The following is a 231,225-nucleotide window of genomic DNA, read 5'->3' on the forward strand; positions in this document are numbered from 1 at the left end:
ATAACCTTTTACATCTTTGTGGAGCTCAACAATTTTTTCTCTGGTGTCTTTCAAAAGCTCTCTAGTGCAGCCCATGGCAGTTGGATTATGACTGACTATGGGTTGCGCCGGGGACAATACTGAGCTCAAACGGGTGGTGGGTGGGTGGTTACTCATGGGGTAAAGGTGGACTTTTTTTCAAGGTAGACAGACAATTCTTTGACTGACATAATTATTGGTGATTCTCAAAGTTAGAAATACTTATGAACTACAGTAAATTACAAATAAATTATTTAAAATATACAACGTAAATTCCTGTTTTTTTTGTTGTTGTTAGATTATGTCTCTATAAGTGGAAATGCATCTATGATTTAAATTTCCAACCTCTACCTATTTTCTAAGTGGGTGAACTTGCAAAATCACAAGGGGTGCAAATACTTCTGCTCCCGACTGTATATGCCAGGGGTCCCCAAACTATGGCCCGCGGGCCGGATATGGCCCGCCTCCACATTTGGTCCGGTCCCCTGAACAATACCAGAGAGCATTTTGAATTTTTTTTTTTCTCTCAACAATATTATTTACTTCCTGGCCTTTTTCTGTGAAGAACTCAGAGAGGGTTATTTGGTTATTATCTATTTAATTGATAATGTTATTGTATTATTATATTATATTATATTATATTATATTATATTATATTATATTATATTATATTATATTATATTATATTATATTATATTATATTATATTATATTATCCATCCATCCATCCATTATCTTCCGCTTGTTCCGGGGTCGGGTCGCGGGGGCAGCAGCTTTAACAGGGAAGCCCAGACTTCCCTCTCCCCAGCCACTTCAATCAGCTCCTCCGGCGGGATCCCAAGGCGTTCCCAGGCCAGCCGAGAGACATAGTCTCTCCAGCATGTCCTGGGTCGTCCCCGGGGCCTCCCGCCGGTGGGACATGCCCGGAACACCTCTCCAGGGAGGCGTCCGGGAGGCATCCGAACCAGATGCCCGAGCCACCTCAGCTGGCTCCTCTCTACGCGGAGGAGTAGCGGCTCGACGCCGAGTCCCTCCCGGATGACCGAGCTTCTCACCCTATCTCTAAGGGAGAGCCCGGACACCCTGCGGAGGTAACTCATTTCGGCCGCTTGTATCCGGGATCTTGTTCTTTCGGTCACGACCCAAAGCTCGTGACCATAGGTGAGGGTAGGAACGCAGATCGACTGGTAAATCGAGAGCTTTGCCTTTCGGCTCAGCTCCTTCTTCACCAATACGGACCGGTGCAGAGTCCGCATTACTGCAGACGCTGCATCGATTCGCCTGTCGATCTCCCGCTCCCCCCTACCGTCACTCGTGAACAAGACCCCAAGATACTTGAACTTCTCCACTTGGGGCAGGATCTCATCCCCGACCCGGAGAGGGCACTCCACCCTTTTCCGACTGAGGACCATGGCTCCAGTGAGAGTTGGAGGTCACGGCTTGATGAGCCAACAGCACTAAATCATCTGCAAAAAGCAGAGATTCAATGCTGAGGTCACCAAACCGGACCCCCTCAACGCTTCGGGTGCGCCTAGAAATTCTGTCCATAAAAATTATGAACAAAATCGGTGACAAAGGGCAGCCTTGGCGGAGTCCAACCCTCACTGGGAACGAAGTCGACTTACTGCCGGCAATGCGGACCAAACTCTGACACCGGTCGTACAGGGACCGAACAGCCCTTACCAAGGGGCTTGATACCCCGTACTCCCGGAGCACCCCCCACAGGACACCCCGAGGCACACGGTCGAATGCCTTCTCCAGATCCACAAAACACATGTAGACTGATCGGGCGAACTCCCATGCACCCTCGAGGACTCTGCCGAGGGTGTAGAGCTGGTCCACTGTTCCACGGCCGGGACAAAAACCACACTGCTCCTCCTGAATCCGAGATTCGACTTCTCGGCGGACTCTCCTCTCCAGCACCCCTGAATAGACTTTACCAGGGAGGCTGAGGAGTGTGATCCCTCTATAATTGGAACACACCCTCCGGTCACCCTTCTTAAAAAGGGGGACCACCACCCCGGTCTGCCAATCCAGAGGCACTGTCCCCGATGTCCACGCGATGTTGTAGAGACGTGTCAGCCACGACACCCCTACAACATCCAGAGCCTTTAGGAACTCCGGGCGGATCTCATCTACCCCCGGAGCCTTGCCACCGAGGAGCTTTCCAACCGCCTCAGTGACTTCAACCCCAGAGATCGAAGAGCCCACCTCTGAGTCCCCAGACTCTGCTTCCTCAAAGGAAGGCGTGTCGGTGGAATTGAGGAGGGCCTCGAAGTATTCTCCCCACCGGCTCACGACGTCCCGAGTCGAGGTCAGCAGCACACCATCCTCACTATACACAGTGTTAATGGTGCACTGCTTTCCTCTCCTCAGGTGCCGGATGGTGGACCAGAATTTCCTCGACGCCGTCCGGAAGTCGTTTTCCATGGCCTCGCCGAACTCCTCCCATGTCCGGGTTTTTGCCTCGGCGACCGCCGAAGCCACAGTCCGCTTGGCCAGCCGGTACCTGTCAGCTGCCTCCGGAGTCCCACAGGCCAAAAAGGCCCGATAGGCCTCCTTCTTCAGCTTGACGGCATCCCTTACACCAGCGGGTTCGGGGATTGCCGCCACGACAGGCACCAACCACCTTACGGCCACAGCTCTGATCGGCCGCCTCAACAATGGAGGTGCGGAACATGGCCCACTCGAACTCAATGTCCCCCACCTCCCCCGGGACAAAGGAGAAGTTCTGTCGGAGGTGGGTGTTGAAACTCTTTCTGACGGGATTCTGTCAGACGTTCCCAGCAGACCCTCACAATACGTTTGGGCCTGCCAGGTCTGGCCAGAATCTCCCCCACCCCCCCCATCGCAGCCAACACACCACCAGGTGGTGATCAGTTGACAGCTCCGCCCCTCTCTTCACCCGAGTGTCCAAAACATGCGGCCGCAAGTCCGATGACACGATTACGAAGTCGATCATCGAACTGCGGCCTAGGGTGTCCTGGTGCCAAGTGCACATATGGACACCCCTATTTTTGAACATGGTGTTCGTTATAGACAAACCGTGACGAGCACAGAAGTCCAATAACAGAACACCACTCGGGTTCTGATCGGGGGGGCCGTTCCTCCCAATCACGCCCCTCCAGGTCTCACTGTTGTTACCCACGTGAGCGTTGAAGTCCCCCAGGAGAATGAGGGAGTCCCCAGAGGGGGCGCTCTCTCGCACACCCTCCAAGGACTCCAAAAAGGGTGGGTATTCTGAACTGCTGTTCGGTGCATTAGCGCAAACAACAGTTAGAACCCGTCCCCCCACCCGAAGGCGGAGGGAGGCTACCCTCTCGTCTACCGGGGTAAACCCCAACGCACAGGCGCCAAGCCGGGGGGCAATAAGCATGCCCACACCTGCCCGGCGCCTCTCACCATGGGCAACTCCAGAGTGGAAGAGAGTCCAACCCCTCTCTAGAGGATTGGTACCAGAACCCAAGCTGTGTGTGGAGGAGAGTCCGACTATATCTAGTCGGAACTTCTCTGCCTCACACACCAGCTCAGGCTCCTTCCCTGCCAGAGAGGTGACATTCCATGTCCCAAGAGTTAGCTTCTGCAGCTGGGGGTCGGACCGCCAAGGCCACCGCCTTTGGCTGCTGCCCAACTCCCTACGCACCCGACCCCTTTGGCCCCTCCCACAGGTGGTGAGCCCATGGGAAGGGGAACCCACGTTGCCTTTTCGGGCTGAGCCCGGCCGGGCCCCATGGGAACAGGTCCGGCCACCAGACGCTTGCCTTCGAGCCCCACCTCCAGGCCTAGCTCCAGAGGGCGGCCCCGGTAACCCGCGTCCGGGCAAGGGAAACTGGGGTTCATTTATGTTGCTCATCATAAGGGGTCTTTTTGAGCCATACTTTGTCTGGCCCCTCACCTAGGACCTGTTTGCCATGGGTGACCCTACCAGGGGCTTAAAGCCCCAGACAACATAGCTCCTAGGATCATTGAGACACGCAAACCCCTCCACCACGATAAGGTGATGACTCACGGGGGATATTATATTATATTATATTATATTATATTATATTATATTATATTATATTATATTATTTTATATTATTTTATTTTTATTTTATTTACTTTTGTTCCGTGAAGAGTCCAGAAAGGGTTATTTGATCGTGGTTTTCTGAAAAACAATATTTTTTTACATTTAGGCACTCCTGCAATCGTCACACTTTTTTTTATTACAAACTGACCCTGGCCCCTCATCAGAGAAGGGAAAAGTTATGTGGCCCTCACAGGAAAAAGTTTGGGGACCCCTGGTATATGCGGTTGTGGACTTATAATATTCATTATTTTTAAATCACTTATTTTTATTTAATTTTTACACCATGAATGCAAATGTTCTGCTCACATAAGCAAATCCCAAGCAGCTTAGTTTGGAGACATCGAATGGTCAATATGCATAACTGTTGTGCTAAGCTATGACCAGCCCTTGTACAAATGCAGAAGGCTTCTACATTCTTTGAAAGGAGCATACATATTTGCCCAAAACCGATCATGAAAAACCGATGTCGATATCATTTCAAAATGCTTTTATTGGCTGATATTATCGGCTACCCGATAATATCGGACAACTCTAATACTAAATATACTTATATACTTAAATAAGAGCTAGAATCAGGTAAAATATTTGTGTCTAAAGTCTACTGGTCTGGATTCACTTTACCCCATTTTCGGAAATTAAGAAAAAAATGCTTGGAGAGGATAAGTATATCTCCAACATTGTCAAGTTTAAGCAGAAAATGTAACTTTTTACAAGGTCATTCAGCCTTATCACCTTAGCCGTCACTGTCCAAATGATTGATTCAAGTGACAAAGCCTTTAAATGCATTCTTTAGATAAGAAAGAGGAATGTCAATGTTTAAGTATTGAATTCATCTGCAAGAAAGCAGCCTGGGAACTGGGATTTGTCACTAAAAAGTCTCTGGCGAGTCTTTGTCCTTGACTTCCAGCTGGCTGTGTGTTCTTGCCCCCCTCCGACCAATAGAAAGCCTCAAAATAGTCGTGGCATTGTGTGGCAGCTCTAAACGGAGAAAGACATTTTCCATCCATTCTCTCAGTGGTGGATTTATTTTTTTACAGAAGCTAGATGGGGGGGGGAGCGGCAGAGCCACGGCCTTGCTGATTGTACTCATTGGTTTTATGCAAATCCACGCGTGAGCGCGTCCAAACCGAGCGCCGCCGAAGGAGTTTTGCTTGATGTCCCTGTCGTCAGCTGTAATGTGATTATCCTCGCTCTGCAGGCGCTGAATGTGCGCACGTTCGTATCTTGTCATTAAAGACTGTAAATAACAGGCATTCATGTGGAGCCGGGAAGGAGGGAGGCCCCTCAGTGTCGGGGACGCTGGCAACCGATTTTAGATGGAGATTTGAGCTGTGCTTAAAGGTTTACACAGGGCTACATTAGCATTCTGCACCATTGTGCTGGCGGCGTGGGGACTCGCGTCCCTTCTACATTATCGGGCCTTCTTCCGGATTTTTTCTCCGTGTGCAAGCCAGATGAGGAAGCAGTAAAGCTATCACAGTTCATATGTGACATCTTTCTCCTACTCGTTTTTTCTTCATGTCCTACTTGCTCCCTCTTTGTCATGCATTGAAAAGTGTAGGGGGAAAAAACGCCACAGCTTTGGAATTTACATCCTGGCTAACTTTAGCTTTGGGTTCCTGACCAGAAAACACATCCTCCAATTTCTGGCTATATTGGTCTCTCTGCATCTTTCCTCATGGGGATTTTGAACATAATTCCCCTTCCAAACTCTGCATTGGTCCAACTTGAAGATTTAACGCCCTGAACCAAGATTACATGTGTTCAAATGTCCTTCAAAAATCCCAGTTCAAACTAAAAGTTTAAAACACTATTGAATTTGGGTCATGTCGCATGGCAAAAAAAAAATCATATTGGTTCTTGTATGAGTTTTGGGGTTTCTTACTATTTTACAAAACAATACCAGTTTGATGTCAAATCCATTTTTTAAATGTATCGCCATCAGTGGTAGCTAATGAGTTCAGATGTTCAAGCAATCCAAGTTAATCTGAGGTAGAATTTGCTGTATCTTTAATGCTTTAAAAAGTACTTCGTAATCAGTCAAAGTTTTTACGACATATTTGCTATTCTCGTAAAACAAAAGACCGCAGTGGAAGGATTTTCTGTTTTAACTTCAGTGTCCCACTCTTCATTTCCGCCTGTCTGCATGTGTTGTGGAGGCCATTAATCGTCCCGTGCACAACTTGCACCCCAGCAGATAATTACAGTCATTAAAGCAATTAGGGAGCACATGGAGGGGAGGTTTTAGTTAGACCCCGAGGCTCCTCCATCAAGAGGGCTGAGGTGGTCCCAACACCCACATATAAGGAAGGGAGCAAATTGGATGAATGCCCCTTCCTGTCGGCGTCGCCTTCACAGACTTTGCCAGCTTTGTGACCAGAAACATTAGCCAGCAAAAGTCCTTCCCGCTCTCACATCAACTGAAGACTATTTTGGTACCCAAGCAATTGGGAAGCAGCAGAGGGAGGGAAGCAGACAGTGGTTTCGCAGCATTTAGACATACACACATATTACCACGCCTTGTCATGTTATGTGAGCCTTAGCCTAATATTATGCTCTCATTGTGTCTGCCACTGTGGGAGTCCTCGCAGATGCAAGTGATAAAGCAAGTGAAACAAGTTTCACATGTGCACGAAAGCCGCAGAAAGTCCCTCGGCAAAACCGTCGTCCGTTGTTCGTCCTTTTCGGGACTTTTCCCAGCATCCCCCCATGTTGTCCTTGGCGCACGTGTGCAAAGAAAATAAGGAGAAAGGCCAGCGAGGAACAAGGAGCTGCTGTTACAGGTTGTCTTGTAAATGATGTTCAAAAGGAAGTTGTCGGTTTAAAGATGAGATCATGTTCGTGTTCACATCCAAGACATACTGTTTAGTCAAATGGTAATGCAGTCATCTTTTTGTCGGAATGTAAAGGTCAGTCGACATCAAACAAGAAAAGACAACTTAAGAAAAGACAAATCGTGTTTTCTATTTCTTTCTTTCTCGCTTTTTCCCTAAATGGCTACAACATTTTGTGTTGAAACAAATTATAGTATTGCACTTGTGCAAGCAATTTTAATGTGATGGTCAGTGGAGAATAATGGCAATAATGAAAGACACAAAAGAGAATTCAGCGATATCTTTAATGTTTGTAGACATGGTGGTTGAGTGGTTACTACGTCCGCCTCCTAGTTCTGATGTCAAGTGTTCAATCTCCGGCCTTCCTCTATAGAGTTTGCATGTTCTCACCGTGCCTGTGTAAGTTTTCTCTGGGTACTCTGGTTTCCTCCCACATTCCAAAAACATGCATGGTAGGCTGATTGAACACTCCAATCATCCCTATGTATGATATGTGCATGAATGCTTATTTGTCTCCTTGTGCCATGACAATGACTTGAAACCATTTCAGGGTGCACCCTGCCTACTGCCCATTTTTAAATGGATTAGGCTTCAGGACCATTCTGAGGACAAGCAGCACAGATGATTAACGGATGAATGAATGTTTAAAAATTATTTCTGATAAATACAAAAAGACTGAGAACAGTTTTTCAACATTTAAGCTTTCCAGATGTTTTTGAGCCATGGGTAAATCCAAGGGCGTAGGTTTGGTCTCAACACTGGTAGGGACGATATAACAGCATAACCTGCATGTACACTTTTTGCTGGGCAGGGGACATTAATAGGACCAAACAGACTGATTAATTGATAGGCTAAATGATCGATGCAAAATAAATCTGTATTGATCTATACTAACTTTCATATGTATTGGTTCAGATGATACACCATAGGATTCAACCCTTTTTTTTTTTTTTTTTTTTTTTTCAAAAACGTCGAAAGAAAGGTTTTGAAAACTTCCAGAATAAATGTCTTGATTTTATTAGTAATTTTAAATTGCAAAATTTGAATATAACTTAACCCTTGAGAGTCGAAGGACGTGCCGGTGTTCTGACAAAATTTGCAACCCAACAAAAATTGCTACCTTGCGGTTTTGCGCATGCGCATAACGTTAAAAATGGCCGCGAATGCAGCGATTCCAAAGTAAACACTACAAACTTTCGTTAAAGAAAGGAATATTTACTTAAGTTTGATCATGTAAAGACATGTACAAAAGTTCTCAGACACATCCTACCATGTTAGCTGCACACAGTAACTGCACTCCGCGCTCTCACTGTTAACAACTTTGCCGCGTCATTAAGTATTAATTTACACCATTTTCGTGTTGCACATGTATGTTTATGATGTATCTAGTTTAGTTAGCACTTTGGATAACATTGAGAGTCCAATTGAATGTAAAAGAGGGGTTTTTCAGCGCCACAAAAGCTTTGGGAGCAAAATTTTATAAGGGAGCACATTTTGACAGAACAGCGCACGTCGTCTTTGAAGCGCCCTCACGTTTTAATTACGTCACCCACATGCCGTTGGCTGGTCTCGTTTTAAAGTGCGGAAGTTGCGGTTTACTCTCATTATTTGAAGTCAATCGACCAACTAGAACGTGAGATATTGTCATTTAAGTTTTAGTTTTATTGTCCTCTCAAAAAACATTATAACGCTGCATGGATCATTTGTTTATGTCTATATTTCCATCATTTCTTGTCCTTTTTCAAAACGGAAGCTCCATGAAAAAAACACAAATCAAACGAACCCTTTCGAAGTCACAGTGGAAGCACAAAATGCGTTTTTTTAAAAAATAAATATAACTGCCGTGCGAGGTTCTACCGAACGAGAGGGAGGAGTGTTCTGAAGCAGCGAGGTGGCGAGCGACGGCCGTTTGGATCGAGCAGCGACTTTGTGTGAGTTTGATAATGAACGGAAAACTAAATTTAGCGCAAGCAATTGTGCTTTTTGATCAACTTGAGGGAGAGGATGGTCCAAATTCGTCATCATCGTCTTCTTCGGAAGAGTCCTCGAGTGAAGATAGTGACGGATTTGAACACGTGGGTGACGCCATCGACGAGCAGAGGTAAGCCAACTCACTCTTTTTTTTTTTATGCTGAAAACGTTTCTTTTGAAAGTTTCTTTTGATATTGCGAGACAAAGTTAATTTTGATGCAATATAAGTGTGTGTTTGTGTATATAATAATAAAATGTGCATATCAGATCAAAGTCGTACGTGCACTGTGGGTATCCCAGGCAGGAATTTATAATTTGTGGTGTTCTTTCTATATGAAGATTAGGGATGTAGCACATATTCAGCTATGGTATTCTTTCTATTGTCATACATATAGATTTCCATTATTATTTATTGCTGTATATATTTTTATTTTATACTTTATTATTTTCATAAATACTGACTTTTTTTTCATGTACATTTATAGTGACAATGAAAGTAAAGTGAAATGAAAATGGAAGGGTGGAAAGAGGACCGACACCCCATCGAAGTGTGAGCTGTGTGATGTAGCCGTGTCTAATTCCAGGACGAAACTGCTTTTCGGAGTGGCATGCCTGAAAAAAATTTAACTTGTTTATTGTAAATATTTTTGGAAATGCTTTTTTCCCCCAATGTTATATATATATATATATATTTTTTTTTTCCCCCTCAATCTTCTCAATTTGTGTATATAAATGTGTGTTCAAGAAGCTTGATTGTGTGTACATAGTTTTCATCAGGTGATGGGCCGCAATACCTAAACTCATAAAGAGATGGCCTCTAAACACTTTATGTGTTAGATGGTATATATTTTTTCACTGTTCTTCACTGTTTGGTCTGCTGTATATAACCTGTTTTGACTAGAGCATCTATGAAGGCAAAAAACGCCTATGGCTATACCTGTTGTTTATGTTGAATTGTCAAATATAAGACTATTTATTCTAAATTTTTTTGGTTGAATGTTCATACTAACATGTTGAATAAATATTACAAAGTTTCAAAACGGTTCGTTACGCATGTTTGGTTGTCAATTGGACATCAATATTAAAAATTTTGACAAAACGATTTTGGAATTTTTGATCTTTTTGGGCCCAAAATGATGATTTATAATTGGTCAATGAAGGAAACAACAGTTTGGACGTGAAGTTCAAGGTCTCACAAAAAAAGGGACCAAACGAGGCCATCGTAAACAATTCTTTCTTTGAAATATAAAGGCAACTTCAAAGGCATGCAAAATCAGACAAAATAGGCCCAGACCTTAAAGGGTTAAATTATATTAATATACACAATGAATACAAATTTGTTAATAATCTCTTAACTGTCCAGGAATACAAAAAAAATCATTTGTCTTTAGACCACTCAGCATTTTCTGTCTAAGAAATTAAATATAACTAACAAACATTTCTTAGTCAGTCTTGTTAGTAATAACAAAAAAAAAAAAAAAAAAAATTTAAATGGTGCTTTCCTTCAGGTAAAACACTCCTGGTTTTGTTCACAAGTACAGCCAAACTCAACAAAAAAATGAAAGCTACTTTGGGCTGCTTTATGACCACATAAATAAAATAAAAATGAAAATTGGGGAGGAGGGGATAAACGACGGTTCACTACATTTCTCACAGTTTAATCAATGTTAACAGTAGAGAACACATAAAAGAGGACACTTCTCTCTAAGCAGCTTCCTACTCGAGTTTTGGAGGTTAGCAAATTCACACAGTTTAATGTTATGCTAACTCTGTTGCAGGTCGGACTTTCGGTAGCAAAATTAGTGGCGTTTTCCCCACCTCCACAATCTGGCATCTTTATACATTACTTACAGAGGCTGCTGCTGCTGCTGCTGTTGGCCGGGGGGGAAAAAACAACAACTTTTAATATCATCCGTCATCTTCGAAGGGAGCGAAGGAGGCGGCATGTTGTCGACATGTTGTCGACATGTTGTAGTGCGTCTGTGTGTGTGTGTGTGGGGGGGGGGGGGGGGGGGTAATGGAAGGGTCAATTCTATCCTTACAAGAGAGGAAGACAATCTAAGTTACCTGTTCTCCTGAAGTCATTATATAATGCAAATAAGGTTGCTTTAAAGTTGATGGGGACAATTTGTGCATCCTGAAGAGTTGGTAGTGTTATGTGCCTACCGTCCTTATGCAAACATATGCCCTTGGCTGAACCAGGACTGATGATGCACTTGAACATCTTCCATGAGTTGCTTCCACCCTAGGAAAGAAATTAACATTTCGCCTTGCCTCAGCGGTTACCTGGCACTATTGAAATATGCAGCTACCAATCTGGTACATGGCTCGACCCTGTAAACAAAAATGGATCGAATATTCTTAATTGTAGAACAAATAAAGTTTTGTTTTGTTTTTCCCCGGGACAGGTGCCTCCCTCTGCTGGCCATGAGGTAGAATTCTACTTTTAGACACTTTTCATTTATTCATCATATACTATTGCCTTTCATTATATAATTGTGTTTGTTTTCTTTATATCAAATCATTTCGTTACTACATAAATACAATGGAAGTGGCTGGACCAGGAACTGCAGTTTTGCCGTCAAACCACGAGAGGTCAGACTGGCTCCAAGTAATTTATAATTTTTATTATTACTTTGTTTTTATTTTTGTCTTTTTTTTTTTTTTTTTTTTTTTAACAAATGATTTGTCTGTGGACAGCACTTTTGCCTCATGATTGTGAAGCTCAGCCATTAAATATTTGAGAAAATCCTGCAGCATTTAAATTACAAATGCCATTTTATTCATTTTAATACAAGTCATGTTGTTTTATTTCTGTAGTATATTAGTTTTAAAATTGAGCAAACAAAAAACCTTTAACTGTTTGTGCTTCAGCCATAAACTACCTTGTTTATAAAAAAATACAGATTTTATCTAATTTAACTTTTATATAACCACTTATGTTATTTGTACAAGAACAAATACATTCAAAAATATATTTACCATGATTAACATATTTTTATTTTACATTATAAAGCTAAAATGCCGATAGAAATGATTACTGTAATTTTCGCACTATATGGTGCACCTAACTATAAGCCGCCACCCAACACGACACGAAAATGGCATTTGTTCATAGATAAGCCACACTGGACTATAAGCCACACCTGTCCTCACTGTATTATGGGATATTTAAACCAAAAAATATTAACCGCTACAACTTTATTTGACAGCGGCATCATGCGACTGGAATAAGACCAAATGAACCACCATGAAGCTTTGAATCAATTGGTTGCAAAGCTTCATCGCTTCAAGAAGCTTCATTTGGCCATCACTGCTCCCTTGGAGGAGACAGTCAACCTCTGCTGCCACCTGCAGTCAACACTGTTGTTGTCCAAATTATCCCACTTTTGAATGGATGTAAAAGATCCAAGCTGCACATAAATGGAGTTAGCAATATAATTTGCCAGATGACACTTAATGACATCTGTCATAAGCATTGATTAATGCCCATGATAGTGTCATGCAGGGGTCGCGTTAACCGAATATTTTCCATCGTTGACCGATTTTTAAAAATGGTGACGGAAAAAATTGAAGTCCATCTGTCATTTTGACAGGTTGCAATTCACACCCCAGACCACAGGGTGGCGACTGAGCATATTAATTAGCTATTGTCTCTCTTGATGCATGACGTCGTTGGCCTTACTCTGAAAAATGTCAAGGCAACTGAGTGTCCGAAGTTTCTTCAAAAAGCCCCAAAACGACGATGGTGTTGATAAAAGAGGTGAAAAAAGAGGGACTGCACAAGCGGGCACGCAATTCAAGTCCATGCGCACCAGGAGGAAGGTGTAAGACTCCGTTCAGGCCACAGCAGGTGAACTGTTAATTTCATTGTTCCTTAATGTAGCCTACCGACTGGGGCCACAGTCAGCTGTTTTTGTCACTGCGGAGAAAAAGTTACATATTCATCTGCTTGATGTGTGATGGCACGGTGTGGATTCTCTGTTAAGCTTGTTCGGACAGAATATTAATTTAAAATGAATGAAAACTAAATACTATTGAATATGTTGAAGCGGTATGCAATGTTAAGAGTCTTGTTAGCTCGAATTGCTGTATCCAGCCGCTGTAGCTCTGCTGCTCTCTGTGAACTCTCTATTCAAGCCGGAACGCGCGCGGCTCTTAAGTGTCTCTGTCACGTGACTGTGTCGTAGCCGGTAACGCGCTCGGCCAAATGGACACACAAGTACGGAACGTGAATTATGCCAAACAAAGGGTCACCACAATGTCATTATCATCATTTAAAAAATTTAAGTGACGGGTAAAAATAGATTATGACCGGATTTTTATGACCCTGTCAGTCAAAATGACAGACAACGAAAAAGTCTAGCGCAACCTCTGGACTGTCATGTCATAATTATGACAGTTTTAAGAAAATCTTATGACGCCGCTGTCCAATTAAGTGTCACCAAATACCATAACCAGTGATTAATGAAACAATTGGAACAGTAACTCAATAAATAGCACAGAACATGAATTTTGATTGTTATTTACAATGCATGCTTGGAGGCATGTGTTACCTATCAACCCAAATAAATCAACAAACAAGCCGTACTGGAATATAAGCCACAGGATTCAAGAAGAAGAAAAAAAGTAGCGGTTTATAGTCCGAAAATTACTTCAATTTCTAAAAGACCTCATCTTTCAATTTAGCTGTTTGAGTATTTTTGATGAACAGGATATATTACATGGCTCTTGATGACAACACAAGCACATGAGACATCTACTCACACAGCTGATAGTATAGAATTACAATACATGACAAGCATTCATTTCAAGAGCACATTTCATTTTAGAATGGAGTGTGTTTGTGTAGATCCATGTCTAAATCTTAATTTCTGTGCGGAAGGTCTGTGCATGCTCATGTTTGGCCGGGTGTCGCCGCGCCCGAACTGTTAGAGTCCCCTCTGCACCCAGTGATGATGTCACAGAGGTCGGGTCCACATCCTCAGGTAGTTGACACTTGTGGGTGAATGTGTTCATCACGGAACCATCCTTGGCCAACTGTCAGTCGGGGAAAAGAACAGTTGACATTGTATATTCAGTCAAAATCATTAACTTATTCAACACCACAGATATCCTTTTCCATCTTTTACGGGAAGGGTCTAGGAATGTCTATTGTTGCTTTACTGTGAATTCCAAATTTATTGGAAAGGTTAACTCCTTCGCAGCCATTTGAACTGGGAGGGCTGAGTGTGATCACATATTTTATTCACTTGTTGAAACTCAAATGCCTCGGTGGGAGTTTGAGTTCAATTCAGATCAGGAAACCTTCGATTTGCACTGCGGGGAGTTGTGTGTCAGCTGCATAAATAGCATGATGTTATACCAGTGAGATACAGCAATCTGTTGCTGTTTGCAGAGGAACGAGTCCGAGTCCCTCTTCATTTCCTAATTGTGCCAATAGTTAAAGCCTAGAATATTATAACATGTGGCGACTACACTCAAAAAAATGCACATGCACTATTTCAACTTTTAAGTTGGTGGTTTTCATTGTACATACACATTAGCTTTGTGTTTTTACACATTATTGAATCCATTGTTATATTTATCATGTAAGGGAGTCAATTAAAACACTTATGAATAAGCATTGCTCAATATATACGTAATGTGATTATAACCTTTAAATAGGTGTTTTTCATTGTATATACACATTCGCTTTGTGTTGTAATACAGTACTGAATCCTTTGCTGTATTAATTATGTAAGGGAGTTAATTAAAACACTTACAAAAAAAGCATTGCTTAATATATATGGCGGAAAACACAGACAAGCAGTTTCTGCTCTTGCACGCCTCTTGAAAATAAACTGCTGTATTTTAAGCCAAAAGAACTGTTGTGTTTGATAGAACAATATGTCTATATGCTATGCTGCCATAGCAGATTCATGGCGCACAAAGCCTCCGAACTATTTTTTAATTTGTCCGTTTTACCCTGAAAACCCCCGTTTACAGACGTCGCGCAACCACTTTTGTTTCACCTTAGCCATAAAAAGAAGGTAAGTAATTAATATTTATTATTTATTTTATTTTATTTTTTTTATGGAATTTTATTGTCATCATCATCGGTATGATTGACAATCATTGCAATTACAAAATGTGATATGATTTGCCCGAAGGAACCGAAGAAGACGACAAAGGCGGACGAGATAAAGCGTATGCTTATCAGTTTCCCGTCCCCCATACAACTAAAGACGCACATACAGGCATGGAACATACATCAAAACTGTAAAATATATAATATATAATATAATATAATATAAATATAAATATATATATATAATATAATTATATTTATTATTCAAAACGTATGTCATTTTTAGCTTCATTCATTAATCAATCATTAATTGATGTCTAAATTTTAGTTTAAAAAAAAAAAAAAAAAAGGACTTTAAAAAAATCATTCACTTGCATATTTTAAACTTTTAAATGAATTACGTCACTATGAAAAATTTGGAGTCTGTAAAAAAGTCACAGATATCTACCTCATAATTATAATAATTTTTTTTTGTTACTGTCGCATTTTCCCCGATATGTTAGATGACAAATAATCGATCCAAACAAAAAAAATTTGAAAAGTAACGTTTAAAAGGGTAACTGTATGAAAAAGAAAATCTCAACCACTCCTTGTTGTCTGCGATTTCTGCATCGCGACCCTTGTTATATCACCATGTTTCACCCATAAAATTAAAAAAAAAAACGGCTGTGGCCATTGACAGCTGTGTCTTGATACTCGGTGATACATGCTATATTGAGTTTTTGGATCGTAACAAAGTACAGTGCCTTGCAAAAGTATTCGGCCCCCTTGAACCTTGCAACCTTTCGCCACATTTCAGGCTTCAAACATAAAGATATAAAATTTTAATTTTTTTGTCCAGAATCAACAACAAGTGGGACACAATCGTGAAGTGGAACAAAATTTATTGGATAATTTAAACTTTTTTAACAAATAAAAAACTGAAAAGTGGGGCGTGCAATATTATTCGGCCCCCTTGCGTTAATACTTTGTAGCGCCACCTTTTGCTCCAATTACAGCTGCAAGTCGCTTGGGGTATGTTTCTATCAGTTTTGGACATCGAGAGACTGACATTCTTGCCCATTCTTCCTTGCAAAACAGCTCGAGCTCAGTGAAGTTGGATGGAGAGTGTTTGTGAACAGCAGTCTTCAACTCTTTCCACAGATTCTCGATTGGATTCAGGTCTGGACTTTGACTTGGCCATTCTAACACCTGGATACGTTTATTTTTTAACCATTCCATTGTAGATTTGGCTTTATGTTTTGAATCATTGTCCTTTTGAAAGATAAATCTCCGTCCCAGTCTCAGGTCTTGTGCAGATACCAACAGGTTTTCTTCTAGAATGTTCCTGTATTTGGCTGCATCCATCTTCCCGTCAATTTTAACCATCTTCCCTGTCCCTGCTGAAGAAAAGCAGGCCCAAACCATGATGCTGCCACCACCATGTTTGACAGTGGGGATGGTGTGTTCAGGGTGATGAGCTGTGTTGCTTTTACGCCAAACATATCGTTTTGCATTGTGGCCAAAAAGTTCAATTTAGGTTTCATCTGACCAGAGCACCTTCTTCCACATGTTTGGTGTGTCTCCCAGGTGGCTTGTGGCAAACTTTAAACGAGACTTTTTATGGCTATCTTTGAGAAATGGCTTTCTTCTTGCCACTCTTCCATAAAGGCCAGATTTGTGCAGTGTACGACTGATTGTTGTCCTATGGACAGACTCTCCCACCTCAGCTGTAGATCTCTGCAGTTCATCCAGAGTGATCATGGGCCTCTTGGCTGCATCTCTGATCAGTTTTCTTCTTGTTTGAGAAGAAAGTTTGGAAGGACGGCCGGGTCTTGGTAGATTTGCAGTGGTCTGATGCTCCTTCCATTTCAATATGATGGCTTGCACAGTGCTCCTTGAGGTGTTTAAAGCTTGGGAAATCTTTTTGTATCCAAATCCGGCTTTAAACTTCTCCACAACAGTATCTCGGACCTGTCTGGTGTGTTCCTTGGTTTTCATAATGCTCTCTGCACTTTAAACAGAACCCTGAGACTATCACAGAGCAGGTGCATTTATACGGAGACTTGATTACACACATTTGGATTCTATTTATCATCATCGGTCATTTAGGACAACATTGGATCATTCAGAGATCCTCACTGAACTTCTGGAGTGAGTTTGCTGCACTGAAAGTAAAGGGGCCGAATAATATTGCACGCCCCACTTTTCTGTTTTTTATTTGTTAAAAAAGTTTAAATTATCCAATAAATGTTGTTCCACTTCACGATTGTGTCCCACTTGTTGTTGATTCTTGACAAAAAAATTAAATTTCATATCTTTATGTTTGAAGCCTGAAATGTGGCGAAAGGTTGCAAGATTCAAGTGGGCCGAATACTTTTGCAAGGCACTGTAAGTACGCGATAATATCTCGTTAAAATCGTGGTGTCTTTAATTCTGCTCTCGCGTGCTCTCGCCTCCAATTAGGGTTTTGCTGTTTTTTTTTTTTTTTTTTAATGCCTTTCTGTTCAAAATTTTTGTTCCCCCAGAAAATGGAGATTTTAAGCTTTCCAATGATGTATCACACATGCATTTCGGACAGTTTTGAAAGTTGGCCAAATTGAGGGTCTCAGAGCGGAACTTCAAGTCACCTGAGTGTTTTCCGCCATATGTAACAGGATTGAATTAAATAAAATTGAATTTTAAATAGGTTTATTTTATTATATACACATATTAGCTTTGTGTTTTTACAAATTACTCAACCCATTGTTGTATTTATCATGTAAGAGAGTCAATTAAAATGCTTATGAAAAAGTATTGCTTAATAAATATGTAACGTGATTGCACAAATTGTATGACTTTTGTCACTCTGAGGTTGCTGTACACAGCAAACTTTGTGGAGTTGATTTTTTTTCAGTGATTAGCGTTGATTTGGGTGTTGTTTTAACACTACCGGTGTTAAGATCGCTCTTGGCGCGGTGTTAATTAAGTGAGTTGAACACAGACACCCCTGGCAGAGTTAAATGTACTAGCAGAGTTAGTCAGCAGCACCCAGTTTAAGTGGGTCAGAAAACAAAGCAGGCACGAAGACTTGTGGGTGAAGTCACACCACGACTGTAAGTAGTGTTGTCTATACATAGTTGGAGTGTGTTCGTTTGAAAGAAACTCTTGCTAGTGAGCCTGATTTCTGTGCCTACTTAAGGGATGCAAAGTCCCTGTGTTACCTCTTACGAGCGGAACAGTAGGGTACAATTGCCAGTTAAACCCATGTTCTGCACTTGGGTCCCCCACTCATCCAGAATATTAACAACATCTCAATGAATACTTAAGATTAACACTGCTATGTAAGAAAACAAAAGGTGGTTACACATTTTGCATGTAAAAGGTTTGAATAGGAATTGCTTAACTTGTTCAAGTAGTTTATTGCGTCTTACTTAAATCATTTAGACATTTTTCATGTAACGACATAACGTAAAAGTTACTTAAAGCAGTTGTGTTTAATCACTCGAAATAAGGTTCTTCAATAAATACTATTTCATTTTTTTTTTTTTGAGTGAGGTTACACATTTTGCATGTAAAAGGTTTGATTTGGAATTGCTTAACTTGTTCAAGTAGTTTATAAAGTCTTACTTAAATCATTTTGGCATTTTTCATTTAACTGCAGAACTTAAAGTGCGACACCAAAAAGCATGTTTAGTTCATATTTCACGCGGTGTTTTATGCTCCTGAAAGAAATGGACCGCTTGGATGTGTGTGGAAGCGATCGTTTTATATATTTAATTTTTTAATCCTGCGCCATGAAAATGAGTAACTTCCGGCTGCAGCCTCGGGTTTAGCATGAATGCGAATGTGACGTCACCCGGGTCAGCATCTGACAATACAACATTGCATTATAGCACGCAGACGGACTGCGGATTCATCTGATTATGCGGATTAATTCATTTATTTTTCGCATCACGCCAGCCAAGGGGCTGCAGGCTTTTGTAGCTGAACCAGGAAAGGCGTGTGAGCCTTTATGGGTTTCAGAAAGTTCCTGTTCACCCTGAGATCGGCCAAGACAAGTGTGCGACAACTGTAGGACCATTGGACTTACGAGGAAGTGAGTAAACATCGTGCTTTGTATTATGTCAAATACTGGGATTATGGCACACGTTTTAATACGGAGGTGTCTTGTATTTTGTGACCGACAACGTTCCTTGCCCACGGAGAATGCCACTCGGTCGACGACTAGCAGTTTGTCACCCCCCCATCCCCCGCCTGGAGAGCGCTATACTCGGCTTATTGCCCTCTTTGTGTGTCCGATGTTCTGTCAAATTTTCCACCCCATCAGAAATTGCAACTTTCTGTTAAAATGGCTGCGAGTACACCGATTACGTACAAAGTAAACACTACAAACTTTCATTAAATAAATTATTTACTTACGTTTGATCATGGACGGACAAGTAGAAAAGTTCTCCTTTGACACATCCTGCCTATCTGTTTACGTCTTCGCCATGTAGTTAAGAATTAATTTACGCCATATTCGTGTTGACCATGTGGCAGCTCCACGCTCCTCTGACGTCGGCGGGTTTGTCTAGCAATCATTGTCCAGCTGCTTCCCCGCAAACGAGCCCTCTGCCCTCAGCAGGGGAACTACGAGCAGTAACTTGCTCGCCGCCGGGTGGATTGCCGATCGGTGAAGACAATCAACAACCCCGCCGCCGTGTGATAGGATCCGGGCTAGTTTTGGGTGATTTTTCGCTTCGAAAAGCGAAAATAAGACTTTGAGACGTCGCTCGGTTCGGGTTAGCATGTCGGCTAATTGTCACGCCTCTTGGTTTGTTTACATTTTCCGAAGCCGGCACAGGGAAATGGCAAAAGCCGGACTAACTACGGTGGCATAAAATATCGTTCGGGAGGTGCGACAGTAAAGGTGAAGTCGACAGTTTTGACCATTATGGAGGAAATTTGCTATGTCGTACTGAATAAATGCATTTTTAATATTTCATATTCCATTTAGCACAAGACTGTTATTTACCATAACATACCATTTTTTAGCAATTGGGGAAAATACTTGGATATAAAAGAATATCCAGTAAAAATATTGGAGTAGAGAGATTGAAACAGTGACATTTTGCTGCTCCCTTCGTCGCATTTTCCTCATTCTGAATAATTCCCCCTCAATGGGCTGAATTCTAAATCAGATGAAACCATGACCCTGCCGACGTCATCCTCCTGTTGGGGACACTAGAGCCCTATAATGGTAGGCATGGCTAAACGGCAGATTAAAAGACTAATTTCTCGTCATCTGCGCTTTGCCAAATTGTTGTATATCGTCGAATCGTTTCAAAATATAATTCTAATTCTAATTGACATAATAAGGCTATTTAAGACTTTTTTTATCCTGTCATACGCACTTCAATAGTTACTTAAAGCAGTTGCGTGAAACCACTTGAAATAAGGTCCTTGAATAAATACCATGTTTCATTTTTTTGAGTGTACATCATTTCAAACTCACTTTCAGAATGAGCATAAAAACCATGAATAAATGAGTTTTTCAGTGACGGATTCGCGGTAGGTTCAACAAAATGAAATGTGATGAGGTGAAGCACAAATACTGTTGGGGAATTACTGTAGTTTGTGTGTGAAGCAAAGCCAGATAGTGCTTTGTGCTACCAAACTATTTATACAACTATGAAAAGTGTCCCTACGGATAGCATATTTTTGGATTGTGATGACTGGTGGAAGCAAAAAGTCAAACCATAAATGACATTTCGTACCTTTTCCGCACGGACTTCAATTTGATTGTTGGATGTGGTGACAATGACATCTTCAGGGGAGAAGTCCCGAACGTCAACAGTAAACTGATAGGAATCCCCAAGTGCTTTAATTTTCCCACTTCCACCTGCAAATAATGAATGCTTCAGGAACACTACAAGAATTTTTTGTTCATTTTCCTTCCAAAGCAAATAAACGTATCAATTGTCCCAAAATTTATGTGGGCACATACATTCATCCCCACCTCAAACTCTAAAAAGATCAGAACGATTGCTCCAATATTTAGGAATTGATGAATGTTAGTCTTTATAGTCGACCACTACAGAGGAAAATCTTACTGAGGCTTCCAAAAATAGCAATCAATGGCCACCAAAATTGGTGTGAGCATCTCTGTTCATGTACAGTTCAACCTTTATGAATATCTATTCCTGTAATTTTTATTTTATTTCATTGAAGTTGAGTGTTTTCCTATGAGAAAAAAAAGAGGTGGCTTCATGTCCAAAAATAGGAGTTTTAAAATAGCAATTTTGTGACCTACATTTGAAAGTCCATCCCTAGTATTTTAAACTTCATAGACATAGGGACATTCTGAACTCGTGCAGTATAAAAACTATGGGCCCTATTTCCTACTCTGTCTAAATCTGGATCAGCCAAAGTCTACACCAGGCAAAGTGGCATTTTAGATAAAGTTTTGGTAACTTCATGGACAAACCTGTGCTTTGGAAAGAGATCAGGATGCCCTGGATATGAGCATGAACACAGCTCACCCGCACCCAAAAGGAGAGCTATTTGCATTTCCTATTAGAGGCATGTTTATTTTGTGTTGCTCCTCCTTTACCTTACAGGAGGAGAAACCTTTTTGCTTAGTACAAGGTTGACTCGTACAATTTATGAGGAAGTAGAGCAAACCTACCGGATTGAGCTGGAGACTACCTTTCCACTTTTAAGTCATTTTCATATGTGACACCCTTGCCACACCAACGTCTGACTGTGCTAGAGAGAGAATTTCAGACAATAATAAAGATAATACTATAGTAACAATTAAGAGTTAAATTAATTTTCCAACACATTACACAAATATTTTTGCAAGGAAATAATTCGTATGTCTATCTCTACTTTTATGTGTGAGTACTGATTATTGTTACAAGTACTGTATATACACGGTAAGGGGCATTGTCACAGACAGAGTATCATGAAACTATCCAAATATCAGAATCCCTCTTTTGTCCAGCTGCATTGTCTCTATAAACACCACAATAAAAACTAGCACAAAGGAAGTATGGCAAAACTCCTCTGTGGCATATTAAAACTGTTTCAGTATCAGAAGACATTCAGATCTACCATTCTGTGTGTCTAAGCAATACAACAGGACAGGTACAGTATATATTTATAAAATAAGATGAACAAATAGTTCACAGTTTCATAATTGTTCCATAATGATATGAATTATTAACAAATAGTCAAAGTTTACTTTTCCTGCGGACATATTCGCTATCATATAGCATACAAAAGTTATAATACGTAGATGAGTCAAAGTGGATTATGTCAGACATGATAAAAGTGTGAACAGCGACAACTGTTTTGCAGTCTGTTATTATGAGCTCATTCGAGAAATAAACACCACACAAACACATCAGTAATTGAAAGCGTAAATCAGATATGATTCAACATAACGCAGGTTAGGTATATTATATAACTTCCACTGTGTACGTACATGTGTGTACACCAGTTACTGAGCAACCATTTGGTCATGCCTCTTGTGCAGGCGTCATCCAGATAGTCGGTGTCTGAAGTCACACTGCTGGTAGGAAGTCCAACATTCTCCACTTCGCGTGTGCCTGGGTGTGTGCTTGCATGGGGCTGTGCTTGCATGTGTGTGTGTTTATGCATAAGTGCACCCTGCCCCTTCCTGTGTAGCTTCTATGGGATACCAATTACGGCTCCTCAAACATTGTGACACGTCGAGCACAAAAATTGTTGTGGAGTCAATCTAAAGGTTATGTGTCTGTTCCCTCATACGAGACATTAACATGCACGTATTCCCGGTTTTATTGAGGATATGAGTATTTTTTTAATGAGTGATTGTCAAGAATGTTTTCTTGTTCTGTATATTTATTACAATAAAATCAAGACAATGTAGTCTAATGATATGGTATGAGCAATGAGCATATCAAAATGTGAAAAGCTGCAGTCACCCTGAAGGTACAAGGTACAGTTAAGAGGAAGCAGATACATTGACATGGTAATTTGCCAGCCTGGAAAGGCTCACTCGATTCCATTCCCTTGCCTAGACTGTGATGTAAGTCTTACAAAACAGCATATTTCAATAATTAGGGCCCTATTAGGCAGTGCACAGGCCTTCTCCAAATTCTGTCATCATAATTATTTGTGGGGCCAATAAATCGACATTTTTCAGGAAGCTTCTGGCACGCATGTTTATCCGAGTGAAAACCACTGAAATTGGCTCAATCACAGCACTTGATTTATTTTTTTTAATTCAAGATGGAGTTACACTTAAATATGCTAAATACCTTCAATATATGTTTAATATCCACATCAATTCAGTTTGATACAGTACCTTAATTGGATCTGTGATAGATAGCTCGATACACATTTTTAGATAATGCAATTGTAACATATACAGTATAGTGCTGACCAAAAGTATTGGCACCCCTGCAATTCTGTCAGATAATGCTCAATTTCTCCCAAAAAATGATTGCAATTACAAATGCTTTGGTTGTAATTAGGGGTGTGAAACAATTAAAAATTTTAATCGAGTTATTTACAGCCTAAAAATTAATTAATCGTAATTAATCGCAATTCAAACCATCTATAAAATATGCCATATTTTTCTGTAAATTATTGTTGGAATGGAAAGGTAAGACACAAGATGGATATATACATTCAACATACGGTACATAAGTACTGTATTTCTTTATTATAACAATAAATCAACATAATGGCATTACCATTTTTAACATTCTGTTAAAGCGATTCATGGATAGAAAGACTTATAGTTCTTAAAAGGCAATTTATAGAAATTTTATATCAAAACCCCTCTTCGTGTTTTCGTTTTAATAAAATTTGTAAATTTTTCAATCAAAAAATAAACTCGTAGCCCGCCATTGTGGATGTCAATAATTACTTACACAATGCTCATGGGTGCTGAAGCCTATAAAATCAGTCGCACCCAAGCGCCAGCAGAGGGCGGTAAAACTACGAAAAACACAACAAGTACACCTTTCACTGTGCTCTCATTTTAATCTGTTTGAGCGGGCCATTTGTGCGTTAATTGCGTCAAATATTTTAACTGGATTAATTTAAAAAATTAATTACCGCTCGTTAATGTGATAATGTTGACAGCCCTAGTTGCAATATCTTCATTTATTTTGCTTGCAATGAAAAAACACAAAAGAGAATGGGGGAAAAAAATTAAATCATTATCATTTTACACAAAACTCCAAAAATGGGCCGGTCAAAAGTATTGGCACCCTTTGAAAAATCATGTGATGCTTCTAATTTTTTATAATAAACAACACCTGTTGCTTACCTTTGGCACATAACAGGTGGTGACAATAACTAAATCACACGTGCAGCCAGTTAAACTGGATTAAAGTTGACTTAACCTCTGTCCTGTGTCCTTGTGTGTACCACATTGAGCATGGAGAAAAGAAAGAACTGTCTGAGGACCTGAGAAGTAAAATTGTGAGGAAGCATGGACAATCTCAAGGATAAAAGTCCATCTCCAAAGACCTGAATGTTCCTGTCTCTACCGTGCACAGTGTCATCAATAAGTGTAAAGCCCACGGCACTTTGGCTAACCTACCTAGATGTGCACGGAAAAGAAAGATTGAAGACAGATTTCAGGAAAGATTGTGCGTATGGTGGATAAAGAACCTCGACTAACATCCAAACAAGTTCAAGCTGTCCTGCAATCAGAGGTTACAACAGTGTCAATCCGTGCTACCCGTCAGCGTCTGACAGAAAAGGGACTCTATGGTAGGATACCCAGGAAGACCCCACTTCTGACCCAGAGATATAAAATGCCAGGCTGGAGTCTGCCAAAACTTACCTGAGAAAGCCAAAAACGTTTTGGGAGAATGTTCTCTGGTCAGATGAGACAAAGTATAGTTTTTTGGGAAAAGGCATCAACATAGAGTTACAGGAAAAAAGACGAGGTCTTCGAAGAATAGAACAAAGTCCCCACTGCCAAACATAGCAGAGGTTCCCTGATGTTTTGGGGTTGCTTTGCTGCCTCTGGCACTGGACTGCTTGACCGTGTAAATGGCATTATGAAGTCTGAAGACTAACAACAAACTTTGCAGCATAATGTAGGGCCCAGTGTGGGTAAGCTGGGTCTCCCTCAGAGGTCATTGGTCTTCCAGCCGGACAATGACCCAAAACACACTTCAAAAAGCACTAGAAAATGGTTTGAGAGAAAGCTCTGGAGACTTCTAAAGTGGCCAGCAATCCAGACCTGAATCCCATAGAACACCTGTGGAGAGATCTGAAAATGGCAGTTTAGAGAAGGCACCCTTCAAATCTCAGAGACCTGGAGCAGTTGGCCAAAGAAGAATGGTCTAAAATTCCAGCAGAGCATTGTAAGAATACATGATGGATACCGGAAGTGGTTGTTCGCAGTTATTTTGCCTAAAGGTTGCGCTACCAAGTATTAGGCTGAGGGTGCCAATACTTTTGTCCTGCCCATTTTTGGAGTTTTGTGTAAAATGATAATGATTTTTATTTTTTATCATTCTCTTTTGTGTTTTTTCTTTGCAAGCAAAATAAATGAAGATATTACTACCAAAATGTTTGTAATTGCAATCATTTTCTGGGAGAAATTGAGCATTATTTGACAGAATTGCAGGGGTGCCAATACTTTTGGCCAGCACTGTATGGAACAGAAGCAACCAAAAAAGTCATTTCATTTTGCCCATCTGCTTGCAAATGCAAAACACCAATTTTCAAGCAGACAGCAACATTTTGCAGCTGGCTGTCTTGTTTCACACAGATAATCTCCATGCTCCTTCTGCGGGTTCTGCGAACTGAAGTATGGCTATGAGTTATCATGACTAGCCACAATGTTTCGCAGTGTTTTGGTGCTGCTAATAATTTCATAACAGAATTCTTACATTATTATGGCATAAATTGTCTTCATAACCAGTCATTTTAGGTTGTCTTTTTTCCAATTCAATTTCAGTTTTATTCACACACATCCTGCCATCAGAAAAACAACTTTCAAGGCACGGAATTCAGGTTTGTTCTCTGCAGAATCAACACATTTTCATCACATCGTCCTGGCGGGATTGAAATATAAATGCAAATGATGGAAACTAAAAAGTTAATAGCTAATAATCACTGGCATGTATTCTTTATCTTCTGTGCAGAGTGGTTGAAATTATTGCTTACTTACTGAGTTTTGTCTATGTAAATCTCTGTAATATATGATAAAGAGCAGCACAATGTCTGTTGAAACATAGCAAAACAAATAAAACTATTTACTTCTTTAGTTTTTATCAAGTACAGTATAATAAAGAGATATTTTTCCTTTTTAAAACGCAAATTGCAGCATTTTTTAGGTCCAAGGGTCTTGAGTTTTGAGCTTGGTTTTTGAACAGATTAAACTTACATTTCAAGGCACCACAGAGGGTTATTGGTCAGACAAATTGACTACATGACTGCAAATGCTATGAATTGCCTTTGACTTACGAGAAAAGCCGCTGTCGCTCCCAGGCCTCATGAAGGGGCCAAAATCCTCGGAAAACATCCCGTGACTCTTCTCCATGTAAGGATTACTGGAGGACGACGAGGACGACGTCTGATGGAAACTCCGCTCCGATCGGTAAGCAGAAGAATTGCTCGCACTCATGGATGGCTGAAGGAAGCAGAGGGAATGGAAAAGGCTGAGAACCTTGCTTCTTATCAGAAGACGGGAGTTTCTAGCTCAGTGTAACGATTTATTTGATTTTTTTTTTTTTTTTCTTTTTATATCTTGTTTTTACAATCAGTCGTAATTTGTGTGAGATGAGGTCAATGCGTCCTCTTATACTGTCACTCTTAAGCAACCACTCCCCCTCTAAGAGTATGTCCCTTATAAGCAGTGTTGGGCTTTGTGCAGACAGGAGGTTTGCACGTGTGTGATAATAGTCTATTTTTATCAGCACACACATAGAATGACGGGAAGACGCCGTGCTTGGAAAAGTTCATGGAGACCGTCTGTAAGCGTGTTTGTATGTGTGCGTGTGAACAGTTGCCATTCTTGACTCACCATCCCTGAAATAGATACACGCTCTTGCAGTGCTTACTATGCTCAATCACCCGACTACAGGGGTGTCCAAATTGTGGCCCACAAGCCAGTTATGTTGCCGGGGCGACTTGCATTTCATCTATTTTGTACTCTGATCAACGTTGCGTATCATTTATTTGCATATGATGTGATGGATACCCAAATTCAAACTCTTCGGTTACTGTAAAAATAAATTATTCACTGACTCAAATTTATACTTTCTGAAGTAACATATTGATCACTGATTTTTGAAATTCTTTTTTTTTCCCACATTGTTTTTTAAATATAAATGTTTCTGTAATATATAAATATTAATTACGTATGTCCTGTTTTTGTTGTTGTTTACATTCTTACAATGGCAACATATGTAGTGGGAATAACTGTACACTTTGATTTCTGTCAAATTCTTTAATGTAATGTAAAGAAAGTACTCTCCAGTTTACCAAAAGCATTGAAAGATGTGTTTAATAGATAAAGTGACATAAATTAGCTGAATTTCTTAAAAAAAAAAAAAAAAAAAAAAAATTGTGATTACATCACTTGTTGCTATGCAGAATTTGTGGAGCACCAATGTCATAGCAAACAAGGAGTTGACATCACCAAGCACCTGGAGCATGAACCCAGTAGCACTAAATCACTGCTCTTGAAAATAAAAATAGAATAGAATGGAAAACGGAATTGCTGCCATCTCGAATGCAGTCATCACATCTTCACCCCATGTAACTTTATACACTTCTTTTCAGTACTTTTAAGCCACTCACTGACATTCTTGTTTTTGTTGCTTTTGGTTGTTTGCTTTTGGTTTCTTTTTTGTTTTTGTTTTTTTTACATAATTAAATGACATGCAAATGACAGACAAACTAAACTCTGAGTGGGATGGAAAGTATCTTATCTCTGAGGTGAACTTGCCAGCCCAACAAAGATGGAAAGAATGCCCTGGAAAACAAAGCTGTTCGCGGTCGGGGACTTAGTGGTGTCATGCTTCGTATCTAATAATATCTGTAACTCATGACGTCTGAAGGAAGACATCCTAAACATTCAAATTCAGCTTCATGACTTTTTTTTGTTTTGTTTTTGCTGTCTTTGAAGATGTATGTACTTGAGCCTGAGCCATGAGGTGCGGTTTCTGTGTTAGTAAATGTACAGTACATGTACCACAACGAAATGGCACTTGTTCAGAATAATAAGAGTAGTGGGTTGTTTATAGAACACTCCACAAGAAAACATGTATAAGAGGGATCAATTGTTACAACTGTTCCAAATGAGATTTGTTGTAAAATATTTGCAGTATACTCATATACTGTAGTTAATTAAAAATTATGCTGAATATTATTTGCATCAACTGTATAGGAAAATCTGAGAAAAATAAAATTTGAATGAATCATAACTTGGAACAAAGCATTGATAACTGTCAGGTAGTTTTTTTGTGCTCTCTGAATGTTGAATTCAGAACTTTGTGCCAGCAAATTGTATTTTCTATCGCGTTTGTAAATTAGTGTTTGTTAGTTCATTTTCTACACCGACAATTTCAGTGTCCAGTTCACAAGTTTTAAAACAAACTACTTCAGTTAAAATTAGTAAGTAATTGAACATTTTGAACAGAGGTAATTATTCTTAAATTTTGTTATTTAATATAACGACAAATGTTGTCGTGCTGCGCTCCTGGCTGACTTTAGATTGGAGGCAGGATACCTTACTTAGGGCAGTCGGGGGTCCCTACAGGATGAATGGATGATGACTTATTTGTTTTTATAGATACTTGCTGCTCTATAGCTATTTTTTTTTTAGTATTCCTGTTTTCAACTTGTTGTGGAATGGCAATAAAAGGCACTCTGATTCTGAATTCCCTTAAGGCTGATCCGCCTTCACACACATTACAACCTTTAAGTTTGGAGTTTCTGTTTGTGGTTGAGTGATTCTTTAGAGTTATCTTTTTTTCTGTGTTACAGGCTTGATCACAATTGTTTGAAAATCTGGGCTATCAAGACCATACACAAACATTTTATGAATACTTTAAGCAATCTAACACGCTTTCAACATACTGAATTGCATTGAGCCAAATCTTGATAATGGAAAAGCCCTTAATTTATAATAATAATAATAATAATAATAATACATTTTATTTATAACACACTTTACATTTGAAAAACAAATCTCAAAGTGCACATTACCACAAATAAATAAATAAATAAATAAATAAATAAATAAATAAATAAAAAGACTAAGAATAAAAGAGTAAAATCAAAAAACAGACAGAAACACAGATAAAATCAGATACAAATCAGATAAAAGTAAGTCTGATAAAATTCGCCAGCGTAAGCTTTTTGAAAAAGGTAAGTTTTTAGTCCTTGTTCATGTCCTTGTCCTAGTAATTTGCCATTGAAATATATAACGACACTACATTATTAAATTTGTGAATGCCATTTTTCGGTAGATCTTTTGCATTTAATGTCATTGACCAAGTATTCCTAATGTAGTGGCCAATGGCCAAGCTGTAGCTACTTGTTAACGCTGATAAGAAAAGAAACTGAAAGGAAAGGTATGTGCAGGCAACAACAGAAAAAAATGAAGTCATCTCGTGGAAAGTAAGACAAAATGGACAGTAAATCATAGCTCACAATAGACATGGGGTCCTTGTAGCATGAAAAGTAATAAACAGTGGAGAGTTAATGTCATCTAGTAATCCAGCCTGTCTCAGCAGTGACATTGAATCTGTTCTGTGCATTTGTTTGTGTACATGCCACAGAGACTCTCTCAGCTGCTGTGTATTATATAATACTGCACAGACAAACACAGTCCATTACCATACATGGTGGAAATATGGAAGGTCATCACGTATCACACAGTCATGAATTTTACTGTACAGTATTTGTATATTTAAGACAGATGTCGCACAGAAACTGGTGTCCATTCAGATTTCATTGACCATCATATGTATTATTAAAACATTGATATACTGTAAAAGAAAAGATAACAATGGATAAATATGAAAACATATATACTGTAGTACCTATAAAAATACAGTGGGGTAAATAAGTATTTAGTCAACCACTAATTGTGCAAGTTCTCCCACTTGAAAATATTAGAGAAGCCTGTAATTGTCAACATGGGTAAACCTCAACCATGAGAGACAGAATGTGGGAAAAAAAAACAGAAAATCACATTGTTTGATTTTTAAAGAATTTATTTGCTAATTATGGTGGAAAATAAGTATTTGGTCAATACCAAAAGTTCCTCTCAATACTTTGTTATGTACCCTTTGTTGGCAATAACGGAGGCCAAACGTTTTCTGTAACTCTTCACAAGCTTTTCACACACTGTTGCTGGTATTTTGGCCCATTCCTCCATGCAGATCTCCTCTAGAGCAGTGATGTTTTGGGGCTGTCGTTGGGCAACATAGACTTTCAACTCCCTCCGCAGATTTTCTATGGGGTTGAGATCTGGAGACTGACTAGGCCACTCCAGGACCTTGAAATGCTTCTTACGAAGCCACTCCTTTTTTGCCCTGGCTGTGTGTTTGGGATCATTATCATGCTGAAAGACCCAGCCATGTCTCATCTTCAATGCCCTTGCTGATGGAAGGAGATTTTCACTCAAAATCTCTCGATACATGGCCCCATTCATTCTTTCCTTTACACAGATCAGTCGTCCTGGTCCCTTTGCAGAAAAACAGCCCCAAAGCATGCTGTTTCCACCCCCACGCTTCACAGTGGGTATGGTGCAATTCAGTATTCTTTTTCCTCCTAACACGAGAACCTGTGTTTCTACCAAAAAGTTCTATTTTGGTTTCATTTGACCATAACACATTCTCCCAGTCCTCTTCTGGATCATCCAAATGCTCTCTAGTGAACCGCAGATGGGCTTGGACGTGTACTTTCTTCAGCAGGGGGACACGTCTGGCAGTGCAGGATTTGTGTCCCTGGCGGCGCATTGTGTTACTGATAGTAGCCTTTGTTAGTGTGGTCCCAGCTCTTTGTAGGTCATTCACTAGGTCCCCCCATGTGGTTCTGGGATTTTTGCTCACTGTTCTTGTTATCATTTTGACGCAATGGGGTGAGGAGGGAGTTGAAAGTCCGTGTTGCCCAACAACAGCCCCAAAACATCACTGCTCAAGAGGAGATCTGCATGAAGAAATGCGCCAAAATACCAGCTATGGTGTGTGGAAAGCTCGTGAAGAGTTACAGAAAACGTTTGGCCTCTGTTATTGCCAACAAAGGGTATAAAACAAAGTATTGAGATTAATTTTTGGTATTGACCAAATACTTATTTTCCACCATGATTTGCAAATAAATTCTTTAAAAATCAAACAATGTGATTTTCTGTTTTTTTCCCCCAAATTTTGTCTCTCATGGTTGAGGTTTACCTATGTTGACAATTACAGGCCTCTCTAATATTTTCAAGTGGGAGAACTTGCACAATTAGTGGTTGACTAAATACTTATTTGCCCCACTGCAAATTGAAAAGGATGAGCAAACCTTCCTGCTAATGATTTGTGTTGTGTTACAATGTGTTAATATTGTATTCAACATATTTTATATTTTTGTCTCTGTTCATTTAAGAGATTTTGCATGTTGTTATATTGCATTTATACAATATGATGATAACAGTGTGATCGTCCTAACAATGGAAGGTTAATTAAGTAGTCTAAGTCCCCACTGAAGGACTCATATTCCAAATCCACGGCCGTTATTATTAGAAAAAAAAAAAAAAAAGAAGAAAAAAACTCATTCTTTTCACTGCCTTTGGTGGATTGTTTTCATATTTGCGTGTTTTGCGTGTGTTCGTTTTACCTTTCTATGTGTATGTGTTGGGATAGGTGTGTTAGGGGGTGCGATGCTCACAGCTCGCATTTCTCAAATTTTTAAAATAGCACAAGTGCTAATTGAGAGTGTGACATAAATGTGGAATTGTAAGAAAATATAACAGTAACTTCATTCTTGCCTAAGGCAGTTGCATTTATGTGTGTGTGATGGGGGGGGGGGGGGGGGGGGGGGGGGTCACACAACCACCTAAAAGAGGGTATGACTTTGAGACTGATGTCTAAATGGAACGAAGTTATTGGATAAAAAAAGAAAAAAATAGGCTATTTCATAATGACCTGTGTCAGAGTAACATCATATCAATGCCAGCCCATCTGAACACCATCAACCACTCATACTTGCAGTATCTTCACACAGGCAAGTTGGGTGAGGCGTCTTAGAGTTAATGAAGTTGAATTTGAACCCCCAATCAATATGCGAACCGCTCAACCACCTGAGCCATAGTTTCAAAACCGTTGTGTGGGCACGTGTGTATTTTTTTATTCATTTATTTTTTAGTCAATCATTATCTGGTAAGGTCATGTGAATGCCTAGTAACAATCAAAGCGTTAATCTTAGCAGTTCTCCCAAGTGTGACTGCTCAGTCTTAATGGTCGCAGCACATGACCTTCCAAACAGATCAAGGGACACCACCATTGCATCTCTCAGGTAAGCTTTATCGGTTCATAGTTTTTATAAGCAAGCAATTACGTCCATGTTTACAAAATACCGTATTTAGCTTGTATTTGTCCAAAGGTAGCATGAAGATTTTGGATGAGTCTCCTCATTGTGACACCAGCTGCAAGCACGAGAGCGTAAATGAACAGGAGACGCTGCTCCCTGCTCATCCATGGAAACCACACATAAGCTTCCGCGTGTTTGTCAAAGGTCTGACATTTCACTCTGATCACTGACTCCATTAGTCTAGGATTCCTTTTGTCTAGCTCATGCCAGCCTAAGTGCTAACGACATTTACAGATTTGAGATCATTGACTTAAAGGTTCCCGTTCACTGTACAATCATGAATGTGCATACCATTCATCCATCCTTCCATCCATGAAATTTGAGCAAAAGGCTAAGTACACGCTGGATTAGAAGGAGCGCATATTGACAACTAATTAAACTTTTTTGTCTGTTTTTATTTGTAACAAACTATAAAGTTATTGTTTGTTCAGCATCTCAATATTGCATTTATTATCCAACAAATAAAAATTGTTTGGTTGTGGTGAAAAGGAGAAGAAGAAAAAAAACACGTGCATCCTGATTACACATTTTGAGCAATAATAGATAACTACGTTTGAGGAAATATGAATACTTAGGATATACTTTTAAACAGTAAATATAGTCAATAGGAATACTTTTGTCATTGCAGTACTGTACAGTATTTGTCATGATGCTTTTGGCCCATGGCAGTGAACCAAAATTATTTATAATTATGGCCACGTAAAATGATTTTCTATTGTATGTATTTTTGTATGTATGTATTTTTCTAAGGCAAATAATAAGAGGCAAGCACATACAGTGCGCTATACAATATAGTAGTTCTCAGCTCACAGCAGGCTATAGCAGGTGAGGAAGGAAACTGTTTGACCCAGTTACGGAAAAAATACGCACATTCACAATGAACTCCAATGCATTAATCAGCATTTGTGTGGGCAGTTTGCACCGCGCTGGTAATTTAACCTAGGACCGTCACTAAAGCAGTAAAAGGACAAATATGCAAGCTGATGTGCAGGACACAACTTTAAGTAATAATCTTTGCCATATTTTATTTAAAAAAAAAAAAATCATATATTTTACTCGTTTTATTCTCGCAGGTTGTCTTTTAAAGATAAAATGTTCTCTGGAGAGAGTGTGCGGGATGGAGTGGTATGCCTACGGTGCTCTTGGAATCTTCAGTGCAGTTCTCAGCTTTCTTATGGACATCAGTGTGAGCAAACTGCTGACAGGTACATAAAAATGCATATGGGATGACTTGGACGTGCTATGTTTAGTACTGTACAAATAAAGCACTGTATTGTGTTTGCACTAGACTGTTTTTAAGGGTCAGGAGCGTCCTTGCAAGTGTATGGGCATAACCAAACTCAGTACTGAGCTTTTTTAGTATACAGTTGTGGTCAAAAGTTTACATATGTCATGGCTCTCTTGAGTTTCCAGATATTTCTACAACTCTGATTTTTCTCCGATAGAGTGATTGGAACAGATACTTCTTTGTCACAAAAAACATTCATGAAGTTTGGTTCTTTTATGACTTTATTATGGGTTAACAGAAAAAGTGATCAAATCTGATGGGTCAAAAATACACATACATGGATCTGAAAAAGCGAATCATTGACTTGAACAAGTCAGGAAAGTCACTTGGAGCCATTTCAAAGCAGCTGCAGGTCCCAAGAGCAACAGTGCAAACAATTGTTTGTAAGTATAAAATGCATGGCACTGTTTTGTCACTGCCACGATCAGGAAGAAAACGCAAGCTATCACCTGCTGCTGAGAGAAAATTGGTCAGGAGGGTGAAGATTCAACCGAGAATCACCAAAAAGCAGATCTGCCAAGAATTAGAAGCTGATGGAACACAGGTGTCAGTGTCCACAGTCAAGCGTGTTTTGCATCTCCATGGACTGAGAGGCTGCCGTGTAAGAAGGAAGCCCTTGCTCCAAAAGCGGCACCTTAAGGCTCGACTGAAGTTTGCTGCTGATCACATGGACAAAGATAAGACCTTCTGGAGGAAAGTTCTGTAGTCAGACGAAACAAAAATCGAGCTGTTTGGCCACAATGCCCAGCAATATGTTTGGAGGAGAAAAGGTGAGGCCTGTAACCCCAAGTACACCATGCCTACCGTCAAGCACGGTGGTGGTAGTATTATGCTGTGGGGCTGTTTTGCTGCCAATGGAACTGGTGCTTTACAGAGAGTAAATGGGATAATGAAGAAGAAGGATTACCTTCAAATTCTTCAAGATAACCTAATGTCATCAGCCCGAAGATTGGGTCTTGGGCGCAGTTGGGTGTTCCAACAGGACAATGACCCCAAACACACATCAAAAGTGGTAATGGAATGGCTAAATCAGGCTAGAATTAAGGTTTTCGAATGGCCTTCCCAAAGTCCTGACTTAAACCCCATTGAGAACTTGTGGACAATGCTGAAGAAACAAGTCCATGTCAGAAAGCCATCAAATTTAACTGAACTGCACCAATTCTGTCAAGAGGAGTGGTCAAAGATTCAACCAGAAGCTTGCCAGAAGCTTGTGGATGGCTACCAAACGCGCCTAATTGAAGTGAAAATGGCCAAGGGACATGTTACCAAATATTAGCGCTGCTGTATGTATATTTTTGACCCAGCAGATTTGATCACTTTTTTCTGTTCACCCATAATAAAGTCATAAAAGAACCAAACTTCATGAATGCTTTTTGTGACAAATAAGTATCTGTTCCAATCACTCTATCAGAGAAAAATCAGAGTTGTAGAAATAACTGGAAACTCAAGAGAGCCATGACATTATGTTCTTCACAAGTGGATGTAAACTTTTGACCACAACTGTAAATCCTACTAAATAACTGTCAAAGACCAAGATAAGATAATTTTACACGCACATATGCATCAAGTATGAATGTATGATGTATGCCTTTGTCTATGTGTAGCTCACCAGTGGCTTTATAGCCTGTTGGAAGGAAACAATCTGCTGCAATTCTTCTGCTGGACTCTTTACCCAACATGCCTCTGTGCCATGTCATCTTCACTTTGCAATAACATTTGCCCCTTCTCCACAGGTCTGTTTGCCACTTGACATGTATTGCATTTTAAATTGTCTTTGTGAGCGAATCACTCAAACAGTAAAATTAAGGTTTAAAACAAATGAAAAACACACAATATATAGCGCTATTTTAAAGTATGCACCCCTGTTTCTTTTTTTTTTTTTTTTTTTTTTTTTTGCATGGTGTTCCCACTTGATGTTTAGGATCCATTCGTTTTCAACACCACTTATCCTTGACAGTGTTTTAGGAAGCAGGAGCGTATCCCAGCTGACTTTGGGTGAAATGCGGATTACACCTTAAACTGGTCACCATTTAGTCGTAGTGCACACATCTGTAAACCCTAATTCATTCACAGAACTCTAAATTTAATCGTTGAGTAAGAGATTACAAGACAATATTTTAATGAAGTACGTATGATTCCCATTTTTTATTGTGTACCATACAACTTTGCTTTAAAATATTAAGCCCTATCAAATAGTAGCATAAATGAATGTTAAAAGAGAGACAAAGTTTATATATCAGTCAACTACATAACGATAATTGACTATGATGATCTTAATTTTGAGCTTTGAGTTGTAAGCTAGTTATACTATTTGGATTACAGTGTACTTACAATCGCACCCACAACTACAGTGGGGCAAATAAGTATTTAGTCAACCACCAATTGTGCAAGTTCTCCTACTTGAAAAGATTAGAGAGGCCTGTAATTGTCAACATGGGTAAACCTCAACCATGAGAGAAAGAATGTGGAAAAAAGAAAACAGAAAATCACATTGGAAAAAAAAAAAAACAGAAAATCACATTGTTTGATTTTCAAAGAATTTATTTCCAAATTAGAGTGGAAAATAAGTATTTGGTCACCTACAAACAAGCAAGATTTCTGGCTGTCAAAGAGGTTTAACTTCTTCTAACGAGGTCTAACGATGTCTAACGAGGCTCCACTCGTTACCTATATTAATGGCACCTGTTTTAACTCATTGTTGGTATAAAAGACACCTGTCCACAATCTCAGTCAGTCACACTCCAAACTCCACTATGGCCAAGACCAAAGAGCTGTCAAAGGACATCAGAGACAAAATTGTAGACCTGCACCAGGCTGGTAAGGGTGAATCTGCAATAGGTAAAACGCTTGGTGTAAAGAAATCAACTGTGGGAGCAATTATTAGAAAATGGAAGACATACAAGACCACTGATAATCTCCCTCGATCTGGGGCTCCATGCAAGATCTCACCCCGTGGCGTCAAAATGATAACAAGAACGCTGAGCAAAAATCCCAGAATCACACGGGGGGACATAGTGAATGACCTACAGAGACCTGGGACCACAGTAACAAAGGCTAATATCAGTAACACAATGCGCCGCCAGGGACTCAAATCCTGCACTGCCAGACGTGTCCCTCTGCTGAAGAAAGTACACGTCCAGGTCCGTCTGCGGCTCACTAGAGAGCATTTGGATGATTCAGAAGAGGACAGGGAGAATGTGTTATCGGGTTAGGGTTGGGGTTAGGGTTATATGTTACGGTCAGATGAAACCAACACAGAAACACAGGTTCTCGTTTTTGGAAGAAAAAGAATACTGAATTGCAGCCGAAGAACACCATACCCACTGTGAAGCTGGGGGTGGAAACATCATGCTTTGGGGCTGTAATTCCGCAAAGGGACCAGGACGACTGATCTGTGTAAAGGAAAGAATGAATGGGACCATGTATCGAGAGATTTTGAGTGAAAATCTCCTTCCATCAGCAAGGGCATTGAAAATGAGACGTGGCTGGGTCTTTCAGCATGACAATGATCCCAAACACACAGCCAGGGCAACAAAGGAGTGGCTTCATAAGAAGCATTTCAAGGTCCTGGAGTGGCCTAGTCAGTCTCCAAATCTCAACCCCATAGAAAATCTGTGGAGGGAGTTGAAAGTCCGTGTTGCCCAACGACAGCCCCAAAACATCACTGCTCTAGAGGAGATCTGCATGGAGGAATGGGCCAAAATACCAGCAACAGTGTGTAAAAAGCTTGTGAAGAGTTACAGAAAACGTTTGGCCTCCATTATTGCCAACAAAGGATACATAACAAAGTATTGAGATGAACTTTTGGTATTAACCAAATACTTATTTACCACCATGATTTGCAAATAAATTCTTTAAAAATCAAACAATGTGATTTTCTGGTTGTTGTTTTTTTCACATTCTGTCTCTCATGGTTGAGGTTTACCCATGTTGACAATTACAAACCTCTGTAATATTTTTAAGTGGAAGAACTTCCACAATTAGTGTTTGACTAAATATTTATTTGCCCCACTGTAAGTGGAAGTCGATACCACACTGCTGCATCAAGTCAGGCAAATGCACCACTACACCATCAGCAACATATGGTGTTTAATATAATCAAATAAATGTAAAAAATGTAAATAAGATCAGACAGCGATAAGCGAAGTAAAAATCTGATGCGTTTGTTAGATAATACCAAAGGAAAATAATTACAATTTCCATAAAGAAATAAACGTCTGTTTTAAAACTGCATTAGATGTTTTTCTTGGGTTATCTCTTTTCCTTAGTTTCTTAATCTTAAAAAGTTGGTAGTGTTATGTCCTTACCGTCCCTATGCAAATCTACGCCATTGGACCAGAAATACATTCAATATGCTCTTTAGTGGATGAGTCAGGATGATTGGATAATTAAGGTGGGCATTTTCTGATTTATCTAATGGTACTTTATGATTGTTTCTTCAGGCTCTGGTATACCAGAGGTGAGGACCATGCTGACTGGCATACAACTACCACAATACTTGTCTCTCACTAACATGTTCACCAAGTTCCTGGGTCTCATTTGTACACTGGCAGCTGGGAGCACAATTTTTCTAGGGAAAGTGGTGAGAGGCTACCTATACCTTCACACACAAATTTACATTTACCTTTGTTGAACAGTCAAGACTGTATATTTCTTAAAACAGGGCCCATTTGTGCATCTCTGCACCATGATGGGAAGCTACCTGAAAAAGCTGTGCGTGCTGCTTCAAGCCAAGAAGGAGGTAATGTCCATAAAAAACATTAAGTGTAATATTTAAAACAAAATAAAACAACAATGATGCACAATCTTTGTCACAAGAACTAATAATACAACTGCTCTGAAGTTGTTCAAAATCCCTATTCAATTTTTGTATTTTTTTTTTCAAAGAGGCACTTGTCAGGGAAGCTCAGGTTTGAACTCCAAGACAAGTGTTACCTCGATAGCTAAAGAAATGAATACAACCCCAACCACGGATTGCTTTTCTTCGAAGGCTTTATAAACAAGAGCTCTCAGGTACAAAATGATGCGACCCAGCCAGGAGCTGTGATCACCCAGAAAGTACAAAGAAGTACAATAGAGGCTGGACATTTATACTGTTTGAAAGGGCGGTGCCCAAGCCGACCCTGAAACGCAACTTACTCAGAAACGAAACTCATCATCTCACAAACCTGGGTATTTTTCCATACAAAAACATCTTTGAACTGAGACCTTGAACACCGGTCCCGGCTAGAACAAAGATAACAAACCACAGTCCTCCCTTGTATTCATTCAGGGCATATTGAAAAACACAGGAACATAACAGTCCATATTTGGACATATGGTAATACAGTCTGCAGTAGTCTAGGCCATGAGAAGGCACACTCAACAGATTAATGCTACAATGTTCTCATGCAAGCATACAAAAGCAAAGCATACAAAATATAATATATAATCAGTGGTGAAAGTGGGTGGGAACGGTCAGGAACGCAGTTCCGGTATAAGATTTAGGGCCGGAACGCAGTTCCGGTATAAGATTCAGAGCCGGAACGCTGTTTCGGTATACGATGCTTTGATTCTGAAAATATGACGGCAACTGTCAAAACACTATGTAAAAAAAAAAAAAAAAAAAAAATGCTTAGCTGCCACACATGCATTTCATCTCCAAGAAGAAAACAATCTACCAACATCAGATTTACATACACAAGTGTTAACAACAAGCATAATAACGTGCTTAGCGTAATCCGTTATCACCGATATTTCATATTTATTTTATTCCGATATTTATCATTTCTTTTGTTCCACGGACGGCATGGAGGTTTCCCCAGCTGCTGCAGTTATCTGAGTCTGACGATGACGAGTCACGTCAATGTGCGAATGCACGCAGCAAAGCAAAACGCCTGGACTCATTTATCCGTTCAGTTGGCTGACATACTGATATGTGATCACCAGATAGTTAGCGCTGATTGGTTCAAATGTGCATGTTTTCTGAAACAGCAAAAAAAAAAAAAAAATGCAGGCAATGCAACAGAAAATGGATCAAATCTTTAAGAGCAAGGAAAGAGTTAAGGTGGCTTATTTATCATATTTAGCTTTATTTGCTCTGATGGGGAGGTTCAGAACTTTTTAACTGTTAATGTGCTATTTGGACTTATATTTGTTCATTTATGTTAGGCTACTTATTCATTTCCTTATAATTTAAAAAAGTCAATGTTTGCGCGATCTTCAAAATATATTCCATTTCACTCTGCATAATATAAGTCATTTGTACTTATTTTTCTGAGTGTATGTTGCTTATATCTTTATTATTAAAAAAGAAAAAAAAATGCATGTTTACATTATGTTCAATTTTTATATACCGTACATCCTATGTTTTTCAGTAGTTAAAATTGAGATTTGGCATTTAGTATGTGAGGAAATGAGGGAAAATAAAAATTATGATATGGAGGTTGGGGTTATAGCTGTTTTTGTTAACATTTATTTTGCAAAAATTTTGAATGAAAATCAGTTTTTGTATGTGTTATACAAATAACTGACCAAACAGTTTTCTTTGCATTTCAGTAGTCCCATTTCAGTAGTTCCCCCCCCCCCCCCCCCCCCCCCCACACACACACACAAAAAAATTATAATAATAATAATATTTCTGGCTCAGTGGCGACGTTCAAGTCGGGGAGTTCCGGCAAGAAATTCTAACCACTTTCACCCCTGTGTATAATGGTTGTGTTTAAGCATGAATAAAATTTTCTCACAGCACGTTACTCAGTTTTCAATATTTTGAACTTTTTCATGCATTAAATAGGTTGAAACGGAAGTGTGCCCTTGGTTGAAGTTTGTTATCCAATTTTTTTTTTTATTATTATTATTATTATTTGATTGCAATCACGTTTGGAAGTTAAACCCTTCTGCAGACGCCAGGATTTGAAATTGTCTGAAGTCCTATGTCACACTTCAGAAATTTCTGAACGTACTCACCTTCTTCGTTCATCTTTCAAGCCCACTATTATCAGGAGTGCTGAGCTGTAAATGCGGAATATAAATAATGCATTATTTAAATCTATACATGTGCCACTGCTGTGGTTTAGTGCAATGTTTACGTCAGACGACCAGTTCCTGTCTTGTCACTTATTTTTCCCCACACCCTTTTCGCTGCTCGCCATTTACCTGGCTGAGAGGCACTTTCACTGGCAGGTGTTCTGTCGATTTGGTCTCCCTGTCGAATTGATATTTATAGCGCTACTGAGCATGCGCATCGCAACCACACCCCCTAAGGTTTATCACAGGTCAAATGTCCGTCGAGTTGGTCTACCATTTTGACTATAGTGTGGTTGCTGTTGTTGTTGCTTCAAGTAATATTTTTAATGTATATTAATTTTATAGTGCCTTTTGACTATTAAGCCTATTAAAAATGCTTATCATAGTAGAATATTATTTAAAGTAATTTATAAGCCTGCTAAATTATGCTACTTCTAGTAACATTCATTTTTAAAGGACGTTATAAGCCTGTTGAAATACACTATACCTATTTTTGTTATGTACTCATACGTTCACTTGTATGCATTATGTAGCCTTTTACTCTCAGTTGAAGCAATCATGCATTCACATTGTGGTTAGTTTTAACATATACCCAGAGGTGGGCAGACTAGCCAAAAATTTTAGTCAAGTAAGCGTACGTTACTTCTAAATTTTTTACTCAAGTGAAAGTAGTCATCCAAAAATTTACTCAAGTACTGTACGAGTTAAATAAAAAAAAGTTGTCGAAAAGAATACTCAAGTAATGAGTAACATTGTGTGAGTAACAGATTACAGTATCTGGTTGTTTTTAATAATGGCATTTTTTTCTCAGCACAACTTAATCTATATGAACTGTTACAGTGGTATGAAAAAGTATCTGATCCTTTTGGAATTTCTCACATTTCTGCATAAAATCACCATCAAATGTGATCTGATCTTTGTCAAAATCACACACATGAAAATACAGTATCTGCTTTAACCAAAACCACCCAATCATTCATAGGTTTTCTCATTTTAATGAGGATAGCATGCAAACAATGATAGAAGGGGGAAAATAGGTAAGTGAACCCTCTGCCTAAGGAGATTTAAAGAGCAACTGAAACCAATTTTCACCAAACATTTTAAGTCATGCGTGTGCCAAATCACTGATTACTGGTTTAAAGCTGCCCTGCCCACTATAAAACACTCACCTGGTAAGAATTGTCTTTATGAGAAGCATTGACTGATGGGCCTCATGGCTCGGTCAAAAGAGCCGTCTGAAGACATGTGATCAAGGATTGTTGATTTGTATAAAGCTGGGAAAGAATACAAAACCATCTCTAAAAGTCTGGATGTTTATCAATCAACAGTCAGAGAAGTTTTCTACACATGGAGAGAGTTTGGCACTGTTGCTTCTCTCCCAAGGAGTGGCCGTCCACCAAAGATGACGCCAAGAGTTCAGCGCAGAATACTCAGAAAGGTAAAAAAAGAACCATAGAGTGCCTGCTAAAGACTTACAGAAATCACTGGCACACTCCAATATCTCCATACACACATCAACTATAGTATATGTAAAACTATGGCCAAAAATAGTGTTCATGGGAAGACTCCACGGAGAAGGCCACTGCTGCAACAAAATAATAAATTTGATGGTTCACTTACTTATTTTTCCCCCTTGTCTCATTGTTCGCATGCTATCCTCATTAAAGTATGAAAACCTATAAATGTTTGGGTGGCTTCAGTTAAAGCAGACAGTTTTTTCATCTGTGTGATTTTGACAAAGATCAGATCACATTTGATGGTGATTTTATCCAGAAATGTGAGAAATTCCAAAAGGTTCAGATACTTTTTCATACCACTGCTTGCCTCCTGACAAAAATACACACACAGAACGCCAGTGAACGCCATTGGAGTGTAGAGTGAATATTTCTTTTTTCATTGTTAAATAGTGGAGCTTGGTGCCACTTTCAAGAAGATCGTAGTCGCGTCTGCGTAATGCGCATTGCCCATGAGCTTCCACATTGTGACACGCCTCCACTGATGGCAGTAAGAGCGAAGACTATGCAATTTTGCTCCAGTCAGCTACATAGTAATGACAATTCGAGATTCTGCAGAAGAGTCCGAAAAGGATGAAATAGATTGGTTTTAAAAGAATGACATTCTGGCCACTATCAACACAAACTGTGGTGCCAACTTGGTAAAATGGCATCCAAGGTTATGAAAAATAATGTATAAACATAAAAGTCAAATGCATCTCTAAATTGTTTGTGTACAAACACTAAAGTTTCTGGAGTGCCTGCATACATTTCAAGTGCAAATTTGAGTTTCTTTGGGTTTTTTTTTTTCTCGAGCTGCAATTCCTTCCTATGAATTCTTTGGTGTCCCCCAGGGGAGGCATGCCACACACATTGTGCAGATTAATAGAATTTTATATAAATCAGCTCATTGTGTAATCATCCTTTGTTGTTTGGAAGATAGCAGATGGAGACATATTGGTTGTGGCTGCGGCAGCCGGTGTCGCCAGCTGCTTTGGAGCACCCATAAGTGGTGAGCAAAGAATAAATTACTCCTGTATTTTGCTTCTTTTACTGTCATGTTCTTCCTATCCTCTCATTAATATTATCATATTCTCAGTTTTCCTTTACACATAGAGCCCAAAGACTATTTGTAGAAATTACCGTTGTTTTGGCCAAACTGCATGTCCCAACATTTCTGTTGAGCTCAGATCACTTCGACACACACACACATACTGTATATATATATATAAATACTGTACATATATATATATATAAATATACTGCTCAAAAAAATAAAAGGAACACTAACATAACACGCTGTAGATGTGAATAAATGAAATCTTTTTGTTAAATACTTTGTTCTTTCCATAGTTGAACGTGCTGACAACACAGTTAGACAAAAATTATCCATGAAAAATAAATTTATCAACCCATGGAGGTCCGGATTTGAATTTATACTTAAAATGAAAGTGGAAAAACACACGACAAGCAGATCCAACTTTGATATAATTTCCTGTAAACAAGTCAAAATGAAGCTTAGTCGTGTGTTTGGCCTCTGCATGCATGTATGACCTCCATGCAACGACTGGGCATGCTCCTGATGTGGTAGCGGTTGTTCTTCTGAGGGATTTCTACCCAGATCTGGACCAGTATATCACTGAGTTCATGGACAGTCTGAGGACCAACCTGTCGTCCTGTAGGAGATTCCAGGAGACAGGTAGTTACTCAAGGAGAGCTTAGTAGGGCCGTAGAAGATCCTTAAACCCTCAGCAGGATCGGTATCCACTCCTTTGTTCAAGGAGGAATAGGATGAACACTGCCAGAGCCCTACAAAATGACCTCCAGCAGGCCACTGGTGTGTGATGTTTCTGACCAAACAATCAGAAATGGGCTCCATGAAGATGGTCTGAGGGCCTGACATCCTGTCGAGAGCCCTGTGCTCCCTACCAATCAACGTAGAGCTTAAGAGGCATTTGCCATAGACCACTAGAATTTGCAACTATGCCACTGGCTCTGTGCTCTTCACCGACGAAAACAGGTACAACCTGAGCACATGCGACAGATGTGAAAGGGTCCGGAGATCCCATGGAGAACATTTTGCTGCCTGCAACATCATTCAGCATGACCGGTGTGGATGTAGGTCAGTGATGGTCAGGGGAGGCATATCCCTGGAAGGACACACAGACCTCTACAGGTTAGATGATGGCACCCTGACTGCTATTAGGTATCGGGATTAAATCCTTGGACTCATTGTCATAAGCTACGCTTGTGCAGTGGGACCTGGGTTCCTCCTGGTCCACGACAATGCCCAACTTCATGTGGCTGTAGTATGCAACAGTTCCAGAAGGAAGAAGGAATTGATAACATGACTGGCCCCCACGTTCGCCTGACCTAAATCCAATAGTACACCTCTGGGACATTGTGTTTAGGTCCATCTGTCAGAGCAAGGTTGCTCCTCAGAATGTCCAGGAGCTCAGTGATGCCCTGGTCCAGATCTGGGAGGAGATTCCCTAGGACACTCTGCGTCGTCTCATTAGCAGCATGCCCAGTCGTTGTAGGGAAGTCATACAGGCACTTGGAGGCCACACACACTACTGTGGCTCATTTTGACTTGCTTACATGAAGGTTGAATCAGCCTGTAGTGTGTTTTTCCACTTTCATTTTGATTATAACTCTAAATCCATACCTCCATGGGTTGATACATTTGATTTTCATTGATAATTTTTGTGTGATTTTGTTGTGAGCACATTCAACTATGGAACGAACAAAGTATTTAGTAAAAATATTTCATTCATTTATATCTAGGTACAATGTGTTACGTTAGTGTTCCCTTTATTTTTTTGAGCAGTGCACGGTATACGTATATACTGTATAACTGGGTGGAATCTTATGGAGTTAGCACAGCCGCCTCACAGTTCTGAGATTAGGGGTTCAATCCTGGGATCCAGCCATCCTGTGTGGCGTTTTCTTGTTCTCCCCATGGGTTTTCTCCAGATACTCCGGTTTCCTCCCACAAAAACATGCAAGGTAGGCTGATTGAACACTCCAAATTGTCCACTTGTAAGACCAGCTTAGTGCAAAGGTGTCGTCTTGTTTTGTTGGATTTAAATACTGCACCCACTGTTTTTTTTTTTCCCATAAATCACAAGTATATTTTATGTAAAACCTTATTTTTCACTTGTCTTGTTATGACCAATGAAGTCATTAGCCTAAATAACTGTAAATTATTTGTTACCAAAATTTACCATGGATGTTATCTGAAATTTAGGCTTGTTAAGTCCCTCAGCATGGCAAGTGGGCATTTGCATTTTGAATTTAAGACTAATTTTTACGTGTCATCCTTGGAATACCATATGTACTGTGCGTACCGGCACCTTATGATTTTCAGATTAAGCACTGAATGTCTTCAAATACCAATTGCAGCCAGCACTGATTTAATGTGTCTAGCATTGGTGAAACAAATGGTATGACAGCTACCAAGGGACATATCACAGGCGCGCCCCTAGCAACTTGGTGCCCTGGGCGACTGCCAAACCTGTCCATGCCAGGAACCGCCCCTCCAGTTACCCGCATTACTACACACATTCAAAGCTCTTAAAAATCAACAGGCTTACCTTCGCTTACTCTCAAGTAACCCATGTACTATCAAATAAGAATTCACTGTTGTTACTGTTGTTAGCCAAAATGTTAACACTAAGCTAATGACTGGGCTATCCAAGCAAATCTAATAAGGCTTGCTAGTGTTTTTTGTAGTTGTTGTTTCTTCTTCCGTCCCTGTAGGCGTGTTTTTCAGCATGGAGGTGATGTCCTCTCACTACGCCATGCAGAACTATTTCCCGTCCTTCTTCTCAGCGGCCTGGGGCGCATTGACCTTCCGCTTGCTGTCAGTGTGGCATGGAGATAAAGGTAAAGTATTGTATGGCAAATATGACAGTCTTTCCGTTTAAAAGCAAGGAAAAGGAAATATATGCTTATTCATTTCTGTGATTGGAATTCATTCATTGAACTGAAATTTGCAGGCATTATTTGCAGGTATACTCTGCAATCTTCTTGCATGCTGTTTGCCCAGTTGGTCTGTTTTTGCAAGATTTCCTCAAGACACTTTTCACAGCCAGGAACAACAAGCTGAGTCTTATCGCTCCACATCAGTGAAAGAACCTTTCTAATACTCTTCCAGCTTAAGGGACATAAATCAATATGAGGAGATTCCATAAGCTTTTGGAAAACTATGTCCAGAGGAAGTGTTGAACCACCATAAAAATTATTTCCTATTTCTCAAGACTGAGAATGTAAAACCTTGCCAGTTTTAATTCATCATTCCTAATAGGCAAACAGCCCCCACACTCACATACACTTGACCTTTGATGCAATTTACAGTCTGTCTTTAAGGAAAACCTTCGATTTTAGGTTTCAATAAGAGAATGGTGAATGTAAAATGCAAATGAGGGAAGATTTCATTTGTTCTGTTCCTCCAGAGACTCTTCCGGTGTTGTTTAAAACCAATTTCCCTACGGCTTTACACTTCCTTCCGCTGGAGGTTCTGCTCTTTGCTCTGCTGGGGTGAGAATACTCTTCATATCATATTGTATTTCCATTCCCCCTTGATATCTGACTGATTCATATTCACATTAGGCCATGTGGAAACTGAGATGTTGTGTTGTCCTTTCAGTTAGCTTCATCATGGCTTCTAATGACTAAGTATGTGGCTGTTGGATACTCTCCTGTGTGGGGAACTGCGTGGGTGTGCGCGTGCATGTGTGTGCGTTTGCTAGAAACAGGTTCCTGTGTGGAGCTGTGAGCTGTGTGTACCTCACCTTGCATCGCCTCACACTGCAGCTCTTCACCAAAAACACCAGACTCATCAACATGCTGAAAACGGAGTAAGAGCACAGACTCAATGGTGCCACCAATAACGCCCAAGATAATAGAGATAATAGATTAGATAGATAATAGCGATAAATAATACAGTGGTGCTTTGAGATACGAGTTGAGATTCTTAAAGTTCTTCTTTGCGGAGGATTAGAATACAGAATATGACTATAAGTACTGTTATATTGCATGCCTCCATGAGTTGCTGCACCATTTGTGTTATAAAAAAAAGGGTTGCGCACAGTCATTGATGTTACTGAAGACCTATTTTAGTATTACCATATTTTTCGGACTATAAGTCGCATTTTTTTCATAGTTTGGCTGGGAGTGCTACTTATACTCTGGAGCGACTTATGTGTGAAATTATTAACACGTTATTATATCATTTCACATGTTATTTTGGTGTTTTGGAGTGACACTGATGGTTTGGTAAACTTATTAGCATGCGCTTTGTGCTATAGTTATCTGAATAACTCTTAATAGCTATGTTACATTAACACAGGGCCGGCGCTAGCTATTTTGGTGCCCTAGGCATAAATGCTTTGTGGTGCTCCCCCCCGATGCCCCCCCCCCCCACCCCCATCCACCAAGACCAGACAAAACATTCAGGGATTATGCGGTGAAATATTGTTTTGAACCATGGTACAAACATTTTCTAAATTAATTATAGTATTATGCAGGCCCATATTTAAAACACAGATACATGAAAACTTTAATATTATACCTTTATAGACATGGACTGATAGGGCACCATATAAACATTCTGGACGTAATGTGGAAACAATGAATATGAAAGGGGAAATCTACATAGCTTTAAGATTGTTTTTTTTTTCTAATTAGTTTCACCAGTAGATGTCGCTCTTGGCCTCTGAACCTCTCGAAAATGACTACGGCTTCTTACTAATGGAAAAATTTCGGTATCAACATAGTCGTTGTATAAAACCACTACCGGTATGTCTCGTAACATTCCATTTAATTTTCATTGTGCAATGAATTTGCAAGTCACATCATTTCCACCACAGTGTTTTGGAGTGGGTTTTTTTTGGTTGTGCACACTAATAAACCGATCATAACCCGATTTCTCGAGTTACCAGATTATTCAAGTGGTCATGTAAAGAGCATGATCCGCTATACTTTATCTGATAAACACCGCTATTTTACATCTCTGAGCATGTGTACAAATGGAAAAACGGATGTCGCTAGAGAGGCCTTAGGGACGCCAAACTGATTTGCTTTCAGCCTATGGGCCTACTTTGCAGTTAGCGAGCTTGTGTAACGCAATCTCCACACTCGTATTTGAAGAGGTTCAGTGGGACAACTTCAAGCAAGCATGGGTTTTTGGTAGACATGGAGGAAGGCCTATGCTGAGACCAAGAGTTTTACGTCATGTACTTGGAAAGAGATCGAACTATTGACTTAATATGTAAACCAGGTTTTTCCTGATTATCACATCACTGAAGTGCACGTAAATGCGTCAAATCTCATTATTGTCATTACCTGGTTATTCCCAGTTATCAGATTATTGTGGTCATGTAAACATAGCTGATAATAAATAAACAATTATTTAAAAAAAAAAAACAACAACAAGAACATTCTTACCTGCAAGTGATGCGCGGGCATCATCTCGCTCCTTTTTCCTCTTCCTTTTTTCCGCCCCCGACTCTTGTTGTCTTTTCGATGACATTTTCTTTCAAGAATAAACTTCTGCCAAATTTGCGACTGAAGCATAATGGAGCAAACCAGTAGGGAATTGGGGGGGGGGGGGGGGGGGCACCAAGGATAGACTGACGAGAGGGTCGTTGCCTGGCACGGCCAGACTGTTCTCCCTGTATTTTTCAAACACTGAGACACGAGTCATTGACAATAGTCTGTCTTGCGCTAGCCATGTTGAATAAACTCCGCTCTCCTCGTATGTTTCCTTTCGCGCGCAAGTCCCTCATCCTGCCCTCGTCGTTTTACTAACGTCACGTCTGCCCGTCGCTGATTGGTCCACTCCGCTGTCTGTTTGCGTGGCTTGCTCCGCCCTGGAAATTGTATCCGCTGAATGGTGGCTAGACTCAATAGCTGGAACAGCGTTGAGTCTGGTGTATCAGGCAAAGAGGGCCGCACAGGAGATTCTTTTTGTGTGTAAATAAGGAGCCTATGTTACTTATATTTGCATTACTTGCATTTATCAGTTATAAGTTTTATTTTAAATACTATATATTGTTGTTATTATTACAATTACTATTATTTTAGGATTTTTTACAAACTTGATTTTTTTTTTGTGCCCCTTCAGGCAGAGTTGGTGCCCTACGCGCAGTGCGTGTTATGCGTATGCGGAGCGCCGTGTCTGCATTAACATAACGGTCACGTTCGCATTTCGTTGTTCATGCATCACATAACTTTATCATACTGTACACTTATTCAGCACGTTGTTCTCTATTGTATTTTTATTTTAAATTGCCTTTCAAGATGACATATCTGTTCTATGTGTCGGATTTTATCAAATAGATTTCCTCCAAAAATGCGACTTATACTCCAGTGCGACTTATGTATGTTTTTTTCCTCCTAGTTGGGCATTTTATGGCTGGTGCGACTTATACTCAGGTGCGACTTATAGACCCTACTCACGTGACGTCACAGCCACGCCCCCGCGCCATGATGTCCGCATACTCGCCATAGAAATGCATTAGCGCTTCGTAAATTCTTCCTATTATTGCACGTTTTACTGCTCGTCAACATTAATACTCAAAATGGTGAAGTCGTGTGTGGCGGTCGGTTGCAAAAACAGAGAAGATAGACGGAGAGACTTGAATTTTTACCGTATTCCGAGAGACACGAAGAGGAGGCCGCGATTGACTGCTGCAATTCGACGAGACAACTGGGCTCCAAACGACTACCACAGATTATGTAGTAGTCATTTTATATCTGGTAAGATGCATTTAATATATATTTAGAGGGTTTCGGGCTGACAACCACAATTAAGATCATTGCTAGGCTAATCGCCGACAACATACACGTATGTATGTAGTCAGAGTGCTATCGCTAAACCATATAAACATTAAAAGCCCTAGCTCCATTGACAAATGACATGAAATACATTAGACTTGACAGTGGATGTTAGCAAGAACAAAAGATTTTCAATTGAAAATTTCGTAACTCACCTTCCGAGCACAAGATTCCTGCCGAATTTTCGTGTACGAGGACGTGTTTCACCTAACCAGCAACGTAGCATTTATAAGCCTCCAAGCTCTTAAAGTTTTTCAAACTTTCGTGAGAATAGGCTGATTTTGTGTGGGTATCAGATGTCAGGCGAAGCCAGCGGGTCGAAAAACATCGATTTAGGCATCAAATACGGATCTGGCGAATGGATAAACTGAAGCTTTTCCACGTAACGCCTTTTATGCAACGGATCCAATGAGTTTACAGCGTCAGATAACACCGGGGCTTCCATGAATTGCTCTATAACTTGCTCGACTAATAGAAAACAATGAGAATAGGTCTGAAAAAGAGGTACAATATGGCGGCCGGAAACAGCGACACGCCCATTTTGTGACGTAGGTGAGTAGGGTCTATAGTCAGAAAAATACGGTAGTCTGAAGTTAAGGTTCTAAAGGCGTGGTTGCATTCGAGACACAGTGTGTAATTCTCTGTGAATTATATTAAGTTTGATAGTAAACAGAGTGTGGCAATAACTAATAATAAAATAACCACTATTTAATAATTGAATCTGACACAACCATCATACAGTGCCCATATCGCTAGTTAAAGCTTATAAATTACAGTAAAAAAAATATTAGAACAATGACTGGTATCTTGAAAAACTTATTACCTCGGGTCTCTCTTATCTACAATATAAATAGTAAATCTGGAAGAAGTGTATTCGGTCTCTTGTCTATATTTTCCTCATGATTGGTTCTATTGTACCATTGATAGACTGCAGCTCACCTGTGACCTTAGTGAGTTCAATCAGTTCATTAAAAAAAACAACAACAACAACAACAACGTTAATTTCGCATAATTAATGGTAGCTACTAACATCCACCGATAAAGTTTCATTTCGTTATTTTTTTCAAACAAGGTCAATGAAATGACACTGATGTTTCTCTGTGCAGGAAAGCACTATATTCTGCTGTGGTCAGCTTCTTTTTGGCATCTCTCACCTTCCCTCTGTCTGTGGGTCAACACATGGCTTCCAAGGTGGGACTTCAAGCAAACTACAGCTTGTTGTGATTTAGTTACATGGGTGTCCAACATGTTTTCATCGTGGGCCAAATTATTGATACGAATGCCTTCATGGACAGGTCATAACAATGAAAGCCACATACAGTAAACAGGAGTAACTGGTAACATACCATATGTTTATTAAACTATCAGTTAGACCTAAAATACTTTATTTTTCTCAAAAATTTACACTGCACATTAGAACCCCCATTAGAACCTTATGTATGAATTATAGTTGTGCTTCTGACCTCAAACCTATTTTGTTGAAGGATTAGTATATTATACTGCTCCAGTAATGTGCTAAACTCACACATTAATCATTCATCAAACCCATAAATAAAACAATAAACGATGACGAAATAGATTAATAAATAAAAGAACAAATGGCAAATGCCCTTATAATCGGTCGACCTTATGTATGAAAAAAATTAACTCGTTCATTGACGGTACGCCTTATAGTCCAAAAAATATACAGTAATTGGAAACCCTTTTTGAGGGGAAAACATGAAATGAAAGAAGTGCGTATGTTGTTTCAGTAACATTTGAAATTATACATCAACAACTTTTTTTTGTTCCTTTTTAGAACAGTGAAACATCATAAAATAGACTTGTTTTTAGGAAAAAGATGGTCGCGATAGTAGAACTGTAATGTTTTGTCAGAATTACACATCTTTAATAGCACCAGTGATGGCATTTATTTCTTTGGTTCATTTAAAGAGGCTGTTAATAGCTACCCAAGTATGAACATGGCTGCCATGGCCTTTTTTTTGTACTTTACGTCTAGTTGTGATTTTTATTTCCATCTAGTGCAAAATATTTTGCCTTGAGACAATCACATGAATAGTCTGAGTATGTCCATAGACATTACTGCAGTTTTTATCCATCCACAAAGGGAATGTGGCTTTTTAAAACGATATAATAATGAGACTGCCTTTTTTTCTTTTCTGTTAAATTCAGTCCACCATGAAGCAGCTGCTAACCTCTTTACTGGACGAAACACCCTGGACGTCTCAATCTCACAATGCCTCTGTGAAGATGGAGACAGAATGGGGCTCTTCTGTGTATGGCGTCTACCTATCCCTGACTGTCTTTCTGCTCATGAAGGTACAAATGAAGGACGTAATGTACTGGAGACCAAATTAGCCCTAATATGCAGCCAGTCTCTGACATTTTTATAGGACAATGCATGAGGCATCCAGAATAATCAGGCTTTGAGGTGGCAGTGTCTCCTTAAACCTGTGGCTGAAATGATTTATTTTCTGTGAAAATCTCTTGCCAAGATGTGTTTGTTTTGCAGTTAGGTGCTCAAAATTCGATAGTTTCTTTCAATTTAATTTCATCAATATTCTCATCTTTTTTCTTTCCTTTTTTTTTATAGACACAATTTAGGCTCAAACTCTTACATGTTTATTCTCATGATAAACCTGATTTTCTGACATCTATTTCATTAAACTTTTTCTCTTACCTTTCCCCCTTTAACATGTGTCCATCATAAGACTTTGTTTTTTTCACACACTATTATTTGTGTTAAATTGATGCTGCAGTATGAGTGCAGATGGATTGAATTGCATTCGTAAAGCCTATCATGAGTGTTGCACTTGTGTTGTTGCTTCTCAGTTGTGGATGTCAGTGCTTGTCTGCACTCTGCCTCTGCCAGCAGGGTACTTCATGCCAGTCTTCATCTATGGTGAGTGAGAGACAGGAAATTGTATTTTATTGTAACAAAATAACGATAATTGTCTTTTCAAAATATTTGTGAGCACACTGTGATTTCCAGTGGCTACTTATTGATAACAAAGACCTACCCGAGAACACTGTTTATGTTGTATCTCAAACAGGCAAGTTTTTTTTATTTCAAAATCAATTGCAATAAATGTACCAGTAAATTGCCTTCCACCAAAAACTAGAAAATCTGTGGGATGCAACATTCCCTTGTGCTGTGAAATTGGCTTCCTCCAGCCCCTTGTGCCCAGTCCAGGCGTTCCGGTAAATTTCTTAGAACTGGTTCTTAGTTCCCTGCTTTTTTTTTTCTTTCCCAGTTTCAGTCATATCAGTCAGTTCTTGTGCTCCTGTTGTTTCCTGATATATACATATATATATATGTGTATATATATATATATATATATATATATATATATATATATATATATATATATATATATATATATATATATATATATATATATATATATATATATATATATATATATATATATATTAGGACTGTCAAAATTATCGCGTTAACGGGCGTTAATTCATTTTTTAAATTAATCACGTTGAAATATTTGACGCAATTAACGCAGATGCCCCGCTCAGACACATTTAAATGACGGTACAGTGAAACGCTCACTTGTTAATTGTGTTTTATGGAGTTTTGCCGCCCTCTGCTGGCGCTTGGGTGCGACTGATTTTATAGGCTTCAGCATCCATGAGCATTGTGTAAGTAATTATTGACATCAACAATGGCGGGCTACTAGTTTATTTTTTGATTGAAAATTTTACAAATTTTATTAAAACGAAAGCATTAAGAGGGGTTTTAATATAAAGTTTCTATAATTTGTACTAACATTTTTCTTTTAAGAACTACAAGTCTTTCTATCTATGGATCGCTTTTACAGAATGTTAATAATGTTAATGCCATCTTGTTGATTTATTGTTATAATAAACAAATACAGTCCTTATGTTGAATGTATATATCCATCTTGTGTCTTATCTTTACATTCCAACAATAGTTTACAGAAAAATATGGCATATTTTATAGATGGTTTGAATTGCGATTAATTACGATTAATTGATTAATTAATTGTTCATTGCGATTCATTACGATTAATTCATTTTTAAGCTGTGATTAACTCGATTAAAAATTTTAATCGTTTGACAGCCCTAATATATATAGCAAAATTATTGCGTTAACGGTCGTTAATTAATTTTTTAATTAATCACGTTAAAATATTTGACGCAATTAACGCACATGCCCAGCTCAAGCAGATTAAAATGACAGCAGTGTAATGTTTGCTTGTTACTTGTTTTTTGGTGTTTGGCGCCCTCTTCTGACGCTTGGGTCCAAATGATTTTTCACAATGAGTGAGCATGGTGTAATTAGTGACATCAACAATGGCGAGCTACTAGTTTATTTTTTGATTGAAAATTTTACAAATTTTAATAAAACGAAAACATTAAGAAGGGTTTTAATATAAAATTTCGATAACTCGTACTAACATTTATCTTTTAAGAACTACAAGTCTTTCTATCCACGGATCGCTTTAAGAGAATGTTAATAATGTTAATACCATCTTGTTGATTTATTGTTACAATAAACAAATACAGTACATATGTACCGTATGTTGAATGTATATATCCGTCTTGTGTCTTATCTTTCCATTCCAACAATAATTTACAGGAAAAATATGGCATATTTTATAGATGGTTTGAATTGCGATTAATTACAATTAATTAATTTTGAAGCTGTAATTAACTCAATTAAAAATTTTAATCGTTTGACAGCTCTAATATATATAAATATAAGTTGCATCTGCGCACCCTTGCCTTTTCTACACTTGGGTCCATGCAATTTCATCATGCAGCAGAACAAGACCAGTGGTTTGAAAATGTTCTCAGCCTAAAATCCTATTTCCTTTTGCCGGGTCGAAAACCACCTCTATCAAACTTAAGCGCAATAGTTTTTTTTTCCCCCCAAAGAGATTTTGAAAAAATATACACAGTACTGTTTATCATATTTTTTTAAGCCAGTCATGCAAACATGCATGTAAAAACCATGATAATATAGTTCATGGTCAACTTCACATTTAATATACACTGCAGTTCAGAAGTAGTGGAATCCCTGCAATTCTGTCAGATAATGCTCAAGAACTGTGTGAGGAGTTGAGAAGCAAAATTGTGAGGAAGCATGGGCGATCTCAAAGCTACAAGTCCATCTCAAAAGACCTGAATGTGATCATGTGATGCTTCTCATTTTTTATAACTAACAGTACCTGTTACTTACCTTTGGGACATAACAGGTTGTGGCAATAACTAAATCACACTTGCAGTCAGTTAAACTGGATTAAAGTTGACTTAACCTCTGTCCTGTGTCCTTGTGTGTACCACATTGAGCATGGAGAAAAGAAAGAACTGTCTGAGGACCTGAGAAGCAAAATTATGAGGAAGCATGGACAATCTCAAGGATAAAAGTCCATCTCCAAAGACCTGAATGTTCCTGTGTCTACCGTGCTCAGTCTTATCAATAAGTGTAAAGCCCATTGCACTGTGGCTAACCTCCCTAGATGTGGACAGAAAAGAAAAATTGACGAGAGATTTCAGGGAAAGATTGTGCGTATGGTAGATAAAGCACCTCGACTAACATCCAAACAACTTCATGCTGTCCTGCAGTCCGAGGTTAAAACAACCTGTACTATTCGTCGGCGTCTGAATGAAAAGGGACTCTATGGTAGGATACCCAGAAAGACCTCACATCTGACCCAGAGACATAAAAAGGCCAGGCTGGAGTTTTGGAAGAAGGTGGTCTGGGCAGATGAGACAAAAGTAGAGCTTTTTGGGAAAAGGCATCAGCATAGAGTTTGCAAGGAAAAAAACTTACCTGGCCTTCAAAGAAAAGAACATGGTCCCCACAGTCAAACATGGTGGAGATTCCCTGATATTTTGGGGTTGCTTTACTGCCTCTGGCCCATGACTGCTTGACCGTGTGCATGGCATTATGAAGTCTGAAGACTACCAACAAATTTTGCAGCATAATGTAGGGCCCAGTGTGAGAAAGCTGGGTCTCCCTCAGAGGTCATGGGTCTTACAGCAGCACAATGGCCCAAAACACACTTCAAAAAGCACTAGAAAATGGTTTGAGAAAAAGCACTGGGGACTTCTATGGGGGCCAGCAATAAGTCAGACCTGAATCCTATAGAACACCTGTGGATAAATCTGAAAATGGCAGTTTGGAGAAGGCACCCTTCAAATCTCAGAGACCTGGAGCAGTTGGCCGTAGAAGAATGGTCTAAAATTCCAGTAGAGCATTGTAAGAATCTCATTGATGGATACCGGAAGATGTTGTCCGCAGTTATTTTGTCTAAAAGTTGTCTGGCCAATTTTTGGAGTTTTCTGTAAAATGACAATGATTTTTTTTTTTTTTTTAATTCTCTTTTGTGTTTTTTCATTGCAAGGGAAATAAATGAAGATATTAGTCCCAAAGCATTTGTAATTACAATCATTTTCTGGGAGAAATTGAGCATTATCTGACAGAATTGCAGGGGTGCCAACACTTTTGGCGAGCACTGTGTATACTGTATATGCATATGTGATACTTAATTGGAAAGCTTAAAATGTCAATTTTCTGGGGGAAGATAAATTTTGAATAGGAGGGCATTTAATTTTTTTTTTTTTTTTTAACAGCAAAACCCTAACTGGAGGTGAGAGCACGTGAGAGCAAAATTAAAGACGCCATGATTTTAACGAGATATTATCGTGTACTTACCTTGTTTCGATCCCAAAACTCCATGTAGCATGTATCATCGAGTGTCAAGACACAGATGTGAATGGCCACAGCTGGATTTATGAGGGATTTTATGGGTGAAACATGGTAATATAACAAGGGTCACGATGCAGAAATCGCAGACATCAAGGAGTGGTCAAGATTTTCTTTTTCATATATTTACCCTTTTAAACGTTTTTTTTTTTTCCTCCTTTGTTTGGATCGATTATTTATCCTCTAGCATATCGGAGAAAATGCGACAGTAACAAAAAAAAATACAATTAAGCGATTGTTATGAGGTAGATATCCATGACTTTTTTACAGACACCATTTTTTTCATTGTGACGTAATATTTTTTAAAGTTTAAAATATGCGAGTTAATAATTTTTTTTAAGTCTTTTTTTTTTTAAACGAAATATTAGACATCAATTAATGATTCTAAGCTAAAAATGACAGACATTTTGAATAATAAATATAATTAATTACCTACGTTTTTATTACTGGGTTGAAACAAAAGCGATTGTGCGACATCTGTAAACAGGGGTTTTCAGGGTAAAACGGACAAATTAAAAATATTTGGGGGGGCCTAATGCACCATGAATCTGCTATGGCAGCATATAGACATATTGTTCTATCAAACACAACAGTTGTTTTGGCTTAAAATACAGCAGTTTCTTTTAAAGAAGAGTGCAAGAGCAGAAACTGCTTTTTCAGTCTTATCTGTGTTTTCCGCCATATATATATACTGTATTTGAAAAGGACAAGGAACAATTAAAAAAAAAAAAAAATGTTGTTGTATACTAATTTAACAATGTGGATCACATTATGGAAATTTATTAGTTGATTCTGATGGGATTAGAATGAGAATTCATTCATTTTCTTTTGGTAAAAAGCACAATTAAAGTGACATTGTTTTTTTCTTTACTGTTTTGCCAGGGGCAGCCTTGGGCCGTTTACTTGCAGAGGGAATAGATAACTTGTCTTCCAGCACACAGGAATGGGCTTCTTTAAATCCTGGGGGGTACGCTCTTGCAGGTAATACATATATAAACAATAATTACAAATTGACAGTACCGTGTTAAGCATGTTGTTGTTACATTCAAAATCTAACAAAGGGCATATGCATTTATTACTCAACAGTATTTTAGCATTTGTTTAAAAAAAATGATTATTTGTTCATAGTGACCATTAACCACTATTAACAAAATTGAAGTCTAAAAAGTAGTATAAAAAGTTAAAATAGGTAACATTTGATACTTTATGAAAAAGGTGCAAACTTATGACCGTTGAGGGTCTTATCGGCGCCCCCTGCTTGGTAGGTAAAGAAACTAGAGTGACAGAAATCAGTCTGCAAACGCAGGCAGCTACAAAAGAAAAAAACTAGGGCTGTCAAAATTATCTCGTTAACGCGCGGTAATTAATTTTTTTAATTAATCACGTTAAAATATTTGACGCAATTAACGCACATGTCCCGCTCAGAAAGTATTCTGCCTTTTGGTAAGTTTTACAGCAAGGCTTTTTGTCCTGTCCAACAGCGAACTCTTGTGGTCGCTTAGAGACATGGTTTATTGCATTCTTGCCAGTTCATTATGGCTGCACGACATCTCGGGCTGATAATGTTGTGCTTATATGATCCTTGGACAAGATTTGTCCGTAAGTATGGTTGTTGTAAAGAATGTACATATTATGTTAGTAAGCGAAATGTTATATTTTTTGTATGAGACGCTTTTTGTTTATGTTTAGTGAACCTGTATAGCGTGCTAAGCTAACGTTGTTGCTAATGCAACGCTTGTGTACTTTTATTTTGTCGTTTTACGACGGTCCAAAGAGGACAATGGTTTGAGGCCATTTTATTAATATATCAGATGAAAAAGGAAGAAGTCTAATTATTAAGGCGTCGTTCACTAGGTGTCTAGCTTTGGAAAAAGTAGACGCTTCGGAGTGAGGACAGCATAGACAGATTTAAATGACAGTAGAGTGAAATGCCCACTACAGTCCTTATGTACCGTAAGTTGAATGTATATCTCCATCTTGTGTCTTATCTTTCCATTCCAACAATTTATTTTACAGAAAATATATATAATTTACAGAAAAATATGGCATATTTTAATAGATGGTTTGAATTGCGATTAATTACGATTAATTAATTTTTAAGCTTTAATTAACTCGATTAAAAATTTTAATCGTTTGACAGCCCTAAAAAAAAACCAACCGAAATTGAAGCTCGATTTTTCGCAAGTCGTTTTTCACAAAGAAAGCGTCGATTAGGAAAATCTAAACTTAGCACAACGGAATGAAATTGAAAAACTCTTCCTGCGGATGTTAAACAAGATCACTGATTCGCTCATTGCCGGGACAAACACAGCATTTAGCCGAAGACTCGTCTTGTTTCATAGTAATGGAACAATGCATTCTCAACTCTAGAGATGCACACCGTCCACACAGTTTAAAGGGACCTAGAATCTGCGCGAATGAATGAAAAGTAAGCAGTCATAACCAGTGATAAAGAAGCTGATTCTGAGCAAAAGTTGAGTGCGTAGTACCACGTATTACGTCATTGACATGTTCACACAACAGTATTAATTTGATCACTTATTTTTTGACATTTTAAGGGAAGCCGAGCTTCCCTTCCAGTCTTAGGCCAATCGCCTCTATTAGGTACATACATGTGCAAAATCAAATTAGATCAAATAACGTAGCTTTGGAAAACAACTCTGCTTATAGAATAAATAAGTAGATGCAATTGCTGTTTGGATCTGATGATTTTTACATTTAAAGCATCAAGCTAATATAATATACAATACAAAACTGCAATGCCTATCTGTTGTTGGTGTGTAGGTGCGGCAGCATTCTCCGGGGCTGTAACGCACACTTTATCACCGGCCCTCTTGGCGTTAGAGTTAACTGGTCAATTCAGCCATGTTGTTCCTGTCCTCCTGGCCACTCTGCTGGCCAATAGTGTCACTCGCTATGGCGGTCGGCCGTCTTTCTACGACACTGTCTCCATATGCAAGAGGCTGCCTCACCTGCCCTCCCTCATCCTAGCATGCCCCAGGTACTGTATATAGCAACACTTTTATGTTGAACGTTATGTACTTTTGATGTTGAATTGTGAAACATGAGTTTTTAATGCATGTGATTGGTATGGCATGGTGGTGATGTTAAGTACAAGTACCTGAAAAATCCAATAATTTGTAGTAACAAGATATTTTCTGCGTTACTTCCACCCACTATAAGGCTGGAATCTTTTCAATTCAGGGAATCACATCACCTCCAAAATTTACATTTCAAATAAAAAGTCCAAACTTTAACACAAAGGTAAAGTGGATGTAAGTTAGCATTCTCTCACAGCCTAATACTCAACAGAATAGAGGTGACAAATTTGTGAAACTCAACATTTGCTAATGAGCAGGGAGTGCTTTGAGGATAATGTGTCTATTCCTTGACAGGCTTCTCTACACGCAGGTGGGACATGTTTTGGGATCGACAAGAGTGCAGTTGCAGAAAACGGCTGGCTCAGAGGAGGTCCGACATGTTGTCAACAGCAGCAGCGAGACACAAATCCCTGTTGTGCACTCACATGGTGGGCAGACAGGGATGTGAATGAATGTGGATGATAGTGCTCCTTCTCTACATGTATCACAGTCAAACAGACAGTACTCTGACAATTATTTGCAGTGATGAAAATATTTGATTTTTATTCCTGCAGTATGTTTGTAAGTTGTGGTTTGGAGTCCAATAAATATTAAAGGGACCGGCTGACCAAAACAGTCAATTTTTCACCAACAAACACACTTTGTTACTTTTTTGTTCAGTAAAATTAAATGTGCATTCATTTCCATTATCATCAGTTAAACTTCAAGCAATCTGTAAATAATAATTCGTCTCCAAAGGGCCCAATTTTCATCAGTATAATGGAAACACCCTGATTTTGCGGCCCGATGGTGTGATGTCAGTGGAGTATTTTGCGCATCTCTTCACTGGTGCATTGTACTAGTGCTATATATATATTTTTTTTAACAATTCATTAAAACTCATTGATTACGTTCCTCAATTGTGGATTTATTGTTGCTGGTAGGTTCCGAGTTTGCTGGAAGAGGGCATGTGCACTCTTTGGTTGTACTTTTAATATCTCTTGTCTGATAAAACGCTTCTTTTAGGAGTAAGTGTAAGCGGTTGTCGTTCATTTTTAACTTAGGAACACTTGTAGCTATTCTACTTTTGAATTTTAAGATTGGTCATCTTAATGGCACTTGAAGAGCCAATTATGTTTTCATGTCGTACTTTGTCTCAATATTTTGAAACACTATAGCACTTACAGTATGGTGCAGTATATGCTTAATACTTACTGTGTAGAACTGTGTAAATACATATACAGTGGGGCAAATAAGTATTTAGTCAACCACTAATTGTGCAAGTTCTCCCACTTGAAAATTTTAGAGAGGCCTGTAATTCTCAACATGGGTAAACCTCAACCAAGAGAGACAATGCGGTACAAAAAAAAAGAAAATCACATTGTTTGATTTTTAAAGAATTTATTTGCAAATCATGGTGGAAAATAAGTATTTGGTCTATATCAAAAGTTCATCTCAATAATTTGTTATGTACCCTTTGTTGGAAATAACGGAGGCCAAACGTTTTCTGTAACTCTTCACAAGCTTTTGACACACTGTTGCTGGTATTTTGGCCCATTCCTCCATGCAGATCTCCTCTAGAGCAGTGAGGTTTTGGGGCTGTCGTTGGGCAACACGGACTTTCAACTCCCTCCTCAACCCGTGGCGTCAAAATGATACCAAGAATGGGGAGCAAAATTCCCAGAACCACATGGGGGACCTAGTGAATGACCCACAGAGAGCTGGGACCACAGTAACAAAGGCTACTATCAGTAACACAATGTGCCGCCAGGGACTCAAATCCTGCACTGCCAGACGTGTCCCCCTGCTGAAGAAAGTACACGTCCAGGCCCGTCTGCGGTTCGCTAGAGAGCATTTGGATGATCCAGAAGAGGACTGGGAGAATGTGTTATGGTCAGATGAAACTAAAATAGAACTTTTTGGTAGAAACACAGGTTCTCTTGTTTGGAGGAAAAAGAATACTGAATTGCACCATACCCACTGTGAAGCATGCGGGTGGAAACATCATGCTTTGGGGCTGTTTTTCTGCAAAGGGACCAGGACAACTGATCTGTGTAAAGGAAAGAATGAATGGGGCCATGTATCGAGAGATTTTGAGTGAAAATCTCCTTCCATCAGCAAGGGCATGGAAGATGAGACGTGGCAGGGACGTTCAGCATGACAATGATCCCAAACACACAGCCAGGGCAACAAAGGAGTGGCTTCAGAAGAAGCATTTTAAGGCCCTGGAGTGGCCTAGCCAGTCTCCAGGTCTCAACCCCATAGAAAATGTGCGGAGGGAGTTGAAAGGTGCCCAACGACAACCCCAAAACATCACTGCTCTAGAGGAGATCTGCATGGAGGAATGGGCCAAAATACCAGCAACAGTGCGTGAAAAGCTTGTGAAGAGTTACAGAAAATGTTTGGCCTCCGGTATTGCCAACAAAGGGTACATAACAAAGTATTGAGATGAACTTTTGGTATTGACCAAATACTTATTTTCCACCATGATTTGCAAATAAATTATTTAAAAATCAAACAATGTGATTTTCTGTTGTTTTTTTTCCACATTCTGTCTCTCATGGTTGAGGTTAAACCATGTTGACAATTACAGGCCTCTCTAATATTTTCAGGTGGGAGAACTTGCACAATTAGTGGTTGACTAAATATTTATTTGTCCCACGCTATACAATAGTATAAAAAGGGTAGAAAAGTCTTTCTCCCACACATTGGAGAGTTGTTACAGAAATCAATTCTGGACGTTAAGAAGTAAAATCTCAACCATTGTTTCTGTCAGCAAAGCTTAATAGGTGTTGGAGAAAGAGCTCCTTTGGGGAGAATGGGAACAGTTGTCTGTGATGGAGAAGAGAAGTATTCTCAATGATCTCTGACCTCTGGTTTTCAATAAATTTTTGTTCTCCTCTCTCCATTGAAGATGTGCCAACATTGCTGGGATTTGTCACACGATCAGAGCTGCTCATGGTCCTGCGTCAATGTGGTGCTTCTCAGGTAAGAGTGAATTCAAACTCATCCACGCAAACATTTATAGCAAGTCCAAACAATATTAGCTCAAACTAATAAAATGCCTTTGATAGGAATCCAATTTATAGCACACACTAAGATATCACACACGCATGCTAATAGATTGTGTCCAAAAAGATTAACTGAGCACTACAGTGTTGATTAATACATCACCACATATCACCATATCATGTTTAAACAGTAGTAAAACAGTTAATGACTCTAAACCTATCTTGCGATCTTACCCATTAGAAATAAAAGCCGTATGGGATTTGGAAAAAACTTCATTAACTCTCAGTGACAATCCATGCTGAACAAACTTTAGCTCTTCCCCATCACATAATACAAAGCTTGTCGCTATTTTTCATTGACAACATTTACGCTGTTAGTCAGGGCTTTAGTGTCATCTTGTTACAGTTTTTTTGGCATTATGGAGTAGCAAAAAAAAAAAAAAAGTTCAAGAGTTTTTTAGTGACTACAATCTAAAATAATTTTAACAAAACTGGGAATTTCGAGTTTGTTTTAGAGGGAAAACTTGCAAACGCAAGTTATCGCCAAAAACTCAACATTTTAACTTGATGAACTTATATTTTTTAGGATTCAGGATTCAAACCTAGCTCTCTTGAATGGCAGCACATCACATAGAGAAGAAGCTTACACCGTCTGGCTGACTAACCTACTCTTTTTACTGTTTTGAAGGCATTACGCGTGAGGCTAAGTCCAAGTTTACAAAATGTAAAATTTCAAGTAAGCACAACTTAACATTTCGTAAATGTAAGCTTTGCCCCAAAACTTCTAAATTTAACTTAGTGTACCTCAATTTATCGGGTTAAATATGCAGACTTGACAATATGAGTTACAAATACACAAAATAACAAGCTACTGACTACTATTATACTATTAACATTGTACTGACATTCGTTCATCCATTCTTTTTCCGTGTTGCCTATCTGTCTTAAGCATTTATTTACGCCGTATTCATGTTGCACATGTATGTTTATGATGTAACATGTTTATTTAGCACCTTTGGATAATATTGTCTGACTGAATGTAAAAGTGTGCTTATTCACCACCACAAAAGCTTCAGGAGCAACATCTGAGAATACCGGCAGCATGATCATCAATCTAGACAGTGCTTTTAAGTGACAATGATGGTTGGTGATGATCAGCTAAGGCAGCATTCTCTTGGTCATCGAGGCGGACCCCATAAGACGTCTCAGTTGAGGCAAACTGCATCAAAGTGTGCTGTGATTCATGGGCTATTTGCAAAAATAATTAAACTGTAATCTTAATCATATGTAAAGCACAGAACAACCCTGCAATGCTAACAATCTCCATAGTTATATTGGAATAGCTTTCATCACACAGTAGCTTATCGTGAAGATCGTGAGACTTCCACATGAACACTACTGATTTTGTCCTATTCTCGTCTCATCCCGTCTGTGTGCTGTCCTGCTCATTAATATTCCGCTCGGGTTCAAACAGATTAGATGTTTATGTCACTAAAGAGTCATACGTCACCGCTCACATTGCATTGCGTCGTCAACAACAATGGCAACCTAGTAGTTAAACTAATTTTACAAATTTTATAAAAATATCAAATTATTCTAACTTATACTAACATTTATCTTTACAGAACTACAAGTCTTTATGTCTGTGGATCCCTTAAGTTAGCACAACTTTTGGAAGTTGTAATTTTTTACAGTGTAATAATAGCTTCCACGGAAGAAAAAAAATGAATTTGTCTTCTATATATAACACTGAGCAGAATAAACATAAAACAATGTGAGTGCTTTGTGACCACATTTTTGGTTAATACGTGCAGAAAATAGCTAAAATTCTTTCCTTATTTGAATTGTGATGCACTGTAATCAATCAGGCAATAGTCACTGATTATTGGGACATATGTCTCACTGTTTACTCACTAATCAGTTATTCTTATAGAAAAGACGGAATCATAGTCTAAACACTTTCATGTGTTGGTCCTTGTTCAGAAAATGGAGCAACATTTAGAACAGGTGTGCACTATTCAACCTACTTCTGCAACGTTGTCTCCGTACAACACCATTCAGGAGGTGGGAAAATCATTAGTATTATTGTTGTATTGCAATGAATAATTCAGCAATTGGGGTTCAAATCTTCTCACAATTTACTTTTGCAGACTCTCAGCATCCTGAGTCTCGTTGGGGATCAGCCGGTATTTATCATTGACAGAGGAAGGCTGGCAGGCCACGTCACATGGTCAGAGGTAATATTGGCGTACACTCAGGCCCGTCCTCTTGCCATATGGAAGAAGACCCATGTTTGTTTTTTGTTCCTCAGATGAAGAGAATTTTAGAAGACTTGGCCAAAGAAATCTAAGACATTCTGAGGAGAAACATCCAATTCAACCAATTCATTAATCAGCAATTAACGTGTGTTGAATCAGAATTATAAAAAAACCAATTAAATAAAGAAATATTCTGAGCACTTAGTCAGTCACCGGTTTGGTTATGTGGGAGGGCAATTTGCATCCTTGCACCGAACCTGACGTCAATATATTTTAATGAATATGAATAAACAATGAATACAAAAATAATGCCTCCCCTCTCAGCACTGTTAGAGCTTAAACACATGACTGTACATCTGTGAGGTTACACTGCAGCCTCAAATCTCCAGTCTTGCAAACGATTGGATGTCACAATGACATTTGTGCAATGTGAAAGAACAAGTGGATAACAAAAACTAAGGACAGAGCAGCATATCACACAGGAAGTTTTATCCCAATATTCCACAAGACTTCATTGAGTCTAAGCTAAATATAAAATAAAATACACTATATCGAATGTACCTTGAATAGAAAAGTCCAATATAAGGTAGCTAAACCGAACTTCACATTCACTAATCGTTAGCCTAACAGCAAAACTGCCTGGCATATTTTTGCCAAATTGAGATTTATGCATACATTACTCTCCTACCACTGCTGCATCATCCTGCCTCACTGCTTTTCTCCTATGTCACTTAGAACCTTTCAAAAACACTTTCTGCCTTAGTCATATAAATATCAATGTTTGCACGAAAAAGAAAAAAAAACCCGAAAATGTTAAAATATGAGTTAGGCAATTATGCTATTAGGCTAACGAAATGCTTATCATGACAGTAGTTCATGAGCAGTTGATTTCAAGTGCTGGTGTTAAACTTAAATCTTTCTGGTTTCAAATCACAATACAGGGGTGCCTTGAGATATGAGTTTCATTTTGCCCATCGACACGCTTGTAACATCAAACAATCTCCTCTCAAATCTGTTCCTATTGAAATGAATGGAAATGCCATTAGTCCATTCCAGACTCCCAGTAAAAAGAACACAATGCTTGAAATGTATTTTTAATGAGAAAAAATAGCACTAGTAATAGCAATAGCAATAGTATTGTTCTTCTTCTTCAAAAAATAAAATAAAATAAATAAACATACAGTACATCATTTACATAAATTGAATGTTAAGACAATTTACGTTTTTGTCTCAGTACTTCAGTTGAATGGACATTGTGCTGCTCTTTCTGGTCAATGCCCCTTGGTCATCTGGGGACAGTACAACACAAATGGAGATAATTTCAGTCGTAATATTAAATGTTCTTTGCAGAAGATAAAGATATATGCCAGACAGTATTGGTGTAAGTACCATTGGCGGTAAAGGTACACAGAAGGTGTAATTATCTGTTTTGTTTGTTTGTGTGTTTGTTTGTTTGTTTGTTTGTTTGTTTGTTTGTTTGTCTGTCTGTTTGTTCGTTTGTCTGTTTGTTCGTTTGTCTGTTTGACAGTAAACCTCAAAAGGGAGATACAATAAACAGCTGGAAGCAAACCGCTGCTTTTTGTGAAGCAAGTTGATTTTAGCGCTTATATCTCAAATTTTAGCTCGTTAGTCAAAATATCTGAACAACAGCTCCTAATTAAACAAATAAATAAAAGGAAAAAAATCATGTCTAGTCACCTGTATCTCAAGGCACCACTCAATCTGGAATGCAAATTTGTTTAATTATAAAACACATCATCCTCAGACAGCGAGCTGCTGTCTATGTGTCGCACAGCAGCCTCTGCAGTGACTGCACTGCATTTGTCCTCGCCGGGAGAATTCCTCTCCTGCTGTCTAATGCCGGTCATGGGTGGTTGATTGGGGGTGGCCAGGCTGCTGAGCTGGCTGTCACCATATGTCTGAGCGTGGATGCTTTGCCCGTACTGGGGGGGACTGACACTTCTGTTATCCAGCAGGAAACAAGACAACAGGTGGCTCCTCTGTGTCCCTGAGAAGGAATGGTGCACGGGCCAGTGAAAAAAAATTGGAAACATCAACTCAACTCTTAAGTGCAACACCCATGATGCGTACTGTTTTATATTATATTTTCGCACCAGAACTAAAGGCTACCGAAACATTTCCATCAGCCAACCCTGGCTGACTATTCTCATTGGCTGGAGTGCTTCCACTACTTGCATGTGGATGATGGGTTTTGTTGTGGTTGTTTTTACCCAGTCAAATAACGCTTAGTCTTTAGAGCCACACGCAGTATGCTAAAGATGTAGTGGTACTATTTTTATAACCAATTGCAATTCAGATTCACCTTTGCTGGGATAAAACATCAACATTTTTTCCATCCTGTAATTGGTCGTACAGAGCTTCCATTATCAGGCATCCCAGGTTCCAAAAACTCATTTCAGGGAGGTGTTTATCGACCGGAAGGCTCCAGAACTTCCAGGAGACTTGGGATATCTACATTGTTATTTTAGTTTGTTAGTCCTTTGGATGCGCTCAATCAAGCCCAGCCCAGCCTATATGCAGCCTATGCAGCTGCTTAGGGCCACCACTAGGGGGCCTCCAATCTGGCAACCTCGTTTTATACGTTGTTAATAGAGCATCGTGAATAATGTGGCGCGCATTGCCGTTTATCTATGCAAACATCCATTTTTTTTTTTTTTTTTTATCATTACAATCTAGCAACCTGGGGAGTGACATTGAACCTGCTTTGCGATGATTGGTCCTCAAACTTGCTTGGAAAATAGATGCACGAATAAGTCGAATAGAATTTATCCTTCTGGAGCAGAGAAACAAAGGAAGAAGAAAATCGTAGAAGAAAAGAAACAACAGTATCAAGCTAATACAGCATGTTGTTGATGTTGCTGCTGTTGTTGTTGTTGTGCAAGACACTCCGACTTGAACGTTGTTGTCAGCTGATCTTGTCAATATGTCGTACTGGTAATTGCCATTAGCCGCAGGGCGAAGGCCCGGAGCGACTGAAGTAAAGCCGAGCAAGTTGTCACCTGTCGGCAACGGCAAATGTACGGCTTCCGCTGATTGTAGTAAAACGAAATATTGGTATAATATGCATTTGGACTGGAGAGCGTAGTATGGCCTTAAACGTGTAATTACTTGGACTATACCACATGTCGACTACACTAGTATGCCTATTACCCGGATTAGTTGTTAGAGGGCTAATGTAGGCGGGTAATGTTACCCGCCGCCTAATATGGACTGCTGTCACCGTACAACATTCGGATACTCAGCAAGGGATGTCATGCTGTCGCTGTTTTTAGTGTGGCATGACAGCATCGTAAACAATGGAGGCGGACGATCACGACGTGGCTATCCTGCTCTTTTCTTTTCCACACATTTTTCTGGAACCTTCAAACTACATCTCTATAATATGCTTCAATTCAGTGCCCATTTGGGGTCCTCCCATCGCGGATGAGGTGGAGATGAGCGTTTTTTACAGAGCTCGTCTCCCGAGTTGTATCCGATCAGCCAGCTGCGGGGCTGGCCCCTCCCAACTCAATGCTGACCAAACATGAGTACTGTATATAAAAATGCGTAGACGAAAATTAAACCCCGAAAAGTGACCTGCGTGGTACCCCAAGTCAAGGAGGCGTGCAATCATTTTTTTCCCCAGATATTTCTGCCTGTCATAACTGTTGCCACTTCCAGGATCGCCACTTTTATGTACAAGCAGTCCAGTCCTGGTTGCTGCTTCCCGGAAATATACTCAGCGTCACACCAGATGTTTCTATTTGTTATTTTCCAAGTGGTGAGAGCGCAACTGAGCATCGATTGTAACATCCCAAGTAATGTCAGGCTTCCGTTGTTTTATTAAGATTAATTTCAATCACAACACGGCGCCTGCACGTTAAAAAAAAAAAAAAAGCAGAGCGTGCTCTCCTTTCCACTCTCGCTCCTGTTTGATTAGTTTAATTGCGATCACGAAAAAACCAGTGATTACAAAATAATGACAGTCTAGAAGGAGTAGTAATTTCAAATTTTCCGTGGGCTAGGAATGAGTTTCCGTTTCAGAGATAAACCGCGTGGGCGATGACGTAACACATGAGGCTTCTCCTTTTAACGCATACGTAGTTTGCGCAAATGCAGGCGTACCTCGCAGAAGCGGGGAGGCCCTTAAACGCACCTTAAATGAAGTGTGGACAGGTACAAAAATAGTAGGCAAAATACCCTGGAGAAATTTATCTGTCCTAGTGTAGACTTAAGTCATTTCATTAATATCGGACATTATTATCAAGTAGTATGCCATGTATCAGCCTACGGTGATTCTACTTAATTAGTTGCGCACTCCCCACAGTACACGTTTTTGTTGACGAGTATTTTCCTTCCATGTAATCATATTTTGTACTCTGGATGATTCAAAGGAGCTATTAAGTATCTTCGAATTGGAGGTGGAGTGCCGTCCTCTTCACAAGATGATGATTTCCCCAAATGTACAATTCTCGGTAATGCTTGGCAATGTCGTGTACATAGTTATGAGATCAAGAATCACGAAAGATAAACATAAAAAGTTACAATTTTAATAAATTTTTACAAAAATATGGGCCTCTTGGCATTATTTTGCTTCGGGCCCCCAAATGGCCTGCGCTCAATATGACGTTTTTTTTTTTTTTTTTTTTTTTTTTTTTTTTTTTTTTTTGCGATTCCGTTGGTGCTATTTTCAAATTCAGATCACCTTGTTCATCCCAGTAAGGGCAATATGTTCTCAGAACCCTGACCTCAACAGACCAACACAGATGAAAAAGAGATAAACTGACAAGTGACTGAGACAAGTTGTTAACATGCAGTGGAAAAGGGGCATTAGTCACTGTGGAAGAAAATATATTTTAGAGAGGTCCAGACCTTTCTAGTAGAAATTGCTATTTCTCTAAAAGAATATGCCCCTCAAACACCGCACTAAAACCGAGATAGTGAGTATAATTGGATGAATATTCCTTATAATGTCACATCATCATAATTGTAATGTCACTCTTTCTTCTATAGAGAGAAATAATTGCTGACATTTTGAAGACGAAGCTTCAAGAAACCAGTGGAGGGGGGGCAGTGGAGTGGAATTCAATCGTCTATTGTCCCACTGTCACAGAAAAGAGCCATTTCAGTAGGATCACCAAGACTATGAAATTGACAACCAACCTTGGAAGCTGGTCGAAGGTTGTTCGAAGCAGTCGTTCATCGACCAAACACTCATGGCGGCCTCAGCCAAGGCAAACTGCTCTGCTACTCCTGCACATGAACACATGTTTTCTTTCTTGTTTTTCGTGAGTCACTCTACCCGGGAGCTCTATTGATTGTACTTGCCCGAGAACAAAAACGAGGTCCACATGGATTTTTGTTTTTCTACTCAATTGAATTCCTTCTTCTGACTCACCAGCAGCAAAGCGAGCTTCCTTGATCTCATCTGTCATTTGGGAGTAAAATTGTTGATCTTCCTCAGGCCCCCAGCTTCCGCCTCCTCGAGCCCAACCTCCACTCCACCCACTTCCTCCTCCCCTGGCCTCGCCACCACCTCCCCAGCCCTTCCACTCAATAAGGTGAGCCACTCGCCCTTGAGCCATGGCTGTGGGCTTGGTGATGTGCTCCTTTATCGTAGCCACCAGACCTAAATAGGGAATGATACATCTTAGTAGGTTTGATGAAATAAAGACGTGCAAGCAGAGGAAGGATGGGTATAATGTGGAAAGTTTATAAATAGAAGTTCAAATATGAATTATAAAAATCTTGTAGTAAGAGTATCTGTGGGTTTATTGGGTCAGTGAGCTTCATTACATTTCTGTCATAACTCCCCGTTTTCCTCCACAGTTGCGCATTTACGATAATAAATTGCCTCTATTATCCATTACTACCTACAGTGTTTTTCTGTCCTTTCTAAATCTGTGCTCAGCTTTAGAGAGAAACTTTCAGTGAGGGGAAAAACACATTGATGACAGCTGAGCTGAGACTAATAGAGTCGTGCACTGAACTTGAATGTTTGTTTGTTCACTTCTCTGGGTATAGGGTTGGGGTTAGTGTTCATACAGTGGGGAGAACAAGTATTTGATACACTGCCAATGGGTTTTCCCATTGACAGTGTATCAAATACTTGTTCTCCCCACTGTATGTGCATGTTTATAATACATCATAAAGGGGGAAATATCATTACTAAGCTCCCATGGTAACTAATATAATTTCCCACCTCATGTGCTTTACTCGCGGTGAAGTGCAGCCTGTTGTCGCTGTAAATGTAAACATGCAGTCTCACCTAACAGAGAAGAAGTGGCCAGCTCGCCAATGTTGTAGTGGTCGCTTTTATCTGCTGCACTTCCATTTGATGGAGCACGTTCATCCTGCACAGGAATAGGACATTTTCTTTAAGCCATTTGTCTGTTTAAAAAAAAAAAAAAAAAAAATCTAGAATTGTCACACCTATAACTTGTTTCTCAGCATTGAAGTGCAATTTTCATTCAACTACCAATATTTACAGTGGTATGAAAAAAGTATCTGAACCTTATGGAATTTCTCACAATTCTGCATAAAATCACCATCAAATGTGATCTGATCTTTGTCGAAATCACACAGATGAAAAAACATTGTCTGCTATAACCAAAACCACCCAAACATTTACAGGTTTTCATATTTAAATGAGGATAGTATGCAAACACTGATAGAAGGAGGGAAAATAAGTGAACCATCACATTTAATATTTTGTTGCCCCCGCTGTGGCAGCACTAACTTCAACCCTACGCTTCCTATAGCTGCAGATCAGTCTGGCACATCGATCAGGACTAATCTTGGCCCATTCTTCTCTACAAAACTGCTATAGTTCTGTCAGATTCCTGGGATGTCTGGCATGAATCGCTGTCTTTAGGTCATGCCACAGCATCTCAATGGGGTTGAAGTCTGGACTTTGACTTGGCCACTCCAGAACGTTTTGCTCTTCTGAAACCATTCTGAAATTTATTTACGTCTGTGTTTTGGATTATTGTCTTGTTGCAGCATCCCTCCTATTTTTAGCTTCAACTGTCTGACAGACGGCCTCAGGTTTTCCTGCAAAACATCCTGATAAACGTTTGAATTAATTCTTCCATTAATGATTGCAAGTTGTCCAGGCCCTGAGGCAGCAAAACAGCCCCAAATCATGATGCTCCCTCCACCATGCTTCACAGTGGGGATGAGGTGTTGTGAGCTGTTCCATATTTCCTCCACACATGATGACATTGTGTGTTACTCCCAAACAGTTCAACTTTGGTTTCATCAGTCCACAGAATATTTTGCCAAAACTTTGTGAAGTGTCCAACTGCCTTTTTCTGACATTAACGCGCAACAATGTTTCTTTTAAGATAGCAGTGGCTTCCTCCGTGGAGTCGTCCCATGCACACCAATCTTGGCCATTGATTTACATATAGTTGATGTGTGCAAAGAGATATTGGACTGTGCCAGTGATTTCTGTAAGTCTCTAGCAGACACTCTAGGGTTCTTTTTTTTTTACCTCTCCGAGTATTCTGCACTGAACTCTTGGCATCATCTTTGGTGAACGGCCACTCCTTAGGAGAGAAGCAACAGCGGCAAACTCTCTCCATTTGTAGCAGCTTCTCTGACTTTTGACTGATAAACATCCAGACCTTTACAGATGGTTTTGTATCCTTTCCAAGCTTTATACAAATCAACAATCCTTTATCGCAGGTCTTCAGAAAGCTCTTTTGACCAAGCAATGATCCACATCAGACAGTGCTTCTCATCAAGACAATTCTTACCAGGTGTTTGTTTTATAGTGGGCAGGGCATTTTTAAACCACTCATCAGTGAATTGGCACACACCTGACCTGACTTAAATTGTTTGGTAAAAATTGGTTTCAATTGCTCTTTAAGTTTCCTAAGGCAGAAGGTTAACTTACTTATTTTACCCTATCCTGTCATTGTTTGCATGCTATCCTCATTAAAGTATGAAAACCTTTCAATGTTTGGGTGGTTTTTGTTATAGCAGACAGTGTTTTTTCATCTGTGTGATTTCGACAAAGATCAGATCACATTTTATGGTGATTTTTCATACCACTTTAAATGCATGGTTTTTTTTGTTTTTTTTTTAAATTAGGGTTAGGAATTTTTAAGTAGAATTTCAGAATACAATCATCTTGTTTTTTTTTTCTGTTTTCTCATGTTGGCCGTGGTAGTCGTATTTGAAAGTTACGTGTTTTTTTGGGTAGAACTTGGTATAAAATGCTTGAGGACTACAAAGTCAGTAGTCATACAACTAAGACGTACATTGTTGGAAAGTGGGAACAAGTCAGAGTACTCAAAGAATACCCATGAAACAACCTGCAAACATTTTTCAGCAGAGCAAACCCAGATCTCCTGACTGTTAGGCAGATACGTTTACCACTACACCAGATTCAATGATCCACACTTCTGTGAATCTCGTAAATAAAATTTTTATCCCATCTTACCCTGCCCACCTACTTACCTACTGCATTCATATAAAAATATCATCAAATGGTTGTTTAACTATTCTAATTAAAACCTACTTTATATTGGGCACAAACACACAGGTGCTTCTTAATTCTACAAGAGACCAGAGTCATATTGTAACATTGTAACTGAGGGTTTTAGATTCGCCAATAATTTAACTGTACATAGGGAGAAATTACAACACATTAATAATAACACAAAAAAAATGCAATAAGGTCTGATAATAAAGTTGAATCCAGTGTACTATTGTAATCTGAATAAGATGAAACACAAAAAAAACATTAAATCTGTATTAATACAAATAATATAGTATTATAGTGTATAAAATAAGCATGGATACAATAAATACTATAACTGTGACGAAACCACCTGTGCTTGTTGTTTAGACAAGTTAAGTAATGGACATTTAAGTTTTTTTATTTAATTTAAAGTTTTGACTAAAAACAAATATATGAATAATCATGTGTTTTAATATGCGCATGTACAGTGAGGAAAATAACTATTTGAACACCCTACAATTCTTTTAAGCTCTCTTGAAATTATGGGTGGGTTTAAAAATTTTAAATTTTACTGTGAGAGACAATCTAAAGGAAAAAAATCCAGAAATCACAATGTAAGATTTTTTAGTAATTTATTTGTACTATACTGCAATAATGGGATCTTTTTAACCTGTCTACAACAGTGTGAATAAAGTCAATAGTAAGCAAGTACCTGATTCCCCTCCACCCATATAATTCCCAGTCAAGGACTAAAATTATTGGATTATCTTGGCATACTGTAATGTTCTGTCATTTTATCTAATGTTTTCCATGAGCTATAAAAAAAGCCTCTTTTCATGATTTTGAGTGTGATACAGGATGGCAGTGGCTACATTTACATTTCCCTAGTCCGATCAGTTTTCTGATAAAAATTATGATCTAATGCCCTGTTTTCATAGATACTTAAAATGTTGTTCCGATTAGGACTTGCGTGTTCTTGCGTCAGACCTGCAGTCAGAACAAATTATTTTGACGTGCACAGATTGATATTGCCTTCATGTGGTGGGGTAATTGAGGTAAATATGGTAAGAAACTAAGTTTTTAAAGAAAATTTATTGTGGATTTGTATTTTTTTTTTACTCCAGCATAATAATGTAGTTTACACATTTATAAAATTCCTATTTTTGAAAAACAAATGTTTGCTAAAATTTTCAGTTGCAGTAAAAAAAATTACCTTCTCTTCTTCTTGTATATGAATTAACAGTTTGGCACATGCAACAAGCCAAAGTGAAGTCCATGTCTGCATCAACAGGAGGTACCCATAATAACCAATGTAGTAAGGTTGTGGTTAGGGTTGGGCATCGGGCATCGAGCATCGATGGGAACCGGTTCCAACACTCCAATGCTCCCGGAATCGTTTAAATTTTGAAATTTCGATTCCTTGTTTCAATGCTCTGACCGCCGAGCGGAAAAAAATTGCTCAAGTTCAAAGACTGATATTTGTACACAAGTTAAAATTACCCCTGTGAGAAGTTCATTTAATTTTAAAAAATCATTGAGAAATTAAGACTTTAATATAAACTATGCTTATTTTTTTGACCCTGCATTTTTTATTTTGGCCCTGCCTCTTAAAAGAATCTGAATCGGGAATCGTTCGGAACTGGAATCGAAACGTGGAGCTGGAATCGGAACCAGAATCGTTAAATTTGAAATGATGCCCAACCCTAGTTGTGGTACGGTTCATCTTTCCCAGAGTATTTAAAGACAGCATGACCAAATATACCGGAAATGGTAGTAGTAGAAGAAGAAGAAGCCGTACTGACTTTTGTGTTAACAAAACATCGTTCCGTCCATTTCGACATTAAACATGAGCATTTTTTAATGTATTCTATTTAGGCTTCGACATGGTGGTGCTATTAACAGTTCCAAACAAACAAAATGTTTTGGCTTCTGCAGTTTAACTTGAAAGGGGAAAAAAATCCTACTAGAACATCTGAAATGTATTTGCCATTAGGGTCCCCAAACCTTTTCCTGTGAGGGCCACATAACTTTTCCCTTCTCTAATGAGGGGCCGGGGTCAGTTTGTAACAGAAAAGGTGTAACGATTGCAGGAGTGCCTAAATGTAAAGATTTATTGTTTTTCAGAAAGCCACAATCAAATAACCCTTTCTGGATTCTTCACAGAACAAAAGTAAATAATATAATATAATATAATATAATATAATATAATATAATATAATATAATATAATATAATAACACTATTAATCAAATAGATAATAACCAAATAACCCTCTCTGGGTTCTTCACAGAAAAAAGCCAGGAAATAAATAACACTATTGAAAAAAACAACAACAAAAAATGTTTTTTTTTTTTCCAATTTTTTTTTTTTTTTTTTGTTTTTTTTTTTTGTTCAGCGGGCCAGACCAAATGTGGAAGCGGGTCGTATCTGGCCCGCGGGCCGTAGTTTGGGGATCCCTGCTCTAGATTATAATAGAATAGATTATTAATATAATTTAACATGACAAAAACCTGAAATTTGAACATAGGTGTGTAAGCTTTCTTTGACATACTACACCTACATTACATGGATGAATTCTGTTAAATTAAAGCAGACAGTGTTTTTTCTGATCTCAGAGTATCATGCATGTGGGAAGGTAAGATTTCTGTGGGAAGGTAAATTTTCTAAATCTTAATCACAACTGACCACTGGGTGAGTGGTGGTTGGGGGGTTGACTCACCTTGGCGGAGGTTGAAGGATGAACCTCTTGTATCACCGTCATGGGAAAGTGGAGCTCTATGAGTGAAGCACACATGAATGCCAATGTAAGATGTCTGCTATCTGAGTGCTCATATCGCTAGGCAGAGTTCAGAGAGTTCATAACTATTTGTTTCTCGTTCATTATCAGGGCCAAGTGTCAAGCGAGCCAATTTCTCAAACCTCCCTTCAGCTTAAGCCTCATGTCAACTTCATTTATTTAGGCAAGGTTCAGGAATGACAAGATGAAATGGAAATTAACATCCTTAAAAAGGTCTGTGGACACTCACACACTTGGGGTTTCCCCTGAGAAGGTGGCGTCAAGACAATTGGCAGTTGCTATGGCAACAGTTCAGCAACAGGAGGCGAGTGATACCCTTCCATTTACTTAACTCACTATAGCAGGATCAAACTCCCAAATACGCACACAATAGAAGAAAAACCCAGACATAAATACACACCCACTTGCAAATCAAGGAAACATGGTATCATTCCAAAGACCACACACACACATACACCCCCTGTCTGCCATGCTCATTTTCTGAATACTTTCAGAGTGCCTTACAGATTCAGCCAGAAAATAGTGTTATTAGGGATGAGATTAAACTCCCATGCAATGTCAAATCACTTCAGTATCTCATTTATGGTTAAGTTCTCCAAAGCAGGAAGACAGAGAGTGACCATTTGCATGTAAACATCACAGCATGGAATACAAATGATGGGACACGCTTTCGATGAATTAGTCATATGTTTTCCAGATCCTCACAAAGCACAGCTATTGTATAAACACACAACACAGTAGGGTTTTTTGTTGTTGTTGAAAAGATTAAATTTGTGCTATATAGTTATTGCTTATGCTTGGATATAGGGCATCATGTATTTGCATTTTATGGTATTTTTAGTTTCTGACACTAGATGTCTGTCCTTGGCATGTCAGCAGTGTCAATCACCTCTGTGAGAATCAAATGATCAGAGCGCAACTTTCAAATTTGCTTTCACACGCACGCATGCCCACAAACACAAGGATATGCACACACACATGCATCTTGACACTGACCTTTGTGACTTTTACAGAGGCAACAACCCATGATGTGTGGTAAGCCCGCAGGCAGTTATCTGGTGCCCATGACGGCTTGAAAATGACGAGGGAGGGCAGCTGGCTCACAGGGAAGAAGAAAGAGAGCGAGAGTGTGAGTGAGAGAAAATGGGGGTAAAGTATGAATGCATGTTTGGTGACGTCTCCAACAAATCCCCTCCCCTCGACATCTTTATTCTTCTCCTGCTCTCACAAGCAAATGTGGAGGTAAAAAAAGAAAATCAAATCTCTGGAATGTCATGAAGTTATTGGAAGAATAGTAAAATTCGGGATGTTTTCATTTTATAGGAATTATTATAATTACATTGAAATTTTATCTCAATGTATGAATATTAGGCACAGAGGAAAGAATACCACTACCATTATATATGTAAGGAATTAAATTTCCTCGTACAGCTTATCAGCAGCTGGCTGAATCTTGCCAGCTAGTTCACATTCAGAAATTGTTTGAAGTTGTCAAAGTTCATGTCATGACTGACCATGGCATTTTTAATTGGTAACCATTTCATTCTGCCGGTCACGAGCTTAAAAAAAAAAAAAAACAACACCAATAAACCTGAACTGTGGACTTAACACATCAACACAGTACACTATTTATGTTGACTTGTAAGTGTTTTTGGGGACTAGACACTTACATCACTGTTGTCAGTAGCACTCTTGAATTCCGTTCCCATAGTAACCAAGCATCTCCCTATTTTGCAAAACAAAAAATGTACGGATACGTGTGTTATATACAGTATGAAACAGAATTGCGGTTTTGATCAAATCTGCAGAAGGAGTCATTTAGTTCATTGTATGTTTTTGTTTAACCTTAAACGCCAATTGTGAGGAAAAACGATTGCACATATTTTACAATCGTACGGTATATGACAATACATTCTTAATACACAGAGCAAATATCATGTTGCAGAACGTTATTCTAGTCATTTTCCTATAAGTACCCAAACACAGTAATTGCTGCTAGTAAAATAAAGCAACAACATGGCAACACTGTGAGATTTTGTCAAGAAAATCATGGGATTTGGTTAGTGACATTGCAGGACAGAGGACCCCTCGAATCTCCTCATTGAACAGATTTCACCGGGTTGCAGGAACATTCTGTTGCAATAGCTGAAGCGCATTTTTTGTCTTTCAACGTGATAGATTGTTATCAAATTGGATAGAACAATGCTATTATCATGTCCAAACTTATTTTTTCAATGACGGCCACATACCGACAAATGGAAGGAAGACGTGGGGCCTACTATCTTTGAGGCCTGTTTATTGTATGCAAACCATGGATCCATCTTTTCATTTCCTTTACCACTTAGCAGTATATGGGTTGAAATATGTGGTGTTTATCTTCATTAGGGTTTCAGGTGTGCTGGAGCCTAAGGGCGGACTGGCATACGGGGATACCAGGGATTTCCCTGATGGGCCGGTGGGCAGATGAGCCGGTGTTGGGAGAAATAAATAAGGTCATAATTCATAAAATAAGCAAGGTTTAGTGTCACTACACATGCGCGACCCTTCATATCTTACACGTACACAGGAAAATAAGTCTGGGGTGAAAAATAAGTTGTTGACTGCAGTCAAGCCAGCGAACGTTCTTGTTCCCGTAGTCAAAACAGCAGACCGTAAAACTAGCGTAGCCGTATAATTCAAGCATTACAGTAAATGCATTCGGACCGAGCAGCAAGGCAAACATCCGTGTGCTAACGTTGTTCCCAACTCTTTCAAACACTCTCAACACTCCAAAAATAAATAACACAACCATTTTCATCATTTAAAAATGAAATAAAGTTGCCTGATCTTAAAAGCACTCCACCTACATGTGCATTACGTGTGCTGTCACGTCAGTACATTATGTGAGTCCCCTGAGCAACGGGTCGTTTTAGTATATGGTAGGTTACAGTTCTCATATTTGTGGCGCTGGAAATCCACAAATCTGAATAGGTTCAGGCCAAAGTTGGTGAACATACCGTAAGTAGTGGACCTCTCCAACTACTCCTACACTCAAAACTATGCCTTTATACAGCACTAATATTTGGAAAAATGAATTAAAAGTCCTTCATCCATGTGAACTTTAATCAGGGTACAGTTGTTAATTTTGTGGGACTGTGAATCCACAAATCTGAATACGTACTTGCCAAGGTTGGTGAATATTAGTAGTGGACGTATGACCACTCCCATACTCAAAACTATGCATTTTTATTGTACCAATATTAAGAAAAATGAATTAAAAGTCCTATGTGTATACTTTAGTATACTTTTACTTTCAGTTCTCATTTTTGTGGTAGTGTAAATGCAGAATTTTGTGGCCAAGTTTAGGGAATTTTAGAAGTGGACCTCTCTGACTACTCACACATACTCAAAACTATGCATTTTTACCGTACCAAAATGTTGAAAATTTGAAATAGAAGTCTTACATGCATACTTTAATCATGTGACAACTCTCATTTTTGTGGTACTGTAAATCCACTGTTCTGAATGAGTTCTGGCCAAGGTAGGTGAATATTAGTAGTGGACCATTCTGACTACTCACGAACTAAAAATTGCAGTTTTACTGTACCAAAATTTGAATTAAAAGTCCTACGTGTTCTTTGATCAGGTTACAGTTCAGTTTCAATCGGTACAGTTTATTGTATCAATGACCTGTTTGCTTTAAAATCCCTACATTGTTGTAATTATTTTACTCTCAGCTAATTGTTGTTTGCTGTATAATTTTTGTCCAAAACAAAAGGATATTTTTACACCAATGTTCAGGTACAGGTATTTTTGTTGCCGGCTGGATGGCTTCCAACAACGTCTTTGAAGTGGGTCGGTCGTTCAATAAAGTCTGGAGCCTATGATTGTTGAGTTTAGGACAACCTAAAATAAAGAAATTCTGATTCTAGATGGAAACCTGAACTAACAACTGAACTAACAAACATAGGCATAGATGCACGTTTGGGAAAATGACAGGGAGCCAGATTCAAGCCGTTGACCGCTGAACTGTAAGGCAGATCAAGAAACCAATGAAGAACAAAATCCATTTAAAGCTCATCTGGGTGACTTTTGAGAATGAGTTAAAAGTTACCAGACTAGTTGTGTTTGTTGTCCTAAAAACTGAATTACACTCATTATCTGTACTTCTTGACCTCATTAGGGTGCTATAGCTTACCCAGCAGACAATGGGCAGAAAGCGGGGCATACCCTCAACTGTTTACCAATCAATTGTCAGGCACATATTGATAAACCATTCAGAAAATCCATCCACACTCATATTCACACCTATGGTAAATTTAGAGTTTTCAGTCAACCTGTCATGCATGTTTTTGAATGTTTGAGGAAGCCTGAATACCCAGAGAAAACCTACAGGATAATACATTAACTCCACAGAGGTTGACAGGAGCCCAGGATTGAACCCTTGATCTCAGAACAGTGAGCAACTAGAAACACCTATCAGTCAGTAGGTGGGTTCAGAGAAAAGGTAACCTCTCCTGGGCTGTTTAACACATCTTGATGTAAAAACCTCAAGATAAAAAGCTGGAATTCTGAGCTATTGTGTCATATTCATCATTTTGTCTAAAACCAAAATATCTTCAGTATACAATAACATAGATTATGAGTAAAAACAGTGTGATAGGTTTTGATTTTAAATAGAAGTGGCATTGAGTGCTATTAATGTAAACATGATATATAAAGTGTGCAAAATTTATTTAAAATTCATATTGAGGAAAAAAAATGTAACAAATTTATATCTAACTTTTTCTGAGGGAAAAAATCGTGACATTTTGAGCTTTGAATAATGTATCCTTTTTTTTTTTTATTTCAAAAGTGTAATTCAAGATAGGCGGCACGGTGGCTGAGTGGTTAGCACGTCTGCCTCACTGTTCTGAGATCAAGGGTTCAATCCCGGGCTTCGGCCTTCCTGTGTGGAGTTTGCATGTTCTCCCCGTGCCTGCGTGGGTTTCCTCCGGGAACTCCGGTTTCCTCCCACATCCCAAAAACATGCATGGTAGGCTGATTGAACACTCTAAATTGTCCATAGGTGTGAGTGTGTGTGTGAGTGGTTGTGTGTCTCCTTGTGCCCTGCGATTGGCTGGCAACCAATTCAGGGTGTCCCCTGCCTACTGCCTGAAGTTAGCTGGGATAGGCTCCAGCACCTCCGCGACCCTCGTGAGGAATTAGCGGCATGGAAAATGAATGAATGAATGGATAATTCAAGATAAAACTTGTTAGCTAGTGAGTTTGAGCACAGCCATGCGGTAGAACAACACAACTGCAAATGTTTCAGACTGCGCATGCTCCAGAAAACCCCATCTGACGGTCCCGACCGGTCCCTATCAATCGATCAGCGAGAGGAAGATGGCGCTGAACTGAGGCAACAGCCGTCAACTGCACAGGATCGATCACCGAAAAACTCGATCGAGTCTATTTTTGAGATAAATTCCAATATCCATCTGGGTTACAATTTCAAGGACCCGTCAAAGGAGCAAGCATAAGCACGCGATTCGGTGGTAGGTGGAACTCTGCAACTTTTAGAGGTGTTCAGGAAGAACCAGCTTTGAAGACAACAACAAGCGTTGGCAACGGCGCCCGCCATCTTGTCTCTGTCGCACAAATTCTTCGCTAGGCATGCTAAATTCATCCCTGATAACACGACCGCCAGGATCTAAGAGGCATTTTAATCGATTTCACTGTTACCCCGTCATGTCAAACGTACCCTAAAACAGTGATATTGGCAATTCGCTATCAAGGACAGCGATGTTTTGCGTGCTATAATGACGTCTCATAAATCTCCAGGGGCAAAAACAATGTCGAGCGTATTGGACTCAGATCAGATTATGTTTAGTTGACTGCGTAGTGGGAAATTGATCAAATGAAGCAGCTTCATTTTCACCAAGTAGCCTATTACAGTATTATTGGTGAATATGCTGAAAACATTCAGAACCCAAGCTGAACTCATAATACTCATTATGATTTACCATATAGGCTATGTATTTTTACATTTTCTTTGGAAGATTAAATTATTGTATGGTTGTTTTCTGGAACAGAAACGCTAAATAATACGTCTAGTTATCTCTTTTTTTTTTTTTTTTTTTTGTTACTAAAAATGAACGTAACCCCTTTACATAAGTGAGCGTCGTTTTACGTATGTCAGTTTCAATTGACACCAAAGGATAAATATCTTTTCATGAAGGCTCAATCGCAGCAAATACAGCAAAATGTCAGAGGACCTTTCAGCTTTGTGTCGTCACCTTGGGTAGTGATTTGTATGAAAATGATACCCCTAGACATAAAAAATTATCCACTTTGGTCTTGTTGGCCTAAGCGCTCTTCCAGTTCAATGCAGAACAACATGAAAATAGTTCTCATGTCGTCTGCCTCTAAACAGGAATTAAATTGATGATTTAAAAATAAATATTTAAATATATATATATATATATATATATATATATATATATATATATATATATATATATATATATATATATATATATATATATATATATATATATATATATATATATATAATAAAAAATGTCAGTGGAGCAGTCACAAAAGTAACCAAATAGCCAAATGGGCAAAGTTGTTCATAGGCATATTGTGAGTTAGTGGGTTGTCGTGAGCAGGGACAATGCTTGAATTAGAAGCATTAAAAAAAAAAAAAAAAAAAGCTCTGCAGTGAATAATGCATGTTCCATCCACTCAACTTATAGAGCCTACTCCTACGATATGACCATTAGGGTCCCAGGTCACCTGGAGCTCATCCCTGCCAACTGTGTTTTCTCTGTCCAGTCGATAGGCGGGATCCACTGTGGACTGGTTGCCAGCCAATCGAAGCTTGTATATTGTGTAATTTTTTTTTTTTTTAAATCAACATGACCTTCTTCTTACAAATTGTCCTCAGAGTCTGTGGCATCTTGTCCCTGTCATCTATAAACCTTTGAAGCACAATGGAGTTCCCGTGGCACAGTGGGAAGGTTCTGGAGCAGCTGAACAATCAGCGCCAACAGGGTTTATTGTGTGACTGCACATTTGTTGTGGATGGAGTAGATTTCAAGGCGCACAAATCTGTGCTGGCAGCCTGCAGTGTCTACTTTCGCACTCTCTTTTTGGACCAGAAGGATGTGGTACACCTGGACATCAGTAATGCAGCAGGTTGTTAGGAGTACTTTGTTACAGTTTTGTGAGAAAGAAGCCATTTGTAATGCTATCTGATCAATGCAGGTTTGGCCCAGGTCCTGGAATTTATGTATACAGCCAAGCTGAGTTTAACTTCTGACAATGTGGAAGCTGTGGTTGCTGTTGCAAATTTCCTACAAATGGAAGAGATTGTAAACGCTTGCTCAGTTTACCAGTCGGTGAACGATCCAGCGCCGTCCCCTAACACGCTGGATGTTGCTGAAGGTAAGTTCATGTAGACACTTGAATTGATTGAACTAATTGAAATCCCAAGATAAGCTACCTTGAGTCGTGGATTTTACTTAAATTACGGTACCTTTTCTTGGTGAAGGAGAAAAGCCAGCTGAAGAACAGCCACGAGAAGAACATGACAGTGATCTGGCAGAGGTAGTATTCCAGGCTGACCAGAAACCTTCCACAACCTTCACAAAAGATGACAACCTTACAGAAAATCAGGACCAAGACAAACACACCACTGTGCAAACACAGATCACAGAAGTTTCAGAGTTAAGCCCCGCCAAAAGCTTCTCAGTTAGTGCACCGCCTACCAAAAGCAGTGCCGGACAAAAAAGAACACCTGTAAAGACTGAGGAGGAGAAGGATGGTGATGCTGTACAGGACCCAACATCCACATTTCAGGACGACCTCTCTGATGTCGACTACACACCGTGTAAGTTCATGATAACGAAAGGCTAGCGTTACCATTTTACTGTTGTTGCGCAGCTGGAAATGTTTACATCACTTTATGATGTCAGAGGAGTTATTTACTGTCATATGCATTTTCAGATGCGCCCATCAAATCTGTCAGCAACCCCATTATCACTTCTCGTGGTAGACGAATTAGGAAACCTCCTCGCCGAAACTTCCCATCTGGTAAGCCTTCGTAGTGTTTTTTTGTCATAGCTGTGTCACCCCTATTAGCTAAATATTCACTAGTATGTATATGGGCTAAATAAATCAGTTTTACCAATTTCTCTCGTGGTGGAATGTAAGATAATGACACAGATGATGAAGACATAAAAAATAAATCCAAGAAGAAAGTGGCAAGGCCATGCCAGGAAGAAGAATATGAGGACGTGGATGAAGAAGACATATCCACCGAGCAACATTCAGAAGCCAGTCAACCTGCGGGAGACGGGGGCAATGACGGAGGAGAGAAAACTGTCCACTCCACCACTATCAGCAGCAGATCCGAGTCGAAGCCTTACAGCTCTGTGACACACAAATGTGAGGTGAGACAATGCGCAATAGGCAGCAGGGCGGGGGAATGTTTTTAAAATCTGGCTCAAACAAATAGGCGTTGTTTATTGTAGTTATATATATATATATATATTAAATGTGCTACAGTGTAGTTTTCTATTTCAATTAGTACAGCATATACAGGTACATAGATTAGGAATTTGACTGTCTATACCAATAGATTACAAATCGGACCATGACACGAGATCAGAAATTAAAATACATTTAGTTGTCATTTATTTTGATTATATAGTGCACAATGAAACAACTAAATTTGATAGCATCAGCTGTGCTAAAACCATGTGAGTAAACGAAATAAGCTCATGCCCTGCCATCTACTAGTGACCTGTACAGGACGTGCACACGACTTGCAACCAGAACAGTCTCCAGCTCACCCTGTAAAGCACTAAAGAATACAGTTACATACATGCATATATTCTAAATAACATGTGCTCTTCTTTCAAGGACTGTGGGAAAAAATTCACGCACACTGGCAATTTCAAAAGACACATGCGCATTCACACGGGTGAGAAGCCATTTACTTGCCGAGACTGCAACAAGGCTTTCTCAGATGCAGCGGCTTGTAAAGCTCATGAGAAAACACACAGGTTAGATCCAAATTATATTGTAAGTATTTTTTGTTTAAATTAAGATTAGCCTGCTGAGCATTAAAAGGTCATCATCTACCCCTCCACAGTCCTCTGAAGCCCTACTCCTGCTCAATTTGTGGAAAGAGCTACCGTCAGATCAGCCTGCTCAACCTGCACCGCAAGCGGCACACTGGGGAGGCACGCTACAGCTGCGAGTCTTGCGACAAGCTCTTCACCACATCAGGGAATCTAAAGCGCCACAGGCTGGTGCACAGTGGTTTGAAGCCGTATCGCTGTGAATACTGCGACAAGGCCTTCTCGGATCCCACTGCCAAAATGCGACACTTGGAGACGCACGACGCCAACAAGGGCAACAAGTGTCCGCATTGTGACAAACGTTTCAATCAGGTATTGGATTCACACAGACCCTTCATACAGCTGCTACTGTATATATTTGCTTGCTTATGAGATCATTTGTTCAATCAAAGAAAAGAAAAGCAACTTTTTGGGAAAATAATGCTATGTGTGCTAACTACCTTTGTGGCCCTGTCTTTTTAGCCCGGAAATCTGAAGGCCCACTTAAAAATCCACATTGCAGATGGACCCCTCAAGTGCAGAGAATGCGGAAAACAATTTACCACCTCGGGTAAGAATAATAGCTTCCGTTTTTTTTCATGACACTGCCATCTGTTGAATCTGTTGAGCACTGCCAGATCAAAATGGCTACCAACCAACACAAACCTAAATGTCCATGGGCTTGATCAAATCAAGTACTGGTGTATTACATATTCTTTTCATATCTTTTGTATGTCAGGAAATCTGAAGCGTCACTTACGGGTCCACAGTGGCGAGAAACCATACGTCTGTACTCATTGCCAAAGAGCATTCAGTGATCCTGGAGCTCTGCAGCGGCACGAACGCATCCACACAGGTACTTTAGTGACAAACAGTGCAAGGCAAAACATTCTTACGCTTCAGCCTGAGTAAATGCCCACCATCCTGGAATGCTTGTCTCACAGGAGAGAAACCCTGCGTGTGTCCCACCTGTGGCAAAGCCTTTACCCAGGCCAGCTCCCTTATTGCCCACGTCCGACAGCACACCGGAGAGAAACCCTACGTGTGCGATCGTTGTGGTAAAAGGTCAATGACAATAAAAAGATATATGCAGTGGTACCTCTGCTTACAAAATTAATTGGTTGTGAAAATAGTTTAACTTGAAAATTCTGTAAGTCGAGACGCATTTTCCATGTTGATGCCCTAATCCGTTCCAAGGCAGCCCCCGCAAAATTCAGACATAACTCTTTTATAATGCATAAAAATGCATCAAAACATGTAACAAATACATGTTATAACTAGATTATTGCACAATAATCATAAAATCTAAGTTGTGCATAATGTAAAAAAACAAGAATAAAGAATAACATTTAATACACTATGTAAAGCTGTCCGAACATGATGGTCGAATGAAGAGGATGCTGGGATAAACACATACACATACAGTAGAGGTCCCTATTAGCCAATTGGATGCCAGGAATGCTAGGCAATAGCCAATGGCAGAACAGCTATACCATAATTATGTTACGTTCATTAAACTCTGGGAGCTGCGAGTACCAGCCATACTGTATTTTTTGCTTTTTGTATCTTGAAATTTCTTAACAAATGGTAAATGCTGTTATACTTGTATAGCACTTTTCCAAGAGGCAATAATTTCCCGTTGAAGCGCGTCTTAACCTGGAAATTCTGTATGTAGAGACGTTCTTAAGTAGAGGTACCGCTGTATAAATAATAAGGTTTCACTTAGAAAATGTAGTGACTTATTCGGGAATGTACCGTATCTTCTATCTGTCCCTGGCAGGTTTGTACAGTCCAGTCAACTGGCTAATCACATTCGCCACCATGACAATGTCCGCCCTCACCAGTGTCAATTGTGTGACAAGTCATTTGTCAACGTGGGTGACCTTTCTAAGCACATCATTGTTCACACAGGTAACACATTTCTCAGTTTCCTTTTTCGACATTTTTCACTTGACTGTTCACTTTTGTTTAGGAGAGAAACCTTTCCTGTGTGACAAGTGTGGCAGAGGCTTTAACCGCGTAGATAATCTGCGCTCTCACATAAGGACTGTCCACCGTGGCCATGCTGGCATGAAGCGGAAGCGTTCCGGCGCTGGCAGCTGCTCAGACGAGGAGGTCGACGGCTGCGTCAGGGCATCCGCATCGGATGCTGAGATCAACATCGTAACAGTCAGTGAGGATATTGTTACCCTGGCAACGGAAGCCCTAGCAGCCAGCACTGTGACTCAACTCACAGGTTAGAGTTGATATCAGGCTTCGTATGAATACTGTGTGCCACAAAAGTCAGCAAACCCAGAAGTGGAAATGTCTAATTGGACACACTAATTGAGTTTGTGACTTCTTAGTGCTACAGGGATGCTAGTGTGAATAGGGGTTATGTTAAATTTGGCATTATTTCTCTCTCTTTTGAATTATTGTAATTCATACTGCTGTGGAATTTAGCTTTGCTTTAATGTGCGGGCTGTCTACTTCTTCTAGACTTCATCAATCCATTTTATCTGTGCCACATGAATTGCAACCATCACACACAAGATGAGGCAGTAAAGTATGAGTAATATGTGCATCCAACCAAATATACAGTTTATGATAGTCCACCGCACACGCATGTAACCAGGCAATAACGTTTTTTTTTTTTTTTAACTTTTTCAAGTGACTGTATCCAATCTCTTACCCCAAGTCAAGTAATCATATTGCAGTAATTTCATGTCGCATTTACGAAAGTTACTTTCAACTAGCTACCAAATACTGTAGTTAGAGAAACAGAACTTGTCAGCTATCAGTCACAAGGCTGACACAAAGATAATCATTCATATTCAAACCTATGAAAAATCTGTCTTCAGTGAACCTGAAAGCATGTGCATGTTCATGTGTTTCTAGTGTTGCCAGTTGATGCATCCGTGTGTGCTGATGAAACTGAAGCTTTGAAAGCGGAAATTACCAAGGCAGTAGAGAAAGTACAAGAATCAGGTGAGACTGAAATAAACCAAGCAAAATTTGTAACGACACACAGCATGTCCTTAAGTCATCATACTTGTTATATAAGGGTTTTATACATGAAGAAAGGCAAGTTTGAGGATGAATCCTTTTTTAGGAGGATGAGTCAATAAAGTCGGTGAGATTGTAAATTGATAAATATTGTGAATTGATATAAAATATATTAATGCAATTTTTCCAAACCATTTGACTCAAAGCACATATTGCATATTAGAAAATCTTGGAACACATCCAGTCATCTTGTCTTAATTCACTGAATGAAAAACAGAAGTAAAAATATACCACTCACCCAATCCCTTTTCTGTTTCTAGACCCCAACACACAGATACTTTATGCCTGTGATTCATGTGGAGATAAATTCCTGGATGCTACTTCGCTAGCACAGCATGTGCGCATTCACACAGCCCAGGCCTTGGTCATGTTTCAAGCAGACTCTGACTTCTATCAGTACACTGCAGTGACCACTGCTGAGGGGGACAGCACCGCAGCGTGGCAGCCTGCGGCCGAACAGGTGATCCAGGAAGGGGAGCTGATATTCCATGGCGATGATGGAGAGCGAAATACAGAAGAGGGGATCATGGTGGAGGCACAGAGGGAAGGAGGGCTGCTTGATGGGAAGAGCAAGGAGGATAGACAGCTCGAGATGCTGGCTGAGCTCCAGAAGGATCAAAAAGCTGAAGGACAGCTAATTGTCTGTGAAGTTCAGGTGTAGCCATGTTCACTTATAGAGGCTATGGGAAGATTACATGTTAAAGGTGTGTCAGTAGTGCAAAAAAAATCAACACCATGCACTGGATGCAACACATTATAAAGGTAGCCATCGAGGGAACATTAGTAATTTTTATAATTACACTGTACTTAACAAATCTGTTTATCTTGCAATGTAATCCTGGGTAGTAATTTGTCCCCTGTGCAAAAAAATATATATACACCCTCCTGGTACTCAGTAAGATTATGTACATTTTTCTTAACAAAATATTTTATGTATGGAGTATTTTTACTATAAAAATAATTTAGTATGTTATAATTATTATGTCTTCCAGTAATTTAGTATGTTATAATTATTATGTCTTCCAAGTCTCATGTGTGGGTTAAATATTACCCTGTTTACATTTTACGCTTTAGGACTATTCAAATTTCCTAACAGTAAAATTGTCACAAGTTTGCAAATCAGCAAAGTCAGAAATGGTAATGCACCTGAAGTGGACCTCTAAAAGTTAAAATAAATAAACTCTTTGTTTTTATACTCCTATATTCCACTGAATGAGTAGTCTTGGATGAAGTTTGTGGCATGTCTGATGTAAAGAATGGTGACCGTGTTGCTGTTGGTCAAATATCACTGTTGCTGCAGAGTTCCCTATTTGAGTCATATCATCAAAAATTGAATTAAAAGCTATTTGTTTGTGGCCAGTGATTGTGTAGTGCTGCAATGTTACACATATTTTGAAAAATAGGTTTGGCATCCTTTATGAAATCCCACACTTGGTTTCATCTTGTGCCATGTTGCAATTTTTGGTCCCCAAATAAGAGATGGCAAGAAGGTTTAAACTAGAGAAATGTATGATGCATGATCTGGTGCGTACTGTCGGACTTTTAATAGGATATTGGAGGAAATTGTTTTCCTGAGTTCTCATCTCATTGGAAAGTTTCAGTGAAACAAATTCTGACTCTTTTTATTTTGGGGGGGGGGGGGGGGCGGGGGTTGGGGAGGGGCAAAACAAACTGCTTACCTAGTAATATGTAAACAGGAATAAATATAATGGCCTTCAAAATAAATGAACCATGCCGACATGTACAACAGTAACAAGCAAATTATAAGCCAGCAACAACTATAAATTGCATTTGCACAGTACAGCTTTAGGTTAGTGCATATGAGCTTTAAATTTCTTGAAAAATAAGCCTTAACTTTTCTCATTTTCTGCTATATTTTCATCAATCTGAAATATCAATGACATTTACAATATTTTGCATAATTACAGTAAGAGGGTTGCAAATCCATAATAATGTTAGATTTTCTCAAGATTGCCGTTTATCTAGCTGTTGATGCTAACCAAGAAGTCAAACTCACTAATGTAAATTACTAAAGAAACCCCCTAATAACCCCGTTATATTTAAAAAAAAAAAAAAAAAAAAAAAAAAAAAAGATTGAATTTGATCATAATTTTTCTGGGTAGTTTCAGAAAATTGCCAGGAAGGCATGTGCTGTTTTAGTTTTCAGGTTAATTCATTCAACTTTTAAACATCTATAAAACAGCTCTGTTGCTGAGATATGTCGAAAAGTAGAAAGAAGGGATCAAAATTTCGATTTATTCCATATCAGGTATGACATAGCGGAAGTAGCGTCACGAGAATGCTTTTATCCCATTGGTATACGAAGACTAAAAGGCTCCTCGTTTATCTTTCTGATTGGCTGTTTCGCGGGGTTAGAGCGAAGTGCATGCACTAACGCTGACGTCGACTTCAAGCTAAAAAAGCATAATGGCCGCGCCGTCAGTAGTCATGCAGACGAAAAGGGCTGCTTCTACATTGTTTTCCAAAACGCGTTCATTTAAAAGTAGATTGACATTTTTGGAATTTAGTGTTGTTTTGCTTTCGCTAGCTTCCTTGTTAAAATGTGCTGCGGCCGACGGTAAAACGCTGGTTCTTCTGGACAATCTCAATATTAGAGAGACCCATTCAATCTTCTTCCGCAGTTTGGCAGGTAAGCGTCACACGTCATATTATTGCATTAATTTACGTTTTCAATGTTCCTAGGTAAAGGTGACCGAAATATTTTGGGCTGACTTTGAGCCTTGGTATGTGCTTTATCCTGCGCCAAATGGGTGTTAACATTAGCTTAGCTTTGTTAACGTTCTCATTTTTACGATAATCAAAATGGAATCACTACTCTAATGGCTGCTGTGTTGGCATGCATTCCTTAACCAATAATCACTACATATGTTAAAGAATTAAAATTCGTTCACATGGTGCGCCACTATAAATTTCAGTTAGAAACCGTATGATCGGGCGCGTCTTACTTACGTCACAGCTGTCGCATATTTATTACGTTCAGAATCAACGAAAGTTTGGATTTTTTTGTAATATTGGACATATGAATTATAAATCATTTTTATTGTATATATATTTTTAAAGCTGAGTGTATAGAACAAAATCAATTCAAACTGCACTTGATGTCTTTCATGTTGTGATTGGTGCCTTTTATTAACTTTATTTTTTTCTGAAATGCACAATAGGATATATTTGATTTTTCCAGTAAACATTGGTACATTGTAAGACACTGAGGGCATCCAACATTATCTCTGTTGGCTCTATATATTCAGAGGGCGTTAAAAATGTCGAACATGGGAGTAGGAATTTTATTTATGCCTGTACTATTTTAGCCAATGGAATGTGACATTATTAATACCCACTATACCATGTGCCTGCGCTCCAGTCTATCAGTGAGCATGTGCATGAGTATAACTGATGTCACAAAATGGATGCGCTCATAAGTGCTGTCATTTTTTTGTGTTTAAACATTTTTTCCCTTCTCAGAGGTCTACAAATTTTTACGATTTACATCTGTAAATACTTTGACCAACCATCTTTCATGTGAAAGTCATTTATACCAAGTGTATTTGTGTACTTGCCACTGAAGCCACGTTGGCGAAGGGCAGATCCAGCTGCTAAAAGTCATTTGCATTTAAAGTACTGCATGATTAAACTTAAACTGAGCCAATGCACTTGATTTTTCCTGTATGTGTTTTTCCCGTATTTGTTGTTTATATTGACTTTTCTGCTATTGAACAGATCGTGGCTTTGATCTTACATTCAAGACCGCTGATGATCCTTCGCTTTCACTAATCAAATATGGTCAGCTCCCATACGAGCATCTCATCATCTTTTCACCGTCAGTTGAAGGTATGATATTTACACTTGTCTTTCATCATATGCCAATGTCACATATTGCTGTTCATATTCCAAATTTTTGTCTTCCTTTGTTTTCTGCAGACTTTGGAGGAAGTATCAATGTGGAGACAATTACATCCTTCATTGATGGCGGTGGAAATGTCTTGGTTGCTGCCAGTTCTGATATTGGTCAGTTGACTTCTACCTGGTCTGGATTTGGTAAAATATTCTTTAATTTGTTCAAATGTCATATCCGCCCTTCTGTTAATCAGGTGACCCAATAAGGGAGCTAGGCAGTGAGTGTGGGATTGAGTTTGACGAGGAGAAGACTGCTGTCATTGACCATCACAATTTTGACAAGTCCGATCGTGGAGAGGTAATCAAATTTTACTAAGGCCATGCCACACCTTTGGTACTCACAAATTATCTTACCTAAAGATACACGATAATATCGGTCACCGATAATTATCGGCCGATAATGGCAATTATGACGTCACACAGATAATCCAGATAATTAAAAAATTCAACCGATAATGCAATCCGATAATTATATACTTGATTTTGCCTCCAAATGTGCTCAACCGAAGAATTCAGCACGCCGCCTCCTCAACCCCTCCCCTCTCTGAAGCCCCTGAGGGAGGAGGGGTTGAGGAGGCGGAGTTACAAGACAAGAAGTAGTTGAATATTATGGCGGCTGTTACTAAAAAAACGACGCTCTCGCCATCTGCGAAACATGTACCGTACAAGTTCCACGAGGCAGAAAGAACGCGTCCTCATTCAAAACCACTAACCCAGCAGCCATTTAAAACTGCATCACAAAGAATTTTGGAACATATACGAGGCTGCTGCTAGCAGGAATGCTAAAGCTATTGTAAACACTAAGCTAAACTACAGGGCTTGTGACGATACAGAGTCGGGCTGTTTGGGAATGCAGCCCAAGGCGGGTGGTAAATTCCGACGGAGCCCGCCGCTTTGGCCAGTCCGGCAGGCTGCCGCCGCCTTGCCATAGGCGGGGCGGGCCGAGCCCGGTTCCCCGGTCTCTGGACCTCCGGCGAACACCCCGGTTTCTCGAGCGTTCCCCCACAGCGTGCGAGCAGAGCCAGGACCCGAATACGCCGCGGCGAACCGGCCGGGGCGGGCGGGCGGATTATCCGGTACGAATGTAGCTGCCGCCGAGACGAGACACAGTTTTTTTTTTTTACCTTAATGACACGAGAACCAAAGCCCTGGATAAAACAAATAATGCAGTTTATACGACCACCATTCTTCATGAAAAAGTGATGTCCGGTAAGCAAGCTTATCATGACGGCACAGTGGTTATAAGATAATTTAAACATGGAGAAAACGAAGTCAGCCAGTCAATAATGCATTCAGAATGTGAAATGACGAGCGGTCAGATGACTTTGTAACGCTGCCTTTATTTTCGGCTTAATAAAACTCAGGCACAAAACAACACGCACACGGATGCGAGCGCAAACTCCGTCCAAATAGTACTGCCGTGTAGCAGTTTAGCTGCTGTAACGCAAATGTCGTGAAAGCCGCAAATGTAAACAAAGCGCTGCAGAATGGGTACATGACATCTCGCTCTTTTGAGGTAATCATTTTCACAGTGTGCAACAAAGCATATAACATTAGCAATCACTTTTCAAATTATTTAACTTATTTCTTTGCTCAATTACAGTCACAGTAGATAATCAAATTCTTAAATCAATATTCTGTAGCCACAAATATTATTCAAAATCTTTCCTTCTTCAAGTTTTTTTTTTTTTTTTAGGATTAAGTATAATAATGTATTGCTTAAAACAAGGCTGTTAAGATTATTTTCAGCTAGCTATTTTTCTTCCAAGAAATCTGAGAGAAATACACTTGAAGCGATGGCAGATAATTTCACTTATTGCCAATAGATTTACACTTAAAACTGACTAGTTTTAAGGAGGTGTGTTTTGCAGCGGATTAATGTTATATATGTTAGGAATGGCTTACTTTTAAACGCATTTTTGTGCAACTTAGGTATTTACTCTGTAAGTAATTGTTGCCAAAGGTTTACCATTACACAATGTCAGACAATCTGTCATTATTTAGATGTTTGAATTGACGACTTGTTCATACATTGTGTTGAAAAAAAGAGCAATAAATTATATTTTTGCACAGTAATATTTTCTTTTGTGTATACTTTAAAATTTTACATAAATCTTTTAATAGAATTATCGGCTTGACATTATCGGTTATCGGTTGGAATGAGGAGGAAATTATCGGTTATCGGTATCGGTTGAAAAATGCATTATCGTGCATCACTAATCTTACCCCTCCACCCCCATTGTTTTCAGCACACCCTGATTGTTGCTGACCCAGAGAACCTGCTGAAAGCTCCAACCATTGTTGGCAAAACCAATAAACCAGTCCTGTTTAAGGGTGTTGGGTAAGTAAGATGAACTTCAAAAGAGCTGTCATTTTGGATTTAGACACCATTGGTTGTCATGTCAACATTCCTCTGCTGTACATGGTCCAAAATGAATGTAGACTACCTAAACAGCACATTACATGCAACAAATGATGTGTTCAGTGTTACAAATAAAATAAAAAAATAACTAGGGATGTCACATATTTCTGCACCCGAGTCTGAGTCACCTGATTTTGAGAATCTGCCGATAACGAGCCCCGATCTGACACCGAAAAAAAGTTTTTTTGAACAAAAGCTCCAAACATCTTATTATCGCACTGTGCTGCCTAATTAATATGAATTATTTTTAAACAAGAATAACGTTGAAAAATGCTTATTTTATTAAATGAGTGCGTCCACTCAAATCCACTGACGCTTTGACGCTCACGCTGCTGCGAACAGCCTCTCACTTACACAATGAGTTGCCACAGCACACTACCGCTAGTCTATAACAAGCTAAACAATGAAATATTTGATTGTGGAGCTACCAAGCTTCTCTGGCAAGATCAAAGCTACAAGCCCGTCAGTCTGGTGAAGTATAATTAGCAAAATAACAGTGCACTGCTAAGAAGGAGGGAGGTGCTGTAGGAGCATGAAGCTGAAAAACAGATTTTTAAATATCCGATCCTTTTCACCCGATTCCGATCCTCTGAAAACGTGATTGGATCGGGACAAAATAACCTTAAAAAACATCATTTCAAAGTTTGCATAACACAAATATTTATCAAAACTGCAAACGCTGTTTTTTGTTTTTTAATGCAAGAAATGAAAAGGCTTTAAATGTTGCTGAATGTGACTCACTTAGCATGCCTATGTTCTTTCAGCATGGTGGCAGACCCCGACAACCCTCTTGTTCTTGACATTCTCACAGGATCTTCAACAGCCTACTCCTTTTTTCCCGACAAACCCATTTCCCAGGTAAATACATATTATAATCCCACATTCTGCAGCTGTGTATGTACGTACATCTTGTACAAGGGTTGAACGCTTTCTCACAATTAGATGAGATAAATTGTATAATACCCCCCCCCCCCACTTTTTCTAGTACCCTCATGCTGTGGGGAAAAACACCCTGCTGATTGCTGGCCTACAAGCCAGAAACAACGCCAGAGTGGTTTTCAGTGGTTCACTGGACTTCTTTAGTGATGCCTTCTTCAACGCTGATGTCCAAAAAGCTGCACCGGGATCTCTGTTGTCAGTCCTGTCTTTTTGTTTTGCTCTGGAAAAGTACTCTTACTTTTGAGCCAGACAGTGACATTGTGATGGTGTTCCTTGTAGGTATGAGCAAACGGGTAACCGGGAACTGGCCGAGGCGCTCTCTCGTTGGGTGTTTAAAGAGGCTGGCGTCCTCAGGGTGGGTAAAGTTAGCCATCATCCAGTAGGAGAGAACACTCCCCCAGCAGCGTATACAATCACCGACCTTGTGGTAAGTTTTACGGCAGACTTTATCAAACCAGTAAAGGACACATGGGATAACTTTATCCATATTCAACTAGTTGTATTCCTGGATTATAGAGGACCAAGAATGCCCATATTAAATAATGAAATTTGTCTTTAAAGTGATATTTGAATATTTATTTGTATCAATATTCAACTTTTATTTATGCATTTTAACATTTTTGTCATGTCATGTCACAGCATTATTATTTCATTGTGGCACTCTACTTCCTACTAGTGCAGCATGAAATTGAAAACTGTCATTTGGCCCATCAAACTCAGTAATAAGCCTCATGTTCGTTTCCCGACATGATGCCAATTGCGGAAGTGCTAAGTGAGCCTATTCATGAGTTAATTGATGGAGATTTTAAATGTAGCAGATGTTCCTGCAAACTATAGAGCGATATATTGACATTTTTTTGTAATCTCTGCTCTCTTTGGTCAAGATATTGAACAAAGAATGTATTCAGAGCACCATCCAGCGCTCATCCATGAGTAGGAGTGCACAGCGCACAAGAGCCATGCTTTGTGACTCGCTGATGTTAAACCTGCCTACCTTCGAGTTTAATGGGCCATTGACAGATTATTTCATGCTGCCGTTAGGGGAACAACGGTGCCACAATATAATAAATAAACAGTGGATGTAATAAATAAATAAATGAAAATGTAATTAAATGTTGAAATAATGAAATATTCAAATAAATTGCCATTCAATTAGAAAATTTGTTGCACATGCAGGAGTACAGCATTGTCATCGAGATGCTCTCTGACGGTGACTGGGTTCCTTTTGACGGTGACGATATCCAACTGGAGTTTGTGAGAATTGACCCCTTTGTCAGGACGTACCTCAAGAAAGATGGTATAAAGTCTTTCTTCATTGTTGTTGGTTTCTGCCTTGAATCTAACCATACATAATGGCAATGGAATTCCTTCAAAGGTGGTACATACAGCGTCCAGTTCAAGTTGCCTGACGTTTATGGAGTTTTCCAATTTAAGGTGGACTACAACCGCCTGGGATACACACACCTATACTCCTCCACACAGGTTAGTTCTCTATCCTGTCCTTGTAAACGTCAGGGTAGGAAATAATGTGAGATTATATATCACATTATTTTATATCCCTTACGACCGTCGTTTTTGTTACCACAGGTTTCAGTGCGTCCCCTGCAGCACACCCAGTATGAACGCTTTATCCCATCGGCCTTCCCGTACTACGCCAGCGTCTTCTCTATGATGTCAGGACTCTTCATATTCAGTTTTGTCTTCCTGCACATGAAGGAGAAGGAAAAGTCTGACTAATTCAGAGCTAGCGAAACGGAGATTGGCATAATGGAACTTTAAAAGCCAGTCAAAATTTAATTCATTGTTTGTGGTGGAGGCACACAAGTGGCTGGTGAATGTTTTAATGCTGGTGTGTGGGCTCACTTTTCATTTTTACTTCAAGGCCTGTGAAAACTCAATGTCAAAATTAAATCATTTTCTGTTCTTATGTTGAAGCAACAACAAGAATATAAACTATTGACCCTTGTTTCACATTCAATGTTGTAGCCACATGCACTGAAGAAAAAGATGCAAACTAGTAATTTGAAGTTTTTTTGTTTTTGTTTTTTTTAAATAAACGTTGACATTCCACACGGAACTGTATGACAGTATTGTTTTTATGTGATTTTAATTTTACCAATTAAGTAATGCAAAAATTTACAAATATTGTTAACATTTACAAAAATTGGATTTCAGCTATGATTTCAAAATACTATATGCACTCCTCTCAAAAAGTTAGGCATATTGTTTTTTGAGTAAAATTTCAGGACAACTTGGTGACTATCCCTATTTTGTGAGTCTGGAAGTATACAGTCTTAGAAAGGTTCACGGACTGTTGACAATTGTTAAATTTCAGTTTCCAGGCCATAGGTTTTGCCCTTCAGTGTAGATAGATAGATACTTTATTGATCCCCACAGGGGAAATTCCGGTGTCCTTTAGCAGCACATGGGTTAAATCAGCACATCAGAAAGTACAAAAAAAAGACATAAGACGTAAGTTTTTTTCTAAATTTTAATCAGGCATGTACACATGAACGTGCAAGAACGTGTCTATTACGGAGCTGAAATGTGTTACACCAGTTCCTGAACTCTTGATCCACCCACTAGTAAGCTTGTAAATGAGGTGTTTGTAAAGGAAATATCACAAGCATTATTAAGCTATTAATACAAAAATCTTAATTCAATATAGAAAATAGGAGCTTCAAATGTTGGGAAAAAAGGCGTGTCTAATTTCAACGAACCAGTCAAGTTGCCTCGTTTAACATTTGGTGGCTTACGGTCGTTGAATGATCCGAATCTACAAAGAAGCCGGGGAAAATAAACACGTTGGATACGTAGCCATATTGTGACAATTGACGCATGCACACCTTAAGGCATTTTATTGAAATTTTGTGAAATACAAATAAGTAATTCCTGTTCGTTAAATACACACTATACAGCTTTCCATAACTGAAAGTATTTAAAAAAAAAAAAATATATATATATATATATATATATATATATATATATAATCTACGACGTTCCAGCTCCCTTTATTGGCTAACTTGGAATTTACAGGCAACAATAAGTCCGCAATTAATGTTTATAGATTTAAAAACCAAATTGGAAATAGGATCGATTCGTATGTATATTGTACCTAGAATGTAGCTACTTAATTTCATGGTGATCCGTCCACGAATAACAGAGTAGGAATTTTAAGTCTACAATTTTTGTAATTAATCCGCCGCGAGACACAAAAGTTAATTTGAACGTCTTTTTATTGAACGATATAAAATACTAACAATTCAGTCAAAGCAGTTTATAATAACGACCATAAATATCCACAAAAAACAGACTTATCTATTACCAGAAAACCATTTACATGAAAATATATCAAAAGATTAATAAGTAATCAAGCCACCGTGGCAACCGGGTATGTTGTCCAAGGCCTCAGGACCATAGAGGCCCTTGAATGACCCTTAATTGATTTTACTTTACATTCACAAATTTCTTTTTTATTTAAATCATTGTCTGATTGAATATGTTTTACTCGATATGTGCAGTATATAGCCTATTGGCCACAAAAATTAAAGGAATACTTTGTTCCTTTATTTTTTGTGAGCAGTTTACTTAAAAACTTTAACATAGGAAATATTTCAACGCTGCCACTGACGGCCATAGACGTTCAATCCGTTTGAAGTTCAAACGGATTGGACGTCTACTAGTGATAAAGTCATTCCAATTAACAGCAGAAGCTTGTTTTTCTGTTTATGAGTTGTTTGTAGAATATTCCTGAATGATTTCCTGACCGATGTATCGATAATCGTTGTATCGCCATATCGTCAGATCATCGTTATCGTGAGCTTTGTATCGCAAATCATATCGTATCGTGAGGTACCAAGAGGTTCCCACTCCTACTCTCCATTGAGCGTGGGCTTCCACAAAAACTGGATCTCACTGATGTTATAAATGACTTTGCTGTCAAAATACTATATGTAGGCAAATCACTGTTTAAAGGCCTTAATAACCCCAGGGATGTGTAGGGGGCAGGCACAGGATGTTTAGTTATACTGTTTTGTTGCTTAGCAGGCAGGCATAGCACTCTCAGTTGTATTGTATTGTAGCCTACATGGGACAATAGATGGAAATTGTTTATATTGTGTCACATCACATTATGTTCTGTTAAATTCAACTGTCCATCTCCAATTAAATAATGTGACAATTTACACTGTTATTGCTTGCAAAGCGTTAAAAGTACTGCGTATGTTGTCGTGACAAGCCGGTGGCATGGGTGGGTTGGGGGCCCCTATAATGGTCTCTTGTCCCCGGGCCCCTGTAAGTCTGTTGACAGCCCTGTAAATACAACAACAACAACAATAATAATATATATTTTAAAACTCTCTTTCAGATGATGTAGTTCTGATTTTTTGTTTTAATTTAGCACAAATAGGGAAAATATATATTTTAAAAAATGAGTCAAGTTAGCTTACTTGAAAATTGCCTGGTAAAATGACGTAACGCTTCCTGTGCGTGACCTAGGAAAGGAATACAGTACTACTAGCCCGCAACTAGCTTTGTCGCAGAAAGTTAGCATAAGTTGACCGCCCGTGACTAAAATGTTTACAGCTTTATATAGATAATGTTAAAAAGTGCTTGCGTCAAGATGCGGTTAATGGTTCTCAAGGATTTCTTCTAGTTCCCAGAAATGCCTTCTCTAAAAGTGATTAACTATCGTGGTTTGAAATCATTATTTTTAAGCTCGTCGGGGTGAGTGACCGTAGTTAATGGAGCCCTTCGCCCCTAAATCATAACTTTAAACTTGATGTGTTTCTTGGAGAAATTGCATTGCCGCTGTCAGTAAATTCACGAGCTCCGGCGCCTTTAGCTTTAGCAAAATTAGCAGCTCACTAGCCAGTTGTAGTCAGCTGACAGGCTGACTGAAGTGAGCTGCCGCCGCTGTCAACAGACGAGCACGCGCAATGGATGAACTCAAAGTCAAGGACCGCATTCTGGAAAACATCTCCTTCTCTGTCAAGAAGGTAAAAGTCCGTGGTTGTTTTTGGCAACCAGAAAATGGGCATGATCCCGAGTGGTTTGGCTAATGTCTCCTGTCTTCATTGTCATTTCTATCGGACCAGAATAGCAAGACATCATGTTTTCGTACGATGACCGCATCGAGCCGCTGCGGCATGCAGTATGGGGCGAAACAGGATGTCTGATGCTTGATTGTTCTATCCTTTTATTTGGTTGCCACTCGATCCACTTCAAACGCAGATGACTTATTAAGAATATTGACAGTAACAGAGAACTGTACCACAATGGATAGAATAGTTTTTGAGCAATGAAGGAAGGAAGGCAAGGAAGGAAGTATAATGAAATAGCTGAGGCTGGTGATTCAATGAATGTATGTTAGCTGGACAATGTGTAAACAAAACAAAACAAAAACGCCTTGCTTTAGAAAGCTTGACTTGGCTTTTAACTCAATAGCACAATATGTTCTTACATGTTATGCTTGTGTAATCCTCATTTGGGGTAATGGTAATCAATCTTCAGCTCCGGTGCCCTATTTACTAATGCTGACTTGTTGGCAACATAATCACTGTGAAAGTGAACACAACCTCATGATTGTACTGTGTACTTCATTATTTATGTATATGACTTGTATGTGGGGATTGGATGGAACAATGGCTCCGTGTTGGTTATGGAGACACTTCCACCTTATACACATATTAACTGTAGGGATGTCGCCGATTTCCGATCATGTGATCGGATCGATCAATCATGTCATTTCCAGAGCATCAGAATCGGGTTTTGCGGCGATACACGTACAATCCAATTTAACTTGAATGGCATCGTTCGATTGCTGATTATAAGTTTTTTTTTTTTGCTTCTATAAAACCACTGCTATCCTAATAACCTTTTTACATGGCGAGAATGTCGGTATAGCTTTGTTTAGATCTTATTGGGGGGTGGGGGAATCCCTTTCATTTCCGAGGTATCAAATCAGTACCCAGTATCGACAGATGCTCAAAACCAGATGACTCAGACTCGCATGAAAAAAATGTGATCGGGATATCCCTAATTTACTGTATATTCTTTGATGAAATTACTGCACATGCTACTATCGTTGCATCCTAATTCTGATTACATTAACAAGTCACATTGAGTAAGGTATTCTCTCAGTTTGACTGTAAACCCTGTCAACAATACTCCTGAGTCTGACAGATGGTTTTTCCTTCATTCTGGTCTTCTCTTCCTCATTTCACTTTATCCTAGTTTGTAATATTCTTTAGTTGAACTGGAGCAGTGAGCACAAACATTTGGGATTAGTTACAAAACAACAAATTCAGAGACTGATTAAGCCACAAATGCCTCACTCATTCTCCCATTTCACATTACAGATTATAATACCTTGTGCCTTGTTGTACCACAGTTTACGCCCTTTATTATGATTTTCATTGTCAATCGAGTATTGCTTTATTTTTAATCCAAAATTATTTCGCCAGTATTTGTGACATTTTGTGTTTCTACAGTTGCAGAGTTACTTTGCAGCTTGTGAAGATGAGACCCCAGCCATCCGGAACCACGACCGCGTTCTGCAGCGGCTCTGTGAACACCTGGACCATGCGCTCCTGTACGGGTAAGAAAGTTGTTGCATTTCAATGGAAACGTGAGGGGAATGCTTCTAATGAACCTTGGAAACATCACCGGCTTCCACCAATATTTTCAATAAGCATTTGACTGTGATGTTTTCTCCACTGCAGGCTGCAGGATATCTCCTCAGGCTACTGGGTTCTTGTCCTTCACTTCACAAGGAGAGAGGCTGTCCGCCAGATAGATGAGCTTCAGAACATAGCAACAAACCTCGGTCGAAGTGAGTCTTATTTGCATTCTCACACAAAGGCGTGCATTCAACTAACATTGAACGTGACTGTGTTACCAGGTCGGGCATGGTTATACCTGGCGTTGAGCGAGAGCTCTTTGGAAAGCTACCTACGCCTCTTCCAGGAGAACCAAGTACTACTACAGAAATATTACTTCAAGTAAGTCATGTAACCCTTGAGGAGTCCAAGAGACAGTAAGTGCCATATTCTTTTTCAAGCCGTTTTGGTGCTATATTGAGTGGCTCAGTGCTGTTGTTCAACAACATTCATGTTTAAAACATTTTAGAATAGTCATCAATCAGTATTTCTTTGTTATTTTAGGAATGCATTGGTCTGCAGTCATGACCACCTGACGCTGTTCCTCACACTGATGGCCGGATTGGAATTCATTCGTTTTGATCTGGAGCTGGTTCGCATTACTTTCTCGCGTTCCTTTCCAAATGAACATGTCATGCGTCTCTAAGTTGTTACAATGCTTGCAGGATGTGCCCTATTTGGACGTGGCCGCTTACATGCCGGAATACTACAAACCGCACAACCTGTTGGACTTTGAAGAAAGGCTGCCAAGCTCTGACAGTTTGTCCCTGCACTCCTTCACCTCTCTGACCTCCACCAACCTGGAGTGGGATGACAGTGCCATCGCCCCCTCTAGTGAAGGTGAGCTGCACACTAACACTATGCGTATATTCATGTCAGTGTAATGTGGGTCACCACTTGGGATGTAGGAGCAACTAAAAAGAAAGCATCATCCATTGGTACATCACTGTTCACAATGTTTTGCAGTTTAAGGTCCCATTTTTCTATGTGCTCTCCTCCACTGATTCATATTTTTGCATGCCATGATTCAAATTATTTTCAAATTGTCTAAGCCTCTTTCTAATGTTTCATGTTATCCCTCCTTTTTTAGATTATGATTTTGGTGACATCTTCCCCGTGTTGCAGGCAATGCCAAGTGCAGACTGGGAAGGTGGGACATTGGTTAAACCTTCCCTTGCTGTCTGCAATTTCCTTTTTTATTCTTTTTTAATGTACGGTGTGTACACAACTAGCCGTTATGTGAGGGAATGTGTGTTTCATACTGTGTAAAAACAACATGAGACATATTTAAGTAGTATCCCAGGTATGTAGTCTGAATCTATTTGATCACCAGAAAAGTCTCACTATCAAGCCTTAGGGTAAATACAGCAACTCCTTTGATAACTATTGCAAGATTGCACGATATTTAGACTGTAATTACGGCCATATCTCAATGCAGTCTTTATATTTTTCAATATGTTGAACATGTTAAAGTCATAAAATGAGGGCTCTTTGACCAACTATAACAAATGTTCCAAATTATACTATTTCTTTGTAAAATATGAAATTAGGTCTCCAACAACTTTCTTAAACTTTGATAATTTTATTACTCGATTCATAGCTTGTATTCAGGATAACAAAAATGTACTTACTTGTGTTTTTTTTTTTAATTATCCTATGCATTAAACTGCTTGCTTTATTGTTCCTATGTTGTTGTTGTTTTATGCATGAACCTCATGCGCTACGCTAATGCTCCCTTTTCTTTAGCACGGTGAGATGAATGTGGTTTTTGTCATCGTTATCGTTCTTCTCTGTCAACTGCACGCGTTTTGGTGTGTGATATATGTGACACTGGCCTACAATCTGAGCAGAGGTAGTAATAAACCTTCTCGACTGAGTATCTTCATTCAGATCCCATGTTTATCTGGAACCTACTGTATCTCGGCTACAAAGGCGAGGTAGCCACCCAAATGACTGAGTACATGTTAAGGAACAACCATTCACAGTTCTGGATTTAGAGTCTCTATTCTTTAATGAATATAACGTCAGTTTTTCAGGATGGTGAACGAAACTATAATCCCCTGAAAGAAATGCAAACTCTACATAGGAAAACAGGGCTAAGATTCAAGCCCTCAAATCTCAGAACTGTGAAATAGACAGGAAAAAACACTTTTCACTGTTCTGACAAGCAATTTCCACCTATTATTAAAGACTGTATGCTGGTGATCTGCCTTCCTTAAAATCACTTTTGTCACTAAGTGATTTTTTTCCTCTCAGTAAAATTATCCTCAGACTATGCCTGTGTCACTGCTTCCTGTCTAACTACTTGTTATCGTCCTATGATTGTCCTATATGTTTTTGGACCCTTCTGGCGAACATCAAGGATTCCGCAAGCTCTAACTCCTGTTCATTTGTTGTGTCCGATGGGGATGTAGAAATAAACGTGTCTTCAGAAATGACATTGGCGCATCTGAAAGTTGATATATTTAAGAAAGGCTCTTCCAAACAGCTAAATACAAAAAAGGCATAGTTTAAGCTCACTGTTGACAAAATGTGTATTTCTACAACTCCAAAACCAAATGAACCAAATGAAAGATTTTTCTTGTATAAACTCATTCATTGCCTTGTTGACTTTTTTCCCCTAAAAGAAGGCGACTTGACTGACCAGGCCAGCTGTCCGAGATCCAGTGGCTCTGATCCTTTGACTGTCATCAGCGACTCGGTGGCCTTATCTTCCGGCAATGTCAAGGCGAAGGTGGGCGCTCGTCTATCGCCGCCCAGGCACAACCCGTTCAATCAAGACTCTGATGCCAACACCTCAGCTGACGTCACGCCGGTTCACATGGCCGCCTTTCACATTGGCAGCACTGGAGATGACATAGAGAGCACCAACAACGAACTGGAAGTCATTCGGTAAAGTAGATTCCTGGCTTCACTTGACTGTGTGTAAGAATAAACATCTTATCCCTTTCGACATCCAGGATGGCAAGACGGAGGAAAGCGAGCAAGAAACGACGAGGGAAGAGCTCCACTGATTCCATCAGCTGCAATCACGATTCATTATCATCTGAGCACATAGAAACGGACAGCATCTTCAACCATTCAGAAGATCAGGATTCTTTCAACTGCACTGTAATCCACCTGGATGGGGCGCGAGCAGAGGTGGCAGCGGAACACGATGATGATGGTGATGATGCCTTCCTGAGGCTTCCTGAAATGTTAGATACCTCCATGGATAGCGTTGGCCAACCTCTCCGCGATGTTATGGACAGACTTAATGGGGAGACCCGGGAACAGCCCAAGTCTGAGCAGAGACTATCAAGTGCGGAGGGACCCGAGCCTCCAGTGCAGCAGCCCTTTCCAGAGGACTCTGAGGCCAAGCCTCCTGACCCAGACTCAAGCCCAGAGCTCCAACAGGCCGCCCAAAACCTACTCTTCCTTACCACCGACGGTCCAGAAGCTGCTGCCCCAGGTAGTGGGAACCATGACCCTACAGAGCATCGCCAGTCACAGATACTTTCAGGTGGCCATGAAGATCAAAGAGAGGCAGAAACGAATGCAGGACGGGAACAAGATGTAAAGAAAGGAGAGGGATATGATACGGACAAGTGTGAAATTACATCTGTACGAGATGAGAATCTCAGTCCAAGTGAAAGTTCTCATCCTGCAGAATTTAAGTAAGGACACAATATGTTATTTGTGCGTTGTTTAAATATGCGTAATGTAGTTCATATTCACAGCTGATGTTTTTTTTAAGGGTGGACAACAACCATTTACTGCTTCTCATGATCCATGTATTCAGGGAAAATGAGGAGCAACTTTTCAGGGTGAACACTGTTCCGCTATATTCCTCATTAGGATTGACATCCATTGTGGTGTTAATCAAAGATTACCACTAACTGCAGTGTCTTTATGATGCAGTTCATTGTATAAACCTTTCATATTTTCTTTTTAGATGGTGAGGATGAGCACAGGCCATATGGAAGGTGATCTGCAACCTCTTTATCTGCTGCTGACTGACTGTTACATCTACCTACTGAGGAAAGGTCAGTGGATGGGCAAGGAAATGTTTTCACTCAGTGGATGGGCAAGGAAATGTTTTCACTCAATTCCAGTACTCCGATAGCCTACTGTGTTAATGAAAGTACTAACAGGCTTACCACAAAGGCATTCTACATAATAACTTTTGCTGTTGTGCCTTTAAGATGTGAAATTTTGCATGACTCTGCACAGGTGCAGCAGAGAAGCCTTACACAGTGGAAGACGCTGTTTCTTACAATGAACTTGACTATCTCTCAGTAAGATATTTCCTCTGCCTTTTTCTGTACATGTGCTCACTAGTTATGGCCTCACAATCCCACCTACAAAAGGCAAAACTGTCTTTTCACTGTACAGTTGCTGCATTATTTGAATTTGAAATCAAAATCTCCTTTTATGAGATGGTGCGCAAACTTGATCACTGTTATTTTTACATCCCCTCTGTAAAAGATTTAAGATACAAGTTCCAGGGTACATAAATGGTGGAATCATTTTAAAATCTCCCTGACGTTTAAGCATAGTTGTGTAGGCTTTTTACATTCAAGTCTGGATTTAATTACAGTGTGTAGTGTTAGTCTTTTTGAAAGTTGTCATGTTTTCAGGTGGGCCTTGATCAACAGACAGTGAGCATAATTTGCACAAATAGAAGAAGGAAGTTCCTGTTTGACACAGCTGATGCCTCCTTGACCTTGTGAGTTTGGATTGGCATGTACTCATGTCCCTGTAGGATGCAAACCGCTCACGAAAATCTCATCAACTTTGCTTCCAGATGGTTCTTGTCCATTCTTAAGACGGCCATGGTGAAGGGTTGTCGCGAGCCCCCTTATCCTCCTATCTTGACCGATGCTACGATGGAAAAACTCGCTCTCACCAAGTTTGTCTCGCAGGAATCTCACTGTGAGGTAAAGCATTGATAAAAATGGGCATTGGGCCCTTGTTAATAAACAGGGTTTCTCAACCTCTATTTATCCAAGGTGACTGTGCACCAGCAAACAAAAATGGCTCAAAAAAGTATGGTTTCTGAAATAAGGATCTCAATTTACTCAAGGTTGAACCCCCGTCAGTGTGAAATTTGATCCTTTTTAAATACAGTAGCAGTAGCTTACTATTGCACTGTCCAGTATTCTGTTGAATGAAGAGTAAAAAGTAGGATTTAGGCCAATAGGTTTGCTGTACATTCTGTTATTTAGTTGAAGGCCATTTACTTATACTGCCTATCACTACATGTTACTGGTACAGCTAGAGGAATAAAAGTACATTATTTGTAGCAAATACTGTAAATGTGAGCAATTACGTGAATTGGCAAGGCACAGTGATTGGTAATTTTTCTTCTGTGTATCTTCAGGTTTCTGAAGTTTCTATACATCTGTATTCACTGGTCCACTGGGAAGATCCTATGGATGCATCCATTCCGAACCTAAAATCACCTTCCAGTGCAAAGGAAGGTCTGCTGCAGTACCGGGCTGGCTCCACATACCTGGGAAAAGAGCTATGGAAAAGCTGCTACCTCGTCCTCAGGTGCGAGGATTGGATCACTCTTTGTGTACATGCTTTTCATGGAAATATTTTTACATAAAAATAATTGGTTTGCCATTCGAACAACTGAGATCAATTTAATATTCTATTCTCCTTTTCTTCTTTATTTTCTCTTTGTAGCAATGGAATACTATACCTTTATGCTGAAAGGACTGATGTGACGCCTCTGCTATCAGTTACTATGGGGTAATCCTTTAAAAAATGAATAAGTAAAATACACTACTGCAAAGGTCGGCAGGGGAAGTTATGCCAGCTCACTGTGGATTTGTCCCCCAAATTTTTTTAATGTCAGGGGAGAATACTGTGGAGGATGCCGTCGTTCCAATGGCACAGAACGTCCGCATGCCTTTCAAGTCATTCTGACAGAGCGCCCCCCACTGGAGCTCAGTGCTAACAATGAACAGGACATGGCTGACTGGATGCTGCTGCTCTGCCAGTCTGTTTCCAAAGGAGTAAGGAGATACATTTTTTTACTCAACCAAACGATTTGTACAGTTATGATATCGATTCCTTAGTTTTATCAATTCAACTCACACCCATTTGCTTCAAATAACGCATTGGCTGTAATAAACTGCAAGAAAAACGAATTGTTATTACATTGACCACATAGTAATTTAAGCATATTAAAATTTACAACACTCAAACTAAGGAAATAGATCAATAACATTCCTGTCACTGCAAATGCTTTAATGCTGTTTAATAAATCATCTCACTGGTTGACACTGACTGTGATAGATGTCCAGTCGATTTTGACTAGGAGGGATGACAGCAATCGAATGATCGCTGCTAGGCACTCCCAGTCAAAAGCGATTGGATATACATTATCGTCAAGACTACAGAAACATGATCATTAAATGCCAGCCATCTCCATTGAACTGAATATGACATCTATCGGTGTCAATGGCAGCCAATTAGGTAAACATTGTCACCTTCCCCAAAATTGATTTAAAATATTATACAGCACAGTATATTCATGTCTCTCCACATTTAATTCGTCAAACTAATCAAACTAGTTCAGTATGAAAAAGCAAATTTTGTCTTTGAGGATAATTTTCAATTTTCCCACCAGGTGGTGCTACCGTTTTCCCATTTAAAGCTGCGGCTGAATTTTTCAGTAATTCAATTGGCAAAAAAACACCTACCATGATTTGCCGTCACGTGGAAAATGTTGTGTTATTGTCATCTTCATGACGAAATATTTTAAGACCGATAACTGATAACTGTTAAGATGGCAAAAACCTTCAGTAAAGACTGATAAGGGTAAAACTGGAAAGCGCCCCCACCCTTTTTTTTTTTTTTTTTTTTTTTAGAAGAAAGCAGTGTTTTAAGATATGTGCAAACTTTATCCAATATTATTTAAGGCTTTAGGGATCATAGTTTGTGGTGTACTTAAGGTCCCACTGTAGTTTACTTTAGCTACAGTTGTGGTCAAAAGTTTACATACACTTGTGAAGAACATAATGTCATGGCTCTCTTGAGTTTCCAGTTATTTCTACAACTGATTTTTCTCTGATAAAGTGATTGGAACAGATACTTCTTTGTCACAAAAAACATTCATGAAGTTTGGTTCTTTTATGACTTTATTATGGGTGAACAGAAAAAAGTGATCAAATCTGCTGGGTCAAAAATATACATACAGCAGCGCTAATATTTGGTAACATGTCCCTTGGCCATTTTCACTTCAATTAGGCACTTTTGGTAGCCATCCACAAGCTTCTGGCAAGCTTCTGGTTGAATCTTTGACCACTCCTCTTGACAGAATTGGTGCAGTTCAGTTAAATTTGATGGCTTTCTGACATGGACTTGTTTCTTCAGCATTGTCCACAAGTTCTCAATGGGGTTTAAGTCAGGACTTTGGGAAGGCCATTCGAAAACCTTAATTCTGGCCTGATTTAGCCATTCCATTACCACTTTTGATGTGTGTTTGGGGTCATTGTCCTGTTGGAACACCCAACTGCGCCCAAGACCCAATCTTCGGGCTGATGACGTTAGGTTATCTTGAAGAATTTGAAGGTAATCCTCCTGCTTCATTATCCCATTTACTCTCTGTAAAGCACCAGTTCCATTGGCAGCAAAACAGCCCCATAGCATAATACTACCACCACCGTGCTTGACAATAGGCATGGTGTACTTGGGGTTAAAGGCCTCACCTTTTCTCCTCCAAACATATTGCTGGGCATTGTGGCCAAACAGCTGGATTTTTGTTTCGTCTGACCACAGAACTTTCCTCCAGAAGGTCTTATCTTTGTCCATGTGATCAGCAGCAAACTTCAGTCGAGCCTTAGGGTGCCGCTTTTGGAGCAAGGGCTTCCTTCTTGCACGGCAGCCTCTCAGTCCATGGAGATGCAAAACACGCTTGACTGTGGACACTGACACCTGTGTTCCATCAGCTTCTAATTCTTGGCAGATCTGCTTTTTGGTGATTCTCGGTTGAATCTTCACCCTCCTGACCAATTTTCTCTCAGCAGCAGGTGATAGCTTGCGTTTTCTTCCTGATCGTGGCAGTGACAAAACAGTGCCATGCACTTTAAACGTACGAACAATTGTTTGCATTGTTGCTCTTGGGACCTGCAGCTGCTTTGAAATGGCTCCAAGTGACTTTCCTGGCTTGTTCAAGTCAATGATTCGCTTTTTCAGATCCATGTATGTATATTTTTGACCCAGCAGATTTGATCACTTTTTCTGTTAACCCATAATAAAGTCATAAAAGAACCAAACTTCATGAATTTTTTTTGTGACAAAGAAGTATCTCTTCCAATCACTCAATCGGAGAAAAATCAGAGTTGTAGAAATAACTGGAAACTCAAGAGAGCCATGACATTATGTTCTTCACAAGTGGATGTAAACTTTTGACCACAACTGTATCTTACAAACTGTCATCCTAACACATTTTATCGTTTCCAAATTCATTGTACGTGAATGTGAAGCAAATAATTTTCACTCATAACCCAGGTTAAACTACAGTGTTTCCAAGTCGATAAAGATTTAGCACTACAACATTGTTCCATGGAGCATCTCTGGTGTTTTTCTACAAATATCTGAAAACCATGGAAAAACAAAAAAAGATGACTTGTTGAATAGCGAGTATAGGTGTGCGTTCACAGTGCTCGAGTCCTATGAAGCTTTATCTTTTAGTTGCTGTCATCCAGGTCATCCCCCAAGGTGCAGCCCCTACCACGTGCATCCCATGTTGCTTGGTTGTGACGAACAGCAAGCTGCTGACTTGTCATCAGGATTGCCAGACCAGCTTTTTCCGCTCGTTGGGCAGTGCCGACATTTGTGATGTGAAGGCTGTCAGCCTAGAGGTTGACATGGAGTACTGTGTCATTGTGAGTGAACTAATGTGGTGCATCAAATGCATTTGAACATGTCCTCTGTTGGTTTTCATTCAGCGATTCACATTTTCTTGCATGTTTTACTGGCAGGAGTTTGCTGCGGATCGTGACCACTTCCTCCCCCCATGGGTCTTGTACTTCAGTGGGTGTGAGGAGAGAGACAGACTGCTGGAAGTGTTGGACAGCGTGTGGCGAAATGTCTTCCAGGTACGAGTCTGTGTGTGGGTGTGTACCGTATTGGCCCGAATATAAGACGGCCCTGATTATGAGACGACCCCCTCTTTTTCAAGACTTAAGTTTGAAAAAAGACTTTTTGAACACCAAAATAATTTTTATACAGAAAATAATTACAGTACATCGGAAACAAATGATTATAACAATATATTTGAGAGAAAAAGCATGTTATTTTGCCTCATTCAAATCTTAATATGAACATTTTAATATGTAAACTAAAGTGCAATCACATTCGTAAATGAATGGCTTCTGGTTTTTGAAATGTAAATAAACCAATCTATTGTGATAAAACAACAAAATTGCAATAACTGCATTAACCATAAAAGTGAAGTATAACTGTAGCTGTTGTCTTGAAACAAATCTGAATAAGGAAAAACATTGCAATAAAATAATGCAAACTGGTTAGACTAAAAAGAGTAGCTGAGATCTGTCATGACAGAACATCGCTTCAATGATATCAGGCGCCATCTAACGTTGTGAATGGGGAGAGTAGCTGAGATCTGTCATGACAGAACATCGCTTCAATGATATCTGGCGCCACCTAGCGTCGTGAATGGGTATAATGTCTAGACCGCGAATATAAGACGACCCCCTCTTTTTCAGTACTATTTCAATGCAAAAAACACAGTCTTATATTCGGGCCAATATGGTATTTACACAGTATCACCTGTGTATGCATATATATATGTTTACATATATAGTACAACTTTTTCATTAGTCTGCATTTAGGAGGACACAGTGTTGCCGTGTGTGTTACATCCTCATACACGGAGATACTCTTGTGTCCACAGGTGGCGCTCCCCCACAGAGCTGTGTGTGAGCCATCAGTTAAGAAGCGCTGCAGCGAAGGCCTCGCTTTAATGAAGAGCGCATGGCAGCGAGCAGACAGTTTGGCTCGAGGCCGAGCTCAGCGGGAACCTTGGTGCTGACACACACAAATACGTATGCACACTATTACCAGTAATTGGTTAGCACACTTGTATAAAGACAATGGCCTGTTACCAGTGCAGCCAGATGGAAATATTTCAAATGAGCGCTTGAGAGCTCATGCATGTTTCACATGTGCTTTGCAGTCATGCACTAGAAATGGATGAAAAAACACAAAAGTGCAGTCTGATACCTGCCAATAGTCACTGATTCATTTTTAGAAGATGCTTTATCTCTTGCGTATCAACACCTATGTTGTGCCTCAGTATTATACATTACTCACCAAAAGTGCAGATGTTCGGGTTTTAAATGAAAGCTGAAGGGCCGTTCAGCAGATGACTGTCAGTTGTACAAATTATATTGGACAACAGTATGGTGTGAATTAAAAGTTTTGAAAAGGTCGTATTAATATCACCTGTAAATGTTAAAGTGCTTTAAATTGCTCTAACTTTTATGAGTAGTGTATATTAAGGCACATCTCAATAAAAGTTAAATTTATTTGTAGTTCAGTTCAAAAAGTTAAAGGGGAATTAAGACCAATATGTCAAAATTTAGCCGGCACCATGACGGAGTGGTTAGCATGTCTGCCTCACAGTTCTGAGATCATTGGTTAAATCCGGCCTTCCTCCGTGGAGTTTTGATGTTCTCCCCGTGCCTGCATTGCTTTGCTCCGGGGACTCCGGTTTCCTCCCACATCCCCCAAAAATGCGTGTGTTAGGCTGATTGACCACTCCATATTGTCCATAGGTGTGAGTGAGTGGTTGTTTGTCTCATTGTGTGATTGGCGGGCAACCAATTCAGGGTGTACCCTGCCTACAACTAGTCGTTAGCTGGGATAGGTTCCAGCACCTCCGCGACGCTCGTGAGGATAAGCGGCACAGACAAGGAATGAATGAATGTCAAAACATTATATTTTAGATGAACATATCTTCTTGATTAAATTCTGTTTACGTTGTGTAATACATTTTTTTGTTGTAAAAAATGTTTGAAACCTTGCTTCTGCATTTGATTTGTCTCATTTCTAAGTCTTTATACTCTCATGAGAGTACAAACTTCTTATGCAGCTTTGTTTACAAAGAAGAACAAACAGAATTAGCAAGTATTTGGAATCAAATCATTTTCACCAAAATTACTATTCCATAGGACTTTTTAAGATTATGTTTGGGATACAAAACGATACAGAACATCGCATCATTGAAGTTCGTATTACACTTGCATTGCTCTGATTGATGTAATATTTCCCAAAACATTCCTCCGCCACAAAATCTCGTTTCATTGATAATTTAATACTCTGTTACTTAAGTAGCAAAAGTCGTGCTCAACTTTTGCAAAGTATTCTTGTTAAATTGGGTTTAATTCCCCTTTGAAGTTAAATAAAACATATACACTCACTATACATAGGTAATCCTGATCTATAATGTTCATGAATGAAACTTGAAGCGAATGAAAATTGAATCTCAAGAAAATTTTCATTCTGCCAAGTACTTGTATTTTTCAGTTTCTTAAAGAGGCCACAAACCTAAATCCTTTTCACTTTTTGAAATGAACTATGACATATATTAACTTTTTGACAATATTTGAATTTATTAAAATGAGGCGTATGAAGGTGAAGGCTATATACTTTGTGTGTACTGATGACGAAAGCCCTTATGCTGCACTTAACATGAGTAGATGCTTCAATTCCGACTTGCACATTGTTTTCAAAACATGAAGCATTTTGCAGGTAATTAGATTGCTGCTTCTACCATTTTGAGTCAGATTTGGCTTAATCCGGTAAAATGAAATGATGATATGATCTACTTGCTTTTCAGTTTTTTTCCCAGCATAACCCAAACCACCATTGTGCTTTTATCTTGTAGCATTTGTTTTATTGCCATTAGAAAAACACTGTGGTCAACACAGAAAATGGTAACCATTGCATGTAGTGGACATAAAAGAGTACACAAATACCTATACAACTGACCGTTTTTTGTGCGGAAAAACAATCCACACTCAATATTTCACTTACACAAGCCATCATGTCGAGTGCTTTAAATCTTTTCCAAGTGCCACTTGATCGCCTTTGCTGCCCTTTTACAAACTATTCTAATCTCAGGTGAAAAAGGTACTAAAAATCCAAAAATCACTTTTTTTTTCTTGATTGCTGCTCTTTCAATTGTATTCTTTTAATCTTCATCTTGTTACGTGGCACACTAAAGTTGTTTGTATGTACAGAAGGAGCAAAAAGGTCATGTATGATAATATGAAGATTGGCCTCTCGTGTAATTAATAAGATGTACTGTATATGCGTTAAAGGCACCTAAATGTGCTTTATTTTCATCACATGAACACCAAGCAGCCGCAACACTATTAACATATGTAGTTAGCAGTAATTTACAACTACTAAAAGCTGTCACTAATATTTGCTGCACAAGAGACAAACGTAGTAGGGACAGCTCTCTGTAGGATGCGGTATAGTTGTACAAGCACAATATAAAGACACTGTATTGTTACCTCAATTCGTCTCAAAAAGAATTTGTAAAAAGTGAATTTATCATTTGTAAAGTTGTGGCTGTTCAGTTTAGATACCTAAAATCTCTACAGCAAAATTCTCAAAGTTAGGGATGTTGTTTTGATTGACTAGGACTATTGAGACAGAAATTAATGTCATAGAGAAATAGAGGTGTGTAAAGGTGGGAAATATGCCTACAATAAGGTGAACATTGCTGGTCAATGATGGATGACAGTTCAATCTTTTTTTGTTTGGTGGTTTGTTTTAAATTAAAATATTCTGCTCCAGGTACAATGTTTTTAATTTTTCAAGCTCTATTTTTTGGGATGTAAATAGAGCACTAATGAAATCGTACATGCCTGCTTTTTTAATGTATTTAATATCATACACGCTGTGCTGACGATAAGAAAATAACGTTATGGAAGAATAAAATGACAGAAGAAAGTTGTGTGTAAATAATTTGCATTACAAATATCACAAGAAAGGTATTTTCTCATGTTTGGACAAACCACGTGATTTTAATGCGACATGAGACATACATTTTTGTTTTAAGACAGGATAAAGACTTCATGCAAATATGCGAGTATTTTTTCCCCCTATTTTACTACTTGTTTCTGTTCCAATACATGCAGGGCTATAAGACTGTGACACTGTTTTTTGTTAGAATAAGCGTGGCAGACTTTACTAAGGCAAAGTTATGTGGTTGTTTCAACATATAACAAGTAAAATTCTCCCTTTTTGGTTAGACAGTAAACTTCACCTGGGTGTGAAAATAAACAACTGGAAATCATTTTTTGGAAGAATTGCTCATTGCCAAACTTCCGTTTGTCGTGAGTTGAGTTCACAGTCCGCACAGTGCTTCAATCTTAAATTGTTGTTTTCAAACCAAAGCAAAATCCCAAAACGCTCATACATTATTTAAGTTGGGTTACATGCATCTCAAAGCACCATGTACACCGGTACTTTTTTTTGCCGACATTTTTGTTATTTTTACTTGGACAAGCATATAATGATAATTGAGAACAATCACTATCAGTGAGGAAAGAGAATGTTTGGATCCATTGACATGTGTTTTAAGTTTAGCACAGTGGTTTACTGTGTTTAGGGTTAGCATTCCTGGTTCAAAGATGCGGAAAAGCCTGCTTCATTTGTTTTGACAGTGAGCAACAGTTTGAAAAAGTGCTGCCGACAACTAAAAGCAACTGTTTGCCCCTTCCTGTCATATCTGGGGACGCACAGGTGAAGCATAAGGTAGCGTGGCCAGACGTGCCACAATTGGTCTTTTGAAACAATCAGGTTGACCAGCTCATCTGCGTTAAAGGTTAAAAAAAGACGGGAAATTGTTTTCTGTAAAACAGGACTACTAAACAGAGATTTTATTAAAAGCCTAATAGAACATAAGAACTGAATTTGGTCATTTACCAGAGGCACTTTAGTGTCAGCTATGTACCGACTTCCGTTTCTTCCATCAATTTAGATGTGCTTGTTTTTCTTAGAGTGACTTGTTAACTAGAAGAGCCGGTTACCAGTTTCAAGGTATTCCGTGGTATGAAAATGTCAAGGTTTCAAAACCGCAAAAAATTTTCCCTATGGTATTAACTATTTTTTATGTCCCAAAAATGCATGGAGAAATCTCTCGCTTGCATCTGCAAGGCTCAACTCTCCCCCACATGTTGTTGCTCAGTGTCAGTGAGTCAGGAGGAGGTGAAACTCCTTTACCCCCCCCCCCCCCCCCCCAATCGAAGAAAACGAAATAGCTGGTATGGGAATACCTCAGCTACAGGAAAGTTATAGACGGCTGCGGCTTAGAGGGGGAGGGCCAACTGACATGTAAAACATGTTGGAGGAGGGTGGCTACTGTGGAGGCAATACCTCCAATATGATTTTGCATTTATACAAGATTAAAGGTTAGTAAACACAGTCATGAATGTTTCCCTCCATCTACGAGAGTTCACTTTAGCGTGTTTAGTGTGTCTGGCGGTGGTAAAACGTAGTGTTTTTTTTTTCCTCTTTGGCAAATGTCTGTTGAGAAAGTGAGTGAGTGTATAAAATAAACATGATACGAGTCATACGTGCTTTTTCTGGAAAATCAATTATTTTTGTTCTGATGGCAATAATGTTGAGCTGTGACTGTGGGTTTAGGCTGAACACCACAACGTCCCAAGTTATCGGAGGGGGTGCACACTTTTGCAACAATATTATTTCAGGGTTTTAAAAAAAAGTATTTTTACTCTCAGAAAAATATTTTTGAATCAAGGTTTTACATCAAAAATGAACTGCTTTCAGTAAAAATAAAATGCTAAGCTTTTATGCTGTTTTTTTAAATGTATTTTTTGTTTGTAAATTTTTTCATGATCACCATTTTTGGTCAGTGTGTGAAGCTGTGACATCAGATTCGAATCTGCAGCGTGGCAGAACATTGCCCCAACTGTGACTACAAGAGGCGATGAAATCCAAATCAAGCGTACTCCAAGTTCCGTTACCATTTCTTCCTTATAATACATCATATAAAAATGTGTAATTGTGCATAAAGCAAGTTTTATTCACCTAATAATTGACATTAATGTGATCACGAATGGAATGTGTTCTTTGATCAAAAACAAATGTGCTGATTGGCCAAAGGTTGGCCCAAATTATGTTTGTTAACTAAAATTGATTGCTATTTCCCAAGTACCCCTATGTTCTATGTGCCACAAAAAAAATTGAATCGGAATTTTGCAAATTGAATTTGCATTTTTCCAACCAAATTTGTATTGTACTGAATGTGGGGAAAAAAATGATTCAATTTATTTATTTATTATGGATTTTTATCTTTTTTTAACCCTAATAGGGAACTTATTTATCTCACTGGCTGCCACTGATGGCGCTAGACGTCCAATCTATTTTGACTGGGAGGGGCACATGATCATTAGCCCCAGGAGGCATCTGAACCAGATGCCCGAGCCACCTCAACTGGCCCCTCTCAACACGGAAAGTGTAGCGGCTCGACGCCGAGTCTCTCCTGGATGACCGAGTTTCTCGCCCTATCTCTAAGGGAGAGCCCAGGCACCCTGCAGAGCAAACTTATTTCGGCCGCAGAGACCGCATTACTGCAGACTCTGCACCGATCCGCCTGTCGATCTCCCGCTTCCTCCTACCCTCACTCGTGAACAAGACCCCAAGATACTTGAACTCCTCTACTTGGGGCAAGATCTCATCCCCGACCCGGAGAGGGCACGCCATCCTTTTCCTACTGAGGACCATGTTTTTGGATTTGGAGATGCTGATCTTAATCCTAACCGCTTCCCATTCGACTGCGAACCTCTCCAGTGAGAGTTGGAGGTCACAGCTTAATGAAGCCAACTGCACCACATCATCTGCAAAAAGCAGAGATGCAATGCTGAGGCCACGAAACCGGACCCCTCAACGCTTCGGCTGCACCTAGAAATTCTATCCATAAAAATTATGAACAGAATCGTTGACAAAGGGCAGCCTTGGCGGAGTCCAACCCTTATTGGGAACGAATTCGACTTACTGCCGGCAATGTGGACCAAACTCTGACACAGGTCGTGCAGGGACCAAACAGCCCTTCCAACCAAGGGGCTGGATACCCCGTACTCCCGCCTGAGGCACACTTCTCCAGATCCACAAAACACGAATAGACTGGTTGGGACTGAACTCCCATGCACCCTCAAGCACCATGATGAGGTTGTAAAGCTGGTCCGGTGTTTCACGGCCGGGACAAAAACTGCACTGCTCCTCCTGAATCCGAAATTCGACTTCCCAATGGACCCTCCTCTCCAGCACCCCTGAATAGACTCTGCCCGGGAGGCTGAGGGGTGTGATCCTTCTATAATTGGAACACACCCTCCGGCGCCCTTCTTAAAAAGGGGGACTACCACCCCGGTCTGTCAATCCAGAAGCACTGTCCCCGATGTCCACGCGATGTTGTAGAGGCGTGTCAGCCGCAACAGCTCTACAACATCCAGAGCCTTTAGGAACTCAGGGCGGATCTCATCGACCCCCGGGGCCTTGCCACCTAGGAGCTTTCCAACCACCTCAGTGACTTCGACCCCAGAGATAGGAGAGCCCACCTCGCAATCCCCAGACTCTGCTTCCTTAAAGGAAGGCGTTTCGGTGGAATTGAGGAGGTCTTCGAAGTATTCTCCCCACCGACTCACGATGTCCTGAGTCGAGGTCAGCAGTACCACATCTCTACTATAGTTAATGGTGCACTGCTTTCCTCTCCTCAGATGCCGGATGGTGGACCAGAATTTCCTCGAAGTCGTCCGGAAGTTGTTTTTCCATGGCCTCGCCAAACTTCTCCCATGTTTGAGTTTTGCCTCGGCGACCACCGAAACTGCAGTCCACTTGGCAAGCCGGTACCTGTCAGCTGCGTCCGCAGTCACACAGGCCAGAAAGACCCGGTAGGCCTCCCTCTTCAGCTTGTCGGCATCCCAGGTTTGGGGATTGCTGCTATGACAGGCACCAACCACCTTACGGCAACAGCTCCGTTCGGCCGCCTCAACAATGGAAGTGCGGAACATGGCCCACTCGGACTCGATGTCCCCCACCTCCCCCGGGACAAGGGAGAAGGTCAGCCCAGAGGTGGGTGTTGAAGCTCTTTCTGACAGGGGATTCTGCCAGACATTCCCAGCAGACCCTCACAATACGTTTGGGCCTGCCAGGTCTGGCCAGCATCTTCCCCCGCCATTGGAGCCAACACACCACCAGGTGGTGATCAGTTGACAACTCCATCCCTCTCTTCACCCGAGCGTCCAAAATATTCGGCCGCAAATCCGATGACACGAGTACAAAGTCGATCATCGGACTGCGGCCTAGGGTGTCCTGGTGCCAAAAAAATGCACATATGGACACCACTATGTATAACCATGGAGTTCGTTATGGACAAACCGTGACAAGCACAGACGTCCAATAACAGAACACCACTCAGGTTCTGATCGGGGGGGGCGTTGCGTGAGCGTTGAAGTCCCCCAGGAGAACGAGGGAGTCCCCAGAGGGAGCGCTCTCCACCCCGCCCTTCAAGGACTCCATAAAGGGTGGGTACTCTGATATGCTGTTCTGTGCATAAGCACAAACAACAGCAAGGACCCTTTCCCCCACCCGGAGGCAGAGGGAGGCTACCCTCTCGTCTACTGGGGTAAACCCCAATGTACAGGCGCCAAGCCGGGGGACAATAAGTATGCCCACACCTGCTCGGCGCCTCTCACCGTGGCCAACTCCAGAGTAGAAGAGAGTCCAACCCCTCTCGAGAGGATTGGTACCGGAACTCAAACTGTGTGTGGAGGAGAGTCCGACTATTATCTTGTCGGAACTTCCCTGCCTCACACACCAGCTCAGGCTTGTTCCCTGCTATAGAGGTAACATTCCATTTCCCAAGAGTTAGCTTCTGTAGCTGGTGGTCAGACCGCTAAGGCCCCAGGCTTTGGCTGCCGCCCAACTCCCTAGCCACCAGACCTCTTTGGCCCCTCCCACAGGTGGTGAACCCATGGAAAGGGGGACCCACGTTGCCTTTTCGGGCTGTGCCCGGCCGGGCCCCATGAGTTCAGGCCCGGCCACCAGACGCTCACCTTCAAGCCCCACCTCTAGGCATGGTTCCAGAGGAGGGCCCCGGTAACCCACGTCTGGGCAAGGGAAACCTGAGTCGATTTATTTTTTTTTCATCATAAGGGGTCATTTTGAGCCATGCCTTATCTGCCCCCTCACCTCGGACCTGTTTACCATGGGTGACCCTGGCAGGTGCTTCAAGCCCCAGACAACATAGCTCCTAGGATCATTGGGACACACAAGCCCCTCCACCATGATAAGGTGATGACTCACGGAGGGGATTAACATTGTATTACTTTATAAATGTATTTATTATTTATAAACATAATACTATAATTTTAAAAGTATATTGTTTTATTAATTGCTAATATTGAAGTCTTTTTAATGACCAAAATTAGTCACTTTCTCTATAAAGAGTTAAAGGTGTTACTGTAAGTGTAAACATCTTTTTTTTTTTTAATAATTCCAAAAATTATTCACATGCTCTATAAAGAGTTAAAGATCCTCAGTGTCGACCTTTGAAGAGCTGTCCACAGTAGTGACCGCTGTCCCTGAAAGGGTTAAGTTATTGATATGCAGTTTTCAATGAAATGATTCAAATCAAACAATTTCAAATTACGTTATTTAATTACATTTTTGTATTTCAACTACCGTTATTTAAGTTAAGTACAGCATTTCAAATACAAACCTAGCATTTAAGGGTGAGTTTTGAAATTCAGTTTCCGATGGCACAAATATCAGTCCAAATCGTAATCCATGCATGCGTGGGTTAAGTGCCCTAGACGTCAAATCCTTTTGAATTGGGATGGCCGTTAGTGAATGAATATATATTACACTGCCACTGACAGCTGTAGATGTCCAAATCATTTTGACAGGGAGGGTCTGACGTCTAGTGCCGTCAATGGCAAGCAAGGAGTTAAGATCCACCCATGTCTGTTCGTCATGCCTATCACTACTCAGGCAGGTGCGGCAAGCAAACGCTATTCGAGTTCGAGGCAGGGGGAGGAGATCCGAGATAGAGAGAAATTGAAGTTAGAAAGTTAGGAAGAGGGAGGGGAAGGAAGAAGGGTAAAGCAGTAAGAGGAGAGGCAAACGTGGGCATGAGATCTGCATTGGCTTTCGCTCATTGTTTCTCCAAGTAAGTAAGAGGAGCGGGAAAACGTTTTTTTCCCCCTTTCTTTCTTTCTAAAAGAAGGAAGGAGGGTGGACAGGGGCTTCAAGGATCGAATGGATGGACAACAGAGTTCCTCGACCCGAGCCTTGAATGGCCTGCGGGACCGACGCACTCTTGCAGGTGACCTGCATCCAGCAGCCACGCTAGGCTGCTCACTGCCAGCAGGTATTCATTTCAACACATGCATGTAGAAACCCACCACCACGGCTGACCCTGCGGACTGGTCGCCAGTCAATTGTAGGGCACGGATAGAGACAAGACGACCACGCTGTCATTGAGCAAACGTTGTTTGTTCTGTCTCAGAGACGAGAAAAGCTCGTGCAAAAATCTTACTTTACTGGTCTAAATTGAATGTTTCGTTCACAAAAACAGAAACAAACTTTACTGACTAGTACACATGTGTCTTGAGATACGAGTGACTGGACGTCTCTATAGCCATTGCTAGTTTGGCCCTTTTTTTTTTTTTTTTTAATGATTATACTTGCTTGCAAAATTTCAATATAAGAGCACTGATAAGTTCAATTAAACTTAAATTTCCAAACAGGCAGCAGTTTGGCAGATATTTGAACACAAATGCTGTCGCAATTAATCTAGATATTTTTTTCCTAATGTCTACCATTACTAATGTACCCTAAAGTTGATACTTGATTATTATATTATGGTGCTAATGCCAGAAGGAGAAGCACAGTGTTGACCTAGGTGTAGCAGAAAAAAATGTGGTAGAGATGTAACTTTTATTAAAATGTTGTTTAATAATGTCATTACTGTAGGCTTTTATAAAGGGATGTTATAGTTCTGTTTTTCTAAGTAAAAATACATTTCAAACGTTTTTGTTTAATATTTTGGAAGTTGACACTTTAATTTCAATGGGATAATTATAATAATGATAATTTTAATGAGATAATTTGAGATGTCGTGTGAGTGTTTTGAGTTGCGAGGCTGGTCGCGAAATGACTTAAACTCGTATGCTAAGGCACCACTACATTTTGATAGACATCAGGCGACAAGTATTCTTTTATTTATTGCACCCATAGCTGTACCTTCACTGCAGATTCTGCATGGACTTTCACTGAAATGCAAAGTTGCCTCTGTTTCATCTAAATGGATTGAATCTTTCAGGTTTGCTTTTGTCAACAGCCCATGTTGACTTTTTGCACAGTACTGTCACTAAACGTCAAACTTGTGTAAAGTGCTACGGCTGTGAGAGAGAGGAGAATTTGCTACCCTAGAAGTAGTAATAATGATAATCATTATACTACGTGTGAAGAAAATGTCGGTTCTAGTGCATCAAGGAGTTGTTGTACAGCAGGGCAGGTAAGTGCATGCCTGGGGTATGTTCATGTTGCTTGAGAGTTTGTTACAAACTGTATGGTTCTGGGCTGCTCTGATATTCAACGCAGGATTTCTGTCTGCGTCTCAGCTGCAAACTTTAGGAGGGAGACGGTTTGGCTTATAAAGACACATTGAACACGTTTGCGAGCACAATTAAAACTAAGGCTGCTGTGATTCATCAGCAGTCTGCCATGAGAGGCTAAACTGAGGTGACTGCCACACTGATGATTAAATGCTCTGTCATGTCAAATGTGTGTATGTTGCTGCGATCTTCTGAAATAATGATTTTCAGTGTAGCTGGTGAATGCCGACAGACATCTTGAGTGCTTACCTTTTAATTACAGTACCTTATGAAGTAGTATTGTTTAATATAACCTTTATAGATCCTACATTCACTGCTTACCATGAAATAAAAAGTGTCCCGAAAGTGGCTTCACAGGTCCTTTTTTTATCTAATGGAAGAGCACTTAATTTTATTTTGCCTGTCACTACATCACACGGATAGATGAACGGGGACATTGTTGAATATATATTTATCTCGCAAATAGTGTGAACTGTGGTGTCTTAGGACACAAGTGACTTGACTTAAAAGTTGCCATTATTTAGTTTGAGATATAAAACTTAAACTCACTTCAAAACAGATGAACTTTACATAAACATAAATATAAAATGTTAAATATATATAATATTAAATATATCTTATGTCTTCATAGATTTTAATAGTCCTCCGGTTAAAGTTTATTATCAAACCAAAATTAAAATAAGTAGAATTGCATGTAGAACGATTAACTTAATTTGAACAATGCACAATGTCTACAGTGTAGGTAGTGATGCTATAATGCCTGAACCACTTTCAAATACAAAAGGTGCAGCAACATATGCAGACCAACAATGTAACAATACTTATGTCGTATCTGAAGAAAAAAAAAAAATTGGCCATTTGAGTCTCAATGTGCGACTGCAGTTTTACATTTTGGGACCAAAAGTTTTGATCAAAAAAAGAAATATTCAAAGATATCTGTACAGTAAAGTAGCAAAGCATTGTACATGATTACCTCCCTACACAGTTGACACATAGAGATGAAAGACCGTCTTCCCTGACCCACTTCTGTCTGTCTGTAGGCCACTTGCCGTATCATCTGCCACTCTAGTATCGTGGGCTTTGTTTTGGGGTCCAGCATGACTCTATATTCACTGTGGGTAGGAATCCTAGACAGTGTTTTGGTAATTTGTTGTACTTGCACAGTTGAGTAAATTTGAAATCTAGGACGTTTTGCAATGCTGGAGGCGTGAACCATGAACCCCGCCAACTTCTTTTGCATCAATAAGCAGTCGGCTTCGCATGCCCTTTGATAGCGTTGTGCTTGTGGTACACTGCTCGTCTTTGACCTGACAGAAAGCAAAGTTGTTTTAGTGGATTGTGAAAGTCATTTGCGTGGCTGAAATCCGTTCTAGAATTTAACAATATTTGACAATGTCTATTTTGCCTATTTCTCCAAAATATTTCAAATGCTTTTATTGACGTTTTTGCCACTATTATGCTTCATGATTGAGTTTTTCTGTTGTTTTTTTCTTTTGGTGGCATGTGGTCTAAAAAGCAGTGGTCTTAAAAGCAACCTGTGTACATGTGTGAAATTGAGTTTCTTTGATTGTCTCTGGCCTCGGCTTAGCTGCCAATTTGAGAGGAATGTAGGGACAAGTAATCTTAGGAATGTAGAAAAATTTCTGAAAGTATCTGAGGGTCTGATTTGGCGACTGAGGGGAGGTAAGGTAGCCCTTGAAATTGGAGATGAACTTGGAAGTTGGACGGTTGAAAGGACCGCCTAGTGCAATACACCGATAATGACATTGAATAATGTTCTTTGATTTGGGGATAATTGAGAAAAGAAATAAGTAAAAATTCTATTTAGGCATTAATTTCTTCTGCACAGCTGTGAATATTTGGCAGACTTGAGCTGCTTAAAGCAGGAGCCGTGAAAATACGGTAGCCTGAGGCGAAAGCTGCACACACCTGTGTGTTTGAATAAAATTTTTTTTTTTTTTTTTTTTAATTATTATCAGTCTTTGCAGTGAAATGTTATCCTGACACAAACTCAAATAGGTCAGTGTATTTGTGTCCTTCTTGGCTTTACTTCAGTGAGTTTAGTATTGGGACAGTAATTGTTGGACAGTCAGTTTTTCAGGTGTGTTTTACGTTTGAAAATGTAACATGTCCCAACATGTCGAAACAATAATCGGGCTGAGTCCAAAGTGCCAGTGCTCATGTTAGGAGGGAGAAAAAAACAGTACCGGAAATAAATAAATTTTAAAAAAAAAACATGCAAACTTTATAAACATATTTCATGCTCCACGTAGTTATAAGACATTCTTAACTAATAAGGACTGAAAGTAAGTGGAGTGAATTCTCTTATGGAATTAGAAAATGCATGAAATATATCTTCAAGGCATTAACACTAAAAACATTTACACAAAGCATTTTACTTTTATATATTAGTTAATATTCAGTATAATAATCAGTTCTAAAAATAAAGACTATTTTTTTTTCTATAAGGTGCATCTAACTATAAGCTGCACAAACCATTTTTCTTCTTTTTTTTTTTTTAAAACAACAACTGCAACGGACACTAAGCCGCAGATAACCACATTATACAGCATGGGATATTTGCGCCACACAGCTCATTAACCTGTAAAAAAATTCAATAATAAGCCATGCTGAATACAGGACGCAGAGTTCAAAGTAGGATAAAAAAGTAGCAGATTAGAGGAGAAATTTGAAAATTACGGCAATGAAAAGGAAATAAATTTGGTAAAAGACCGAGATGCATTTTAACCCACCCAATCATAGTTGGAATATCTTCAATCATATTATCAATTAAATAAAAAATTGGACTGAATGAGAAATAATGAATTTGGTGGTGAACTCTAGGATGTTCATGGATTGACATTGATTTCACGTCTTAATATGCACACATGTTTGAGAGGAGGCTGACTAAAGGATTACATGACCCCATGGAAATTAATTTACCTTGCCAAGAGTTCAATTGTCCCCTCGTCACATAAAAGAGACTTGTTACAGTAGAAGAAGAGACAGTAATATGGGTGGGTGCATTGGGGCAACGGTCCAGGCTCTCTTCACGTTTACTCGTGAGATGGTTGCTGTTTTTTCCGGGCTGTCTTATATTTCTGTTGCCCCCACACCCTGTGTGCCCCATCCCTTACAGTCTCAACTCGATCATTACTTGTGTGTGTTGGCCAAATACATCGCCAGAATGTTGCACGTGTCTGGGTGAGTCATTTCTGAGGCTTTGCTGTGTAGTTTTTTTTTGGTTAAGCCAGTTCCTGCCCACTCTGCAAAAGCTCTGAGACCCCCTACACTCCCAAGACCTGAATTAATTTCACCATGTCAGCTCTAGTCCTGTTTCCAGTTTTTTTTTTTTTTTTTTTTTTTTTTACAGCCTGAAGGCCTGTCAAGTCGAGGCTCATGTTGATGTTGTAGATGATAGTGGTATGTACAATATAGTTTTTGATCTATTCCTGTTATTCGTGGACTGATCACACTGAAATTTGGTGTGTATATTCCAGGGATGTATTCACATCGATCCCTAGAGTCTGAGTTTTGATTTTATGAATCGAAAATCGGGGCTGATTAATTAACTGCGGACGTATTGTTGCCTGCACGTTAGGAATTAGCAAGTAAAGGGCATGTGCGCACATTGGTGCTTGTTTTCTCAGCCACTTTGTCAGACAGCGGTGAGGTGTACATTTGCTCTGGGCCTACAAGTACCAACAACTACAATTACTTTTGGTAATTATAGCAACCATCATTATTATTCCGTAATGAAACATAAAAGATCATGATTCTGACATGCACAACTTGGGAGAAATCATAATGTGTCAAAAATATGAAAAAAACATACTAAATCTAACATCTAAAGAAGATTCATCACTCACTACAGATACTGATTGTATTAATGTGTGTGTGTTAGTTCACTTATGGCTTGCTTTGACCAATCAGTCAGAGGACGGAAGGAAGTCATTGAGGTCCCATGCCTTGTCCTTATGTAAATAAACCTGAAATCAGATTGTTTAAAGAATCAGCACCGTTACTAATACAGTATATTTTACAGTTCATTGTCGACTGCTGATTCGGAAGGCTCTAAGCAGATTAGCATGGCAAGTAACCAAAAGAGGCTGAACTATGGTCAAAAAAGCAAAATCAAACACCCATGCAGATATTGTATGTTGGAAAAATTCCACAAGTTCGCTTTCCCCAGGCGGAATGATAATGGTGCGTGTGTGCATGTGAGTGTTAGTGTGTGCAAACAATGTAATTAGCATGCTGTTGTGATCTCACGCGCACACACAACACCATCATCACACACACACAAGCAGCTCTCACCACACTGTGACTAACTAAACCTCTATGATGTGTCCTGATGGGTCCGGCAATATTAAAAACCACGATAGAGTTGATGAAGTATAGAGAGACGATCTGGCCTTCCCATGATGTGTATTTTTTTTTTTTTAAATTACTTTCAGAGCAAATATTACATATTACAAATATTATTACAAATTGATATGACCGAATATTTCAACATTCACACAATCCTCAAATTAGAGAAAAAAAAAAAAAAATCAATAAATAAAGCATAAAACAGTGCAGTCATTACGATAATGGTACCGTGTCACCTAAAAATTAAGTGGATGTTATGTCCTCACGTTTTTACAACCACTTTAGCTCAGTTGTTAATTTTTACATTTTTCCTAATTTCTTCCCCCAGTTGATTTGTACACGTTGCCGGTCACGTGTATTGTGGGAAAACGTATGAAATTATTTATTGTAGTGTCACTTTTTTCTATCACAAATGATGGTAAATTCAAGATTAAAGTAGGGACTTTTTAAAATCCCACTTTAATTCATAACACACTTCATCTACTGTATCGATAACCTATGGTAGTTTAACAAGAATGACAAATTCCAATAAATATTTCTTTGAAACACTTGTTGAGCTGTACTGATGTAAATCAGGACCCTCTGTACTACCTTGACCAAAATCCAAATTCTTCTTTTTACATTTGGAAAGAACATTCTAGCATGTTGCAATTGTATATAAGAAAAGAATAACGATTAAAAAAACAAACAAACTATAAAGACATTTAGCCTTTAGAGTATTCCAGTAATAATGAAAATAGAAAATAGGCACTAATTTAAGAGAATCAAATAATCTGACAAGGGAAAAAAAATCATGAATTAAACAAGTACTGTAAATAGTAAATAATTAAAAACCAAATGTGAAGTAATTTCATAACATGCCAAATAGGGTCACAATTAAAGTAATTAAACTTTGTCCAACAAATAAAGCATGAAAAAAATCATTTATATGTTGTATATTTGACAAAATAATCGCGTTTCCGACGTTCGAGCCTGAAAGGGGACGAACCCGGAAGTGATATGTCACACCGAGAACAGCGATTGCAGCGCTCCATACGGCCGCCATACAAAGCCATTCAAACAATGATTCAAACTGCGATATAAGCGATAGATCGAGCGCAAGGGAGGAGATCCAAGTTTTTGAAGAGTTGGAGGAAGAAGAGGAGGTTGGAATTTTATGTTGGACCTAACATGTACAGTATTAGCCAGACGCTAATCAGGATGCAAACAATGTGCCTAGACTACCTGACATGGAATGGCGACAAGGCCCATCGAGATTACAAGACTGGTAAGATATAGGCTGTTATTATTTTCATGATTTGAAGATGCAGGCATTTGCACATAATTTTATGTTTTTGTCTATCTGATGACTTTGTTTAAAAAAAATAATAATAATCAGACTTCATGTTCATTTTGGCAGATCCGGCAGCTCTCGTGAATATAAAATAATAATATAAAAACGTTGTGGGGAAAGAAGGAGATGAGTCGTTGATGGCTTTCTCCACTTTATTGTGGCAACAATAAGAAAACAAAATAATAGTGGACTGCTGCCACATTCGACCAAGAAGTTTTGCTTCTCACTCATCTCCCCCTCGCCTCCTACTACTCATAGCTCTCCAGTCCAAGCGTCTCTTAAACGGATTGTGCATAGTGTATTGTTATGAGCTTTTTGTTGACAAAGGTATCGAGATGGAGCTAACAGTACGAACACAGCTTGGGGCTCTCGGCAGTAAGTGGCGTCTAATGGCGTGAGGAAATGTAGTTTTTTCACACAAGCGAACAGATTACAAAGCATTACTTCACTGTTGTCCCGAGACTACATTTCCCATGATTCACTGCATGACCTGCGCCGCTCGCTGATTCCCTGCAAGATTGACTCAATGGCTACGCTACACCAACACGCTAGTTGTCAACTGTCACCTGTCAGCGGCTCTCGTAAAACACAAACTAGAAGGCTATCATGCGATCACCGTGAAAGAAACGCCGAACCGTCCAAAACCAATGCAATGCTTGAAGCATGAAGGTGGAAATACATAATACAAGTACAAATAAATGTGCACAAACTCACCGGCGTTGTGTGTCTCTTACGGCAAAGTGACCGTGAATTACCGCGGCGCCAACCCTCTTATATGCACATCCACACCCTTTTCCCGATTGACAGTGGTTTAACCCTTTCGGACAAGATCGTAGATGATGTACAATTTAAAACACGCTTAACCTAGCGAACGCAACAACAACTATGATCGGGGATTGCCACGAGTAAGCTTTCGGCTAACGTCGCTAACTTCTACTGTTCATTCCACAACAGTTGGCAGCTCTGCTTTGACAAAGTCATGAGTCATCTATCCAAAAATCACACTTACTTTTTGGCAAATCCTTGATCATAAGCAGACCGGTTGAGGAAGCAGGCATCTTCGAAGTCTTTGTAGCAGAGAACACGATTCGATGATGGCGTGAAATTCATTCGCTTAGTGCAAACAAAAGATGTCCATTTACGTGCCCTGCTATCCTTCAGCCACTCATACAACTTTTCTTTAGAAAACAACAAGCAATACATCGCCAAACACCGCCGTGGCATCTGACCGAGAAGCAATGCAACAATACTGTGTGTATGGCGGACTTCCCTCGCAGTTCTCGGTGTGACGTAATTTCCGAAGATTGTCGAAGAAAAGCATTTTCGTTGTCAAGGGCGTTGCTATGGGTTAAACAAAGAATCTGGAAGGGTTGCGTTAAAAAAGTTAATGAAAATATGCTAATAATTGTTTAGCCATTGATATTATTCAAAAACATGGTTGGCCAACCTTACTTCACATTTGGTCTTTAAATAATCCTTAGACATTAAAAATAACTTTTTTTTTTCTCCCTTTTAATCTTTGTCAGAAAATTCTCATTCTCATCTCAGTGATAACGAAGCAATATAAATTACAAAAATACAAAGTAAAGGTGCAGAGTGCGTGAGTACATAAAAAAAATGAATAACGTTTTGTATGTATTACCCATATACCACAGTTTTGTGTTCTGTGACTCAGACAATAACTCACTGAAATTGCAGGAAAGATGTACATAACTATATATCCACAGCCTCAACCTAAACGTCATAGCACTTGAACAATAACTACAGGTTTTCTTTTTTTTTTTTTTTTTTTTTTTTGCTGTGTGAGGCAAAAGGAAATGGCAAACTGCTTAGCTTGCAATTTTTGTGTTAAACTTGCAGCCAGCCATGGGTTGATTGATTGCCCCCTGCAGACACATCAGTGCCTCCAATAGACAAAGTGAAATTACAGGGTAAAAATAGCAGTCTGCTAATTGTAGCACAGGGAAGATGAAATGTCTCTAGAATAAGATTTCGAATTTGTGATTTGATCCTTGGAGCATAAGGAATATACAAGTGGAAACATAAGGAACGGAATCATATCATTTGATCTAGTTTTTTTTATTTTGAGACAGCCTATATATATGCAGCATAAATACAGTTTGATGTCTAACCTGGAATGTGCCATAAGAGACGATGCTGGCCACTGATCACGTGTTATTTTGCAGTTAGGCTTCAACTATTATGACCTAGTAGCTGCACCGTTTGAGCAGATCAGCGTAAGTGCTTCCCACCGATTTTGAGGTGTCTGCCAGGCTCAAACATGCATAAAGACACTCCTTGTCTGGGAACACATTACTGTTTGTGTGCACTTCCTACCTACCATGTGTGTGTGTGTGTGTGTGTGTGGGGGGGGGGGGGGGGGGGGGGGCTAAAGCAGAGTATCCTGACTGCCCGAGAACAGGTGTGACTTTCCAACAGCTGCACATTGACAACACATATGATTCCATAAAGAGGAAGTTGAAGTTTCATTTCCTGTCGCTGCAGGCAAACAAAATTTGGATTTTTCATATTAGTGGTGCAGGATAGAAATATATGGTCGTTTGGTTAGATGAAAGTCTTGCATTCAAAACAAGAAAGACTATAGGCAAAAAATACAAACCGCTATGACGTTGGGCATTCACTATGTACATGTAAATAGAAAGAAAATTTAATGATTTGAAAGTCTTTTTCAACCAATAGTCACTACAAACACAACTCTAATTGGACAAGGGGCTAGATCTCTGTTGTCGTGTTTTGTGTTTCTTAATGCACCACATATTTTCAATGAAATACGGGTCTAGAATACTGGCAGGACAATCTAGTGCTCACGTTTTTCTCCATGATAGGGATTTCTTTGTGTCAATCGGAAACATCAGTCAGAACGAACCAAATTCCCATGTGGAGACCCTCAATGGTCAATTCTTGGACCAATATTATTTAACATCTACGTATTTGCTTCCTCTAGCTCAGATTATGGAACAGTATGACATCTCCTATCACACCTATGCAGATGACACACAACTCTACATTTCTGTGTCCCCACATGATTATAGTCCTTTACTCTCCCGAAGTAAATGCATTCATCAAATCAATAAATGGATATGCCAGAATTTTCTCCAGCTAAATGTGGAGAAGACAGAAGTGATCAAAGATAAGCAGGCACCTTAGCACAATATCACTTACAGCTACAAATCAAGTCAGAAATCTTGGTGTAATTATTTGCTCAGACCTAAAATTTGATAGCCATCTAAAGTCTGTCACTAAATCTGCTTATTACCACCTAAAAAATATAGCCAGAATTAAGGGGCTTCTAACTCAACAAGAAATGGAAAAACTTACGCATGCATTAATTTTCTGTAGATTGGACTATTGCAAAGGTATATTTACATGTCTTGATAAAAAATCAGTCAGGAAGCTGCAGCGAGTACAGAATGCTGCAGCCAGAGTCCTCACAAATACAAGGAAACTGGACCACATTATACTGGTTTTGAAATCATTACACTGGCTTCCAGTGTGTCAAAGGATAGACAATAAAATACTACTGCTCGTCTACAAAACACTTAGCGTAATTGCCTTGGACCAAAATACATGCTTGATTTGTTACATTCCTATGAAACATCTAGACCCCTAAGGTCGTCTCCTGTATGTTCCAAGAACAAGAACTAAGCAGGGTGATGCTGCATTTAGTTATTATGCTTCTCACCTCTGGAACAAGTTACCTGAAGGTCTGAAGTATGCTCGAACTGTTAGCTCCTTTAAATGAGGGCTAAACACACTTTTGTTCATCACAGCATATCCATAAATGCCTCTATATTTCAGGCTATTTGCTTTCTATTCCTCGTGTGCTTTATCTCCATTGCTGATTTCAATTATTATTATTATTATTTTTTTTTTTTTTAAAATTCTATTCGTGATTAAGTGCGATTTTTATGTATAATTTTATTTCCTGTTTCGATTGTCTTTTCTTTTTTTACGTTCTATTGATTTAATGTGATTTTTATGATCTTCATGTGATGTAAAGCACTTTGAATTGCTTTGTGTTGAATTGTGCTATATAAATAAATTTGCCTTGCCTTGCCTATGACGCCACGCTGGGGTAATACGTGTCGAATATCAGAATGTGGCTGAACCCGCAGGTGGGGATGTTGGACGTGGCTGTCCCCGAAGTCTCTTCCAGATACAGATGTGCAATTTACACGTACCATCGTTTTTAATAAACCTCATGCTGTCATAAATGCTGTTTTTTTCTCATTTATCATTCTGTTCATAACAATCTGGTTGATCCTACCCCTCTTTGGCCCAGATAAAACACTGTCCATGATTACCTAATACATAACAACTTGTGCCAACAACTTACGTGCGTGCATCGGGGCATTGAACGAGATCGTTAATTAGAATTACAAGACATGGCGTAGGAAGAGACCAGACTCAAATGTGTGTGTTACACTTACGCATGCATGTCTGGAATTGTGTCTAACTAGCATACACCCTGCACCAGTTCATACAGGTATATTGCATATTTTACATATTATATAGTACAGTATATATCAACTGTACATTTTAGAGTGATATTTTATTGCATCCAGCCTAAGGCACACCTACAGTGTACAAAAATCATCCTGCCATCATCCATTTACATTCATAGGCTTCACCAGTGAGGTGGATGGTTCACTTTAGTAAAGAAGTGTTCAGATTAAAAAGATTTTTTAACAATAGTTTTGGGAAATGCCGTAATTTCCGCACCATAGAGCGCGTCTTGACAGTAAGCTTTACAACCCAAACTTATCAAAATTTTAGAAAAAAAAATTCTCAAATACAGTACTAAACCTGACTATAAGATGCATGTGTCCATACCTTAATATGGGATATTTATTAATGAGATGGGACACAAACTTTTGACTGATCAAAAATATATGTGCTAACCCAGTTAACATCAACATGCTGTGTGTGTCCTCTGCATGCAGCTTCCTTTAACGGAGCCACACACCAAAAGTCCTGCTAGTCTTCTCTGAGGCAGTCTGAAAGTTAAGTCTTAAATCAAAAATAAATAGATAAAACATTTCACTACATTTACATTTCAGTTCGTCATTATGATTTCCCTGTGTAGGAGCATAGTATATAATGGTTACATTGCAACACTCGCATCCACTGCAGTGGACAATAAGAGTTTTCAGTGAACCTTTGGGCAGAGAGTCTGGCTTTGGGAGAACATGAAAAGAAACAAACAAAAACAAACAAAGAAAAAGACACTCATGAAAAAAAGCACATGTGCTTTGCTGTGCGCATACACTGCTGGCCAAAAGTATTGGCACCCCTGCAATTCTGTTATATAATGCTCAATTTCTCCCAGAAAATGATTGCAATTACAAATGCTTTGGTAGTAATATATTCATTTATTATGCTTGCAATGAAAAAACACAAAAGAGAATGAAACAAGATTAAATCATTTGACACAAAACTCTAAATATGGGCCGGAGAAAAGCATTGGCACCCTCAGCCGAATAGGCTACATGGTATCACAACCTTTAGACAAAATAACTGCGAACAACCACTTCCGGTATCCATCAATGAGTTTCTTGCAATGCTATGCTGGGATTTTAGACCTTTCTTCTTTGGCCAACTGCTCCATGTCTCTGAGATTTGAAGGGTGCCTTTTCCGAACTGCCATTTTCAGATCTCTTCACAGGTGTTCTATGGGATTCAGGTCTGGACTCAGTGCTGGCCACTTTAGAAGTCTCCAGTGCTTTCTCTCAAACCATTTTCTAGTGCTTTTTGAAGTGTGTTTTAGGCCATTGTCCTGCTAGAAGACCCGTGACCTCTGAGGGAGACCCAGCTTTCTCACACTGGGCCCTATATTATGCTGCAAAATTGGTTGGTAGTCTTCAGATTCCATAATGCCATGCATACGGTCAAGCAGTCCAGTACCAGAGGCAGCAAAGCAATCGCAAAACATCAGGGAACCTCTGCCATGTTTGACTGTGGGGACAGTGTTTTTTTCTTTGAAGGCCTCGTTTTTTTCCCTGTAAAATCTATGTTGATGCTTTTTTCCAAAAAGCTCTACTTTTGTCTAATCTGACCAGAGAACGTTCTTCCAAAACGGCTTTGGCTTTGGCTTTCTCAGGTAAGTTTTGGCAAACTCCAGCCTGGCTTTTATACGAGTCTTGGTCAGAAGTGGGGTCTTCCTGGGTGTCCTACCATAGAGTCCCTTTTCATTCGGACGCCGACGGATAGTACGGGTTGACACTGTTGTACCCTCGGACTGCAGAAAAGCTTGAACTCGTTTGAATGTTAGTCTAGGTTCTTTATCCACCATCCGCACAGTCTTTCGTTGAAATCTCTCGTCAGTTTTTCTTTTCCATCCACATCTAGGGAGGTTAGCCACAGTGCCATGGGCTTTGCACTTATTGATGAATCTGCGCACGGTAGACAACATTCAGGTCTTTGGAGATGGACTTGTAGCTTTGAGATTGCCATGCTTTCTCACAATTTTGCTTCTCAGGTCCTCAGACAGTTCTTTGGTATTTTCTTTTCTCCGTGCTCAATGTGGTACACACAAGGACACGGAACAGAGGTTAAGTAAACTTTAATCCATTTTAACTGGCTGCAAGTATGATTTGGTTATTGCCACCACCTGTTATGTGCCACAGATAAGTAACAGGTGCTGTTAATTACACAAATTAGAGAAGCATCACATGATTTTTCAAAGGGTGCCAATACTTTTGCCGGCCTCTGTAAAATGATAATGATTTAATTTCTTTTCCGTTCTCTTTTGTGTTTTTTCATTGCAAGCAAAATAAATGAAGATATTACTACCAAAGCATTTGTAATTGCAATCATTATCTGGGAGAAATTGAGCATTAATTGACAGAATCTCAGGATTGCCAATACTTTTGGCCAGCAGTGTACCTAATCCAAATCCTAATATATTTCCTGTCTTTCTTCCTCAGCTTGTGTTTGAGCAGCCATGCTTCCCTGGTATGGATCTCCTTTTCCTGATTTCCAGGCCCACCAACACACGTTGCACTGCAGAGGAGACTGTCTCAGCATGTGGCTCCCCGGGCCGGGCGAATCAGCGGATTTGATCACAGAGCCCCAGGATGACAAGCTTCTCTCCCACCAGTGTCCCCACAAACATGTGGCTGTGTGCCAGCAGGAGACCTTGGCCTTCATCAATCATCAGCCCCTAGCAAGTGCTAAACTAAATGGACACGGTTCTTCGTATGAACAACATTGTGCCACTCAAACCCTAGCCATTGACACCTTCGAAAACCCACAAAGTGAGCTGATTGACTGGGCACACAACTACCTCGGAACATGCAAGGAAGATGATCCGATAATTTCAAATTGTTGTCTGACGAGCATGGGCGACGTCAAGTGTTCATCTCCGCTAGATAAGACTGATGGAGGAGTACAAAATGTTGCATCAGTATTTCGTCCTCACCATGTACCTCCTAGTCTCCCTTTGGCCTTGCCACTCTCCACGCTTCATGCGAACAGAGACTCCTGGGACTCCCAGATACCTTGCACGCCATCCCCACCTGAGGGTTCAGAGTTTCAAAGCTTCGATTTCTACCTGCCGCAGCGGCGGACATCTCAAAGTTCGCTTAAAGAAAAGTCCATCCGTGAGTATGCTCTTCCGCATCACATTTATTAGGCATCCTATCGACATACATTATGTCATGTTATTGTTTACAGGCCGTAAGATGCAGGTTTATTCTCCAGACAGCCTCAGTGATGACTCTCTCAGCAGTCCTGTCCTGGATACTGACTTCCTTTTCCCTGGAACTCTCACACCTTTCCTGGGTGAAGACCTCAGTGGGCAATCCTCACAAGAGACAAATACCAGTTCTTCATCTACAGATGCTACCCCGGACCTCAAGAACCTCAGCCCAGATGATATTCTCCAAGTACCAACAGAACGGCTGCAGATTTTTGAGGACTCACTACCAGGCGTGAGAGAAGACAGTTTGGACACATCAATGGTTACAACGGGGGGCAGCATCATGCCACGCAGTCGTCAGGTAGACCACGAGCGTCGACGCTTCTCAGCCTCAGAACTGATTTCTAGACTCCAGCTGTCCCAAAGGAAGAATTCCTTCACATTGAAGCTGGGAAAGTCACTGTCGGCTCGAGTCGCCTCCAGGGACCGACAGAATTCAAGCAGTCTGAGCCCAGACTGTGAGTATTTCTAAAGTATCCTTGAAAAGGATGGGACATCAATTGAACAAATTATTTTCCATTAAAATTGCAATACAATATGTAATACATAAAATAAGGAAATACAATAATTTTTTTCAGATGTAAAAAGAAACTGAGCCAAGGCAGATGTAATAGAGCGATTAACCTGGCGTGTGGCGTAAAGTAAAATGTCATGAAAATGCTATAGATGTACATAGTTCCATTGAATTTTTTTCTTAATTGCTTTTGCACATTTTTTAGATAAGCCCAACTCAAAGCAACGGGGTTCAGGAGTCTACAGTGATAGCGCCCCCCACAGTCCTGTAGGACCTGCACCACCACTGCCTAGCAGTGACAATGGAGTGGGAACACATTGGTGGAGCACCAAGCTCGGGTGAATATTTTAGCACGCAAAACAACAGCATTTTTGCATAGACTTGTTTGATTATTATTTCTCATAAGATGGCTATACATGATGCTTAAACGATGGTAGAACTTATTGAATACAGTGTATCACAACAGTGAGTACACCCCTCGCATTTCTGCAGATATTTAAGTATATCTTTTCATCAGAGAACACTGACAAAATGACACTTTGACACAATGAAAAGTAGTCTGTGTGAAGCTTATATAATAGAGTTAACTTATTTTCCACTTAAAATAACTCAAAATATAGCTATTAATATCTAAACCCCTGGCAACAAAAGTGAGTACGCCGCATAGAAACTACGTACATCCCTAAAAGTCCAAATTGAGTACTGCTTTTCATTTTCCCTCCAAAATGGCATGTAACTCGTTACAGGAGTGCTGTCAGCATTGCTGCAGAGATTGAAAAGGTGGGGGGTCAGCCTGTTAGTGCTCAGACCAAATGCCGCACTCTACATCAAATTGGTGTGCATGGCTGTAAATCCAGAAGGAAGCCCGCCCGTCTCATCAGACCATAGGACATGGTTCCAGTAATCCATGTGCTTTGTTGACATGTCTTCATCAAACTGTTTGCGGGCTTTCTTGTGTACCGTCTTCAGAAGAGACTTCCTCCTGGGGGTGACAGCCATGCACACCAATTTGAGTAGAGTGTGGCGTATGGTCTGAGCACTAACGGGTTGACCCCCCCCCCCCCCCCCAACCTCTTCAATCTCTGCAGCAATGCTGACAGCACTCCTGTCACGAGTCACATGACATTTTGGAGGGAAAATGACAAGTAGTACTCAATTTGGACATTTAGGGATGTACGTAGTTTCTATGCGGTGTACTCACTTTTGTTGCCAGGGGTTTTGATATTAATGGCTATATTTTGAGTTATTTTGAGGGGAAAATTAATTAACTCTATCATATAAGCTGCACACAGACTACTTTTCATTGTGTCAAAGTGTCGTTTTGTTAGTGTTGTCCCATGAAAAGATATACCTATCTGCAGAAATGCGAGGGGTGTACTCACTTTTGTGATACACGGTATAACGTGAACCTCTGCTGATTTGCAGTTCAGTATTCTTTAATTCAATTTTTTGCATTATTTTATGAACGTATTCTCAGCTATTCGCTGAAAAACAACTTGTACATTTTATTTCTGTAATGCTCCAACATACCAAGAAATTTGGGACAAGATTGTGTTTTACTGCACTAATGTGACCACCTTCATGGCAGAATTAGAAAGAAGTCCATTGACGAAGATTCCTGCACAGCGCCTGCTGTCGCTTGCTCCAATCGTCTATCAAGGTTCTTGCCGAGTTGTAAGTTAAAATGGTTACTAACAACATCATCAACGGCTGCTACTTGAAAAGTTTTTCTGTGTTCCCCGTAGCAATCCTGTATCAAGAATACAGCGACGTAGCCATTAACAGGGAGATCCAAAGGCAACAGGGCAAAGAGTTGGGCACCGAGGAGGAGGGCCTTAGGGACGAGGGTTCTGACGGGACCCTGTCTCCATCCAGTCTATCTCCTTCCAGTTCCTTTTGCTCATCACGAGGTTCCGCTTTTGCTCTATGGCAGGATATCCCGGATGTGCGCTCTAGTGGTCAGCTAGACAGCTTCAGCAATGAGCAGAGAAAATTACAAGAGGTTGCATAAATGGGCTTTTGTCCTGTGTCCTGGGACCACTTGTAAAAAGACTGTTCCTTCATCTCTTTAGGCCAAATTTGAGCTTGTGACATCTGAGGCCTCATACATACGAAGTTTGACAATTGCTGTGGATCACTTCATGCTGTCACAGGAGCTCTCCGAATGTCTTGGTGCTCAGGATAAACAGTGGCTCTTCTCCAAGCTGCCTGAAGTCAAAGATGTCAGTGAGAGGTGAAGTGATAAGGTGCTCATCTGTGTTTAAACATGTTTGTCATGACGGTGAATCCAGCGCTCCTAATTACTTTTAGGTTCCTTCAAGACTTGGAGCACAGGCTGGAGCAAGACATCCTGCGCTTTGACGTGTGTGACATCGTTCTTGATCACTGCCCGGCTCTGCGCCGGGTCTACTTACCTTATGTAACAAACCAGGCTTACCAAGAGCAGACCTATCAGCGTCTCTTGTGAGTATTTTTTTTCTTGTTGCTGAAGTCACATCTTCTCCTTCATGAGTGCTAATTCCCTGATTAAACTCATGATAAATATTTTAGTTTTTTTTAGGTTTTTTTTTTTTTTGCTGGAATTAATTCATGGCATGATTTACAGCATGATTGAACCAGAAAGTTGAATGATTTCTTAACCCATTTCAACCCACCTGTCATAATAGTGACCAAAAACAAACACTCAGGTGACTTAAAGTTCCGCACTGAGACCCACAATTTGGCCAAATTTCAAAATTGTCCGATATGCACGAGTGATACATACTTGGAAAGCTTAAAATCTCAATTTTCTGGGCAAAGAAAAATTTTGAACAGGAGGGCATTTTTATTTCTTTATTGATTTTAAACAGCAAAACCCTATCTGGAGGCGAGGGCATGAAAGAGCAGAATTAAAGACGCCATGACTTTAACAAGATATTATCGCGTGCTTACCTTGTTTCCATAAAAAAACTCCATGTAGCATGTGTCACTGAGTGTCAAGACACAGCTGTGAATGGCCACAGCTGGATTTTTGGGGATTTTATGGGTGAAATATGGTAATATAATATGGGTCGCGATGCAGCAATCACAGACATCAAGGAGTGGTTGAGTTTTTCTTTTTCATGTATTTACCCTTTTAAACGTTTTTTTTTTTTTTTTTCAATTTCTCTTGCATTCATGCGTGCATGGCTCCAACAGATACCAGAAACAACATCCGACATCTCCGTTCAGAAGAGGGATATCCTAGGGACAGCTAAGATCCTGCGCGAAACCCTCAAACTCCCAGGCCTCTGGTAGAGGACCCGAGCTTGAAAGGAGAGACCATACCGCCCGGGTGGGCGAGACGACGATTTAAAAAAAAATAATAATAAATAAATACTGTGTATATGTATATATATTACAAAAGTGAGTACACCCCTCACATTTCTGCAGATATTTAAGTATATCTTTTCATGGGACAACACTGACAAAATGACACTTTGACACAATGAAAAGTAGTCTGTGTTCAGCTTATATAATAGAGTTAATTTATTTTCGCCTCAAAATAACTCAAACTATAGCCATTAATATCTAAACCCCTGGCAACAAAAGTGAGTACACCCCTTAGACACTACGTACTTCCCTAAATGTCCAAACTTGTGTACTGTTTGTCATTTTCCCTCCAAAATGTCATATGACTCGTTATAGGAGTGCTGTCAGCATTGCTGGAGAGATTGAAGAGGTGGGGGCTGTTAGTGCTCGGACCATATGCCGCACTCTACATCAAATTGGTGTGCATGGCTGTCACTCCAGGAGGAAGCCTCTTCTGAAGACGGTACACAAGAAAGCCCGCCCGTCTCAACAGACCTTAGTACAAAGTACATGGTTCAATCTCTGCAGCAATGCTGAGAGCACTCCTGTAACGAGAAAATAAATTAATTCTATTATATAAGCTCCACACAGACTTTCATTGTGTCAAAGTGTCATTTTGTCAGCGTTGTCCCATGAAAAGATATACTTAAATATCTGCAGTAATGCGAGGTGTGTACACACTTTTGTGATACACTGTATATATAAAAATTATCGTCTCGCCCACCCGGGCGGTATGGTCTCTCCTTTCAAGCGCGGGTCCTCTACCAGAGGCCTGGGAGCTTGAGGGTTCTGCGCAGGATCTTAGCTGTCTCTGGGATTGCATTCTTCTGAACGGAGACGTCCTGGTATCTGTTGGAGCCATGCACCCAGCTTGGGGGTTACTGCCTCTAGTGTCCCGATCACTACTGGCACCATTGTTGCCTTCACTCCCCACATTTTCTCCAACTCTTCCTTCAACCCTTGATATTTTTTCCAGATTTTCGTGTTTTCCTGATGTTGCTATCCACCACCAGTGTAGACGTGCCTCAGGCAGACTACACTAGGACAGATAATTTTCTCAAGGGCATTTTGCTGACTACCGTAATTTTATACCTGACCACACTTTATTTAAGGTGCGTTTAAGGCCCCCCTGCTTCTGCAAGGTACGCCTGCATTTGCGCAAACTATGCATACGTAGAAAGGAGAAGCCTCATGTGTTACATCATCGTTGCGCGCTTTACCTCTGAACCGGAAACGCATTACTCGCCGGCGGGAAATTTACTACACCTTCAAGACCAGGGCTCGGGAACTCAGTCTTGTGATCACTGTTTTTTTCATGATCGCAATTGAACGCATCATGCAGGAGCGACAGTGAGTGAAGGGAGGGCATGCAGGGCTTTAATGAGCTGTACCTGATTTGTGATTGAAATAAATCTTTACAAAACCACAACAAAAGCCTGACATCGTTACTTGGGATGTTACAATCGATGCTCAGTTACTCTCTAACCACTTGGAAAATAACAAACAGAAACATGGTGTGGCGTTGCGCATATTTCCTGGAAGTGGAAACTCCAGCAAGGAGGGTTTGTGCATAACAGCAGCGCTCCTGGAAGTGGCAACAGTTTTGACAGGTGGAAATGTCAACAAAATGAAACTGATCTAGCGCCTCTGTGACTTGGGGTACTATGCAGTTCATTTTTCGAGGTTTAGTTTTCCTCTACGCCTTTCTGTATACTCTAGTTCGGCCGGCATTGTGTTTGGAGGGGCCAGCCCCGCTGCTGGCTGATTGGAGACGATGAACTAATCCGCGATGGGAGGACCACAAATGGGCACTGAATTGAAGCATACTAGTATTATTGCGACGTACGTTTGAAGGTTCTAGAAAAATGTGTGAATGCATTATCAGCTCATCACAGTTCGTTCAAGTCGAGCCAGCCCGCCCGTGGAAAAGAAAAGAGGAGCAGGAACGCCAAGTCGTGATCGTCCACCTCTATTGTTGGTAGCTGGAGTTGTCCTTGGACCGAAGGGTCAGTGGTTCGATTTCCGGCTACAACTGTCCACCGTCGAAGTGCCCTTGGGCAAGGCACTGAACCCTGATTTGCCTCCAATGGGCTGACAGCGCTTTGCATGGCAGCAGCCCCATTGGTGTGTGAATGTGTGCGTGAATGCGTAAATGTGTGCTAATGTAAAGCGCTTTGGGCATGGTAACCATGCAGATAAATGCGCTATATAAGTACTGTCCATTTACCATTTACCATTTATTGTTTACAATGCCGTCATGCCGCACTAAAAGTAGCAATGGCACGCTCCATGATGTCACTTCCTTAGTGTCCGATTGTTGTACAGGGATTGCAGTCCATATTAAGGCGTGGGTAATATTACCCGCCTACATTATCCGTGTAGCAACCGATCCAGAGAAGTGGTATACTAGTGTGGCCGACATGCCGTATAGTCTAACTAATTACACGTTTAAGGCCATTATCCGTCCTAGTGTAGATGTAGCCTGCAGTTTTCCTGGAATAATTCAACATTTCTCATCTTATGTCAAAAGGCAGGAGAAGGCTCGCTTCTCCACCACCTTGGCCCGTCTGGAGGAGGACAGCGTCTGCCAAAGACTACCTTTGACCTCCTTTCTAATCCTCCCATTCCAGAGGATAACTCGTCTTAAGATGCTGGTGGAGGTACACTTGAAACACTACACCCAATCTATATCGTTTTTTAAAAGCCAATCATATAAACATAAACTGGCCAAGATTGGGATTCTCTACTCTCAATCCTCGACTTGAGATCTTGATGGGTTGCATCTAAAAGAATGTCATAATGTTTGTAGAACATCTTAAAGAGGACTACACCAGGCTCCAGAGATGAGGACACAGCGACCAAGGCTTTCAATGAGCTAAAAAAGGTACACTGCAAAATTGACCCGCAAATATAAGACATTTAAGACATTCAATCATCAGCCGCTTATTCATCACGAGGGCCATATAGTATAACATTTTGACAGGACACAGCCAGAGATAGAAACAAGTGAAATTATCTGTCTATGCATTAAGAAAATTACACTTGATTAGATTTCTTGCAATAAGAAAAATATGCAGGCTGTGAAATAAATGGTGGAATACTCATGCCACAAATACTAAAACCCCTTTATAATATTATTTTTATTTATTTATTTTATTAATTTTATCATGATAATATTAAACCCCCTTCTTGCGAATTCGTTCCATTACTGATCAAAGCAGAAAAAAAAAATCACAATCTTAAAACAGACCAACGAAGCCAGGGCTCACACTCGTCCTAAATGGTGGCATTTTGTCCCCCAAAATTTAAAGGAACCTGGACATGTGAAATGCGATAGGGATGTAAATCACCAATTATTCTAGTATGTTTGTTGGATGAGATGTCGATTCTTTGGACAATGGTTCGTTTTTTGCCGATATTACTAAATCTGCCACAATTCTGTTTTGATTCAATGCGATTGAAGGACCTTTGATCGTTTTAATACGGAATTATATACACATTAACACAATCAGTTACATTTCACCTAAAACGATAAAAAATACGTTTTTTGGGGGGGGGGGGGGGGCTATCAGCTGACTATAAGCCTCACCCACCAAATTTTTACAAGAAAACTGCATTCATTCATATACTCTGTAAGCTGCATTGGACTTGAGCCACTGGGGTCCACATTGTATCATGAGATATTAACACAAAAAGATATGCAGCGTCTTTAAACTTTTTATTTCTGCGTTGCACTAACTATCATGTGAACAAAAAGCCTACCAGACAATCCTAACTCTAGCTATTGCCTTGTCTTAGATCATTAAGGAGTGCAACTCCAGTGTGCAGTCCATGAAGAGGATGGAGGAACTCATCCACCTCAATAAGAAAATTCATTTTGAGGGCAAGGTGACATGCCTTTTGCGTTCTGTTGATTGCCAGTGTCTTCCTTGATATTTTTAAAAGGATAAAAATATTTTCTGTCCATTCTGACCATATGTGATAATTCCTTTCCTTCTAGATCTTTCCTCTGATTTCTCAATCCCGCTGGCTGGTGAAGCACGGTGAACTTCTCGAGGTGGACACGCAGACCATGAGTATTTCTGGATCCAAGTTCAAGTTGCCCACCAAGCCAGTGTATTTGCACTTGTTCAATGACTGCCTTCTGCTCTCCAGGAGGAAAGAGTATGTAACAGGACTCTTGATTTTTCTTAATGAAATTGTTTCCCATGTTACCATTTATGGGAAACCTTATCTGTTCATGAGAATGGAATTTAAATTAGAAGGAATGGAGAATGTCTGTCCTCAGTTGTCAGATTTGTAAATTGTATCCAAACTGTGTATGATTGTGTTGTAGCACATGGAGGTTCTTGGTATTTGTCCACGCCAAAATAGGTGAGCTAAAAGTGAAGGATTTGAGTCAGAAGCTGAAGGGAATCTCAGGCTTCATCTTCCACCTTCAGTTATGTGAAGGACAGCAGCTCAAACATCAGATTCTGCTCAAATCACACACTGAGTGAGTACTGAAGGGATGCATACAATAAAGTACACAGTTCGAAAGGGGTCAATCCCAACTGCAGTATAGTGTTTTGGTATAACATTTATATTTTAACTTAAATAATCAGATAAAATTAAAAATTGTAAAATGAACAATTGCCCTTTTCTATACTATACTTAAGACCTTATTTGATTCATGAATGATATAAGAAAATGAAGGTATACTGCAGTGGGAATTGAATAATTTTGAACAAAACTGTAACTAGATGCTTCCATGAACAATTTGGTCTAAGTGTTTGCATTTTTTAAATTTGTCTACATCAAGGAGCGGGAAGCAACGATGGATTGCAGCAATGTTTCCCTCTAATCCTCAAGAAGACATCGAGCAAGCAAGCGAGAACTATGGTGACTACACAGTTTAAGTCACTCTGAAACATGCAAATTCTCAAATTTCCTTCCCTCCTTTCAGACATGTCTCAGGTACAATGCATTCGAAGCTATCAGGCACAAGAACATGATGAGTTAACACTGGAAAAGGCAGACATTCTTCACGCCAAGACTATCACGAGTGACGGTGAGAAAACTTGTTTGAAATGTTTCGCTTTGTCAACGGCTAGATCAGGGGTGTCAAACCGATTCCACAAAGGGCCGCAGTGGGTCCTGGTCTTTGTTCCAACAGATCCAGCACAGACAGTTCAACCAATGAGGTTACGCCATACTATGCCGTTATTTTTGTGCCACTATTCTAAGCGAGCAATGATAGAGCACAGAAAATAGATTTCGAGCACAGAAAAATATATTGAGTGAGTAATCAAAGATGATGAGCAAGCAATAATAGATTTTGAGCACAGAAAATAATATTGAGTACAAATATGTATACAGTGGTACCTCTACATACGAATTTAATTCGTTCCAGGACCTTGTTTGTAAGTCGAACTGGTCGTATGTCGAGCAGGATTTTCCCATAGGAATACATTATAATTCCATTAATTTGTTCCAAAGCCTAAAAACATACACTAAATTCTTAATAAATACTGCTGGCACTGTTACAAATGGCAATTAAACATAGAAAAACAAATAAGTTATAAATAAATAATTCAGAATAATATAATAATAATAAGAAGAATTAATAATTATTCCTGTAAATAATGTAACGAATCGGATTCTAATATGGCGGACACTTTTTACTGTCCCTGAACGCACCGCGAATGCTGACGTCTCAGTGAGATAGGTCGGTGCGGTAGAGATAATACTTTCGTTTTCTTGAGAGCAGTCAACTGCTTAAGACAATGGGCGTTTTGTGTTGGATAAGTTCTTAAATAAATGATAAAAACGTGACGAAGCTGGCGATTTCCTTGGCAATGTTACCACAATAATAATTGTCACCTTAACTTATAAATAGTGGCGAACGGTGGTCGGAAGAGGACAATGGAGCTGTATTGTTGAGCCAGTTCAGGGACGCGCACCCCAAGCTCATATTTTTCTATAACTTGCATCTTCATTTCAAAGGTAAGCATCACTTTTTTCCTTGTTTCTCCAACTTTATCAACTTTTTTTGAAAACTGTGTTGATTTCTCACACAAGAAAATCCACCGTGCGTTCGTTTGCAGTGCTGTCATGTCGTCGTATTTCGAGCAACTCGTCGGATGTAGAAACAAATGGCGGCTCAAATTTTACGTCGGATGTCGAAAAGATCGTGTGTCGAAGTGATCGTATGTAGAGGTACCACTGTATATACATATATTCGCTGTGCTCCATAATTGTGTTTGCATGTTGGTTTTACCCGCTCAATTCCCCCTTCCTGCTTTCCTTCAATCTCTCTACCCCTGCGCTCGCCGGTTTGTTTTCTCTATGCTCTCAGTTTGGCACACACACTACAAATGTGCCACGAAGGCAACCACTTAAGCTGGCGGAAGTACACCGATTGGCTGTTTGCCCTCCAATTAGATCACTTGTTACGTTTACATGGAGAAAGCAAAGGAGACAGATTTGGATGGGAGAAGGATGCCTTCTTTGGAAACAACGCAATAGAACAAGAAGTTCTATAACATGAGACAATAATCATAATAATAAATACTGTTGTATGTTGTTTCCAGGCGTTGAGAGATTGAGCGAGAATGGGAGGGGGGAATTGAGCTTGTTAAACTAACATGCAAACACAATTATGGAGCAAAGTCTTTTTTTTTTCTTTTTTTTTTTTCTCAATATTATTTTCTGTGCTCAAAATCTATTGTTGCGCGCTCAAAGTAGTGGCACAAATATAACGCCATACCAGTGCAGCCCTTTGAGGACTGGTTTGACACCCCTGGGCTAGATAGTCTACTGGATGCACTGCAGGAATCGCGTGTCAACATACACATGTAAAAGAGCAAAGATTTTTGTCACATTTCAGTAAAAATAAGAAAATACTAGGGCTGTCAAAAGATTTAAATTTTTAATCGAGTTAATGACAGCTTAAAAATTAATTAATCGTAATTAATCGCTATTCAAACCATCTATAAAATATGCCATATTTTTCTGTAAATTATTGTTGGAATGGAAAGCTAAGACACAAGACGGATATATACATTCAACATACTGTACATAAGTACTGTATTTGTTAATTATAACAATAAATCAACAAGATGGCATTAACATTAACATTCTGTTAAAGCGATCCATGGATAGAAAGACTTGTAGTTCTTAAAAGATAAATGTTAGTACAAGTTATAGAAATTTTATTAAAACCCCTCTTAATGTTTTAGTTTTAATAAAATTTGTAAATTTTCAACCAAAAAAATAAACTAGTAGCTCGCCATTGATGATATCAATAATTACACCATGCTCACGGTGCTTAAACCCATAAAATCAGTCGCACCAAAGCGCCAGCAGAGAGAGACAAAAAAACATAAGTAACAAGTGTGATTGACACTGTGCTGTCATTTTATTCTTTTTGAGCGGGGCATGTGTTTTAATTGCGTCAAATATTTTAATGTGATTAATTTAAAAAATGAATTACCGCCCGTTGACGCGTTCATTTTGACAGCCCTAGAAAATACATTGACTTTTTTTTATTTACTTGTATAAAATAGAATACATTGGCACCTTAAGATCATAAATCACTTTATAAAAAGCAGCAGTTTGCCAGATAGAGAACACTTAAAAATTCTTGTATCACGATGTGTCACTGTCCGTCTAAACGAGCATAACTTATCTACTGTACAAATGTACAACCCTGACCATGGGAGCTCAGCTTCACACCCTGTTGTGCCAACCACGAGGACACCGTGCCCTCTATTGTCTATGAGCCAGCTGAAATAGACATGAGTAGAATTTTTTTAAAGTATTTTTTTTCTTCAATGATCATAAGTGAGAAAACATTTCCCCCAAATTAATAATGACTTCCTCTATTTAATGGTAATGTATTATTTTTTCTTTCAGGTTGGGTGGAAGGCATCCGGCTATCTGACGGAGAATGGGGCTGGTTCCCCAAATCCTATGTAGAGGAAATCACGAGTCGCAGCGCACGTCTCCGTAACCTTCGAGAAAATATTCGCATCAAATGTGTCACGCAAAAACTGGAAGGAGAAGACTAGCCAATTATTAAACATTGCTAACTATTGGCCATTGGGGGTCGGGGGGGCTTGTGCGAGTGTTCTCCGGTTGCATGCTGTATATACATTTCTGAAATTACTAATGTAACAAAGCTCTTAACACTTCCTAGAACATGATACTTTGTGATAAATCATTGTGTGCAGGTACATTGTAAAAAATACAACTTCCAATAATGCTAACTTAAAATTTTAAGTAAGCACACCTTCACTTTTTGTCTGTGATTTGTTCATTTTTATTATTTGAACTCATCTTTGTTCACTTGATGAGTTTTGCTAACTTGAATTATAAAAATTTTGTTGTTCTCAGTAAGCAGAACTGGAAAAGTTAAGCTGCACTGACATGGGACTTTAAATTCATCTTACTTAAGATTTGGATTTGTGCTTATTTGGAATGTTAAGTTGCGTGAACTTAGCCCTAGCCTTACTCCTTTTGCCTTTGGCAATAACTTACCTGATAACTGTGGAGCTCACTTTCATCAGCTTTGTGCTGCCTTTGGAGAGAACCAGATTTGAAACCCATTTGGGATTTATATATATATATATATATATATATATATATATATATATATATATATATATATATATATATATATATATATATATATATATATATATATATATATATGTCAGTATATATAGAGAGAGTATGTACCCAAATTAAGTCTGGTTTACCATACTTAAAATTTTACATCCTGCTTACTTAACATAAATATCATTACTATATTAATTATGCTCTCTTAAAATTCTGGGTATTCGGAATTTTCCATCAAAACTTGCAAATGAAGTGAAATAGGTTGACTTGAAATTTCAAGATCTGATAAATTTTATTATTTTTTTTTTTAACTGTGTAATACATTCACGCACAGACAGTTTAACCAATGAGGTTTCTGCTGAAACAAGCAGAACCTGACTGCATCAAATGATTACTGTACACTTGTAAAACACCAGATTGGTGAAAAGGCATCTTAATTTGGTTGGAATGAAATCCTGCGGAGTAGTTTGGAGATCCCTAGACTGCACTATCCCAGCCACTTGGTTGTGCCTCTTCATTTACGCTGATCCAGCTAGCATCTTTACACACTGCTACGATGTGATGGACTGTCTCAGATAGACTGTCTCCGGAGCAACCTTACACAGCCTGCAACTCGGGTCTGATCTGCTCTGGTAGATCTTGGCTCCTATCACAACTAGAGACTGATGAGATATGTATAATATACAGTATATATATAATATACATATTGCAACATATACAGTATACTATATACAAATCAGATGGTCGAGTAAAAATATGGATCTCCAAATGTTATTATAATGTTATTAAAGTTTACAGTTAAAAAGCCTTCTTCAGTAACACTGCTTATCTCTTTAAGTGCCATTGATGATGATAGACGTCCAATTATGTGGCTCCTTTCATCCTGCTGCCATCCCTCTCAGTTCAAACGGATTGGATGTCTATCGCCGTCAATGGCAGTCAATGAGATATTTCATCTATGTGTGTGTCACTGTATTTTCTCCTGTGATTCTTTGTAATTTAAATTCTTATTTATGCTTGCTGCTTTTCTCATGATATAAAGGTTCCGTGCTGTGTATGGCTACATGAGTTGACAAATTTATTCATCACAGTAATATGACATGGATACCTACACTCTCTTATAACATTAGTAAATATGTTAAAATGCTTAAATTGTTTTTGTTTTCAAGGAGTGTCCTATAAAATATCACTGGACAAAAAGACACTCGATTCTGATGTAATCTCAGATTTTACAACGACAGTAAAGTGTGACTTTCACCGTCATCTATATATGTGAAACTTTGACAAAACAAAGACAAAAACAACCATCAAACCCTAGAATCTATTATTTCACAATGTTCATGCTACGAGATTAATCAGTGTTTATTGATTCATTCGTGTAGTTCCCATCTTTCGACATTTCCACACTCCGTCTGATAGATGGCAGTATTGCTCCCAATTGTTGTTTTTCCCAAACATTTTATGAACCACACAGGAAGTAGATTTGGGAGGCGAAGAAGAAATTTGAATTATTGGCAGACAAATTCGGTCGAAGAGTACGTCGACATTCTTTCTGATACAATTCAGTTAGTAGTTTTTAGCTTTCAAGCAACACAATGGCCGAGGAATCGGCTGTGAAAGTCTGTGTTCGAGTCCGTCCCTTTCTTGAGAGGTGAGTTTGGTTTTCCCACATATATTTACATGACAAAATACGCTTGGTTTACAAAAACCAAATATTGGGCACGGCATATTTTAGACACGAAACGATGAATGGAGGCAATCTTATCAGATAATATTTACGGTAGAGTCTCCGTCGATGGGTTTTCTAATTGTTAGCCTCTTACTTTCATCCCTACACTAAAAATACTAAAAACCCTAACGCTAGTTGGGTTTTTAGTTTAGGTTAGTATATACTGTAGGGCTAGTGCTCAGGTACCACTAGAAGTCAGCTTTACCCAATTGTCTTGGAGAATAAAAAAACGTAACAAATTACTTTTGTTTGTGTTGCATGGTTTTGTGTAATTATACTTATGCTTGTTGTATCTTTTACTGTTGAGTTTTTTGGGTAGCGTCAGTTGCCATTATGGAAATTCGGTCTTCAGCGCACCCTACAGTAAAATTGTCCAGTTACAACTAAGATTTCTAACTACAAAAAATATAAGTCAACAGTTACTTAAAGGACACATTGTCGTTGAATAGTTGTTTTTTCGAATATAAAAGCAGCAAATCACATAAGCTAGACCTGACATCGCCAGTTTTATAAATAATTATTAAAACATGTCCTCTGTATTTTTCATATTTTTTAGGGGTGCACGATATCCATTTTTTAAAAACTGGTACCGATACGATAACCGATAATATACAGTATATATAATTTTTCAATGTATATTCACCTGAGTTTTTGAACACCTGTTGGTCAAAAATACTAGTGGTTGATTCAGCATAGATTTGCCTTCGACCAAACCAGAATTTTCATGATGATATGAACATTATTATAATGAACAAATCCAAATCAAGAACACTTTTGACTTCAAAGAAGTGCCCATATTATATATTTTCAAATAAATTAGGGCTGTCAAAATTATCGCGTTAACGGGCAGTAATTAATTTTTTAGATTAATCACGTTAAAATATTTGACGCAATTAACGCACAAATGCCCCTCTCAAACAGATTAAAATGACAGGACAGTGAAATGTGTACTTGTTGTGTTTTACGGAGCTTTGTCGCCCTCTGTTGGCGCTTGGGTGCGACTGATTTTATGGGCTTCAGCACCCATGAGCATTATGTAAGTAATTATTGACATCAACAATGGCGGGCTACTAGTTTACTTTTTGATTGAAAATTTTACAAATTTTATTAAAACGAAAACATTAAGAGGGGTTTTAATATAAAATTTCTATAACTTATATTAACATTTACCTTTTAAGAACTAAAAGTCTTTCTATCCATGTATCGCTTTAACAGAATGTTAATAATGGTAATGCCATGTTGTTGATTTATTGTTATAATAAACAAATACAGTACTTATGTACCGTATGTTGAATGTATATATATATCTTATCTTTCCATTCCAACATTAATTTACAGAAAAATATGGCATATTTTATTAATGGTTTGAATTGCGATTAATTGCAATTGATTACAATTAATTAATTTTTAAGCTGTAATTAAGTCGATTAAAATTTTTAATCGTTTGACACCCCTAAAATAAATATAATTTGAGTCAATCACAATCAGTCAAAACCATTGACGATGTGTTGCACTGAACTAAAACATAAACCCAACAGGTATTGTGCCTTGTCATCAGACAAAAACATGTGGTGCTACAGGAGAGGAGACTTTTGTCGTCTTGGTCCATGAAACAACTTTTTTAACTTGGCAATTATTGAACAGCAAGCCTATCAATAACCAAAAGGCCTCTCAAGAACTTGTAAACATAACACTGTAAAATGCAAATATTTTCTAATTGCCATAGTAAGGTTTATAACTCAGTGAAGGAAAAATACGGCCTCTAAAACGGTAACAAAACTTTGCATGCTGGCAGAACAGTAGTGGAAAGAAACACTCACATCCCAATCCGACACCATGCCAAAAATATTAATAGGCCCGTTAATATATAATGTTATTGGAGTTATTGGGATGATGTCATAATTCCTGATAATTATCGGTCCGATAATTATCACGCACCTCTAATGGTTTTATAAAATGAATTACTTTGATTGGATGTCTCGATCTACCTCATACAACCATTTCATGCACATGATCAGAATAAATAACGTTTTTTTTTTTTTTTTTTTTTTTTTTTTTTTTTTTTTTTTTTTGCTTTACTTTTACATATGTCAGCAATAACGGCTAACTAAAGCTAGCTTTTACTCCTTAAAGAAAGCTGACATTATACCCCTTTCCCACTGGCCAAAAAAACCCGTGTCAACCCGCTAACAATCGGCTTTTGGTGGCAGTGGGAAAGGTGCAGCGACCCGCCTCGACCCGTGTCAATCAACCCGCCAAGCGACCCGCGTTAAAATCACCTCGGCTCTGATCGCCATGCAGTGTGAAAGCAAAACCCCAGGTCAACACCCAATTCTACGTGGTGACGTAGGCTAGTACGTGATGTGTCATAACAAAAAACAAAAACCATGTGCTCTAGCCCGGATCCACATACGGCGAACAGTCGGTGTAGCAGCGTTAGCAATAGCCATAACAGACGAAACAAAGGCTCTTCTCCTACTCCTGTGACGTACACGACTCCTTTCAATTTCAAACCAAAATTTACGTCGCCTACGTTGCCTCAGCACGAGCACAGTGTTGATCCTTTGCTGCATTTCGACCATTTTGCGGGCAGTAAAACGCATGAAAACAGAGAACACAAATGGAAAGGAGGCTTCCATGTTGCTTTGCATTGTTAACTTCCTTGAACTGAATGAAGCGCATCTTAGCGTGGTAACGTCACCCACCTTACGCACGGCTGAGGAGGGGTGGGGGTTAGACGTGTGAAGGAAAAAAAAAAAAAGACACGGCTTTTTTCGTCAATGGGAAAGGTGCCAAATGCCAATTGCTAGTGGGATGCATCGGCTTGGAAAAACGCGCGTTGACCCACTAGTTTCAGTGGGAAAGGGGTATTAGTGTAGGTTTGCAGCTCCGTTTCTGTGTCTATGATTATATTAGGGATGTACCGAAAGCAAAATTCTTGGCCAAAACCGATAGGCCAAATAATACACATTATGTACACTACTCATTTTTTATGTCATTAAAAAAATCTATTTCATTATCCAGTTAATGCCCTTTTGCCTTGGCACTATTCCCAGGAAACAGAAATTTTGAGTTTGGGACACTTGAAAATTGGGTTTCATGCCTCCAATTGCTAAGCTAAATGAGATCTCAATGTATGTTTGTGTGGAACTGTAGTTCACATCAACAACAAAAAAAACGATTCCGTTCTCGTCGAAACTAATAAAGCTTTTTACAAGGCTATTACAATCTCTCCTACTCCTTGAAATAAGACTTGCTGTTTTTTTGTGCAACATGTGGAATCGATCGAGAGCCAGGCGAGTGGGCCTGGTCCTAGCGGCGGCAAAGCCGAGCAAAGTTGCTCCCAGCCAGATTAAACTGCGACTGGCAGAGGGGTTGTGGAATTCGCGGGGGGAAAAAATGACAAAAACATGGTACCCGCGGGTTATTAAAAATATTAAAAAAGCATTGAATTTAGTTTTCCATTATTAAAGGTATTAAAAGTATTAAATTAGCTGTTGTAAGTCTGCATTTTTTTCACCGTAGTCTTAATTTTCAAGAACATCTCAGTGCAACCTAAATTATATCCGTGACAACGTTTTTTGTTTTGTTTTTTTTTTAATCCATAACGAAGATGACTCATAGAATGTTTACGATGCACTGCACTACAAATCGAAATGCAACTCGTGTGTGCCAAACCACCACAACCGGCAAAATGGAGAATCCACCCACCTCTGCATCGGGAATACGTCCGTTTGTCAGTGGAACGAAAACCATGCAGACAGAAGTATTGTGTTGTATACATTGTACAGTGTATCACAAAAGTGAGTACACCCCTCGCATTTCTGCAGATATTTAAGTATATCTTTTCATGGGACAACACTGACAAAATGACACTTTGAGCCCGCCTGTCTCATCAGACCATAGGACATGTTTCCAGTAATCCATGTGATTTGTTGACATGTCTTCAGCAAACTGTTTGCGGGCTTTCATGTATACTGTCTTCAGAAGAGGCTTCCTCCTTGGGTGACAGCCATGCACACCAATTTGATGTAGAGTGCGGTGTATGGTCTGAGCACTAACAGGCTGACCCCCCCACCTCTTCAATCTCTGCAGCAATGCTGACAGCACTCCTGTAACGAGTCACATGACATTTTGGAGGAAAAATGACAAGCAGTATTCAATTTGGACATTTAGGGATGTACGTTTTTTTCAAAGGGGTGTAATCACTTTTGTTGCCAGGGGTTAATGGTTATTTTTTGAGGGGAAAATAAATTAGTTCTATTATATAAGATGTACACAGACTACTTTTCATTGTGTCAAAGTGTCATTTTGTCAGTATTGTCCCATTAAAAGATATACTTAGATATCTGTAGAAATGCAAGGGGTGTACTCACTTTTGTGATACACTGTATATATATTAAAAAAGAGAGAACGAGAGGGCTTAGATCTTACCTCTACAACAAGGACCCAAACAGGATTGCTCAAAGCTGGCGGCAAAAATCAATTGCAAATTCGTTGGCAACTAATTTATTAATCGATTAGTTGTTGCAGCCTTAATAAACAATGATTAACATAAAGTTACATTATGTTGGTTTTAACAAGGAGCAGCTGGAACCAGCCATGTTATATGAGTTATGTCCTATTCACTGCTGCCCCTAGAGGGCAGTGCATTCACACAAATCAATAAAACTAAATGCAAACACTTTCAGAACAAACCATTACAACACCAGTCTAATTAAATGAATCCTTGAATTGGGAAAATTTGATTTGAAACTTTTTCTAATACAATTACTCGAGTTAATCGATTAATTGTTACAGCACTAGTTTGTTTGATTTTCTGATAGCCACGTGACTTTAAACGTAAGCACACTGGCTGTACTGTCTTAAAGGGGAATGAGCATAGCCTAACAACACATAGTCAAAGCAGGCTGAAAAGACTAATTTTCTCGTTTCATTAAAAAAACAAATTTACCGACATAGTCAAAATTAAGTCTGTCCTCGTGAATGGTAAATTTTCGGTATACTGCCCTTCTCGGATGTGAAGTCAATGATAACAAATCAAATTAAAATATATATATTTGGAAAAACATAAGTTCCTTCATTGCAGATAATTTACAAAAAAGAACCATGTGTATGCACTTTGGCCACTGGGAGGCAGTACTTTGCGGAAAAGCGCCTGACATTGTACATTAGTGGAAGAATGATACTTGCCTAACCTGAGCCATTAATAAAAGTGTCTAACTGAGCATGTTTGTCTTACAGAGAAAAAAGTGATTCATCAGAAAAGACAAAGTCTGTAGAGGTCTTTTGGGAAGCTAATGAGAACTCACTTCGTCAGCTTGACGATGGGACCACAACAAAGAGTTTTGCTTTTGGTATGCATTTCTGCTAAAACTTACAAGATGTTGTCATCAGTGCAATCATTTATGGAGAAAATGATTGTGCACTTCCGTATTTTCAACAGACAGAGTGTTCACCGCTGAAGAAACAACTAATCAACTATACCAGGATATCGCAAAGCCATTGGTTGTATCAACTGTTGAAGGATACAATGGTTCGTAATTGAACATGAGTGTTACAGTGCCTTGCAAAAGTATTCGGCCCCCTTGAATCTTGCAACCTTTCGCCACATTTCAGGCTTCAAACATAAAGATATGAAATTTAATTTTTTTGTCAAGAATCAACAACAAGTGGGACACAATCGTGAAGTGGAACAACATTTATTGGATAATTTAAACTTTTTTAACAAATAAAAAACTGAAAAGTGGGGCGTGCAATATTATTCAGCCCCTTTACTTTCAGTGCAGCAAACTCACTCCAGAAGTTCAGTGAGGATCTCTGAATGATCCAATGTTGTCCTAAATGACCGATGATGATAAATAGAATCCAAATGTGTGTAATCAAGTCTCCGTATAAATGCACCTGCTCTGTGATAGTCTCAGGGTTCTGTTTAAAGTGCAGAGAGCATTATGAAAACCAAGGAACACACCAGGCAGGTCCGAGATACTGTTGTGGAGAAGTTTAAAGCCGGATTTGGATACAAAAAGATTTCCCAAGCTTTAAACATCTCAAGGAGCACTGTGCAAGCCATCATATTGAAATGGAAGGAGCATCAGACCACTGCAAATCTACTAAGACCCGGCCGTCCTTCCAAACTTTCTTCTCAAACAAGGAGAAAACTAGGCCTGAACGATATTGGAAAAAACTATTGCTGCGATTTTTTTGGGGTTTGCGATATATTGCGATATTATATTGCGATATTAAAAAAAAATGTATATATTTTTTTTTCAAGACATTTTCACAAGATGACTTAAATAGCTGTTTGGAAAGACTTTAGATGACTCACCATCATCACAGTGTACAGTCATCCCTTGTTTTTCTCGGTTAATGGAGACCAGAACCCGCCGCGATAAGTGAAAAACCGCGAAGTAGCGCACCCCTCTCCTTTTTTTTTTTTTTTTTTTTTTTGTGTGTGTGTTTTTTGTGCCCAATGTATATATTCAGATTTAGCATTGGAAAGAGATACATATAAGACATGTTTTTTTCTCACTTTTCCCCCCAAAGTGATTTAAAAAATGTATATAAATAAATGGTTTTTAAGCACTTCAAATGTCATAATTATGATAAGTTTTAAACATAACTGTCCTACCAAATCATTTTTGAACAAGAATAAAGTACTGTAGCAGATAAATGCTTGGCTTTATTAAATGCTTCTGTTTATCTACTTTAGCTGTGACCGTTGAAGTGACATGTAGAAATTTCAAACTCCTCATGATCACTTCTGGCATTTAAATGTCTCCAACGTCCCCCCACTGTACACACATTCATTCCAGCGCGGCTTCCTTGTAACTGTTTAACAAGTTAAACGATGATTGACAGATGCCCGTGTGAAGTCTGCTTCTTTGGCCAGATCAAAGCCATCGTTGTGCCGCAGTGACGGAGAGGATCAAAAGGCTGGGAGAGGGAGGGTAGGAGGCTGTGGGCAGACCAGAAAGTGAGGCGTATGTGGATCAAAAAAAAGAAAAACTATCGCACGTGCTTGCGATGGGACTATCGCGCACACGCACATCGCGATGGCGATGTTTAAACGATATATCGTTCAGGCTTAGAGAAAACTGATCAGAGATGCAGCCAAGAGGCCCATGATCACTCTGGATGAACTGCAGAGATCTACAGCTGAGGTGGGAGAGTCTGTCCATAGGACAACAATCAGTCGTACACTGCACAAATCTGGCCTTTATGGAAGAGTGGCAAGAAGAAAGCCATTTCTCAAAGATATCCATAAAAAGTCTTGTTTAAAGTTTGCCACAAGCCACCTGGGAGACACACCAAACATGTGGAAGAAGGTGCTCTGGTCAGATGAAACCAAAATTGAACTTTTTGGCCATAATGCAAAACGATATGTTTGGCGTATAAGCAACACAGCTCATCACCCTGAACACACATCCCCACTGTCAAACATGGTGGTGGCAGCATCATGGTTTGGGCCTGCTTTTCTTCAGCAGGGACAGGGAAGATGGTTAAAATTGACGGGAAGATGGATGCAGCCAAATACAGGAACATTCTGGAAGAAAACCTGTTGGTATCTGCACAAGACCTGAGACTGGGACGGAGATTTATCTTCCAACAGGACAATGATCCAAAACATAAAGCCAAATCTACAATGGAACGGTTAAAAAATAAACGTATCCAGGTGTTAGAATGGCCAAGTCAAAGTCCAGACCTGAATCCAATCGAGAATCTGTGGAAAGAGCTGAAGACTGCTGTTCACAAACACTCTCCATCCAACCTCACTGAGCTCGAGCTGTTTTGCAAGGAAGAATGGGCAAGAATGCCAGTCTCTCGATGTGCAAAACTGATAGAAACATACCCCAAGCGACTTGCAGCTGTAATTGGAGCAAAAGGTGGCGCTACAAAGTATTAACGCAAGGGGGCCGAATAATATTGCACGCCCCACTTTTCAGTTTTTTATTTGTTAAAAAAGCTTAAATTATCCAATAAATTTTGTTCCACTTCACGATTGTATCCCACTTGTTGTTGATTCTTGACAAAAAATTAAAATTTTATATCTTTATGTTTGAAGCCTGAAATGTGGCGAAAGGTTGCAAGGTTCAAGGGGGCCGAATACTTTTGCAAGGCACTGTATATTCCTGTGCATGTGTAAATTTCCCCCTTTTTGCTTGAAATAGGTACCATATTTGCTTATGGCCAAACTGCCTCTGGCAAGACATTCACAATGATGGGGAGTGATAATAATCCTGGAATTATACCGCTGGCCGTTGATGATGTCTTCCAAACCATTAAAAAGGTCAAATGTGGTGTTTGCTTTTTGTCAATGTTACTTTGATGTGCTTTACGTGCATTTTGCTTGAAAATAACATTTTATCTCTGATGTTCTCATTTTGGTCTATAGTGTCCAAAGAAGGAGTTTCTTCTCAGGGTCTCTTACATGGAAATATACAACGAAACTGTGACTGATCTGCTTGTTGACAGTTATAAAAGAAAACCTCTAGAAGTCAGAGAGGATGTCAATGTAAGTTGACTTTTATCAATTTGTGTTTTTAACTCACCTGAGTGGCATCTTAATCACACATTTTCTTTATTTGTGCATCTTGTTTTAGAAATGATTTGCTAGTCAACAAGAAAGTGGAGTATTCTCAAGTTCCATGTATAAATATGCATTCAGAATGCCACCAGACAATAGGGCTCTCCCAGTTTGATTATGTGATTGGAAATCTGAGCCGAATTTTCCCCTGATGGGTATCAGGTGTAAAAAGATGTTATATGAAAAAACGACATCCTATTTTTTATAGGTCATTAAGTAACAACATAATCTTGAAGTACAAAAACTTTGCCAAGTAGTTCATTTGCTTGGTTTTCATATTGAGATTCCTTTGAAGCCATTTCAGGCTGTATTTCATTAAGATTTTCGATACTGATACTGATGTTCACTGTAATACAGATTCCTGAATGATACTTTTTTCAATACAAATTTTATAAGATCAATTCTTAACAAAAACAAATTTACATTAGGATGCGCGGACCACACAATTTAAAGTAGCAATTTCTTAGAGATGAAACGTCATAGCAAAATAGTTGTTTCATTGGAAGCATACATTCATAACAATTTTTCTACGGAATTTTACGTAGTCTTATTCTGGCTTCTCTGCAAAAATCCAGTTTCTCACTACTATGTAGCTGATTGGAGCTAATTCACATACTCTTGGCTATGATTGCCCATCGGTATAGTAGGTGTGCCGGTCGGAAGCTGCTGGGTTCTGGCAACACCGACACATCATGGTGATGCAGACTACAATCTTCTGAAAAATGACACCAAGACTCGCTATTTCACAATTATTCAAAAATAAAATATTTACTCGCTTTACACTCCCTAGCTTCAACAGGGTTCTGTGTGCGCAGAGTGGTACATTTCAGTTCGAAAGCAAGGTTTTGCTATGACTTCTTAGTTAAAAATTCCTTTTACTTTAGGCCACATTTACACGACAACAATCTAACTCAATAACGCAAAAAGTAGTTTACACGGCCATTATGTGTGAAGAAAACTGCACACGGAAGCGCAAAAATGCAATCAAAGCCTTCAATTTGACGATGTAGTATGCATTCCCAGATTCCTGCGTGTAACCATTCCCTTTTGTTTTTTCCTCTTTCGTCCTGGTCAAATAAAAAAAATGGCGAAGTGCGTCAGGCAGAGTAATAGATGGGTTTCTGTAATTAGAATAGTGAATAGTTTACTATATTCTTGAATAATATTGAACGCAATTCGGCTGTGTACAAGGTTGCTACTTAAATACATGTTTTCATACACTGGCGGACTGTCTGCGTGCACTGACGTCATCAGGATCTTTACCCCCTTCACTGGTACTTATTTTGGAGCATTGTCGCCAGCTCCTGTTCCGGAGTACGGAAGTCAGTTGTTACCCAAAACTCATTTTTGCATTGTCAACTGTTTAGACGGCGACGAGAGGAGGGGGGTGAACGTTTTCAAGATTTCCACTCTGGAAAGAGTTTTCAAATTTTTGCGTTTTCATCCCCCCAAGATGCTGTCGCAGCGTAAACCATAGGGCTCTCTGGAAAGGTTTTTGCCTTGTCACCCCCTTTGCCTTTGTGGGGTAAAAGGCCCCTTAAATATAACATTCACTCACTTAGTGCATGAAATTAATTGCAAGTGTTGGGAGACAACACATGGTAAATGGGGGTAAAAGGCCCCTTAAATACAACATTCACTCACTTAGTGCATGAAATTAATTGCAAGTGTTGGGAGACAACACATGGTAAATGGGGAGTTGAAGTCTATCAGACAAGGATGGCGACTCTTGGCGGCGAACAAGCTGGTGGAAGAACCTTTTGGCTGGCAAGACGGAAGCAGCATTGCGGAGGAAAAAGCGTTGAGCAAGAACCTTAAGGAGGCCAACTTTTGGTGGTGAAGCAAGCCGGCACAGCTCCCTCTCAGCCGGGTAAACGGCGGCGAACGTTGCGGGATGAAGGGGAGGTTAAAGTCGATCTTGGACAAGACGATGAGGGTGACTTAACACCGACAGAGGTGCCTCTCTCAGCTGGCTAGATGGTAAACAGCACAGGGGGAAAAAGTTCAAAAGACAGAAACTGGACTGGTGACAACATGTAATATTTACAGTATATACCATATGCAGGAAGAGGCAACCTACAAACGGCTCGGGCTCCTAATAATAGGTGGCATGAAAGATGAACGAAGAGGGCGGGTACTTGCTTATATGTGTACTGTGTGACGTCAGAGTGAACAATTTCAAATCCTAGCGTCTGCAGGAGGATCCAGCTTCTAAACGCATTTGCAACCAAATCTAAAAACTTTGATAACACTTCAACCAAGGCCACACTTCCATTTTGATGCATGAAACCATTAAAAATATTGGAATTTTTTTGCAATTTTACATTTTGTGTCTGTCATTGAAAAATTGGCCAAATTATTTTTGACAGTTTTCAGAAAACCTAAGACACAACAAATTTAACAAACCATAAGAATCCAGTAGTTACGATTACCGGTAATCATTTATGGATTACGTGAACTTGACGACTGCGATTTTGCCTTGACTTTTTGTTTAAAACACATTTTTTGGTCATCCTACTTGCTCTGATGTTTGAAAACCTTTAAACATACTTTGCAGCTAACTGTTTGTAGCTCTCTGACGTGTCATCTCCAAATGACTGACAAAACACATCCTTTTCAGTAAACTTCCCTTATCACTCCCCTGTTGACACAATATTAACAGCTGCAAATAAGCCAAAATCTGGAGGTCGTTTTTTCAGCAAAAAAAAAAAAAAAACATTTGATAATTATTTTACAAATTGACAAATTTACTGGTCGCACATGCGCAGTGGATGAAAAATGTAGTCCATTATGTAAAATTTTCAGAGCAAAGTGTGACATTGCAGACAAATTCTGGAGCAATTTGGATATTTTATCCTTGACAAAAAATTTTAGGCAAATGATTTTGTATGAACTTTGCTCATCTTAGCCATCTTCAGAAATGCACCTTTTTGTTGGAGGGAAATCAGCGGAGTGCTTTACACGGTCAATAAAAGCAGCAAGCTTAAAAAGCTTTTTTTCCCCCATTTTTAATTTGGATTGTTCAGCAAACCTTTCGCTTTACTATGTGCAGAAAAACATATCTGTGGCTGACCTTACTGAAGAGCTAGTAACCACCCCTGCACAAGCTCTGAAGTGGATTCGTTTAGGAGAAAGTAAGCCTGATGACTTGGTTGTCCTCTAGAATTTTCATTCACTGTGTTTATTTGACGTTGCAGAAAACCGGCACTATGGGAGTACGAAAATGAACCACCGGAGCAGTCGTTCACACACAATTTTTCGAATGGTAAGAAATGTAGAATTTATTGTGTATTTTGGTTCTTTTGAAACATTAATGGCAACAAAATTTGATATTTGAATTCTCTTTCTCGCTCTCTTGACAACAAAACACTCAATACAATAGTTTTAGTTTTTACAATTTAACATAACAATAACTTAACAATTTTTTCAGTAATATTTCACAGCCTAACGCCCTTTTATCAGTTTAAAAAAATCAATAATAAATGCAGACTGTCTTAGCCTAGGCATTACTCGTGTTAAGGTCAAACATATACCGGTACAGTGGTACCTCAAGAAAGATACAAAATTAATTCGTTCTGAAGTGGTTCGTCAATCTCAAATCTACTGTATAATGTTGGTCAACTACAAATACACACCTGTGCTTTAGATCCTAGAGAGTCGTGAAAGAAGTGACCTGGCATCAGGTGAAAATGCAGATGGAGGCATCATTGTTTCCCATTTGGTAAGTTTATTTTGTGACTTTTGTTTGTTGCGGAGCTCATATTAGCCAAATAGCTGCCCCCCTCCAATTGATTTCTGTATTTTCCAATGACCAGAACATGAATGCACTGTATGTAAAAAAAAAAAACTATTTTTAGGGGAAAGAATCTGCTGACACCATACCCTGACCAAATACATCAGCAATGTATTAATTAGGAGGGGCATCCGATGTTTTTTTTTTTAATACTGGGGGGGTGCAAAAACCCTACTCTAAGACCATAAATACAGTACAACAGTAATGAAAGATGCATGCTTAGACACTATTTTCTTTAAAAAAAAAAAAAAAATGTATACAAATAAACCATTTAATCTTATAATCGGCTAAATTGTACACTGTAGTTTTAAACTTTTTTTTTTTTCAATGAAACTGACTCAATGTTTATGGCGCTGTATATACAGTAGATGAAAACATGGAAGCATTACAGTAATGGAATTACAACTCAAATAAAAAAAACAAGCACAAAATATCATTTAGGTAACAAATCATGGACTGGGCCGATCCGATGAAAATTGTGTGATTGGGCCCAATTTATAATCGTGTGAATGTATTGAGGACATCCGTAATTTACTTTTAATGTCTTTCTCAGAATTTAGTTGACCTGGCTGGATCAGAGAGAGCAAGCCAAACGGGGGCTGAAGGTAAAGCACATTTTTAATGTGGAATTGTAGCCACATTTGCTTCAATGATCTGTTAACTTGAGTCTAAACTGTAAAAGTTTACTTTCTAATGCCACTTTAAGGTGCACGCTTTAAAGAAGGCTGCATGATAAATCGCAGCCTTTTCACACTTGGGCAAGTTATAAAGAAGCTAAGTGAAGAAAGCCAAAGGTATGTAAAATACTGGCAACTGCAATGCAAAATGTGTCACTTGTTCTGGCTGCTTCACTGTTAAGGATTTATTATTATTATTATTATTATTATTTTTTAGCTCAAATCCCAGTTTTATATTGTATTTTATACTGTCTATTGCTGCTTAATCATTGTTACAGACCTTGCATGAATCTCCCCCCCCCCCCCCCCACACACATTTTGTGTATAATGTGTTTAGTTCAGCATTCAATAAAATACAATATTAAAAACACTGTATTTCCAGAAGTTTCATAAATTCAGCATTCAATTAAAATACAATATCAACAACACTGTATTTCCAGAAGTTTCATAAGCTACAGAGACAGTAAATTAACACGGATTCTTCAGAACTCCCTGGGTGGAAACGCTAAAACGGTCATCATGTGCACAATCACTACTGCCTCACTCGATGAGACACTCAGCACACTGCAGGTTGGAATATCCCTTTTCTTTCATGCCATTTATTTTACAATGTCAAATCTACCATATATTGTAAAAATGTCGTCGTGTTTACAGGCAATGAATGTTGTATTTGAAAACTGTAAATTTAAATGTATAGTAGTTAACTGTGGCCGAACTGAACTAAATGACTGCCTCATGCGTTTCGCATTTTAGCAGTTTTAGAGGGCCTTATTATGAACTGTCTTCATCATAGTAATGCACCTGAATGACTTTTGCAGTTTTATAATTTTACCCAATGTGAGACTTAAAATAGATTATGGTGTTTGAGAGTTGAGACCATGTCGTTTGCTTCAAATGCAGATATATGCACAGTGGCTATAGCAACACTGACAGCTGAATTTCATTTGTGGTCAACCGGCGTTATTTTAATTGTTGGTGATGCATAAGATTGCTCATATGTGTAAACAATCATGATACACCCACTTATAACTCTACATAATAGTGCTGGGTAATTTTTTTGGGGGGAAAGGCTTCTGTCACGACATGGCCGTTTCATATCATAACTAAGTACTGTACCACCTTATGGTAAAATTTGAGTTATTTGGTGAAAAAATATACGATTAACAACAGGATGCTAAAGTTGGCACCCCTCTGTTAAAAAATACCTGCAGTGTTCACAGAATTGGCTTCTCTGAGCCCTCCTTCCTACTGTCAAGAAGGAGTGTTCATCCTTCAAACCTGAGAGAACGATGTGGAGAAACGTGGTCAAAGTGGGTTAAAATACCAACTGGATATTACACAAATTCTTTGATTGCGGTAAATGCTTAAACGTGTTGTTCAACAAAATGTTAAATCAAGGGTACCATCAGATTGGTCGAGACTTGTTGGACTGGCCTTTTTTTTAATTTTTTTAATCCAGTTGAACTTGGATTTCAAATCAATATCTTGATTTTCGTTGTTTTATTATTTCCCTGAACACTCTGGGTATTTCTTTCATGAATAGAGCAGTTCCATCAGTCGTCTTTACCATGAACTGAAGCAGTGCACAATATTTGGTTAACACAAATTGTTACTGGGTTCCTGTGTGTCCTTATCCAGATAACCATTGTCGTAAAGCCGCTCTGCTCCCTGGCTTTGGAATTCACTACCACCCGACCTCAGGAACACAGACTCCCTTTTTCAATCGAAACTCAAAACTCACCTGTTCAGACTCGCGTATCCATAATAATCCCTGACTTCTTTGTGTTTTACATTACTGCTAATTATTTTCATGGATTAGTATTTTATTGTTCTGAACGTTCTATACTTATTTTTACTGTTTTTAGTCTTTAATTTGTCTAATTGTTTTTAAAGGATTGTACGGCGACCTTGAGTGACAGAAAGGCGCCTTCAAATAAAATTTATTATTGAATTTTATGGAACATTGCAGAAGGTAAAAAATTTCCAGACGATGCATTTATTGCCAGTGAAATCACTGTAGTAGGCCGTAAAACTTCTAATGGTGTGTATTTAATTAATGATTGTGCATTAAATACGAGAGTTTGGAATAATATACAGCACAGTATAATATACGGTACGTTGTCTGAAACCTCAGCATACGTCAGCGACTTCACGCCATTTCATTGTTATTCGCACTTGTAGAGGTGAGCGAGAATCTGGAGAGATGGGGAAGTGTAAATTTAATCAAAAATGGATGGAAGATGGTATATGTAAGAGGTGGTTAGCCCTTGGTGAAAATAACATCAATGCGCGGTGAAAATAACAACATTGCTCGGTGCAAAGTCTTGCAAAAAGACTTTCGTTCGGGACGATAGGGGTCAAAGCCGTCGAGTCGCACGAGAGAGGAGAAAAACACCAGCGGTCTGTAGCAGCAGTTCTGTATCATCAGAAATTGTTGCAAGGTCTTGCAAATGTCATAAAGCATTTTACTTTTGACAATTTATTTTTAGCTTTTAAATGATTCAAGAACCCTGTTAGCTGTTGCTTTACTTTGAAATATGAACATTTTTATTGTACAGTTTGCCAGCGCTGCAAAGAAAATGAAAAATGATCCACATGTCACAGAAGTTTGTGACGATGGTGCGCTGCTCAAAAGATATCGTAATGAAATTGTTGACCTCAAGAAACGGCTTCAGGAGGCAAGTGACTTTGTTTTTGTGCCATGTTGAGCGTTGTCTATCTGACCAGGTTCTATTGGTGATTCTTATTCTATGCATGACCAATGAGTGACACCGACATTGCAGGTTTCCTCCGTAACAGCAACAGAGAAAGAGGTGCTGGTTCAAGTTCTCCAGGAAAAAGAGCAACTTCAATTAGAACAAGAGGACAGAATAAAAAATCTCACCAAGCTACTGGTCACTAGCAATAACATTACTAATGTCCTACCGGTAACAAGTGCTCAACAATAGCATAACACTATTGAAATTCAGCTTTTTACACCTCATTCTTTTTCTAACAGCTGTTTTGCTACAACTGTTTTAAAGGTACCTAAACGCAGGGTTACATGGGGAGGGAAAATGCTGCGGCATTCCCATTCATCTACTCCTGACAGTGATGCCTCTAATTGTAGCTTTTCCGTATCTGTCTGTCAGAAGACGAAAACTCTTCAGTCCTGTGTGGGCAAGATTTCTGAGGGTAAGAATCATTCTTAAAGGGCAGCAAAAGACACATTACAGTTCTCATCACATTTTCATGCTTTCTACTGCAATATTGATGCATGTGATTTTGTCTTACAATAGAAGGTGAAGAATTTTATTCTGACTGGACATTTCCTGATGAGCCATTTGATGACACAAACTCTTGTGAAGACTTTGTTACTCTGCCTAGCTGTGGAAACAGGTGGAGTATAGAGCTTACTTAATCACTGCTCAGTTTTCGTCATGTGTTTTTTTGTTGTTGTTTTTCTTTAAAGCGCAACACATCACCTTTTTTTATGCACGTGTGCTGTACGCATTTTGCGTTTGACACACAATGGCTGCACTCATTCGTTAGCGGTTTATTTTGATTATTTCCACATTATGAGGGGTCTAATAAATGTGCGATTTACATATGTCTATACTTTGACCAACTGTCAAACTGTTTGACATGGTCATTTATACTCGGTGATCTCACGCTTTCATTTATGTTTTTGTATGAAGCCCCTCTACAATTTTTTTTCTTTTTGAATAAATGATAGTAAATAAATACAGTAAATGTATATATTGGTGACTCTTAGGTCTGCTGACAGGGTGACTGAACTGGAGCTACAACTTCAAACAGTAGACCAGCAGAAACAGCAAGCCGTGGATCAAATTCTGGCAATGGAACAAAAGGCAGCAGAAATTGACCTCAAACTCAAAATGGAAACTGATGAAAAGGTACTGTATTAATTCAACAAGCTGTTGATTCAGTTGGGAGTCTCCCAAACCAAAGGTTGTGGTATTGATCCCCTGCCCTGATGATTATGTCAAAATATCCTTGAGCCAAGATACAGAACCACACGTTGCTCCCGATACTGCGTCATTAGTAGGTGGACGAAGAGACTGTCAAAACACTATGAGTGCCTTATAAGTGGGAAAGCATTAACTGTACAAGTGAAAGCATATTTTTAATGTACTGTATAATTGCCAACTGGTTTGCACATCTGCCTTACAGTTCATAAGTTGTGGGTTTATGCAGGTATCCTGCATTTAGATGTGAAGTTTACATGTTCTTCGCAAGCATCTGTGAATTTTCCCTGGTTTTCTCATACATTCCAAAAACATGATGCAACATAGGTTCAATCGAAGACTGTGATTGTGAATGGTTGTTTGAGGTTTTCCACGTGATGATACCAAACTTCCCCCAGTGTCGACCAAAGTACACATACACACCCACCCTGGAAATCAGGTTAGAGTTGTTGAAGACTGGGAAAGTATGAAATAAGAGAAGTGAGAGAGATTTCCTTACACCTGCTGGATAATAAGACCAGAAATGCATAAGCATTTGGCTTTATTGAAAGAGGGAATATGTTGTCCATAATATGCTTTATTCATCTGCATTCATCTCCTAGTGATGGGTAGAGTGTTGTCAGGTAACAATAGGAAAAGGGGACCCACTGTGTAAAAATGTGAAGTAATTAATGAGGAAGACATGCTCCTTTTGTCAACGTTTAGTTTTTGCACCAACATACTGTACAGTAACACCGACTGACAAGGAAGGACAGATTGGTCTGTAACTTTTGAGAGGTAAATCTGCCAGCAAAATGACATGCATGAATAAATGTCTGAGTAAGGCTTTCGGTTGAATGTGTTTATAGGAATTATTGGCTTCTGAGCGAGACTATCTCAAGCAGCAGCTGGCTATCATCAAGTCACATGCCATGAGAGAAAAAGAGGAGGCCGCTGCTCTTTCACAAAAGCTGAAAGAAAAGATGGAACAGGATGAGTTTGTATCTCTCGAGGAAAAGTTTGCAAAAGAACATGAGGTAATGAAAAAATGTGGTGTTCTGATTAAAATACGGAATAGAATGTTCTTTTGCATTTTGGTTATGGATGATTAACTGAACTGCAAAACATGTCTGTCTGCCTTACTGCATTGTTTTTTTTTTTTTTTTTTTTCTTTTTTTTTTTTTGTTTTTCTTTCTTTTCAGTTTCTAATTTATTTGCAGATATAAACATGTCGACTTAATAACTGGAGATTCAATTATCTAAAGTTCTCTAATTTCACATGCAAAGATTCAACTATCTAGTGCATAATTTTTTAATTTCACGATTAACACATTGGCTACCATTGACGGCAAAAGATGTCCAATCCATTTGAACGTTGAATGCCAGCCCTTCCAGCAGAAGGCTCAAAAGAGCCACATGATTGTACGTTTATCATTGTCAGTGCCACTGAAGGAGTTAACGCTGAGAATTTTGCTTGCTTTTTGTCCAATTCCAATGTAGCCTTTATGTACATCTTCCTACATTTTTGGTGTGGTTTGCGGCTTCCCAGTGTGGAATTTGTTCACAAAGTCTCTTGTAAACAGTTGTTTATGATATGTGCACTTTTTTCATTGGGAAGTTGTTGTTTTACTGTAGGTCTGTAGCAGTTGTTCTTTGTCAATCATCTTGACATCAGGTCATACCCAAATAATTTCAATGTACAACAAACCAAGAGAAATTGGCTGCATTGTAACAATACCTGTTGGAGAGTACCGTATATTCTACCTGATATTAAATGTTTGTTGACATTTTGTTATTTTTGTGGTTTTACAGATTGAGTTGCAAAACGAAATCAGCTCATTGAAAAATGCTTTGGAATCCCATGAACTTCAATTGTTGGAACTTAAGGTGGGGTGACTGAATTCTAGCTTTCATTTCACCTGTCACATGCATCATTTCAGTAAATATCAAATGTGTCTTGTTTTTTTTTTTAAAGAAAAAATTGGATATGGTTTCCGAAGAGCTGAAGGAGAAAACCAAAATTGCTGATGATCTTCAGAATATGGTATGGTATATCAGTTATTTGTATATGGTGATACGCAGAGAACCCATTCTAAACAGAGGGAATATTTATTGAAACAATCAAATTTTGAGTAAAATGACAGATAAACAAGGCAACACATGAAGACAACCCCCCATCCCCCCCTCAAGTTTTGAATTCCCATAATGAATCATTGCCAATATACACTGCCTGGCCCAAAAACAGGTAATACACTCTAACATATCATTGGACTGCCTTTAGTTTTGATTACAGCACACATTTGCTGTGGCATTGTTTCAGTAATCTGCAATATCCCAAGATTTATTTCCATCGAGTGTTATTAATTCTTCACCAAGCTCTTGCATTGATCATGGTAGTCAGACCACTGCGGAAAGCCTACTCCAGCACATCCCAAATATTCTCAAGGGGGTTAAAGTCTGGATTCTGTGTTGGCCAAGCCATGTGGAAAAAAGATGTCTCATGGGCCCTGAACCAGTCTGTCACAAGATTTTGGTGAAAAATTAATGCAACACTGAATGGAAATTAATCTTTTGACATTGTAGAAGCTTATTGGAACAATTCCACAGCGAATGAGTACCGTAATCAAAACTAAAGTTGGTCCAACGAAATATTAGTGTATGACTTTTTAAAAAAAAAAATTTAATGTGACTTTTTGTGGGGGGCGGGGAGTGTAATATGCCAATAAGATAATTAGGAGACACAAAATATATCATGTAATGTTTTTGTTAACAGTGTTAACCACTCAATTGAAAACAAAGGAATAAGAATTAAGAAGAATAATAGTCATTTTTAGAATTTCTATTTTTTTCTTACCACAATATTTATTGATTTTCAAACTAATAATTCACACAATCAAAACAATGCCAAAGAAAGACCACACCAGGAACACAAAAAACTATTGTTCCTCCATTATTAAGCTCCAGTTTCACCTCCCCACTCCCCCCCTTCTCCCCCCTTTATCCTCCATAAGAATCGCAGTCCACAGTTTGATTCGGTGAACCTCAAATCTTCTTGACATAAGACATAAAAGGTGGCAAGTTTGAGGACAAGTCCTCAAAGGTCTGTTGTATGCCCTTCAAATTTCAAAATGTATGTCATGCATTCTAGAGGTATTCCTGACAGATCTGATTCATCCACTGTTTGGTGGAAGGTCCATGATTCGATTTCCATACTAATGCAATGCATTTCTTTGCCATTATTAAACCAAGATTGATAAGTGCCTGTTCATGTTTTTTGTACCGTATTTTTCAGACTATAAGTCGCACCAGCAATGAAGAGGGGAAAAAAAAAACATAAGTTGCATTTTGGGGGGAAATTTACTTGATAAAATCCAACACGTGGAACATATATTTCATCTTGAAAGGCAATTTAAAGAGCATATGACACCAGAAAAAAAGTCTTAAATGGCATTATTATGTGAATTAGAATCATATTTTGAGACGATTCGACTATATACAACAATTTAGCAAAGCGCAGATGACGAGAAATTAGTCTTTTAATCTGCCGGTTAGCCACGCCTACCATTATAGGGCTTTAGCGTCCCCAACAGGTGGATGACGTCAGCGGTAGACTGGGCTCATCGGTTTTACTATTCAGCCCATTGAGGGGGAATTGTTCAGAACGAGGAAAACGCGATGAAGAGAGACGCAAAATGTCATTGTTTCAGTCTCTCTACTCCCAATATTTTTACAGGATATTCTTTTTATCCAATTATTTTCCCCCAATAGCTATATAAATGGCTTGAGAAGGACCAGTCAGCCCGTCGAGGGGGAACTATTCACAATGAGGAAAACGCGACGAAGAGAGCGGCAAAATGTCATTGTTTCTGTCTCTTTACTTCAATATTTTTACAGGATATTCTTTTTACCCAAGTACTTTCCCCAATTGCTAAATAAATGGCATGGTCATGACAAATAACAATCTTGTGCTAAATGGAATATAAAATAATAAAAATCCATTTATTCAAGACGACATGGCAAAATTACTCCATAATGGTAAAAACAGTCGACTTCACCTTTACTGTCACACCTCCCGAACGATATTTTATGACACCTAAATCGGACATATGTAATTTCCCTTCCCCGGCTTCGGAGAATGTAAACAGACCAGAAGGAGTGACAGCTAGCCGACATGCTAACCCGAACCGAGGGACGTTTCAAAGTCTTCGAAGTGGAAAATCACACATAACTAGCCTGGATTATTTGACATGACGACCCGGTTGTCGAGTTTCTTTGCGGATCGGCAAACCGCCCGGCGGAGAGCAATTTACAGTTCGTTCCCTGGAGGAGGGTGGCTGGAGTTGGTGTGGAGCTAACGTGCTAACAGCTAACTGCTAATGAGCATGAGGATAGCTTTTTACATGCCTATCAATGATCAAACGTAAGTAGTCCTTTATTTAAAGGAATTTTATAGTGTTTAATTTGTAATCACTGTATTCGTATTTGACATAATACAAAACAAGATGCTTACTCACTTCCTTGTAAGTCCAATGGTCCCACAGTAAATATCCACGGTGAATGGGAACCTTTTGAAACTCCAAAAAGGCGCATACGCCTCTCCCGCATACAGAATGATTTTTCTGCAGCCGTTTGGCTGGCGTGATGCAAAAAATAAAAGTATTAATCCGCAAAATCAGCTGAATCCTTCGTCCTCATACACAACAGTACACTGTATAGTGAAGAGAACGTCTTCTACCGTACACGTCACAGCGCCCTCCTCCTCAATGAGAGACCGAAGCCGGAAGTCACTCATTTTCATGGCGCGGGATTCAAAAAACTAAATAAATATAGCGATCGCTTCCACACACATCCAAGCGGTCCATATCATTCAGGGGCATAAAATACCGCGTGTATTATGAAATAAACATGCTTTTTCGTGTCACAGGCACTTTAAAGTACAATAGAGAACAACATGCTGAATAAGTATACAGTATGATAATGTTAGATGATGCATGAACAACAAAATGCGAACGTGGGTATTAGAGCTGGGAATCTTTGGGCACCTAACGATTCGATTACGATTCAGAGGCTCCGATTCGATTATAAAACGATTATTGATGCACCCCACTCCTTTTTTTTTTTTTTTTTTTTTTTTAATTTGTTTTGTACATTAGCTCCAAAATTGTTCAAAAATCCTCTCAGGCTAAACCAAACTACTATTTCAGTATCAAGTTAACATAAACAAATATACAAAAATAACAGTAAATAAAAAACTCCAGTCCCCATTCTATATCAGCAGCGTTAAACTACTTTCAATTAATTTAATGTTGTGAATCAACCGTTAAAGTTGTTAAAATTGCTCCTGTTATTCCATAATTTCTCTTTTGTCTACTTTCAACATGTAAAAGTTTTTAAACTATTTTAAAGATAGATTCAAGTCAATATTTTACCGATTTAGTATTTTAGATAAAAAGTTAATTAGGTTCGCTTGGAAGGTTCGCAACAACAGCCTTGCAGGGAAGTGTACTGCTTTAAGATGGCGGCCGTTACTAACGCCCGCATCTAGTTTTTTGTAGATGTGCTGGTAACGATACCGAAGCTATAATGCATCTAGTCCTATATAAATGATATCTACCGTAACATAATGTGGCTTGTAGCAGCTTTTCGGCAGCAGTCAGGTATGTTGTTGTTTTTTTTTTTTATCTCGTGGCATGAGTTGAGCTAGAGCCGTGAGTTGAGCATTGGCGTTACCCGAGGGGCCGGGTAATGCGAAGCATGATGTTTAGCTACTCTCGCTCCGTCCCTAATTGCGTACCGAAGACCGCGCGGCGCGCTGAGTGTGTCGTACTTCTGCTTTACTTGGCATATTTCAATAATCGGAATTTGGATGTTTGTGAATCGTTCTCGAATCTTCCACGGCCGAATCGCGAATAATCTAAGAATCGGAAATTTTGCACACCTCTAGTGGGTATGTTAACGTAACATAGCTATTAAGTTATTCAGATAACTATAGCATAAAGAACAGGCTATCAAGTTTACCAAACCATCAGTGGCACTCCAAAACACCAAAATAACATGTGAAATGATGTAATAATGTGTTAAGAATTTCACACATAAGTCGCTCCAGAGTATAAGTCTCACCCCAGCCAAACTTTTTTTTTGGGGGGGGGTGGACTGCGACTTATAGTCCGAAAAATACTGTAATTATGTTCTTTTGGAAACAATGCCAACAAAAAAATCACTGCCTCCAACGCAGAATTTCTATTTTGTTTGTTTGTTTGTTAAGGCCCCGAGTTAGTTATAGGTCTGGATGATATAAATTTTTTGTAATGATTTTATGGACGGAGTTTTAAAACAATGTTATTTACAGTTTTGTTTTTGTTTTTTTCCCCCCCAAAAAATTCCAAAAGTATTTCATTTTAGTTTTTGTTTTTTTGCCGAAAAGGGCATCTAGCAATCACTTATTCAATAGATTATTATGAGAGAGTTCTTTGTGTAGTTTGTTTTTTTTGCCAAAAAGGGCATCTAGCAATCACTTATTCAATAGATTATTCATGAGAGAGTTCTTTGTGTAGTCATTACTTTGTATTTGGGGTCTGACAGCCCAAATGGAGGGAGAAAAAAGAACAAGTATAAGTTTTGTATTTTATTTACGTGACTTTAGTTCAAGTTTGATCAGTTTTTAAAAACTGGTTCTGAGCTCTTTTGTTATCTCATTAAAAAAGGGAGTTGGGGGGGGGGTTCATAAAATTTTTGCTGAAATGTTTTTTAAGATTTAGTGTTTAGCCCATACCACCCAGGCCTAATTAGATGTAAATAAACTAATAACACTATCTCCTTGCTTTCTTTAAGTGTGGTAAGGACTTGGCCCAAGAAGTGGCAAACCTTCGTCGCTCTCTAGACGACGCGCAGGCTCTTGGCAGAGAGACAAAGAAAGAATGGGCACTCCTACGCAGTGAAAATACTGCCCTAGAAGAGTTAAAGGTAACTAATTAGACGAAATACATTCACTTTACCGAAATATTCGGGTTTGTCAACAAAAGCTAAATGAGATGGACACAACATCTCATCCTTTAGTTTACTGCGTTCATACGATTTTAATCACAGTATTATCAGCACAGTATTTTTTTTTTTTTTTTTTTCATCTCGGCAGGGTATATAAAAATTAAATATATTTTTAATATTGAGCTACTTGCGTTTCATTTAAGTACTGCAGTTTGAGAGTCCACTAACTCGTCACTCTGAGTGGGACAATACTCGGGTGAAATACAGTAGTCTAAAACATCCATAAAACTCAAATGATTGAGCTATGGAAGAATAAAAAGTTTTAAGTGAGCTTGAACCGACCTCTCCAAATAAATTTTGACGATTTTCATTTTTAGATATAAGGCTACAAGCTCTTTTCACTGACAAGGGCCCACAGGAAATGGTTTACTTCCATAAAATCTAAAATATTGGTGTCGTTGTCGTGGTATTTTCACATATTGGAGTGAGCATTCCATGCATTTCGTGGCGATGTAAATTTTGGTGACTGTTTTTAAACATTATTCCACATTAAAATATGAAAGCAGATAATGCACACACACAGCATCCATGTTGCTCTGATTCATGTTGAGAAGTTAGTGTTGAAATAAATACATTACACATATCATATTGGAATGGAAGTGTATATATACCTTGAACAAGCCCGAGGTACAGGTAAACATCTATACAATTTGAAGGACTTCATTAATTTGGCCTGTACCTTTTTTTTTTTTTTTTTTTTTTAAGGCAAAAATATCTTACCTAAACTCAATATTAATATACAGAGTTTATATATTGGGTTAATATATATATATTATAATATATTTTACCGTTTTTAAATATGTAAATCAACTTGTAAGGTATCTCATGTTTCTGTCCTCATGATTTTCAGATGACCCTGACTGTAACTAATGAAAAAATGGAAGCAGAGGTCACCAGCCTACGTAGTCAACTCTCGAGTGAAAAATCGAATTTTAAGAAGATGCAGATGGATCTCCAGAAAGAGCTCAATGTTGTGTTTAATGAGAATACCAAATTAGCTGCACTTTGCGATGGCAAAGTCCCCAGAAGTAGGTTTGATAAAGGTTGCCCAGCCCAACAGTACAGTAGTTGGTTTTGTGAGTGAATGTTTTCTGTACGCAGATATCATGGATAGCGTGGAACTCGAGAGTGCAGTGACCAAGCTGAAAAAAGAGCTGGAGGCATCTCAACAAGCAGAAAGACTCTTAAGAACTCAGCTAGAAGAACTCGAGTTAATTCAGGCTCACCAAAATGAAGGGCATAACCCGGAAAAGCAGGTTTGTGTTTTTTTTTTTTTTTTTTTTTTAATTCAAACCCCCTCTATCTGGGGCCAAGGAAACATTTAGTAACATTTATTTTATTATTTATTGTTAGGCCTGAACGATATTTGAAAAAACTATTGCTGCGATTTTTTGGGGGGTTTGCAATATATTGTGATATTTAATTAAAAAAATATATATATGTATATATTAAAGAATTTTTCACTAGATGACTGGAATAGCTGTTTGGAAATACTTTAGATAACACACAGTGACCACAATGTATTCATATAGAACAGTTTAATTTGTGAATGATGAAGATTGCTGTATGAAGGGATCAAGGAAGCCATGTCTGCACAGAATAGATGACTTATTGAACACGGTATCTTACACTTCAACAGCAGCGAATACATTAAATGACAGATAAGAGAGCAGGTGCATTCGTCCCCTGAGGTGTTGACAAAATCTAACAATAAATAAAAACTTCTGTAAATTAACAAAGGTGCAAACATATTTGAGTAAAAATAGTAACTATGACAAATAAAAGAGCAGGTACAATAGTCACGAGTTGTTCACAAACTATAACAATAAAAATCTCAGTAAAACAAAAACAAAGTTGTAAACATATTTGAACTTGAATATTAAATCCGACAAAATTGCAAGTGCATTAGTCCTCTGAGTTGTTTACACAAAATATAACAATAAATATAAAACTGAAAAACAGCAACAGTTGTAAAAATCTTTAAACAAAAATATTAAATATCAAAAATAAATGTGTAGCTGTTCTATATCTGAGTTATTTGAAAAATACAATTTACGTGTTAAAAAAAATAAATATCCCTGTCTGGTGTTCAGATTTCTGCTGAAGATTTGGAGAAGCTAGAGTTGGCCGTCAGAAATGTTACAGCGGAGAGAGACCAGTTCCAGATGGATCTACAAGAAAATATAGACATGGTCAGCTTCCATACTACTGTTGCACTATTGACTAATCTGTTCAAAACGACCGGAAGTACCCCGTCCTCCATTGCCTATGTGTTCCACCAGCAGCATTTAATGTTTTCATTGACTGACGCTGGGCTGTTACTGAAGTGTGTCAACACCCCAGATGGCGGCAACCACTAGAAACCACCACTACCCGGATTAGGGGCAAAAACTTTTCATTTCTGGCCCAACATCTTTTTGGTGTGTGTGTCTGTGTCCAAAGCCATGGTCTCATTATCTCATAGCTCGTTATGTGTGTTGTATTTGTCATCAAAACAGATGATTGAGAATCAGGAAGAGCTCCGGAACTCCCTTGGAGAAATAGTTGCTCTGAAACAGCGTATCAAAGAGTTGGAGGACATGACTTTAGGGCTTGAAGAGATTAAAACACATGTAAGTTCCCGATGCATATGAAAAATAAAGTCAGTGTTGGCATGTGGTCTACCAGAATTGATGAAAGCACTTTAATCCATCGAACGTATGACATGTTAACCAGCCCAAAAAAAATACTTTAGAATTTAAGCACTATATTATATCAAATATTCTAATTATTTTTAATTAGAATGCTCATTTTTGATTGAGACACTAGAGGGGAATTCATTATAAGAAGGATGTTTATTATTGTTTTTGATCTCTTGTGTTGTTATTGTGATTTGAACATTGAGTCTGTTAAATAAATCTACCATACTGTTGTAGCAGTCATCAAAATGAAAACTTTCACATCACAACTTCCATTTTTAAAGAGCTACATTAGTGTCTATTGTCCAGTTACAGAAATATCAGTTTCAGTTGACTTGGTGCTACGCAATAACAAAAACGGAATATTGTGTGATATTGAAATTTTTGGAGTTGAAGGGGGGAAAAAATCAGCTGGTGATATATCGCATCCTTTATGTCACGATCAAAGTATCGATTCTTTTTTTATGCGTATCGATAATTTAGATACTTTAAATGTGCTGCGCCAACATAGCGCTGGCCATAAGCCAACAAACTTGAGTTGTCCTGATCTGATTAGTCTCCGTCCTGCTGCTTTTCATGGTCCGAGATTGCTTGTTAAAGTTACAGAAGAGTGACAGCTGTTGAGGCTTTGATGTTACCAGAGAACCCTGGGAGCGATATATTTGAAAGATGCCGCACTTGCGGTAGTGAGAGTGGCAATGGCGTACCTCAAGCAACACGTCACTTCCGCTCATTAATATTCATAACATTAGCTACTGTCTCTAAGGAGGGACACGCCACCGTTTGTACCTAATAGGAAATGAATGGAAATCATGTACGAAGGAGATGTTTACAGAGCTAAACCTACCAATTCTCTATGAAAATGATGTCCCTGGTGCTAAATTCAGATAAAAATGTTCAGTTAAAGAGACGGCTTGAGTGTCGAAGGCTGAAAAAGACGAAAAAAACGAGCCGACCTCAGCATAGCCTTAGTTTTTTTATCGACGCGATAAATGACAATGCAATGACATTCTCCTGTTTCAACAAGCTATCCTTTACCATCAGCCCTGTCTTTCTTATATATCCTCTGGTTGTCCTATGTCTCTTACCGTTGTTGGGGGTAATTTAGTTAGCTTTGTGTAGCGATCGCAAATGCTACTGGGTGACAGCCAACGAACACCTTAAATTTTTTCCATTGATAACAAATATCAATTCTATAATTTATTTACACTTCCCCTTACTAAAGGTTTTTTTTTTTTTTTTTTTTTAATAACAGAAACGGTAACTGGCAGTCAGATACCATTGTAATTCTTTTCAGGTCATTCATTGTCAGAAGCAGTACGGCACAACGTTATGCTAAAAAATAAGTTAAAAATATAAAAATGGCTTACCTCTTTGTCCTCTAAAAGACCATGCCAACCCAACAAAATGTTTACTGCATATGAAATGTAAATGGATTCACCGAGCTGGTGTTAAAGTCCGCGCAAGTTGATTTGGTCTTCACATTTTTTCCTCCCGAGTTTCTGGATTCCGGAAACGTATGAAGAAAACATCCTTCATATGTCGTAATGTCTAGTCGTTTCTACAAGTTCCAAAAAGCAATGTGTGATCGGCATATTCGTTTTTGAAAGATTACCGGAGAAAAGTAGCACAAATTACATTGTTTCTATGCGAGGGCAGATCTATAATTTCCCACTTCGGCTTTACTTCCGCTTTACGATGCGACGTCACGGTCTAAAAATAACATGCATGCGGTACGCCATTCATTGTGTGCGTGTAAGTAAGAGAGCAACATAAGCAGATTTGGGTGGACTGACTCAACGAAGAATTTAATAAAGACAAGTATTTTTCTTGGTTATTGTTGTCTAAAAATAATTGAGTGGGACAGCAACATGTTTAAAACCTTTTTTTTTTAAAACAACATTTTTTTTAGTATCGGATCAGGACTCTATAAAATGTGAAGTGTTTTAAATAGTTTTTGTTCTATTTTGCCCAGGAACAGTTGCTGCAACAGTTAATGCACCTTTAAATGTCAAAAAAGGAATGTCAAATGGAATCTAGTTAAATGGAGATGCATGCCTCTGTGTTTTTATAAATTTTAAAAGGTAATATGTTGCCATAGTTGAAGTATCACAATATGTATTGGATCTCCACAGTGGTATTGGGATACGGAGCGTGACGTAAGCGGATCGTCCCAGCTCGAATATATATCTATATATATATCTATTTGGCCAGATACTGGATTTTTTTTTTTCTCGTCGGTCCGTGTAACTAAGCTGGTATATTTCTTTTTTTTTTTTTAGGCAGCAGAGAATGAAAGCCTTTTGCAGTCCCTCCAATCCCAGCTTCAACAGCAAGTTCAGAGAAATAAGGATATTGAAAGCACAGGTCAAGAGAACCAAGTACAGCTGCAAAATCAGGTATGTTATAACACATTGTCAAAATAAAATCAAAGTCATCAAACGTGTTTTTTGTGTACTGAATTGTTTGCCCATTTTTAGAATGAAAATTCTAAAATCTTGCCTGATTTTTTTTTTCAGTGTGAGTTTAAGAGCTGAAAAACAAGAACTGATATGTGAAAAGTAGTCAAAGCAAAATGTTGAAAAAAAGTTAATTTATCCATCCTAACGTTGCGGCCTATTAAAGCGGAAGTTCAGGATTTTTGACATTAGGCTTAATCTTCGGGTTAGCAGGTGTTTAATTAGTTGGTGGAGTTGATTTCAACAAATTCCGTTTTGATTACAACTTATTTGTTAGTTTCAGGGCTCCGGAGTGGCTAAGCTAGCGCGAGTCAATAACTTGCAAACGAAACAGAGTTTGTTGAAATCATCTCCACCAACTAACTAAACCCCTGCTTACTTGAAGATTAAACCTGATGTCAAAAATTCTGAACTTCCGCTTTATAAACTCCCCTCTTTTAAACAGATAAACATTTTGACAATGCAGCTTGAGACTACTAAAGCAGAGAGAGACTGTCTTTTGACAAGGAAACGGAATATGTAACCTCCATGGAAAAGATTCAAAAGTTGCTGTGCCCAAAACCAAAAATGAAGAAACAAAACCCAAGTAGATAGTGTACTACTATACTCAGCAACACTCCCAGAAAAGTGGAAGAGGAAGTACTGTAAACGATACAGTACTGTAAAATGTTTGGACCTCTTGTTCCAAAAAAAAAAAAAAAAATTGTTTTTTTTTTTCACTTTTTTTCCCTTGTATCGGATCGGGACTCTGTATCGGCAGATTCTCAAAATCAGGTGACTCTGACTCGGGTGCAAAATAATGGGATAGGGACATCCCTAGTCATTTTGTGTAATTTGTACATGTGCGAGCTTCCTGGTTGCTTCTTCATGTATGAGTTACAAGAGATGATGTTTGCGCGTATGAAATGGCCTTCTTTAATTTTTAACAGATAAAGATTTTGGCTATGGAGCTTGAAATTGCGAACGCCGAGAGAGATGCCCTGTGTAACAAAGAATCAGAACATCAGACTTCCTTGGAAGAGACTCAGAAGTTGATAAGCAGAATTACATCTCTAAGTGAAGAAAAAGATGAGCTCCTTGAGACATTGGAGGGCCTGAACCAGGAGAAGAGTCATCTCAACGCACAACTGGAGGATAGCATTGAAACGGTAAGGGACTTAGGACATCGTTAAACCCGTGATGTACCTAAATGAAAATTCTTTCCCAAAACCAAAAATGAGGACACAAACCCGAGTACATGATAACTTAATTCTTAGAAAATATTTATTCTTTGGATCAGTCATTTTGTGCAATTTGTGCATGTGCGAGCTTCTTGGTTGCTTCTATATGAATGAGTTATAAGAGATGTTGGTACCAATGAAACAGCCTTCTTCATTTTCAACAGACAAATACTTTGGCAATGGAGCTTGAAACTGTAAAAGCAGAGAGAGATGGCCTGTGTAACAAAGAAGAGCCACATCAGACTTCTTTGGAAGAGACTCAGAAATTGATGAGCCGAATTATATCTCTCAGTAAAGAGAAAGATGGGCTTCTTGAGACATTGGAGGGAATAAGCCAGGAGAAGAGTCAGCTCAACGCACAACTGGAGGATAAAATTGAGACGGTAAGGGACTGAGGATGTCTTTAAACCCGGGATGTACCGAAGTGAAAAGTCTTGCCCAAACAGAAAATAAAGAAACAAAGCCCAAGTCGGTGATAACTTGAAAATATTTCATTTTTGGCTTAGGAATTTTGTGCAATTTGTACATGTGCAAGCTTCCTGTTTGCTTCTTTATGATTGAGTTACACGAGATGATGTTGGTGGCTATGAAACACCCTTCTTTATTCAACAGACAAAGACTTTGGCTATGGAGCTTGAAACTGTGAAAGCAGAGAGAGATGGTCTGTGTAACAAAAAAGCGGAGCATCAGACTTCCTTAGAAGAGACTCAGAAGTTGATGAGCAAAATTACATCTCTCAGTGAAGAAAAAGATGAGCTGCTTGAGACAGTGGAGGGCCTGAATAAGGAAAAGAGTCAGCTCAATGCACAACTGGAGGATCACATTGAGACGGTAAGTTGACTTAGGATGTCTTTAAACCCGTGATGTACCGAAGATGAAGAAAAAAGTTCTAGTACATGATAACTTAATTCTTTGAAAATACTTATGCGTTGGATTAATCTTGTTGTGCAATTTGTACATGTGCAAGCTTCCTGGTTACTTCTTTATGATTGAGTTACACAAGATGATGTTGGTGCCCATGAAACACCCTTCTTTAATTTATACAGATAATGATTTTGAGGATGGAGCTTGAAACTCTGAAAGCAGAGAGCGATGGCCTGATTGAAACACCCTTCTTTAATTTATACAGATAACGATTTTGAGTATGGAGCTTGAAACTCTGAAAGCAGAGAGCCTGTGTAACAAAGAAGTGGAACATCAGACTTCCTTGGAAGAGACTCAGAAGTTGATGAGCAAAATTACATCTCTCACTGAAGAGAAAGATGAACTGATGGAGAGATTGGAGGGCCTGAATCAGGAAAGGAGTCAGCTCAGCGCACAACTGGAGGATCACATTGACACGGTAAGGGACTTAGGATGTATTTAAACCCGTGATGCACCGAAGATGAAGAAAAAAACTCTAGTAAATGATAATTTCATTCTTTGAAAATACTTATGCTTTGGATTAATCATGTTGTGCAATTCGTACATGTGCAAGCTTCCTGGTCACTTCTTTATGATTGAGTTACACAAGATGATGTTGGTGCCCATGAAACACCCTTCTTTAATTTATACAGATAATGATTTTGAGGATGGAGCTTGAAACTCTGAAAGCAGAGAGCGATGGCCTGTGTCACAAAGAAGCTGAACAACAGACTTCCTTGGAAGAGACACAGAAGTTGATGAGCAAAATTACATCCCTCAGTGAAGAGAAAGATGAGCAGCTTGAGACCGTGGAGGGCCTGAATCAGGAGAAGAGTCAGCTCAACGCACAACTGGAGGATCACATTGAGACTGTAAGGGACTTAGGATGTACAGTATTTAAACTTGTGATGCACCGAAGATGAAGAAAAAAAACTCTAGTACATGATAACTTAATTCTTTGAAAATACTTATGCTTTGGATTAATCATGTTGTACAATTCGTACACGTGCAAGCTTCCTGGTTACTTCTTTATGATTGAGTTACACGAGATGATGTTGGTGCCCATGAAACACCCTTCTTTAATTTATACAGATAACGATTTTGAGTATGGAGCTTGAAACTCTGAAAGCAGAGAGCGATGGCCTGTGTCACAAAGAAGCTGAACAACAGACTTCCTTGGAAGAGACTCAGAAGTTGATGAGCAAAATTACATCTCTCAGTGAAGAGAAAGATGAGCTGCTTGAGACTGTGGAGAGCCTGAATCAGGAGAAGACTCAGCTCAACGCACAACTGGAGGATAAAATTGAGACGGTAAGGGACTTAGGATGTCTTTAAACCCGTGATGTACCGAAGATAAAGAAAAAAAACTCTAGTACATGATAACCTTATTCTTTGAAAATACTTATGCTTTGGATTAATCATGTGCAATTTGTACAATGTGCAAGCTTCCTGTATACTTCTTTATGATTGAGTTACACAAGATGATATTGGTGCCCATGAAACACCCTTCTTTAATTTATACAGATAACGATTTTGAGTATGGAGCTTGAAAGTCTGAAAGCAGCGAGAGATGGCCTGTGTAACAAAGTAGCTGAACAACAGACTTCCTTGGAAGAGACTCAGAAGTTGATGAGCAGGATCATATCTCTCAGTGAAGAGAAAGATGGGCTCCTTGAGACATTGGAGGGCCTGAATCAGGAGAAGAGTCAGCTCAAGGCACAACTGGAGGATAACATTGAGACGGTAAGGGACTTAGGATGTATTTAAACCCGTGATGCACCGAAGATGATGAAAAAAAACTCTAGTACATGATAATTTAATTCTTTGAAAATTCTTATGCTTTGGCTTCATCATTCTGTGCAATTTGTACATGTGGTAGCTTCTTGGTTGATTCTTTATTATTGAGTTTCAAGAGATGATGTTGGTGCCCATGAAACAGCCTTCTTTATTTTCAACAGAGAAAGACTTTGGCAATGGAGCTTGAAAATGTGAAAGCAGAGAGAGATTGCCTGTGTGACAAAGAAGCGGAACACCAGACTTCCTTGGAAGAGACTCAGAAGTTGATGAGCAGAATTCAATCTCTCAGCGGTGAGAAAGATGAGCTCCTTGAGACAGTGGAGGGCCTGAGCCAGGAGAAGAGTCAGCTCAACGTACAACTGGAGGATAAAATTGAGACGGTAAGGGACTGAGGATGTCTTAAACCCGTGATGTACCGAAGGGAAAATTCTTGCCCAAAACAGACAATAAAGAAACAACCCAAGTCGATGATGACTTTAAAATATTTCATCTTTGGCTTAGGAATTTTGTGCAATTTGTACATGTGCAAGCTTCCTGGTTGCTTCTTTATGATGGAGTTACACGAGATGATGTTGGTGCCCATGAAACACCCTTCTTTAATTTAAACAGATATCGATTTTGATTATGGAGCTTGAAACTCTGAAAGCAGAGAGAGATGGCCTGTGTAACAAAGAAGCGGAACATCAGACTTCCTTGGAAGAGACTCAGAAGTTGATGAGCAGAATTCAATCTCTCAGCGGTGAGAAAGATGAGCTCCTTGAGACAGTGGAGGGCCTGAGCCAGGAGAAGAGTCAGCTCAACGTACAACTGGAGGATAAAATTGAGACGGTAAGGGACTGAGGATGTCTTTAAAACCATAGTGTAACAAAGTGAATTTTTCTGCCCAAAACAGACAATAAAGAAACAAAACCCAAGTCGATGATAACTTATTCCTTTAAAAATTTATATATTTATTAGATTAGTCATTTTGTGCAATTTGTACACGTGCAAGCTTCCCGGTTGCTTCTTTTTGAGTTACAAGAGATGATGTTAGTGCCTATGAAACAGCCTTCTTTAATTTCAACAGATTAAGATTTTGGCTATGGAACTTGAAACTGTGAAAGAGGAGAGAGATGACCTTTGTAACAAAGAAGCAAAGCATCAGACTTCCTTGGAAGAGGCTCAGAACTTGATGAGCAGAATTACATCCCTCAGCCAACAGAAAGATGAGCTCCTTGAGAAAGTGGATGGCGTGAGCCAGGAAAAGAGTCAGCTCAAAGCACAACTGGAGGATAACATTGAGAAGGTAAGGGACAGAAAATGTCATTATACCCAAGATATAATGAAGTGAAAATTCTTGCCCAAAACCAAAAATAAGGACAGAAAACCCTAGTACCATGATTTTCACACTATAAGCATCCTGACTATAAGCCGCCACCCACCAAATTTGACACGGAAATGGCATTTGTTCATAGATGAGCCGCACTGGACTGTAAGCCGCAGCTGTCCTCACTGTATTATGGGATATTTACACCAAAAAATATACACCGGTAACACTTTATTTGACAGCGACACCATAAGGCTGTCATAAGACCAAATGAACCACCATGAAGCTTTGAACCAATTAGCTGCAAAGCCTCATTGCTTCAAGAAGCTTCATTTGGCCATTACTGTTCTCTCGGGGGAGACGGTGAACCTCTGCTGCCACCTGCTGTCAACACTGTTGTTGTCCAACAAGCCTCCGCACATGCATTGCTGTGCTACAGATGTATATAACAGTTAAAATTCATGTTCTAAGCTAATTATTTCTTCAGTTACTGTTCTAGTTGTTTCATTAATTGCTAATCATGGAATTTGGTAACTCTCTATTTGACAGTGGTGCTATAAGACTGTCATAAGACCATCAAAATTACGACATGACACTGCCATGAGCATTAATTAATGCTTATGACAGACATCATTTTGCGTCATCCGGCAAATTATCACACTTTTGAATGGATGTAAAAGATCCGAGCTGGACATAAATGGAGTTAGTGACATAATTTGCCGGATGACACTTAAAGACATGTGTCATAAGCATTCATTAGTGCACGAGTCATTCAACCCAAATAAATCAACAAATAAGCCGCACTGGACTATAAGCCGCAGGATTCAAAATGAGGGGGAAAAGTAGCGGCTTATAGTCCTGAAAATTATTGTAGATGCTAACTTTATTCTTTGAAAATATTTATTTTTGGGATTAGTCATTTTGTGCGATTTGTACACGTGCAAGCTTCCTGGTTGCTTCTTTATGAATAAGTTACAAGAGATGATGTTGGTGCCTATGAAACAGCCTTCTTTATTTTCAATAGACAAAGATTTTGACTATGGAGCTTGAAACTGTGAAAGCAGAGAGAGATGGCCTGTTTAACAAAGCAGCAGAGCATCAGACTTTCTTGGAAGAGACTCAGAAGTTGATGAGCCAAATTACATCTCTCAGTGAAGAGAAAGATGGGCTCCTTGAGACAGCGGAGGGCCTGAGCCAGGAGAAGTTCCTGCTCAACGCACAACTGGAGGAGACAATGGAGATGGTAAGGAACTTTTCATATATTAAAATTGTGGCCCAAGGACTTGATTAGCCAAGACAAATGATTAATTGCTTGTAAAGATTCTCTATAGCCCACGAAAAAAAAGAGCTTCACTTTAAACTGGCTGTATGCTAGGCCTGAACGATATTGAGAAAAACAATTATTGCGATTTTTGGGAGGTTCGTGATATACTGCGATATCAAAACTAGAAGAATTTTCACCAGATAACTTGAATATCTCTATTGGGGATAGATCCAAATGATATTTCAAAAAATTAACATTGTGATATACAGTATATTGCGATGGCTCCACACTTACTTTTTGCATTGGTTGCACCAGTTAGTTTTTACTTAAAAACCCGATCTTTTTCACCCATCCCTAATTAAATCATGCCGTTTAATCCAGGTTTGTGGTATATAAAAGGGATCAGGGATCTCCACTTTTGCTGCTTTTATGATGTAAAACAAAAGTTTACATGTTTAAAAAAACCAATAAAACAATTGCACATTTTTATGTACTGTCTTCATCTAAATACTGTAAGTGTAAGGCAGAGGTCAAAGTGGAACTTCATTTCTATATTAAGTGTGCTTCTCATCACATGTGCACACGCTAAATCCCATAGGGGTTCTTTATACTGTAATGCCACACCCACAGGAAGCGCATACCACACCCACAGGGAGCACACAACTATGGAAACAGCAGTGTGACATAGATGTTCCACACATCCTGCGATGTGATTATTGCGCATGCTCACTTCATATTTTCAACATTTGGTTGCCTTTTTTGTGTTTCCTGAACAATATTCGAATTTCGATATTTTCTACCTTGTCTCCATTTCATCTGTTCTTTTTTCCATGTTTTTTTTTTTTTTTTTTTTTTTTTTTTTTTAAATACCAATTTCTATCTTTACAGGTGAAGACTTTAACGGGAAAACTTGAGCATGTTGAAAATGAACAAAATGTTCAATTGTCCGAGAAGAGTTCCACTTTGGAAAAGCTGACTTGCAAAGTGAGCTCTCTCAGCGAGGAACGAATTCAGTTGCAGAATAAAATGGAAGAACTCATAAGTGAGAAAGAACAGCTCAAATCAGAGCTACAGAGCATGGTAAGCGTGCTACAATTGTGTTATCAATTCATGTTTTAATTGTACCGTATTTTTCGGACTATAAGTCGCACCTGAGTATAAGTCGCACCAGCCATAAATGCCCAACGAAGAGGAAAAAAAACATATAAGTGACACCGGAGTGTAAGTCACATTTTGGGTGGAAATTTACTTGATGAAATCCAACACATAGAACAGATATGTCATCTTGAAAGGCAATTTAAAATTAAAATACAATAGAGAACAACATGCTGAATAAGTGCACAGTATGATAATGTTACATGATGCATGAACAACGAAATGTGAACGTGGCCGGTAACGTAACGCCAACACCCCACAACCCGGCTTGGAAGATGAACAATAAAGCTACTACCCTTTTGTGCATGATTTAATGCTAAATAAATACAGTGGTACCTCTACATACGAAGTTAATCCGTTCCAGGACCTTGTTTGTAAGTCGAAATGGTCGTATGTCGAGCAGGATTTTCCCATAGGAATACATTATAATTCCATTAATTCGTTCCACAGCCCAAAAACCTGCACTAAATCCTTAAAAAATACTGCTGGTGCTATTACAAATGGCAATTACACGTAGCAAAACAAATAAATTATAAATCAAAATTGGAATAATGTAATAAAAAGAATAATAATAATTCCTGTAATAGTGTAACGAATCGGGTTCTAATAAGGCGGACGTTTTTTTGTGTACCTGAACGCACCGCGGGGCTCACGTGCCAGAAACAGACCGGTGAGCTTGAGTTTCACTTTCACTTTGAATGTTCTCTTGAGAACACCATCATTTGAGGCAGACAGCAGGCGTTTTGTGTTGAATAAGTTGTAAAAGAAATGATGAAAACGTGGCGAAGCTGGCGATTTCTTTGGAGACAATAAGAATTGTCAGCTTAATTTATAAAGACTGGCGAACGATGGTCGGAGGAGGACCGTGGAGATGTATTGTTGAGCCATTTCACGGATGCCCACCCCACGCTCATATTTTTCTGTCATTTGCATCTTCATTTCGAAGGTAAGCATCAACTTTTTCCTTGTTTCACCACCTGTACCAACCTTTTCTGAAACCTGTGTTGATTTGTCACACAAGAAAATCCGCCGTGCATTCGTCTGCGGTGCTGCCATTGTCGTCGTATTTCGAGCATGTCGTCGGATGTAGAAACAAATGGCGAGTCAAATTTTACGTCGGATGTCGAAAAGTTCGTGTGTCGAAGCGATCGTATGTAGAGGTACCACTGTAACTTCATAATGAAATATGCTGACAAATTTATTTTTTAATTGCCGGGCTCCAGACAATACTTTTTTGTCTTTACTGAGGGCACAGTAACACCCAAACTGAAAATTTAGGAGCGCAATTAGATCATTTTTGTGTGCACAATGTAACTTCACTCATAGAGTAAATGTTTACATGTTTACGATGATACTGATAAATACTACAACAGCTTATGAGTATTACTACCAACAACAATACTTACTGGTAAGTGTGGATCAGAGGTTTGTCTGCAACAACAACAAAAAAACATTGAGGAAAATAATGATTTAAGGGGGAATAAAAGCATACTTTCTGGTAGCATTGTTCCATGGATTAAAGCTCTCCGTCATTGTGATGGAATTCCGTCAGCAGAAGGGAAATACATTTACACTTAAAACTTAATCCTACAGTGCCTTGCAAAAGTATTCGGCACCCTTGAACCTTGCAACCTTTCACCACATTTCAGGCTTCAAACATAAAGATATAAAATTTTCATTTTTTGTCAAGAATCAACAACAAGTGGGACACAATCGTGAAGTGGAACAAAATTTATTGGATAATTTAAACTTTTTTAACAAATAAAAAACTGAAAAGTGGGGCGTGCAATATTATTCGGCCCCCTTGCGTTAATACTTTGTAGCGCCACCTTTTGCTCCAATTACAGCTGCAAGTCGCTTGGGGTATGTTTCTATCAGTTTTTCACATCGAGAGACTGACATTCTTGCCCATTCTTCCTTGCAAAACAGCTCCAGCTCAGTGAGGTTGGATGGAGAGTGTTTGTGAACAGCAGTCTTCAGCTCTTTCCACAGATTCTCGATTGGATTCAGGTCTGGACTTTGACTTGGCCATTCTAACACCTGGATACGTTTATTTTTTAACCATTCCATTGTAGATTTGGCTTTATGTTTTGGAGCATTGTCCTGTTGGAAGATAAATCTCCGTCCCAGTCTCAGGTCTTGTGCAGATACCAACAGGTTTTCTTCCAGAATGTTCCTGTTTTTGGCTGCATCCATCTTCCCGTCAATTTTAACCATCTTCCCTGTCCCTGCTGAAGAAAAGCAGGCCCAAACCATGATGCTGCCACCACGTTTGACAGTGGGGATGGTGTGTTCAGGGTGATGAGCTGTGTTGCTTTTACGCCAAACATATCGTTTTGCATTGTGGCCAAAAAGTTCAATTTTGGTTTCATCTGACCAGAGCACCTTCTTCTACATGTTTGGTGTGTCTCCCAGGTGGCTTGTGGCAAACTTTAAACGTGACTTTTTATGGATATCTTTGAGAAATGGCTTTCTTCTTGCCACTCTTCCATAAAGGCCAGATTTGTGCATTGTACGACTGATTGTTGTCCTATGGACAGACTCTCCCACCTCAGCTGTAGATCTCTGCAGTTCATCCAGAGTGATCATGGGCCTCTTGGCTGCATCTCTGATCAGTTTTCTCCTTGTTTGAGAAGAAAGTTTGGAAGGACGGCCGGGTCTTGGTAGATTTGCAGTGGTCTGATGCTCCTTCCATTTCAATATGATGGCTTGCACAGTGCTCCTTGAGATGTTAAAAGCTTGGGAAATCTTTTTGTATCCAAATCCGGCTTTAAACTTCTCCACAACAGTATCTCGGACCTGCCTGTTGTGTTCCTTGGTTTTCATAATGCTCTCTGCACTTTAAACAGAACCCTGAGACTATCACAGAGCAGGTGCATTTATACGGAGACTTGATTACACACAGTTGGATTCTATTTATCATCATCGGTCATTTAGGACAACATTGGATCATTCAGAGATCCTCACTGAACTTCTATAGTGAGTTTGCTGCACTGAAAGTAAAGGGGCCGAATAATATTGCACGCCCCACTTTTCAGTTTTTTATTTGTTAAAAAAGTTTAAATTATCCAATAAATGTTGTTCCACTTCACAATTGTGTCCCACTTGTTGTTGATTCTTGACAAAAAAATTAAATTTCATATCTTTATGTTTGAAGCCTGAAATGTGGCGAAAGGTTGCAAGATTCAAGGGGGCCGAATACTTTTGCAAGGCACTGTATATGTCCAATGAATGAAAATAGGTTGATTTACCTAAACGGAATTTTAACTCCAATACCACTTCGGCAATATTACCACCCCTCACTAGCCACGTTTACATGCTGACTTTTATTCATACCGATTCAAATCATTCCGAATGGAAATTTCACATCAGCTGTTTACATGTCACTTCATCTATTCCGATCCAGCGTTTACATGTGTCTGCCTTTATTCCGTAAGGACGTTTGACAACTGCCGTCTGACATGCGCAGATTAATCAAATCAAAGCGTCACATTGCAAAACATGGAGATCGATCGTCAGATCAGCTGCTGTTTTAACTTTTCGAGTGGAAACAAAACTTCAGAATGACACGCCGTTCATTTAAAAAGTTGTGTGGGTGCGCTGTGCGTGTGCTTGGAAGCCATGTTGCAAGTGACGTTACTTACGTCACAAAGTGACGTGACCACGTCAGTACGGAGCATGTGCAGAAAGAACGCAACCAGACACCATTCCGCTTCCCTGTTTACATGATATAATTTTACTTCTAATCGGTTTGGGAAAAGGAATATTCCACCCCTGTGAATCGGAATGAAATTCCATTCGGTTTGGGCCTGTTCATTCCGAATGAGGTGTTTATATGGAACACATTTATTCGGTTTGAATAAATATTCCGATTGTAATTGGAATATTTGGCTCCATGTAAATGTGGCAACTGTTTAGTCTTAGCTATGTGTTTTTAAAAAAAAAGTCAGTTTTTTTTTTTTTTCGTTTTTTTTTTTTTTTTTTTTTTTCCCACTTAAATCAGGGGTCTCCAAACCGGTCCTCCAGGGGCGCTGTGAGTCCTGGTTATTATTCCAACCGATCGAGTACGGACAGTTTAACCAATGAAGTTTCTACTAAAACAAGCAGCACCTGACTGCAATCAGCCGATTATACTTGTAGGACACCGGATAGGTGCAAAGGTGTCGTTTTGTTTTGTTGGAATGAAATCCTGCGGCCCTATGTGGAATAGTTTGGAGCTCACTGACTTAAATCCATCGTCCTGAAGATACCTTTAATATAACACTTGAAAGTCAGACGGACATTAATGGCTTTCACTTTTGTCCAAGCCTTGGACAATGTTTGGGCACGTGTCTGATTTAGCTCCACAAGTGAGGGTCACATGGAAGAAGGCAGGCACTGGTTGGCAGCCAGTCAGAGAGAATTTTGAAAGCTAATGCATTTATCTTGACCATTTTGGACTACTGCTTTGACTCATGTGGCTTTGCAGACCAAGTGGGGGCAGAGACCATTTCCTAATCTACTTTAGGTTAAAGGTGGAAGCCTCTGGGTACCTCACAATACAATACGATTTGCGATACAAGGCTCACCATAATGTTTTTACGATATGGAGATGCAACAATTATCAATACATTGGTCAGGAAATCATTCTATGATAGTCTACGATACAACTAAAAACACAGAAAAAGGAGCTCTTTTCATCTTTCTCCTGTGAATTGGAATTAGTTTATTATTAGTAGAAGTCCAATCTGTTCGAAGTGGCAGGGATGAACACACTCACCGTTCAAATGGAGTGGACGTCTATGACCGTCAGTGCCAGCCAATGCCAGTCAATGAGTTCATTTTGGGGCATTTCACGACATTGCCTGTTGTTTTTAGGTCACTTCCTTTTCTTTTTGGGACATTTATGGCTCACTTCCTGCTCATTTTGGGTTATGAAAAGGCAGTCACTGGAAGTAACCTGTAAATGCCCTAAAGTGACCAGGAAGTGACCTGTAAATGCCCACAAGACCGACTGTGAATGCTCTGGTTTTCTTGCCATTGATGGTACTCGATGTCCAAACCAGTCAAAATGAACTGGATGTCTAGCACTGTTAATGGGCAGCCAGTGAGCTAACGTAGATGCTATTGTGATGGAAGACTTTGGTAGCAACATGTTGGTTCCTTTTGTTTTTTAAACGGTGATACCTTTTTAAAATGATACATTGATTGTTGGTGGGAGCATATCGATAACCTTTTGGGCTACAAAATATCGTGATACGTCACCTTATGCTGTAGATATACTTTAGATTGCAATAAAATACTGACAAATCACATTTTATTATTGATTTTTATGCTCGAATGAACTTATCTCGTTTACAGTAACTGGTTTACCTCTGGTTTTCCTCATCATTCAGAAATGTCCAGAACATTCTAAACTTTATTCTGTGCTAGTTACCATTCATGATTTATGATATCCTTGCTCACTTTTGCAGTTGCTCATGGAAGCAAAGGAAACCATCTCTGTAATACATGAAAAGCATAGAAATTGTGACCAGAAAATGCCAGATTCCAAAGTGGCAGCTTCATCAAGGCTGCAAGACTCATCTTTGGAACTTGAGGTAAATGCTTCACACAAGCCTTAATTTTGTTTTGTTGTTCGTGTTGTTTTGCATTTTTATAATTGAAAGTCATCACACACACACACACACACACACAAAAAGGCGCAAGAATAACATGAAATGTTAGACCATCCAATTTAATTGCTAGAATATAAAGAAACATAAGAGGTTTTCAACCACTTATTTTAATTATGATTTCATTTGTGAGTGGTGTTAGAAATTTTGAAATTACTTCTCTTTGCTTTTATATTCTTCACCCTCAATAAATATCTGACACACCTGAAATATTTCCTTTTACAGGAGTTATTTGAAAGATTTCAGCAATTTATAGATGCATGCACCACGCCTGATCCGATAATCAGAGACAAGATCCTGACAATGGAATGCTTCCTGAACGAATCTGAAACCTTTCCTCATGCCATATTGAAAGCCCACAGCATTGTCATTGGGTTTGGACCCAAGAATTTGAGGCCACTCTCTAATATTATTGTAAGCAAGACTATTCTTTTAATTTCCTTAGTCATTTTTAGTAACTCTTTCAGTGCCATTGATGATAGATGTCCAATCATGTAGCTCTAGTCATCCTTTTGCTTTGAATTTCGTCTGACACTAATATATGTTATATCCATTTGAAATGTGAAGGATAGCCTTCCAAGTTCAAATGGATTGGACGTCTATTGCCATCTATGGCAGCCAATGAGTTTTAAGTATTTACAATATTCTGTTCGTTGTTTCTCCAGGATGTCCTTCTGGCTAGCGGAAAGACATGCAAGAGGGCTTTTCAGCAGTTAGTGGAAAACGATGTCACCATGTTTGAGGAGGGGCGTTTGCAAGATATTTTCCGAGGCAGGTCACCGGCAACCAGCTGCTCTTTTCAAGATCGGGAGTGTTGCTCAGGCGAGGGTCACAGACTGAGTGAGCTGGTAAAAAAAAGACAGCTGTATGTGCAGGTAAGCACTGTTCTAAGTCATAAGAACGAACTTGTCATTTAAATTACAGTGCGTACCTTTTTTTTTTTTCATTTGTTACATTTTAGTCATCTACATTGCATGTGTATACTGTAAAGTAATCCCCTGCACAATTGCAAATTCACCTAAAATGTTCACTGAAATTCAAAGCTGCAGATAACCCTGACTGCATATTTTTGGAAATCAGTCCTCAGTTATTCGCTGAAAAAAAGCTGCTTTGTGCCAAAGCAAAATGGTGACAATGCACTAATTTTGTCGAAAATAAGATCCCAACTCAGAGTATTGCTTTGGCAGGCTCTTGGTGTTAAGGAGCTATATACTGTAATTTTCGGACTATAAAGCACCCCTAACTACTGTATAAGTCTCCACACACCAAATTTGACACGAAAACATCATTTGTTCATAGATAAGCCACACCGGATATTAGCCACAGCTTTCCTCAATGTATTATTGGATATTTATACTCAAAGATATTAACCGGTAATACTTTATTAAACAGCGACATCTTATGGCACTGCTGTCAAATAAAGTGTTACCTATTAACCCAAATAAATTAACAAATAAGATGCACTGGACTATAAGACGCAAGATTCAAAATGACGGGAAAAAAGTAGCGGCTTACAGTCCGAAAATTAGATATATTATGTTGCTTCTTGCATGGTTGATTCCGCCACCTTGTGGTATCTTAGTGCAAAGGAATTATGTTAATGTTAGGTGTGTAGTAATTTAGACCTGCGGTTTCCAAACCTGACCTCAAGGCCCACTGTGGGTCCTGGTTTTTGTTCCAACTGATCCAGCACAGAAAGTTAAACCAATGAGGTTTCTCCTAAAATGAGTAGCACCTAACTGCAATCAACTGATTGCACTCGTAAAACACCATATTGGTGAAAAGGTGTCGTCTTGTCCTACACCCACAGCGGGCCTTTGTTGAATAGGTTCGACACCCCTGATTTAGACAAGGGCGGCAATAGGCAGACTTTTTTTCGTGAGTTCCTGGGAACTTATCCGATAATTGTTAAAAAGCTGACCTATTTGCATATCTTGTGTCCTAAATTGCTACAAGAACAGCCAAAGCTAAAAACATTTACAACAATGATTTGTTTTACAGAAAATGAGCAACGTTTTGAAGAACCTCTGGGCAGGCTTGGATTCTTACCACAATGAACTTTCAGCTGAGGTCAGAGAAAGGGCGAGGTTCTCAAAGCTAGTGCAAGAAGAGTTGAATAGGCTGCCGTTGGTTATGAGTAGGCTGGAAAGCCTCTTTTGGGCTGAGAGTGATTGCAGATCTAAAGTTACACAAAGGAGAAAAGATATTTTCCAGGTATGTTCTGTGTTCCTGTGTTCATTATTATTTAGAGAGCATTTTGAAACTAAGCCATACCAATAGCCACACTAAAACTTAACTGATGTATATGTTTAACTAGTTGAGGCACAATTTTGTCCAAGATCTTTTTTGAGCCTTTTAACAGCAAATATTCTCTGAACTCTTTAATCCTTCATTTGAGAAGATAGATTGCCATTGTAATCAAACAAATTAAATTTTTTGCAAACATTACAGATTGTGTAAGTTTTCATAGTCCAAATTATGTGAATGCTTAGTTTTTGGTTGCAATGCAAAATGTTAGTACAGATTAACATAACGTGATATATGTTGTATGAACCAGTTCGTCGACTATCGCAAAAATAATTAGATTACCGGTAGTCGACTATCAAATTGTTTGTGGCAGCTCTTGAAAAATTACAGCAGTAGCAGGGTTGACAATACCACTTTGGATATCTTATAGGGCTGGGCGATATGGCCTTAAACATGTATCACGATAAATTGAGCAGATTTATCTCGATAACGATAAATGACGATAAATTCGGCCAAGCGTACTGTTATATAATTTGAAAATCTGAATCAATGCATGAGATACAGATTAACTGTTTCTTGTTGATTTATTTACCAGCATTCAATTTCATATACTGTATTTAACAATTGTACATGCAGTCTAAACATTAAGTTTATAAAAATGTAATGTAAGCAATAAGAATTCAAGTATGAACATTTATAACAGCGTGTATGACTTGAACAATGTACATTATCAAAATCAATATGCCTGTGCAAACATGTCATTGTAACACAAATGACTTGCAGCTTGAACAGTACACTTCAAAAAGACAACTTATTGTTAATGGCTGCTGTGACATAATTATTAAATACAAGTGTTTACATTATGGTTTCAGGGTCCCCCCCAGTGCATTTTTTAATAAATGCACGCACAAATGAACCCCCAAACAAACAGAGAGAGACACACACACATTAAAGCTATATTGATCTTCTTCAAATGAAACGCTTAAGATTTTATGATAGCAATAATGACACAGAAATAAGCACATACAGAAAAATAGCTGGGGCCATTTCTCGGTCATTATAAGTTTCGCCGTTGGATTGTACTTTAAGCTGAATGCTTTACCATCACAAAAGCTATCAGAGGAATCACACACAGACAGATACAAAATAACGCCACATAGTAATTGCTAGATGCAGTCCGTGCCCAATCCACTCATTAAGTTCAGCCGTTTCGACAAGATTAGAGCCGCTATCCGACTACATCACGTTCATTTGTAGCGTTAGCCGCTAGCTAGCGTTAGCCTGGCTACCAGTAGAAAGCACTGAAAGCACCATCTCCGGAAATCGTGAGAACAGCGGGGAGGACAGCGGGTGAAAGCCCGTCTGGATGCCACCAAGAGTCTACTAAATGTCGGTTAAACGTTTGGTGAACCTCCCTTAGGCCACACTCCATCACGTTTTGCTTGTAGCGTTAGCTGCTAGCGTTAGCTTACTGGGCTTTTGTTTGATTGGCTCCTTGATGATCACGTGACTCCCTACGTAAGCCCATTGACTGTTTTTTAAAGGGGAATGAACATAGACGAACAACACAGAATCAAAGCGGGATGAAAAGACTATATTTTCTTGTTTTATTAATTTACCGAATTTACCGACATGGTCAAAATTACGTCGGTCATCGTTAAGAATTTCGGTGACGGTAAATTTTCGGTTTACCGCCCTGCTCTAATATCTTATACAGTAAAAATCTCCGTTAGTCAGATTGGATCTCTTTAAATTTAGTGCATAATCTTAAATTATCAATTCAAGCTTTAAAAAATTCATTGGTGTCTTGGTCTAAATGCCATTTTTTAGTTTGTTGAAAACCCCCAGCTGTTTTAGCTTCTCTTAACGGAGTGTCATTGCCATTTTCAACAACAAACCTCTGGTGTGGTGGCACATAAGGGTAAATTGATGGGAAAATGGCTCGGAAATTACCTTTTGTAAAGGAAAGCTCATCTTTGAACTCCTGCAGGGCATCCTTGATGAGCGGATTGCTCAGTGTCAGGAATTGCAGCACTTGAAGGCACAGGCTGAGTGCCGACTGCAAGAAGAAAAAAGCATGCATTGCACTCTGCAACAGACTCTGGAGGAAACCCCAACAAGGTCACCACAGGCTTTGTTCGGCAACCAGCAACTTATTCGACTCCGTCAATCTGAGGAGGAAGTAAAAGTTAGTCTCATCAATTTGCATTCAGGACTGCATCACACCATTCTGTACAACAGTGAAAATCTAGTTTTTATGGAACAACTTCACAATCAATGTTTCATTTCACATGGTGAATTGGCACTGGGGCAAACTCTGTAAAGGCAGCTAGTAATTGTTTGAAGGTTTGATTTGCGCAAAATCTATGCTCATTCGTTTTTCATTTGTGGTGTATTTAGTGAGCAGACATTTTTTTTTTATTTCTAAAGTGAATATGTTGGGATTGACAGATACAAAAATTTACTGTACAGCCGGAATCTTCTGAATACAATTTTTTACAAACACTGTGCAATATAAGGATAACAGAAGATACATTTACATTAGAAACCAATGATCTTGTCCTATATTCTAAAATGCTGGGGGGGGGGGGTAACGAACTGAGCCATAATTTATCGGAACGTTTCCTATAAATGCTGCAGGCAATCATGAGGTTCAGCGGTGTTCTGTTAGTTTAGCCACCTGTATGACCATATAGAATTAGAATATATATATATATATATATATATATATATATATATATATATATATATATATATATATATATATATATACTGTATATATTTCTTAAACCTGTATGACTATGTAGCACTTTCCTACACATCAAATGTTGTTCAAAGTTGTTTATAATACTTGGTAGTTTATAGATTGTGGAATTGCCACTTTTACGTACACTGAACCAGATTTCATTGTTGTGTAGCTGCCACGTTCTATTATACTGCATATACATTTAGTATTGTTATTGTATCATTTTTTGCTAAACATTTGATGACTCATTGTATTGTAAATGTCATATTTAACACATTTATGGACAATTATGTTGCCATGTAATACAAAATATGGTATGCTAATCTGACAGGACACCGAACACTTTGAATGTCTGGATTATTGCTTGTACTGACAGTGTTTTTAAGGCTCACTTTGTGGTAAATTCTACAATTTGTTAGAATTATTATTATTTTTTTTTTTAATCATTTGAATCATGTACAATCCACTTTCAGGACAATCATGGCTTTGTGATACGTAGAAGAAATTAGCACAATTTTCCTTGAAATAAGAATTTTAGGCCCTTGAATTACTTCGATTTTGTTGCCAATACATACTTCAGGCTTTTCTCTAAACCTTCTCCGGTCTTGTCGTTAAAATGTTTATACAGTGGTATGAAAACGTTTGGGCACTCCTCACATATTCCATTATTTTCATTTACAAATCAATGGGGATTTGGCTCTGTAACTTCATTTTGGTAAATGGAGTTACATGTGTATAGCGCTTTTCTACCTTCAAGGTGCTCCAAGCGCCTTGACACTATATCCTCATTTACCTACTGATGACACCGCATCAGGAGCAACGTGGGGTTCACTAGTCTTGCACAAGGATACTTGGACAAGGTCGCCAGGGCAGAATATAGAACACACAACCTCTGGGTCGGGACGACTACACCAACCAAAAATACGACATAAAGTGATAAAAAGTTGGCAGTTTTTGGCCGACTGGGTCACCGCTTCGTGTGGCCACTCGATTCCGAACACCCACGTCTCGTTGGTTCTTCCATTTTTTTTTTTCCGATCGCCGACCTTGCCATTTGGCAATCACAATAATAATGTCTTGACGAGACTTGCTCTTCGATGATACTTCCGTCGGCTTGGTGCATTTTTGCGTGTAGAAAATGTTTGATTCTATTCTACAATGGCGGTGTTTTCGCGGTAAACCGGAAACAACAGTCTGAGCGGACCAATCACAGTCCGTTTTCGCTACGTCATACGCGTCTACGCGACGCGAAGGTTAGAAAAATCGAGAGGCGCACGTCAGGCTACGGCGTAGGGTCGTAACTCGATTCTTCCTTGACGGCGTAGGTCTGACGCGGAAGTATAACTCGGCCTTAACACTGAGACGCGCTGCCCCACATTTTAATATATGCAGAGTATTATTTTAGAATTGAGACTAGGTTTTTTGGGCTCACGGAAGATATCCTATATGCATCGGAACAAAATCGCACAAGTGTAAAAATGTGGGTCTCCTTGTCGCTTTGTTGATTTGAATACCTGTAATTTATTAGCACTGGTTAAAGGTCACTTATACTTTTTAACCTTGTAACATTTTGATATGGACCCGAGTGTTTCAAAAACCTCAAGGATTTAAAATATACGCACCTTCCCTTTGTCAACTGCACTTTTTTCTAAAGCAACTACATTTCTGGTGCTATTTCCTGGGTGAATGATTGACATAAATATCGTACCAATCATGTTCTGTAGTCAAATTCACAGGGCAAAAGACTGGAATACCAGGTTTACCAATCGCTTGATAGCTTGGCGTAGCTACAACAACTTGACAACATAACAACTTATCCTCACTGTGCTTTTATCAAAGAAAACATTTATCCTGATGTTTTCCGCATTTTTTTTTTTCTAGTACAGCTCCAGCCACAAGTATAACTTTGTTGGCAAAGCATACAGTCTGTTTTAAATCATTTTAATCCCTCATGTAGGTTCTGCTGCAGGACTAACAACATTGCTGGTCCATTTTCTTTGTGTTGTTCTTTCTTTTAAAGAAAGGATGTGTGGTCCAGAATACATATGTGCAGAAACGCATTGGTAGTCATAAGAAATGTCTTAAAGCTGTTACTTTGGCAAGAGGAAGATCTACTGAATATTGTTTCATTATTTTCCCATTAAACTTGGTTTCAAAGTTATATACTGTATAAAATTTAGAGGTTGCTGATCCCTTTGATTTATGAATGAAACTAATAGAAACGTTTTCATACCACCAACGTACATTTTGCCAGCTAACTCTTTGTGTCGTCACTGCCTGTCATCGTGTTTGTGATTTCTGGCCACCCAACCAACTGTGCATGTGCCGAAGTTATATTAACAAAGATCCTCCTATAGATCATTGATTCAAACACTGAAGTTAGCCATTTCTCAATATTGTTCGGTAATGGAAAACAGGAGACAATATAATTACTCCTGTACAGAATGTAACAAATGATACTTAGCAAAGTGTTGGCATGTTATCTTTAACAGGTTTTGTGTCTAAAGAATAAGCAACTGGAAGAGGCCCACCACAAAGCCAACAGCTGTGTGTCTGAATACAAAATGGCCACTCAACAACTTCAGATAGAACTGCTGGCTAGCCAGGCACAAGTTGTAGAGCTCAAGAATGCTACAAAGACTCTCAAGAGCCAGTTGCAAGATTTGGAGGTTTGTGTCTGGTCCGACTACTTCAAAACTATGAGGGGCCATAGGAAAATAGTATATAAATAATTTCTCTTACAGACACAGATAACACAACTGCTCATTCACACTACAGATCTGTAGTCTCTGCATTTTTTTTTTTTTTTTTTTTTTTTTTGGGCCATGATGCACACTGCTGAAAGGCTCTAGCACCCTATTATTTTTTAGGGGGATAACTGAATTGTTCGAGGATGGTTTTCAGCACAATTCGACTAGGTCTACTTAAGTACTATGAGATGAATTGTATCCCCAATGCTCCTGATGGAAATATAATTCACGATGGTCTCCAATCACATCCACCGATGAACCCCCCCCCCCCCCCCCCCCCCCCCAACACACACACACACACACACACACACCCATTCACTCTCAAAAATTCGAACACACTACAGAATTTCAAACAAAATTTTTATCCATGCACTACTGAACTGCTTTCACATACAACGGAACCGTACAGACTTAATTGACTACTTAAGATACTGAAATGCGCACAACTGACGTAGTCCTGGTTTATACCTCTGACAACCCCTCAAAAACACTTGGTCATCGTTTCTGGTATAGAAACCTGAAGCTGCTGAGCTACAGAAAGTCCAAGCTCAACTGTTCAAGATGGAACTGGAGTTGAGAGCTGCTTCTGATGAACATCGACAAGAGTAAGTACTGGCCACTATAGTACCAGTACCATATTCTCGCCAGTTCTGAACAATCTGCCTCTAATACTCTCTGGACAGGATGGAGAGGAAGGACATGGCTTTGCATTTGAAGGAAGAGTCTATCAGGAAACTGAAGGAAACCCTTAGGACGTTGCAGCAGCAAGGAGAGGAGTCATGTAAGGAAGTTGTTCTCAAACTTTACACCACTTGTCATAAAATACAGCAGTGTAGTAGTTCGAAGAATTCATCAAAATGAGATGGGCGATTTGTTCCTAAAATGTGTTGGGAAAGTTTGAAGTAGGCATGTGACATGTTAAGATTTAATTATTTGTTGCCTGTACAAAAATGATATTATTTAAAGTCTTTTTTTTTTTCCGCCCCAATTTAATCCCATTAGCATTATCAATTACATCTTTCATAGGAGATTCCAGTGATAAAGTCAAACTTTATGTCACAGGGAACTCTTTGCTGGCCAATGTTGTAAACCGCGTCTGTAATACAAAAAACAATGGTTGCAGGGAAAAATAAAATCCCCCATATGAAATTGTATTGATTTTAGGTGTGTTTTTTCATTGGGGTGTAAAGATTTTGCAAAGTTTGATGTGATATTGCATTTCAAGTAAATGTTCAAGCCAAAATAAGTGAACTCAATTTTTTTTTTTTTTTAATTTCTGCTCCACTTTTTGAACATCTGTCACATTTTGGTCAGTCTGGTTTTCTGTGGTTTCAAATGGATAACCACCCATTTCGACCGACGAAGCATGCAAGGCAGGACTTTGTGGTGCATCATGCTGGGAGTGACGCCGAATATTTGTGTACACTCCCAGAAGTGTTTGAAGGTGTGCGTTCTCATCTGTGTTTGATAGTGTTGTGCGTTCTCATCTGTTTTCACGTGTATCCAACAGAGAGGCTGCTCTGGGAGACTTGATGGCACTTCTTTTGCTCTTGCTTATACGATGTAATGTCTCATTCGGATCTAAAGAGAACGAATTGTGCTCAACTTGCGCACATAGTCAAAGGCAAACCTAACTCTAAATCTTTCAAACAGATTTTTGGCGTTGGTTTCCTTTTCAAAAACAAGTATCATACAAGACGATACACCTTGTACTCTGAGATCTTTCACATAAAAAATGCGGTTTTCCCACATAAAAAAGGCAGTTATTGTGACTGCATGCCATGATTGTTTGAAAACTACAAATTGACTACAACAAGAGTTACATTCCGTTTACGTCACATCCTTGCTTCTGTGACTGGTTCTTTTAGATTGTTTGTGCTTGTTAGCACCACCACTAGCATTGATTTTGAAATCCAGCCCAAACCCCAGAATACCAGATTGACTTGCCATGTATTTTATAACTGGCGAAAGTCGGGCTGGCTTACCAGGCTAGTGATGGGGGTGGTTAAGGTGAGACCCAACTGTGGAAAAATTGCTTGTTCTTTTCAACTAAAATAGTGAACCTTCAATTTTTCTTGTTGCTGTTGGATAAGTGTTACGGTACCTTACGGTCTCCAGTTTTACATTGTTTTCAATTTTCAACATGTGGTCAGGTCAGAAAAATATTCGAGCTGTCTTTTTAGTCTGCACTGATAAGTATCTAATCCGTATCATATTTTGACATACATCTGAAAGAGGGGTTTCTGATATGAGAATATACAATATTTCCACTCTATATATGTATCCCACTAGAAAAACATTCGCATATTTCTTTTAGATTGTTGCAAATTCATAAATGAATACCTAAGTTGAGCACTTGGTGTTAGAAAAGCTTCAAATCGTTCTAACACTTAAATATTTCTATAGTCCTGCAGGGTGAAGAACTTGCCGATAGACTGCTAAACCCTCGAAGTTTGGGGAACAAAAGCAGTGTTGTGCAAAATGAGTATGTCAAACAGCTTCAAGTTAAAATCGCCCATCTTGAAAAGTGAGATTGTCTTTTGGAATACCTGGTGGTGCTTAACATGTAGAATGTCTTCTGACATGTTGTGTTCTATTCCTCTTCAGTGTCATTTCCACCCAGCAGGCTGACCTTAACAAATGGAAAAACAGAGCTGTCAAGATGAAGTACAAGAGTAAAGCGGATGTTAAGCCTTCACCCCCAAGTACGCCCACCAAACGGGGACTTCCAGCGAGCATCAGTGTCTTGCTTCAGTCACCACAGAAGCCCCAAAACATCCTTGGCTCCCCCAAGATGCGTTTCAATACACCCCAAGTGCCCCTTAACTCTCCAAAAAGCAAGTTTTTTGATGACGACGGGTATGGAGAGTCCCTAGCAAGAACACGTCCGGCGCATTTCTTCGATAACTCTACTCTCGGATTAACTGCAGGTAAACACTAGGAAAAAAATGCATGTTGTACTGCAGTTTCTATGAAAAGTGCATTTCTTTTTGTGAGAGCTGCCCAATGTTCCAAATGGGTCAGGTGCAAGTGCTGGTAGTTGGTCAATCAAGTTTTGCGTGTTAACCAATTGATACATTTGCATGCGGGGTTAACTGCTCTTATCCTTTTCTAGCAGCCGGTGGCACAGACAAAGAAGCAACAATTTTCATAGCTGGTGTCAAGGTCATCTTGGAATTAATACAAAGAAGTTCAAAACAAACAAAAAGTCGCTGGTTGCAAGCACCACGTAACTTCAGCTTTTTAGATACAGATAAGATACAGTAAAAAAAAAAAAAAAAAGCTGAGTTAGAGCACCACAAGTTCTTCTTTCTCCCTGACGGGCAAGAGAATTTAAGTACTTTTCTAGACAACATATCAACACAGTGGCAAATAATATTTCGTTTGATAATGCATTGACAGTTGCCACAAAGACGATATTATTCCTCCCTCCATTTTACCGACCAATATACAGTCTCGTATGTACATGTGTAAAGACCCTATCGATGCTACAATACTTTAGCATGAACATGCCAAATGTGTTAATATTCCTATTGTTAATTTATCATACAGGAAAGTACTGAAGAAAAACTCAAAAGTAAATCACTTTTTGAAGGGAAGTTGGGCAAATTTAGCGTTGTAGTCTTTTTTTTTTTCCTCATCAGCTGTCTCCATTGTTTGAAGGCATCTCAAATGCATATTCTTTTGTTTCTGAATTACTTTCACTGAGTTACACTTCATTTGAGTGTTTATTACAGTGCCCTAAGACTGTCATGAAGTACCGTATCATTCGGCAAGTTGCCACTTTTGCAAAGTTGACATGGGGTCAAATACATTTGGCTCAGGCAGTGTGATAATCTGAATGTAGTTGTATCAGGAACTCAAAGGCTGTCCACTCTGCTATGATCACATCATTGCAGCCAAGAGATACCATTTGCACGTCATGTGAACCCAGACCAAGATCAGTTGGACAATCCCCCCCCCCCCATTGAATTTAATCTTTTCATTGTTATGTTTTTTTTTAATTATATATTTAGAATTTAAGGTCTTTCGTAATTTATCTAATTTATATAACATTAAAGCTCTTTTACATTAGAAAAAAATAATTATATTGCTATTGTTAGTTCAGAATGTGTGGACACATCATCTGTAGTGGACCTTGAAATCATTGGGTGTTTTGCCAATTACCACTGCACACTTTTTTTCAAGGAAAGCCCTTCAGGTTCAAAACCGAGGTGTGTGAGTAGGTGAGATGAGAAGGTACTTGTGCCGGCATGGAAAGCAGTCACTGACAGCCTACTTGGCGTTTTATAGTGGTAGGGGTGGTCCAGAAAGCAAGAGTTGTGATACCATCTGACCCTCTATTTAAGCCCGCTCCAAAAATCCTGGCAGCTTTGACAAGGAGCGTTTCTTGCTATGTCTGAACTCAATTGTTCTCAGCGCATATTTAGAAACAAATCATCAAAATGCCTGGATATCCCTTTAATGAATTTTTTTTTTTTTTTTACAGATGCCAAATCAGACGAGAACTCCCAGAAGCCAAATGATTGCATTACACAATGAAGCTAAACATATGTAAAGCTGTCCTGTTCTCATTTAATGATTTAAATTTCATTAAAGTGTTTTACAAGTTATTGTTCAAGTTCAATAATTATTTGTAGTGGAAACCATTCCATTGCTGTAGGAGTTAAAACATATAGCAGTTGTTTACACAAGCCACATGTAAGATGCACACGAAAAAAAAAACTGTCCATTCTGTTGTTGCCAATTCACAAAAAATGAAGTCCTAAGACACTTTTACTGTGCCCTTGGTGTGTAGTGTAATTTTACAATTATAAAACAAATCGGGAGCAACAACACACTGGAAGGGAGGAACTACAAACTGGGCTCGAATTTACCAGTGGAGGAGGCTGGGGACAGCAGGGAGAATAATTTCCTGCACAAGAAAAACACCAGATTAAACCAGTGTCACTCGAGTGCATGGCACTGCATGCTGGATGAACTAAATAATTATTAAAATAAAAAAATAACTCAGTCAGGGTTTGCACAACACATCGGAGGGGGACACCCCCACCCAAGCACCAGGATCACCTGCGCAGGCCTCTAGGCCGGGGAGCATAAAGGAGCTTAATGGATGAAAATCTGATGTCAAAAACTGGCAGCCACTAATTCATTATTAAAGAGTCACCAAAATACTTTGGTTCCAATTTATTACCTTTTTTTTTGCTTGTTTTTTCTTGTACTAATCTATTGCAAAAGAAGGCTAAATTACAAGCTTCCTTCAAAGAATACCATTAAGGCATCTGAACAAAATGAAATATGAAGAGTGCCTATTTCAACTGGCTACAGCCTCATTTTCCCAGTTGACATATTATCCCTGACGTTCCTATTTATAGTGGGCCAAATTTATAATTGTACGGTACTTACAGTTGAGTGCTTACTTGCAAAGGTGTGAAAGTACTTTGTACTATACTTTGCAATAAGCAGAAACATTTTCCACAAAATTCTCCCCCCACTTGTGAACTATTCCCTTGCATACAGTTGAGTATCGTTTCAACCTGTTTAGCTGTGCAGAAAATTGCTGAATAGCAATACAATTGGAGTAAAACATTGATAAATGTAATACAACAGTTCCAAAGAGAATACCATGATTAAATAGGACCGAAATGGCTGCCATAGTTTTTCCATATAATTTATTTAAATAATTTCTAATCTTACAAAATATCAGCGTTTCATCAGTTTTAAATTTTTCATTGCAGTTTCAATTTTAAACCAACAGGGAGCACACTAGCCCTTTGTTGTAGGACGGACGTTGAGGCGAAAGCATACAAATTAACAGTGAAATAAAGCATGATTTTTGGGATTAAATGGATATGCAGTAAAATAGATAGTTTCCAAACCTGTTTTGCAAAGGTTTATGAATGATTTGCAAATGTTTCTTTTCCTGACTGAAATTCTTTAAATGGTGAAACAAAATTTATATTTTACTTATTTTAAAAAAAAAAAAAAAAAAATCCACTTGCAAAAATATTTATGTGGAGTATGTAATTATTACACCATCAATTCTCTTAAATTCTCAAGGCGAAATCTATTCGTTGAACTCTGGTTTATAGTCCAGTGACATGATTTTTTTGTTTTGTTTTTGGAGGCTAATGAGCTGCATATCTTTTGGTGTAAATATCCATCATGCAAAATACTCATATGTACGTGTCACAAATGAGTCCTAGTACTTCGTGTTGTAACATACTTGTGTGAAAAATATAGATTTCAAAATGAGAATATGTATAAATGAACTAAAACGTGCCTGAGGGCGAACAATCCCCGTGGGCTTTATTGGACCTTTTGGCATGGTGTTGAATGGCCTGCGGGATGTATTTTTGTCGAGTTTACTGTCTAAAACCCTGGAATGTCTCAGAATCTGAATACCCCACTACTAAGAAGTTTAACATAGAATGGTTTCTATACCAGCAAAACCAAAACACAACAAATTAATCATAAACTTACAGGATTTGTTGTTTTGGTACTGGTAGTGAATATGTATTGCAGAACCTTGTTGGAGTTGTTGTTGTGGAACTAGTCTTATTGGTACAGAAAACGGCATAGGCATATGCTAGATTTTTTTGTTTTTTGCTTTAGCAGGGCGGTTAGTTTTTTTTTTTTTCTCTCTATTTGTATTTTTATTTTTACTAGAGTGTCTCCTTGCCATGCAAAGCCAGGTTGTCAATTTTACATTCATGCACATTCCTGTTCAACATCTCTGCTTAACTCTGTTGTACTGTCAGTGGCTCCTGCCCCTGGCAAACAGGGGAAACAAATTCTAAAATGAGGCCTATTTTTACAACCTGGTGAAACCTTACTGTCTTTTTGAGCGAGGTAATTTCTTCAACTATATGCATAGACATCTTAACACATTGCCCCGTGAAATAACCTAATTTTCTATATGTTTTTAGAAGTATGCATCAGGCCGTCAAAATATTTAACCGGTGGGATATCAGTTAATTTACCGGGACTTCAGTAATTCAGCGCCACAGAGATAATGAAAATTTTGCACCGACTAAAAGTCAGAACGCTACTTGTTATTAATTTTAAAAACCACTTGTACAGTAGGTTTACAATATTGACTTTTTTTTTTAAGTTCCAAATATTTAGCTCGAAAGCAGTAAAATGGTATAAATGATGTGTTTATAATGATGGCACAACATGATTTACCAGGGCCTGAATGGTTTTAGAGCAAAGACAACCACCTCAATGGCAATCACCGATGGAATAGAAGAAACCAAATGCATTGGATGATGAAAAAAAAAAAAAACATGCAGTTGTAATTTTTAATGATCTAAAGAAAGCCTTTGACACGATTGATCAAACAATTTTGCTCAACAAATTGAACGCTATCGGTATTGAACAACCGTACGGTATCGGGGTTTGCTGGGGAGTGGATGAGAAATTATCTAACGGGTAGGCTACATTATGTAAATGGTGAAATGGTCATCGAAATACCTCAGTATTTCTCATAGGGTACCTCAGAGGTCTTTTTTGGGACCAAAATTGCTTAATATTTATATTAATGATCTATATTGCAAGGGGGTAGGTTTGGTCTTAACATTGGTAGGGACAAAATAACCATAACCTGCATGTACAATTTTTGCTTAGGAAGGGACATTATTAAACCCAAACAGATTAGGTGAACGGGGGTCAGGGCAACATTTCTCATGAATATGAACCTAATTAATTGATAGGCCAAATGATCAATGCAAAATAAATCTGTTTTGACTTATACTAACTTTCATTTGTATTGGTTCAGGCGATAAAACGCTTGATTCAAACCTTTTGTTTTCGAAAACTACTAAAAACTTTTTGAAAACTTCCAGATTATAATTTCTGGATTTTATTAGCAAATTCAGCATGCGCAATAAATACAAACCTATTAATAATCTCTTAACTGTCCAGGAATGTAAAAAAAATAAACATTTGTCTTTGGACCACTCAACATTGTCTAAATTAATAAATATAACTGAGGAAAAAAACTCATAACAGCCGAAAACAAATACAGGACATTTCTCTTTAAGCAGCTTCCCACGAGTTTTGCAGGTTAGCATGTTCACAAAGTGTAATGTTATGCTAACTCTGATGCAGGTCGGACTTTCGGTAGCAAAATTAGTGATGTGTTTCCCATGTCCACATCACCGACGTCTTTTACATTCCTTACAGTAACTGCTGCCGGCCGGAAAAAAACTTAATACCCCTCCTCTTCAAAGGGGTCGGAGGAGGCGGCATGTTGTCGACATGTTGTATTTTTGTCTGGGGTGTGCAAGTGTATGTGTGTGTGGGGGGGGGCATGTCATCAGCCAATCAAACGTGCAGATTAGGTTAAATCAAATAATAACGGTCCGGCACATTCAGCAAATGAAAAGGTGTTAATGCAAGTCTGAAAATAATGTAAATTCATCACTTAATAATAGTAGGGTCAATTCTATCCTTAAAACATAAAACAAAATGATATAAATTACCTACATAACTGAACTCTTTATACAATACAAATAAGGTTGCTTAAAACTTGGTGGGGACAATATGAGCATCCTTAAAAGTTGGTCGTGTTATGTCCCTACCGTCCCTATGCAAACCTACAGTGCCTTGCAAAAGTATTCGGCCCCCTTGAATCTTGCAACCTTTCGCCACATTTCAGGCTTCAAACATAAAGATATGAAATTTAATTTTTTTGTCAAGAATCAACAACAAGTGGGACACAATCGCGAAGTGGAACAACATTTATTGGATAATTTAAACTTTTTTAACAAATAAAAAACTGAAAAGTGGGGCGTGCAATATTATTCGGCCCCTTTACTTTCAGTGCAGCAAACTCACTCCAGAAGTTCAGTGAAGATCTCTGAATAATCCAATGTTGTCCTAAATGACCGATGATGATAAATAGAATCCACCTGTGTGTAATCAAGTCTCCGTATAAATGCACCTGCTCTGTGATAGTCTCAGGGTTCTGTTTAAAATGCAGGGAGCATTATGAAAACCAAGGAACACACCAGGCAGGTCCGAGATACTGTTGTGGAGAAGTTTAAAGCCGGATTTGGATACAAAAAGATTTCCCACGCTTTAAACATCTCAAGGAGCACAGTGCAAGCCATCATATTGAAATGGAAGGAGCATCAGACCACTGCAAATCTACCAAGACCCGGCCGTCCTTCCACACTTTCTTCTCAAACAAGGAGAAAACTGATCAGAGATGCAGCCAAGAGGCCCATGATCACTCTGGATGAACTGCAGAGATCTACAGCTGAGGTGGGAGAGTCTGTCCATAGGACAACAATCAGTCGTACACTGCACAAATCTGGCCTTTATGGAAGAGTGGCAAGAAGAAAGCCATTTCTCAGAGATATCCATAAAAAGTCTCGTTTAAAGTTTGCCACAAGCCACCTGGGAGACACACCAAACATGTGGAAGAAGGTGCTCTGGTCAGATGAAACCAAAATTGAACTTTTTGGCCACAATGCAAAACGATATGTTTGGCGTAAAAGCAACACATCTCATCACCCTGAACACACCATCCCCACTATCAAACATGGTGGTGGGAGCATCATGGTTTGGGCCTGCTTTTCTTCAGCAGGGACAGGGAAGATGGTTAAAATTGACGGGAAAATGGATGCAGCCAAATACGGGAACATTCTGGAAGAAAACCTGTTGGTATCTGCACAAGACCTGAGACTGGGACGGAGATTTATCTTCCAACAGGACAATGATCCAAAACATAAAGCCAAATCTACAATGGAATGGTTAAAAAATAAACGTATCCAGGTGTTAGAATGACCAAGTCAAAGTCCAGACCTGAATCCAATCGAGGATCTGTGGAAAGAGCTGAAGACTGCTGTTCACAAACACTCTCCATCCAACCTCACTGAGCTGGAGCTGTTTTGCAAGGAAGAATGGGCAAGAATGTCAGTCTCTCGATGTGCAAAACTGATAGAAACATACCCCAAGCGACTTGCAGCTGTAATTGGAGCAAAAGGTGGCGCTACAAAGGGGGGCGAATACTTTTGCAAGGCACTGTATATTGTTGAAGTTTCTTTTTAAAATGAAATGAAGGAACAGGATTCTAGTCGACATTGATAATTATAAGGGCACCATGCTAATCTCACAATCAGCGTTTATTATGTCCCTCATGTTTGCTGCTGCAGCTTCCATTTCTATATACAAAACTACACCTTTCTAAGATATATTTTAGCACAAATAGTTCTAATCTCTTTTCTCATTAAAGTCTCTCTTGCTCAACTTCATTGGCCACGTTGATGCAGCTCGAGGTTTGGTAACAAACCAGTAGACTAAAGAAACGAGATGTCACAGAAAGACATGGTGCCGTATCTGATGATCTGACTCAAATCCATATCCAACACTGCAAGGTTTATTGAGGAAAAACCATTTGCACTCACATTCACACTGTTGTACTGAAAAGGACATGGCACCGAGAACCAAGTGAAACCGTGACTAGTCTTCTGGTTTTCCCGGAATTCTCCAGAATTTAAAATGACCTAGTCAATGACATTTGCAATTTGCCTGATTTAGCGGGGTTCTGCACTCTGAGTGCTCCTGTAGTTTTGGATACAATGCTTCACTTCTATTTTGTATTTTTGGACAAAGAATTTAGATCCATTCATCCATCCATTTTGTACTGCTTGTCCGAGGTCAGGTCACGGGGGCAGCAGCTTCATTAGGGAAGCCCAGACTTCCCGCTCCCCAGCCACCAAGGGTGTTCTCATGCCAGCCAGGGTAAAGTCTCCCCAGCGTGTCTTTGGGTGGCCCACAGCCTCCTCCAAGTGGGCCCTGCCCGGAACACCTCACCAAGGAGGCGTCCTCATCTGGCTCCTCCTGATGCGGAGGAGGAGCGGCTCTACTCGAAGCCCCTCCCGGATGACGTAGCTTCTCACCCTACATTATACACACTGATCACACTGATCAGATCACACTGTGTTTATTAATCACGCCACAAGTGTTTATTATCCATTCAGCATTTGACTCCAGATTTCCAATGGAGATAATGCTAGTGAGTTGTCTTTGTGGGGGAAAAGCCCGTTTGACAGTCTTCCTCGGGACCAATCTATACTGTATCCCATTTATAGTAAGTTTTCAACCAGGTTTGTGTTTTGGCAAAAGTCCATGATTTTTATTGATTTCATACTGTACATCATACATTTTACAGTATAGGATTTCAGTGGGAGTTTTTAATTCTGAGACACATTGAGAACATAGAATAGTTAAACAAAATCACATCGATGTAATGTTTTTTTTTCTTTCAGATTAAAAATTGTACTGTTATTTTTTTCCTATTTTCATCTGTTGTGTTCCTACTGTAGGTGTAACACTTGAGAGATGGCCAGGGACCCAGCCCTCCAGCACTGGCAGCTCAATACCAAAATCACAGAGCTCTATTCGAAAGGTTGTTTTTCTGCTAAGACACCCCCTTAAAATACTGTTCTCTGCACCACAAATATGATCCACCTGGTAATAAGTGTTACTGTTAGTCACATTTTTTAGTCCGGTTTTACCTGTTAGACAAACCTGCCCACAATTTCCCTCTACTGGTTTTGCCCATGTTGATGTTCATTGTAATCAGTTCACTTAAGTCCATCAACCTAAAAGTTTGACATTTTTTCCTGCAATACAGATCTTGATTTAGTGATTTACAGATTTAGTGTCCTTCTAAAACAATTAGCATATTGTGATAAAGTTCATTCTTTTCTGTAATGTACGGATAAACGTTAGACTTTCATATATTTTAGATTCATTACCACTGAAGTAGTTCAAGCCTTTTATTGTTTTAATATTGATGATTTTGGCAAAAAGAAGTCTAGAAAAACCAAAAATCCCTATCTCAAATAATTAGCATATTTCATCCGACCAATACAAAAAAAATGTGTTTTCTAATACAAAAAAGTCAACCTTCAATTAATTATATCAGCTATGCACTCAATACTTGGTCGGGAATCCTTTTGCAGAAATGACTGCTTCAATGCGGCGTGGCATGGAGGAAATCAGCCTGTGGCACTGCTGAGGTGTTATGGAGGCCCAGGATGCTTCGATAGCAGCCTTAAACTCATCCACAGTGTTGGGTCTGGTGTCTCTCAACTTCCTCTTCACAATATCCCACATATTCTGTTTGGGGTTCAGGTCAGGAGAGTTGGCAGCCCAATTGAGCACAGTAATGCAATGGTCAGTAAACCATTTACCAGTGGTTTTGGCACTGTGAGCAGGTGCCAGGTCGTGCTGAAAAATGAAATTATCTCCATAAAGCTTTTCAGCAGCTGGAAGCATGAAGCGATCCAAAATCTCCTGATAGCTTGCTGCATTGACCCTGCTCTTGATAAAACACAGTAGACCAACACCAGCAGCTGACACGGCACCCCAGACCATCACTAGCCACGTTTACATGCTGACTTTTATTCATACCGATTCAAATCATTCCGAATGGAAATTTCAGATCAGCTGTTTACATGTCACTTCATCTATTCCGATCCAGCGTTTACATGTGACTGCCTTTATTCCGAAAGGACGTTTGACAACTGCCGTCTGACATGCGCAGATTAATCAAAACAAAGCGTCACGTTGCAAAACATGGAGATCGATCGTCGGAGTGCTGCTGTTTTAACTTTAACCCACTTGTTGTGTTTGTGGGGTCGTATCCGCTTCTGCTGTTTTGCTCTTTTGCCTTGTAGTAGCTGGTTTTCCACCGGTTTCTAATCTGGTCAACGCTCCGGTCTATTCCGGCTTCGTGTAACCTCTCGTGAACTTTTTTAAATAGTTCACTGTTCCTCGTTTTACGCCCGTCTAAGCAAGCAATTATATTCAATTCTTTTAAAGTTTGAATTAAATACAATCTTTCCGCCGGACTCCAATTAGGTGCGCTGTGCTTGGAAGCCATGTTGCAAGTGATGTTACTTACGTCACAAAGTGACGTCACCACGTCAGTACGGAGCATGTGCAGAAAGAACGCAACCAGACACCATTCCGCTTCCCTGTTTACATGATATAATTTTACTTCTAATCGGTTTGGGAAAAGGAATATTCCACCCCTGTGAATCGGAATGAAATTCCATTCGGTTTGGGCCTGTTCATTCCGAATGAGGTGTTTATATGGAACACTTTATTCGGTTTGAACAAATATTCCGATTGTAATTGGAATATTTGGCTCCATGTAAACGTGGCAACTGACTGTGGGTCTTGACACTGGATTTCAGGCACTTTGGTGTTTCCTTCTCCCCAGTGTTCCTCCAAACTCTGGCACCTTGATTTCCGAATGACATGCAATATTTTCTTTCATCTGATAAAAGTACTTTGGACCACTAAGCAACAGTCCAGTGCTGCTTCTCTGTAGCCCAGGTCAGGCGCTTCTGCCGCTGTTTCAGGTTCAAAAGTGGCTTGACCTGGGGAATGCAGCACCTGTAGCCCATTTCCAGCACGTGCCTTTGCACGGTGGCTCTAGATGTTTCTACTCCAGACTCAGTCCACTATTTCTGCAGGTCCCCCAAGGTCTGGAATCGGCCCTTCTCCACAAGCTTTCTCAGGGTGCGGTCACCTCTTCTGGTTGTGCAGCGTTTCCTGCCACACTTTTTCCTTCCCACAGACTTCCCACTGAGGTGCCTTGATACAGCACTCTGGGAACAGCCTATTCGCTCAGAAATTTCTGTGTCTTAGCCTCTTGCTTGAGGGTGTCAATGATGGCATTCTGGACAGCAGTCAGGTCTTTACCATGATTGCGGTTTTGAGTTATGAACCAGGCCGGGAGTTTTTACAAGCCTCAGGAATCTTTTGCAGGTGTTTTGAGTTAATTCGTTGATTCAGATGATTAAGTTAGTAGCTTCTTTAGAGTACCTTTTCAGGATATGCTATTTTTTTGGGATAGGGATTTTTGGTTTTTCTTTTTGCCCAAATAAAATATGAAAACAATAATAGGCTTGAACTACTTCAGTTGTGTGTAATGAATCTAAAATATATGAAAGTCTAATGTTTATCCGTACATTACAGAAAAGAATTAACTTTATCACAATATGCAATTTTTTTTTAGAAGCACTAGTATTACTTATACAATGCAGTTAAGTAGTGGGTGAAATGGTGGTAAGTAATATTTCAATAGTATAGTAAAAGGAAAAATGCAGCATTGCTGTGTGGTGGGATGGTGTTGCTCAGTTGTACAGTAGTTGTTCCCCAACCCTGAGCCACCTTTTCTTAAGAAGCTCATACTGTAAGAGAACTACATTTACCGAATGTTTGTATGCAGTCTACTATAAAAAGTTATTAAAACCTGAATGAAAACATTAAAAAATAAACCCTGGAAACCAAAGACAATTTGAGTCCAGATTTTAGTGAGTTTTGTAAATGCAAAATGTTTCAGTTATTTCCTTACCTTAGAACTGTGACTATTAAAAACTTTTCCAACAGACTTAGTTTTCCACTGGTGGAACACACTTTCAAAAGAGACAGTTCAAATCTCTTCCCATTAATTCCTCTCTTTTGTTCAACTTGACTTCACTGACCGCCTTGATGTGACCTGCAATTTTGGTAACAAGCACAGTGAGAAAAAATAACATACAAACATCTATACCTATATATGGATAATGTATCCTCTCAGTCACTCCCACTGTTGTAAATGTATGAAGCCAATACAACAACATAATCTACAGTACGAAGAAAATTGTGATTTAATGGTGAAGCCACCAACACTTCGATTGCACCTAAGAATTCTGTCCATAATAATTAGGAAACTGCAGACTTGGCGGAGTTCCAACCTCACTGGAAATTAATCAAACCTACAGCCAGCAATCAGTTCCAGATCTGGCACTAGTCTAAGGAGAATTGGACAGCGTGTCAACTCCTGGAGCAAATCCCACGGGACTGCCTGAGAGACACTGTTGAACACCTTCATCAAGTCCATAAAACTCACATACACTGGTTTGGGGGTCTTCAATGAACCCTGAAAGACCCTAATAAGTGGAGAGTGCTGGTGCACTTTCACAAATGCAGTTTTTTACAGCATATTGTTAAAAAAAAAATACAGGAATAAAATTAATGCATTAGGTAAGACTTCATTGGCATGCAATACCCTGATGCAGAAGAACAGCAATCCTGATACCAATATACTGGCTGAAAATAAGTGGATTCTAAGCTCCTTGGAGCAGGGAGACGTTGTGGAATTGGACACATAGTGAAAAACACACATCAAACATCACTGAGTTGGGAAAAAAAGACCTCTGAGTCCTCCCCCCATCTTCTGCCCTCATCAACATTTGACAAAAAAAAAGTTTAAATTTGGTTTCACAAGATGAACATATCAGTGTGGTGACATTCCGCTGTCAGCTAAAATGACAGATCGCTTTTACACTTTTGTGACTTTGAACTAAGTGACGTTAAGAAGACAGATTCTTTTTGTCAAGATGAGGGGAAAAAAACGACCTTGAACTTAAACCCTTTCACAACAGAACAATCTAAAAATATACAACCCCTTCAGAAGTAAAACTGATGGAATTTAGGAGAACCATCGTCACTACTGGCTACAAAACATTAGTGCATACCTACAGTACCGGTACATACAGTATTTTATCTTTAGGGAGGGAACTATCATTTGGAAAGCATAGCGGTCCAAAGGTGAAATGGGTATATTTGAATATGTCTAATGAAAGGTGCCTACTTGAATCCCATTTGAATTCTGCCTCTTTTGTTCATTTGGCACTGTTACATGTTCCGGTGCTAATTATACAAGCTCGGTAGTTCTCACACCTTAAGAAAGCTACAAACATGACTGTTTTTGACATGTTCATTTAACGTTCCAAATCCGATGTAAATATGCAAAGGAAGTCCCACTGGGATTTCTTTGATATGCAAATTGAAAGTGCAAACAAAGGTAGGGGAGACATTTAAAGTCCCTGTAAAGTAAAAATAAATGTCTTCTAAATTTGACGTACCACAAGAGCATTGTTAGTGACCCTGCTAAAAATTATTTATTTATTAGATCTGCTTCTGTTTATATATGTATTTAACCCCCCACACCCAAAAAAAAAATAACCCGACATAGTTTGTGATTGAAACGCCACTGTGTTTAGTGGTTCTCGCCAGCCTACTGGGTTTTGGGGGCTTAAATTTTACAAAGCTTGAGATTTTATTAACTACACAAAGCTTTTCTGTGAGTTGGATTTTCATTTGCATTACAGCCAACATGTCCATCTAGATCCGGGGTCCTCAATAAGCGGACCGCAGTCCACAACCGGACCACGGCACACCATCCGCAGAGAGGTGTGCATATAGATGTAAATGGCACTTTTAAAATAAAACAACAACAACAACAAAAAACACTTTTTTTTAACTACTATTCTATCGCTAAATTCTGTTTCATTCTTAGTCAAATATTTTCCATGTTCCCACTTCTGTTGTTCATCTCTAAGATAACGATGCGCTGATTGGCTGACAGAGCCTGCACGGATTCGCTGATTGGCTGAGAGAGCCTGCATGCTGCTAGCTAGCTAGAGCAGACAGACCGCAGCAGTGTTAAACACGAGTCGCACCCGGCACTTTGCAATGTTTGTTCACATGCCACCAATAGAAGACCAAATCTAACAAAATGGCATGTTCAAAGTTGACCAACAAATAAAAAATGAACAATGAAAATTGCCGTTTCAATGAGGAATGGACTGACAAATATGCGTCCTGGAGGAAATGACAACAAAAATCTAACAAATCTCTCTCTCAGATTCATCAACCAAAAGACGCACTGAAGTACTGGGTGATGATGTGAGTAAACAGCTTTGTGACCCCCGATTGCCATTTTTCTCATTGAGCAGTGATTTACATTTAAAGTTACAGTCAATAATATTATGGTTGCACCTTAATGACAGAGCTTGTCATTTATGTTCTGTGCATGTGAACATGTACTGTACTACTTGCTTGTTTTCTTTTTATCCAGCGGTGTTTTACAGTTACAAAATGCACTGTCAATAGTGATTGTTTGCACCTTCATGACAGATCTAGTCAATTCTTTAGTGTATATGTGTAACCTTTGTACTTGCATTTTTTTTTTTTTTTTTTAATTTATTTTTATCTTAAGTCAAGAACATGTTTTAATTTATTTTTATTTAATCATCATGTGCACTGTGTTTTTGTTTGGTCAAAGAAAACCACATTTACCACCTTCGACCTGCCTTTAGTCGACCGACATAAACAAATTGACCCATGCTAGTATGAAAAAAATAATTGTGGACCTTAAAGATTTGTATTTGAGGACCCCTGATCTGTACCCAATGTGGATTCAACATGGACTTACAGGCATGGGTCTCATCTGGCTTTGTTTATAGGCACCAGTGCTAGCCCACATCTCCTCCAGAGTTGAGACCCACAACAGTGTCCATGAACTTGATGAATCATGAAACAATATGATGGTGTCTTACGGGTGGGTGGGTTGCAGTTCTACGTTTAGATGTTGAGGAGTAGGGGGCTCAGCACACAGCCTTGTGGGAAGCTTATGTTGAGGTTATTTAGGGTTTCATCTAGTTTTGCTTCTGAGTTCCACCAGGGCTCATATGGGCTAACAGGGGTTTCTGACGCTACGCCGTAGCCTGATGTGCACCTCCACAAAATCTTGACTACGCGTCCTGTCAACGCGTGGTGACGTTACCCAAATGCACTGTGTTGTTGTTTCCGGTTCAGTGTGAAAGCGGCAGCATTTACAAACATTCTCGCTCTACACTCAAAAACGGACTAAGCTGACAATGTTTCGTCAGGGCATTATATAATATTGCCAAATGCCAAGCAATTCGTGGAAGGAGATTGCTGACAATACGGGGCTGGAGGTCAGCGATTGCATAAAAAAAATGGAAGAACCTCCGAGACAAGTATGTGCATGTTCAGAAGCGAATGGCCACACAAAGCAGTGACCCAGCCGGCCAAAAACTGCCAGCTTTTTATTACTTTGTCGTATTTTTGGTTGGTGCAATTTACCTTATATTTTGTACATATGTTTGCTGTGAGTCTGTGACTCACAGTATTTACATTTACACTTTTAAGTATATGAAGAATAAAGCACATGTTTGGTGTCAAGAGTTTTGATGTTTAATTTTCAACAACAGACAGTTTACACATTTGATACATCATCACTGATTGAGAATGCCGCGGTGCTTTTATGATAACGTGTTTACCATCAAGGCTTCCAATGCAACGCGGGAAGTTTCATAGCCACTAGACATATGCAATGGCTTCCCACTGGCTGGTTTTACGACACAACAAAAAAATCGGGTTGGAGGGCTGTCCAAAATGCTTTGCAGACCTCGGACAAAACGTTGGACACAGTGCTCGATGCCAGTTTGAAGCTAGCCGTCACAGCTTGCTGGCTTTCACCCGAGGCTAGAAATCGTAATGTGACTGCCAGTCTCTGTGCAGCATCAACAGTCTGACAGACCACCTCTGCAACAGCTTTTTGTGTCGTCTACGCCTCAACATTTGTATGATCCACATTTGTTGTTCAGTGTTGATGAGCTAAAGAGCCACATTCAAGCGTTCCATCTCCGTTGCCATTGTTGTCTGACCAGAGGAAAACTAAAGGAATTTGACAAGTCCCACAAAACCGTACAAACACAACGCCACACCCCTCTCGTGGCTTGGCGGTGAATTAGAGCAACGCGTTCCCTTGATGCAGAACTTTAAATGCTCATTGACGACAAAAGGTCTACGCCATCGCCACGCCGCCACCGCAACGCAGAAGCATGAATTAGGCTTTAGTAATACAGTTGGCTAATTTAGAGCTCCTAGTGATTTTAGTGGGTTACATGCAGTTTGCCCAATTAGCACCCACTTAAGGATATTTCAGATCCCATTTGAAATTTATCAAACATGGATGGCGCACACATGGCTATGATTTGGCCCAATTTTGACAAAAAAAACATGAAAATTTGAGTTGTGCTTATTTAAAATCTAGAGTTGGCACATTTTTTTTCTCCCCCAAGTTGACGGCTAGAGACTTGACAGCTTGAAACATTTCATACTGCTACTTAATTCTGTATCTGACAGAATAAACAAATTCAACATGAACAGACTTGACACCTAGCATCTTCCTGGGCAGTAATCTTTTGAGTGTAAAATAAAGGGAAGGTCAGTGTTTACATAATTCACTCTTGAGCCATAAATCACTTGAAATAATCTGGTGTATAATGCCAAGTACAGATGCACCTTCAAGCATTGCCTCCTGCCACTTGCAAAAAGGTAGGCTTTTAAATGATTTCTGCCAACCGCGATTTGCCTAAATGACGCCAAAATTGCCGAAGAGAAGCTGACCTACTGATGAAATATGCAAAATCTGCAGTTTATTTACTGCACGCTGTTCACTGGGATTCAAGAGCCTGCCTCGAACCTTTGACAATTAGTTGCTGGGAGACGCCTCACCAGCCTTTGTAAATTTCGGACCGTTTTGCAGCAAGAGCCTTTTACTCTATGTCTTTAATGTTACGGTAATATTGAATGAGATATTCCACAGTGATGCTACAAGTCTTTGCCCTCAAGTCCCAAGTCAATTCTGACAAGTCTCAATTCAATTCGCAAGACCTACACTTTGATTTTCGAGTCCTTTTTTGTGTTATGTTTAGTTTGTTATGAACAACCAGTGCTTAATTTGTAAATCATAAAGCAAAGTATGTATGCAAGCTCAGGGATGACGAATTGGACACAAGTCCCGGAGCACATACAGATTGAGGTAATATTTAACATGCAAATTCCCGCTTGCCATGCTGAGGTACTAACAAGCCTCAATTTCAGATAATATCTATGGCAAATGTTGAGGACAATGATTTAAAATTATTTGGCGTATTGTACAATCATGCTCACATCACCAAAACTGTGACTTACACTAGGGTATTCACGGTCAGCAATTAATTTCTCAACAGGGTTTCACTTTTAAAACAAAAAATCAGAGCTCTCAATGTGAACTCGCAAAAAAAAAAAAAAAACATTCTTTGGCACATGGAACACAGTTCAGAATTTCTCATTTATATACTGAGATTGGGGTCTTGCCTCAATAGTCTTTTTTTTTTTTCAGTGAACGACAGCTCATGTAGACAACAATACTGTAGAATATAACAGCATATGTATACCCTCGCGAGAGTGTACAGAAGAAAGAGCAACAAAAAGTGCATAAAATACAAGCGGGATGCAGTACTGCTGCAGCCAGACTGATTTCTCTGTTCCGTATACACTATAGGCCCAGTGCATTTATTCTCCAATGCTCTCTTATTATGAGGATGCCTTATTACTGGTATCTATTTGGCGGAAAACGCAGACAAGGCTGAAAAAGAAGTTTCTGCTCTTGCACCCCTTTATAAAATAAACTGCTGAATTTTAAGCCGAAAGAACTGTTGTGTTTGATAGAACAATATGTCTATATGCTGCCATAGCAGATTCATGGTGCATTAAGTCCCCAAACTATTTTTAATTAGTCCATTTTATCCTGGAAACCCCTGTTTACAGACGTCGCGCAACCGCTTTTGTTTCAACCCAGCCATAAAAAGAAGGTAAGTAATTATATTTATTTTTCGAAATGTCTATAATTTTTGTCTTAGAATCATTAATTGATGTTTAATGTTTAGTTTAAGAAAAAAAATTAAAAACTTTAAAAAATTATTCACTCACATTTTTAAACTTTTAAACAAATTACATAAAAAAATAAAAAAATAAAAAAAAAATGGTGTCTGTAAATGGGCAAAAAGGACAATTTTGAAATTTCGCCAAATTGGGGGTCTCCGAGCACGACTTCAAATCACGTGAGTGTTTTCCTCAATATGTATGTATGCGTGTAAAAAAAAAAAAAATTGCACACCCGGGCGGTATGGTCTCTCCTATCAAGTTAGGGTCCTCTACCAGAGGCCTGGGAGCTTGAGGGTTCTGCGCAGGATCTTAGCTGTCCCTGGGATTGCGCTCTTCTGAATGGAGACGTCGGACGTTGTTCCTGGTATCTGTTGGAGCCATGCACCCAACTTGGGGGTTACTGCCCCTAGTGTCCCGATCACTGCTGGCACCATGTTTGCCTTCACTCCCCACATTTTCTCCAACTCTTCCTTCAACCCTTGATATTTCTCCAGCTTTTCATGTTCTTTTTTTCCTGATCTTGCTATTGCTCGGGATTGCTACATCTATCACTACTGCTGTCTTCTGATGTTTATCCACCACCACCAGTGTTGTCACGGATTACTTAAAGAAGTAATTTAATTACTGATTACACCTAAAAAAAGTAATCTAGTTACTTTACCGATTACTTTATTATCAAAGTAACTAAGTGACTTTAAAAGTAACTCAGTTACTTTTTACCAATTTTTCTCCTTTTGCTGCCTCAACATAAAAATAACAGAAAAATGTCACCGCGTGTAATTGAGTTTTTCACATAAGGCTTAACTCCAACGACTAATTAAACCCCGCTAACTCCAAGATTAAGCCTAATGTAAAAAATTCTGAACTTCCCCTTTGAAATAAAGACCTATCCGTTAAAATGTTGTCTATAAAAGTTGTAAAGCAATAAAACAAACAACAAAAATGAATGAAATGAACAAAAATCCTACAACGTAGTTTTCATAATGGGTCAAAATCATTTTTCGAACAGATCATGTGACTAGCACCTTGGAGACTATCCTTTGCTTTGCTTAGCCAAAACTACACCAGAGGAGGCAAGATGGATATTTAGAATTTCTATAAACCTAAGCTTTCAAACGCTACCAACAACAACTTGAACAGTTGATTGAACTCGAACGGTGTCAAGATGTGTATGTATATACGGTTCTGGCCAAAGGTTTATTTATTTATTTATTGTCATCATCAAAATTGTCATCATCGTCGGTATCATTGACAGTTACAAGATGTGATATGATTAACCCAAGAGAGAAAGAACCGAAGAAAGACAAGAGCTGACGGGAGAAGCATATGCTTGGAGACACCTCAATGGTGGATACTTTGAACAATGTAGAATACAAAACCTGTTTTCAGTTATTTCACTTTTTTTTTGCCATTCCACATGTTCGTTTATAGTTTTGATGTCTTCAGTGAGAATTTATAATAGTAGTGAAAATATATAAAACGCAAAAATGAGAAAGTGTGTCCAAACTTTTGACTTTTGTTTCAGAGTCTTCAACATGCTTTCCCCCCCAATCCCTCAAATGTAAAACTCCGCCTATGATTACAAACTCTAACTATAAAATGTACATAGTTACACATATTATAATGGCTGGTTCCAAACTGTAGAAGTGCTGGCTGTCTCGTTACCTGTCGGCTTTGTTTCAAGTTTTTTCGCGTTGTGCTGTAATTCCAAGTGCCTCCTTGTTGAATTGGATGTCAAGTTTTTAGCGGTCGACAGTCTTTCTGAGCCAGCGCAGAGTTTGCAACACACGGAGATATTTTTGTCATCTTTACTGGACGGATATGTGAAGTAATGGCTGTATCTCCAGTGAGGAAATGCAGCCGTTTGTTGTATCTTTCCGGCTCCTTTACTGTTAGCATCCTGATAGCCAGGCTATGTTGTTGACCGCCGTGGCAGACGGTGCGCACACAGCATGGTAATACACGTGACCCATTTTTTTCAGATGAGAAAACGTGGGATGTGATGTCACTCCCAAACTCAAGAGCAGTGTTTTCTATTTAAATGCTCTTCGTACATGACTACAGTATTCTTCATTCTACAAACTGTATGAGGCAACAACAAAATAGTAACGCACAGGCACTGAGGAAACTAGATTTAATTAGATTACTGTCTTGGAAAAATGAACGCGCTAGATTGCTCGTTACTAAAGGAAAGTAATCAGATTACAGTAACGCGTTACTAAGCAACGCGTTACTGACAACACTCACCACTACTATGTAAGGCTGGTTGGCCATCACCAGTTTGTCTGTCTGGATCTGGAAGTCCCACAGGATCTTGGCTTGGTTGTTCGCGACCACCCTTGGAGGTGTTGCCCACCTTGACTTGAGATATATATATATACAGTATATAATATGTCTATGTATGTACAGTGGGGAGAACAAGTATTTGATACACTGCCAATGGGTTTTCACATTGGCAGTGTATCAAATACTATGTATATATATATAATATATGTGTGTGTAGATACCGTATTTTTCGGACTATAAGTCACAGTTTTTTTCATAGCTTGGCTGGGGGTGCGACTTATACTCCGGAGCGATTTATGTGTGAAATTATTAACACATTTTTATATCATTTCACATGTTATTTTGGTATTTTGGAGGGACAGTGATGGTTTGGTAAACTTGTTAGCATGTTCTTTATGCTATAGTTATCTGAATAACTCTTAATAGCTATGTTACGTTAACATATCAGCCACGTTCGCATTTCGTTGTTCATGCATCATGTAACATCATACTGTACACTTATTCAGCATGTTGTTCTCTATTGTATTTTTATTTTAAACTGCCTTTCAAGATGACATATCTGTTCTATGTGTTGGATTTTATCAAGTAAATTTCCCCCCAAAATGCAACTTATACTCCAGTGCGACTTATGTTTTTTTTCCCTCTTCATTGCGCATTTTTGGGCTGGTGCGAGTTATACTCAGGTGCGACTTATAGTCCGACTTATACTGTATATACAATATATAATATATACAATATATAATGCTGTCAGTTAAAGGGATCCACTGATAGAAAGACCTGTAGTTCATTAAAAGGTAATAGTATGAGTTAAAATAATTTGATATTGAAACCCCGCTTGATGTTTTCGTATTTATACAATTTGTAAAATTAGTTTAACTAGTAGGTTGCCATTGTTGTTGGCGTCGCAGGGCGGTGACGTCACATGGTTACGCTGCTAGGCTTCAGAGAGGAACATTAATGAGTACGAAAGCACCGTCGATATTTCACAAAACGAGCAAAGCAAAATTAATAGAAAAGACAGGACAAGACAAGAGTGGGGGGGGGAAAAACTGTTCCGCCAAAATGTGCTACACTGGCAAAATGTCTAAAGAGGCGAATTTGACACCCAAAGTTCTACCGTGTGCTTTCTGCTTGCTTTGTTTAGATGCATACAGACAGAACATACTAAAGATGCCTTAAGAAAATAACTAAACGTAGTAATATCAAATAAGGGTGGTTTAAATATGTTACGTGAGTAATGTGGTCAATAGATCAACAATCTGTTTAAAGCTACCAAAAAAAAAACAATACTTAAAAAGGGAAACATGCAAAAAGTATTTTGAGGCCATGAAAAGGTAATAAAAGACTAAATAAAAACACAAATAGTAAGTACTCGCCGCTTTTAACCGATGAGCACATGTGTTGGAAGTCTAGCCATGTAGAAGGAATTGCAGTAACCCGGTAGTCTTCGTCGAGTGACAGTGACAATCTACGTCATCACCCCGAACGTCCATAAAACATGGCGCCCTCCATAAGTCAAAACAAGTACTAAATATTATAGATTTTAAAATCAATGGCAATATTTTAATCAAAGAGAACAATTGTGGCTTATTAGAGCCTACAAGTCTTTAAGTCCGAGGTTCCCTTTAACGCATTATTAATGGCGTTAACACAAACTCGCTTTGACGTGAATTTATTTAATGTTTAATGCGCGATTCATTATTCTACTGGTAACAAATTCATCCATCCATTTTCAACATAGCTTATCCTTGTCAAGGTCAGCGTTGTTAATAACGGCAGTAGAGCATGACGACATTTGTAACTGCATTTTCCCTCTTAATTTTAAAGTTAGCATTCTTGAACTTTTCAAACGTTTCAATAATTAATATTGTTACTTTATGGAATATTTAACGATAGTGTTCTGCTTATTGTGCACTAGGCCTAGCGGACAGTTTCAGAGATTTGCACTGGTTTATGGGCAGAAGCGTACATTTGTGTTTTCTCAACAGACTAACATATTTGATCCAAATGAATACCAGATTTTCTAAAATGCTGTCTATAGTGTTCTTATTCTTTGACAAATCAATATAAACATATTTGATAAGAAAGATGTTATAGAATGTATAATGTGTTGAACCTGAAAAGTAACGTCAGTTACTTTGCTGAGTAACTAATTACTCTTACAATGAGGTAGCTGAGTTTCTAACTCGATTGCCTTTTGGTAAAGGTAATATGTAACTTTTAGTAATTACTTTTTTAAAGTAAGATTAACAAAACCGGTCAGGGTTGTAGGGTGTTGGAGCCTATCCCAGCCGACTTCGGGCAAAAGGCAGACTACACCCTAAACAGGTCATGGTAACAAATCATTGGTCATTTCAGTAATAATAGGCGTTGAAGGATGCTGAACTTCCCGTTCAATCACCACTAGCGTGAAGCTCATGAAAGCATGTTTCATACCAGGTAAGACACTGGAAGTGGGCACTGCGCAGAATACTTGGTGTGGGTCTCTTTAAAGTGAACTTTCTCGTCTTATTTTTTTCTTTAGTTGACAGGGGGGAAAAGTGCATGTGTGTCGGGAGAAGTGAAGAGAAACAACATCATATTTCAGGGTGCATGTGAAACAGCAGGAGGAACAGTTGTATGTGGGTGAATATTTGTATGTTTGCGCATGTGTGTGTATTGATTTGCTCAGGTATGTGTGTTCGTGTGATGGCATTGCCTTAAGGGGCCTGTAGGCATATGGATAAGAGCATGAGGAGGGCACCTACCAGCGTCTTATGATTCTTTGCTTTCTTTTCTTTTTTGAGTTCGAAAAGACATTCGTCTTTGGTTCTGGCACAAGACTGATTACAGACCTGTGGTAAAGATCCTCTGAGAAGGCTCAGCCAGGAGAGCAGAGGCAGCCTTGGACACACTCCAGCTGTGCGAGTTGCTTACTCAGCTCAAAATCTCCTGATCTCCACTCAAAATCTTTGTTCACCCCACACTAACTACATCTGTGATAGCAGCAAGACTGACCTTTGAGATGCAGCACAGTGCTACATGGACTCAAGGCACACTTTCTTGGTCACTAGATTGTGGTTGCAAACTCTTCCCACCCTAATTTTTCTTTTAGAAAGCTGCGACACTAGTGAGACTTTAAAAAACAATGTAAGAAACATAATATACATAATAACCTATTTGGTACTTACATCCTATTTAGATAATATTCTGTTGTCAAATATGACACATGAGGATGGGCAGCAGTGCTTTGGCCACTTTAATCTATGAGAATACATCACAAATCTACCAGGAGACAACTTTGTTCTTCCAGTGTTAAAAGTGTTGAGACAGACATGACTTCATGTATCTTGTGATGTAAGTATTGCTGCAATTCATGCATTTCAAACACTTTGAGTGGGGGTTAATTTGAGCCATAGGCCACTGCCTGAGAGATTTGCAGTGGAGTTAATGGTGATCACCCCATTAACGATCTGAAACAAAGATGGAGTGGTAAATGTAAACTCATAAGAATTGGTGCATATAATAAAATGCCTTGCAAAAGTGCAGCAATTAAATTTAAATTGATCAGAACACATTCACAAACATTTCATGTTTGGGAATGAGAATACAAGAAACGATCTCATTGGTGTGAGCAGGACTTGACACAACAGTGGGTAGAATTCTGAATTCTCCATTGTTCATGGTACAAAATCGACCTTAATTGATCCAGTCAGTTATAATCCAAAGTTCACAAACTTTCTATTTCTACTTCTATTTCTTTAAAGTGCATAGGACAGGATAAAAAAAAATCTTAAACAGCATTATTATGTGAATTAGAATCATATTTTGAGACGATTCGACTATATACAACAATTTGGCAAAGCGCAGATAGTGAGAAATTAGTCTTTTAATCTGCCGTTTAGCCACGCCTACCATTATAGGGCTCTAGTGTCCCCAACAGGAGGATGATGTCGGCAGGGTCATGGTTTCATCTGATTTAGAATTCAGCCCATTGAGGGGGAATTATTCAGAACGAGGAAAATGCGACAAAGCGGCAAAATGTAATTGTTTCAGTCTCTCTACTCCAATATTTTTACAGGATATTCTTTTTATCCACGTATTTTCCCCAATAGCTAAATAAATCTATGAAATATTAAAAATGCATTTAAACTGTGCGACATGGCAAAATTACTCCATAATGGTCAAAACTGTCGACTTCACCTTTACTGGTCTTGTGGTACAACCTGCTCCCTGATGTGCAGTAAGTTGTGCCATTGGAAAAAATATCCTGGGTGTGCCTATGATTGCATTGGTCCACAAAGTTTTGGAAAATATCTGCTTCAGAGAGAAAAACGCTAAATCGTAATGGCTATAATGACATGTATTGGAAAATATAAGATTTTAGTGCTGGTTGGATAAAGTATTCAATATATCTAATGGTTAGTTATTGCAAAGATACATTGGTGTAATTATATAATACCAGTTTTACAAGTTGCTCCATTTGCCATAAGATGGATATATCAGTGGGTGCCACCATACATTGCATTAATGCAAATTACTAGGATTTATGGAATACATTTTGCCTAAATTGCTTGGATTTTAACATTTCGACCAGATACTGTATCTCAAAAACTATAGCCAATTGACACTTTTGACCTAATTTTTCTTTTGGGGTGACCCAAGTTTAGTCCAGTCTGACTACTTTTAACCAGGAAGTATTTTGCTTGTAGACTAGAGAAATTGAAAGTTAGACACCTCAGAGCTCCCGTGCTACTGTATATAACATCTGTAACATGCAAACTATAACTATCCGCAAATGTGATCCAGCAGAAAGTCATGAGTTCCCGCTGACACGACAGAAAAACTTCAATGTGTACAACCGCATTCATAACCTGCAGCCCATCCCTCCTCCCGCAGCCCAGCAAAGGCGCCATCGTCACCCCCCCGGGGTCCAGGGTGGTCCCCTGGGCCACCCGCGCTCACATCAACTGGCCTTCAGGGATGGGAAGAGGGGACGCACCACCAATGCCAACGCCCACCCCCACACCCGCCTACCCACCCAGCCCACGAGCCGCAGCTGCAGCCCCCCAACCGGCACAGCCCGCCACGGGGCCCCCAACAGCCCACCGAGCCCAGGGCAGGGCAGGGTCCCCCGCCGGAGCAGGTGACATACAGCCGATACACCTGCGACAGAGCGCAGGGCGGATACCAAGGCAGAGAAGAGAGGGTAAGGCGGAGGCAGGAGAGCGCTGTGGCGCCGCCGCGGGGCGACGCGAGATCGAAGCCCCGACCTCCCACCACTCCCACGGCCGGCAGCAAGGCAGAGGCGAGGCCACGCCCCGGGAGCCACGCCACAGAGAAAAAGTGTGGGACCCGCCCGCATACCACCCTATTACTGTGGCTGCAGGTTCCCGGCTGGCAGACTTTACCCAACACCGTGATGGGATTGTGTGGGAAGGGTAGTGCAATGTATGCGTTAAAATAGGAGAGGTCGGCTTGGGGCAGTTGGACCGCTGCATGGAATTTCTGCGCAGTCGTCCGTCCCACCGCCCTTTGCCGCAGCTCTCCCGTGGAGTATGGTTTGTGTGGTGCGTTAAAAAAGGTGCAGGAATGGCGGGGCCTGCTGTGAGGTAGTAACTGTGAGCACACCCCCCCAACAGGTCCCATCCATCCCACAACCTTGGTGTGTGATGCATCAAAATCAGGGGGGAGCCGGGCCGGGACTGTAAGGCCCCGTCCCAACTTTCCCCAGAGAACTGGATGAGTGTGTACCAGTAGGTGCCATGGTGAAAGATATTTACAGTGCAAATCAATGAGTGCGTGAATTAAGAGGCAGGCTCTCGCAGGCGTGGCCCGTCCACCAGAACCACCAGCCTCAGGGCGGGAGAAGCGCCAGGGCCCCTATCAACCCATGCCCCAGACCACCCCCGGCGCACCCGCAACCGCCCACCCCTGCCCCGCCGCCCGAGCACCCACCCCGCACCCCGAACAGGCACTACGCCAGGCGCCGGAGAACAGGGGATGTCCACCCCACCGGCAAAGGACAACAAGCCCCACCCAAGGCCCTGTGGGGCCCAAGAGAATGAAGACAAAGGGGACGGAGGCGCAACCCCCCCAAACCACCCCCTGGCCAGGAGGGGTGTGCGAAATGACACCAGGGAGCACCTCCCCAGTACCTGGTCCCCTGACCTTTTATTGCAGTTAATATACGGTTAAGACCTGAGTATTACAGACTACACCACTGCTTTGTAGTGCGAACGGGCACTTGGAGCTCTTGAGGAAAACACGTCACATGCAGAAACGTTACTTAGACACTTGTTAACCGTTTGAAATGAATACAGTTTGTTTACTTGAGTGTCACTCATTGTTGGCATGTCTATTTTTGTACCATTGTGTACTACAAGTCGCTTTTTTGCTACGTATTTTATATTTTGACCCCCCAAAAAATAAACATCCAAATACAGTTAGTTGTAATCTGACCCCCGGAATATGATGAATTTAAAAAATAATAAAAAATAGATCACCATTTGTTTTACATCAGTGGAAATTATGCCTGATGTAACTGTCTCACTGCACTTTGATACGGCACTCAAATTTATATCGACTTGTTAAGTTTAAGGTCTTCACAGACGTCTGAGTGTGGGGTTAAGTGATCCCAATTATTTTTGACGACATGAAATAATGACTTCAAAAGCAGCAGGAAATATGCAACACAATATATGCTCACTAGTGCGAATAAAATGTACTTAATAATGGGCCAGTCCTACGAAGGATCATATGGTCAGCCTATACAAAAAGGTTTGGAGACTGTCTGGACAGGACAGGACATAGATGTGCTTCCTTCTGCCCGACCCAATTTTAGAGTCGAGGTCATGTTACGTTGTGTAGTTCAAACCAATAAAATGGTTTTGATGGTGTTAATCAGTTAGTCAAAGTAAATTTGCAGCATTTTCTGTCATTGTGGTTGTAATGTCATTATGTTTCATCCGGTACATGGCCAGTTATGTATCTCAAAACCTGCCGGGAAGAAAAAGATTAGGAAAAGTGGAAAGCTGTGCTTTGTTTAGCAAAGGAGCACGCTGACACAACGTATAGGCTCTGAGGCGGTGCTCAAGGTTTATACATTAGACGTTCTTACTCCACAAGATATACTTATTATACCTTTAATTTTCTGAACTGTTATCATTAACTTACTCTCTGCCATTGATGCCATCGCCATTAGGTCCATTTTAACTTGGTGACCTGGCTGTGATGAACGGCAAGCCGTTCATGTGGATCTCAATTACAGACTTGGAGACCAGAAATAGTGAATAGG

The 231,225-nt window shown here is 39.3% G+C and overlaps 8 protein-coding genes across 16 annotated transcripts; 6 read left to right on the forward strand and 2 right to left on the reverse strand.

Moving 5' to 3' along the window:
* Window positions 1-10,875: 10,875 nt before the first annotated feature.
* On the reverse strand, window positions 10,876-26,722 carry hspb7 (heat shock protein family, member 7 (cardiovascular)). The gene is made up of 3 exons (XM_057857825.1): window positions 26,386-26,722; window positions 20,679-20,803; window positions 10,876-13,931 (listed from the first exon to the last, which is right to left on the reverse strand). Exons 1-3 carry the CDS (start codon window positions 26,543-26,545, stop codon window positions 13,752-13,754), a joined length of 465 nt encoding a protein of 154 aa, XP_057713808.1. The 5' UTR covers window positions 26,546-26,722; the 3' UTR covers window positions 10,876-13,751.
* Window positions 26,723-32,522: 5,800 nt separating this feature from the next.
* On the forward strand, window positions 32,523-65,443 carry clcnk (chloride channel K). Its single transcript, XM_057856655.1, has 19 exons — window positions 32,523-32,649; window positions 33,579-33,710; window positions 35,398-35,526; window positions 38,236-38,375; window positions 38,457-38,534; window positions 43,234-43,306; window positions 46,057-46,182; window positions 46,752-46,836; window positions 47,049-47,156; window positions 51,243-51,327; window positions 52,309-52,455; window positions 52,969-53,038; window positions 57,767-57,865; window positions 59,669-59,885; window positions 60,280-60,413; window positions 62,879-62,952; window positions 64,959-65,039; window positions 65,126-65,212; window positions 65,287-65,443. Exons 1-19 carry the CDS (start codon window positions 32,523-32,525, stop codon window positions 65,323-65,325), a joined length of 2,031 nt encoding a protein of 676 aa, XP_057712638.1. The 3' UTR covers window positions 65,326-65,443.
* A 930-nt stretch (window positions 65,444-66,373) lies between these two features.
* On the reverse strand, window positions 66,374-84,120 carry fam131c (family with sequence similarity 131 member C). 2 transcript variants are annotated; one of them, XM_057826209.1, is made up of 9 exons: window positions 84,001-84,120; window positions 78,170-78,225; window positions 77,496-77,594; window positions 76,422-76,477; window positions 71,502-71,586; window positions 70,632-70,862; window positions 70,397-70,486; window positions 66,932-67,241; window positions 66,374-66,522 (listed from the first exon to the last, which is right to left on the reverse strand). In XM_057826209.1, exons 3-8 carry the CDS (start codon window positions 77,524-77,526, stop codon window positions 66,973-66,975), a joined length of 762 nt encoding a protein of 253 aa, XP_057682192.1. In that variant the 5' UTR covers window positions 77,527-77,594; window positions 78,170-78,225; window positions 84,001-84,120; the 3' UTR covers window positions 66,374-66,522; window positions 66,932-66,972. The 2 variants fall into 2 exon arrangements, with proteins under 2 accessions (XP_057682192.1, XP_057682183.1); XM_057826200.1 differs by having other exon boundaries at window positions 66,374-67,241.
* zbtb17 (zinc finger and BTB domain containing 17) lies at window positions 81,812-89,984 on the forward strand. The gene is made up of 15 exons (XM_057826174.1): window positions 81,812-82,015; window positions 83,410-83,660; window positions 83,730-83,909; window positions 84,016-84,354; window positions 84,471-84,557; window positions 84,678-84,916; window positions 85,389-85,531; window positions 85,621-85,921; window positions 86,072-86,159; window positions 86,328-86,444; window positions 86,533-86,653; window positions 87,369-87,499; window positions 87,561-87,824; window positions 88,466-88,555; window positions 88,894-89,984. The coding sequence occupies exons 2-15, from the start codon at window positions 83,456-83,458 to the stop codon at window positions 89,292-89,294; spliced, it is 2,706 nt and encodes a 901-aa protein (XP_057682157.1). The 5' UTR covers window positions 81,812-82,015; window positions 83,410-83,455; the 3' UTR covers window positions 89,295-89,984.
* Window positions 89,985-91,019: 1,035 nt separating this feature from the next.
* On the forward strand, window positions 91,020-97,986 carry ddost (dolichyl-diphosphooligosaccharide--protein glycosyltransferase subunit (non-catalytic)). Its single transcript, XM_057826187.1, has 11 exons — window positions 91,020-91,283; window positions 92,372-92,482; window positions 92,573-92,659; window positions 92,743-92,846; window positions 94,798-94,889; window positions 95,735-95,828; window positions 95,956-96,104; window positions 96,189-96,336; window positions 97,086-97,206; window positions 97,285-97,391; window positions 97,497-97,986. The coding sequence occupies exons 1-11, from the start codon at window positions 91,061-91,063 to the stop codon at window positions 97,644-97,646; spliced, it is 1,386 nt and encodes a 461-aa protein (XP_057682170.1). The 5' UTR covers window positions 91,020-91,060; the 3' UTR covers window positions 97,647-97,986.
* A 2,403-nt stretch (window positions 97,987-100,389) lies between these two features.
* plekhm2 (pleckstrin homology domain containing, family M (with RUN domain) member 2) lies at window positions 100,390-117,299 on the forward strand. 3 transcript variants are annotated; one of them, XM_057826147.1, is made up of 20 exons: window positions 100,390-100,906; window positions 102,401-102,507; window positions 102,632-102,741; window positions 102,811-102,910; window positions 103,073-103,160; window positions 103,234-103,408; window positions 103,659-103,718; window positions 105,196-105,460; window positions 105,529-106,224; window positions 106,305-106,374; window positions 106,503-106,593; window positions 106,781-106,845; window positions 107,188-107,276; window positions 107,355-107,487; window positions 107,931-108,103; window positions 108,242-108,307; window positions 108,414-108,573; window positions 111,271-111,450; window positions 111,547-111,663; window positions 112,482-117,299. In XM_057826147.1, the coding sequence occupies exons 1-20, from the start codon at window positions 100,847-100,849 to the stop codon at window positions 112,617-112,619; spliced, it is 2,943 nt and encodes a 980-aa protein (XP_057682130.1). In that variant the 5' UTR covers window positions 100,390-100,846; the 3' UTR covers window positions 112,620-117,299. The 3 variants fall into 3 exon arrangements, 2 of the variants coding, with proteins under 2 accessions (XP_057682130.1, XP_057682140.1); XR_009061767.1 differs by lacking the exon at window positions 112,482-117,299 and having other exon boundaries at window positions 111,257-111,450; XM_057826157.1 differs by lacking the exon at window positions 103,659-103,718.
* A 4,416-nt stretch (window positions 117,300-121,715) lies between these two features.
* On the forward strand, window positions 121,716-149,082 carry arhgef19 (Rho guanine nucleotide exchange factor (GEF) 19). The gene is made up of 16 exons (XM_057829307.1): window positions 121,716-121,994; window positions 135,895-136,569; window positions 136,643-137,125; window positions 137,387-137,519; window positions 138,770-138,855; window positions 138,927-139,183; window positions 139,254-139,414; window positions 139,492-139,644; window positions 143,042-143,171; window positions 143,321-143,395; window positions 144,310-144,399; window positions 144,512-144,675; window positions 144,848-145,006; window positions 145,313-145,392; window positions 145,457-145,561; window positions 148,408-149,082. Exons 2-16 carry the CDS (start codon window positions 135,912-135,914, stop codon window positions 148,560-148,562), a joined length of 2,889 nt encoding a protein of 962 aa, XP_057685290.1. The 5' UTR covers window positions 121,716-121,994; window positions 135,895-135,911; the 3' UTR covers window positions 148,563-149,082.
* A 1,501-nt stretch (window positions 149,083-150,583) lies between these two features.
* cenpe (centromere protein E) lies at window positions 150,584-205,756 on the forward strand. 6 transcript variants are annotated; one of them, XM_057830430.1, is made up of 48 exons: window positions 150,585-150,763; window positions 156,086-156,198; window positions 156,288-156,377; window positions 159,013-159,131; window positions 159,237-159,356; window positions 162,481-162,562; window positions 162,626-162,693; window positions 163,075-163,149; window positions 163,775-163,826; window positions 163,928-164,015; window positions 164,339-164,468; window positions 166,457-166,576; window positions 166,682-166,825; window positions 166,922-167,072; window positions 167,177-167,276; window positions 167,653-167,794; window positions 168,715-168,882; window positions 169,658-169,732; window positions 169,821-169,889; window positions 174,677-174,808; window positions 175,740-175,917; window positions 175,991-176,145; window positions 176,983-177,081; window positions 177,388-177,501; window positions 179,850-179,966; window positions 180,956-181,174; window positions 181,411-181,629; window positions 181,859-182,077; window positions 182,376-182,588; window positions 182,803-183,021; window positions 183,242-183,460; window positions 183,674-183,892; window positions 184,108-184,326; window positions 184,556-184,774; window positions 185,013-185,231; window positions 186,277-186,495; window positions 187,405-187,596; window positions 193,125-193,250; window positions 193,551-193,739; window positions 193,991-194,200; window positions 195,327-195,539; window positions 197,563-197,760; window positions 200,811-200,987; window positions 201,582-201,673; window positions 201,752-201,849; window positions 203,475-203,595; window positions 203,676-203,998; window positions 205,558-205,754. In XM_057830430.1, exons 1-48 carry the CDS (start codon window positions 150,708-150,710, stop codon window positions 205,608-205,610), a joined length of 7,152 nt encoding a protein of 2,383 aa, XP_057686413.1. In that variant the 5' UTR covers window positions 150,585-150,707; the 3' UTR covers window positions 205,611-205,754. The 6 variants fall into 6 exon arrangements, with proteins under 6 accessions (XP_057686418.1, XP_057686413.1, XP_057686414.1 ...); XM_057830431.1 differs by having other exon boundaries at window positions 167,665-167,794; XM_057830432.1 differs by lacking the exon at window positions 182,376-182,588 and having other exon boundaries at window positions 205,558-205,755.
* Window positions 205,757-231,225: the final 25,469 nt, after the last annotated feature.

This window comes from Corythoichthys intestinalis, chromosome 2, assembly GCF_030265065.1.
Source record: "Corythoichthys intestinalis isolate RoL2023-P3 chromosome 2, ASM3026506v1, whole genome shotgun sequence".
NCBI classification, from domain to species: Eukaryota; Metazoa; Chordata; class Actinopteri; order Syngnathiformes; family Syngnathidae; genus Corythoichthys; species Corythoichthys intestinalis.

What these genes read in the sequence shown, in the direction of transcription:
- zbtb17 (XM_057826174.1), top strand. Translation starts at nt 83,456, where the DNA reads ATGGAGTTCCCGTGGCACAGTGGGAAGGTTCTGGAGCAGCTGAACAAT. An exon ending in TGATGTCGACTACACACCGT is followed by an intron (nt 84,355 to 84,470) that starts GTAAGTTCATGA and finishes ATGCATTTTCAG; the next exon opens with ATGCGCCCATCAAATCTGTC. An exon ending in TGCGATCGTTGTGGTAAAAG is followed by an intron (nt 86,654 to 87,368) that starts GTCAATGACAAT and finishes TGTCCCTGGCAG; the next exon opens with GTTTGTACAGTCCAGTCAAC.
- ddost (XM_057826187.1), top strand. Translation starts at nt 91,061, where the DNA reads ATGGCCGCGCCGTCAGTAGTCATGCAGACGAAAAGGGCTGCTTCTACA. An exon ending in CCGACAAACCCATTTCCCAG is followed by an intron (nt 95,829 to 95,955) that starts GTAAATACATAT and finishes CACTTTTTCTAG; the next exon opens with TACCCTCATGCTGTGGGGAA. An exon ending in GACGTACCTCAAGAAAGATG is followed by an intron (nt 97,207 to 97,284) that starts GTATAAAGTCTT and finishes ATTCCTTCAAAG; the next exon opens with GTGGTACATACAGCGTCCAG.
- arhgef19 (XM_057829307.1), top strand. Translation starts at nt 135,912, where the DNA reads ATGCTTCCCTGGTATGGATCTCCTTTTCCTGATTTCCAGGCCCACCAA. An exon ending in AAGCAGTCTGAGCCCAGACT is followed by an intron (nt 137,126 to 137,386) that starts GTGAGTATTTCT and finishes CACATTTTTTAG; the next exon opens with ATAAGCCCAACTCAAAGCAA. An exon ending in TGGTGGAGCACCAAGCTCGG is followed by an intron (nt 137,520 to 138,769) that starts GTGAATATTTTA and finishes CCTTCATGGCAG; the next exon opens with AATTAGAAAGAAGTCCATTG.
- hspb7 (XM_057857825.1), bottom strand. Translation starts at nt 26,545, where the DNA reads ATGAGTGCGAGCAATTCTTCTGCTTACCGATCGGAGCGGAGTTTCCAT. An exon ending in GAGCGACAGCGGCTTTTCTC is followed by an intron (nt 20,804 to 26,385) that starts GTAAGTCAAAGG and finishes CATTATTTGCAG; the next exon opens with GTGGAAGTGGGAAAATTAAA. An exon ending in TTGAAGTCCGTGCGGAAAAG is followed by an intron (nt 13,932 to 20,678) that starts GTACGAAATGTC and finishes CCCGACTGACAG; the next exon opens with TTGGCCAAGGATGGTTCCGT.
- clcnk (XM_057856655.1), top strand. Translation starts at nt 32,523, where the DNA reads ATGAAGATTTTGGATGAGTCTCCTCATTGTGACACCAGCTGCAAGCAC. An exon ending in TGTGAGCAAACTGCTGACAG is followed by an intron (nt 33,711 to 35,397) that starts GTACATAAAAAT and finishes GTCTATGTGTAG; the next exon opens with CTCACCAGTGGCTTTATAGC. An exon ending in GCCACGTCACATGGTCAGAG is followed by an intron (nt 65,213 to 65,286) that starts GTAATATTGGCG and finishes TTTGTTCCTCAG; the next exon opens with ATGAAGAGAATTTTAGAAGA.
- plekhm2 (XM_057826147.1), top strand. Translation starts at nt 100,847, where the DNA reads ATGGATGAACTCAAAGTCAAGGACCGCATTCTGGAAAACATCTCCTTC. An exon ending in GCTGATGCCTCCTTGACCTT is followed by an intron (nt 107,277 to 107,354) that starts GTGAGTTTGGAT and finishes CTTTGCTTCCAG; the next exon opens with ATGGTTCTTGTCCATTCTTA. An exon ending in CTGCTATCAGTTACTATGGG is followed by an intron (nt 108,308 to 108,413) that starts GTAATCCTTTAA and finishes TTTTAATGTCAG; the next exon opens with GGGAGAATACTGTGGAGGAT.
- fam131c (XM_057826209.1), bottom strand. Translation starts at nt 77,526, where the DNA reads ATGGGTTGTTGCCTCTGTAAAAGTCACAAAG. An exon ending in GGCCACTTCTTCTCTGTTAG is followed by an intron (nt 70,863 to 71,501) that starts GTGAGACTGCAT and finishes TTCCCTATTTAG; the next exon opens with GTCTGGTGGCTACGATAAAG. An exon ending in GGAAGCTCGCTTTGCTGCTG is followed by an intron (nt 70,487 to 70,631) that starts GTGAGTCAGAAG and finishes GTTCATGTGCAG; the next exon opens with GAGTAGCAGAGCAGTTTGCC.
- cenpe (XM_057830430.1), top strand. Translation starts at nt 150,708, where the DNA reads ATGGCCGAGGAATCGGCTGTGAAAGTCTGTGTTCGAGTCCGTCCCTTT. An exon ending in AGTTTGCAAAAGAACATGAG is followed by an intron (nt 168,883 to 169,657) that starts GTAATGAAAAAA and finishes GTGGTTTTACAG; the next exon opens with ATTGAGTTGCAAAACGAAAT. An exon ending in TGGAGGATAACATTGAGACG is followed by an intron (nt 183,893 to 184,107) that starts GTAAGGGACTTA and finishes TATTTTCAACAG; the next exon opens with AGAAAGACTTTGGCAATGGA.